Source organism: Idiotropiscis lumnitzeri, chromosome 9 (genome assembly GCF_059441095.1).
Source record: "Idiotropiscis lumnitzeri isolate Australia: NSW breed Sydney's pygmy pipehorse chromosome 9, RoL_Ilum_1.0, whole genome shotgun sequence".
Classification (NCBI taxonomy): Eukaryota; Metazoa; Chordata; class Actinopteri; order Syngnathiformes; family Syngnathidae; genus Idiotropiscis; species Idiotropiscis lumnitzeri.
In genome coordinates, this window is record NC_142399.1 from 8944952 (window position 1) to 9218963 (window position 274012).

Below are 274012 nucleotides of genomic sequence, written 5' to 3' on the forward strand. Positions count from 1 at the left end.
ACGAGACAACCGCCCCGACCCCCTCCCTCCTGTCTCCTGTCCTTCCACGGCCCTCGCGGCTGGAAAAAGATGACTTCTTAATCACCAGTCGAGTGTTTAGCAAAGATGCAAGGAAGGCACGTTCAAGGTTACGTAGTTGCTTTAAATTAGGCGCAAATGTTCGGCCTGGGTTCAGTGTAGATGCTACATGATGTGTAAGTGCTTTTTGATTGGCTCGAGAAGTCACTAGGTGAGGAGGCTGGTGGGGAGGGGGGGATATGTTCCAAAGTGAGCAAACATATAACAGCATGGGAAATTAACCAACAGTGAGAAATGCTTTCAATGAGTCAGCAGATCATAATAAGATTGTAATTTGTCAAATTGCTTTCTTTTTTAACACACTTGGAAGAGGAGTGGATTGTCTTTTAAGCACTTTTTTAAAATTAATTTCACAATATTTGTTTTGTAATTTTAGCAAGCTACTTTTTATTTTTTTACTTTTTAATTGACAATTGACATAAAAATGCCAGGTTTTCGTGATATAAACGACCAAAATGAGCAACTTAATTGAAAACAGATAATTCATTTTAAGTAAGGAGGTAAAAATAACCAAAATAAATCACGTGGTTGCACAAGTGTGCACACCCTCGTCTAACTGTGCTGTGCCTGTTTAGAATCAACCAATCACATTCAATCTCAAGTTAAATATCGTCACAAAATGTCTGACACCATTTAAAGTGCCTGTGATTAATTCCAAATGAGTTTCAAATGTTCTAGTTGGCTTTTCCTGACATTTTTTCCCCTTTCAACCAGAAGTCTAGATGATCTCCGTTGTTTAGTTTTACTTGCCCGCTGAAAAAAAACGTTTACAAACTGAGCTGCAGAAGTCATAAGTCATGTAAAAGGTGGGGAAAGTTTTGCGATAATTTATTTTGGTCTCATTTTTTTACATCACAAAAACCTGGCATTTTCAACGTGGGAGGGAGACTTGTCATCAAGTTGTCTTACTCGTGAGGACAAAGCAGTACATGGACCTTCAACTGCATCTACTAATAGGCACAAGTAGCAGAAAAAACGTTAATAATCATTAACAGTCGTTCTACCAGTGCACTTAATTATTTTTCTAATGAGGGCAAAAAGTGTACTATAGCTCATGGAGCTTAGACTGAGTATCAATCGTATAGAATAAATGCTCCAACGGCGTTTTGGGATATATAAATGCAAATGATGCTTTGTTATAAATTCATCCGTCAGCTGCCCTCCCTTCTGCAGCATTGATCATGAGGATGTGTTCTGTGGCCCAGTTGACAATGGATGCGGCGTGCACGCGTTCAGTGGGAGGGATTATCCACCAAGTAGGGCAAGTGGCTGAGGCTAAGGACTGCAATTCCATCCAGCCTCAGTCATCCGCTCAGTGCACACACGGACGACGAGCCAGGGGCCGCTTCTTCGCCCCCGTCAATACAACTAACACCTCGATAGAAATGGTGAAGTACGTGGGACAACAAAGACAGGACGACCAGCGGAAAAAGCAGCAGCTAGTGCCGGAGCGCGGTGCGTTCATGGACCCGCGGGATTTGGGAGACGTGTCCGACTGCTCGCTAGGCGACGCGTCGGATGCGATGGACACGTTCATGAAGAACGTGCAAGTGTTGCTGGACGCTGCGCATTACATCGAGAGCGTGGATAAGAGCAGCGGAAGTAAGTAAAATATCAGTGCAAAGAGGAGACACAACTGCGTGGGTGCCGTAAACGCGCCTCGGTCGGATCCGAGGGCAGACAACAAAAGAGGCGACGCGCACGACAACACTACACAAGGCCATAGACAACCTTTTCCCCCCCATGGCTCTTGTGTCTTGTGGGAGCAATAGCACTGATCATAAGTGAATCAAAATGCAAATGGTTCTAAATTCGCGGATACTATATCGCTCTTGATCCAATGGTCCGTTTTTTATTTTGTCGTTGCGATCTGCCCCTATTTTAAACCCGCAGGCCACAAGAGCTAAAACGCACGTAAGTGCACGTTTTAATCCTCATGCATACACGCACGTTAAACCATCATTTAATATATTTTTTTATACATGTGAAATACGACACCAATCGCGCTTTCTAATGAATTAACTATGTCGATCTATCTGTTCCACCTATTTGTTGAAAAAAGACAAAAAAAACACAACACGAAGACATTAGAATGCAAAAAAACGCATTGTTAAGTACTTATTATCAATTATGAATGCCAGTTATGACTTTCAGGGCCAAGCTTCCTTGTGTGTGTGTTATTCACATGGTTTCCACATGGAACATATTGTAGCCTTCTGATTGGCCTCGCTCGCTTGTTCACCACCGCCGCTAAGCCAATCAGGGGTGAGTTCAACCTTGACGTTGCCGTGCAACCGGAAAAAAAGCATTATGGGATTTGTATGATTTCACACAGCGGCATGAAAATGAAAATGGCGGATGAAAATGTACCGTAAATATTTTTTTCACTATCATTTTATGGCCGTATATTTGATGTTAATGTCAATATCACACATTTACTTACCTGTTATACTTTTAACGTGCTGAGAAATGAGGTCAGGACACACATGCTAATGCTATTAGATAACTATGTAGGTGGATGTGCGTCAGATTGTGTTACATGAATTTGTAGTCTTATCAAATGTTTTATTTTTTTAACTACACAGAATGCGAACATGGCTATGCTTCGGCATACCCTGCCAATGATCTGGCACACCCACAGAAACATCGTAAATTCAACAAGAACAGGAAACTGGACAATATTCACAATAGGTGGGTTCAATAAACAGCCAATGACATTGTTTAAGCAGCCAGTGTTCAATATACTATAGGTAAATAATTCGTTTTTTTAAGGGAAAAAAAACTCCTGTTGTGTATATCTTATGTATTAAGACAACATATTTTGTCATATTGTCTAAAATTTTATAAAAATGAACCAGAGGGTTATGATAATGAAAACAAAATGAAACGTCACTGAACCAAAATATATAAATGCAACGCTTTTGCTTTGCCCCCATTTTTCGTGAGCGGAACTCAAATCTCAGATCTTTTTCTCAAATATTGTTCACAAATATGTCTAGATCTTTATTAGTGGGCTTTCCTTTGCCGAGACCACCTCCCAGGTGCGGCATATTCAAATGCTGATTATACAGCACTATAATTGCACAGGTGTGCTTTGGCTCTTTTTTTTTTTAAACATTAAAAAAATTCAAGATGTTTTTTCTTAAATTATAAACATAACAGAATGGTTCTTGGTGAAGAGCCACTTATGGTGTATTTCATAATTATTGTATAATTGCATCTATATTTTCATCTTTTTCAAATGTATTTATGTAATCGTGTTTGTATTTTATTTTTTAACATTTTTCTGTTTTAGTTTCTTTTTAAAAGGAAAAATGTATAATTTTTCATAATTTATGTAACATTTGTAATCACTGCAGGTCAGCCCACAATGAACTGGAAAAGAATAGGTGAGTAATGAAAGATTAAAAATTAAAAAAAAAATATATGTATGAATTTAGATGTTTTTCTTTTGGAGTAGCATTTTAAAATTTTAAATATCCTAAATAACACAAAAAAAATCTGCATACTTTTATGATAAATATACTGACAAGTAATGCAAAACATAATTATCCTTGCAATCATTAGATCCTTAGCCAGGACATTGTTGCCCATAGCTTTCAAATTCACCTTTGATGAAGCGTAGCCTTTAGCGACGTGTTCACGCTGCCTCGGTTAGCGAGTGACACAGTTCCTGGAGGACTTGTAGACATTTCCCCAATCAGCAAATGTGCAGCATGTTTCCAAACAACAAGACTCCTTCCTGAAGCACAACCTCCTCCCTTTGGTGCGGGACGAGGCAACCGTAGCTGTGAGCAGACGACAAATGTCAGGATGCGTTTGTGTCCAAAATTAAATGGCCTGTTAATGTTTGCCAAACAAATCAAGTGTGGGGAGGGGGAAGATGTTGCCTTGAGAAAGATTACAACCCAACTTGACCTATATACAGTAATTTATTCATCAAGTACAATTTACTTGGTCCTGTGCAATCAGTACCTGATTGTACCTATAGTACATATAGAAACCATCGGTACTGTGCACAAAATATCACACAATAAAACACATTTGTGCCTCGTACATGTGATACTTAAAAGGCATGGATTAACATTAATGTGAGTTGCTACTTGAGCAATTTTGCTCTGACCAACCAGAGGGTGCGAACAAAGCTGATGTCATCGAGGTCCGACACTCTGGCCCTATGAGGATGAATTAGGAATCTCGGTTAGAGAAACAGTCCTGTTGCTAATGCTAATGCTAATACAGTTGAAGTCACAATAGCCAGTACTACTACTTTTTGTGCACTGCTGTGTCTAATATTTTGATTGTACCTTACTTAGCTGCATCCGTGAAAGGGAAATTGATTTCCTGCTTGCGTGTACTTGTGCGTTTCCTCCCGCCGCAGACGAGCGCATCTCCGCCTATGCTTGGAAAGGTTGAAGTCGCTCATCCCTCTGGGACCAGACTGCAGTCGGCACACCACGCTGGGACTCCTCAACAAGGCCAAAGTGCACATCAAGGTGTGGTGGTAGTTGATATTGTTCAACATAAAATCGTGTAGTTATAAGATAACCAGTCTGTGCATCCTTTCGTTAATTGATTGCGGCGGCTTCCGATGTGTGCTACTTGGCCACCAGGGGCAGTTTAATATGGTCGTGTAGACACAAATGAGGATGTTTTATTAACTCCAGGAAGCGATACAGTTAGTTGCTGTAGTATTAGACATTTTACGCTGAGGATAAAGAATACATGCACGTGAGTAATGTTATAGTGTCTTCACCGTTTGGGCTCAAATATCCGTTGCGTAAAGCGTTATAACATCGCCACATGGGTGCTATTCGTAAGCTCATCTATGACATTTCCCATTCTGTGTTAGCATTAAGCTAATGGTCTTGTCGTATGCGTGTGTGGTGGTATTCAGACCAAACGTACGGCCCGCCACCAATGTCCAGACATTTATATACAATGTCCAACTGCAAGCAACGTTCCAACTTCCCTCATTTGAGAAATGCTTACACGAGTCTAAAGTGGCTGCTCACGCAAGAGTTTCCCATGACCTTCCTGTTGTACACTCTTGTGTTTATTGCGAGTTGAGTGTATCATCAGCGCGCTCTCGGGATGTTTTAGTGGCCGCTTTCCTGTTTTTAGTCTTGCTTTGTGGAGATTGGAAGCTTTTGTTTGCACAAAAATGACGGACACAAATGGTTATGTAACATAACGCAAATGCCATTATCTGGATTGTCTACTTTTATGGGGATGACATTGAGGGGGCGATTTGTGGTTGGAAATATTTTATTTTGTGGATAATGTGTGTCCAGTATGAAGTACTTCCGAAAGTCAACAGTTGACTGTTTGAAGTCGTGGAAATGTGGTTCTGCTGTGCTGCTCTGATGTGGTTTTGGGTGGAAGCTGTAGCAGGTACAAACGGCGTACAGGAAGAGAACAAAACATACACTTAAGTGTTATTTCAGCTACAGGAAATGTTATTGTATTGTATTTAGTACTGACTCACACCAGACCCTATTTTAAAAAGGTCATTTTAGTGAGAGTACTACCACTAATTGCACATGGGCACCCTCTAGTGGTGTGCAAAGGAATCACTGAATTGTTCAAACTGCCCAATTCTGTATATTGGCTTAAACCTCTTTTTTAGTCCAGTGAAATACATTTAAGTACAATTCTGTTGTATTTGAGTATGATACAATACGTATTTCATTATTTAGAAATAAAACATTTTTAAGTCTTGAGCCTAAAATGAAACCCCTTTTACGCAAATGGTATAAACAAAAAGGAATTCAAACAAGTGGTTTTCAAGAGTTTCATTTGGGTTAAATTGGCCATCGGGAGGATAGGCCAGCCCCACCACGCAACAGGTAGTCTGATTCTCACGCCTATTTACACATTCTTTACCAAATGCCCTCACCTCACGCCTGCTTTTCCCTTGAAGAAACTAGAGGAGGCGGACCGGAAGAGTCAGCACCAGTTGGACACCTTGGAGCGGGAACAGAGGTACCTGCAGAGGCAGCTGGCCCAGCTGCAGACGCTCGGCGAAAGGGACCGCGTCCGCATGGACAGCCTGGGCTCCCCCACGGACTCCGACCGTTCCGAATCGGACCGAGGTTAGGCTTTGCTTTCACGACATTCTCTGCAGCCCCGTTAACATTTGTGGTTCAACGCCATTTTGTGTGTGTTGCAGAGGAGATCGAAGTGGATGTGGAGTGCACTGACTTCTCCCTGGGAGAACTAGACAGCGTGAGTAGCGGCGGGGCTAGCGACCTGGACGACCAGAGCAGCCGGCAGAGCTCAGCCAGCGACGAGGGCTACTCCACTTGTAGTCTCAAAATGGCCTTCTCGGCTTGAGGTCCGCCGCACTGTGCTCCGCCGTCCCCTTTTCCCAAACACCACAGTTTTATGGCTTTAACCAGGGGTGGGGAACCTACGATACACGGGACAGAAGGAAAACAAAAAAACACACTACACAAAAAAAATGCTAGTTTATCGTCATTACGGTTGCTAGAGATGAGCTCAACTGTCTTTGGGGGGAGCGCAAAATGAAGTTTGAAGTGATGGAATTGGAAGTGTAACTGGAAGAGGCAAAGAATCATAATTGTGAGTTACAGAATACAAATCTATCGCGCCAATAATTTTGGGGAAGCCAGCAACTGTATAAATGTAGAAGTTGAATTTGGTCAGAGTGTGTGGCCCATCCGAAGTAACATTTAAGTTTAAAACTGGTCTGGGAGACGCCACCACTACGTGCACTGAAATGACCCAGACACAGTAAAGGAGATTTGTCATAGGTGATAAGGCATGACTCCTTCTGGTCTGCTTTAAAAAAAAAAAAAAATTCGCAAAATTTCCAAAACGTTTACCATTTCTCCTGACCATTTCTAATTTTGGCCACTTGGTGCGCTGTTCTTCACCTGCCTTTCAGACTCGCTATTTAAAAACGCAAAATCAGCCACGACAATTCGTCTCAGGTTTGATAAATCACATTGCGTGTGCTTGATTAATAATCAATTTGCATAAACTCCTCCCACAACATACAAAATGAATTGGCATGTATTTACTTTGTTTGGCAGATATAATAGTGGTCACTCGCCATATCATGGTTCACTCTTGGCAGTTTCACTGAATTGCAATTTTTTTTGTCATTGTACTCATATTGCGGATTATTCCCGATGTCCCAAATTTTTGCAGTGAAAATGTTTCCATATGTACTGTAACTGCAGAATCATGTAGCAATAAGCGCGACCTGTTGTTTGCTACAACTGAATTGTGGCTAACAGGTTAGCCATTTAACAGCCAGCCAATTCCATACTCTGAGTCACTGAATCCTTCATCACTAAACTAGCGAGTCTCAACCTTTTAGATGCACACAGTCTCAGATAGTCACAGATACTACGCAGAATGTAAGGATGGCGACCTCTAGTGGACACAAATGATACCTAAACCTCACATGCATATAATTGGTCATTTATTTAAGGGTTGCCACTATCGAGTATTTTAACAATTGATTATTCCATCAACAATAGCTCTAAATTATTAGCAAAATTTCTTATGTAATTAAAAATCAAATATCAAATGAATCAATGAATTAATTCCACCTACTTTTACATAATGCTTTAAAACATAAACAAAAATATTTGGTGGCATATGAATGATGACTGTACTGCGCAATCAAGACTGCTGCTGTTTGTGCACACGCAAAGCTTTCCTGAATCAGGATCGAGAGCTCAAGATGGTCGCCGACACGAATAAGGTTCCCCACCCCTGACTTGAACAATCACCAGCCTACAGCTCCACAAACCCTCCATGCCCACCTAAGAACCAGCCTTAAGCTTGACTCCAACCTAAACCTGAATGTCTGTTGTCCCATGACCAGCCACAATCAAAAAGAGAGCCACGAAAGGGTACAAGTCTAACCTTCAATGAATCAAATGGATCCTCTTAAAAACCAGCAAAAAAAAAGGCCACAAATACCAGCTTGACATTTGCTCCATTTGCCTTTAAAAAAAAAGTAAAAAAAAAAATAAAAAATGATCACCCCTTTTCTTTGTTGGAGGGCTGCGACGTCTGCATTCCAAAATGTGGCTGTAAACACAAAATCTGCTTTTAGTCGTCGGAGCCACAAGCATCAAATCTCTACACGTTAGTTGTTCTAATTTATTTTGCATAGTATTTATTATTTTTCCTATATTTAATTGTGCTGCAGCTTAAGTGGTGGAAAAAACAAAACATTGAAAATGACTTGACTTCCCCTTTAAACGCATTACATTGTCAGATCATATTTATTTTGAAACCCATTTAGAAAGTAATAAGCTATCCAGTACTTGTCCGAGCACAAGGTGAAAAAGCAATAACACATCTATTTATTTTTTTAACATTGCTTTAGTCCGTCCATAAGCTAATACTATTAATGTCCAACTTGCAAGATAGTGATTTTAGTAAAAAAAAAAAATAATAATGTAAATGATTTTCAGAAGCTACAGTGCATGTGTGTTGAATGTTGTGATGGAAAAAAATGTCTGTAGCATGAACAAAACTTTTTTTTTTAGTCATTCTTCCAATTTATTGACTGTTCCGTCACCCATTGTTGCACTGTTCCAAACGACCACAATAATGACGCCCATTTCCATCCATTTTATCCCCTTGCTAGTGAATCCATCAGCACCAAATTGTGTCTTAATGTGGGTGAATGACTCTTGCACAAGTCCCTGCTCACCCAACCCACCCAATGTGTTTGGGGAAATGTATAAAATGCACTATAAAAATAAGAATTGTGTTTGCGGGGGGGAGGGAGGGGGGTGGCGGAAAGCACAGCCCTGATGTTTTCTAGCGCTTGATTAGGGATTTAATGTTACTTTTTTTTTTGCAAAACATGCTGCTGGTGCCCTGCTGATACTTTGTTACGGTTCCTGACGAAGCTCCCTGGAATCTTAATAAATTTCTTCCACCAACTGTGTTTAACTTGAGTGGTTTTCTATGACGAAGATAAATCCACATGATTTGATTCAATCTTTGCAGATTACCCGGATGATGAATAATCATGAATCATTGTATTAAATTCAACTATTTTACAAGTGCTTTTTACCCACTTCATATACGAATGAAACTGTCAACTTTGATTTATAGTACATAAACTGTAATTCATGCGTATACGGAAGTCAACCAGCACCTCGCACAGGTAAAATGAGAAACGACGACTCATTTGATGGCATGTTATGAGAGGAAGCGTCATTTTATAACAACATCCCCGTAATTCATCAAGTGTCAGCATTTGTGCGGATGACCGATGTTGAATGGTCGTGTTCATGTCGCTCAATCATGACACACAAATTAGGTCAGCAGATGCTCACTGACTTGAAATGTGGCTTGGTTTGCTGGTTTGAAGTCTACAAGTTATTTTTCCCAATGATAAAACGGCAGTCATTTATAAAACTCAACAAATGGATGTTTATTTGACTTTTATAAATTACAGAAATAAAAAGGGCAAAACAAAGGTAATTCAGGTCATCAGCGCTGTTGTTGTTCTTACTTCAAAGGGGGGAAACGAAACACAGCGCGACACACACCAATTCTTCAAAATGTTGAGCTTGCCATATGGCGTGGTGTGCATTTAGCCAGTGTGGAATTTGGGCACAAGCAGCTAACGTCCTGTTTGTATATAACAAGTGACCAGATTACAAAGCAGTGACTTCCTGTCTAATTTGTACAGCTTCTCGTACAATACCTGCACAATATTAAGAAAAAAGCATACATGGATCAATTCAATGGTGTGCAACTAATTCCGCCTTTTTTTTTTCTTTCATGTGTACACACACACACAAAATGGACAACACTGTTATATTCAGTATACAGCATGGGGAGGGGGATGAGTATTTACAGGAGACGCTGGGGTCACTGCGGCATTAAATGCCTGACGTTGTATTTCGACGTGTCGTTGTACTGCGTCATGGGCTTGTCGGCGATGCCGCACGTGCCCACCCCCACTTTGCCGTTGACACTTTCTGGAGATGCAAATATGCTTCGCTTCACCTAAGGCCACAAACAAGATCGGCATTAGTAAATAAGACTCCCGATGACAAAAATAAATATGACGCTTTTCATTTAATTGAATATGATAAAACATATTTTTCCAATTAAAGACCACAACCATAATTTTTTTAAAGTATTTACAACGACCTTGGACGTCCAATACATAGATTCGAAAATGCCCAAGTTTGCCCAATTGCATTTTTCACCCCCAAATGCTTAACATTGGTCAGTCCCCACGATCGTTTATTTTTTTTAACACACTACACAAATTTTCAACCAACTTAAGTGTAGATTGTCAAAGAGCTTGAGAACTTTAACAATACAACAGAACATGCATTCTTTTTTTTTAATTTCCTGTAAGACAATGGTTTTGGACATATAAGGCTACAACCTGGCACCCGACAGCAACAATACTGTATAAATAAGTGTCCTTTTTAATTATGCACAACTATCTGGCAACCATAATACACCAGTATGTATTAAATGACATTATACAATTCCCATTAGATAACTGTTGCCCTCTACTTATCTGAGGAAATGAGGTCGAATGGATGTTACCTGTCCTTTTTTGTTCTTTGAGTAAGCTTTGTTGTTGAACTGTTGCCACTTGGACTTTTGGTCCTCTCTCTCCTGCTCCAGTTCCTTCATCCTCAACACCTTTTTCTGGGCTTTCTTCTTTTTGTATTCGCGCTGCTCGGCTACCTGCTCTTTCCTAGACACCCAAAGACGATGGAGAATGTCATAAGAGCCGCTGCCACAAGGACCAGAGTATGCGTTTTGGTTGTACCTCGATTTGTTCCTGGACAAGCCCAGGTCGTCTTCGAGGCGCCTGCGGTCCTCCACCGCTTTGAGGTTCTGCAGGGGGATGACTTCGGCGTTGCCGTAGCCGGTGAAGGTAACGGCGGCCGTGCTGTTCTCGTGGTCTATCTCCTCGATCTCTGCCTCATACACCCTGCAAAAGAGCCACGTCTGTAAGCAGGTGAGTACGGTTCACAGGTGGACCACAATAACAAGTGATGAACGATTCACTAAGACAGTGACGGACATTCTTTTCGGACTACCGCATTTTTTATTTTGTGGGTGTTTCTATTTGAGGGGGTGTATTCGTTTAATCAAATGGAAGACAATCAATCAGGCAACTAATCGGGCAGACAATTTTATGAAGAAATACAATAATTCAAGGTCAAACACACACAGAATAAAACATCTAATCGACACAACGTAGCACATAGATAGCAATTACCCTTTTATAACACCTGGTAATTACTTTCTCTGCACACCAAAAAGTCGACTTTACCTCCCACCGGCAGTATCACAACTGTTACACTGGTTGGGAATTTTGCAATGCTCAGATAGAAGTTCAAGGTTTAATACGCTGTGTGAGAGGCATTATCCTGCTTTGCAGAGCGGAGTAAAATAGGTTAATGTTTTAAATGTGGCTTGTGTATTTTATGTGTCTACTAAACAAAAAGGTCAAACTTTGACCAAATTTCAACATTAAAAATCATTTTGATTGCTTCTTATGAAACTTTCAAGTTTATTCAGCTGATGAACTTGGGGGAATTTTTCATCTGTAAGATAAAATGACCCAAACTCTATTCAACTACAGAAATCAATGATGTGCTCCACCAGATCCAAATAGAATTTGAACATTTGACGCAGGTTTGTTTGTGGTGGTTCAGGCGACACTCACTGTCCGTCCTGACTCCACACGGACAAACACTTGTCTCCCACTTTCCAGATGTGCCTGATGGGCGCCGGCGCTGCGCCATTCGCACTGGGGGCGGCTTCCGCAGGCTGTGAGGCTAAGAGGTCCTTGGTCAAGTCGATGACTTCCTGAAAGAGAAATCACAATCGAGCGTCGGGTCAGATGTTAATTGCAAATTTTGAATTATAAAGGCAATCAAGTATACAGAGAACTCCCACGACATTGTAGTTAATCATTCTCCTACTTATATAGCAGAATTTTAAATTATTGTTTTAAAGGCTTTTTCAGTATTCAGCCAAGTTTAAATTTAAATCTGAACGCCTGCGGTGTAGTATCAAGTGCCACAACATGCCAGACCGTGCCGAATTCTACTGCAGTGCAACATAACGCAGAATAGTGTTGTCAGAGGCTATGTTTGTGTTGTTGAAAAGTGTGTTTTTGTTCAAACGTTTAGGTTTCAAATGAACAAACTATGTCTGTAGTGTGCAAGGCATCATGTTATCATTATAAATGTTACTGTGAAAAATAACACTTCACTTTTCACATACCTCGTATAATATTGCATCAGTAAGATTTAAATTTTTTTTCATTTTGTACTCAAATGTGCTCTCATGTTTGATCTTTGTTGTTTCAATATTATAAATACAAGTATGTAAATTCCTTTGTCTGGCATATTTCTACTGTGCCAATTTAACTTCCTGCACGTGAGGAATAAAATAGATTATGTATCTATCTAATGAGTTTGAAATACCATATTTAGTGTTTTGGGATTATAGTATGCAGTATATTTATTGTTTGAACTATTCAAATTGTCCATTCGAAACTTTCCTGCAGGGGGTCTTTGTCCCTGTCCAAATGGAGTAGCGAGCTTTTTTTTTTTTTAACTATTTCTATCGTGCAGCGTTGTGAGCGTGTGACATATTCTTGCATTCACTTGTTCCGATGGACAGATAAACAAACCTGTAAATCTTTCTGCAGCTTGAGGAGATCCTCATTTTCTTGGTCGGTGGACAAGGCAACCTCAACCTGCTGTAGCTGAGCTTTGTAGCTGCCGAGCTGCTTCACCAAGTCCTCCGACATCTGCGGAACGACATTCAACACACTACAATTCACTAGCCCGCATACGGTAGCACACATTACGGGGAACGGAAAATATGCTATTGACGATCGAATCGACGTGGTGGTTCCACTTCGCATGAACACAGAGGATACGCGAAGAGCTGAAACTAATAATAAATGTGAGCTAATACGTCATAGTGCCGTCAAAAGTTGCTCGAATCTGTTAGCTTCGGCCTTCGTTAGCCGACGTTTCACCATCGCACTAGATGCTAATGCTAACGACTTAGCGGCACGAGCGAAAACGACGGGGGAAAAAAAGTACACTGTTTATAATTCTAAACACGACATGGTCAAAACTTAACTTACCTCTCTGTGGTTGCGACTGATGTATAAATTAAGTAAACATTCAACTCTGACGGTTTCAATAAGGCAAAAAACAATCCGCTGTGGAGAACAACAAGAATGGACGTCGTACTGGTCTGTTCTGCCGAAGTAAATCTCGCGATAACGCCACAAATCTCGATTGAGCTCCAGGTCGTCCCCAGTGGCCATGATAGCAAACGGCCTCACTATGTTTTTCACAAACACCTGTTGATGATTTTTTTTTGGGGGGGGGGGGTGTACGAAAAATATGCCATATAAGAATAACCCTTTCAAATTGTATGACGAACTTGTATCCAAACCATTTCAAGCTAGAAACGCCCAAACAAGACCAACCCCTCACCACCAGTACACCAGTACCAACAGGTAGGCCTCAATGTGGTAATTATATAATTACATTTACATTTTCTGATATTATTTCAGCGCGTGATGACCAAAAAAAAGTGTTTAATTTAAGAAAAAGACGTAGTCAGGAGTCCGGAGCAGGAGAGGGTAACACCTGAAATTTGAATACACCCTCTTGGAAAATTCTGAATGCTCCCAAATTTTCGTAGAAATTGGATGTAACTTTGTTTGCATGACCACTAATACCGCAAAACTATGTGATATATGTCAATATAAGAAGCAAGTGTTAGTGTTTGAACGTAGTGTTTTAAACTTGGGTTAGGGTTAAGAAATAGGCATGGGCTAAATTAAGAATGACTGATTGAACAAAGACTTGACTCACAGAGCTGTGTTATCTTTGTAACTGCAATCTTCGGATCTCATTAGAGTCTCATGCCGGTGACTGTATATAAATATGAATCCAATATTTCAAAATGACTGCGCGTGTCATTACTCGTCTTCAGTCTGGTCGCAGCCTCCAAAAGCAGGAGGAGCCCTCCCACCCCCTCGCTTGTAGCGTCACATCCATCTGGTATAAAAGAGCCCCACTCCAGTCTACTACACCTGCTTAAAACATCTGCTTGAACTCCTTCTGTGTGCCTTCTTTGAAAAGGTTAGTGGATGAATGATTCATTTGAAGGGGCTATTTTTAAACTGCTGGGATGTGGAGGAATGGGAACGCTTCCTCTTTTGAGCACGGTAGTATTTCTTGTCTTTTCATTTTTTTTCTACCGGAAGAACTTGAACAAAATGACGACTACTTCCACTGATGCCAAGTGTAGCTAATCGACTTCAATCCAATAAAAGTGTCAATGGACTGCCTAAACTTGACCGATGAGACCGCGGCGGCTCGGCACCCGTACACCGCTCAGACCTCTGCGCCTCTCACCCTCCTGGTGGGCGTCCTCATCCTGCTGACCGTCTTTGGCAACGTCATGGTGGTCATCGCCGTGACGACCAGCCGTGCCCTCAGAGCCCCCCAGAACTTATTCCTGCTTTCTCTGGCGTGTGCCGACATCCTGGTGGCCACGTCGGTGATGCCCTTCTCCCTGGCCAATGAGCTGATGAATTACTGGTACTTTGGCAAGGTGTGGTGTGAAATCTACCTGGCGTTGGATGTGTTTTTCTGCACATCGTCCATCGTCCACCTGTGTGCTATAAGCCTGGACCGATACTGGTCCATCACACGAGCCATTGAGTACAACCTGAGAAGGACGCCGCACCGGATCAAATGCACTATCTTAATTGTTTGGGTGCTGGCGGCGATTATCTCCTTCCCGCCGCTGATCACCATGAAACGAGACGAGGGCCAAGAGGACCGACCGCAGTGTAAAATAAACGATGAGAAGTGGTACATTATCTTCTCCAGCATTGCCTCCTTCTTCGCGCCCTGCGTCATCATGGTCCTGGTCTACGTGAGGATCTACCAGGTGGCCAAGCAGAGGACAAGAGCCCCGCCGGGTGAAAGGTCACGAGAAAACGAACGCCCAGAGCGTGAGGAAGCCGAGGTCAACGGGGAGTTAGCGGATGAATCGTCATCTGACGGTCACGAAATAACCTTGTGTTCCCTGAAAAAGAGGCGACCCGCTCGGATGCCCAAGTGGGACCCCGAAAAACCAAGAGAAGTCGCCCCGAAACCGCAGGCGAACTCCAGCCATTGGAAGGCAAGACAGCGCAGAGAGAGACGCTTCACATTGGTGCTGGCCGTGGTGGTGGGAGTGTTCGTCTTATGCTGGCTCCCCTTCTTCTTCACGTACACGCTCACGGCCGTGTGTGCGTGCTGCGTGCCCGAGACGCTCTTCAAAATGTTCTTCTGGTTGGGCTACTGCAACAGCTCCCTAAACCCGCTCATATACACCGTATTCAATAATGACTTCCGCAGGTCCTTTAAAAAGATCCTGTGCAGGAAAAGCCATATCGATTTATAAGACGACACAAATTGAAGCTACTTTTTAGAAAGTATGTTGAAATTCAAATTCATCAGTATTTATTATATCTTTCATCAGTTGCTGTAACTTGTTTGATGTGCTGTTGCTTCTGCAATGCTTGTGTCTGTCATTTAATAAGGGTGCATGTTCCAAAACATTCAATAATATATGCAATATTAGGAACTCTCTATCATCTTATGCACATTAATTATATATCTCAGCATAATGTATACTTGGTGGGCTTCTTTAATCTTATAGTGAGGCATGTGCCATTTATTTGGACTTCACTATAAAATATGACCCATCAGTCATCTTTTTCGGGTCCAAGCTACCCCCCACAGCATTGATAACGTTTTCTTTTCTTTTTTTTTTAACACGCATTTTAATTTCTCTCGGAAAAAATTCTACTCTCACTCGAATGTATATTTTGTGCTGCACATCACACAGAGGAGCTAGGCGGGAGGCCGGGGCAACTGTCCTTTTTCCATTCTTTCTGGTAATTCTTTTCCACATTTCCCCCCGTTTTATATCGTTATTGCTGTTTTTTGTCGAATTTTGGGGTTTGCGAAAAAATAAATAAATAAAAAGTTGCCCAGTTCCCCATCCCTGGTCTATATACTCCCACAGCGTTTCCAAGACTAAAAGTCTAGCCGGTCCAAAAAATATTAAACATAGAGTGCAGCATCACAATACCTCACAAACTGAGTCATATTTTCAAATAAATTTCCAATATACTTTCTGACAACGAAACGACAATTTGTTACCATAAAATAACTGCACTTTTCTTTTGCCTGTCAAGTGCATTCTTTTCTTCTTTGTGGCTGCCATCAGAAAGGAGATGATACACACAATCGACGACAAGACTGATTACCTGCAAATCAAATCGAAGCCAAATGATGCCATCGCCACTCCGGCAACTTGCCTCTGCTAAGCGGGAGACACTTATATGAAAGGAAAATTAAAGCTAGGAGGTGTGTGGGCGAGCGCATCATCGAAGGCATCTTATCATGAATTATTGCCCTTCATATCAGGATGTCATTAAATCCTCCCCTGGAGTCAAACACGACGCCAACAACGAAATGGAAATAGGAATGACTTCAGCGAAGGACACAATTAACTTTCATACGCGCACACAAGCTTATCAGTGTGCAGTGTTTGCTATGAACGCCGCCTTTTGCTTTTTTTCGCATGGATAGCACATTTCAACAAATTGACATTTACGATCCCGTGAACCCGAATAAAAGTGAAAAGTGCTGCTCGGTCAAGACTGGATGATTCCCATGGCTTGCGCCGTGGAAATTTGTTGTTTGAGATTCCTGTGGTACACATGTTTGGACTCAATCTGTGAGTCTTAAAATATGAACACTATTAGTCACCGCAAGCGGTCATCTGTGCCGAATAAATATCTCTCTCTGCTGGAGTTCCCATGAACAATGGGAGCAGCAAGAGAAGGATTGCGTAACACACGCTGTACTTCAGCCTGGTATGTGACGCTCATACGTGCTATTAATATGTTTACATGGGAAACGTCTTTTGGGCCATGACGGCGCGTCAAAAATGATGACTAATATACATGGATAGCAAAAGTCCACACACCCCAAGTTTTTTTGTTTCATAAAAAAATTTCAACCGAAATTTTTTTTTCCCCAAAATGTCAATATTAATGTGACATATATCACCAATATAACTCACTGTTTTTTTTTTTTATCCTCTGTAGACTTTGTAGAATGCGTGCTTTATTCTGTTGAAGGTCGCCCATGATTGATTGTGCATGCATGTAAAGTGTTTTTTAGTCCAGAACATAAAGTGGACACGAGACTTTTGCGCTTATCACAGTTTTACAAGCAACATTCAAGTAACCTGATGTAATTTTGGAGTGTCCCGCCACATCCAGCAGATGACACTGTCGCGAAAAAAGCAAATGTGTCTTTTATTTCGTACAGATTACGCCTTATTGTGATGTTCATAAAATCTCTAGACTGTGTTTGACTTTATCCAACTTTCTGTAACCACCCATCCGCATTGATGCCAGTTTTGTAGTTAAATTGGTAAGTTTCGTAATGGATCTCCATTTTCGGATTTGCACATTTCTTGAAAACAAGTTAAAAAGTTGGGCTTTGTGAATGCACATTCACAAAGAAAATAGCACAAAAACTCAAAGTTCTAATGGATGAGCTGAACTCTAAGTGTGCTTTATATATATATATATATATATATATATATATTTATATATTGCGGTCACCATTCCACTGCTCAGCTCTACTGTAGTTTTTTTTTATTTTTTACAGCTTTCGAAAACTAGTGTTCTGTTTCGCCAAATGTGTAAAAATATGTATGCCTTTCTATTTTATGTCCCAGCCAAGCGGTCCGATTGTGCGTGCATCATAAATTCACACATGTCCACTTTCACTGTGCGCAGAGACAATATGATTTATTCAGCGCGTTTAAGGGCTTCATATAAAGTCAATAAAAATGAGGCTTTAAAAAGTTGCTGCTGCCACAAGTTCCCACAATCAGCCGTCTCCACATTCTGCCCGTTGCTCTTGTCTCTTTAAGTCTTCTAGTCATGTCTTTCAAAAGGGCGTCTGAACTTTGAGGCAATTAAAGAGTGTGCGCAGCGCCGACTGCATCCCAGACATGCGGGATGATTAAGGCTGGCTCGCAGTGTCAGACAGAGGCCTCGAGACCATACTAATAAGTTGACATCATAGCTGGAGATGAATAGAGCGGTTTTAATTGAATATTGGCTCATTCATTATGGATGGAGCGCCGGAGTACATGATACTTCCTCCTGCTCGGATTGATAAAGATGCAGGATAATCAACTTAGATGGTGCGCAACGCAAGCAGAGGGGAGATCCGGCTTTATTTTGCATTTCCATTTTTTATCTCTCTGATTCCTCTTTTTTGCTTTCCGTTCCACCGCTGATTGCTTGTTTACTCGCTTCAATCGGGTGTTTTTCAAAGTTGGTGAATTTAATTACGGTTCCCGCAAGTTCAGTTTGCGGTGGATATGAGCCTTTTGGCAAGATGTCAAAATGTGGAATGAGGCCAATTGTGACTTGAAGACGCCAGTAGAAGCTAGTTCAGATAATGAATGGATAGCCTCACGGCTGTCCGAATAAAAGCTGAAATAGAAAATAGGAAGTGGTTAGTGACTTTTGGGATATTGCATATAAAAAAAAAAAAACAGACAACCACATTTGTATAGTATCATTGTTTTAACTTATTTATTCTTCATTTTATCAGCTAAAAATCGATGCCATTCAACACTTTTGTTCTTTTATACAGTGCAGTGATTCAATTGCAAAATTAATTCACGTGTACAAATGATTCTGTTTCATTGGGCTTTTGTTGGCAAACAGCTCTCGTTTTTCATAAAATAAGGCCACTGGCTTGTTAGCATTTTTGTGTGAACGGCGCAATGCATTGCAAAACAAATCAATGTTAAGGACTCAAGGGAGTGAGGAACCCCCGTGTGGAATTAAGAAAGCCGCATGCATCAAGTGGAATTTACCCAATATAACTCTTGTGTTTATATACGTATAAAAAAAAAAAAAAAAGTAATCCTTCAGGGAAACTTGTTCCATTCTCTTTCACTCTTTCCGTTAATTACAGTACACTGCTTTTTACGTGCAAAAAGAAGTTGCTGTTCAATTATTCATCGCAGATTCCTCTCGGCAAAGCAAATTCATTTTTAAGAGAAGTCCTACTTCAAATAAAAAACAACAATTAAAATGAGTTAACACGTGTGTAATTTATGGGATCTTACCTCAAGCTTTGTAATATTACAAAATAATTAAAAAAAAAAACGTTCCCATTAGAGTATGAGGCAATTCCTACTGATGTGGCCTCATAATGGCTCATGAATATTAAATATGACTTTGAAGGTTTCTAATATTAATCCATAATTAACAGATGTTTTGGGGGGGTTAAAAATGTGTATGTGCGTGTGCAATAGATTTAATGATGAGCGGTATTGGGAAGAACGGTGATGTTTCTTAAATTCACGCTTGAAAGCAAACAGTTGTAAAAGATAAAATGCAAATATATTGGACCTAAAAATTTAAATACCGGACTGTGATTAACAAATTTACTTTGCTGGATTTTATTGAGAGACGAAGATTTTGACACATTTGTGAATAATATTTTTTTGGGGGGAAAAAACGACCTTTTGTTTGCATAGACAATAAATAATATGAGCAAGAACTAGTGTTCCATTGATATTTATTCATATAATTATCAACGTAAGCTCAATGCTGTCTTGGTCACTTGGTATCGGGCCGATACTGGCCTCATTTTAAGATATCGAGTACTCTTGAAAGATGCCGATACCGACTACTGATACTAAGAAAAATCTGAATAAATCTTTCTTACTCGTAGTTGGTGCAACACTGTGGCCTTTTGACACTCAATTTTCTGTTCACCTTTTACTATCATTGTGTAAATTTAATTTTTGGGTCATTTTTCTGTCATAGGTAGTCGTGGCATCACTACTTGATCTGTGAGTACTCAAACGTGAATACTCGCTCTGAAAAAAAGTTGTATTGAACATCCACAGTGTTTTCGTATTGAGGTCAAGAATCAAAATGTAGCGATCCATTTATTTACGTGCGTGGCTGATAGAAAGCAGGATGTGGCCAAATGGTGGTTAATTGTCAGTGCTAATCAGGAGTGGAACAGATGCGAAATGTCTTCCCGCTTTACTACAACTTCCTGTCCTGTCTCCCCTCTTTCTCATCTCCCTTTCAACCAAACCAATTTATATGCCTTATCTAATTAACGTTTCATATGCGCGGCATTCAGTTTTTCTCTTTGCTTATATCATATTAATATAAGATACTAGCTGCCGTTCGAACGCTGTCTGTTGCCAAGATGTGGAGTTGAATATAACATCCATAACATTTAACACAATTATCGTCGCCGGCAACACATCTTGGCAGCAGCTTATGAAAATCTAAACCACTTACGCCAGCACACTATGAGATTGCTTGCTTGGGGATTACAGCTTCATGAATGTTTTTTTTTTTTTTTTTAAGGAGGAATGCATTGCTTATTGAATCAACAGTGTCGACATTTCATTAACAGTCAACACGCTTTTTATTTTTTTAGGGATGAGAAACATCTGCTTGGTCACAATATTGTATGTTGGAGGAAAGGGCCGCAAAATTCCAGGTGTTATGTGTTAACCTTCTTCGCGCTATTGGATCTCTACCATGTTCAGACTGGTCGAATTAGACAGATGGAGGATGTTAAACTGCAAAGCATATACACTTTCATCATGTGCGGTGGGTGTGGCATTGCCCTTCAGAACCGGTTCAGCGTAGATGATCACATCTCCAAAAGTGATATCGAAAGTAATTCCAAGCTTGAATGTAATTGGGGTGGTCACGTTCGGACACACCCTCGAGCAAGCATTACAGTATTTGTATAAAAGTCGATATACAATGGAAAGTTATCAGTCAGTTAAAAAGTCGTCTGGCTGTTGTCGAAGATATGGTGTTCCACGCACCACTATTACGCAACAAAAGGAAAATAACTCGCTCACAGACACATTTTTAGAAACAGCGAGCTAAAAGTTGTGGTTGTTTGATTTCACACTTTGATGGGTGGGCAGAGCGCGCGAATGAGACACACTTATTTGTATAAAAGAGTTTCCACACCATGAGACCTGGAAAGAGATTTTTTTGGGAATGGATTATGTCCCTTCTCAGAAACATCTGCCTCTCTTTTGCGAAGCAATTGCGCAGTGCAATTTAAGATACATTGAGGTTCTTACCCAGTGAGACATGTTTGTTTCAAAGTGTCTTTAAGTGGACGAGATTACAATAGGAAGACGCTCATGTCTGGCAGGAAGGAGGACGCATGTCAAAGTAATAGCTTCCCTAAATTGCAGAAATAATTGAATTTTCAGGGAATAATCAGTCACGGTAATCTCCACGCGAGGAAAACCTAATTTCATTTGCCCGCCTCAAATTTGGAGTCGCCTCGGCGAGATAGCGCGCACAGTTCAAATAGACTTCATGGACGAGTCAAAATGCACTGGCTGGGAAGAAATTAGAAGTAAAACAAGTATTTGCACACTACATAAAATAGTCGAGCATGTGTAAATACAGCATCAACTGAATCATTGAGGAAATATGGCATTCACAAAGCAGAAAAAATAATTTTGTGGTGTTTCAATCTGGGTTGTATTCTGCCGATTTCAATACTGGTCATCCAGTGACCGCCACTGGCCGATACTGATTACAAACACTGACCACGTGGATTTGCTACACATATTTCAAATTTCCAGCTGGATAAAAGCTGATCATCATCAGTGGCCGATTAATCGGAGCACCACTACACATTACAGTATCTATGCAAGTATCCAAAGTATGGTATTGGATCGAATTTGAGTTTACAAACTTTTAGCCCTGGAAAAAGTAATGGAAATGCAATAAATATACAAATTTGTAAGATTGTCACCAGTATTTTAGTTTGTGTATATATATATATATATATATATATATATATATATATATATATATATATATATATATATATATATATATATATATATATATATATATATATGTAAATAATTTTTTTTCACAAATTAACTGAGTTATTTACATGATCCACGACATGTTTTGGTTATTGTTTTGTTTTGTTTTTTAGACATTTATTGCTTCCACAAGGAAAATTCAGTCTTCTGATCCAAATTTTATTGAATGTGCTATGTGCTCTTAACGCCCTCCGGTTTCTTAGAAATTATTCAGTAATGTAATGTCATGCATGTTTATAAATATTGGGGTGGAGGGAAATCAATTGCTTGATTAAGTGAGCCATTTGCACGATCCAAGTAATTTTACAAAGTTGTTCTTTTTTTTAATGAGAATGATCTGATTTATTTTATTTTTCTGAAAAGTCTGGTCATCGTCTCAGTGTAACTTGCTAAATAATGAGCATGAGAGGGAGGGGGTTCTGATCTTTTACTGCCACCTGCAGTCAAACGTGCAGCACTGCCGCCGTTCATTAACCCGCAACATTTTCCCCGACGTGGTCTGTTGAAACATTCTATTTGTGATGTATCACGTAAATGTCATTGTGTGTTATCAAACTCCGGCTTGTGACATTTATCCGACGCAATAAAGGTGGTCGCTTTCCACCGAGCGTGTTCGCGCATGCGCAGTCTAGCGTGTGAAGGGCGGGGCGTACATACGTTACGTAGGGCGCGCGCCCTCGCCTTGGCCAATCACAGCGACGAGGTAAACACTTGATTTCGTCATTGTTATTGTGTGTCGCTCGGAGGGAGCTCCTGCTGCTCGGTTCTTGGTCGAGATTTCGCCACCGTTTTGCGAATTTGCCACATTGAAGATTTTCGGTCAACGCTTAAAACAAAGAAAGAGGCCAAGCGGCGCCATGTCGATACCAAAGGACTCTTCTTCGGAGGAGAGTTTGCAAGGTATTGTGTTAAAATGACGCTAGCTTCCAGGAAAAACTGTTTGGAAGCCTCACGACGGGGTTTTTAAAAATGTATTTTGTATTTAGCTTAAGGTTTTCGGAGTGGGTCTGGAAATAGGACGAGTCTACAATCTAACGATTGCATTGCGCTTGCACAACCTTGCATTGAATTATGTTTACCTCCCAGATAAAACAAGTCATTCCCACTATCTTGTGTTGAATTTTAAGCGTAAACTTTGTTTCATCCCACAATACTCTCACCAGACTCCACCCCCACCTAATGTTTTTTTTCCAGGTTCGTGGGTGGAGTTTCACTTCAGCGGTGCAGCCTCACAAAGCAACAATCACCACGGAAGCCAGGAGCTCGTCATTCCCACGTCCACTGAGCAGGATGACGTGGAAAACATGCTGCTGGACGCCCAACACGAGTCTGGCAGGAGCAGCTCAGGCGGAAGCTCGCAGTGCAACAGGTCTGTCCTCGAAAAGGGGAACTAAGTGGTTGGGAAATGCAGATAGTCACGATGACCCTTTGCTCCCATTTTGACAATAGCCCACACAGAGCGCTGACCCCCCTTGTTTGGAGAGGATCTGGTGGAAGCAGCTTGCAGGTACTGCATCTAGTAAGATCTACTATCTTGATTTGAAAGCGGGGTACACACGTACTAATTTTTAGAATGCGAGTGATCCTACATTTGACGAGGAAATTAAAAATAACTAAATCATATCTTATGGTATGCTGTTTGCCTTTAGGATTGATTTCATTACCTTGATATGCAGCTTAAGGTCCATCCACCCGTACTAGTAAGACAGTTTAGTGCACTAGTAGTACGTCTCACATTTTTTCCCACTCTGGTCTGGCCTTTCTGCATACATTGTCACTAACAAAGTGCTACTAATAGCACTAGTGAAGTGCTAGGCGTTAACCAGTAGAATTTTATGTCACTTGTGGTACTAGTAGCACACAGTTGTTAGGTATTATTCATTTTTGCTTCAAAAGCAACATCCAGTTGTGCCACTAGTATCCCAGCGTTGGCCTACCAGCGAGGAGAAAGAGCTTACGAGTGCATGGACTTTGTGGGGAAAAAAATGTTTCATACCCATCTTAAGGGTGTACAAATAGGCCCAAAGGGACACTAGTAGTCAGAAAAACAGTACAAATAAGACTCTTGTTCTACTAGTGTCTTGCTAGTAAGAAATCAGAAATCCCTTTATTGTCATTGTACTCAAGTGTGCAACGAGATTAGAGAGCTCCCCTCTCCAGTGCAATACAACAATAATTCAGATAAATATATAAATAAGAGAATAGTTAGTGCAATGGAAAATAATACTGAATAGGATATATAAAAACACATCACGTTGCTGTTCTGCAAAGTAAGGGTGTGTGTGTGAGAGTTTAGAATGGAGATGGCTCTTGGGAAGAAATTGTTTCTCAGTCTATTAGTCCTTGATTTGATGCACCTGTAGCGCCTGCCAGAGGGCATCAGGTCGAACAGGTGTGAGTTTGGGTGGGTATTGTCTTTGACGATATTGAGAGCCCTGGTGAGGCACCGGGCGGTGTAGATGTCCGACAGTGAGGGGAGAGGGCAGCCAATAATCCTTTGCGCTGTTTTGACCGTCCTCTGGAGCCTCACTCTGTCCGCCTCAGTGCAGCCGCTGTACCAGGTGGAGACACAGTATGTCAGCAGGCTCTCGACAAAGATAATGCGATTACATGGACCTTAAGCTGGATATCAGCCATATCGTATTAAAATGCTGCAACAGCGTGCGTGCGCTACGTGATTGTTGGTATGTGTGTACCCTGCTTTACTGGTGGTTTCACTTTTTTCAACCGAATGTGTGTTTTTAGTCGGATGAGGACCTTCAAGAAACAAGACAGGAAGTGGAGCTGATGATGAAGAAAAACGCGGACTGGATCTGGGAGTGGTCCAGTCGACCTGAGAACAATCCGCCAAAGTAAGCTTCATTTTTTTTTTTTTTTTCTTAATCACACTTGCTGTGGCCACAACATTTTATAAGTATTGTGAAAAAGGAAATGTCACCGGTTCGTTTTTTTTTTAATTTTTAAAAAAATTATTTTTAGAGGGGGCCGTGGGGTGGAATTTACAATCTTCAACATAAGATAAGCAATGAAATGACCCGATGGGAACAGTCACATCGACGTGGTGGCACAACCCCAAACATTTATTTATTTTTTTGTCTTCAGTTCATGCGATTGGGAGTCACTTGCTTTTCTGCCACATCAAGTGCCCTGGTGCCTCTTGTTTATAAATATTACAAAACGGTCAATGAGGAAACCTACGAAGGGCCATGAAAGTTTGATGCTCTCCTCCGCAGGGAGTTCCTGCTCAAGCACCCCAAGCGCTCCACCCCGCTCAGCATGCGCCACAGCAGCGTCATGAAGAATGGCGGTGTCCTCTCGCCCGACTTCCTGCAGCTCTTCCTGCCCTCCTTAATCATCTCGCACATCCTCGCCATCGGCCTCGGGTAAGGCTCGGTGCGGTACCCGAGTGTCTTAAGTAGTTGTACTGCTGCTAAAAGGTTGACTGCATTTCAGGTGTTTAATTCAAAAAGTGAAACTCGTACACAGGGTCATAACATAAAAAGTCTGAAATTGATTGTGTCATCAGGTTTCAAAATAGGGTTTCAAATTAGGGTAAGGGTTTCAAAATAGTGTTGTAAATAAGGGTCAGAGTTTTGCTGTAAACCCTAATTTTAAACCCTACTTTACAACCCTAACCCCTATTTGGAACCCCAATGTGAAACCCTACTTTAAAATCTTTAATGTAATGTGAAACCCGATTTTGAAACCCTAACCCTAACCCTAAATTGAAACCCTAACCCTAAATTGAAACCCGACTTTGAAACCCTAACCCTAATGTGAAACCCGATTTTGAAACCCTAACCCTAATGTAAAACCCTAACCCTAAATTGAAACCCTACTTTCTCAAATAGGTTTATGGTTTCAGTGTCGTTTGTGTTGGGTTTCTCTTTTTTTTTTTCCTAAATGTGTTTATATATAATTCATGTGGACTATTTTTAGAATCTACATCGGGAAGCGCCTGGCCTCCCACAGCACCTTCTGAGAAGTGTTGCATTCGGACCGTGATGAGACCTTGGCATGCCTTTAAATGAAGAATGAATGTGAAAAATCAAGCGACCTTGGGCCATATGACTGAAACGCTGGCTCCTTTCAGAATCTTCAGATCGGCCCCGCTGCTTCCTCAAGATTTGCGTGTTTTATGAACTGCTCCGTCGCCCGTCTTTGCTGTGAATCACTTGTTGGTAAAAATGTCTGTACTGTGTATTGTGATTTTTTTTTTTTCATTTGTATCCAGGGGATCATTCGTGTACTGTGATTACTTCACTGCAAATTGTGCTGTGATATTTGTAAACAGAAAACGTGATGCACAAGCATGGTCCGTGATGTTCAATAAAAGTTGAAAACACATGCGGCTTTTGTGAGTTATGTGAAAGAAAATCCCCCAAAAGATGAACACAATTAAAATTTTATTGAACTTTGGTCAAAATAATAAACAAGTGAATACATTGCAACCATGTGAGGATCAATAGACAAAGACAATGTGTGTTTTGTTTTTTTGTCTGAATGTACTTGTAACCTTTATGTCTGCATTCACATCGATGTGTCTGGAGGAACTTCCCGAATTAGGAAGGACACGGATGAGGGCTGTCGACACTCCTAAGATTGGGAGGCACTCTTATCCCCGGCGTGTATGTGTGAAATGTGTATTCATAGGACAGCTACACGTAGCAGCGGCGTATGAGGACATCACGCTCGAAAATCGGAATTAACAAATAATGCACATGAGGCTCGGGCTGGGAGGGGCGTAACTCGTAGCTGTCACTCATAGAAAGTCGGAATTAAGGCTGCAGATTCCCTTTGTCCGTCTTGTGCCGTGTGCTTTACCAGCCCACCCAAAAAAAAAAAAAAAGCTCTTGATACACACACAATCACTCTTTGCCAGGCACGCGCGCCCACACACACACACACACACACACACACATTATTAGTTGTGTCCAACAGTGGTTGCGGAACTGGTAGCCCCAAAATAGTAGTTCAATAAACACGTTTTGCTTGAGATCTGCTCCCAAAAAAAAAAAAAAAAGGACAGTGGTGCGACTCGACATGTTCCACCTCTCTACAACATAAAAACATGCAAAGCAATATACATACTTCTAAATTTAAAAACACATCTGTCGTTTTAGTTTCTTTTTATTATGTGGAGGACAAGGTGTATTTGAGTAGATACAGTCAGTGAAATCATGTCACTGTATTGGTGGGTGGGGGGGGAAAGTAAGTACGAGGAGGGGAAGAAAGAAAGGAGGGGAAAAAAAACCAAAAAAAAAAACAAGTCCGCTCTCCAGATTCACGGCCACCTCCACCAGCAGATGCGCGGCCGACGGTAGGGAATGTTACAGTTTGGCTTTTTATTTTTTTTCCCCGCCAGCCGTTAATCCGCTCTTCGGGGCTCGAAAACCTTTCAGACAGCGGTACGACGTCACTTCTCGGAGGGGGTGGGGGTCGGCTTCCGAGCATTTAAAATGGTGAAACGAAGGTTAAAAATGTCAACACAAACATCGACGTTCAAGAGTTTGACCTCCGTCAATTAGACCCAGATAGGGCGTTTTCTGGGTCACTGGGGGGCAGGGGCGAGGGAGGGAGGGGAGGAGGCAGGAGAGGGCGTGGTGATTGCCCTGATGCCAAAAGGCCAAAAAAAAAAAAAAAAGAAAAAAAAAAAACCTAAGCTTAGATTCATAATAAAACAGACCAACAGGTCGGCCTCCAAAAAAGTAGACGCGTGCTTTTCAAAAATTCTTCACTGGGAGGACGACGAGGCCGTTTTTCTTGTTCTTATACAGATGGACACGTAGTAGGCTGAACTACAACAGGGACGCCCCCAAAGCCCGTCCCGCTTTTCTAGTTGATCTTGTCCTGGAAAATGTACAAGTTGTTGGTGGCGGCCACGGCGATCACGTTCTCTTTGGGGTGCCAGGCCGTGTGCAGGATCTTCTTGTTGAAGTCCAGGCTGTCCACGCTGATCTCGTCCTTCTTCCGCTTGCCGCCTGTGGACACCTTGCGCGGCTTGAGCGTGGCCCGCGGCTTGCTGCTCTCCCGGGATGCCTCCAGAGTGATGTCCCGCCGGGTGTTGCGGTCGAACATTCGGAAGAAGTTGTTGTACGAGCCCGTCATGATGGCACTGGAAGAGAGGGAGGAATTTTAGCTCTCTGTATCACCACCTTTAACGGATTTCTGGACTATAAGTCACACTTTTTTTTTTTCATATGTTGAATGGTCCCGCAACTTATACTCTGGCGCGACTTATGGAAGAAAAAAAAAGTAATTTCACAAGCAGCCACGACAGGGCACTGTAGTCTTATGCACTGATATCTCCTACTCCTCAAGACAACTGAGAACGACTGAACACATATGCGGCCCTCAAGAGAACCATATTCTCAGACTACAAAGCGTCAAGTAGTGAAATTTGCAGCTGAAAACCGTAATCGGGCAGCTGAAAATTTAGAGTGAATGAGAAAGTTGAAAGGGAAAAACAGACCTGTCACTGCCATTCCAGCAGCACTCAAACTTGTCAAAGATGCAGTCGTTTTCATACAGGGAGCACAGTTTGCTGCGAAGGTATTCATGCACCTGAAAAAAAACAAAAAAAAACATGAAGCTAATTTGTAATAATTTACTGACAACTGGGCAGGAGATGGCGTTGAACATGTTGACAAGAAACCATTCCATTCAAGTCTGATTTGATGACTCACAGGAGGACACAAAAAAAAAAAAATAAAAATAAATTCTGCAAATGTACCTGATACGTCTCCACTGGCCGGTTCTCCATGTTGAGGTCCCAAACTTTGACAGAGAGGTAGTCACGTGTCATCATGTAGCGCCCGCTGTGACTGAACTTCACGTCTGAGATGGACGAGATGATCTCGGAGAAGAACGAGCGGCTGCTCGGATCCTCGGGCTCCTCGAAGACTGCGGTTGATCGTCAAAATAACAATTAAAAAACAAATCGGACAGAAATATGGAGTGATGACGGACGGCTACTCACACTTGGAGTGCCGGTCGCAGAGCGCCGCCGCTCGCATGTCACACAGCCGGATGGTGCCTTTGCTACTGCTGTACACGAATACATTGCATTGGTGGGGGTGGCACTCTGCCGCCGTGATGACTTCTGTCAGCTCCTCCATATTAGCGGGCTTGATGTCTACAATATCTGCGAGGGAGCGGGGGGGTTAAAGGCGACAACGAGCAGCCCTGGAGCATCACAATGCAAAACAAAAGAGAGAGAGGAAAAAAAAAAAGAAAAAAAAAGAAAAACAGTTTGAAGGAAGGCAACTGGACACCAAAGGCTTCTTCAGTTCTAAATTTAGAACGGCCTGGGGGGCAAGATCTGGCCTGTCACATCAACACCTTCCATGATTCTTGCTGAAGTGTCAAATTTTCCAATGTGAAAAATAAAAATAGCAACTATTGCAGCATTTTTTTTTTTTGTTACCAAAGAAAGAATTTGGACACGGTCCTCACAGGATCGTCCCTACCCAATGAGACACAAATGAACGACTGACTGTCACCCAAGAAGCTGCTCACTGACGTTGTGCTGCCCCATCCGCTACTCCAACTGTTTTGTTTTTCTGTATTTTTTGTTTGGAATCAATTTGCCAGCCGGGCCATCTACACCAACATCCCCATTGTGACACTCCACACTTCAAAATCCAGAACTGAAGAAGCCTTTTCGGGTTAAAGGTGAAACGTCTTCAACAATTAAAGAAAAGTCCAATGTCCTCCAATCATTATTGCAAATTTCCACATCCTGGATGACGACTAAGAATGTCCACAGCCGTAAGAAAAAGGATACTAAAACTTCTGTCTGTGATTTCCAAGTGCCATAAATTTATTCTTAGGTCATCTGCCGAGAGGTACGTTTCATGGTCACTATTTACAGAAATGGAGTTAATGTGATAGGTGTGCGCATTTGCAAAGATCCTCCGCGGGCTGGCTTCTACCATGAGATCCATTGGCATTAGCACCGGTACCTGCAAGGCAGCCACAAGGCACATGTTTAAAAAATAAATAAATAAATAAAAAAAGACGATAAGATGGGAAGGGTATGAGTGAAAGTGGACGAACCCGTAAAGAGGTGATTCTAAAGGGGTCTATGAGTCGGCCATCTTCATATTTCAGGTTGTAGCCTTCCGCCCGCTTGTCTCGTTCACTTATTTTCCACAATTTGATCGTTTTATCTGAATAAAAGAAAAGTTCAATTAGAGATGTCGTAGTTTGACAGAGTAAGGAGAAAAAAAAAAAAAGATTTCTTACCGTTTGTTGAAAGTAGAAAGTGAGCAGCATTCTGTTGTGGAAGCCATCTAATTTTATTGATTTTTTCCTCAATTTCTAAACTTTTCAAGTAGTCAAATTCAGGCTCGTGACTTTGAAAAGTGCTATAAACGTTGTACTCGCCACGCAGGTGCGGACGATTTTTAGACTGCGAAGCAAAAAGGGAAAACACAATTCGATATTAGCGACCCAATCGGATGACAAACTCAAAGCACTCGCTTAAATTTTAATACCTCCTGCTCGTGCTGAAATATCACGACTCTGCCGCCTTTGTCTCCCGTGGCGAGCAGCTCTCCGGAATAGTTGAATTCAACCGTGGAGATTATGTCAGCTAAAAATAGAAACGACAAGCTGCCATGATGAGGAGTAAAAATATCTGCATTCACTTAGTCGCGTGCCGTTTAAAAAAAAAAAAAATGATCACAACAAAAACAGCTTGTGTCACGCATAAACTCACAAAAACATCATTTACATTTTATCTGCACATAAACAGTTGAGTATGTGCAAAATTTGTGATGACCCGAGTGTCAAAATGATTGATCGACCCAAAGATAAATGTCAACATTTTCCCGGCTTAACGGTGTTGGAATAAAAATCACAAAGGTCAAGCATATCGGACAGCTAAAATGGCAGACGACGAACGACAAAAACAACAACCGTAGGCAGCGTAGCGTGTTGTATAACCTACAACCTCGGTCAACGTCCAAATTGACCCGGGCAAGGGGAGTGTTAGTAAGTGCAAAAATTGGCATTTCAAGAAAACGGCCAGATGAGTGCGCCACGTTAGCATGTGCCGTTATCAGAGCACATTGCTACATTTAGGATTATTATTTTTGTAAATTTACACTAATCACAAAAATGAAGAGCTATTCCACTTTCCTGTGGAAATTCAGCAAGAACCTAAAATGCACTTAAGGTGAACTTCTTTAAGACCTTCCCTAAGCTTTAGATTGCACTTGTTCAAAGTTTCAGTACTTTATGCACAACTCTGTTTTCCAACAGTGACAACGTCCAAATTCACAACGGGTGTTTAAAGCAATATACGTCACCAAAATTTCTTTGCCTTTCTGTGACTCTTCCAGTCAGTGTTGCACCTTTCTGAAGAACACTGTGACACTAAGCTCAGTGGCTGAGAACATCCTGATTGAAGGCTCGCAATAGCGAGTAACTATTGATCAATTATTAGGCCCGCCGCACGCAAGGCGACGCAGCCGAACATGACGTAACTGGACTGGCTACGCAACTGCAAACTTACTGAGCGACCGTTGCATTAACTAATTTTATCCTTAACAAACAACATTTGGAAACGCTGCATACACTGTACAATGTTATTTTTAATCGGACCACAAAGAAGAAACAGCTTGGCCTTACCACTGCAGTTCAATTATAATAATAATAAATTAGATTTGGAAGCGCCTTTCAGGACACTCAAGGATGCTGTACAGAGTAAAATACAAAGTACAAACACAAATAGGGGTAAAAAAAACAGCAACACGTGAATAATACAATGAGAGGTAACGGGCAAGAAATAAAGAAAAGAGAGAAATTTGACAAGCTTTTGGCAATGATTGCCCCATTCACTTGTGCAAAGACTCTCCACGTTTCGCTTTTTAGACGCAGGTACAAATGGAGTTGATGCAATAAAATTTGGGATCCGCATGTAGTGCCTAAAGTGCTAAAACATTGACTATATTTCTACTTTATTATTAAATAACTTGCTACAGCCCAACAGACAGCACCTTAAAAATCTCATTCTCCTTAGAGGTCTGTTAGCACCAAAACATTTAAAAAATGGTTATGGGTTAAATAGCTAATTTACTGGTCACACATGCAAGAGTCAGTGAAAAATGTAGTTAGCGACAGTCTGGACTCTTCTTAATCTGTCTGCTTTTCTTCTAGCTCAGAGGGATGTGATTTTCTTCCGCTTGGGACTACACAAATGCTGCGTTTTTCTTTCATGGTTGGTCTTTTTTTTTTGTTACTCTAATTGCTGTGAGAATCTAACTCCCTTAATGTGATGAATAAAGCATCATTCAATCAGTTGGATGTACATTTAAGAGTTGAGGGGAGCTCAAAATAAGTGCATTTCAATTGCATTCTGAAATTCCACATGAAGGCCAACATCTCCAATTTTTCATGCACATTAACGTTCCTGTGCTTCCATTGCTTCTAAGGTACATGCAACAATATTTGTTTTTTCATTCTAATGCACATATAAAGCCGATTATTTGCTAATTGTAGACGTTAATACTATATTTGATCCATTGAAAGAATGAATGAACTCGAGCGTGATGTCACGCGACAATTTATGGGCGCAGCGCAATGACGTCACGTCCACAGGCGCTCCCCCTTTAATAGCCTAGCCGCCGTGTAGCATTCGGCTAGCTAGCCGCGCACACAAGTAGCGTCAACGTTTCAAGACTAACGGCACGCTCGACACACAAATACACGAACGCACTACATTCAAAGACTGTAGCCGAGCCGCAGCGATGCCAGCGGTGGCCTCGAAATAACACGCGCCAAGCCTGAAAGAACGGCTTGCTCGCCTCCTCCATCCTAGCCTAGCCTAGCCATGCTAACGTTAGCAACATACCTTCCGCAACATCTTCATCTATCGCTCCTTTCACTTGAGAGAAACACCACTGAAAATCATTTCCACCTGCAACCCCTGTAAGGTGAAAAACAAAACAAACAGAGAAGAGTGTCAGTTTTGTCGAGACAGCGCGTTGCGTTTCGATGGAAAAAAATGACTTGACAGTGACACAGTTTTGACAACTAGCAGGCTAGTTAGCTTAGCCGGCTAACTTGCAGACACACAGGGCCATCTCTCACACATACACCCATACATCTATATAAATATATATACACACGCATACACACAAATATACGCATACACGCGAGCTAAACGAGGTGGTGGATCCTTTTGCTTCCCTCTGAAGTCGCTCACCCGCCATTGCTTCATTTAGCAGCGCTTTTTGCTGAACACGGCGCGTCCGATGACCAAAACGACGCGCGCGATTGGCTCGGAGTTAACGGTGAACATCCACGATCGCTGCGAAACGCCGGGGCTTCAGGATCTGTCAAGACCACACAAATTATCCGTGATTTTTTTCCCTCCTCTCCCCCTTTCCAAAATGGCGCACGGGACATGGAGTGGTGACGTCATGCACGCATGCCACCCTCACGCGCGCGCATCCTGCTCCAGCATCACCGAGGGAAGAAGTTGGCTAGTTTAAAATGATGCATATTTATTTGTGATTGTTATACATATAATTTTTAATCGGTAACTTTGTTACCTGGTACAGCAGCGTAACTTTCATCATCCATCCAATTATCCAATTCAAAGGTCGCGTTTTATAATAGTATCTAAAACTTATTGCGTTATTTACAATTAATTTCTCTCAGTGTCAATTGTATTAATCGTTTCTATTTAAGAAGCGACATAAAATACATAATTATGACAGTTTACAATCGTTTGTATTTCACGGGTGCATAAGCACCACTTTGTGGAGAAAAACCGTAAATGCAGAATGTGTGATGATACGCCTCCAGTAGCCGTTCTAAGTGCTATTTAATTTCACATTTGACATTTTCACGACCCTGCGTGCCAAGTCTAAGCATATTAAACACCAGTGCACAAGTGAGCCACAAAGAGAAGACTACACTAAACTAAATTTCGTACCATCGCTGTTGCAGCACTTTTGTAAAATCATAAAGAACAATCTAGCATAGCAGTACAATAATGTGATGCATGGTAATATTACGTTTTAAAAATATAGAATTAAAAAACTAGACTTTTAAATTGTTGTGACTTCCCTTTGAGTTTTTGATTTATTGAAGTTAGTAGTGTCGATAAACTTGACACATTGCTGGCGTTTGTCTTTCACGGTTATTGAGCACCATCTAGTGGCGAGATGACAACAGTGCTGAAAATGTGTCCACATGCTGACGCTCCTCAGAAGTCTTTAATGATGTGACGTCACCGCTAGAAAATTTCACGAATTCATTAGTTTATAATATATAGTTAAAAAAAAGCAAGAATTACCAAAACAAAGCAGTTGAGAGGGTAAAACTATTCGTTACAGAAAGCACCAAATTGTTTAAAGTGTTGCACTTTGCGTTTTATTAAACAAAAAATGTTCCTCATCAGAAACATTTGAAAGTGTTTTAATCATTAAAGAATATTGAAAAGGCTTATTTTTTTGCGTGAATTTTTGTGTGTGTTGCCTCAATGGGTAAAAATACTTTTATTTTCTTTCCAGTTTTTCACTTTTTTCTACACTGTCAGCAGAAGCCAGACAAATCTCTTCATTCAAGGATGCAAAACGAAGAATGCCGACCTGTTGCTTCCACGTCATATTCTTTAATCTCTACGTTAATTTGTGTAGTTATCATATATGTCCAAGTCTTACCAGTAGTTGTTTTGATGTCTGCTGGCCAAATGTATCACGTTCATTCTAGTTCAGCTCGTAAGTGGCTTGTTGTTGCATATTTAAAATGACCACTAATCCTCTGATACCTGAATGCTAACATATAATGGCAGAACTCCATATACAGTTAAAACAATAAATGAATAACAAAACTAAAATGATGCTGAGTCAACAACTTCTTGCCTATAGTCTGAGTCCTGCTCCCACTGTGGTATGGTGTTCCACAGGGTTCAATTTCGGGGCCCCTGCTGTTTTCATTGCATTTTCTGCCTGTGGATTCCATCACTGGAAGAATAGTGTTAGGAGAAAATGTGACGATAATTTTCATTTTTTTATTGAATTATGTCATTAATTACAAATTATACTAACAATATTTAATAAAGTGAGTAGCTGCAACTAGCGGGGAGTCCATTCATTTGGACTAACATTTTGGCTAACAAAGAAGTCTGTAGTCAAGATCAGAAATGAGAATTGATTGAAAACGGTGCCATGTTAAAAAGTCCACATTTCAACCATGTGCAAAACAATGAATTTGTTTGAACGTCTTTGCCAAAACAGAAGACTCGACAATCAGCGCGAGGAAAAGCGCAACCTTGACTGAGCGCACATTTTTGGAAACGTTGCGCTTTAACGAGCGCCCCATCCTAATTGCCGCGTCTATTGGATTTTTGTCCTCACTTTTCTCTAAAGTTCAGTTCGCATTGTGAGCATGCTTGCTCGCTCACTGGCTGCCGCGCTTGCAGCTTGATCAGGTATAAGGAGAGGTGTTGACTTTATTCCGAGCCTCCAGTAACACCACTGACTCTGATAGTTCCCGATCCCGCCGGGAATTCATTATAAGACAGCTAGAGGCTGCTTGTGGACGCTTCCCGCGCTCGGCCGTATGTTAACGTGTCGCTGTGGCGCTGGGCAAACATGTGGTGCAGCTGCTTTCTCTGGCTGTGGGCAACCTGGAGAGATTGATTGGTGAGCCTTCTGTTTCATCCAGGATCAGGGCCACATTCAGCAGACACGCCGCCTCCGGAGAAGACGCCATTTTCCGAGGAAAATATGGCTCATTACCAGCGCCGGCAAAATGAAGGTGTATTGACTTTTTTTTTTTCTCTTTTCTTTTTTGAACGCATCTCTTACACACAACACACCTATTGTTTATGTTTTATGTGCTGGCTTAAAGAAAAAAGAAAGCCATCCAGGCACCTTTCATACATCACAAATGTATTATATTGTATATATGTAGTCTTTAAAATCAAACAGCACTCTCTTGTGAACCCACAAGTAGGTCAATTTCGACTCTCTGCCTTTTGAAATAGTAAAATAGAAACACCGTTTGCCTCCCCCAAACTGTACAAAATGTTGGATAAAATGTGAAAAAAATCAAGCAGTTTTTACATCAATTCAATGGATATTGTTCTGCTGCTTGGACTGTTTGTACCCCGGCCACCAGGGGGCAGTATAGTACAGCCAAATGGATATACAGTACATTGGAACCCTGCCATTCGTGGGGAATAGGGCGTGGGTCCACATGCAAATTGACAGCCATATTAAATGTACTGGAAAAAATATTTGCCTGAAAAAATATTCAGATGGGGGGGTAAAACTACCAATAAGCACCCCGCCCCAAAAAAAAAAACCCGGAGGTTGGACCCTGCCAAAAACAAACAAACCAAAAATTCTAACATTGAAAAATTAATTACACGGGGGAAAAAAAGTAGTTAATTTTCAGGTGTTGGTTAAAAGTGGTAAACTGACGTGATTTTCTACTAAAGGATTTTTGGCGTATAATATTAGTTATTCTTCACGGAGGATGAAGAATATATGCTTGTGCGTATTGTCCTATAATTTGTCTACTATGTTGCGCCACTATTTATGCTCAAATATCTGTTCATGGTTATAACGCCACAACACTGATGCTGTTCGTTAGCCAGTCTATGGCATTTCATTTCACAGTTTGTAAGAAATCATCCTTAGTAACCCAAAATTTAGCGATTGTAGTTAAGCTAGTTAGTGTAGCGCTCACGTTTTGTAAGAAATTGTGTGAAGTAAACCACCAAAATCACACAAAGCCCCCCTCGGTTCTCGCTTGACATAGACACACACACATAGACACACACAACCTCACAGAACACCTTGCAAACACACACACACACATACACACGTATACACACAAACATAGACCCCTCCCCATTGTTTTGTCCATCAGACAGTTTTTAAAACTAACCATTGCTGCGCTCAGGGGCCTGAAGCTGCGTCCAGGCACACAAACTCACACGTGCGCACACACAAAGCAGCAAAAGACAAACACAATTAATTATTCAACACCCTTGTTTTTTTTCTCAGTTGATTTTGGCTATGTTGTCTCTATAGCATCCGTCCGCCTTGGCGAGCTGGAAGCCAGGAGGCCCGGCAGATGAGCGAGCTTGAGGTCCTTGATCTGATTTGCATGCGCAGACCACCGGAGGTCAGACGCGGAGGACGCGCCGCTGCTTCCACCCTTCATGTGAGCCTTTATCTTTTTTCTTCCATTTTCTTCTCACTCTGGTGTTCAACCCCGAACACGGACAAAACCAGGTGTGTTTATTTTACGTTAGAACCCCACCACTCCATGCGGAAAGTGCGAAAAAAGTCAATCTGTCATCAAGTATGATGTCAGCACGTGTTGCGAGACTTTTAGACTTCTTCAGGCAGCAAGTGAGAATTTACTCAGTTTTTTTCTTTTCATGTGGCTTTTTTTTTTAAACAAACTTTAGTATCCTAAAACAAACCACGTGAATACAGAACACAGTGCGCCGCTTTCATTTCACTAAAATGGCGCCAAAGCAATACTTTTACATTAGACATGGCTTTGATGTTTTTCGGCAAATAACAGAACAATATTCACACGTAGAAAATCGCAAATAAGCGGGGGAACACTGCATGGATTGAGTTGCCCTAAATTTACAGCGGTTCACTTATTATTACTTGTATGCCAGAAGAGGTTTATGTTTATAAAATAGTAGTTTGCTTGCTCCCTATAATGGTTCGCACACTGCCCAATACTAGCTCAGTTCTATTTAATTTTTAAGTTCAAACGTTTTTATTTCATCTTAAAGGGCTAAGGCTAAGGGCATGTCAAGAGACTTTCAGGTTTTTATTTTTTTTTGCCTCAGTGATGTTATAATTTTTCTGTCCTCTGATTAGTTGGTCAGAGCAAACCATACGTTAATGTTTATTAATGGTGTGTTTTATGTTTTCTTTATGTTAATTTTGACGTGAAAGTATTAAAAACTGGATTAAGTCAGTTAACTGGAGGCCTCGAGTGCAGAGCTCTTCACTGCTTGTATCGTTGCATCAACCGTACATCTTTTACATACAGTGCGGTGATGTGACCACTAGATGGCAGTATGGCACTTGTTATTATTCAACCGTGATTTCCATTTTTGCAAGGCGTGAAGATGACACAGTGAACGCCACCAACTAGTTCCCGCTTTAAGTATCACACAGCACCTCTTTAATTACACGTGATTTAACATTTAATTTAATTTAACCGTGTTTGTGTTGCGCTGCGCTGCCAGTCTATTAAGCTCCTCTTCAGGTTGACTTTTTCATTTTTACTACAGGCTTATTTGGACATCACATCAAATATATTCTGAAAAAGAAAAAAAAAATCAATGAATCACACTGAGGAGAAATATTAGACGCTGATCCTTTGCAGAGTGCATGTCCTTGTAAAACGATCACATTGTAAATAAGATGGGTTAAATTGCACTTGTAGCTCGCCTTCCAACAGTCGGCGTATCCTCTCGGGGTGCTGTTTGCTGGATTGGGGGTGTGTGGAAATGAGTACTGCACACTCTTCCTTCTCATAACGCTAGCAGACAATGAGAATCCCTGCTCATAACGTAGCCCCCCCAACCCAACTCCAACCCTGTACAGAACATGTATAGGAGAGGAGGGGGGGGGCTTAGCAGCTAATAAAGTGGCAAGTCGTCAAATCCATGTGAGAAGAGCACGGCGCCACAGGGACCTTTACTTGTATGTGCGGGTTCAAGCGCAGTGTAAACGTTACACGTCGGCATTGTACGCGCGCTCACCTGATGGCTCGCCGTAAGCCTCGCCTCATTTCCAAGGCCGCCTTTCTCATTTGAACCGGTGCCACTGAATAATTCCGCTGCCAAAAACAGCAGAGGCCCGATGAATGTTTCACATGCGATACAAAATTGACCGTGTTCGTGGCGGCTGTGAATTAATCAGCCTTTGTTGGATTTCCCGTTAAGACGCAGAGCTTTTCGCTTTTCTAATGTTAAATCAGGGTCCGGCCTTTAACCAAAACAGAGTGTCGCTAATTAGCCCGCATCGGCCGGCCCGGGGTCTGAAGCTGTCCTTCACGGGAGCGCAAACGCTTTCCCGCGGCATTTCCACCCACTTTGTTCGGCGGGCTTTGACCCACACGATTCCAGTTAAAGTTACACCCATCGCACTGCAAGTTGAAACTTTGGCCATTGTCGCCGGGCGGAACCTTATACCCGTGGCGCCTTCTGGCTTTTGTCCCTCCCTTTTAGCGACGGAACTCTCCTAGCGTGGCGCACAAAAGGCTACTCACGACACCATTTTATCATCCCTGCCGTGATAGCCAAATGCTAACGTCAAACAATCGGGATATCGGGAGCAAACGTGAGCACCTGAAGCGACGCTCGTGAGTAGAAAGTAGTCAGCACCCAGCAGAACGGAGTTAAATGTACAAAATTGACAATTTTTCACAAATACGGGACACTAATTCGTCAGTTTTCGGAGATCTTGCTTTATATGAAGTCCATTAAGTAACACAAATTATTCATTTTTGTACAAAAGTACTTTTTTGTAAGCTATGTATGCTAACCGACAAGTTGGTCACTTTCTACCATTTTTTAAGACTACAAAATACTAACCACAAATTAATCACGGTTCTACTAATGACCTTTTCTACAAACAAGTTTTTGTAAGTAACCCCCAAAAAATGATCAGTCTTCTACAAATACGATGAACCCACAAGTAGACCACCTTTTACCTTGTAAGAAGTCCTACTAAACACAAAACTCAAATTTGCCAGGTACTAATTACTTTTTGTACGTAACCCAAAAAACGTGTCGGTTTTCTTTTAATTACTTTTTGTTAGCAACCCTAGAATTGTGTCCGTTTTCTACTAATTAATTTTTGTAAGATATCCGACAAACCCCCAAGTAGGCCACTTTCCACTATTTACCTTTTTTTTTTTTTTTTTTCTTAAGAAATCCTACCAAATACTGACCTCAAATTATACATTTTTCCACTAATTACTTTTGTAAGTAACCTTCAAATTACTCAAGTTTCAACTAATTACTTTTCGGGAAGTAATTCACAAAACGTGTCTTGTTCTTCCGCTCATGACTTTGTAGGAAATGCTATGACATCACCCACAAATTAGCCGGTGTTTACAAATCATTTTTGTGAGAAAACCTGCTCAGTAAACCACAAATTAGTCAGTGTTCCGCTAATTATTTTTTCAGAGGAAATTGTCAAAAGCAGCCTAAAATTAGTGTTTGCTACACATGACTTTTCTTGCTTTTCCACAAGCGAGTCTCAAAAAGCCTCCAGTTGTAATGTCGGTATATTGATGTTAGCAATTAGCTCTTCAACACCAGAAGATGACCACAAACACTTTAGTATGTGTTTTCATCATGTTTGTGTGTGTGTGTGTGTGTGTGTTGTCGCTGTTGTCGTTAGAGGAGCATGTCTCTGCTAAACTGAACCGAACGGTTTGCGGCGCGCTAATCTGGCGCACTTAAAGGCAACAACAACATGTCGGGTAGTGCGTGTAAAGTGCCGCTCCCCCCCCCGTATAATCGGCATCGGCGTCGTGCAAGTGAAACATTCATGGCGCACTCAATCGGTTCAATATTTCATTTCTCGACAAAGACTACACGGCGGAACAGATGCTCAAACTTTTCCTCAGGAGAGTCAAAGTCACTTTCACACACACGCCGTGGAGCAAAAGAGTGAAACATTTGTGCGGCCACTTACTCAGACACACACACACACGTACACACACACTCATATATATCTATATGGTGTTCAAACGACGGCCTGGGTGGCATCTCGTCATCCATACTATTATGACTATGAACATATAATCCGGAGAGAGCCATAAAGTAAACAAATGCTGTTTTTCCCTAACTAACAAATTTATCATCTCATAACATACATAAATGATCATACCAAAAGATGTACGTTATAAAATGAATTTAAAGTCATCATTTTTTTGTAAGCGTAAAAAGCAGGATTAAAGAGGATTATCTTCAGTGTAAAATAGGTTGAGTTTGAAATACTTCCTGTTTTCACTCTTCTTTTCTCAAACATATTAGTGTGCTCCAATCTAGTGGCCAAGAGTGAGATTACACCCAAAATAAACAACAAGTAGATTTTTTTTATTTTTATTTTACATACAAAAAAAATAAAACATCTACCATAATGCTTTTGTACAGAGCTTTTCTATACTTGCAAATACAAAAAAAAATTACTCCAATGAAGGAAGATAATTGAAATTCAGCAGCAGTAAATGTGAATTGTGTTATTTTGCCCCACTTTCTGCTACAGATTGCTTTTGTTTTGCCTCTGGATATTTTTTATTTATTGAAATAATTAGACATAGTTTTGATACAAATAATTCAATGACGCCATGAGTTATAAGTGACTTAATTTACAAGGTTTTCCAGATACAATGCTTCATTTTTAATTTTTTTTAAAAAATGTAACTTTTTACTTGAGCACAAAATTGTGACAGCAAACTCAACTCATTTCAAAACAAGCTGCAGTTAAGCAGATAGCAAACATTTTTTAAAAAAAAATATTCAACTGCCAAGGCCAAACTAAATAGAACAAAAATATAAAATTTTATATATATAATATTAAGCGCGAATCCCAAGGCACCATTCTATAGCTTTGCTGATCGTAGCCGCACCCGCACTGATGATAAATAAAAGGTAAAGAATGTCATTTTTCCATTTTCCTGTATGCGACCATGGAAAAGAAAACATTTGGACGCCCCTGACGTACATTGTAAGCGTACATGGCTACATGAATGTTTACATCCAAGGGCAACGAAAAAGTCAAGCCCTTTAGCAACCTGCCAAGGTTGCCCCTTTACCTCGGTGTCGCACACGCGATGAAAACCGGACTCGGTGTGTTTACGTTAGGATTTCTTCATCTGCCTTTTAAAGCCCGACAGGCGCGCTTGAAGGTGAAGAGAGCTAAGATGATGATCCCCTCTTCCTCCTAGGAGCTTTCCCTCACGCGCACCCTCGCAGATGTCGACATTTGGTTAGGCGCTGTACACCAAGCCCCAGATTATCAAACCGCTCCTCGCCAAAAGTCTGTCGGGCCAAAACTCCGAAGCACCCGCTTCACCCTTCTTCCCCCCCCGCCCCCCTCCCGACCCCGTCCCGCCCCTTTGCGGCCTGGTGTTGTGTAACCTGAGCTGCCACCTGAAGGCCTCAACGAGCGGCGGCGCAGACCTGTCGCGCTATCGATCAGCAGGCGTAGCAGATGGCGTGCACCGCGCGTCCTAATGCTGCTGAAATCCAACAGGAATTGACAAGTGAAATCCCCCGCCGAAGTTTGGCCGACTTTTCAGCTTCCGCTTGAAGCTCCAGTAGGATTCTCAATTGCAAAGTCAAACAAGAATACGAGTGGGTCGGCGGTTCAGGACGGTACGGACGTTTTGAGGTTAGGAGGTTTGTTTACTTTCGGTTTTTCATTTGCGCGTGACCTGGACTTTAATTATTACTTTACCGAAAGACTGCAGTGCCTTACACCTTTGGTTCAAATTCATTTTACGTTGAAATGGATCTTTCAGGTTTGCCCATTAGATGGCGCTACTTTTTACCCGATACAAACAGAGACATAGCCAAGAAAATAAGCAGGGCTCTCAGTTTACAAAAAACTACTCACGACATTTTACAGAGCCCTACCACAGATTGCTGACAGCTGCCACAAGATGGCGGCAAAGTACTACAGTGCCGTGATATGCTTCGAAATCACTTGACTCGCAAATGAAATTGTGTTACTTTTTGGATTTTTTTTTTTATCAAAAAAATTAAAAAAATTGTGTCAGAGAGCGGCATTTTATTTGCGAGTGACTGTATTATAATATTAGACAGGGCTATGACCTGACGAAAAGACAAGCCCACTCCTTGTTACAAACTAAATCTTTGGGACCAACATGCCACAAGATGGCGCCAAAACAATACTTTTCTATTTGACAGGGAAAAGAAAATCACTCTACTAGCGCGTTAGGTAAGACATAGACTACGACACTGTACAAGTAGGTCCAAATTTGGGTTACATTGCGGTCGTAGGAAGGGAACTCCGTCGTGAAACGAGGGCAGGAAGCACGCGGGGCAAACGTGCTCGGGGAAGAAGGTTGACGATGTTGACTCGCATCACTCTCGCTAGCTTTCCCAGAGTGCGTGAACATCCTCCGCGCTCTCCCGCGGCCGCCCCTCCCCGGAACGGCGCTCCCCTTCCCACTGGAAAGTAGGCCAACTGAACACCAGGGCCCTTTTTTTTTTTTTTAAGATGATCACTTCGTCCGTGTGTGTTTTTGTGTGTGCTTGCTCAGGACAAGCTATTCATGTGGCGTGTAGAACAAAGAGCAGCATTATACAATTTGCGGGGGAAAACGAGGCCCGTTGAAACAAAGACAACAAAAAAAAATGTATCTTTCCGATTCATTGACTTCCTCTTCTTTCACCTCTTCGGGAAAAAAAAAGAGGTCCCTTGCCGCGAACACGACTGCAGGATCATTGTGTGCTGCCAGATTATTTTTAGCTTACACTTGGTCTTCTTTTTTGCAGCGCAGCTTTCACCTTGACTCCCGCCCTTGTGACATCACAATTAACATTTCTGTTAATAGCAACGCACCTTGGCGTTTGGCGCCGATGCCGGTGGAGTGCAAGAAGTCGCGCTGCATCACTGGGAAAAACACACACACACACACACACACACACGCACACCAGAGGAGGCGGGTTCATTAGCACCACATTGCTGTTAATGATGTATTGTGATGAAATGATGAATTCTTACGTGAGAAGACGCAAGAATATTTTTTCACTGCTGTGGTTGGAGGAAGAGACAATAACCAAAGTGGCAGGATTGAATGCCATTAAAAAAAAGGCCAAAGTGTGTAAAAAAACAAAAATGTTTTTTTTTTTAAATCACTGAATAATGAGGACTTCATTCCGAGGACTTTACTAGTTGCATTCTGCGCATTTATTTTGTGATTTGTCACTCAAGCCGTATTGTAATAATCATTTCACTGGCATGCAGGGGAAAATAAAATAAAAAGAGCAGAGAACTCATCATTTGACGGAAACAATCAATCAAATTCAAAGTTTTGTTGTGAAAATTGACTTTCCCACATTTGACAACAAAGAAATAAGAGTTTACACAACTAATTGTCCCCCAATTTAAAAATTTAAGTAATCAGGTCGGGTTGACGAAAAAGTTTGCTCCAAGCATGCCCATGTTCTACTCGGTCAGGAAGGTCACCTCTTCTCACGCACTGAACGAAGCAAACGGGTTTTTGTAGTTCGAGTTTGAAACCAATTTGGACACCCGCCCTGGAACTTTTTTTTTCTAATCTAGATTATACACCTGACTTCATAATCTAACCTCCATAATTGAGGCAGTAAATTGTCCCACGCTGAACGTTCTGATCACCTTTTGACGTTTGCCATACGTTTGTCATGACATCCAATAGACACGTGACGACAGCCCCGCCCACCCGCTAATGAGATTTCAAATTTGACCTTTTGAAAGTCTTCATTTGGCCTTCAAGTTAATATGTTTCCACTTATGGCTGAATAATCACATTTTATTGCCTTCTCTCTCTGTGACACCACTCAAGAATCACGCGGCCAACTTTTATTTAAATCAGTGCCGGATAGCTCCACAAAGCGGTGATGGACACCACCGCGATTGGATTGCAGGGGTGGGGTGTGGAAGGGGGGGCGTAAGAAGGGAGGGGTCTGCATGAGAGTGATGGCACCCTGGGTATTTTTTTTTGGCCATGTGTATTTCGGTGGAAATTTCCAGGGGATATTTTAGATGTTAATAGCCCTGAAGTGGTCTCGGTTTCTTATTTAATTTCTCTCGCCTTCTTTTAAAATGTAATTCGCCCACAGACTGCGCCGCGAGGCTCGAAAGCGCGCGCGGGTTAAAAAAAAAAAAGTCTCTCATCATTTCCACAGCAGAATGGAAATGCAAATGGAACTCACACGCACACACACATTGCTGCCCTTGACACAACTCACCAGTGCACACAATTAAGTTGGTCACCCAATGTGACGTCACAAAAGAACACTCAATGTATTATGGTGATTATTATTATTATTCCCCTCACATGTGTCGTGCTGGCTTCACTAAACACAATTAGGTTTTTTTATGAATTGTCCTCGTATTAATTAAAAAAAAAACATCAAAGTGCCAAGCGTGTAATAATAATAAATATTGTGATAATAATAATAATGATTATTATTATAATAATAATGAAAACAATACAAATAATCATAATTAGCGTCAGTTTTTTTTCCTCACTAAAAATCCACGTCGAGATTTTGGCTCCTCGTGGAAGCGGGAGGGAAAAAAATGAGTGTTGCCAAAGAGGGGCGCTGTCCGTCTATCAGCTCGACAAAAATCGATCCCATCGCTCCTCATGGCTAGAATACATTTTGACCATACTAAAAAAATAAATCCCCAAATAATCCATAATTTGTCCTTTTAATGTCTTCTTCTAATGTGTTTGGTGCGTGTGGAATGGGAATGCTTTCATTTTAATTGTGAGCTAAATGTGAACGCATTTATTTTAATGAACAACAACAAAAAATGTGTTTTGTAATGACGAGAAAATTATTATTGGTAATAAAATGTGTTTGTGGTGAAACAAACACGGGGACGTAATTATTAAAATGCACATCCTGAAATAAAAAAAATTGTTTTGGGGAAACCAAAATGATGATTCAATGAAAAGATTGGAGTGAAAGAAGACGCGAAAGATAACGCTTATAACTCAATGAAAATGTTCAAATGTACATTTTCATGAACGAAACATGTGAAAATAAGAATTAAAAATCAGCAAAAAATGGTGGGATAAAATTATTTTTGGGTGACAAATATACATCAGTACGAATGCATATAAAGATTAGATAATCATTACAAATAAATTAAAATGTGTTTTAATTAACGTGGGAGAATAATTTAAAATGTATTTTTTGGGTGAAACAAACAAATCCTTTTATAGTGAAAGAAACAACCATCAAAAACACCTTAATAATAATCAGAATCAATCAACGCCAATATTAGAATACATTTTAATGAAAGAAACAATCATTTCAAAGAAATCAATACAAAAAGACTTTACAGTCAAAGAGCCCAGCAAAAAAAAAAAATCAATAACAAAAATATAGTTTCCAGTCCAAGAAAAAAAATGTACGCTTGCTGCGTGGGCTGCTCTTCTCTATAATCATGAAGAATTTGCAAGGCACTGTGGGCGTGCATGTAATTAATAATTAATCGACAAAAGATCCCTTTAATAAAGCCAAGCATGCATGGGCTGCGTGTACAAAAAAAAACATGCACGCAAATGCAGGTGAGCTCCCACTAACATTAAAGTGTCACTTAAAAAAAATACAAATATGATCTTGCATGGGCGCGCGTGGATGTGGATGTGAGCTGGACAGCTGGGCAGCGGCCGGCTGATTGACTTTGCCGTGACATCTGGGAGGCCCGCTGGCCCCTGGCACGCGTGGAAGCTGATGTCGGCCATTTACATGCAAATTTGGGGGAGATCATGAAGGGCCTCGCCCCGTAAATTCAACACACACACACACACACACACACACGTACACACAAAGACAGAAAGACGCAGAGGTGCATGCGCACGCCACACACACCGGAAGCCTCATTGGGAGTTTGATTGGATATCAGTGGAGGTCAATAGAAGAGTGGGTGGGAGACACTAGTGAGCGTGACGTGTTTTTTTTTTTGCGCACTTCCCGCTGCCCCAAAAAAACAAAAACAAAAAAAAACCATGTTAATAATTACATTTGGATTTTTGTTGTTGTGAGAAGACCACCACAGTAAAGGGGGCTCAGCTGACGCCCCTCTTTCCGTCGCTGCACGTCCAGATGGCTGCAGCACACAGATTTGCATTCATTTCCACCGCTAATATGTCCACAACGAGCGGGGCCAGCTGCATTTGTTGTCAAATACGCTTTAAAAAGACGCCGTCGTTATACCGACACATTGTGTGCGTGCGTGCGTGTGTGTGGCGGCTCCTCTCCAGTCAACAGTATCTGATCTCTAAAGAGGATTTGCCTTTTAAAGCGAGTGAGGGGAAGAAAAAAAAATATTTAAAAGGGAAGGTTAACTTCTTCATAAGCGACGCGCGCGCAAAATATCATCCTCATTTTGCAGCGGTGTTTTTTTTTGTGTGTGTGATTTTAGCGCGTCCAAAGTGTGCAAAGCTCAATTTGGCAATAGATTTGCGCGGAGGTGAAAGCAACAGCTTATAATTCACTTATCTTTGGCAGCAGCTATTAACCCTCAGCACCGGCTAGATAGATTGCTCAGGATGGAGCAGGCGGCCCTCCTCCTCCTCCTCCTTCTACTCCTCCTCATCCTCCTTTTCACCACTAATGAAGCGAACTGCTCGGACCGAGGAGCATGCAAGACAGTTCGTGAGAGGAAAAAAAGTGTTAAAAAAAATGATGAAGATGTGTCTTATTATTACGGATTTTCCGGCACTTGCGTAATAAAATAAGACGTCATGATGATGTAGAAGCAATTTGCACACTGAACGATGACACTTAACAAAAAGTTGCAAGTTTAATTTGTGGTATGAACCCTCCCCTCTTCGTTGCATGTGATTCTGATTAAAATGAATCAAAAAATTAAAATAAATAAAAAAATAAAATAAAACTCACCACACTGGAGGGGCCTACAATGGAAGAGGTGGTGAAAAGTGAACGAGGCAAAATTCTCTCTCTGCTCCGGCGCTTTGGAAACAGGAAGCGTCACGCCTCCGTATATGGTCAAAGCCCCGCCCCTTTCATCGCGTCATCCCGTGACGGCGCCTCTCCCGTGGGTTTAGAGTTTTGGCTCCCGGGAAAGAGTGCAGTCCTCGGGGAAAGAGGGCTTAGTTTTGCATGTTCCCATCCAGCGTGCGCCACGCCGCCGCCACCACCACGCCAACGGGGCCCCTCGTCTCCTCCACCAGCGCCGCCACTTGCACATCTCGCGTGTAGCGTGGAACACCTTCCACTGGCGAGCAGTGTTTGGAGTGTTTTTTCTCCACCGCCACGAGTGGGGCTTTCTATTTTTTTCCCCTCTCGTCAAGTCCTGAAGGTTTTGGACGCCGGTGCTTCGGGGATGTGTCCACTTTGAGAGCAGCATCACCCACGAACACAGTCATTTTTATTCCTCCACGCAAAAAAAAAAAAAAAAGAAAAAGAAAACTATAATATAGCTTTCTTTTACGCTCGTGTGTGTGTGGATATCTCTCTTAACCCACTCGAGCACTTTTGAGAATTGTTCACAGCGGACGGAGAGAAGAGGGAGAGCGGACCTGTGTGGACTTTTGGACGGATAAGCCAACACGCGTGGCGTGGACCCTTATTCCCCCTACTCCCACCACCGCCACCTATTTTTTTTTAATCTTTCCCACCCCACGCAGGAGGCTCGATGTTTGGGATTCAGGAGACGATACCGCGGGGCGGCACGACGATGAAGGAGGAACCGCTCGGCGGGCTCAACTCTGTGCGCTCGTGGATGCACACAGCCGGGGTCGTGGACGCCAACACGGCCGCGCAAAGGTACCGCGGGTCATCCAACCCCCCAAAATTAAAACAAAATTAAAAATCCTCGTGGAGCTTGAATTTCGGCAATTGGACTCTTTTTATGCGTGGAAAACGTCTTCCGGGCACAAAAAAGAATCCAAATGCCGAGATGGCAAGTTTGAGGAACCAGAGCGATCCCCCCGTGTCCTTGTTGTTCACCCCGCAGTGGAGTCGGCCTGGCCCGGGCGCACTACGAGAAGCAGCCCCCGTCCAACCTCAGGAAGTCCAATTTCTTCCACTTCGTGCTCGCCTTGTACGACAGGCAGGGGCAGCCTGTGGAAATCGAGAGGACGGCTTTTGTCGACTTTGTGGAGAAAGAAAAAGTAAGAGCAACCCTGCCAATTCATGCTCCCCACTCAAAATTTAATTGTTATTTTTGTTTATCGGTTTATTGATTTTTGTTTCCCTTGCAGGAGCCAACCAGTGAAAAAACCAACAATGGGATACATTACAAACTACAGTTATTGTACAGTAACGGTGAGTTAACTCAATATTATAACAACGGAGTTGGCATTTGTAATAATAACGATAACATATATATTTTTGTAAATAAAACAATTTTCCTGTCTTCATCTAGGCGTCAGAACAGAACAGGATCTTTACATTCGGCTAATCGATTCCATGACAAAACAGGTAAGTTGCATGGAGGTGGGGAGGACACGCGCACGTGCATGCGTGGGAGGAAATAAAAATAAGACGCCCAAAAATAAAAATTAAAAATTAAAATGAAAGCACAGGCGCAATATAAGATGTAAAATAAAGACTCCGGATAAGATGTAACGTGAGAAGCTGAAAGCCAGCGAGACTCACTTTGTCCCAACATTAAAAATTGAAACACGTCTGCTGATCCCTTTTCTCGCAAAGGCTTAGAGGTGAAACCCATGTCAGGAAAAAAAGAGGAAAAATAAATGCAGCCCATGTTATATTCATCACGTGCGCTTTTTTTTAGGACAAATAAATGCTCAAATGCACACCGTCTATTTCGTTTGAAAAGCCAAATTACGACGTTTGTATTTTGGTTTATGTCATTGTTATTATTATTTTTTTTAATTGAAGAAATAGAGCCGTGCCGTGACAGCGTTCACACACACTCAAACACACACTCTTACACACACATTCCCGCGCCAATGATCCGAGTCAATGACGCAGAACAAGCAATTTATGGATTTCGGTTTCCTCGGCTGCAAAATGGCCACATCAATCAAAAGCAATAGGGACACGGAAACATGTTAAAATAAAATAAAATAAGTTAAAAAAAAAAACAAATTTGTTATGTCACATTTGCCCGCCACGTAACAAATTAATTAAAAAAAAGAAGATATAATTAACGGCCGCAAATTGGCTTGTTATCTTTTGGCTTGATTTACTTTTTAATTCCAAAAGGTGCCGTCGAAGGAGAAGCAGGGCTGAGTCTCCTTAGAAACGGGAGGATGAGGAGGATGAGGAGGAGGGATGGAGGGATGGAGGGCGGCAGAAGTGATCGCTCCACGCCATCTGTTTCAGCCAATGCTCAAAAATTACTCGAGCGTACGCCGCCAGACAGCCGCGCGTTTTATCCACAGAAAAGATCATTGTTAGCGGCTCAAAAAATAAACAACAGATTGCCCATTAACACTTTCCCCCAAATATCCCCAGATTATAAGCATATTGATGACACTTCTATTGGAGCGAAAATGCACCCCCCCCAATACCCCCCCTTCTGTCAGTCTGTCCGTCTTAAGTGGATTAAATGGGAGGGAAAACAATACACATTGGAATTATTAGTATTTGGTATTTCATCAATTAGCTTAAAAAGAGATGCGAAACATTTTTAAAGTGTTGGTCTGACATTAATATAATATTTTTCATTTACAGGCACAATTTGTGGGATGTGATGTCAGAATTAATGACCCAAAAAAAATAAGAAGAAAGGATGTGTTTGTATTGATTCACTGGTGATGTATTTGCAATGCTGACGTTTTGATTTTCATTTCCAAAGGCCATAGTTTATGAGGGCCAAGACAAGAATCCGGAAATGTGCAGAGTTCTCCTCACCCATGAAATCATGTGCAGGTAAGACGATGACATTTTTTGGGGTTTAATTTAACATTTTATTTAAAAAAAATCTGTTCTCCTGTGACGTGTGACTCACAAAGAGTGGGTGGCAAGTTTTAAACGAGAGGCATCGTGATTTTGTTTTTATTTTGTTTTATTCTCTATATATTTTATTATCTTCGTTTTTGGAGTGGCGCTCCACTTGATCTGAGCTGTCAGCGATGTTTTGCGAGCCTTTTAGCAATTTGCGCACGCATTTGCCTCTCACATTGCGTTGCCATTCAGGCGCTGTCACCGATACCGAAACGCCTTTTGTTGTAATTGTCACCCCCCCCCCCAAAAAAAAAATAAAAAAACCTTCGCCACCCCCCAGCGTGTGACTACATTGAGCATTGAATTCGGATACTCGTCGCCCCCCCACTCCTCTTTTTATTATTATCGAAAAAGCGCATGCATCAAATGCTCTTTTTGATACCCCCCGTGCCCCCCCCCCTTGCGTAAACTCATCACTCACACTCAATTTACACCCGCATCCATCACTTTGTTTTGTCAAACTCGGAATATCCGTCGTGGACATGATATTAGGCACACCTGATATTCGACACACGTGCTCAAATTAAAACAAATAATAATAATCGACGCTGTGCACTGCATCACACTTTGAGCTGTTCGTAATATTTGTCTTGCTATTTGAGATAACTACGCATGACCTGTAACCCCCTTGAGAGTAGTTACATTCCTATTATATACAGCACAGGGCTTCATGTTTATTATTGTAATTTGCAGTGGTAATAGAAATGCATGACATCATGCTGAGAGCTGTTTCTAATATTTAGCTTTTTTTTTTTTAATTGTTAAAATCTATATAGTGACTACTATAATATTATTGGGAGTAGTTGCAGGATTGTATTTATTAATATTAATAATACAATATATGATCAGTCATCCAGTTACATGACTTTTATATACTGCATAGGATTGTGAAAATGTATTGCTGTTCCTCTTTTGTTGGCTGCCTTTTGTGATTTTAATAAGGACACTATATGACCGGTAATTCTTTTGAGAGTAGTAATTACATTACTTTTCAATAGACAATATCCAGGATTATGTTTCTTATTCTAGTTTGTAATGGTTGAAGTGTATTGCTGTGCCTAATATTTTGGCTGCCTATTGTGACTAATAACGACATACATTATTGTCATTATTAACGTCCCATTACTAGATTTGATAAAGTAGTGGCATTACTATTAAATTGTAATTGTGCTCCCTTTTGATTGTCACTTGATTTCAGAATTTGTCTATTATTTGTTTGCCTTGGTGTAGTGAAGTGTATTGCATGAGGAGGAGAGCTGTTCCGAATAATATGACATGCATGGCTTTATCATCACGCTTATGAATAACTATGACCCATCGTTACATTGCAATCTAATGCTGACTTTTGATGACCACTCGAAATGCTCATCGTTGCTGTAGAAATTGAATTGGATCACGCTGAGAGCTGTTCCTAATATTTTGGCTTCCTTTTATGATTTACAGAGTTTCAATATTATTGCCATTTAAGACCACAAATCTTATTCTGAGAGTTGTTCCTAATATTTTGGCTATCTCTTATGACTTGCATGGCTTTTGAATAATTGTCACAGAAGCTGAATTTACTATTATGTACATCCGCTTTAGCGTGTCTTCATTTACAAACACGGTATGCCTCGTGTAGACAAGCACTGAGACTTGTTTCAGACGTGCATCGATTCATGCTGAGAGCTGTTCCTAATATTTTGGCCGCACATACTGATTGCTATTAATAACTATCTGAGCGGGAATACCACTGATGCTTTATGTACAATATGCTGCAGTCCAATTGACAACGCTGCCTTTTGACTGACACCAAACGTAACCGATTGTTTATTATTGTAGTTTGCAGCGCTCGTATTAAATCATGGTCATACACGGTGAAATTCACGCTCACCTTTGATTGACACCTATTGACAATATATTCATTAGTGTGCCCGGAGATGTTGATAAGAATCAGTCAGTGAGTTGTTCCTAATATTTTGGAAGAGCTATTACATATCTTTCTCGTTATTATTCTGATTGCTATGGTAGTGAAGTCGCATTTGTATGATTTCGAGTGGCTACTAGTGCAACGATACTAGTCATGTGTGTGGCGTGCAAGTGCGAGAGCAGTTTCTGAGAGGGGCTCTGAGGACTTGTGGCGTCGCTATATGCGCGGCTTGGATGAATCTTATCAGCAAGGATGGCCAAGGCACACCTGCACAAAACACACTCGGCCACAAAAATGCGCCTTGACAAGGATGACGATTATGCTCAATTTGCATTTTGTCTCACGTTCCTTTCTGGCGTATTTTGTGCTAAATGAAAGGCGAGATTCTGACCGGTGGTGTCGCTACAGGCATGGATTTATCATTATTGTCGTGATTAATAAGCAGTCAATAGTGAAGTGACTTTTTTTTTTACAACTTTTGAGTTGCACTTAATTGGATAACGTGTGTGTTATCGAGGCTGCGACACAATAAAACAATGTGATGAAAAGAATAATGAATATCTCATAAATGAGCATGTTTGTCTTTTATTGGCATAATTTTGCAGCGCTTGTGTTGTCTCAAGAAAGTTGCCTGTGAGGGCTTCAAAATGTCTTTTCGTCACCCCAAAAAAGTGTGAACACAACTTTAAAAGATAAGAGCACGGTGACTTCTCTGGCTCTCTTTTTTTTCCTTAAGTCATAGATCATTTTATTTTTTAATTTTTGGGCTTCGGAAATGACGATAAATTAAGCACGATTATTGCTGCTGTAAATCTGACTTTTTTTTCCTTTTTTTTTTTTTAAGATGAGCGAGCTCGACCGACAGTATCTTTGCACAAATCTTTGTTTGACTTCCTGCACCATATGGCGTAAATCAATCTGATTCTCATGAGTTTTCATTTCAAATGGAAGCCCGGATGATGAATTTGTTTATTTCTTTTTTTTTTTCTTCTTCTAATTCATGTTCATATCAAAGGATGTGAAAGTCAGCTAGCTGCAAGCTCTGGATTGGCGTGGTAGAAAAAAAAAAGGGGGGGGGGGTACATTGACGGGGGGGGGGGGGGGGGGGGGGGGGTTGGTGTTTGCGCCTGAAACATGTGGTGGAAGATAGATTAGTGCTTTTGAGGCCATAATTGATAAATGCCTCGCAGAAATATTGGTTGAGGGTGGCACCTTGCATCTCCCTCAGAAATAGCAGCTTGGCAATTAGAGGTAAACAAAAGCTGAAGCTGTGAAAAGTGACTCCCCTGCTTCCCCCCCCCCCCCATGCCTGCCCCCCCTTTGCATCCCCTCCCCTGCAACGCTATAAGCCAAACAACACAACATGTTGTTTTTCCAAATGTTTTTTTTATTTTTATCTATCAGCATCAATGCAAGCAGTCAAGCTAGCCTCATGCATGGTAACCACTCGATAAACGCACGCTGGGCTCGGGGAGCCGCTGTTGTTGCTCGGCAAACGGGACAAAAAAAAAAATAAATAAAAGACTTTTCCGGAAGTTAGTCAAACGAGGATCATTTATAAATATAAATCCTTTGAAATGTTTCTTTTTTTTCCAACACAACAGGACGGAAAGAATGAGGGGTTGCAAGTTCACACCGTGGCAGTTCTAATTATCATTATTATTATTATTATTATTTTAATGTATATGCTTTTTAAATTTGCCTTAATTTCTTGATTGCCTCTTATCATACAGAGATTCGGCAAACGTGGTGCCCCCAAGGACCACACGAGTAGCCCGCGGGCCTGTTTTAAAAGTAGCTCACCAGTCAAGTGATCATTTGAAAATGGGACTATTTGCATAGATTTACAGAAATAAATTGCAGCAAATTGATTTGTAACACTTTGCGATCATACATTATTAACATCAATGTAAAAAAAAAAAAAAAAGTGTTGAGAGGACTCAAAAATGTCAAGGCAACAAACTGATCAAATTTGAAGTTGGGAGATTCAACAAAATATTTTAAGTTTTTGACAAGAAGAAGATTGTCTTAAAAGAACTAATTGTCACTTGTATCTTGCCGCAATTTAAAGAACAATGCCGCAAATTGTTTTGGAGCAACAACTGCTTTCGACACAAACACAATGATTAAGGTGTTAAAACTTCACAAACCGGTCCCAGAATTGCAAAATATTCTTGCGCGCAGGTTTATTTATTTTGCGTAATTTGCTGGAAGGGTGGTGCCGATTAATCTCACTGCAAATCAAGAATTATTTCATATACTTTCCCTGATTAACGATTTCGCCGAGAGATCTTGCAAAATTACGAGTTGGTATTCGATTTTGCTCAGGAGAGGCGGAACATCCGGCGGGCTATTTGAGGCGGGTTTCACAGCCCTGAAAGTATACAGATGCATTTTAAAATTTTTTTTAACAGTATCTTACTGTAATTCCCTCACATGTGGGGAAAGGGGAGCTACAATCACTAATGCGCTTTTCAATCCTACAAAATGAGAGCAGTAACACTCAAACACAACGAGCACAATTACGCAGAAGCTGATGTCGACCACAGCTCTCACCCGGACACTCACGAGCTCTTAAAGACACTTGCATGTCATTTTCATTTCATTTTACCATTGAAATGTGTTTGTTGTGAACAAATAGAAATGTGTTTCAAGTAAAACTCTAGAATGATGTTTTTGTTGCATCGTGTCGGAGATCTTGTCGCATTTTTCTCGATCATTCTGACCCGTCCCGTGTGTGTCCCGACAGCCGATGCTGCGACAAGAAAAGCTGCGGGAACAGGAACGAGACCCCGTCAGACCCGGTGATCATCGACAGGTAAGAACCCCCCCACGGCTTGCCTTTTCTCGTTAGTGGGGTGGGGGGAGTCAAACGAGCGACTAAACGGCCGAGGGGATGAGAGCCGGCGAACAAACGAGCTTCCTTCCCCTCCCTCGGCGCTGCCAGACGGCGCCCGCTTGGGCTGACTCGCATCTTCCTAGCAGGGGGGGGGGGCGTGGGAGTGGCTGAGGGGGGTCTTTCCCAGCTACCTGTGTGCCGAGGGGGCGGTCAACCACCTGGATGGGGTGGTGGTGATGGTGGTGGTGGGGGGGGGGGGGGGGTATGTGCAGTCGCAGGTGGTTCAATCACTAGAGGATCACGCTGGGAATACACCTAATTAGCTTGGGCAACTTGGTGTTTATTTGGCTTGCACACACCCTTTTGTTTATCACGCTGTCAGACGTTACCTCCACCAAGCGGCTTGCTTGTTTGCCCGGGACCACCGACACGTCACACTTCAGACTTATTATTCATTTTGTCAAGAATCATGATAAATGTGCTCATTTGTTTTTTTTGGGACAGTACGGTATTGTGATAAAAGTCACAGGAAACTATATAATAAAAAAAAAATATATAATAAATACATAAAATAAATAAAATAAATAAAATAAATAAAATAAATAAAATAAATAAAATAAATATTTCTTGGTCTTAAATGTGATATGTTTGATTTATTAACCCTCCTAGTATGTTTCTTTATAATGAACAACAAAAATATTACTGGGTTAATCTGACCTGACACATTTTTCGTGATCCTAAAGTGAAAATATCCCAAAACACGTTGATTATATCTCATTGTTAAGTCTAAATCCAAATAGGTTCATTGTCAGAAATGAAACTTTCATTGTGAACGTTGATTAGACTTAGACTGCACATCCAAAAACTAATTTTAACTTTTAAAACAAGCCAATTGGACCAGGGCCATTTTTAATCATCCAAAAAATGTCAAATTTATAAAGTGCTTATTTCTCTTTAAATGATGTTGATTATGTTACACCACAGTCCCCAAAAAACTACTTTTGTCATATAAAGCAGGCCAATGTGTCCACATGTGAAAGTATATATAAGTACTTTTTTATATTGCTTACATCTCATTACAAATAGTTAACTTTGGTTGATTACGCTTACACTACAGACCCCAAAATTATTTTTAACTTAAAAAAAAGTTTCAAAACTAAAACTAACAACCCCAATATACATTATTCATGTCTTATTGTTAACTCAACTTGCAAATATGTAAAAAATGATCTTTCTCATTGGATATGTTGATTGCAGATCAAACTTTGAAAAAAACTGCCCTAAATGACTCAGTTTTTAATGATCCAAAATTGAAAAGATGGACTAAATATTTCTCATATTTTAATATTAAGTTAAAAAAAAAAGAAGGATTTTACTTATGCTTTATACTGAAAACTACTTTTGACTTTTCAAAATGGGTCAGTCTGACCCCGAGCATGTTAAATTATCCAAAAGTAAAATGATTTCAATAAACATTGCCTGCATCTCATTCAGTCAACTTAGAAATGTGAAATTTTCACGCGATATGTCAAAACACTTTTTAAGTCCTAAACTGGATCAAGTTGATAAATGTAAATTATTTCAAAAGTGAAAAGTTTCCTACAAAAACTGTTTATCTCTTAAACTCAACTTTCACTCTCCATACTAGAAAACGACTTCTGTCCACTAAAATGGGTCAATTTGACCTTTAACCTAACAGGACGGTTCAGCGAAATAGAACCTTAATGAAATCCATTTCAAGACTTTTTGCACAATACAGCACTGTACAAGACTTTTTCCTTGATTTGTGATTTATGCATGAATCTTAGCAGGCGGTGTAAAAACTGATCCAAAATTTTGTTTTTTTTTTTGCCTAGGGGAAGGTTTGTGCTTTTGTGTATCTTTTTTTTTGTGTGTTGCTCGCACCTGGAGGGAAGCCGCCACATATCTGTGACCTTCCCTTTTCCCATCCAAAGCGGGCGAACAAACGCATCGCTCCCTCCACCGTGGCTGTGGATGAGTCGTGCTGAATATGTGTTGGGCACATTGAGGAGGGGAGAGAGGGAAGGCATTTTTTGGGGGGGTGTTGGGGGCACTACCATGTAATTCTCAGCATGTCATACGGAGAGATGAATTATTTTGTTCAATGGATTTCATTCAAATGCATAATGGACTCTTTCATACGGAGAGACAGCACAATTGCCACATCACACCTGGAACAGAATACAGTGGCGCCTTGAGATATGTGAGCCAGAAAAAAAAATTAACATGTTTGTTCTTAATAGAAAATGACACAAGAGACTATAAAAGATATATTGCGCTTCCTTGTTCTTGTTCGGCACCATCTATTGGCAGTTGGCGCATTACTGCCATCGCCAGATCATGTCCTACCACTGCAAGGAAAGCGATGTGAAAATTCAAAGTGACTGTTCTTATCTCAAGGCATCACCGTATTCGCAACGTCTCTCCACTGCCCGGTAAAGGCGGGAAACTTCTGGAATGCGTCGGCAATTACATGACATCAGAGCAAAAATACTTGTCAGACAGCAACAACTGCTTTCAACACAAGTCGTGTTCCCCATGAGTTGCGACCTTGATTCTATTTGCAATAGATGCTTCATCGTTCACGCTGTATTGCACTTGCACATTTTTTTTTTGACAGTATTCTACTTGCAATTTCTACGTGTTGTTTTATTCGTTAATTATTTTTTTCAATTAATCGGTTCTCAGATTTTTTTGCGTGCTAAATATCATTAAAAAAAGATCAATTTCAGTCAGGCCTTTATAATCACATTCATGCTGTCAGCCACTGCCCTCACTCAGACACACACATCACCGGATGAAGCCCCGCCTCTTAAAGGCAAATGCATGTAGAATTCACTACAACTCGCATCGTATAATCTATTTTACGCTTGCAATGACTTCTTTTCACATCCAAATACATTTACAAGTCATGCCGAATGTGTTTTACGCAGCTTGAGGAGGTGAGGCAGGGTGAGGGGAGGGAGGGGAAATGGTGGGGGGGGGTCGTCATCTCAATGTAACTCTCCCCACGTCGTAGGGAGAGACAGCAATGCTAATGTTTGACTAGGCGGAATCACTGTTTGCTTAGCGGCGAATGCCTGCTATCTGACAGAGGGGACAACTCTCTTATTAGTAATCAAATCGGGCTGAGCAGTTGTTGCTGCCACTCCACTCCAGCCGCTTCTCATGCATGGGGAAGTAGGAGCCGGCTGCCCTGGGAGCCTGGATGGATTACCGCAGCTACTGCTGTCTGCAGGGCAAACTCACGCACACACGCACGCACACACGCAAGGACACAGACAGAAGGGATGCTGCTACATCGGCGGCGCAAAAAGCAGGCGACGGCGCTTTCAAGTTGGCTTTGTGTCATTCAAGAGTTTTGCACGCACATTGTTCCGCAAGCGGCCGGACAAAACGTGTAACTTAAGTACAATGCGAGCGGGATGAACGCAAGGGGGTGGAGGAAGAATTAAAAGTCAAGCAACGAGAAGGGCTGGGAAGAGAAAAGGAACAGGAGGGCATGGAGGAAGAGGAGGGAGGGAGGGCTGGATATTGTAAACTCAACCGGCTCAGGGAAGGGCTCGAGTTTGCATTGTGACCGCTCTGAATGGGAGTGGAGTATCCCTTTCCTCGCACAATGAGCGGCTCTGTTGAAACACAAAAGCATATGTTCCTCATTAGACCCTCCCATTGTCTCCATGTCGTAACTATGAGCCTGTCAGCGCGCCCTCGCGGACCCGCGCAGGTTCCCAGTGACCGGGGGAGGCTCACTAGTTAAAAAAAATAAAATAAAATAGCCCAAGCGGGACCGGGTTATTTTTTTTTCTTCTTGTCATTTTACACTGCTGTGTTAAATTATTCGCCGCGGCTGCTCCAAACTGGCGTGTTTTTACTACCATTTGTGTTACATGTGTCGCCCTGGCACGCACGTCATTACGAGGCACCTGCGCGGCCGCCTGATTACTTCCAATCCACTTGACTGACGCAAGGCTCGGCCGCCGAGGTCCGAAAGCCTGAATCAGCCGCGTCTGCGTACAATTACAGCGTTGGAAACCCAACCTTTGCAAACACAACAGCCCCGCTGGGAGTTTCAAGGGGCGGAAAAAGTACAGTTAAGTTAAGCACCTGAACTGAGTTCGAACTGGACGATTTTCCAGAAACAGGACCGCCATTAAACCTGAAGGCCCCACGAAACAATGGCGGTCACATAAATGGCAGCTGGGACATGCTGACATGGGAGATTTTCACACTTTTTTTTTTTTTTAACTCGTTTCTACATTTGGTACAAAATGATACTGTTTAATTGCATGTGACCTTTGAGTTAGAATTCATGAATGCAAGTAAGTAAATCACTTTCTAACTTTGCATTCCTTTTTTTTGGGCCACATTTTCAAAATGGGTCAGGTTGTGAGATAAGAGTCAGGTAACAATAATTTCATGACAAAACATTTGGAAGTTGCAACAAGACCACAAAAGTTGAGTTTCTACTTTTTCTACAAAATCTTACTATTTTTTTTTTTTTGCCATTTTGTTAAATGGTTTTAGGACTCGACTGAGTATATTGTCGGCGCCACGTATGTCACAATTAGGTTTGCACTTTTTTTTTTTTTTTTTTATATTCTATTGGTCAGTCCACACATGTAGGTGTTATTTATTTGGACAAATTCGTTCTCATATTTATTTAGTCAAATTTTCAAAGCATGTCAGAGGTTAAGAGTCAGATCACAATCGTTTTACAACATCCAGTCATAACATTCTGGAGTCGCAAGGATGCCAGAAAAAGTTTGACGTTATTTCTTTCAAGCAACTTCTCATTAGTGGGTAAGAGGTTAAAAAGTAGGACAAGATTTTTTTTTTTTTCCCGTTTTGTTACTTTCTGTACAAAAGCCAACTATTGACACTATTTATGATGTCATATATACTTATATGGAGTTACGGGGGTTAGAGTCAGGGCACATCTGCTCCATAACCTGACTCATAAAAATATTTGGGGACCTGCGAGTCATTCACAAAATGTCACTATTCTGCTAATTAAATTGGACGACTTTTCATACAAAATCTCACTATTAATGGTGCCATATTTATAGTTCTATGTAGTTAAGGGGTTAGCATCAGGACACATCTGTTCCATAATATCAGTCCTAAAAATATTTGGAAGTCTGCAAGTTATTAAAAAAAAAAACAAATGTCAATCTTTTACCAAGTAACTACAGATCTTGATTTTTTTTTGTATGTATTATTGTAACACTCGGGCTCATTTGGATCTCTCATTTGCAAGTCACCTCCAAAATGTCAATATGGAACTAATTGCGCCAAATGCAACTCATGTTGCCATTCATTTTGTGCTTTTAAGGTTGAAGTTGGGGCACGTTAGTCCCATAACATGTTTGCAAGTAACCCAGAAAATGTCACTTTTCTCCTCAGTCGCTCGCAATTTAATTTTTTTTTTCTCCCCGTACAAAATGCGACTAAATTCTCGTGAGAACAGGCTCCTTGGACTGTATCATTGATGGCGTTCACGCACTGTAACATTTTCCCAGATGGTAACGCGGGGGCGGAGGGGAGCGGAGGGAAAGGGGAAGGGGAGGCGTGTGCTGCTAGCTGGCATCTAGCGAGACATTAACTGGCGTTCCCATGGATCTGGCATGTCCGACAGAGTTTGGGAAACTTATCATTCCGAATGTGTCCTATTTTCCTGCGGTCAGGCCAGACATCTGTTTACCCTATTTTCCCTTGGAGTTCTGATACTAATTTTTTTTTTTTAAAACATAAGAGGAAGGATTCTCTCTCTTTAAAAAAAAAAAAAAAAAAAAAAAAAAAAAGTTGGTTGGATATAGAGAGCCAACAGCTGTCCCATAGTTTCAACACTGCTTGCTCTTTAAATATTTTAACAGTTAAATTTGATGCTTTTACATTATTCATACGTATTTTCACATGAAGGGAAGTTGCGTTTTTGGTGGATTTGTGACTTTTTATGTCTTCGGGGAGCGCCGGTGGACTGCAAAACGAACAGTTTCGATCGTGCCCTAATTTTCTTGTTTAAAAAAAAAAGAAATCAAACGCCTTAAGTCTTGGCGCTCGCGTGGAATGAAAAGTGATTTTAGTTTGGGAATTCAAACCGACATCGCAATGAAGTTGAATGCAATTTTCAAATCGTAAAGGCTGCAATTGTAGAAAAAAATATACAGTACGTAGGCTTTATTTTTCATATAGATTTGAATTTTATTCATATAGCGTATTGATGAGTTTTTACAATCATTAAAAGTTGAAGTGATTTTTAATTTTTTTCTTATGCAACAATTTCTTGGTAGAATTTTTACGTTTTAACTCTACACTATAAGACCAAACTATTTCTGCCTAACAAATCTAATATCACTGGTCAACAGCAAATTTTAATCAGAAATGTCTTCACATGACATATTTTTGAGGCTTATTTTTTTGCCTTTTTTTTTTTCTCGGGTTTTTGAGATTTTTTTTGTTTTTAAGTTTGACCTAAGAAAGCTAGCACAATACCAATTTTACATTGCATTGTAATCTATAGCGATGACCCACACTATTCGATTCTTTTCCCAAATCGTTCAACCCTCCGTTTCATCCACAAACACAGTCGGGTAATAATCGCGAGCGGATTTAGCAGATCCCCGCAGATGTCACATTTCTAAGTTAATGGTGCCTTAAAGTAAGTGGGGGTGTAGCTTTATTCACTGGGTAATTTGAGTCTTTAGAATGATAGTGATGAGATAGCCAATATGTGATTAGATGCGTCGCCGGTCTACAGTGCGCGCCGAGCATGGCGCGCATAACTCAATTTGCCGCGACTGGGGCGCGCTTGCTAGCCGTCCTCGCTCGCTGGCATATTGACTTTGTCTCCTCGCGTGTGAAAGATTAGACACATTGTTGTGGCTCACGCATGGATTTTGTAATAAGACAACAGCGCGCCGCTGAAAGACGAGAGAAAATGACTCATTCCCGGCGTCCGGGTTCAAAGTTCACCTTCGACTCAAGAAGTATGCGCTGAGAAGAAGGGGCGGAGCCAACTAATTCTTTTTACCGAGGCGATAGCATACCAGCCATTGGTCTTGACAAATGAAATAAAAAAAACGATAGCAGGTTTTAAATTGGGATTTCCTACAGTACCTCGCCAAAGATGCTTTTCTCAAAGCATTAAAAACAATTAAATAAAATTGTAAATTAAAAAAAAAAAAAAAAAAAAAACACTATTAAAAATCTTTAAGCTCCAGCAAACCGTGAGAAAAAAAATGCTGATTAAAATAATACAAATAATTCAAATCAAACTGGACTGCTTGTCCAATTCGATAAACGGCTGAAAGTGCAACGACGAATGCGGTTCTCCTCGCCCACATGCGAGGGCATTATGGAGCATTTGCATAAACACTGTTTAGCCGTTTGATTATTCACCAATACCGAGTTCCGTTAAAATTTCATTTCACGCAATGACTTTCTGACGCAGAGGATGATTCGCAAATGTGTCAGATTGCCCCACTAGCCAAGGAGGACTTACTTACTTTTTTTGCCTTAAGTATCGATGGCTGGTATCGGCAGCCTCTACGAGTACCCAATACCATAAGATAAGGCTAGTATCGGCCCGATATCTTGTATCAGTATTCGCCCATCTCACATAAATAATTTTTTTAACAGATATATAATGTGCACACTCACGACCACAGATGTTTTCCTCGTGTGTTTTCTTTGGGGAATCCAGATGATGTTAACGTTCCGACCCACCCCGGATCCAAACCCACGCCGCCTCCTTTCATTCCGGCCGCCGCGGCACTCCCTTTCGCTTCCTGTCACAAAGGTCAAAGAGCAACGACCTCTGGAGAGCAGCCCAGCCGCTGAATAATTCATGACATTGACTTGTTATTTTCTCCCCTTGTCTTCTTTTTGGTCAGCGCACGCACACACAAGCGCGCATGCGAGCGTGCTGCGGGAGGCTTTTATTCATTTAGCTCATTTATAAAGGCCTCAGCACACCTGTTCTTGTGTTAATGCAATTACATTTTGGCCTAATGTACATTTTGCTTAGACCCCCGCCGCCGACCCCCTCCCAACTTAGCTGCCCCCCACCCCCCCTCCCCGTTATGTCCCTCATTAGCCAGCCCGTATTTTCCAAATGACTTTGCGTTCTCGTTCATTTGCCCAACACCGACGAGGTCATTTCCCAGAGTGCGCTTGACTTGTTGTCAAGTTGTTTACCGGCAACAAAAGGCGGCAGCCGTCGGACGCGCCGCCCGCCAGCAACGCTCACCGTCAGGCTCACGCAGACACAAATCTGGGGAAATTTGCGCGCTCCCCATCTGGTTTTTGCAAAAGCGTGATTACCTCCAAAAGCTGAACAAATGCCAGTATTTATAAGGTCAGGCCTTTATGTGGAAATGTGATGTAAATGAGAATCAGCGAAAGGGGACATTAAACAAAATTAAATTCATTGTCTCCTTTAATGTCATTTACATTTTTGGCTAAGCCGCGCTCTGTCAAAAGAGGATTTCTAAAACCATTTTAATTGCGCGATGGAGAGGAGGGCGTGTTTGCGGCGGGCGTCTTGATAAATGCGACGACTGTTGTTTATGAAGCGCCGAAATGACTTTTTTTTTTGCACCGCATCTGCACGGAGGCAATTAAGATGGCACTCAGTCGCCTGTGATAATCTGCTGCCTCCCTAATGAAAATCATAAAAGAGGAAGGGTCAGTGTTGTTGGGGATTGCTGCAGGTGCCTTGGTTCTATATTTACACACCTGCGTGCACCTCCGCTAATGAACTCGGCCAGCCGGGTGTCCGATGAGAAAAAGACAAGTGCAGTTGGCGTCACGTTGGATTGGAAAAGAGGGAGGTGTTGGGAACAAAAAGCTGGGAAAGAAATTCACATTCACATGGAAATATATAAATCGATTTTTGAATATGTTAGCATGGTTAACGTGTGCGTCACAGTTCTGAGGTTCTGAGTTTGAATCTCACAATCTTGAGTTTGCATTTTCTCCCTGATGCTTGCATGGGCTTTCTCCCACATTCTAAAAACACGCTTTGAAGACTAAATTGTCCATCGATGTGAATGTGAGTGAATGCTCAACATCCAAAGTCAGCCTGGAGGGGCTCCTCCATACGTGCGATTAAAAATTAATGCATGAATAAAAATGTCCAAGAATAATAATAATAATTAAATATAATAACAATATATAATATTATATAATATAATATATAATAATAATTAAAAATAAATAATAAAAACAGCAATGCGTGGAATGGAATGGGGGTGAAATTCATACTTAAAAATGTAAAAAAAAAAACATTAATTTAAAAAAAATACAATTAAGGATGTGCAATTTATTGGCACTTGAGATGAAACAAAATTTATAGGAAAAAATCTAATAAAAAAATTAGATTGCAAAAAACCTTAACTCATTTACTGCCATTGACGGCTAAAGACGTCAAAGTGTTTGATTTCAAAACAGATACAAATAAAATATATTTAATTAGAAACAATATCATTTTAAATCTCAAAATCAGCAGCCTCTACTAGTACCTGATATCTAAAAATAAGGCCGATATCTTGCCGATAGGCTGGTGTGCGACGTTGGCAAGTCCGCGTGAGTGTCTGGGTGTGAGCTGTGGCCGACTGCGGCTCCTGTGTAAGTGCGCTCATTGTGTTTTACTGTTCCCCTAGCGTGGCTCTCCTTTCCCACATGTGAGGGCATCACATTGAATAAAATAAAAAAAGGCTTTTTACGGCGCGAACGATGAACCGAGTAGGGCCGCCGAGGTCGGCGTGACGTTGGAGCGAAGGCCGTTTCCTCCCTCGCCAGAGAAGCGAGAGCAGGAAGTGTTGAGAGCGAAAAGCTGTACTTGGCGTGCTGCCGTTGGCTCGCCGCTCGGCGAAAAATGAAACCCAGACCCCTTTTGCTCGCTCTCGCTCTCTCTCCGCGAGCCAGAACCTCCGTCCCAGCGCTCCAACACGCGGGATTGGGTAATAGTGTTTCGCTAAGCAAAACATTACCTCAAATTATCCTCGCCCTGTTTTCTATTCCCTCCTCCCTCGTGTCAGTTTTATCGCAGTTTGTAAATGTCAAGACGCGCACAAAAGACGCGCGGCGTAAAAGGATTTTTTTTTTTCCCCTCTCCTCCTCTTCTTCTTCTTCTTCCAAATTACGCTCACATGTTTGGGTTCGCATGAGTGGCGGCTGCACGTAAACGTGGTGCTTGGCGCTCCCCGGGGACGCCCACCTCACTGGGGTAGGATTCCCCAGTGGCATCAGCTAATGGCAAGACTTGACAACAGCAGAGGAGCCGGGGGTGTTGTGTTTTACTAGCGCTGAGCAGGGGTGATGACTTTAACATGTGTGCGCAGAAGGAATGTTTGCGTATGCGTGTGTGCGCGCGCGCGCGTGTGCACACGTGCGCTCAAGAGAAGGAAGAGAGGTGTGCATGCGGGCCAACAGAGCGACGGGTTAGCTACGGCTTGACGGCAGTGAAAGACGAAACATGGTTCCACATGTGTTGAGAAAGAGCAGTCCATCTGTCCGTGGAGACGACCCCCCCCCCCCACCCTCCCCACCCGCCGGCCCAAAAAAACCTCCTCGCCACCCACTTCTCTTTCTCCCTTGTTGTTTCTCTTCCTTCCTTCCCTGGCTTTCACTGCTGACAGAAACAAGGCCAGAGCTGGGCTGATGGGACGGACGTTAGGGCCAAGAGCAACACGCATTGCATGAGGGGAATAAGAAAGGCTTAGCGAGGGTTATTACCTCCACCAAGGAGGTTTTCGCCGGTTTGTTAGCGAGATGACGAGGAAAAAAAAAAACCCGCAAAAAAACGATTTCGGTTCAACTCTTGTGCAGCATTGGCAAGGGATGTGCCCAAGTGTGACAAAAATGTATCTGGATCACCGCTTAATCGTGTTTCATTGTCCGCACCGCCATGGTATCAAAAACGTTAGATTTTCTTTAACGGGTCAAATTTAGAGTTGAGTGCCTTCAGTGTAGAGGTGCAACGAATAATTAATTAACGTAGTTGTCGTTTTAGGGTTTATATCGACAGCTATGCTAATTTCTGTTCGCCCGTCTATGGCATTTCACTTTCTAAGCTAGTGGACGTTTTTGGTTGAATATTTTGGTGTTTCAATATACGTTTAATAAACTCCAGTCATTGGTGCCTTGACCCCTTTCAGACATGCTTACTGTTTTGATTTCAATTTCTTATCGTTTTTATTGTTCATTTATGTCTTTATGGCACAGCAAACCGTGACATTCGCGGAACTGCGTAAATGCTTTACAAATGCGAACAGATGTCGGTTTGTTTTCACTCTCGTCAGACATTTGGTGACATTTTCCGCACGATAGCGGCTTCTCGGACCGGCCTTTTGCCTTAAAGTCGTCCGTTTTTTTCCCCCCGCAGCGCTGCGACGGCTTGTTAAAAGTTGTATCCGCCGTCTCGTTGTTGTGCTTCTGCGGCTTTCACAAGCCCGGCTGCCGAGCGAGGGCGAGTGATTTATTGGGATATTATGACAGAAAACAACCGATAAAAGATTCCTTCCCCTCCGCAACGAAGAGGAGTCGGCGCGGTTGAAATCGTACATTATTGAAATTAAAGCTGGAGTAAATAAAACATGTCACTCTTCCTCAAATATTTAGCGCTGCTGTATAATTGAAGCGGATGTCGTTTGGTGCCCTGAAGCATTAATGACGCTTTGCCAAACAGAGTCTGTAAAGAGCCACCACTGTTTTTGTTTTCACTCGGTTTTTTTTTTTTTTTTCTCTTATGCTTGGCGTGTTCTCGCTCCCATTCGGTCCCTATTAGGTTTCCCCTAATTGTCAAACAAACTGTTGGGTCAACCTCAGTCGAATCTGGCCGTAAAACAGCACATCGGGCCACGCTGAGGGATATATGTGGTATTTCATGGGAGGCGGAGTAATGCTGGGGTTTTATGGTTAAGTACCAGTTCACGCCCATGCCATTTGTTTCGCATTAGGCTGGAGGTTTTGTAAATCAGATCAATATGTTCGCCGAGATGCGATTCCTCGCCGGGATCTCCCGACCTGTTCTTTCCTCAAGTATTTTTCTTGAGGGGGGAATGAGGAGGGGGCTGCTTGTCAATGAGAACCTCTAACCCACATCCTCCCCCCTACTCGCTGCCCTGCATCTATTTCCACGCTCTGAATTTGTAGAGTGTTGTGGTTTGTTAACAAGAAGATACAAATTTTATTTTATTTTTTTTTTTAAAAAAAACAAGCTGACATGTCTGCATTGGCGGTCAAGAACTCAAGTCAGGATGAGAACTTTCTAATGACTAAAATTATCACGCAGATGTGGAAAAAATGCTAATGTTATACTTTTTCATGTCACATGGGATTTTTTTTTCCAAGAACACAATAAAAAAAAAAAAAAAAGTAAAAAAAAATGGCTTTAGCTCGTTTAAAAAACAAAAACCAGGGTGAAAACTTTAGAACTAAAAAATTTTGGTCTTATGCTCCTTTTAAATGATGTTGCGTCCTACTTTTATCATTTGAATTTTTAAATACATGTTACCATATATTTTTATCGTCTTAATTGGACAGCAGAACAAATACTTCCAATTCCCCCCTTTGTCTATTGTTCCACTTTCTCAATGTGGCAAATTTTATTATGACGTATTTTTCCACTGAACTTGTGTGTCTAAATGCACAACATTATTGATATTGTTTAAAAAAAAAAAAAATCAAATGTAGAAGAATTTTAGGCCTTTTTTTTCCACTGCGGAGTTTAAAAACAACAAATTTGGCCCTTTTTTCCCGCCATATAAATGACATAAAAATAATAAAAATTATACATATATATATATATATATATACACAATGTTATATTTTTCCTCTTCATCGGACAACAGAAAATCTACCTCCTTCCTTGTTTCCTCCCTCATTTCTCCCCTCCATCTATTTCCATTTTCTGAATGTGGCAATTTGTAGTGTGACACGGACGAGATTAGGACAGGGCAAGCAGTCGTAAGATTCCATCGGACATGCTCCCGCTGGCGTGAGGTCACAGGACATGAGATTGGGGGGGGGGCAGGCGGTGTATTCAGCGAGAGGGTCATCAGTTACCTCGGGGAAACGAGCTGGTTCGCCGGCTGCTCCGCCCGGGTCCCCCAGGGGCGCCCGGGATGTATCGGAGCAGAGGTCCCGGTGGAAAGAGCCCTGAACCGGTGTCATTTATTACAAGTGACAAGTTATTTCTAACTATAGCCGTGTTTTGATTGGTTTACAATGCTGTCGTTTGGAACGGTAACCGCAGCTCCCCCCCCCTCCCCATCTCAACTCACAAATCACAGGCAAATGATGAATGAACCTGAATTAAAACAAAAAAAAATTGAGGTTTGAAAAAAAAAATCAAGAGAAGGGGGAAAAATATTTTCACATGGGTTTGTCCTCGCCGCGGGACAACTTATGGCGAGCATCTCTGTAACCAGTTGAGCTCCAAAGTATTACATTGGTGCTATTAATGGCGTGTTTTCACAGCGTTTGACCATTGCTCTGCATGGAGGGTCAGTGGGGTGTTCAGCACAGCACCCCCTCCTTCCCCTCCCTTTTTTTTTTTTTTTAACTGCCGACCCCAAACTGCGTTAATGATATATGACAGAAATTTCCTTGTGCTGGTTCAGTGGCAAGAAAGGTCCTGGCTAGTCTATATCAATCCATCTGACTTATGTTCCCATGTCTTGAATTACCGCTTGATGGAAACCTGCTGCGGGCTTCTCTTGCCAATTGAAATCAGATCTCCTCCACAGCTCGGTGTGATATTGATCCATATTCAACACCCAGGCTGCTAATCGATCACTATTGATTTACAATAAAAAACCCTCCTCTGCTTGTTCAGCATTGCGGTCGATGCTTTAAAGCAAAAAAAAAAAAAAAAAAGAAGGGAGGAGAAATGAAAAAACAGGTTTTTACTGCCGAGCCACGCTGTTGAAATAGCGAAAGGAGAGGAAATGTGTCATTTCGTTCGACAAGGTGGAGGGGGTGTCGAGTGTGAGTGAGCAAACCTTGAACCGCGAGCGATGATGTGAGCCCGCCGTGTGAGATGAAGCAATAAAAAAAAAAAAAGGTTTTACAGGATGACGCTTCTATAAGGACTGTGAGAATTAGCGCGCCCATGCTAAAGCTGTCACGCGGCACCCTCCGCGACACGATATTGACCGGCGAACGTCATGACATGACCTCACGAGGATGCCGTATTCATTCGCCGGCCCGCCCTCCCCCGCCACCCAGCGAGTCGCCATTAGCGGCGCGAAAGTCGCGCTGGATCGGACCGAAGCGCTTCCAGTCCAGATCCACTTTTATTCCTGTCACATCTTAGTCCTAATCTCTCGGACTTCCTCCCCTCTGCCAAGTAACTGTTCCCATCCAGCAGGTCCCGGCGCCGACATCTGAAAGTTATTATCCCCAATCTCTGACATCCAGGAGTTTACAGTTATATAATGATGGGGAAAACCACACGTCCCCAGAGGCAGAGAACATTTTTGAGATGCCTCCCCATCTGTTTTTTTGGGGGGGCGGCGACCCCTTTTCGGTCCAAAGTCAGAATGGCAAGTTGTTGTTTTTTTGGAACCAGCCAGGCTGGGAGTCATTATACGGGGTGATAAAGCAAATCCAATTGGGTCAAATTCCCCGTCCATACAGTGCTGGTGGCACCGACCGGCCCCGCCTCGCCGCCCGTCCCCGACTGCGTAAGTGCTGCTTGTTTGTTTGTCCTAGAGAGCCTGGGCCGGGGGACTAATATGGGCCCGGGGGCCAGCCGGGTCGGAGGCGGCGGGTGAACCCGAGCCGCCTAGTGCAGCAGTCAGCGTTCTCTGGCTGCCGGCTCACTCTTGTTTGGACTGCAGCTCCGGTTTGCTTTCTTAGAGGGAAGCTGAGCCTCCGTAATCATTGAGCCCCTTTACCCGTTGGGGGTGATGGGGGGGGGGGGGGGGGGGGGGGTCCAGTGATGACACGGGTCCGCAGTGACCTGGTCCGTCCCCCCAACCCCCCACCCCCGCTGCTCTTCACATATTTATTTTCTCTTCTCATTGTATGCTTTAAGTCACAGCGTATTATGTTCGGACCTTCTGCACATGCATGACGAGGTGCATGGCGTAAAGCTGTCGGCTTTGTTTTTACTAATAACGTCAGAGATTAGTGACGTGCTGACCTCAGTGTAATCTTTATTCGGCCCAGAGTGTGTACGCGCCGAAGTTGAGAGTCCAAGAAGTCGTACAATTTGGAATTGAATTTGTGTTGGACTGTCGGCTGACGGGCAAAAACGGTTTTCCTTTTGCGTCGCAATACATTTTTTTTCATGCTATCATTCTCGTATGATATGGAGATGTTTCCTCTTAAGTGTTGGGAACCCCTCACTTGCCTCTCGTGCCCCCCTGGGCTCTCCTCCAAAATGTTTTATTCAACATCACCACTCTGTTCTGTTTTGTTACGTTATTGAAATGGCTTGTCGATTCGAATAGAGTCAACCCTGGTGGGCCAATCTCATTGTAGCCAGTGGAGAGTGAAAGCCATCACTGCAGCATCGGCTCCCCCCCAAAAACACACACACACACACACAGATTGGACGAGGGGGGCAGTGAGAGCGCCTTCTCCAGATGGAGATGGCAGATACGGCGGGGGGAAATGTCCGGGCTATTTTCCAGGGTTTCCATAATGGCAATCTAGCCCTTGCTTGCTTATTAAGTTGTGCACACAAGAGGAGTGGCGGGGCGAGATGGAAAGCAGAGGAGATAAGGGTTAGGACAACGGCGAGCAGGGGGTGTGGTGGGGTTTAGGGGGGGGGGGGCGCACGCTCACCTCCGCGTTGTAGGTGTCAAGCAGACCCTGTCGGAGAAAGCGCGGGTCATGCGGATAGATGATTGTCAAAAGCGCCACGTTGATATAGGGCCTCGCTTTCTTTACACGCCCCCCCACTTCCCAACACCACCTTCAAGCCACCGAGCGCGTGATAAGATTTGTTTGTGTTTTGTGCCGGAGAAAGTACCAAGCAGGGGTCAGGGAGGTGGCCTTTGGGGGGGTCACCAGGTCCTTCTCGGAGAGGAGGGGGGGTACCCGAGTAACCTCACATGGGGAAGCCATTTCTCAGGTTCCTTAAAATGATGTTGGGGGGGGTTTGAGGTCGCACAGGAGGGTGATCTATCAGGCGCGCAGACAACATGGCAGCTACCGCGGCTAAACCGAGTGAGACGGATAGGCGGGAGTCCCTCATACGTAACGGCGGCAGCTTGAAGACGACAACGCTGAGTGTTATGGATGCTTGACATTGACCCGGTGTACGGCGCCGGCGTATTCATCACCGCTTTAGCACACAACAACAACAACAGTCTATTTGAACAGGGCGGGCAGGGGAATGGATACTTTGCTCACACCGCGCCTGTCAACCGGTGAATGAGAAGAACAATGCCGCTCGTGTTTGATGACCTCGTTTGCGTGACACTTGCTGTCTATAGCCGTTGACAAATTAACTTGGATTCTGTCATGGATGCAGAACAGATTAACAGAAAAAAAAAATCCGGTCACACACACACACACACATAAAAAATGAAAGCACTTGCAAGGAGCATGGAGCAGACACTCACGCCGAACTTTGGTAAACGGGCAACTTGGCTTATTTGAGCTCCTGATGTCACTCATTAGGCCACGCCCACTTATGGCAAGGCAAATCAATTTATATCGCACATTTTATAAGCAAAGCTTCACACAACCAAAAGCACAAGACCTAAAAGCATCTACAGAGCAGTATACATGTTTACAAACATAAGATTTAAAGATACTTAAGCAAAAAAAAAAAAAAAAAAAAATATGCTTTCGGAAATTACTAAAAGACCGTGGAGTAAAATTGATTTAAAAAATGCGTAAAATATCTTAATAAAAAAATATAGTTTTGAACCTGAACGACATCCTCTATTTGCATGCAGCATAACAGCGAAATGCTGCTTCACCATATTTGCGTTGAAACTTGAGCTCCACTAATCAAGGCACACATCAGTAAATACTGCACTGGAAAAATAATACTTCATTTCTTTACATTCTTCTGAATCAAAAATCTGGTTAAAAATGTGTTTTGTGGGGCTGGAAAAGATTAATAGCGATTTTCAATGCTCTGGTCACGGTACAAATTGAACTCGGCAAGGTATCACTGCATCTCCTGTGGGAAGAAATGTCTGTCTTTGGAGGTATCATTACAAAAAAAAAAAAAAAAAAAAAAAAAAAGAATAAAAAGTGAGGTCAGGGGTCAGCGTATATGTTTTATGGGCCATAAGTTGAAGCTGTGATGTCACACGGAGTTTCATTCCGATCGGATCCAGATTGCGCATTTGGCAGCAATTTCACTTTAAACACGGAAAATCCCATTTAACATGTTCAGGCGCTCAGGTTGTAACTTCTCATGACCTCATGCGGGATCTTTATGCACGTCGCTCCCTTGGGTGCAGAAATCATTCTGGAACCGGATGAGACCTCACTTTGACTATTAACGTACGAGCAGTTCACTCGGCGACTCTGCAGGTGACAAATGTTTGGGGTTCCTTTTCTTCGTATTTTTTGGCCTCCCTTTCTGCTTCTTGTCAAGCGAGCTTTTCAAACGGCGGCGATTGTATTTTTGATCGGTGTCACACTTCTATCGAGCCACATCCGCTTTGGAGAGGAGAAAAAGGCTCTGAAGCGTACATTTTTCTGCAAGTGAAATATTTGTTTACACATCGGCCTGTCATACCGCGAAACAACAGTCATGATTCTTTTATTATTGCTCCGCCGTCATCACCAACCCACCCTCCTACTTTCTTCTCGTATGTGTGCGGAGGGGGGGTATAAAGGGCTAGTCTACAAAGTGGCTTTTTGTCGTTTGAGAGAAGTAAACTTCATCAGGTCGACGGCGAGGTGCGCTTCACATGTCACTCACTGGAGCTCGCGCCTAATGAAATGCTGCATACAGATTTCTGCCTGCGGGCTCGGGGGGATAAGACCGAGGTAACAGAATGAAACAAACCCATTCCCATCGCCTTCACTCACTCACTGACTCACACAAACACACACTTGCTGGAGAGCATCCATGTAAGGAGATCCAAATCTGCAATTTATTCAAATATTGATATTTCTACATGTCACCGGAAAGGTGCCTTGAAATTTCCTCTGAGTACGGCTGTCAAAAAAATAGCGGGAAATATGTCAGATAATTCATAAATGGAGTTCAGTGCCGCAAAGTCAGTTGGGAGTGGCAAGAGGAGGGAGGAGGGGGAGGGGGGTGTAAAAATGTAATATATGCTCGTCAATGAAGAATAGCAGCAATATTACCGAGGCTGCCGCTCGTTCTTCCATCATGTCAAGCAAACAGCCCGATGCTGCGTATTTGTGTACGTGCGTGTCTGTTTGCGTACGTCTGTGTGTCCAAACATGTTGGTGTATATTTATGCAATGTGAATGTGTGTGTGATTTGGCCATGTTGTGGCTCCTACTTAGATGTGTTTGTTATCTTTCTCCACCAACACACCCCAGTTCCCATCCCCGGACAGCCAATAGGGAAGCGTGTCCTCCTCCCGCAGAGGTCCGCAAACCGGACGTCGGCCGGCATGTGGTTTGAATTAGGGCCCCCGAAAAACTGTGAAAGACGCCTCGGATGACGTGAGGCCGCTCGCGGAGCAAATTCCATTCTGCTGAACGGAGGAGGAAAAGAGCTCTTCGGAATCCTCCGAGATTCTTTTGGCCCGGAGTCCTGCGGCGATTAAAATAGGGCGGAAACCAATAAGTCATTGAGTCATGGAGCAAGGTCCCATGAAATCTCTCAGCGCTGTGTCACACCCTCGTGAAAAAACACAAATCGGCTCGCCTGATTAGTCTTTTTCCCCCTCAAATTGTGGGTGTGGGGGGGAGGAGGGGAAGTTGACTTGTCCGGAGAACACTTAGGAGCAACTTTCTATTGTAACTCCCGATAATCGGTCGTGGGTTGCACATTTGGTCACCGGGCCCTCAGTGGGGACTTACCAACTTAATCCATTGCAATTTAAATACAATCAATTTGACAAAAAAAAAAAAAAAGCAATATAAGAGAATGCAACTTTGTCAAGAAACTTCATCTAGAGCAGTTCAGAATCAATATTTATGACTTAACAAGAACTTTAAAAAAAAAAAAATGAAAAGAGTAAATAAATATATGCAGCACATATGTTGATTGTTAAATGAATTAAGATGAGTCCAGATTTGTTTTGCAAGTCAAACTAAGAAAATGTTTTGTTCTGCTCAACCGAAAAATGCTGATGTCAGCGGAAAAATGTGAAACCTGTTTGGTTTAAGAAAGAGTTTTATTGTTTCTGTAATTTAAGTTATCGGCCAGCACTACTGATTTTGAAGGCCCTGGGCAGATTACATTGACACAGGCTAAAATAGGGTTGGACAAAAATAAAAAGGAGTTGAAGCTCAGAATGCTATACCAGAAATGAAGAGAGGGACTGGAAGACAATTTTAAGGAACAAATCGCGTATCTATCGATTTTTTTTATTTTTATTTATTTATTTTTTTTACTTATTCTATCTTAGGTCCAAGGAACAATGTAGAAATGATTTGAGGATGTTCATTTAGTAGCAACGTGACGTGAGTAGAACATCTCCTACTCGCTGTACGTTTCAGAAGTCTAAAGGGTCAAAATCACAAAGATGTTTCAATCGCTCGTCCGAAAAACTCAACTTAACCAGAAGAGAACCGGGAATTTATTTGTTGAGAAGTTTAGAGGCATTTAAAGTGCTCAATCCATTTTTTTTTTTATTCCAGAAAGATGGCTGCCACTTGTCACATTTAGACAAAAGTAGTGATTTGCCACCATCTTGTGGCATCCATAAGCTATCATAAACCTTTCAGGGGGGCGGTCAATTACTCAGGTCATTGCTTCTGATCGTGTTTTGGCCAGCAAAGCAGGCCTTCCTTGCCCTGACCGTCCGCCACTGCCAATGATGCATGGCCCGACGGTGCGCTGCCAAGACGCAACAGAATAGCGGTGCGCATATCTGCGACGGTCATGTGATGCCATAGTTCACAGCAGCTGATGAGATGCAGTTTGGCACAGCTTGGGACCCATCTGGGAGATGCAGATACGCAGACAGGGGAAGTATTTTACGGCCACGCATCTGCGCACTTGAAGAGCTATTTAGCATATGCTGCCCTAGCAGAGGAGTTGTTTTGCCGCCGCCAGATGCAGCGAGCGTCGTCATTGCTAGAAAAAAAACGCCGACGGAGCAGCTGATCCGTAGTCGAGGCGGCGGCGAGCGCAGAGCTAAATATTGTTTTACGCTCGCGCCACGCGTCAGAAGACGTTGCCTATCATCTCTGATGGATTGCGGCGAATGGGCTTGTTGTGCCGCGCTAGCTAGCTGGAGATGGAAGACAAAAGTATTGGCAAACAGGAAATCAGTACGTGGTGACAAGGAAGTATGTTGAAATGATACAATGCGAATAACAACCTTATTGACTACAAAGGCGCGATCGACTAAAATTGCGGCGCAATCGGCGACAGGTGAGGAAGCTTTTGCGCTTAAGCTAGCGCTGATGTTTTTCACTACGCCGAAAACTGAAGTTAGAAGTGATATCATTGGAAGTGTTAAGAGTGGATATTTTGCCACAACGTTTGTTATGACCCCTTTAGAGTCGCACACAGCTTGCTCATTCAAACAATGTGTGCGCTTACAATTGTGGGACACAAACTCCCCGTGGAGGGAACGAGTTGCACATGAGAGCAGTCTGTTGCTCCAATAATTTGGGGGAAGCCAGCAACCACATAAAAGCAGTGTGTTTGTTTGATTTAACTCATCTCGAGTGCGTGGGAATTTGTATCCGACGATCCTGTGTAACTTTGTGTTTAAAACTTGGGAAACGGCAGCAGGAAAAACTAAAAAAAAGAAAAAAAAAAAAAGCAAATTGTGGATTTTATCTTTCGCACAAGAAAGTTGATGGTTTGGACCAGATTTGTGAGAAATATTTTTCTCCAATTTGCACCACTTTTGTTTTAAATGGTTAGGCTTTCAAGCGTTTTTACTCTGGCCCAATCGATGAATCGGCTGGACGATTATGACCGTTCAAACATCGGCCAAAGTAATCGGCAAAAGTGGACGATGTATGCAAATTATTTTTAATTATAGCTACTCCAACCATTGACAGTAGTTGTACACAAGTAACACAGGAGTCATTATAAATTATTGCATAAATCTATTTTATAACCTTGCATCCTTACATATTTTCTAGTGACATTTGTTGACCATCTCATTCTTCATTTTTAAAAGAAATGCTTGCGTGAGCAATGCAAGTTGCGGCAGGAATTGACCTGGATGTCACTATTTTGTTCAAAACTTCAAGTCACGGTTTGTTTAAAAATAAATAAATAAATAAATAAATAATACAAAATTAATAACAAAGGTGGATATGGCATGTCAGAAAAAAATAAGAATAATTTTATGCATTACAAATTAACAGTCATCTGTATTTTTTTTCTGCCAAATATCAGCATCTGCCAAAAAAAAAAAAAAAAAACATTGGTCCGGCTCTAATTTTCATCTAATTTATTGTAATGCCCTTGCACAGCCACACAGGGAGAACAATCAATCTCTGATGTCAAACGACACCGCACCAGGCCCCGCCTCTTTAAGGCACATGCATGCACAATATGCACACTATTTTTGGTACATTTTACGTTTGTGTACAAATACAACGCGTTTAGACTTTAAACTTTGAAACATGTGGGAGGGGTAAAACTATATACAAAGTTTGATACATCGTCTCTATTTATGACGGATTTTCACGCATTGTGTGCACGTCTGGAACTTATCAACCAAGTGAACAGGGGGTCGCTACGAGAAGGATACAAATAACAGAACAATTCCGACGTCCCATTTGTGACCCTGCTCGTTTCGTGGTCAACAACAAGAACAACAAGAAGGCGTCTGCCACGGCTGCGGCCAGTGTTCGCGACAGACAGAATGAGGCGGGGGCTGCCGCTGCTCCGACTCAAGTGGCTGATATGTCGGGCCATCCGGGGCGGGGCATGGCAGGCGCTTGACAGTCCATGCAAGCCTGCACGACATCTCCACACAGTGTGTCCACAGCGGGGCCCCGGCGCTGTCATCTGGGCCCACTATGGACCAGTGCTCTGCTGACAGTGAGAGGGTAAACGTTTACCACCTCAATCCCCCATTAACTCGGTGAAGGCGCTTCGATCCGCTGTGAAAATAATGATATTGATCGCCGCTGCGGCTCTACAAACCAAACGCTTGCAACTAAAAGAGGGATGGGCCTTTGCATTAGAATACGGGATTTTCCCGGATAAAAGAGTGTTTGGATCTTGTTATATTTTGCCTCTCCTCCATCTCACCAATACACACAACAACCCTGCCCCTCCAGCTCGCTTTGTACGTGCGCGCATCTGCAAAGATTAGCCTCCCCTATCCCCTGCAATCACACAACAAATGACAACATCATTGCCCGGGTCCCCTTTCGAAATACAACACAAGAAGTGTGTTGTAGCGACATTAACTTGCAACAAAACCCCCTAATAGACGCTTGTGGCTGCTGGATCTCTCCCCCCCGCCCCTCCCGGGCTCTCTCCTCTTGCTAGGCTGTCACCCCGCCCCCCCTACCCTTAGCGCCCCGCTCTCTTCCCAGCGCCAGCCTCCGAGCCTCGGTGGAGATCAGGAGCTCCCTGTCGGAGGTGCTTTGTCACGTAGCCCGGGGAGCGTGGAACTCACCCAGAGCTGTTGAACAAACACAAGCGCGGGGCCTGTCAATAGCAGCTCCACAAACTAATTGCCTGTCAAATGAACCACCCTCGTTAAGCTGCCCTCGCTCACACACACACACACACACACACACTCAGCGAGAGAGAGAGCAAGAGAGAGAGAGATTCAAGGCGCGGTGATACCTTGTTAGAAGAAAAGACACACGAGTGGCACTTCTCCGTTTGCCATCTTGTTGCTGCAGTCGTTACGGGCGTGCGTGCGGCCCACTCACCGCGTGATTGCCTTTTTTGTTATTATTAAGGAGGAAGACAACATGCGATATGGCGTCGCTGATGTAACCCCCAGCACATCAGCTGGTGCAATATTTCAGCTTTTAAAAGCACTCATTAGATGGTAGCAGAGCTCCACTCGCACAAATGTTATTGTTTGTTTTTTTTAACCCCGCCACCCGCCTCCCCTCTTCTTCTTCTTCTTCTTGCAAGCCGTAGTCATTAGCTAGCGGTGGAGAGCCCGCCACCTTGTCTGGGTGCCTGTAACAGTGCTGTCGGATTGACACAGCTGGGGAGAGCAGCTTGAGGCTGCACGCTCAGGAATACACAGGGGTGTTCAAAGCCCCTCTCTGAATCCTGATCAGAGCGCTGCCCCGGCCAACTGATGGCCTATTAAATATACATGCGCAGAGGTCAGAGCTGGAGGTCCCGGCTTCCTCCCAGCCATGTGCACTTAAGCGGAAGGGCCGGGCAACAATAAAAACCTCCTCCCGCCCGGCCGCGCTCTCCCCCGACGCCCTCACCTCCGCTACGTACGTCAAGTACAGTGCTCACCTGCCCGCTGTATTACCGCCCGCGTTTTGTGAAAAGGCCAAATGATGCATTTTTTACATGCTCATTACGTATTTATATTCAATAACACCCGGGACAGCTCTTTGCGTCTGTCTGTCTTTTTTTTTTTTTTTTTTTTTTTTGTGTGTGTGTGTGCGTCGCGATAAATAAACAACCCGGTTCGACCCCGCAGGTGAAGGGGAAGGAAGCCCCATAATGGCCGCTCATGATTAACATATTCAGAGTGACACGCTCGCTGTGTTCCTTCGTTAAGCCCGCTCTGTCTGACTAATGAAGTGGAGCGGCAGTTTATCAATTAACCGAGCACCCAGCCGTTGGTGCTAGCTCTCCCTCGCTCTCTCCCTGGATGTCACGTTGATCCGCCCTTTGACCTTTTGCCGGTGTCCAACAAGGCGCGACGTGGTGGCAATGACATCCACACGCACACACACACACACACAAGTCGCACACGAGCGTGTGGCAAATGCGATTTGAAGGCCACCAGACACACACACACACGCACAAAAAACAGCAAGTGTCAGATTGATCGGGTAATGGGATCATGGAGAAAGATGTCCGACGTTGGCGCTTTTCAACATAGCCGTAGATCATAGCCAACAATTTAGCGCTCTCTCTATTAAAACAAGGCCTCCCTTGCCATTATGGTTCCCCCCACTGCTCCTTTACCTCCATTTCACATTGTTTGTGTTCATTAAGACACGGGCGACCTGCCTTATCCACACATCAGAGGCGGCTCTCAAGAGTAATTGCGATGGTCTCGCAGAGGATAATGTGCTTTAAACTCACTATGGCCTGTCTATTAGGAGAGACATGATGGCGACCACAAATAATAAAGAACTATTTATTCCTCTCTCCGTGACGCTAACTAGGTAACATATCAAGGCCGCACCACTAAGGGTCTCTCTTCCTGTCAGACGTGGCACCCTTCATTCGTTCCCAGCGGTCGCCCCGACAATCCCATCCCCACCGCTTCATTTCCAACATGAGTCCGGTCATAAATGTACATGCGCCCTCATATATATTTGATAGTTAATATTTATCTTCGCCAGGGAAGTGCACTTTACATGTGGTAACATACGATTACCTGCAATTCTTATAGCAAAGAAACAAAATCGATATGGATATATAATTCATGGCGGAGGGGCTATCGGTTTTTATGGCTCTCTATCCAGCCTCATTAAAGTTTTATCATAATTGACTGCCAGCAAGAGTTTTTTAAGGCATGTTTCTCCTTCACTTTCTACCTTTAATAATTAAATATTGTTTAATTGGTTGTATTTTGAAGCACCTAGTGGATGATAGGAGGCTCCAGGATTCACCAGCATGAATTATGGAGTGATATGTTATGCATTAACCTGTCAGTTTGTTCATTTGTTAAGGCGGAAAAATGCGAATCGCATCCCCAAATCGAATGAGCGAGGCACAGCGTGAACACCCCACCCCCCCTTTCCCCCCTCCTGTCCGCGTGCGTCTCTCATGGCCGTGTTAATGTGGCGACGCGACGGCTGTCACTCAGCCCGACAGCCCCGAATCGACTCAGCTGATTGGTGGTCAACTTGTTCTCCTGACGGGAGATTGACAGACGGAAAATTGCACTCTCAGATTTCACCCTTCATTCGCCGCAGTTGTTCTTCCACTCGTCAAGCCCGCGCCGTGGCCCAGACAGACAGAGGCTTTATCCATTAGCTGCCGGCGTGGCGCTCGGATGGACGTGCGGGTGGGCGGGTCGGATTGAGGCGGGAAGCGAGAGGAGATGAGGGGTGCTGGGGGTACGAGCGGGGGTGGGGTGGGGGTGGGTCTGGGAAGACAATCCTACATTTGAGCACTCTGAGGGAAAATCAATCATGTCATCATAAGTGAGAAGTATGGATGAATTTCATCAGCTGGCTTGTGTCCTGTTCGCACCGTTGGCTCCCTGACTGGCCGGCCCCCTCCGATTGGCTTCCTCAATGACCCTTAAATCCAGAAAGAGGATGGGGGCTTCGGGGTAGGGGTTGGGGGGGTTTATAAAACACTTTAACAAGAGAAGGCAGAGCCTACTTTCAGAGGTTGCACTTCCCCACTTTGCCTCGCGCTTGCCTGAAAGAACCCTCAAGTGGTTTCCCTTGACAGAGTGGTAATAGATTTACCATACGATTGTGCGCCAAACCACCATTTTGTAAGAAAATGTTTCTCAACTCCATCCTGTCCTCAGCCGATATGATGAAGTGTTACAAAGGCGAGTAGCACTCCGCCAACCAAAGAGACGTTCCGCCCCTCCCGTCATCTCACGAGGTCAGCGGCGAGCGTGCCGACTACGGGGGTGTGAAGCAATCAGAAAGCGGATGAAAAGTGAGGACATGGAAATCACAGGACGGGAGATTGCCGGACGTTTACGGCTGAGTGACAAGAGTGAGGCGGAGACGGCGGCCGTAGGAAGTGAAAAGGCGAGCCAAAAAAAGAGAGCCAAGGGGAGCAAGGGGTAATAAATTTAATGGGAAAATCAAATACAAAACAAATTCATTCCTCTGGACTTGATGCCTCGCTCGGCATCCCGTGCTAAGCCTCGGAATAAACTGTCACTCCTTATCGATCGCATCTGAATTGTTACCGAGATTTCTCAAAAGTAGTCCTGACGTGACCCCCCCCCCCTGTCTGAGGCCAACCCCGAATTGTAATCTGTGGAGAAGAGAAACATGGAGACTGAGCGGCCGACTTCAAATAAGAGGCTTTTTTTTTTCTTTTTTGCCTTTTGCTCCACTTCTAAGACACTTTGGAGAATTCCTAAATTTCCCCGTGATGAATACGCTCTCGTCGCCGGGTGTTTTACGCAGCCAGCGAGCGTGAAATGTTGCTACATGATTTGTTTGCCATTTGCGACGGAGATGACATGATGAAAAAATCAATGGGCCTCACGTTTGATTTTCCGGCGAGCTGGCTAAATGACTGCTGTCGGCGGCACGTCCGCCGGAATTCATGTACGGCGAGGCACGCTTCGTTATATTCTGATGGCGTATTAATTACGCCGGCGAGGATGGGAGCGGCTGCCGCCGTGGGGCTCGGAGGAGGCGGGAAAGCCGGGCTTGTATCCACTCATCTCACGGGCTGACAGGCCTGCTCCAGGAGAAGGGGATTTCTCCGGATTGAGTGCCATTTTCTCTTCTTTAACAAGGAAATTAGTGTGTAAAGGAGATCTGTCAGGATAAAGTGCAGCTTGACTGCCGCCGCCCTCCCCTCCCCTTCGCTTCCTGTTCCCGCCGCGTCCCGCAAAACCGGCTTCTCCCTCCATTTCTCACCCTCCATCCGCCTCTCTCCTTCCTTCGCCTTCCACTCGATGGCTCCCTCAGGGGATCTTCCTTGAGCATTAGCAGAACACATCCAATGTCTCAGCTACATGATTTCATGATATGATTTGTACGGGGGATTTGCAATAATCCGCAAATAAAGTTGAAAGCGAACGACTCCCAATAAGAGGCGCGCGCCAGCGAAACCGAAAAACCTTTTTAAGATTTTCTTTATCGTCGGCGGCACGAAAAACGGTCGTCGCCGCGCTAGATGGCGGCAATTTAGCGGCGCGCTCCTGTTTTGTCTTTTTATGATCATGATTAATTCGCGCGCGCAGGAAGCCGGCTGATATGCATAATGCATCGTCCCCCTCATTTAAATGTTCAGTTCCTCCCGGTAGTTCGCTCCACACGCGCGCCAGCTCTGCACTTGTCGGCGCACATGTGATATTCTGCTGCTCCAGCAGGATGTCACGCTTTGACCAGGTGATTAAAATCACACGTAGACCAGCGGAACTTTTTTACAACGCCAGGAGATAGACAGCCCAAACCCGGCATATTTAAATAAGTCAGGGTGGGAGAAAAAAAAAAAAAAAAAGATAAATCAACACATATCGGGTTAATTTGAAATGCACTCTGCATCTTTGATGTGAGAGCAGCTCACAGGTAAGTGAGGGAGACAATTAGGGAATATATGTGAGTTGAGGAGCTGCATACTAAAAAAAAGGAAGCGGTGGGGGCGAATAAAAAAAACGTAAATCACTATTTCCCCCATCTGGCCCCTACTGCGTCGAGAACTGCAGCTGAGGTCCGATTTCAGCCGTCAATCACAGCCCGCCGCGCGGTGGGGTGCGCATCCTGGTGAGCGAGCCTACCCCCAAGTCATTAGCGCACACGCTGGAAGTGTACGGAGGAGTGCCCGGCATCGCTCCGCTCCGCGCCACGGTTTAAATATCCCCAGCCTGTGACAGGATCAGTTTAGCGATCTGTAGGATTGATCTCCTCTTTAAAGTTTTGCCTGAGGCGACTCTAATTGGGAACGAGGCTGCCTCCGACTCCCCTCACTCCCTTAACTGTCAGTCTTGGCTTTGTTTACTGAGGACATGCCCAAACCTATTTACTCAATAATGAGGAGACGTGGTGGGGATGCTGCTGATCACATTCACGCTCCCAGCGGGACTCCGGCGTGCCGGGGAGGGCGGAAACATCATTTTAGACTTTTTGGGGAGCTGCTGAAAGTTCGCTTAGAACGCAGATGAAATTTTCATCTCTCGATTTGTATGTGAGAGACAGAGAGATACAGGCAGACAGAGAGAAAAAGCGAGAGAGAGACAGAAGGGGGGGGAAGAAAGAGAGAGCGAGAGAGAGCACTTGTCAACCTTCAGTGCTTTTAACATTGTTTTTATCTGTCATGGCGTTCAGTTAGCGTAAATAAATCATTCTACTCTAATGCCCTACATATGTTCTGTTATATTCAAGGCGCGTTATTTTTAGAGCGTCAAATCGCAAGAAAGGCTATGCAGGTTCCACTAACTGAACCGGCGGATGGCGGCCATCTGCCTCGACGGATTGGGTTAAAAGAGGAAGATGGAGGCTGTTGGCACCGTGAATGCTCATCAACATTATTGGGACAAGAAATATTCAAAACTGCACGCAGTATGATGCAGCGCAGTTTGATACAAAAATTGCAAAATAGAACTGCAGTGCATCTGAGGAAAAACGAGGCTTTGCACAATCAGGATTTTTGAGCCGATCACTGATTTAAAAAAAAAAAAAAATCTCTTTACTTCACAGTCACAGCCCATTGAAATGAAATGAAGAAAAATAATGACAATTAAATCTAAAAATGTATCTCCAAAATCATGCTAAACATTCATTACACGAAAAAAATGGATTCATGGAATTATTACCATGAGACATTAGCACAATAAGCCATCATAACGATATTTTGTCAATGGCTTGACTGATTAATCGTCAAAACGCAGTACTCAACCACTTTACAGTCGAAAGAAGTCACGACATGACATGGGTGGTGGAAAGTTGCGCTACTTCCACCCAGTGCCCGGAAGCAGGAGTTCAGTCGAATAAGAGGGGGAGGGGGGAGAAAATCCAGTCAATTGAAGCAGTCAAATATCCATGCCTAATTAGTATAAATAACCATAATGATGACAATGGTAGCAGCACCTATAGGAAATCAAAAGCCCTCTATGTACACGATCGCTCGGGGCCCCACTGGAGCATTTCCTGTCACTTTGCATGAATTCCTCAGATTGTCCCTCTCATTTAGCTTGTTTTCATTTGCGCCCGGCGACAAAGCCTTTGGTGTGCATGGCGTCGCTAAAGAGTCCATTGATGCCTACTGGGATTATAGATGATGAAGTGGAGAAGCTGGTGCTATCACGAGGACACAACGCTGCTCTTAATAGAAAAGCATTTAGGAAAAGGCGGTGGGGAGGGAGGGGGGGGTGGGGGGGCGATGAGGAGGGGGTTGAGGGGGTCTTTCTGACACTCCACTGATAAGAGGCAGCTCTTCAGAGGTGGTTGTGTGTACAATGAAACACGCTGATGGGGATACAATGACACACATGTTGCATGTGACAGGTGGTGATTTAGATGTGGGCTAAAAAGGCGGAGGAATAATAAGACCCCGCCTTCAAAAAAACAAAAAAAATAAATCGGACGGCGGGAAGTGAGAGTTTCACGAGGCCTCCGTGTAGTGTTTCCTCACTACGGTTATTTCCCTCTACTTATGTGTTTGATTTGAGGCAAAATGCATTGTCATTACTCATATCCGGGCCCCTGACAGGCTGCAGAGGGACGAGGGAGAGGCGGGCGAGAGGAGTTAGCGCACAAGTGGCACGGGAGTGGAGGCGAGATATGCAGAGTGGGAGAGCTGTCAGTTTGAGGAATGAGGCTGATAAGAGGAAGGGACTCGGCAGATGGGCAGAAGAAACGGCAGCACACTTCTCAATTAAACATGTAAATACCACAAGCAGGCGGCGGCGGCGATGAGAAAACGTTAAACAAACACGGCGCCGTGCTGTGATTAGCGGCTCAAAAACGCAACCACCATTTTTTTTTTTTTTGCCGCTTTTCAACTCCAATGAAGCGCTTTAATCCTGTTCAAGTCCTGCTTTACTTGCTTGACTGCGGGTTTGCTTTTCCCCTCATCGTGCCCTGCGGACAAATGTAGTCACGCTGGGCATGATTCTTCAAGACTTTTTTAGCTGGTGACCCACATTTCACTTTTGGCTGCTCACCGAGAACCCAAAAGCTATCAAAAGAGATTACTTATTGCGATGTACCAAACAATATATAGCTATGAACACACTTTTAAAGTAATAAAAACATATTGAGAAATAACAAAACGTACATCAATCTTGGCCAAATATATGAATTATAAAATAAACCGTCAGTGATGGCTTTATGTGGGCATAAAAAGCAGGATGCAAGAGAATGTGACATACAGCAATCCCCCCCAAAAAAATAGGCTGTGCTGAAATTCAAATTAACATCGTTTCAAATCACCTGTGTAGCCATCTAGTGGTCGACAATGGCACTACACCCAGAAGGCATCAGAACAAAATTGTGTTGTCAACTGTACAACTGTATAAGCCATCCATTTTGGATAGTGCTCGTCGTTTTTTGGGGTTCTAGTGGTGGTGGGGGGTATCCCAACTAGATTCGGGGCAATCCTGGACTTGTCTCGGGTCAATCACAAGGCACATATCGACAAACAACCATTCACACTCACATCTTTGCCCAATGTAGTGTCTTCAGTGAATCTAAAATGCAGCTTCCTGGATGCCAGTACTGTGACCCACACACCAAAATTGAATGCGATCCAAATAAAATACATTATGTTTAGTAGAAAAAAAAAAGAAAAAAAAACACTTGTGGTGACAGCTATGAATTTCTGAGAAACTGCACCGCTGTACGATGGCCTCACATAAAACTGGTCTGATCCAAAGTTTGCGAAAGTCTACACAAGACTTCTCGAGCTAATCAGTCAATCACTTTTTAATTGCCCTTTTTATCACATTCCTATATTAATATTTCATCTATTAATTGTCACTTTCACACAGGCGGCCTCCTCGAGCGCTCCCCGACGCGAACGGCGGGTGGTATCTTAAACACCTCTGTAGGCAGCGTGGCTGACATTAATAACAATGAGATTGGCATAAGCACCGGCGCATTCTCGGGCAACATTCACAGTTTGACATTCAGGCCAGATGCTATCTCAGCGCCTCGGCGTACGGCGAAGGCGGCGCGGAGACAGACATCTGTCACTTGTTACCTTTGAAGTGAATGAGAGGAGCCACGGCGAAAGTACACGTCGGACAAAAGGCCATTCTGACCGCGGACCCTCGGTGTTTACAAACGGAAGAGCGAGAGTGACAGGAGAAACTCGAGATGAATGGATCACCGCTGTTGATCTCGCCGGCTCATTCTGTGTGCTAAGTTATTCCGTGGCTGCTAACCCAGTAGGGGGGGGGGTGGTGTGTTTGGCTGGGGGGGTGTGCGGGTATGGAGTTGGTAGGGGGGGGGGTACAGGAAGTTGAGAGAGGCAGACAGAATGCCTGAAGGACTCTGGAGGAGCAGAGAGCTGTAGACTGAATGGGAAAAAAAAAAAATCAAACTCCCCGACAACTGACTGAACACTTCTCTAACCGGAGGTAGCAAACACTGCACACGCAGAACGCACCTTATTAACGAGTGGATGATGCTACATTAAGGCAATATTTGCAATAGTGGGGAAACATCTATAGCAAGCGCGGCTAGTTTTGGAGAAGATAATGATGATTCAAACACGGTTGCAATGCTTGGAGACGATGCAAATCATCGTATACGCTTTTGATATGTGCTGTGGTTATCTCGTGTTAGGTGCATATTTGGGAGTAGCATGAACAAGAAAAAAAAAAAGGATCACTTAAGGCAGATGTGGGCAAACTACGGCCCGGGGGCCAAATGCGGCCCGTTCAACATTTTAATCCGGCCCGCTGAACTTGAAAAAAATGAAATGTATAAACCTTGTTCATGTTTTATATTCTAAATACTGTGGTGTGTCAAAGACAAATATATTGTTGTAATGCTTTTGTTCACTTTCATTTAAAATTAAATTTTTCTCCGATGAGGTGAGATTACCAAAACACTCCATCCATCTGCTCTTTGTTCGGCCCCTCTGTCAAATTTTAGAACCCATTGTGGCCCACCAATCAAAAAGTTTGCCCACCCCTGACTTAAGGTGGCCACAATTGTTTAAAAAAAAACACCAAAAAAAACGACTCCAACTTCTGATGTCATTGACTAGGCCACGCCCCTAAAAGCATAAACTAGTTACATTCTATACAATACAGTGCAATTTTTATTTATTAAAAAAAAAAAAAATGCGGAGCGCTGAATCGGATTAATGATAACGAGGAAAATCAATTTGATATGAATATCAACATTTGATATGCTATCACTGGCGTTTAATATTTTCCCACTAAAAGATCTGAGCACAGCGTCCCATTGCCGTGATGTCATCTCTTTTCTGCTCGCGGTCACTCGGGGGCATATTTGCAATTATTTTGGCCTCACTCATCCCAGTCTTTGGTTTTTGGCAGCCTACGCAAGAAACGTCCGCTGCTGTCAGACTTGGATAGTATTTCACTTTTGTTTAAAATCACATATTTTATTTTATTTTTTTAAAATAATAGTTTTAAAAATTGATGACAACTTTTCGTACAAATTTGCTATTTCAACACCCCACTCAATTGCGCCACGATTGGAACAATGGCCGAGTATTAATTCATCTCTTGTCAAGCCTCCTCAGACCTGCTTCTATTTCAGTTGCACGTCAAGTGAGAGCAGCTATATCTGGCTGGCAATTAAGCCGGTCCTGCCTCCCCTTGATGCTTGATTAGTCCGATTGATGGAGGAGGCCATATGTGGCGGTGTCAAAACTTGGCAGACGGGCGCCATCCTCTCAAATGAGAGGCAGGCAATAAAGAGGCAGGCTGCCCAGAGTGGGTGCACGTATGCAGCACCATCCCCCCTGGTGTTTCCTCCAGAGGGTCTTCAGGGGTGGGGAGAGGGAGGGGCGAAAGGGGAGGAGGGGGGGGGGGGGGGTGTTGTGGGTTCTCTGACCACTCCAGCCAAGTTGTGGTCAGGGCACACAGAGGTGGTGTCACAAGCTTCGGGCTTGGTGTCTGCTTGGAGGGGGCGGTTGAGAAGGGGGGGGGGGTTGATGGGTGGCGCAATAGGCGGGTGGGGTGGGGGGTCGTTAGAAAGCAGAAAAGATATGGCCCCCTTCCCAATCTCGCTCAGAGACAACAAAAAGGGAATGCTTGAGAAGGGGAAGCAGCGGGAGGAGAGCACAAAGACAAAGGCGCGGGCAAGGTCAGTGTAGCTAATGGGCCTGAGCTGTGGGCTGCCTGGGGCTAGGCACACTTCTGTTCTCGCTCGCACACTGGGCCTTCAAAGCGCCTTCAGTCCAGACCCGCTCTCCTCCTCGTCCTCTCTCTCTTCCTCCCCGCTCCTCCACTCCTCTCCCGCTCTTTCTTCTCCGCCCCGCTTCCATTTGTGACACTTCCCCTCTTCAAAAAGGCATCGCGCAGGTGCCTTTAAAGACACGTCCCCTCCCCGAGCCACCAAACTCCTCACATGCGTACTGTATCAACAATTAATGGACCCTCGGTGTACAATTTTTTTTATTTGACCAAAACGGTGAGCGGGATTGATCGGGCAGGCTCGCCGCAAGGTGGACGCCCGCCTGGAAGTGCGGCGTTGTCGTCAGGTTGGCTGGCCGGCGTCGCTTGGCTCCACTCGAGAGCTCCTTTAATGTGCAGCGAAGTAGAATAAGTGAGTGGCGGCGGGCACCAGCTGAGCTCGCCGTCGTCTTCGCCGCTGCCACCTGACACCGGGCACCAGGCAACGTGCTTCTCTTGGCAAACGTGGCACGGCACACATGTCCCCTCATTTGGATGGAGATTTCGGACGCAACGCACAAAAAGCCTCGCCTGCCCTCTTTCCCCCTCCAAGACCCCCCCACCCCTCCTTCGACTTTTTGACGGCATCATAATAAATCCGGGTATCTTCTTGATCATGCCCCATGTTCGTTTTCTTCTTTTTTTTACCCCTCCCTTCCTCCCTTCGCCTTCTTCCTCATCTTCTCCAAGACGAGTTTGAAATTGCCTGCGTCAGGACTTTGCTAATTAAAGTCATACTTTCAAAAATGCCATAATAACTGTTAATTAGCTTGATGCTATTTTCAGCATAATTTGCTAATTAGTGGAAAACCTGTACAGCGTTTCTCTCTAATTACAGTATGGCTCCGCACGGCGCATCTGTGCCTTGACTCCAAATGATACCATTACAAAGTCCCGTATTACGCGTTCTCTCAAAACAGTTAATTGCCCGCGCGGATAGTGAGATACTTCAGTCAGCTGATTTTTTATGGTAATAAATGGACAGACACAAGCTTCCTCCTCCTCCGCCGCTTCATGTTTATGAAATGTGAGAAAAGAAAACAAGCTTCTTATGAGATGCGCGCCGAATATCATCTCGTCTTTCTGTGATGATTTCAGCGCGAGACTGGAGCTCTGTTTTTTTTTTTATTTTTTTTTTTTTTAAATGAACTTTGATTTATTTCACGTTGCAACCTGGCCAAGGAAGGAAGTCGTGAGATTGCAATGAAAGCGAACGAGGCGAGGGAGGCCCGTGTAAATACAAGCGGCAACATAATGCGACCGTGCGGCAGTTTATTAGCGCCAATGTAAATATGTTGTTGTCCCGGCGAATTACGGACATGACCACCGGTTGACCCCTCCCCTCCCCCCCCCCCACCGCGCTGATGTGTGTTGCAGCGTGCTCACATTATGACTCATTACGTGCGGCGAGGAGCGTGATTGGCACGACCCCGCGACCTCCGGCACGTCGTCCGTGCCCATCCTCCTACCCGCCCTCCCCTCGCCCCGGCTCTTGACAGCCACCAGTCTGACAGCGACTAGCGCGGGCGCCGGCTAATTAATGCGCCACTTCAGAGCCCCTTTCATTTATAGCTTCTGAAAGGCATTATTAAATTAATTAAACCACCAAGAGTTAGTCATTATGAAATCAGGAGGTTTACATGGATGACAGCGTTTATGAATTAAACATCCCCAAAGTTCCTCGCAGGAGATACCCCGAGCTGCGAGCGGGTACCTAGCGCGACAGATGTTGCCCCCCCCCCCCCACACTCCACCCCCCACCGTCTCCCTCCCTCCTCAAGCTAACCTGTATTGCAAGCGATTTAGGTCTCATTTGGGGCTTTGAAAAGTGAAAGCAGCGGAGAAAGAGGTTGAGGATAGCTAATGAGCAGAGAAAGAGAGGGGAAAAGGAGGTCAGCGGCTCTGTTCATGTGTAGACGGTACAGATGGTTCTGTTTTATACCCAACAACAATGGCGAGCATCAATTTGTTGTGCGCTCCATCATTAATAGATCGCTACTCTCAGATGAATTTGCCGGCTGGGATGGGCTGTCTGTGTTTTTTTTTTTTTTGTTTTTTGGTGGTTTCCCGTCGAAGGAGTCTACATTTATAGCCCGCAAACATTTATAAAGCTGTTTTTAAACTCGTGTGATGTGAACACTACAAATGGCACGTGAGAGGGAGCCCGTAAAGTCGGGCTTGGCCGCGGGGTGTGGTGGAGGGAGGGGGGGGTGGGGGGTGCACGATGGACGAGACGATCTCCATCGTGAGCTCCCCCTCCTTTCCCTCCCACCGTTCAGGAAGTTTGCCAGCTCCCCCGTCTTTGTTTACAATGCCGAGGGAAAATGTCAAAAGTGCTGAGAAAAATATCCCTGGAATATCTCCTTTTTCTTTCTCTTCGCCGTCCTAATCTAACAGTTTACTGAACTTGATAAGTGTCCTATCAACATGCTAATCAAATTACTTCGGAACCAAAATTGACAGTTTTCATTAATTATACAAGATTATTCTAATTGCAATTCAAATTTATTCACTCCGAACAGAAGGTATTCAGTAATATTTTACAAAATTTGCATATTAAATGGAGGGAGTTGTGCATTATGCATGGTAATGTATGCACACTTTCTTATTTTTAACTTCACGGCCATATGTGGTGTCGTCGCCGGAGCAGGTGAAAAGTCTAAGTGTGTTTAATTTGCTTGACAAACATGCGGCTGGAGCTTGTCAGGGGGAGTATTGTGAATGCCAATCTTTATTCCCTCTTTATTGATTACCCCCAAACTGGAAACATCTGGAGGTAAATGGCACGGCGCGAGACGAACCGAATCGTGGGATTAGTACCTTCAATGGCTGAATCACTATCAATTACTTGAATGGCATAATTCAAGTGCGCCGCATACAAAGCTACAGTAGCTCGCCTTGAGCCGGGATTAATATTGCAATTTAACGTAACAATGGAAGCATGGGAACGACGTGGATGCCGTCCAAATTCCAACCCCCCCACCCCACCCCCCTCCTCATTGACGTCGTCGGGCTAATGCCGTTATCTCAATACGAGTGTTTTTAATTCCTAATTTGGGCTTTTGTTTGTCAAATGAAAAGGCTTGGGCGCATTAGCGGGCGCACGCTTTTAAAAGGTAATGCATTCTGTGAGTAAAACAACCTTATTTATTCACTCAGACGCGAAACCCCCAATTTGCTCTTTGTTTTTATTTCCTAGAGCGGGCAGTCAAGTGCAAACAGCTTACTGGGAAGCTGTTTACTACTGTATATGACAACGAGTGTGTGTGCGTGTGCGTGAGGGTTGGGTGGACCAGAGGGGTGGAGGGGGGGGGGGCGGGTGGCTGCGTGGGGGCGGAGCCTCCTCCAGCTCCACAGGCAAGGTCTTGTGTTGTAATGTGAGCGTAATAATTATCAAACAGCATCGGGGGGCTCCGGGTGTGTGTGTGTGTGGGGGGGGCTTTAACAGGGGGAGTGCATGTTTGATATGTAGAATGAGCCCACAGTGCATCCAGAGAGGGTGACTAAATCGCACGGTTCACGGATCACATTAGTATGGCTCTGCATCCTGCCTCACGCTATAGGTGATTTCCATTTAGACACACATTTCCACAGCAAGATAAATATGACTTGAATCCTAATTTCCCTGAAGTAAATATAATACAAATACAACATAATACAGTGTCAGGCCGGGCAGGCTAATAGATTACTAGCGTGTTTTCCATTTGTATGGTAAGTGGTGAACCAGGGCGGTGGGCCGGGCGGCTAACAAATTGAATGTTTAATCCATCGGCGGTGGAGATTGAGGGGATCGTAGGGTTTGAAGCAAGATCGTAATCGGGCACGTTCTCCTGTGACCGCCGGCGTATTAGATGTTTTTACTTTTAAGGGGCCGGGAGAATGTGGCGGGATTATCGAGAGGTGCAAAGTGGACGATAAACGCCATAGTTTTGTCTGTTACTCGTCAAAATTGCATTTGGCTTCAGGTGTTTTGTGGCGTCATCGCCGAGGCGGGTTTGCAGAAATGTACTTGGCGTCCTTGGTTGAAGGCAGAGGGAATTCAAACCAAAAAGAACACGTAGAGCAAGACGGCAATATTTTTCATTCGATTGTTTGACGGGAGCATTGTTGAGGAATTCTGGCTTAGGCAATATTTAGTGAAGTGGCCACAGGTGAGAAACTGGAACATTTGTCAAGGGCCCAACCGATTTTTATCTGTCAGACTGTTAACGTATTTAGAAAAAGTAGAGCAAACTTGACTCAGCGGAAAAGCTCACAACTTCGCTTGTACTCGCGTAAAATACAAGAACAACTTTCAAAATAAAAATACTGCATATTTACATTTCACTTTGACTTGATGGTCACTGTGCGGGCCGCTCAGAGCTTGTGGGCGGACTGAATGTGGCCCCCGGGCCGTATGTTGCCTAGCCCTGGCTTACGCTGTTTTTCAGATAAATATTTACAGTGATGATGACAGTTAACAGCGTGTTATGACTTACATACAAATCCGGGTTACATTATGAATAGAAACTTTCATGCTGTCGAATGAAAACTTGACTCTTTCTCACTCCCAAAACAGTTTTATATATATATATATATATATATATATAGAAAAAATCTTTATGCCTTGGAAGTGGCACTCCAAAAATTGAAATGAAAATGAAAAGTCAGCAGAATGCCCGTGTGTAATTTGTTCCATATTTTAGCAGCACAGATATTTCTGTCAATTTGTAAGTTCAACAAAATTCCAATTACGATAAAAAAAGGTGCCGTTATTGTTTCCCACTTGTATTGAGGGTCTTCGATTTATTTTAGCAACAATTTTTTTAATTCGTTTGTATTGCGAAATCTGTTGGCCAAGTTAAAAACAAGTCAAACGCTGATGTAACAACACAACTTCCTTTTTCCAGTTGAGGATTGTTGAGCCTTGGAGGAGGTCCGCAGTCGACTGAGAGCCACTCCACTCGCAAATGTTCCCATTGTGGAAACACTCCATTATATCCTCCAGGCACATATTTATATCTCTTAAAGCAATGTACTTATTGGGCCTTTTTGGAGAGGCAACATTAGCGCCAGCTGCACGGCACCTCGTAGAAAGTGTGACAAATTGCCAGCTCCATATAGCTTAATCTGTTTACGGCCGTGTTTGTGTGTGTGCGGAGTTATTACAAACTAATTAAAGAAATCACTTTGATATAATTAGTCAGATTTCAGGAAGCTCATTAGTAGTAATTTGCATGAAAAATAGGCCCTGTAGTGACGCTTTCGACCCAGCTACTCGATTTGCTTTTTTTTTTTATCTGGTTACACATCAACCCCCATTGTTTGTTGTTGGAGGCGCTCAGAAGTGGCCCGCAATATTTGCAGTCATCGCCCCAAGAAGCGGCAGGGTGTCTTTCAACAATTTCCTCCCCTAAAGCCACCCAACCTGGATGTGGCGGAGGCAGACGTGTGCCATGTGTGTACGCGAGGCGGGGAGGAGTGAGTGGCAAAACGCTGTCTATTTATGTGTCAGTTTCCTGACAAAGAAGCGGGCTGACAAGCGAGGCTTTCCCTCGGCGGAGCAGGGGGGCTTTTATTCACCGCACTTACATGCCCGGTTTATGCCCACAGACTCATGTGATTTGCAAATCACACTCTTTGAAAAGTCACAAACGGGGCGAGACACGCCACGCTACGGCTTTGTCAGGCGTCTTCACACACAAGAGCTAGCTGTATCGCTAACAGCGCGCTTCGCCACGGAAGCAGCCTTCTCTTAGCATTTGGCTGCCTGTCACTTTTTGGGCAACACATGCGGTCGGCGCCTTCATGCTTGGGGTGTCTCCTCCCTCTGAGGCTTTGCCATCCTCCCTTTGGACTGACAAATACATTCCGTCTCGGAAAGGAAAGAAAAAAAAAATCCTTCTATTACGTCATCCCATTGACAAATGCTATGCTAGCAGGCAGGAGGACGCTACGCTAAGCCTTCAACATGCTACAGATGTCTCTTTTCTCACAGTAAGATTAATCATTTACTGATGGAGAAATTATATACAGCATAAATATTTTTTAAAATCTAAAAATATCTTTATCTCATGTATAAGTACCTTTAATAAACTGTTATTTAGTTTTTGCCATGTGATGAAAAAATTATCAACTTATTTACCTATATTAAGAAATCAAAATTGGAGATGTTCCAAGTCTTCTATTTTAAAAGACTACTACAATTAAATTTGAATGTTAAAAAAAAAAAAAATGTTCACTAAATATAACCACAAGGAGCTGGCAATACAGGCTCAATTTACAATATTTTTTCAATGTGTGATTCTACATTTATTTAGTTTTTTTAAAAAAAAATGACCTAAATATGTGTGCACTGTTTTTATAGTGCATGGAGAAAAGGCTAAAAAAAAAAATAAAAGTAAAATTTTTAAATTTTTCTTGTACCTAAATATTTTTTGCGCTAGAGCCAGACCTTTTCACGTGAACTTTAAAGATTAAGCGTCAACTCGTTTAAGGATCCGCAGACACCCTGCACAAAATTTTGCTCATGATTCTTGAACGCGATACTTTTGACACTGTGGTCTTAGTCCGAGGGCCAAAAAACCAACTCCTGTTTATCATCCGTCCCCCCTTTTTTCCCACCGTAGACAAAATCCTTCCCCCCAAACATGGGCACAGAGAGGCACTTGTGTGACGCTGATGTCACACAGCCCTACCTGGCCTCCCGCGCACAAAAGCTAAGGTATCATTACGAGGCGCACACAATGGCCATTCAAGCAAGTCGCAGCGCTCCTCCGGACCGGGGAACAATGTTATTTTTTGTCCCTGCATTATAAAGACAGAGTTTTTGCAGGAAACCTGACAGACAAAACCCTTTGGAGGTAAATGCTCCAGGCGGCTAGTGGGTTTAATCTTTTCCCATTAGCATTTAGCTGCCCCCCCATCCTCACAACACAACACCCCACCCACCCACACCCACACACACGCACAAAGAGCATATTTACAGGGTCAAAAGTAAAGCCGAGGCGTCTCAGGAGACTTTCTTTATGCTGATCTTTAGGATTTATTGACAAGACTTTTGTGCTTTCATTTGTTGCTAATTAATTTTGCAAGGGGCTAAGGACAAACAACAAGGAAAAAAAACCAAAAAAAAAACTGGCAGAAATTGCAAACATATTTGTGATGGCGAAAGGAGAAATACAAATTTCTCCCACCATGCGAGCATATTAAATATCATTAAGTCCTAACGCAGGCTTTACATCATATAATAGTTGTAATGTCAACAATACAACATCTATGTTAGAGGGGCAAAGGGGGGGGGCTGTGCCTATATGTGTGCACATTCACTTATATGTTGTGTGCACACAAATGGGTGACGTGCTGGTGTGTATGTGTGTGACTCCATGTGTGTGATTCATTCCAGGGCAGTTTTAGTCCTTATAAAATATTCATTTTGGTTGTGCAGGGCCCTGTAATTGCCATCTCTCACCCTGAATTATTTATACCTCGCACAGACTGACAAAGCTTTGCCATACGGCCCCAGATGAATCAGAAAGCAGCCATCTCTGCTGCCAACAGCACTGGGCTTTCACACAAATATGGCAGCCACGTCTCTCTGCCTGGCCTCTCTTAATTTGACATTTTCTCCCCCCCCCCCACCTCCTGCCTTTGTCCTAGGTGCACCGAAAGGTTACCTGTTAGCTTTAAGCGCCGAGCCGCTCGCTGTCTTTCTGTCTCTATTGCCAACCAGCCCACCCCCCCCCCATCCTCTCCTCCTTTGCCTACATGACAGTCCAAACGCTGTTTTTTTTCCCCTCCCTCCTTTTTCTTCTGAGAATGCGCTAATGTGGCGGCAATGTCAAGAGTGGCTGCCTCATGTTTTACGATGGCTGACCAGTCCTGACAGCCACTTTGGATGTATGTATTATACATTAGTAATAATATGATGTCGAAATACACTCATACACGTTTGGGCATGCATGAACGGACAGCAGCAGCAGAAAAAAAATAAAAAAGGGGGACGGGTGTGTGTGTGTGTGGGGGGGGGGGGCACTGACTCACGGGACCAAAGCGCATATAAGCACATGCAAATATGAGCAGCGTCCAAAATAGCTGCTGAGTAAATGTCCAAAGCCCCCCTGCTGGGGCTGACTGTACAGCTGCGTTCCTCTGCTCATGCCCGGGACTGATCACTCCCAGCTACCACAGGAGACCAACGCTGTATGGCTCTCATTGTAGAGCCTTCCAGAACCCCCCGCGTCCGACACCCTAAATACAACTATTCACCCGGGCAGCTCACTCTTAACACGTGCTTATCTTCCGACGGACGAGTGAAGGGAGGTGCTGACTGGTATTTCCTCAGGGCCCCGAGCTCCAGAGCTGACCACTAATCAAAAGCACCATATTTTCTGCTCCGGAGCCAAAAAAATAACCAGGAGATCCCTCTTTGCTTCGCAGTTCGACACATACCGTAGCTATCACGTCGAGAAACTCGCCATATGGTATCGCAAACAAACAATACAGAAATGATACGGCCGTTGCAATTTGGGATAGGCAGAATAATCGATTCAATGGTAATAATGAGTCACATCTTGAAGTAATTGGGCCAAAGTGGAGTTCACACAAATGTTTGGCGCTTTTAATTGCGTCAGCGTTGAGCTACAGCAACAACGAAATGGAAACACGTTTCTATTAATTACAGCGGGTCCTCGGTTTACGACGGTGGAGGTTTAACAGTTACGAGCGCTGCGCAATTAAACAGCATGCTAACGTAGAAGCTGTTTGAGAAGTGTTTTCATACAAATATTTACTGTAATCGCCACTTTACAACTGCATTAGCGCAGTGAGTGATGGACTACAGCACTTCAGACATGCACAGATTGCTTGTTGAGAAAACTATACCCCGCCTTTAACTCATTCACTACCAGCCAAGTAAAAAAAAAAAAAAAAAAAATAGATCTTTGACGTTTTTTGCCGTCAATGGCAGTAAATGAGTTAATAGACAACTCAGCTCGAGGCTCATTTTAATTTTTTTTCTCCTGGATTGTACAGAAAAAAAATGCAGATGGTTTAATGATTGGCTGAGGAAGAACCCGATGCATTTTGGTGCTCATCCAGGTATAGGTGTTTGTGAATAATGCATGGATGTTAATGACAAAATCCAGGCATCTTTTCAGAAGGCGGGTTTTCAATTTGGTGCTGATCCAAATGAGGGTGGCTCAGCCTTGGCAGAGGTCTGCACTCCACTGACTGACAGCTGATCATTTTAATTGGCATCATCATCACGTGCTATTTACGTCTGAATACCAAACACATTTTGGGTGTCGTATCAATGGTTGCAACCAGCGTGTGCGTGCGCGAGAGGAATTTTCTCCGACGACGCAAGACTAAATTGTGCAGAATTATTGATGTTCTCGCGTCCCATTACATTGTGTTCAAAGTACGCGGCGGACAGTAAAACAAAGAGCAGCATGCAACAGTACACAGCCTCAGCAGCATCTCCACGCGAGGGGATGGCGGCGGCGCATGGCGGAGAGCTCGGGGCTAAACATTGCAGCGGGGCTCGGCCTGCTGGAGCGACACACGAGCAGACGCGCACGGCCTCCGAGTCCGGTCTTAGACTCGTGATGGATACTTAGTGGGAGCTACGCGTCTTTTGTTTAATCTGTGACACTAAACCTCACGCTCAAAGCCTGCGAGGGAGCTAGCACGGAACGGGCCCTGACACCGAGCCATTTGTGAAGACAAGCGATTCTCTTAAGTAAGAGACTAACAGTGTCCAGAGAGAGAGAGCGAGCGTGAGCGAGAGAACAGGAGGTGAGAAGGATGACTGAAAGTAGCAGAGAGAGAGTTTCCATAATGAGTCCTGCAGCCATGGAGTAAATGAAGAGGGATTGACAGAATGAGGGATCCTCAAGTGAAATAATGTCAATGCCACTCTGCCCATTAGAGAGGAAAAGGGGGGGATGGGTGGAGGAGAGGGTAAAGAGGGATGAATGGAGGGACACAGCTACATCTACAGGGCGCGCAGGAAGCGCATCAATTATTTGTGACACCCCCGCCACACACCCAGCACTGAAAAAAATATGAAACAACAAAATGAACTGACAACAGCAGCAGGAGCGGCTCGGAGAGAGGAAACACGGGAGGGAGGAGGGGGACAAGTGCTAGAAAAGATCCAATAAATTGTATCAGATACGCAGTTGAGATATTTGATGTCGAACAATAATAATCGCGGTGACATCTGCCGCCCCGTCCCGAAAGAGCCGCGAGCGGAAGGGGTTAATCTCCCAAACCCAATAAGGTTGGATAGTGAGGCACTTGTTCGCTGATAAAGAAGCGATAGGATCTGCTCGGGTCGCTCCCTGGGCGCTTGTACACGGGGTAGAGCAAATATTGTTAATGTGCTGCTGTGGTTGACTTGGGCTAAGGCGAGGGAGGGAAAAAAAAAAAAAACAGCCCCGAAGACACCGGTGAGGCGGAAGACCCGAGACAGAAAATGGCAGCCTTACCCGACCCGGCCTCCCAGGGTACCTCGAGTTGCATACGTGAGTGTTCTAGGGGGAAGATTAAGATCTTTAAGTGTCTCTATTTCTTCTTTTGCCTTGTCACAACAGGGATCTGAATGCAGTTCAGTGGAGTGCCTAATAACCGGAGCAGTAGGTAGGGAAGGCGGGAGGCTTGACATTAAGACCCCGGCGTTTTGGAAATCCGATACGCTATTGACCCGCGCGCAACTATCTCAGCGCAGAGATCTGGTGTCAGCAGATTGTAGCGCCGTTTCGGGAGCTGTTCCTTCGACAGGGGGGCTCCTGTAACAGGGGCCCATTGAGTCTGGGAAGGCAGCTGGGGCCTGATGGGCCGGGGCCGGCCGGTGATCGATACTCACCGCCCCGCAACGGATGACCTCACTGTCATGGCTGCCGGCTGTGGACACTGCAAGCTAGTCATTAGTGGCGAGGCACCAGTCCGGGAGCTTAGCCTTGTCAATACCTGACTCGTATGGATACTTTTGGCCATCTGTCCGTGTATTGTGTGACAGGCAAAGCTCTTGTCTCTTTTTTTTTTTTTTTTAAATGAAATAAATTGACGATATTGCGCCACTCACTCAATAATGCAACACGATCCTTATTTGCCCTCGTCATTCCAATCAAAGAGACGGACATTTATGCATGAGTGACATCAGCCTGGCAATTAAGCTGGCCATATAAATGAGAAAAGGCCCTCATCAACTCGTCTGTTTGTTTTTTTTTACTCACTTTCTCTTTTTTTTTTTTCCCCCTCTGTTTGATGATAGGAGAGGGCGAGCTAGAATTAGGGCGATGGGTCTTCCTTTGAGTGTCAGCCTAAAATGATCAGAGTAAAGATAAGAGGGTCTAGCAGCCCTCAAATCAGTCAAAGTGCCAAAGTCGGCCTTTTTCTCCTCAATTACCGGCTGTGTGAAGCCAGGGAGTGGAAGGCGCCGAGCCTGCTGCATTACTAAAGAGACAATCTATTTCCCCTTTGACCAGAGGGAGAGAAATCATTATGGCATGATTAGTAGCTTCGGCAGTGGGCGAGCACGGAGGTACAACGGGAGAAGCGTATTAATTGCCGCAGACTGAGGCGCGAGCGGGATTGTTCTAATGTTGATTTGTGGAGCGGCGTGACTGGCAGGCCGACATAAAAGCTGATGTCAGCTCTTAGTTATACTGGCGCGCGCACAGCAGCTCGATGTCAAAATGAGCTCCAGCCAGCGCTGGAAGTCTTCCCCTTGATTCTCGTCGATGTCTTCCTCTTTGTCGATCTGCCCGTTCTTCCTCTCCCCATCACTGCCCACTTTTCTCAGGTGGACGTCACCCCGCCCCTTCTGTTCTCTCTCACCTCCAACTGATAGCTGCCTCGGCCGATTATTTCATCCGGCCCGGGTCCGCCGAGAGCCTCCTCTGCCGGCTTTGGAAGAGCTTTAATTAGCCATGTTAATATCCCCTTCATTGGCCTTAATATCACTCAACACCTTCCTCCATCTCAGCGGCCACCAGGGCCCCCCTGTCCTGTCAGAACAGCTGATTATTGAGAAGGATAGCTTTAATCAAACCTAATTGCAGTTCATTCTTTCCCACTATCCCCCTTTGCCCTCCATTGCCAACATCTAATGGCAGCGACGACTTGATATCCCATTAAAAAACAATTAAACAAGCTCCTTTTGTCTCCGTGCGTGCCAAAACAAGAGCACAAACTTCTGTAGATATTTAAGAAGTGAAAGAGCGGGAGAGAGAGGGGCCTGGTCTTAATTGCTCTCCTTTCCACGGAGGACCAATTTGCGCCGCGCTCATGGAGAATCTTAACCAACTCAAACGTAATGGATGCTATAGGACCGCCGCCGTGGACGATGAAAATTAAGCTTATCTTTTTAGCGGCGAAATTGAGCTTAATTGCCTTCATAACAGTAAACATAAAGGAGCTTCTTTATGAGCCCAATTTCTCGCGTTTATTGTTTTGGTACTTTTTTTTTGCTCTCTGGTAGCAGGAACAGTGTGTAAAAAAAAAAAAAAAAAAAAAAGAAAGAAAAAAAGTGTCCATGTCCAACTCGGAAAGTAATGTGTTTGTTTTATGAAGTCAGTGCATTGTTTGGCAAATGTATTCCATCTCTTGTTCAGACATAAATTGTGAGTGTGAAGGAGGCGCGCACGCAAACACACACACACACACGCGCAAACACACGCCGCCTGGCCTTACCCAATCTGTATGAGAGGCGACAGACAAATAAAAGTCGTATTTCAGGTCTGCTTTCCGCAGATGTCTGCTGCTCTACATTATGACTCTTCGGGGAAATAAAAACAGGGTCAGGGAATTAGAGTACATAATGGTCATTTTGATGATCAGCCAACAGATGCAACCCGAAAACACAGTGAACACAATCAAGTGAAATGCTCTAATGACAAGTCAGCTTTTTTATGGCCTCGCCGCACACCAACAGGCAATCAGCATCCTGGCACGGGTTAAAACGTCTTTTATTGATGTCCGAGCCAAAGCTCCTTGGATGTGGAGGGAAAATATTTTCTCACCTCACCTCTCCCTCCCGGGCCCTGCGGGGCCAAGTACAAGGTATAGGAGTCTATCGAAGAACGCTTCGGAATGACCAGCGCATGTGTTAATGTGGCCGAGGTTAGGAGGGTCATTCCAGACGCTGATTTACGGCCTGGCCGCCATCCCACCGGGCCAAACGGCAAGTCTTAAGTGTTGGGAAAGCGTCCTCGCAGGCCACACAAGCCACCGTATTTAGCGCAATGAAATGGCCACAGCGCTCCACGGCGCAATCTATGGTAATCCGATGAGCCGCCGCCATTGTGTGGTCCCGCTTCGCAAGTACAATAGAAAACCACAGAAACGACGGCGAGTGGGGGTGTGAAGTAAATATCACGGCGCTTCTGACAGCAACATCAGTCACCATTCTGCGACGGGACGTTGCGAAAAACAAGTCGCTCTCATTGTTTCATCCGCGCCGTTGTGCAACGTCGCACAATAGGCTGTCACCGGGAAGCGCCTCTCTCATCGGCTCGTTGTTAACCACCCCCCCTCTCTCTTTAACTGTTGCCACGTCTCGAGTCGCATGTGAGGGGCCGCTCCAGGGCGGCTTCATCGATAAATTCTGCCAGAGCCGTGAGAAAGCGCGCGAGGCGGGCTAACAAACCGGCCCGGCCCAGATCTCACTCAGACGTGACATTTGTTCAGAGACGATTAGCCAGGTTGTAATTTGTGGCATAATTGCCTCACCCACCCACAAGTGCATGGGGTGTGTGTGCATGCGTTAAGCGTGCGTCTGTGTGTGTGGCATACGGCGGTCCCAGGAGTGTCCGCCTAATTGCCTGACAGGACTATAAGTTTTGTGGCGCGCTCTCACCTTGTTAGGTCCTTTATCCCTGATGCTCTTCAAACAAGACCTGGTCACAGGTGGGCCTCATTTGCTTCCCTATTGAACAGGAGAACTTTAATTGCACAGGGGTGTCCTGGGATTAAAGAGGTGGGCGGAATATCAAATGACTTTCCGCATGTTAGTGGCAGATGGGTGTTGGGAAAGACCCGTGAACTCAGGTGAAGGCGATGACAAAGAGACTGATGGTGTTGATTCCGAGGGGATAAATGTATCGATTTGGCAACGGCGGTTCCAACCGATGCTTGATTGCGCCGATCAACTGCCCTGGCTGCTCACCATGTTATCGGATCTAATGAGATATAACATATAAGAGCTGTATCAATAATTATGCAATTTGTAATATATATATATATATATTCTGGATCTCAAGTGGAACTGCTCTGATGGACGCGCCAAGTATAGTTGAGAGAATGTTCACAGCTAAACTTATTTCCTCTCTTGTTGTGTCCTCTCATCCAGATTCTTCCTCAAGTTCTTCCTCAAGTGCAACCAGAACTGTCTGAAGAATGCGGGGAACCCACGAGACATGCGCAGATTCCAGGTGACTGAAACCCACTTCACACGTCGCGTCCCGTCTACTGCCGCCTTCTCGTACAAATAAATCAACACACGCTCGCACATGAATCTAAATCTATTATTGGCACTGGGGGAGGTAAAAATATAAAAAAAAAAAAAAAAAAAACAGGGCGAGGAAAGTCTTATGCGCTCTGGACGGAATATTTATAAGGGAATCGCATCTGACACAAATAAAGATATAGGATTTAGCGGTGCCATCAATTGTGTTCCTGACAGCTTTCTGAGCCTCAGCACAAGGGGGGAGGACCATCCCAGCACATGTAACAACAGTGTTAACTCACAAGCTGTCTGACAGCGGAAATTCATACCTGCATGTATGCGCGAGCATGCACTCTCTGTCACACTCACACACATTCATATTTTCCCTCCTTGCAGCAGCCTTGCTCACATGTGTGCACACTTAAGTATGCACACATGTAGCACTTGGAGCCATCTGAAAACCATCATTGTTGTGGGCAAGCAAAATGTGGCCATTTACACCAAAAGGACATGACCACGGAGCGCTTTTACTACTTCTTTCAGCCTTCCCCGTGTCTAATGTGTCAAGTCCAGCCTTGAAATGATCGACCCCCATCTCAATTGATAATTGTTTTATCCCGACACTGCATTCGTCCGTCCGTCCCACCGTCACATCGAATCGAGACGGGCGGAGTTTAGAGCCATTTGCGCCATCCGTCAGGATGAGGACAAACGAGCGGAAGGGCGTCTTGCTGGGTGAGAGGTACTCAGGTCGGATCCAGGAGGAAGGCCAGACATGAAAGAGACAAGACAAGGGTGTCCCGTCCTGATGTCACTGCCGTCAGGCCTCCCCTGCCTCCTCGCGTATTCCCCGAGGGCGAATGTGGACTGATGCGTGACAGACACCGCATCTCGCTTCTGTGTCAAAGGCTCGGCAAGAAGAAGCTGCACAGCACTTTTCGGAGAAGCAAAAATGTACATCATGTCTCCCTTGTCGCGGGTCCAACAGTTAATATAGTGTTCTTCCTCCCAAATAGATTTGCCAGATGCTCCGCCATAGGTGTTTCTTTGGCCAAACTTGTGTACTCTGAACGCCTTCAACTCCACTTATTACCCCCAAAAACCAGCTGGAGGCCAGAGAGAGCCCAATCCATCATCCTCAGCTTGGCCCAGCTCTGAACCTGCTCCAAAGAATGGAGCTCTTTCACTTCCCCTTCTCCCTTTACCCCCACCTCCAGCAGTCCCAAAAACTTAAAAAAAAAAAAAGCACCCCCCTAAATTCCACTGCTCCAGCGAGGTCACTTACCGGCGAGGCAAACCTGAGAGGGGGCTCTCTGTTTCCGGCTCAGACACACTTTAGCCATTCACATGTGGCCTCACTGTTTGGAGATGTGGTCGGCGAAAAAACAACAACAAAAATAAGCATTATGAAATATGGAGTGTGGTTTGGAATCCGATCCTAGCAAAATGTTTGTTGAGTGATGGGAGAGAGCACGGTTCAGCTACTAATGACTCCAGTAATATTTTAAAAGGGGGGTGGGCCCCCTCCATCTTCAAACAGATGCACACGCTGATCAATAATCCTGAGCTTTGAGCCGTGATGACAGTTGGCGGAGTGGCTGAACGGAAATGTATTTTGGAGGCTGAAAAGTCAATTAGCCGTACACAAACGGCAGACACCGAAGAACAAAATGGCCGCTCGCGGTAACGTGATACAACCAAACAAAATTAGAAAACACGCAACACGTACGCCCACTTAGCGGCGATTATGTCGCTAAAAGTGCCATCTTATCATCTAACCAATCTCTTCCCCCCCCCTTCCTGTAGGTTGTCGTATCGACGACCGTCAACGTGGACGGCCACGTGTTGGCCGTCTCCGACAACATGTTCGTACACAACAATTCCAAGCATGGGCGAAGGGCTCGCAGACTCGACCCTTCAGAAGGTACGCCTCCTTATCTGGAGAATGGTAGGCACATTTTTTTTGCATCTTTTGTTTGTTCACCCTCTCGCCGTTTTCTTTCCCATCTTCTGCCATCCTACCAGCGCACCGCTAGTAGCTTCTAGTACATTAGCGTCTTTTAGTCTTTCCCTCCATCACTCCCATTTTTAGCCCCTTTAGATATCTTTTTGTCAACCGTTTGCCATGTTTGGAAACAGTACGCGCTACTTTATTATTTCAGAAACGGTTTGAGAATACACCTCCTGGTTTCCTAATGCACCTACATTTGTCCTAAAAGCTCATGTGAAACATGATCAAATTGCTTAAGAATTTGGCTGTGAGGTCAATTTCCTGTCATTGGGTTCTGCAGATTTAGCTGTGAGAGAGCAGAAACAGGGGGAGGAAGGAGAAAGGGTGTGGGGGGGGGGCCTCGATTGTGTGTGTGTGTGTGCGTGTTGGGGTGGTGGTGGGGGTGACCTATGAGAAAAACAGAACTTACTGTTTTTCTTCCAACTGATTCCATATGATAGACTGATTGCCTGCACAGCCGAGAGAGAGACAGAGAGAGGGAGAACGAGCAAGAGAGAGAGAGAGAGAGAAGGACCACCAAACCATGGGAAATTCAAAAAGCAAAATGCACAAAACATAACCCCGTGACCTGTTCGCTTTCCACTCGCATACGGTTGAAGGCTTGTTGAAAAAAAAAAAGAAAGAACAAAAAAAAAAAAAAGAGGAGTGAACAGACTAGAGGCAATTGTGCAAATTGCTTATCTTCACATTTCAAGGGCCAATTATGGCTGGGCAAACAGTTTATATACACCACTGAGTGAACTGAGCTTCTCGACACATTAATGGCCATTAATGGTTCTACCACCAAAAGCAAATGTAATGTTTAATACAACAACGACGACTAATAAACTACCAAAAAAAAAAAAAAAAAAAAAAGAATTCAGCAGACAATTAATATATCTTGGTGCACTCCGCAGTCCTGGTGGGGCAAAAAGCTAATCTATTTGTTTTTGTCTTTATTAATGACTCCTCTACTGGAGAACAAAATCAAATAATTAAAGTCCTGCCCGGAGCACCAAAGTCATTATGTTCGCTGACGTTCTGTTTGTGTGTTTCGCATTTATGACACGATAGGTGTGGATCGCCTAGCAACCAGTTTCTTAATGAGGAGAGCAATTAAAGAGGTTGAGCCCTTGCCTCCATGTTCCCCCACTCCCCTGGGACCCCCCCCCCTACATTTTGTGTGTGCGTGTGTGTGTGTGTATTTGTGTGTGTGTTCTTTACAGGTTAACCCAACCCATGCTTTATTCCTCTCCTCACCACACTCTTCAAAGCAGCAGAGTGACACCCTGTAAAAGCGAGAAAAGAAGCGACTGTCAACCGCGCAGTTGAACACGTCTTTTGTCTAATAACTTTAACACACCCTCCTGATGCTTGACTCTGTGTGCGTGTGTGTGTGAGCTCTCCTCCACAACACCATCCCCGCCCCCTCCTTTCTTCCCTCTCTCTGCTAATATAAAATGCGCTTTGTTTCTCTGAGACTCCCGCCATGTCCAGAAAGGTGCCGTGACACTCGTGGGCAGGCATTTTTTTTTTTTAAATAGCAACACATTCTTCCTGTGGATTTCACAAAGGCGAGAAGCCTCAGATATGCGGCTGGCACAGTGACTGAGCCTTGTGTGGCTGAGGCAGAGGAGCATCAGTCTCTCTCCCTCTCCCTGCATCATCTGCGCCTCTAGCATTGATCAAGAGGTGCTGCCCCCTATTGGCCAAATGGGGGAATAGCCTGGATTTCACCATGTGACTTTGAGGCTATGTTTTTAGCCCTGTTTAACGAGCATACTTGTTTCCATTCAATCTAGTGGAGCGGGGCCAAAAAAATTAAATTATTTGCTAAAATATTTATTTTTTTTAAATCCTTAAACGACCAGAAATGTTTCCTAAAATAGTTTATGATATTGTATGTACAGAAAACAATCAGGCTGTGAAGTCAGATAGTTTCCATTGATTTGTTTTTGGTAGATATCCGCATTACGGTACACCGCCACAATTTAATTAAAACCAATGCAACTTTATGTATCATATTTAAAAAAAAAAAAAATTGATTGCATTGTACTGCAAAGAGCGACTTCTAATATTTTGAGTCCCATGTCGCTAAAATGTGAAAATCACCACCACCAGCATCTCAAATTTGACTTGTCTTATGAATTAAAAAAAATATAAAAAATCTTAGATGGTGTATTGTTACATTAACAAAACTGAATCTCCCTCAAAAATTGTGACCTTCCAAAAGAATTCATAGCATCCCCCAGTGGGTACAATAATGCCAAAAATTAATCTTGCTGACAAAATCCAGGCCTATGGAGGAGGTGGCTATCTATGAACAATTTGGTACCGATCCAAACCAGGACTGTCGGGCCTTGGCGGAGGTCCTGCGCGCTGCTGAGTGCCATTCTAGGTATTTTTCCCCCCCACTTGTGCGCGCACTGTCACACGGCAAGCAAATTATGCATTCAGACACAAATGCGCTTTGCGGTTGCCTGCCACTCAAACATGTATAGAGTCAGACTTAAAGATGCATAAACATGCTCACAAATAGTATTTCACACACACACGCTGCATCATCATCATCATCATGCACACACACACGTTCCGTAGCTCACCATTATGGAGCCCCAGACAATATAGGAGACTCAGCACAGAGCCTGCAGCGCCTGCCTCATTTGCATGCCAAGTGGCTGTAATGCTGTTAGGGTTTATGCAATAAAGACAAGTGAATCCAGACTGCTGGGCCTAAGAGGAAGAAAGAGAGAGAGGAAAGATGGAGGGAAACGAGAAGAGGAGAGGCAGAGAGAGCTTGAGCGGCAGAGGGAAGTAGAGAGAGAGAGAGAGAGAGAGAGAGAGAGAGAGAGAGAGAGAGAGTCAAAGGGAACAGATGGCCCAGGGAGAGGTAAAAGGTATAATCCCATCAGCTGCACTATCAACCGACCATCTGGACATCCCACAGCACAATTACAACACATTTCAGCAGGCAGAACAAAGGACGGCTTCACGGGGCTACATCAGACCTGTTTGAGTGTCACAATACCGGAGGCGCGACCTCCCAAGCTCAGATCTCGGATCAGTTTTGACGTCCTCATATGGTAAACTGTGAGGTCTGGGCGGGATGGTTCGAAGTTAAGACTTTAATTGATAGCAGATTTGGTGGGTGGGTGGGGGTTGTGTGTGTGTGTGTGTGTGGGGAGGGGGGGGTCTTGTGGCTGAAGACCGGTGTCTTCCTGCGCCGTAACGCAAAGTTTCCACTCAGGCCACTCCTCACGATGCCTATCATCTGCTATGGCTGGGTGGGGTGGGGGGGGTTATTGTGCGTGTCTGTCATCAGATCGCCGGCGCTGACTGTGTAATCCACTTTGCCACGGTCCCCATTCAGCACATGCTCCCCGCTCTGTCTGCGCATTGAGACGTATGCAAATTTGTGGGCAGAAGGGCGGCCGGCTTAGGGCTCCAGTCACTGTCTCTCCTCGGGTCGCTGTGTGTGTGCGCGTGGGTGGCGGCGTAGGTGTGTTTGTATGTGCGCGCACGTGTTTGCGCCACCGTCGCTCGGCTTTAGGCTGCAGCTGCCCCCGAACAGTCACAGTCACCATCAGGTCCACCCACCCCCTCCTTCTCCCACCCACCCCCGCCCACTCCTCCTCACGCTTGCTCTCATCCCCAAAGTCAATTTGTTTACAGTAATTTTGAAGGGTGAATTATTTGCTGTAATCGTCCGCACTGATGAAGGTCAGGCCCTCAGAGGGGGGCCCGGCGTGCCCGCAGAGGGTTGGTCCTCTTTCAGACGCCGCGCTTCGCAATTAAGGAAAGCAAATGTCACTCCTCCAGGCCTCACAAATGAAAATCTGTACGAGGTGATTAGCATGAAGTCAACAGCGCCTGTTAAAGTCAGATTCCCTGTAGTACCGATGTGTGTGCGTGCACTTTATGGGCCGGGAGAGACGGCAAACATGACCCGAACAGGCCCAACAGCAAGGCAAACAAAGGGAGATGTCTTGTCGGAGGTGATCCATACAACAAGGGGCCGACTGTGATTTACTCACTGGATGGAAAGGATAATAGAGGTTTAGAAGCCCGGGAAGAAAAAGAACCCAGTCAGAATTGTGAGGAAATGCGCGCGCAATTCATTGTATATTCCAAGATATTGATGGAAATAGATTAAATTTGATGTGGCTGCTTTATGGATAGCTGTCATGCTATTTCGGTGGTAAACACGGTGTTGTGCCGAGCGCCATATTAAGGTAATGCATCAAATGACAGTGGATGTGAGGCGCCAGATCACTCAAATTAGATTATAATAACAACTCAGACTGTTGATGTATGGCGGAGCCGTGTCGCCCAAGTCACGCCAGATGAAAAGCATTGTAATAATAAACAATATGAAATGGATTGAATCGATCACCAAAAACAAAGGATGGTGGTGGTTGAAGGGGGGGGGGGGATCCGTGTGAATAATTCATGAAGCGCGTTCGACGTTATGAAACCTGAAACTACTCCGACTGCGCCCCGCCACTGTACTGCGTATGCAGAACAAAAGGTAATGAAACAACGTGAAGCAGCAAAGCTTGAGCTTGTCATTTCCACTTTAACGGCCTCTACTCTTGACTAATTTACGACGCGACTCCAACTTTGAAATCTTACTGTACACGCCGGCGCACGCCTAATCAATTCCGATGGCTACATTTGCCCTGACACATCATTTGCAACATCAAATCATTTTCCTGCCGAGCCCGGCGTTTAGCCTTTGTGAAGTGAACCATTTGAAGGGTCTGCTTAACTACACCACTCCAGCGCGCTGATAAATGATTTGGGTTCTCGTGCCTTAAAGGACAAATCCATCATTCTTCTCACTGCCACCCCCCCCTTCACTCCTCACCGGGGGGGGGGGGGGGGCAATCTCCATGATATGTCATTGCGAGGGCCTCGGACGTGGAGGTGGTGCAGTGACGTGTGTGTGCGGAAACGGGCGAGAGGCGTCAATGCCCGGGTGCTGAATTTGCTCTTCTCTTTGTCTTGGATAAGCAGCCACCCCGTGCATCAAGGCTATCAGCCCCAGCGAGGGATGGACCACTGGAGGAGCCACCGTCATCATCATAGGGGACAACTTCTTTGACGGCCTACAAGTGGTCTTCGGCACCATGCTCGTATGGAGTGAGGTACAATGTGGCGGAACATCTCCATTGAGTGTGTCGGGGTTTCTCTCCTCATTATTGGAGAGGGCTCATTATTTCTTCTCTCCTGCTCTCTAATCCAGCTGATAACTCCCCACGCTATCCGCGTCCAGACACCACCTCGGCACATCCCCGGCGTGGTGGAAGTCACGCTGTCCTACAAGTCCAAGCAGTTCTGCAAAGGTGCCCCCGGGAGATTTGTGTACACTGGTGAGTCAAAAGCTCTTGTTCTTTCGTCTTGTCTTCCCTCGCCGTGGTACGGAAAACCGTCAGGCCGGCGGTAATGAACTAACCAAGGTCTTGCCTGGCTGGATGTAAAATGTGCAAGATCTGCACTGTTTAAAAGTAAAAGGCTGTTTGATGGAGGGGCTTCGAGCGGTGCAACCCGATCCCCCCCCCCCCACTCTGACCTTCTGGCGTGCAAGGTCGCTGCCGAGCTCTGTTAAACTCAAGCTGTCAGGATGACTCATTCTGCCAATTGTCTTTATCTGGATTGATACGAGACAGATACGAGGTTTCTACTTGCTAATTGTGCCGATTTTGCAGAAGTGAGGTGGGGGCGGGGGGAGGGGTTATGTTTTTGCTCTTACCTAGTTAGGAGGATTACACTAAAGCTAGCGTAAAACCTCGTGGACGGCTGGGGAATGGGCCAAGTAAGATGCCATTAAAATTTTGGTGCAGATGAGGATAAAGGTGCGGATCCAAGGATTCGTCGCACTTTATTGAGTGCCTTTCTAGTTACCTCTGCCAAGGTGGTTTATGTTTTCCATGCCACTTGTTTGTTTGTGAGCAGGATTTTGGCAGGAATTGCTCGATGCAACTTGGTGGAGGGCAGAGAAAGAAGAAGACTTCATTTTTCCCCCTCACTTTTGTTCACTTTTTTGGGGAATCTTAATGACGACATTCAAACATGTGCAGGAAATGGGTCGCAAAGAATGTTTTTTTGGGGGCTGATCCAAATTATGATTATTGGTCCCTTGGCAGAAGTCTTCATATTCCATTCTAGTTTGAAGAAATGAGACTGGTAATGCAATACCTTTGCTTCGGTTTGACCAGAGCAGCGTGAAAGAAATATGGAACAAGACAAACACGCAAGAAAGGTGTGTGCCTTGTGCGAGTGTGTCACACTTAAAAAAAAAGTAAAGGGGATGTGATTATCTTGGCTAACAGAAGGAAGTGGCGGTCTTATCTGTCATCATTGCCGAGGAGACAGAGGTTGCGGGGGTCGCAGCCCGTCTGACCTGGAAGCCTCTGTCTGTTACAGCTCTGATGGACAGAATGAAACAGGGGTGCGTCAAGGCATTCTCACTCAAACATACCACCCCAACCTCCGCGACCTCCCCACCCCGATCACTGCCAGCACCCCCAGGCCTCAAGTGCAGCCCTGGCCTTGAGCGCAGCAGAATTGCAAAGTGGGGGCCTGCACCCCCCCCCCCCCCCACCCAGATCCCTCCATCCTGGGGCAGCTGTTTCTCATCAAGACCCTTCCCTCCCTCCTCTTGCACCCCCACCCGCAACCCATCGCCTCCTTCAGCCATGCGTCCCCTTCTCCTCCAACCGTGCAGTCTGGCCCAGCTCTCCTGCATTTAACCTCCCTAGCAGGAGCGGAGCAAAGGCCAACAAGGCACCGGGATAATGAAACAGGAGTGTAGTGTGCCCGCGATAGCGCATGTGTGCCTGGGAGTGCATGAGAGGGGGGTGTGTGTGTGTTAGCGCACAGCCTTGAGAAGGTGTATAAGTTAAGACATTAATGGCTTCTATAGCGCCCCGGTGAAAGTGGCAGGTCCCTAAAGAACAGACCCCATTAGTCACAGAGGCTAAGCGGATTGGGATGATTACCATCAGGTTTTACCGAGGAAACGTGTCCCCCTTTCTCTATCTTTGTTGATTTTCTTCTCTTCTCCCCGCTCTTCTTACTCCATCGTCCCTCAGTACTTACTCACTTCCAGTTAGTCTAAGGATACAATTGCCCCAGGAGGCAATGGTGGTACAATTGATTAGTGAATTAAAAGAGAAAGTCGCCAGTGAACAGGTCCAGCTCCTCTGCTCCTGCCGTCGCCGTGCGGCTCACAAGGATTGACACTTGTGAACGACTGCTTGATTTTTCACAGACTCCACTAATTGTTGGGCTGGCACATTGAAACTGCAGAAGCGTTGAGGTCTGAGGCTTCTTGTCTTCAGCGATGTACAGACTCGATATATGCCGTGTGGGGGTCGGAGGGGGAGATCTAGACTCTTCATACAAAAGGTGCAAGCAGGGTTTACGGCCCCAGCTGTGGCTTTAGCGCACTGCCTTTTTCATACTTTCTTTTCCAAGTTGGCTCTTCTCGCGCCGCCTCCCTAATTGTGGAAATGTAAGTCACCCAATTCAAAGAAATTACCACAAATTATCCGGAGTCAACTCAAATAGCAGAGGGGCACGTCCTCACACAGGTTATTACCCCGAAACCACTTCCAAAACTCACAATCCATTCTGCGAAAGAGAGCACCCCCCGCAGTGTCGAATGTTCCTGCTGGCATTTCCTCGTGGACGTTTTTAACGCTAACGAGACAAGCAGACAAAAGGCATAAGAGTTCACTAGGTCGGTTTCTGACGTCTTGGAGGAGCTCATATCTCCCCAGATGTTTTTAAAAGAAAAGTCCTGCGGGCTAATTTACAGTCTATCCCTTTTCCCTTTCAACACAGTGTTGTCCCTTCGGAGATTGCCAGCTTGTCCTCTGTCTAATCCATGTATCGGTTATCCATTGGTCAGGACAGGACCGGTAGAACTGACTGTCAGCAAGGTTGGAGAAAATCAAAAGGAGAAAGTCCGAGCTGTACGCCGAGTCGATACTTTATTATGCTCTATCAAGCGCCGCGACGAGAGCAGCCTGGTGTGATCAAGAGTTTATTCCCCCACCATCCTCTTTTGTTTTTTAAAACAACATTTTCAACCTCATTTGCAGCATTGTAACCTTTTTACGGAGCAGTTACTGCACTGTATCAACGAGGAAATCATAAATAAAAACCCGACTGTACAATTTATCCAATTTAATCTCCTAATTGCATCAGAGCTTTTGGTTTTTCTATCAGGGCCAAGTTTTCACGAACGTTCCCCTCCAGGGGCAACAATGCAGGCCCATGGTAATATGGTTGCTGCGAGCAGTCCTAACACACTCAGCCTCTATTTATCCTAATCAGTGACATCCACATAACCAGGATTGCTTAAAATGGACCCCTTCCGCGCCCTAGAAAACGCACATTTACCAGGACCCCATTTGTCATGGGTAAATTGAGGGTCAGTAAACTTCGCTTGTATCCTCCAGTGGGGATCCAGGACATGCATCATAACGTTAGGAGAGGATGATTGGCGAAGGCGAGCTGTCACACATTTGTCAGGGGGAAGGGAACATTATTTGCTAATTTCCCAAGCTGGGCACTGACAGGGTGCTTCGTCTTCAGACCTTTGGTGACCAGCATGGCTTCTCGGCTATTAGTACAAGTCAAGTGTTTTTTTTTTTTTTCTTTTGCTTCCCTCCCCTTCTCACTGTAAAGCGGCAGTAATAAGAGGCGCGTTTCGTTCGACCTCACAGGCTGGCGGCGCACTGGTTGAAGGATTTTGGATGGAGCAGATGCCCCATGCAGCGAGCTGCTCTTGCCAGGCCTTAGTTGAGCCCAGACAGCCTTGAGGGCTGATGGATCACAAACTTTACTCGTCAAGGTGACGCTATCGACTCCACTGCACCAAAATCTGACAAAATGGGTATGAGGCAGTCATTCATCAACATAAGGACAAAGGGGTCATGTGTGCTTCATTCGATAGAGGTGGGGATCAGGAAATGTCAGTCCAGTAAAGGATGGAAAAGCAAGATTGGGCTGGCGAAGACGTTGAGGACGAGGGCTTGATTTTTTTTTTCCCTTTGAAAGTCGTTGTCATTGCTCTATTAAGAATGTTGGAGAGATATTTCATTGAAGGAAGTCAGAGCTTGGTACAGTTTAGCTAAATACTTCAGACAACTCAAATGAAGTCTGCTCCACTCTTAAACTTTATATAGTCTTGGACATTTTTTTATCTGATGGAGTCCTGCGCTGTTCTGTAAATCGGGCCTATCCTTAGGACTCCTCTCCACCCTGCAGACGCTTTGAAGTCGCAGATTCAGCAGCTGATCAGATGCGGCGTTTCCGTTTCATTTCCTGTCCTGCAAGGGTTGGGTTCGGAAACCGCCATCGGACGCCGCCCAGTGATGGGGTGGGGCCTACTGCAAAGATATGCCTCAATCAAAGGCATTCAAGAAGGCATGTAAACAGCCAGCACTTACGGGAGGGGGGTGGGGTGTGCAAAATTGCATTTACAATATTATTATTATCGAAGTTGACCGGAGGCGATGAACTGCTGCCATGAGAGCGGACTGAACAGGCATTTATAAAAAGTCATCGCCACAGCCAAGTGGGTTGTAACCAGTTGGCACGAGCCGAGTAGCATGTGTCAAGCCGTGTTATCCAATAGCCATACCTGCCTGTCTCATTACAAGCGGGGTATTTAGCACCGGCTCGGCGGGAGCGGAGCGGACTCCGACTGCCAAGCTAGACGGGCGTCGTTTGAAGGCCTTGTGAGCTTGCGTGGAGCGCGACAAGGTCCCACAGAGGAAGGTCCTTGTGTCCAATTAGGGGGCTGACGTGACACGTGGCCGCACTCCCCCACTGTCAGGCAGCTTGTCAGGTAGGCTTTGAGAAGCACACTGTGGGCATTATTCCACCGCATGTTATCAGCAAGTGACCTGTGAAATCCGACTCCAGGAAATTGATTGAAATAAGTACTTGGCCATGTATCCCCCCCCTGCCCCCCACCTTTTTAATACATCTCTGTGCGAAATGCATTGTGGGAGGAAAATGAAAGCATGGTTGTATGTTTTCTCCCACACGAAAGGATGGTATTCATTGATTTAATTTTAATTGGACACACTTTTTGCCCCCCAGTGTCGTTGGAGGTGTGTTTTGTAATGGCTCCGAGAATGGATTGTCCTTAGTAAGTCCCGCCATCAGTCGCCTGCCACTGGAAAGACAGACAAGAGAGGCATGCGAGGGAGGAGGGGGGGTGATCTTGATAGACGAGGATCCTTTCCCCTTCTCTTCCTCCTCCTCTTGCCCCATTTTCAGCGCGATCCACACCCAGCGGGCTTTAAAAGAACTCCAACCCCCTCCATCCCTCCCTCGCTCCCTCCTCTCCGCCATTGCCGCATTTTGATTGAAATTCATCGGCAAGTTTATTGAGAAATGAATGAGGGAGGCAGCGTGGTATTGACTTTGGGAGGAAAACACAACTCATCTTGAATGAGGGGGAAAACGCAGTCGTAATTTAGCCGCCATCGATCCGTGCCCCGTCCATGTATTGATCTTCATTTTACAATATTAATTTGCGCTTGCAATCAGCTGTGAAGGGAACCCATTTGATTTCTGTTGGCCGGTAATGTGCGAAAGTCCGCCGTTGTCCTCAGAGAGGTGGCACACATACTTGAGATGTCATTCAAGAGGATTGAACAGGTGTCTTTTGGTCCTTTCTAATAACACGAGAGAAGTGAAGGCGGCGCGAAATTATGGATGTGCAATCTGTATGGTTGCTCCCTTTTAACCGCGTTAATTACATTTTATCTGTTGCAGGAGCAATATCAGCAGCAGAGTGTAACTGTCTCGGTATTTCCATCTGTATCGGCTCAAAGTTCATGAAATTTCAATGAACATTGATCTCTCTCCATTGATTTATCTTAACTGCAGATCTTTGAAATTTTAATTTCCTGTTCATCTTGAGGCTGCTGGAGGTGGAATCACTCAATGATAACTGGCAACAGTGGATGGAGATGATATGGTCAGTGTCAAAGCAGATGAGGTTTGCCTTGCGTGGGTGTGCAGTGAAGAATTCCAATTTGGCTTGCTTTGAAACGCCATTTTCATCTGCATGCGTGTTTTTCTGCTCTCTCTCTGCGCCGATTTTCGACTGTGGAGTCCAAAAGCATGGCATCTGGATATCTTTTCACGTCCAACATCCGACTGCTATCCCTCGCCAGTAACCCGGCGTAAACGCCCATTTTTATTTGATTTTTTTGCGGATGTCTCCAGTGAAGCCCAATACGATGAGATCTTTACTGTATGTTTGCCGACGCTGTTCCTGAGCCACATCCTCCTAACAGATGCGCAGGTGCCTCCGAGGCTTCACTTGCACTGTTTGACGAGTCACAAATGCAATAACACTTGAATGAACTTCTGCCTGTGCTGTTTATCTGTCTCTCCCCTTTTCCAACTCCCACTCCACCTCTAATTTGTGTTAAGGGGAAAGAAAAAAAAAATAACTGCTCAATGGTGTAGGAGGAGTGGAGATAAGCTCGAAGCAGTTAAGTATAATTAGCGAAAGTAATAGCTGGCAAATGGCAACAAGGCTAGGTTTTTATCTCCTGGAAAGATAGAGTTATCGTAATAAGCTGTAATGGCTGGCAGGAATGCTAGGACGCGGTGCAAGCTTCCATTCAGCCTCATAGACTTAACAAGGAACCATTTCCCTTAAATTTACTGCTTTGCTCAAACATTTCCCTATGTTTATGTCCCGATACTGTCAGCTGAAACATGTGCTCAATTCGCCTCCATATGGAGCGAGGGCGCATGGCGGCGCGTCGCCATGTCAGCACTTTGCGCTGCCAACGTCGGCCATGTTGCGGCGCGGACTCGCCATTTTTAGCGTTCTGAAGGAAATGTTCAGCGGGCCGATTAAGGCGTGCGATCAAAACAAGATCGGGAAGTGCGCATTCCTGTCTGAGGAATTCCGCTGGAGCCCGTCCACCGGGCTCTCGCACGCGTGCGCAACGTTGAAAATTGGAAGCAATATGGTCGCAGCTGCACACCGAGTCATGCATTCCATTTCCTCATATTCTGAAACTTGATCATGTGCTCGCAGAAGAGCGAGAAGGTCAGGAAACTTTTAAGAAAACAGCATTCCTCAAAGACAGAATCATTGGGAATGACACGCGGGTCTTTTTGTGATAATCCGTTGAATGTGACAGACGTCTTCTAATCTAATAATCATGGATATTAAACTGTGGAAAAAGCTCTGTTCAACAATTCAATTTCTTATCTGTATGACTAGCTGGGGGGGCGGGGGGGTGACAACAACAAAAAAAAAAAACACCAGCGATGTAATTGAACAGAGCGTGAAACATGTCGAAATTTGAACAGAAGATGAGCAAGAAAATGAAAATTCTATTAGTCCATAATGTCGCCCCCCCACCTCGCTCGCTTTCCTGTGCTCTTCATCTGCTCTACAAAGTATTCAAATGCAAGTCCTGCCTTACCTCCCCGTGTCTCTTTTTCTCTAATTATCCGTGAGGTCAGTAAGCAAAATGGGGAAGAAGCCAGGAGATCAATACAAATTATCCCTGAGCAAACCAGTGCTGACAGTTTGAATTGCAGCATATGTTTACCCAAAATCAGGCAATTTATCTTAATATCAGCCGAGTAATGCAGCAGGGGTGAGAGGTCACACAATCTCTCCACCTCATAATTACCCACCTCTAAAACAGGAAAGTGGTATTGATTGGCCGCGGGCCGGGAAGCGGGCGTGACTGGAACGTGCCAGCAAAACGACGACCCCCCCCACCCCCCACCGAAACAATCCACCGCCGCCACCACCCGTATCATAGCTCCCCTCTATCCCCAGCCTCCCCCTCCCCTTGGCTAGACTCCCCACCCAGGGCAGGATTTATGGGATGTCTGTGGAGGGTTTCATGTTTCCATGCAGCGATTGAAAGCCCTCACGAAAAGGGGTGGTGGGGGGCGGGATGCGCTGAGGCATCCACAACCCCCCCCCAACCCTTGACTATTATCAATTTGGTCATCATATGAGGAAATAAAAACAATCTGAATATTTTTTTTTCTATTGTAAAACTTCAATTGCAGTTAATAGAGCGCAAACCCCCCACCAAGGCCAAACTAAATATTCACCGTCATAGACACCCAATTTGTGGGTTTGCCAGATTGTTTTTGCAATTGAGGTTCACTTGCAAATGTTGGCAGAGAATGTTTGCAGGTTTAAAGGAAGTCAAATTTAAGAGTTTTACAAGACATTTTAAAAGCCATTTTGATCAAAGACCTCTCATTCACGTCTTGTTGCAACAAACAGGAGCGGACAATAAGAGCTCATTAAAATATATGTTGTGATTATATTTGATATGTTACAAAAACACTTTTTGAGGGATTGCAGCTTACAAGCAATGTCATTTTGTAAGAGAGTCCGACAAAATTGATATTCTATACATGCATCTAGGATAAATGAAATATTGATTTCAATTATTTGTTTTGACATCATTGGAATGCATTAAAAAAAAAGTTGGGTGAACTCAAAATTTCAGTGCAACAAACTGATAAAATTTGAAGTTGAAAATAAATATTTAAAATTTTGCTGCTGTGAAAATTGTTTTTTCCGCATTTGACCACAAAGGCTTTTGTTCCTTGCATTGTACTCCCAACATAAAGATAAAGAAACACAACATCAGAAAATTGCTTTCGAGCAAACAACTTGCTTGCTTTGTTGTGTCAACCAACATTATTTCCATAAATGTCAATAATTGAGATTCTAAAGTTGTTCCAATTCAAATGCGGGGTTTTGCCCCCCTCCCCCCAAAAAAAAAAGTAAAAAAAAAAGTTTACAGTAATGTGGTATTTTAAAAAAGTGGATTCAGGGATTAAGTGCAACTTTGCAAAATATACTTTCAGACTTTTTAAGGATCTGCTGACAGCGAGGTCTCTCCATTTTTCACACGAGTATTGAACGCAGCCCCAAGAAAGATTCATAAAAAATTGGTTGAAGATTTTCAGCCCAATCCTGCGTGGACAACTATCCAAAAACTCAGGTGGGAAAAGGAAGAGAGAGCGTTAGTTGGTGAGGAAAGAGGATGCTGTCACTGTGTGTGGCATTAAAAAGAAAAGCCCACAATCATTCTGGAGCAATCAGGATGAAAGAAAATCTTTGTTAGAGAGGACAAAAATCTGCGACCAACGCGCAGGTACGCCATTTATTTTCCCCGGCTGCATATAAGCGCTCGGTATATATCATCAGCGGCTCTTACAGCATTATTGACATTGTCTGCGTCTGTCTGCGCCGGCGTACATGCCGCGACTACAAAACTGTCAACTCATCAACTGACAGCGCCGTTTAGCGCTAATGCAAGTCTCCATCAGCTGTCACAAGCATTTGCATGAAATCAATAGCAGATGGCGGTCCGTGTCACCAATTTCATTACGCCGGGGTTGTTACAAAGATCATCTCCATGATAGATGAGCGACGCCACGCCGGCTCCGCGCCCGACTCGGGCTCCGCCGTGTGCGCAGACCCGGCCGCCTTCATATTTTCCTTCACATGTGTGAGCACTTACGCATTCTTTTAAGGATATCCTATCCACCCAATCACACGAATCACAAGCCTTTCCGCTGCGTTTCGGGCATCATTATCATTGGCAAAGGCACGTCACACCGAGCGCCTCTCCCGGCCGAGGTCTGCTCCTGTAGCGCGCGCCATTCCGGCTGTGTTCCCAGCATGCCTGGCGGCTGGAGCAGGCCCCAGCTGAGGCGGAGGACAGGAGAGCGTGATGTATCACCCTGAGAGCGCCCACTGACAGCCTCTGATGATGGATGGCCTGATTATGGAGTGCTTTTTACACATACACAATTTACATCACACTGAGCGGCGGGGTCTGGCGGGGCCGCGGATGCGCGGTCGCTCGCACGCAGGCGTGTGCGTGCGTGCACGAATGCATAGATAAGAATGAGGCTGGAAATAACAAAGGAAAGGGGGCAAATTCCTCGCTACTGCCTTGTCATGTCCGATCAATACGGCAGATCAATCCTTTATTAAGGGGACGATGGCGTTTGTCCACTTGGTGAGGCGGGCCCCTTTTGTCGCCTTCGGTACGCATGATGAGCTGCCAAATTAGATTTCCAGCGGTGTACGTTACTCAGGTGAGCTGGGGGAAAATGAGGCTGCACATTACTGTACTTGCGGCCGACGCTAGATCCTCGCTATCGATTAGCGCCCTGCATCGGCCATGCTTGAACACATAATTGCTGCATTTGATCACGCTCGAGCTGGCAATTACTGCAGCCGGGCTTCTGTGCACAAGTGGAGCACAAAGGTACAGTGAGTGCGTGTGTGTGTGTGTGTGTGTTGTGTATTTAGATTTGTTGAAAGGGGGGAAGCAAGAGCAATAAATGTTCCTACTGTGTCTCCACGCCTGGCGCGTCCGTACGTTTGACGCGCTTTCCCTTTCTGCGGTGTCGAGCAGGTTCAGCGGGCTGTGCGGTGTTAATGCTGAAATTACAAGCTGAGTAATGAGTGATGGGCCAAATTACAGGCTGAACAATGAATAGAGCCAGGCACCTCTTATTAGTCTCCATAGAAAGCCATTGATTTATGAAGCGCCTCGCTCGGCGGAGTTACTCTCCTGAAAATGATATCTACATTGAGAAGTGATGTTCTCGATTAAGTCGTCGCTTCCCCCCCTTTTGCACTCGCTCTCCTCCCTCTCGCTGACTCCCCTTCCCCTCCTCGCCCGGTCCTGCCTATGAGCGTACACATGATTGTTTAGAGCCAGGCGGCGCTGTGAGGAAGCCTTCAATTACCCATTAGGACTGTCAGACGTAAAGCGGCCCCGCTCTCACCAAAGTCTTGGTTATGATTCATTTACTTTGTGGTCCTGATTCATCGCCCAATATGCCTCGTGCTCCAGATTACTATTTGAGGGGTGGGAAAGATTGATGGCTCCGTGGGATCCGCCGCCATATTTCACGGGCGCTCTGTTGCGGTACAGTCGGTGGCGAAGTGTGAGATGACAGCGGCTTACACTAGATCAATGTGTGGACGGCCTTTCACAGATTATTAAAGCTCTGTTAGATTAAAAGAGGCCCGCTCTGTCGTTTAGCTGTAGTCAATATTCTACAGTAGATATATATATATATAAAAAGGAAAAAAAAAAAAAGGGGGGGGGGGTTCCCTCGCAAAGGATGCGGCACTGATGTAGGTCATCACGGCTGTTAATGGAATAACACTCTGTGACACGAGTGTCACCAGTAACTGTGTCATTTTCCATCGCCACCCACGGAGCTGTTGCGTCTTTTTTTTTTTTTTTCATGAAACGATTTGACACCCCTGAGGTTTTGTTGAAATTAGCCATTCCGAAATGACTTTTGTACTGTAAACGTTAACAGATTGCTCAATGACTTTCTTCCTGTCTGGGTAAACCCCCCCGAAAACGCCACGGCTTGTAACGCTCATCCCTCCTCTCGTGCAGCCCTCAACGAGCCCACCATCGACTATGGTTTCCAGAGGCTGCAGAAGGTCATCCCCAGACACCCCGGCGACCCCGAAAGGTTACCAAAGGTCAGTCCGCCGTCCCCGGAAAAACCTGTATTACCGTGACGCGATGCGGCGAACGCGAGAATTTAAACAAAGCGACATTAGCACAGCTTTAAAAAGGGAACAGCTTTGCCTCACATATGTGGCTTAGCCACTAGCCAGCGTGGTAATTGCATTGGTTTAGTGTGAGGAGAGAGGCGTAAACTCTCTGTGCGGTAAAATAGCTCAATCAGGCGTTTTCCTCTCCAGTAGTCTGTGGAGATGGTAATCTGGTCAGAAACGACGTCTGCGCCCTCATTACCCCGCTCATGTTTTCCTTTCATTTTCTGCAGCTCGATTTGGTTTAATCTTTTGTTTACAGAACCCTGTGCCGTAAACCCCCTCGTCTTACTGCCGCTAATAGACAAAGACCGCGTGTTATTATGCTGTGGCTTTCTTATTGTTTTTTTTCTTTCTTTCGAACCCGGGCGAAGCAGTTGAAAGCCGCATCAAGTCCGAGATGCTCTTACGTGGCACCGACACGGGTGGCGATATTGACGAAGCTGCGCTAGAACAGGAAGATCATTCTCCTGCTGAGATGAAATTCTTTGATTCTTCTACACTTTTTAATCTACCCCCGCCCCCTCTCCAATTCTTTGATTTTCTTCCTCCTTCCATTTCCTATTGATAAAATCTATCTCTGCGCTGTCACTAATTGCTACCATGCCGGTAACCATTTTGGGGAGTGACGTTCCAGATGTGTCAAGCGCAATAATATGACCGATTGGCCCATTCAAAGCGGTGTAGTAAAGCGGCGGCCACCTTCGAGTTTTAATAACACAGTAAAAGCTTTGAAGAGCTTATCTATTAAGTCCCAGCATGCAACACAGCAATATCATTAACATCCAACGGCCAATTTAATAAAGACCAGACTGTGTGGTCGCTAAAGATGTTTGACCGAGGCAACGTGCAGAAGTAGAGCATCGCAGCTAGCCCTCGCTCGGCTATATGAAGTGTTTCAATTAGACTCGGTCCCCGCAGAGACGGGACACAACACCTTGACATGAAATGTGACTCTAATTTTAGCGAGTAAACCCTGACCATAAGCTAAAGCACCTTTAATATCCACTTTGGTGAACACGGCGGGCATTCCTGGTCAATGCGGCTGCACTATTTCTATTCCATAAAGTCACAGTGTCTTTGCAAAAAAGACGGGCACATTGTTAAACACAGCTTTATTACGGCCAAAGCAGACTTCTTTCCATGAATACAAAGTGTTGTTGGCAGTGAGACAGCTCTTGACACCGGACCCGAGATTAGTTTCCTGGGCGCGTGTATACTTAATATAGCACGGTCTCCCAGCCTTTGCATGAAACAATCACAGAGTGAGATGAAACCCTGCACTTCCAATAAACAACATAAATATTTGATTTGCTCTCTAATGGACCCAAATATGGGGTTCAGGGGGCATGTAAATGATCCCAGCAAGTGATTCGTCATTGTTAAGCTTGCCATCCGAGGGTCAGCGCTGGGGGTCAAAAGCACATTCCCAATAAAAAGAGCCGGCGGCGGCTGCGGGGCTCGCATGTACATTTGGAATGAGAACAGAAACGGCACATCGAGAGCGGCCATTACTGGGTGCAGGTGAGGTGGGGGAAACTCTATAAAAAGCAGATCAAGCTGGAGGACGCAGGGTGTGCATTAGCAGAAAGGCAAATCGACACCCAGCCCACTCACCGCCGCGCCCTGAACCCCCCCCCCGCCCATGACTTCACCCTCCAGTTGATAATATTACTGCGCTATTGATTTCCACCAGCCTTCTCCCTGGGACCAGTAAGACACGTGGTAATTGTAAGGAGACAGAAAGCCAATATGGGAGTGCTCATGGATAGCGAGGGATGCACGCTAATATTGTTGCTACACAGAGAAAAAAAAAAAAAACATGGAGGGAGAGTGGTAGTGGTGTTTGGGAGGGGGGGGGGAGAGGCTGCCTCTGATTGAAGTTTACCTCGTAATTCTAAGACAACATCGCAGATGACAGTCTGACCCAGTGGGAGGAGTGCAGATATAAAAATTCAATGCAAAGTCCAGGGTGAATATGAAAGTAATAAGTGTGAGCAGTCAAGTGATGAGAAAGGAGATTGGTTTGCGGGCATTGCGTTAAGTGAAGAGAGACTTTGGAATTCACCCCCCCCCCTTTTTAAGATCTTGTTATAAAACAATTTTCTGTTCATAATATAAAAAAGACAATTTATAATACCATTTTGTGCCCTCTGGCAGTAATGGACAAATAGACTGGATATCACATTATATCACACTCAATTTCTCTCCTCTGTAACAAATTAGATTCATTATGAAATTAAAAGTGGAAACTCAATATTGTTTTATTATTAAGCTGATTGCTTTGGATTCTTTACTTTCCCCCCCAAAATGAGCATAAGCCCATTCTTTTCCAATTCCTGGCGTAATCCGCCAGGAGAAAATATTACAAATGTGCTCATGTCAAGCAATTACCCATGTATTTAAATGAATCTCTCTTCCTGTGCTCTTTGAAGTACCTTCATCTAATGGCCCTATGCTTCTAAATGCATTCATTACCTCGGGCTAGAGCTAACAGAGTAATTGCCTTACAGTTTTATAATGGCATTAGCACTCCAAGCTACATCACCTAGGCCCTCTTTTATTAACTGCGATCATATAAATACAACATCCATGTTAATCTAGTGCTGCTCTAAGAATCACATTTGGGCTCTTTTAGACCCCCCGTTTCCCGCTTGTTTTATGACAATGCGTCATTTGTTATGACTTCCCCTTCCGCGCGAGACGAACTGAAAGCGGCGGCGGCGGCGGCGGCGTCTAAATCTTGGGTGATCTGTCATGTGAGCAGCTCCATTTAAACAGTTGTTGAACACGAGACCTTTATGCAAAGCGAGGCGGAGAACAGCGGAAATCGGTCACGCGTTTGTCAGCGAACAAAAGGAATCATTTGAGGCCTTTAATTGTTTCAATTTAGCATGCCGTGTTCTGATATGTCTCCATGACATGAAAGCCAATTACACTTATTCTGGAGTAGCATTCAGATTTACATGGAAATGCCCCCAGAACGCTATTCCGCGCTAATCGTATTCACAGCGTGAGCTGATCCGCATGAAGGCGTCTCGTCGGAAGACAACAAACTTCGTCCTTGATTGGGTGCAGCACTTCTCATCATCCTCGGATATGACTGGGCTGCCACTTAAGCATAGCCCTGCCAGTCGGCTCGGTTAGTTAAGACACCACGCGGTAAACGACAGATTAAGGATGAGAGGCAATATCGTTTTTTTTTTCCTTCCCCCTCTCTCCTCTCCTCCCAAGCTGTCCTTATGTCACTGCTGCAAAGTGCCATATGGACAAGGAGCGGGAGGACGTTTTACAGGGAATGAAACATGGCTGGCGTACGAGACGCTCTTAATTGCTTTAATTGTTGCTTAAAATTGAGAGCCATGTAGGAGAGCTTGAAATATGATAGAATAGATTATTGGTAATTATTAACCGCAGACAAAAGGAGAAAGAAAGCCACTTTATCTCACTCAGCAAGCGCGGGAGAAATCTGTTCTGCCTGATGAGAACACATCAAGACAGCTGGTCCTCTCATTTAGCCTACCTGCCTCACGACAAGCGTAATTCTTTATTTGTATGCAAACTAGATGCATGCAACGTTGAGCATACACACCAATTTCAGAGGTAAATGCCCATTCTAAGAACCACCCATCCGGTAACTTGGGCTGGATTAAGCGATATGTTTCTATAAGAAAGCATGGCGCATGCTGGAAGTGGCTTCTACAGTGATTCATCTTGATAAATCAAGGGGCCGCGCGAGATATGCTCCTCAGGATGAAAGGACCCGTAAACACGCCGACGCGCACACACTACATACGCCGCGCCTGCCGAACGCAGGCCAAGCGTTGGAGGCCGCTGTTTGAAGGCACCGAGGCTGTGTTTACATTCATTTACGGCAGCTGCCGTCTTAATCCCGCACCGCAATTGCCAAGCGATGGAACACTTCAGACAAATTACCGAGGCCCGCAAAAGAAAACACAGTGAATGTGGGGAAGAAAACAAGCGCCATCTGAGATGTTTCTGCTGACAGATTTGCATTGCTTTCAAGCGGGGTTCTAAGAGCCCCGGTCAACAAATCTCTGCTTTTACAGCAGGTGACAACAAGCGCGGCGTTTCGACAAGCCCCGCCTGCAACTTGCCTTTGTCGCACCGAATGCACTCGAAAAAAGGACAAGAGGGTTTGCTTACAGCGTATTACCTCCCTCCTGTATTCGAAAAGCAAAGCGAGCAGTCTGGTTCGCTTGAGAGGGATTTAATTGTTAAGTGGCAAATTCAAAAGGGAAGATAAAGACGCGACAAGCGGGCCAAGCGCCGCCACCTAGCCCGCGGCTCGGAACAGAGCGGGACCAACCGGGATCCGGGGCCAACTCATTTTCGGTGTTAAGAGCCAAAGCAACACAGCTAATCCGCATTGTCAAGCGGGGGCAAGCGTGCAGACATGGATAAGACCACATCCTGAGCATCCGTGTCCCCAAGGCACCAGCACCCAGCTCCTGCTGGATGGGAAGTCATTTGTGAAGTCCTTTGCAGCAGCCAGTCAAAGAGGTTAATTGAAAAATTCCTTAATGTCATTACAACAGAACTAGATTAACCCACAGCTAATTCACTTTATTGTTCTGAGGAGACGGGCCTCGGCGCTGAACTCTGGAAGCCCGGAATCAGGCGTGAGGTGTTGTTTTTAAAGGACTATGCCGGTTTAATTAAGATAGGGAACATTATTCACCGCTCTGCATGCATGGGAGGAGTAAAGTAGTGTGTAAATGAAGGCGCGGCGCCTCTTAAAAGCAGCACTGCTACTCATTTTTTTTGCCGGCCAGGAAAACCTCACATGGCCGTGTGGACTCTTTTCTCATTTGCTCTCGCCATTCTCCCTTCATCAGGAGGTGTTACTGAAGAGGGCGGCTGACCTCGTCGAGGCCCTGTATGGGATGCCCCACAACAATCAGGTCGGTATCCGCAACGTCGTGTACTTAAATAAATGAGAAAATTTACCGAGAGCATCACCATAGGGGATTTTTCCCACCGCTCCATCTGGAGCGAGATGCGAGCGCAACCGTATAGCTGTAAAGCAGGCATCAAAGCGGCCGCGCAGCGTTAAAAAAGGAAACTCAAAAAACCTTTGGCTTCCCTCTCTGCGCTTCTCAGGAGATCATTCTGAAGAGGGCAGCCGACATCGCCGAGGCCCTGTACAGCGTTCCCCGCAACCACAACCAGATCCCCTCTCTCGCCAACACAGCCTCCCACGGCATGATGGGAGTTAACTCCTTCAGCAGCCAGCTAGCAGTCAACGTGTCTGAGTCACAAGGGAACGACCAAGGTATGCGATGTGCTGCTCGGTGGCTCCCAAACGTGCGGTCGGGGGCAGCGGCTGAAAGGTTCCGCAGGGGTCTCGGGCATGCAAATGCAGACTAGTTTGTACTTTTTTTTTTTTCTCCACTCATTAAAATGATAAAATGGATAGAAATCCACATTTTTGAGTAACTGCTCCGACTCCAGAACAATATAGGCCGTTAAAGGCCCCAATTAAGTTCAAACCTCTGTTCTTATTAAAGTGCCATCTGCAGTATGAGCTGATATAAAAAAATATATATATTTGATTGCGGCTGTAAATTTCACTGGTAAAAGCATAATGAACAAAGCGTCCTTTTTTTTCCTACCCCTCACCCATCCCGTCCCGTCCTCGTTACGCAGTGGGCTACAGCCGGAACACCAGCAGCGTGTCCCCCCGGGGCTACATCTCCAGCAGCACCCCACAACAGTCGAGCTACAACACCGTCAGCAACAGCATGAATGGCTACGGCAATGCCGGCATGAACCTGGGAGTGCCAAGCTCCCCGGGGTTCCTCAACGGATCCTCTGCCAACTCCCCATATGGAAGTGAGTAGCTTGCCACCATGGCGCGGCGCCGTCGCAATAAACCGCCGCTGATTGAATTCCAGTTCCCACATTTGTTTTCGCCTCAATGAATCATTCGCGACAGGGTTAGAACATTGCTGCTACTGCTAATATATTACCACCCCTTCAGCGGCTCGCTCCAAGTGCTTCTCGGAACACACATAGTTCAGATTTAAAATGCTTTTTTTTTTTTTTTTGATTGATTTTTACGTGATACGCAATGCCCGAAATCGGTTTTGGTAGTTTTGCAGTTGATCGCTCAATTGCAAGTCAAATCCGGGGACCTTCAACCACAAGCCGCATTTAAGTCGAGTGAAGAGGATAAGTTTCATAGTTAGATCGGGATCACGCAAAAACGACCGTGAAACGAAAGGTGGGATGAGCCTAGAGCTCCGTCAGCGCATGATGTATTTATTTCAATGCCAGCAATTCAACTTTTGTCACAAGGTAAGTCATCACTCTTGGCCAATCAATTTCCAGAATATTTTCTCATGACTATTTCAAATTTGTTGAGGCTAGTTGGGAGCCTGTAAGTACTGATCTTGTACCCCCCTCGCCCCCACCTCCCTGCCCCCCGACCCTGAAGTAACACTAGCCCAGCCTTACCTCAACTGCCCTCTCCCTCTCTAAGCACTACTCACAGCACGTTCTCACTCTCACCCGCCCTCCTGCCCTCTCCCTCCCTGTCGTCTCCGCAGTTAAACAAAAGAGCGCCTTCGCCCCTGTGGTCCGACCCCAGGCCTCCCCACCCCCCTCCTGCACCAGCGCCAACGGCAACGGACTGCAAGGTGAGCCCCCCTCACCCCCTCATCCTTTCCCTACGGACTACTGGTCAGATACCGCTGCTCAGGCCTCTGTCCGGTTTGGTGAGGGATTAATCATTACACATATATGCATTTTGACAGGCCAATTTACACATCACATGCATACATGCATACACGCACACACACACGCATACACACCACGCATACACACGCATCTGACTCATTTCACATGTGGACCGAACGCACGGCGACGCGCACCCTCGCTGCCCTTTGCTAAGGACGATCCCCGCCGATGAAGACGCTCGCCAGAATTGTTTTCGGTAATTATGTTTATTAGGTTGCGTGCGCGCGTCACCACCGACGTGATTGGTTTGAAAACAAGCAAAGCCGTCGCGTGCGTGCCCCAAGATTAATAACATTGGGCTTAATGAAGTGGGAAATTAAAGTTCATCTCGCAACACGTTCATACTTATTAATACATGTTGTGCAGAAATTAATGAGCAATGCCTCGCCATCATCTGCGCTGGCAAACTTAAAAGCATTCCAACCATGACTGTACAAATACACTCCCAGCAATATAATAATATATCATTCTCGGCACTTCAGTAGTCGCCTAATTGTTAAAACGTGTGAAAAGTGCAGCATATATAAACTCTCCGGGTGAGGTGCAGTCGCTAATGACGCCCCGAGCAGATGGTCTCGCTACCATCGCGCAAGCTACCTTTGATCGCGGCTAATCTTCCTCGGAGAAGAGCGTAAGCGCGTCGTCGTACATCAAGAGGAACGTTTGGATTAAGAAGGCCTGAGAGAAAAAAAAAAAAAAAACGTTGGGTTGTGGGAAGTGACCGCGTCAGTTGGTCTTCACCTCCCCGGAGCGCCGGTTGCTGTTTGCCGTTGCCCCCGACGCCCGAGTCGAAATATCAGACGTAAGCAAGGCCGGCGTGCTGGGGGCTGAAATGTCAGAGCAGGAGGGAGCTTAACAAAGTCTCGCCCACTAGGAGGGCGCGCAGCTGCAGGCAAACACTCGCAGCAACGGCGGACGTGCATACACACGCACCCAAACACACACACACACACACTTAGATGCACTATTTCATTGCATTTATTTCCAGAACTATTCCAAGCTTGAAAGACTAATCACATCTTTCCTCTTCTTCTCAGCCATGTCCGGCCTCGTCGTCCCTCCAATGTAAATGCACTTTCGTCATCTCAAGCACCAGTCTACCACTTTCACAGGACACGCCCCCAATAACCCCCCCGACCCCTCTTGGCACACAGCAGCCAAAAAAAAAAAGCGCTTGTGCCATGTATAGTCGACTGCTTGTTCTGAATCTTTTCAAAATGACTTTAACAACCCCGCAGAAGAAAAAGGATCTCACGAGGAACCGTAATTTTTTTTTTTTTCCTTTTTCTGTGGGACTTTTGTTTTGTTTTGTTTGTTTCCCCGCCCCCTCATTCCATCACCCTTGACGAGGACACACGATGATGAAGGGTTTATTTTGTATACCTGTCGGCTTGCGCTTCGGCCTTGGATCCGTCCGATCGACCACACATTCAATACTGGAAGGGACTCTGTGGACTCACCATTGTACAGTAAAAAAACAACAAAAAAAAATAACACTGATGTACAGTACATTTGCCAATGAACTTGTTTGCCTCAGAAAATTGTTTTTTTTCCTTTTCTTTTTATTCCCTTCCTTCCTGTTCTGACTCTCTTTTAATAGATCCACACACGAGAGTGGTGCGTCTTTATAATGTGACTTTTTTTGTATTTTTAAATGTGAGGGGGGGGGAAAGAAAAAAAAAAAACAAACGACACAGGGGCCAAGACAGTTTCAACTGGAAATTATAAGAGATATATAATGTAGTTAATTGAGCATAAAATTACAAGGGAGGGAGGGGAAAGTAGGGGCGGGGCTGGGCGGGTGGAAGTTGTACCATGTTTCATTCCTGCATTTTAACTTAAATTTTGTAATTTATTGTAGCTAGAAAAAAAAACAATCATCTTCAAATGGTAAAAAAAAAAAAATCCTCTTTGACTCAACAAGCACACTGATGTGTACAAAACACTGCTCTGTTGATGAATATGATGTACTTCCATGTCTAGAGCTTCCTTTTAAGCAAGTGTGTTTTGCCATGTTTTTCAACTTTTTTGCTAGCACTGTATATTAATGCATTCCTAGGCTACTGTGAAGTCTGTTTCTTGTTGATGAGGAGCAGTCTCTCCCTTCTATAGCTCCAACTCCCTTATGTGTTTTATATGTGGTTAAAAAAAAATGGTAGACTATTGTGATATTGCCAAACTTGTGCTAAATATTTATACATCTGTCTTTTTCATGTTCTTTTAGATCAACACACAAAAAAAAAATGTCTTAAAAAAAAAAAAGTAAAAAAGCAAATCCATCGAGAATGTAGGCGTAAAGTAGTTCATTGTCATATTTCTGTTCCAACACACACTTGCGCTCACTGAGGGAAATTTTGTAACATATCAACTATAAATAATGTATTTATCTCTGAAATTTTGTATATTGCTTTTCATTATGTATGTATTAATCGTCATTGCCCTTAATATAGTGATGCAGCACAGATAATTCAGCCAAGAAATGTTGCCTTCATTTGTTTTCTTTTTTTTGTATTTGATGAAATGCAATGTGCATATATTTCATGTGTATTCTCAAAAACTTGTGTTAATCCGTCAAAACTCTCTTGTCCAGTTTTTTTTTCTTAAAGGGGAAGTCAAACTTCATTGTTTATTTTTATATTGATTTTAAATTATCTATACAGACCATTTTGGAGAAAACTTTGTTGGTTGTATTGTCAAATAAATTGTTTGTGACCCATATGATAGTTGTTAAGCTCCAATAGAGACTAATGTGCATGAGGGACAACCTTGGAGAGAAAAAAACCCCAATCAAAAACAAAACAAAAAAAAAAAACAAAAAAAAACAAAAACAAAAAAAAAACAGGCTCCATTTGTGGTTGTATTATTTTCTGTTTTGTAGAATGTAAAGAAGTCATTTTTACTCATCACTTATGACTCTGCCACATAGCTTACACGTGTTTACAGGGGAGAAACATTAAAAATGTCAACATTTGGAATGGAAACATGATGTTTTATTAAAACTTTGCAGTAAGAAAAGAAAACAACAACAACAACAAAAAAATAAAACGCACACACTGCCCCACACCGTGAACTTCTTGAGTGTAAGCAACCACTCAAACGGACCACCAGGACGACGAGGCACACAGCTGAGATGAAATCATGTGCAAATGTGTAACCTCCGCAAAAGATGGAAACCCCCCCCCCAAAAAAACTGCTCTTACGGCCACTCTTGTCAACGACACGCTCTGACTTTGTGAGATCCTCCTGCCGCTTCAAAGCCTCATTGTAGTCATTCATAAACAGCAGCGGCTTCTTATTCAAAGCACCCCAAATGGGGCTCATTCAAATCCCTCATTTCATTGCATTAAGCCACCTAGTTAATAAAGAATCAATACATTGAAAGCGCAAGGTTATCCTTTGTCTATAAGAGCCGCTATCGTTTTGAACCCCGTATAGTTTGCGAGCTGAAAGGAGAAGTGTGGGGGGGGGGCACTGTGAAATCTATACTCATCAAGTGGGTCAAACAAGAAGGAGAGGAGTGTTTAGGGGGGGGGGTGTGCATGTAGAGGGGGGGGGGGTTCTCCCTAAAAACAAGAGCGCATCTTATCTGGCGTCCTAAGCGCGCACCGAGAAGCAGGTCACAAAATGTCAATTTCCCATCAAGGCAACAATGTCCGCGGCCACCTTTCCTTTTAATGCACAATTAAGCAGCGGCAACCCGAGTGCCAATCAGCATATCGCAGCTTATTATGTCAAGCGGCGTGCGCGGACGCTGCCGCCGCGCAGATAGTCGTCGGGGAGTGCGGTGGCGGGGTGGGCATGGCTGCTGATAGCGCAAAAAAAGGACAGACGCCCTCAAAAGAGCAATTTAATTTTCAGCTGCGATCGCCTCCCAGCCTCAAATCATTCCCTCGATAATCCAAAGTGTCTGATAACAATAGCGTCCTGACATTGCATTATCTGTTTCGGATACAGCGTCGGATCTATCGCCTTGCTTACCGCTGTCTCTATTATTCATGACAAAAATCTTGCTCGGGCAGGAAAATGCACAAACTGTACATTTAGCGGGAGCGTGGCTGTAAATTAAACCCAGGCACAAACTGCCATGGCGGGAACAAAAGCCAGCTGAGCAGAAAGAGGAGGAGGGTGGAGGCCAAAAGAAAGAAAAAACAGACAAGTTGTGAGGGTGAAAGTACAATCAAAAATGACATGTTTGCTCAGTTGTTGCCAATTTTAAGCGCTCGCAGGCAGGCTGGAGGTGCACTCGATTGTCTCAGCAGGTTTCCTCTCTGTGTCCGGCAAGCTGGGCCACGCCACTCAATCATTCTGAGAGCCTCTTTATTGGAGAACGCTAATGGCCACCCTCCGCCATGATCTTAATGTGTGCATTAAATATTTATAAATCCTGGGTCAATAATGCCCCATAACCAGAGGCTGACAGACCCCTCCCCGCCGTAGCGTGCGGCCGCCTCCCTCCCGACGCCGGGCGAAAGGTGAAGGGGTCACGCAATCAAAAAGGAGCGCGGCTCGCCACATCCATACGTTTGCCACTCTTATCAAGACTGGCCTCAGTAGTGCTTATCTGTCAAAGGAGAGAAATATTGAAAGCAATATCGATCTTAAACTAGACTTGCCGAGGGCCACGCTTCAAACATCTGCTCGTGGATTGTTATATTTAAAAAGAGAGAGGAGGTTTAAAAAGAAAAAAAAATCTCAATATTACGACTGTGAGCTGTAATATTGAACACCTCAGCCGCGGTATAACGAACAGGCCACGTTATTAGCCAGCACCGCAGTAGATTTATTGGAGCTGATCCACAACAATAAATATTTCTTCATTAGCGGGCGGGTTAATCGCGGCGTCGCCACGGGTGACTCGGCCGCTTTAGGTGACCATCGGCGGGGCTGTTCAGGTGAAAGATTGCGCTCCGGTGATAGCGCACGCACAAAAGGCCGGCCGGACAATGAGCCAGTCAATGGAGAGCGGCCGGCTGAAAAAGCCACAATGGCCGTGCATGCTGGGAATTGGGCTGCGCGATAGAAAGGAATGAAACCTTCACCGAGGCCATGGAGGACAAGCATTCAGAAAAAAGAGCGGTTTTGTTTGCGCTTTATCAATCTGCACTTTCCCAGGAGAAAAAACATTTCCAGCTGACCTTAAAACGGGAATATTAGCTAACGCATCCGCTGCCTGTGTAGCCGTTATTGAGGAGGTTATAGGTTGACTTTTAGCGGATGTTGCCGTGGTCATACCTTTGTGCCTGTGCGTGTCCGGACACGGGCCCATCAAACCAAAATAGCATGACAATAGTTTATCTTGGCCGCGGGGTGGGCAGTGCTGAGGAGGTCTTTTTAGGGATTGGTTGTTAACTGCTGAGGGAGGACAAGTTTGGAGGGTTGAGGGGGGGGAGTGTGGCGGGATGCCGCTACGTTGACAGCACAACCAGGGAGCACAACTTTGAGATGACATGGGACCGACATAAAGAGGGCTGACCTTTTTTTGAACAATTCCACATCAAAACAAGGGCTTTGACCCTTTTATTTTTTTTTTCCTTTTCTTAAATAGTCTGTATGTGAATGGGAACGTCTGATAACACAACGCTCCCCTGCTACAACACCACGCCGGGACGCAGCTTTACAGCGAAAACTAGATCCGTACAAAGATTTCCACTTCACTCGGCGCAGTCAAGTAAGGATGAGCAAAGTATCCCGGCGCGTTGGAAGAGCCATTAAACTTGAATTTGGGTGTCATTTGATACGTCATTAATGTTTCAGTGACTTTCAAATCGGCAAATGCAAGATTTAGCCTCGGCAGGAGCCGCCGTGTTCAAACTAGTTTCCCTTTACGAACTTCACCTCGTCCCCAAAACGACTCCCTAAATGTTGCCCGGTCAGGGAGCGTCGGGGTGCGGCGATAAAATGACTGCCACGGTCTCGCCATATAGAGCTCCTTTCATAGTGCCCCTCTGTAGTGCTTTGTCCAGTACTTCTGGATATGATATCATCTATTAATAATGTATTGGCAATGGATTACATAAAAAGGGAGCAGAAATAACATCCAATATTCATGCCCCCTGAGCTCGACTGTGTCCAATCCGTTTGGCCCATAAAACCTTCGCCCCATTTCCATATCCGCTGTGGGTCACGACAGGTCCGCCGCACAAAGGCTCACAGAACAGCTCCACTCAGGAAAAAGGGCAGTAAAAATCGGGTGGATTTCTGAACCCGTGTGAAGCAGCCCCCTTCCATGCCCCCCCATTTGGAGGAAAGAAATAAAAAAATTTAAAAAAAGTGAAAACGCTCATTTCCGATTTCAGCGCCTGTGAGAAACCTGGTGCTGCATTTCCCTCTTTAATTGTGCCACTTGAGAAATTGACGTGCCTCCGAAACATGGCATGAATCTCGCAGTTATTGCAGTCCCCTTGGCAGGGAATGTTGATACAACATCTGCATGCTATAGAAAGTAATGGAAGTAGCAGAGGTGGCAGCTGCAACTCTACAGGAAGTGTGCCATTTTCAGGCAGCGCCGCTGTGAGAAGCGCTAACTGCCAGCCTGGTCTTGCAGGCGGCTCTGATTGCCAGGACACTATGACAAACAGGCTGGGGATGGGAGTGTTGCATCCTGGGGGATGACAGCTTCTGTTTGATTGTCAATAAGGCTCATTAGAAGGAAAAATGGGGAATGCAAAAGCAGATTAAATGCCCTCCCCCCCTTGTGTTTTATTTCTCCGACTGACTCCCCCCCCCTTGCAAACGAGGAAGTCAAAAAACGTATAGAAATATGTACAACACTTGGTGTGCAGGCTTTTCTATTCCACATTCCGTCTTGAAAAGCTCACGCACACCTTGCACCGAGTGCTCTGAGTCGCTCTCATTTTAGGAACAGCGGCGGATGTTTCCCCCCACGTCTCAGGCAAGGAGCGGCCAACAAAGCGGCGTGTAAGGGCCTTTCCCTGAAGAGTCCTTGTCACGCCGCGCCAAACCTCTGTGATTATCGTTGTTTTTGCAGAGAGTGTCCACGCCTGCCAATACCGCTGTTCCATAAATGAATTTGGCCCCTCGTCAACGAATTACCTAACACGCAGAACTGTGTATGTGTCACATCCAATTCCAACTCACCGGCTTTGCTGGTGTGTGTCAGCTGGAGGACTTAATCATCAATCGTCAATCATAATAAGCGAAACACATTGATAGGGCGTTGTTCACACACACCCTCGTCCTCCGCCTCTTCTCCTGCACAGTTAAATAAAGTGTAAAGTGAGAAGTTAAAACTGACCTTGTTAAATCGCGACCACAATTTATATTCCTAATTTAGCGTATGGATTAATTAGTCTTGGCAAGTGCGCGTATCAGCTTCCATCTACGCCTTCACATCACAGAGCGCTTTCAAAAAACATCTCTGGAATGATTTCTGTCAATGTAATCTGCATACGCCGTGATGTGTTATTTATTTTATTTTGAATATTTCCAGCGCCACACTTTTAATTAATACTTAATTGGACAATTTATAGAGAGGACTTATTCCGGCGTTAGCCTCTAATCAATAGCCTCCATCTCCCATCATGCAAAATTAATCACTCTGACCTGTTATCAGTGCAGCAACCGCACACGCGCGCGCACACGCACACGCTACCTATGATGCTAACTGGCATGCGTTTTGCACAAGGCTGAGAAATCTGGCTCATATTTTTCCCCCCCTTTCTCCCCGATCCAATCCTCGCCGTCATATAGATCGCAGTCTGCGGGGGCCAGAGGCGCTGACAGAGCCCAGATGCTCCCAGTCTGTCTGGGGGACTGGAGAGACTGGTGCCACGGGGTCCTGGAGCCTCTGAAGTGCCGCCCCCTCCGTCAACAGGACCAAGGCTAGACCTGCACTTTCTCCAGCCTCAGACACTCTCCTTACCACGCCGCATGCTCAGATTGATACGTACCGGGAGAGGCTCCCACGTCATGCGGCCCTTCATCAGCCGTTCCTAATTAGAGAAACGCGGTTCTGTTCTCGGGTTCGTGAGGTTGCAATGACATACTGATACAAGGTTACTGGCGCGCACGCACACACACACTGATCGCGCTCAGGGTTTTCCTTTACTTTCTCATTTCATCCTGCTCCAGCTCATCATGACCATCCGAAGCAGAGCTCTTTGTTCTAAGAGAATGACAAAAAAAAATAAAACAAGTCTACAATCGTCGCGCTTTGCCTCTCAAAACACAAAGATCATTTACAAGGGCATCAAAGGATGGCGCGTTTGCAATGATATTGCTCTTTGTAGTGGCAGCGTAGCATGGCGGCGCGCGTCGGTATTAGAGGCTGCTGTGGCAGCTGTCGTGGCTGGCTGCACGGTGCCTCGGTGTCAGGGCCTCCGAGGCCGGGCGGTCCCGGCAGACAGACAAGAGGGGGAGGAAACCTGATAGCGCGGCCAAGCCTCAGTCTGTCTATGCGAGCTATCTATTCCTGTGTCTGACTGACTGGACTATCTGCATAACAAGCACTCCTCCGGCTTCCCAGCCGCTTGCCTAACGCGCTCCCAAAAAGTTTCTAATTCTTTTTATTATTATTTGTTTTTTGAAAGCTGGCAAACTTCTTGGAAATAATAAAAAGCTGCTATGAATGAATCACTGATGTGGCTGCCGGACCCCACTCGGGCTTGCATGTTTCTACCGAGGGGGAGCAGGTTGCGGAGTTATGAGCCGACATGTATAAGGAGCAAGACACGGAAGCATGGAGTGTGTTTGTATTTGATGTGGGGGAGAAAATTGTTCTATAATGAGGAGGGGTGCCAGGATATGAGATGGGAAGTGGGGAGTTGGAGACAGGATGTAAGTTATGAGAAGGAAACCAATGTTGGGAAATGTAAGAGGCTGCTGTTGTTGCGACGCTATAAGCTCAAATATTTCTCACAACGGCCGCCGGTGATTAATGCAACCTGGCCGGGTCAAAACTATGAACTCACACTAGCAACGCCACCAAAACATATTCGTTGTGGGGGCTCAAATGAGTGTGTGTCGTGCGTGTGTGAGTGCATGTGAGGGGGTTAATAAATGTTGAATCAAACGCCGCACGAGACACTCACACTCCTTAAGGGTTGCCCATTAGCCGTGTGTGGGTGCATGGGGAGTTTATCAGTGTCTGGGTGATTTATGAAGTCAGACTCAATATCATCCACTTCACCCACACACATATGGACGCTCACATGTGCGCACATGAGCACGCGTGGCCGCACGCTCATGCACACGCACACGTGCACCCACTGAAACGGGGGGCCGATATTAGGGCAAAATTAAAGCTTTCGCGTGATGAGATGGACTCAGCCTCCTTTAATCGAATTCTCAATGTTGGATATACAAAATCATAAAATACTAATTAAAATACTAATAATACTGCTGGTGCTAATATATCATAGGGTATGTAAAAAAAAATTGGCAAAATAAAAAAAAAAAAAAAAAAGGTGTGAAATATTTAATATAAAGCGTTGCCTTGGGTACCTGAGCAATTACACGGCCAATTACTGGCAGCATGTCTGACGCTTTGATGCTGGACTTGTTTTCAGCAGCTCCAGACAGCAGCAACTCTGCTTGCTAAATTTGTAACATTCCACGGAATTTAGTTAGCCACAAGCAAAAAGAAAAAAGAAAAAAAAAAGAAAAGAAAAAGAAAAGGAGGGTGCTTACAGTGCACTTCAGAGTGTGCCTGGCTTAAATGGGACCCCTTGTGGCTGTGTCACAACTCCCTTCGTTAGGGGGCTGACTGTAGCCTGTAGTCACCACAGGCATCATTAGCCCTCTGTGAAACCACAGACTGGCTCTCATTCTTCATCTGCCTGTCTGCCGCCTCCACGTCCACGCTTACCGACGACGCTCCAGCGGCAGCGCGAGCCAGTTCGGCGACAACCCGGTCGGATGAAGAATTCAAAAATGCAGAAAAAAAAAAAAAAAGTTGAAATATATTCAAGGGGAGGGCCACTGGAATTGGATCAGTAAAGGTTAGCGCTGAGGTTATTTTGGGAGGGAGGATTATTAGGCTACCTGTGCTGCACAGAGGAGGAATAACTATGGGCATGTCAGGGTCACTCCGGAATTGAATTAGATAGTGAGTAGAATCAAGAATTTAATAGGGGAAAGGAAAGAATGAATGCGTCAACGCAACAAAAGATCCTTACGGGGGGAGCACTGGAAATGTTCAGTCAAATCACACACACGCACACAAATTTACACACACACACTCCCCGCTGCACCCTCCATATGGTCCTTCCAAGATAAAATAATTCCTCTCAAAAGGGATTAAACGCGGTGTTGCCGGGGAAATAAAATAACATATAAGCATGTAAGTTGCGGATCAAATGCGCAAGGATGAAAATCCAGGTTGAAATGTTGCACGTCAGTTTTGCCGTTCTGTACTGCCCTCTAATGGAAAACACTCCGCTCGGAGAGAGCAGGAAAGAGAAGCGGCTCTTGCTCAAGCGCGGGAAGGACACGCAGCCTAATCGGTAATGAGCCCAAGGCAGTCAACTTTTTATTGTAAATAAACGCAATTAAAAATGATGAAAGGCACTAATTTGACACGTGGCGACGCGTTGATTTGAAAAGGCGTGTGTATATAATGCAGAAGACATCCGCATTGGAGGTGCATTGTAAGACGAGAGCAAACAATGCGATCTAAATGGAGACAAAACAAATACTCCACTACAAAGCTTTGTAGCGGCAAAATTCTGAGCCTTTATCACTGGATGTCGAACAAAGCACTCGCTTGGCAGGAAATTAAAAAAGCAACGAGAGGTACAAAGACTAATTCTGCTCTCAGGAAAAAAAAAATAATAACAACAACAACAACAATGCGAGAGACATATTTTTTAGGGAATAATAACTCTTTAGAAAAACCATTCCAAGCACTATCTGGCAAACGCAGCGGAGGCCCACGGGAGCATATGTTTGTAATTCCTACTGTTCTCTGTTTAAGTTATTTTTGTACATTCTAATTCTGCAGCAACTCGCTCGCGCATTAACTATGCAAGCATCTCTATTCTTAGATTTTTAAAAATGAATTAAAATTGAATATTTACGTAGACGCGCAACTTTGCGCTTCTTGTTCTATATGTGTGTGTGTTGTTTTTTTTTTTTCTTTCTTCTCTTCAATACTTGATACAGTTGGCGTCCGTCACGCGTCAGGCTTCCTCGCGCCGCCTCTCGTGGGCCAGCAGCCATTGTTTGAGGTGGTCGCCCCTGCCGCTCATGTACGGGCCGCTCTGGCCACTGCTCGAAATGACTCGGTGGCAGGGGATGATGAGCGGAATCTGGCACGGGCAAACAAAAGAGGAATTCATCCCCGAGGAAGCGGACGTGCAACTTTTGCAAATGTTGTGCAAGCACATCTCGACACGCAAGCGGAGCCACTTTGATGTCTTATCTTTTTCTGGAAAGGTACAATTATCTTTGCATCCCCCCCCCCCATTTTATTTATTTATTTTATTTTATTTTAACCACGCCAACATTACAATTCACTGCAGAGAATTGAATTTTAAGAATAACCCCATGAAGTGTAAATACAGGAAAATACAGAAAGTAGTCATGGGCGGGTAGCAGTCGCTCTCTTTTGACAAGCACTTCCTGGTAGAAATGTATTATGTATGAAAGCGCCTGTGATTTACCGCATAAACGGTGCAACTTTAAAGTAAACGGCGTGCAGACAATGTGAATCTGCACTTTGTGCGAGTGCGGTAAAACACAAACAACAACAACAAAAAAAAAAAAAGAAATGCCACAACAAGAATGTCTGTTTTGATGGCGCACGATTCGACATTCGGGGTGATTGCTCAGTCTATGGCGATAAATGTTTTTGCACTCTTTCAAAGTGTAAAGCAAAGAAGCAATCAAAAATTAATGGGCAAAAACACCAGCAGGATGAATATTCAATCGAGAGGGTGTCAACATTAAGATCTGATAACCCTGTGATCATTAAAAAGCGGAAGTCGGTGGAGCGTTTACTCTTATTGCAGATGACTGCCAGGGGGGTCCCGGGTTCTTTGTAAACTAAATGGCTGGAGAAAGATTAAACAAGCCAGCCTAAAACACTTCCATCATTGTAAATTCGGAACAAGAGCAGTGGCAACGGTTGCCATGAATCACGGCAATTATTTCACGTCAAACGCTCCTCCATTGATTGCTGTTACATTTTAAAGAAATGTCACTGCCAAACGGGCTGCGCCGTGGCTGTAATTTCTGGTTGATCATAACTTGATGGCTGCTGCGGCATATAAAAGTTGGATGTGCTGCGGAGCCTCGCTTCAGATCCATCATTAAACCCGCTCCCATATCAACAGCAATAAAACTTTCCGAGCCCCAGATTAACCTTGCAGACAGAGAAATACTGCTCCACTATTCAGATCAATATTGTTCCCCGGGTTTGGAAGGAGAGCAGGGTACCCTAAAGGCCTTGGGATCTGCCTCCTGACTGCGAGGGGTGGGGGGTGCGCGGGGGGTGGGCTGCGCCGGCGAGGGGGCAGGCGCAAGGGGTGGTGATGGGGGGTATTAGCGGTGGATGTGTGAAGATGCGCCACACCGGGCTTATCAATACTCAAATCCTGGTGAGGAACGAGTGCCATGGAGAAGGCGAGGATCGATTGAGCACACTGAGCTTTTCGCAGCTGAAGCCCGAGCCGAGCGGCGCTGCTGACAAGTAATTGACACTGACAATCGGACTCTGGATCAGTATCAGTGGCTCAGGGCTCAAGCTCCCATCCTCCCCTCAGCAAAAAGGGGAAGAAGTGCGTGTGTGTGTCTGTAAAAAAAAAAAAAAAAAACCTGACTAGAGAATATTATTCAGCCATCCAGAAGCAATGCCACTGGCTAGTGTACCTAATAAAGTATGTACAAAAAAATGTTACATAATGTGGAACAAGACAGGAGGAAGATGTGGCTGGACTACATTTGTGTACGAGAGGTGTTCTCCGTCTTACACCGGCTGTGCCCACAGCGCTACACGGGCACGGCTAAACGGCCTTTGATCAAAGGGTTTGATCAAAAGGAGACATGCCACTTGCCCTCTGGCCCTCCGTTTGCCGCGCGCGGCGGGCCAAAGACGTGCCGGGCCGAGCTTCCTCCGTGAGATTTACGGCAAAAAAGGTAAAAGAGCGGAGTGAAGGCGGGACAAAAGGTGTGGGCTTAGAATGGTGTTTCCCCACCCCCCGTCTGCTGTTCACTGAGGGCCCTCGTTTACTTTGCCTGGACCGGGCTTGGAACAGGATGCTTGTTAAATAACATATCCTGCATGAAGACTTGGACATATATCGTTGAATTGAGTTAGCGTAGCGTTAATGCTTTTTTTTTGTTTGTTTGTGTATGCTTAATAAAAAAAAAAAACAGTTTTAAGGCTACATCTATTGTGCAGCCGTGATATTAGGTATACTAGTGAGATCAAATACAAGATTGGGAAGAGTTTAGCTTTTATAAATATTTATATATAATTTCAGAGGTATGATTTATTATTATTATTTTTTTAAATGGAGTTAACATCAGGGGTCCCCAAAAAATTATTTCAATTGTGTGCATGTTGAGATTGCAATTATGATCTTAAGTACTAACGAAAATGACATTGAGCAGAGAATTTGACGCTAATAAATTAGACATATTCATCATAATAACTAATGACTCACTTGTGCTAATCAATCAACTTACCGTGAGCATTGCAAGTCAAAATGATTTTTTTTTTTTTGAAAGTGTAACTCTGTCCACACACAATGGGTAATTTCAGATCATCTCAATAATAAAAACATCCCCCCAAAAAAAGTGTGGGAATGGGAAACCCGTCAATCACACTTACCGGGTTCTTCCTCATGGCCCCGCCCACCGCCCGCGCCGCTCTGGGGTTTCCCGCCATCTCAGCTAAGCGCTTGTAGGAGACCGTCTCCCCGATTTTCACGTCTGTGAACAGGACGTGCAGCACGCGACCGGTGAACGTGTCTGCAGAAAGGAGAGGAAAAAAAAAAAGAGATGAAGAGCTGATTTCCTCATTTCATCAATCAAAGCGACAGTTGACAAGAGATGAGCACGAAAATAAGCACTGCGAGCAACATGGATGGCTGCACCGAAGTACACAAATCAAAAGTTTGACACGCTCATCAACATTTCATTTGCCATCAAGTACCCGTTTCCCAGCTAAATATGTGGAAGTCCCTCCATTTGACCTTCGCACTTGTAATAATACGGTACAGTAGCTGATGTGAGAAAATTATTTCCATGGCAGGAGGAAAAAAAAAAAAAATCTAGGTTATGCACTGAAAGGTCACAGCTAAAATTAAAAAAGTTGGCTCCTTCATTTAAAAGGATTAAGAGAGGCCAAAAAGACGGCAAATCTGCTCCAGATTTTTAATAATAATAATTTGAATGTTGCATACCATTTGTGGCAGCGGGATGACTTTGAGGTTAATCAGACCAATTTGTCCTTTTAATTGCTTTCTATTCAGAGTAGATTCATTATATCATCTCCACTTAAATGGCAGAATTCTTCAAATCATCTGCAGCTTAACCGGCCACATTAACAGCTCTGATTTCATTAGCACTTTAGCAGTAGCTTTATCTTTTTTTTTTTTTTTTTTTCTTCTTTTTCGCGGATTACGAGGCGTGTTTGTCTAGGCTGCCATTGATAAAGAAGAGGCGAAGCATTTGAAGCGTGAGCAAGAAAAAAAAAAAACCTCGAGACGCTCCGACGGCACGGAGCTTTTGTCGCAAGCGAACGACACTTTGGCGCGCAGGCGAACACGACGCGGCAACAATGGTCTCGTTATCTAGAAGGGGCTGAACTTTGTCTGGTATACACACGCGCGCACGCGTGTACTCAGTCATGAAAATTCAATTAGTGATCTCCCATTCTCTCTCATTTATATGGTCTAAGAGAGCGCATGACAAGTGATGGAGGAGAAATCCCCCCAAATTGGCATTGTGTGAAAACATGTCACACCCCTGTCTCACTTCTACAGAGTGAACATCTTTTGGCTCCCCAGGCTCCCTCGCTACCTCAGAGTCACTCTCCGCTACACAAAGCCACGCCAACAAGGCAATTTGCCTAAACTGGGGGGAATAAGTGTAAAACCTAAAGGGGATACTTTTGATTGATGCGCACCCATGTGAGTTCTTTGTCTTGAACAAGGCCCGTAGGTACTGTTTAATAATTTTTCAGGTAATAATCACGCTGTCAACGAGATGACGGGCTCTTACGCAGACAGAGCCAACGTTATGACGAGGGAAGATACCCCCCCCCCCACTTCCCCAAATTTCCTTTATGCATTTATGCACTTTTGGCCCGGCATGATGTGCATATTGATATCGCTTTGTCACTGATGTGCAGATGACAGTTTGCCCAGACTTTAGCGGCGACAAATCCCGCGTCGACGCTTCCCTGGCAAACAAGCCAAAGTCGGCGTTTTAGCCCAAAAGCAGCAACACGCTTTTGCTGTTGTTTACCTTTTTATTATTTTTTTATTTTTTATTTTTATCATACCCCACCCCAGGCTCCCCGCCTCGCCGACGACCAATTCCACGCAGGCGCATTTCCCGAAAGGTTTTTCGGCGACAGGAAGGAAGAGGCGGACGCAGAGGTTAAAGAATTGTGCCCTCATCAGCGTCGGTGACAGAAGCTCCGCACGGGTCACTCGAGGAGAGCGCAGAGAGGCGATCCCCCCCCCAGCTTCATACTTCATGAAGAGACTAATACGCTGTTGTCTGAGGTCAGGACCCTCTTTAGATCGGGCGCAGTGATGTCAATTGTTTAAATAAAAGTTGAGAGGAACCACTTACGTGTTTACACTCATGCCCATAATTATGTCACAGGTCATTACCTAGCAGGAGGCCAGGTAATAGGCCGAGCCGATCCGGATCGAATGGATGTGGTGATTATGAAGTTATCGACTCTTATGATTGATTTGCTCATTATTGTGGATATGAGAACAATTTGGACGAGGGGGGTGGAGGGGGCGGGGGAGGTGTTGGGATTTCGGGGGGCGCAATAAAAATGAATTCCATCAAGCGCGGTAATGATGGATTGAGCGCGATGACTTCCATCTGACAGTCACCTCGTCGCGCGCGCTTGCGAGAATGAAAAGAAAAAAAAAGAAGAAATAAAATTTTTTAAAAAAACGACAATGGTGGAAATGCAGCTACCTCATTATCCTTTGTGTCTAATGGGAGGGAAGACTTTGACTCCCAGTCAAAGTGTCTCTGGAGTCTTGAGGGATCCGCGCGTTTGAAGGCTGACGGGGTGCTGATGATTCTCTGATTATTCGATATTCTGAAAACGTTCATTTCCCTAATTCCTCTCCACATCACAGGGGCGAGGCCTGGTGAGTGTCTCATCTCGCCCTGCGCTGTGCACAGGGGGAGGTTCAGGCTCCTGCAGGAACGCAGTCATTTGGGCTTTGAAGAGCGCCCCTGTAAGCCTCCCCCACCACCACCCCCAACCTCCCGTAGCCCCCTTCCCGCACGTTCCCTGCGCCGCTTACCGAGACTAAGATCCTCTCGTCTGTTACATATGGATGTATAATTAATGAGATAAGAATATGCATCGTTTTAAGAACCCACGATGGCGTCTGTGTTTTCCTGGAAGTGCTGTGTGTGTGTGCGTGCGCGCGCGCGCGTGTGTATGCGCGCACAGACCGTGAATGACACGTGCACGCACTCGCCATTCCCAGTACCTCAGAGGACCAAACCAAACTTGCGTGTGATGTTGCGTCTGACAATCAGCCACGACGCGGAGGAAACCGGCACCTCGGCTCTCCTTTCATGTCACCTCTGCGGCTCAGGTATATGGTGACAGCTAATATGAAAAGTGGCTTGTTTTGTCAGAAACGTGTAAATAAACATGGCAACACTTCAAGCGAAGGTCACAACTCAATATTACATGACAAGTGTAGCGAGAGCGCTGTCGCGTCGAGGCTCTCCCGCAAGATAACCGAGCAAACTAAAGTTGGTTGTCACAGATTGTAATGACCTGATTAAACTTGTTTTTTTTTTTTTTGCTCGCTTGCTTCCCAGGCAGGAGTCGCAGCTCGTGCAACAACCAGCCAAAGCTTCATATTTATGAATTAACAAGGCAAAAACAAACAACGCATCCCTCTATTGTCCTTCCTCAAAAGACAAATTCTCTCGATGCAAACATTTAACATTTTTTATCCACGCGCGGCCCGTGGTTGCGACTACTGAGAGCAATCGGGCCCTAAAAACTGTATTTACCGAGCCCCAAAACAACAGGCGAGGGAGGCGAGCTGCAACACAGCACAATCACCTATTCAGATCAGGTACTAATGAAGAATTCCATCTATCCTGAAATTTAATTAAAACCCCAAAGACTTGAGATGAGATGCGATTTGAAAGAGCCTGGGGCTGGTACACAAGCACTTGGTGGCGAAGGGAATCGCACTGAAAGGTGATATCGTAATTGGTCCTGATGTATTTCTGCATTGCCTTTGCGGGAGCGTGGGACTCCGTAGCTGTATACGGGGGTCTCGACGGAGTACCTGCTCATTGAAAATGCCATCACTCAAGCACTGCGGGTCTGCATGAAATTAGACGGAAAGTGAGGCCTGATTGCAGGAGAAGGCAGACAATTGTTAAATGCATATATTACAGAGATTTCTTTTTTTTTTTTTCTCTCTCCGCGTGTAGGTGTGATTCTGCGTCTAAATGAGCGCTTTGGAAAATCTTTCATGCGACGCTGTGACAAAGCCTGTGAACTTTGCCAGTTCAAAAACGGTTTGCTTTGTTTGCGGCCTCCACGCCGGCACAATTAAAGACTTTTGTTTTCATCCGGCGCCCCGCATCATTCACACGCGCGCCGCCAAAGGACGCTAATTGTCCACTTTCTATTTTATTTTATTTGTGCCGCACTTATTCCGAGGGCCGAGGTGGCTACCCGGCGCGGACAATAAGCTCATTCAAACTTTACCACCATTCACATGTTCTCATTAAAACAGAGCGCGGGGGAAGAAGAAGAAGAAGAAGAAAAAAAAGAGCGCTTCCTGTCTGAAAATGTCAAGAGTGGAATTCGATCAGTTTCAAAGAATGTGCCAAGAATCATGGGAAAGCTTGCCAAGACTAACACGCGTGCTAAGAGCCGCCACAGATTACAGAACCAAGTTACAGCTCGGCGTTCTGTTCTTCCCTCCCTCTCTCTTTCTCGCAGCTATAAAATACTTCATTATAAACGCAGAGCGCCAGTGAGTGTAAGTGATGTAACTGACAATTAAGAGTGAAAGGCTGATCCCGGCCACGGCTCTGCAAATATTTATCCGTGACAGACCTGCTCCGAGGGCGGGGTGGTGAAAGGCGGGCGGCGGGAGACTCCCAGTGCTGCGCGGATCGCCGAAGTACGCCTGGAGCCATTCGACGCAGCGGCGCAACTCGCGGCTCGTTTCCGCCGAGCCGCCGTTGACCACGCGGCAGCTCGGTGGGGCCTCGCCGCTCCTGCCGGGGGTGGATCAGAGGAGCAATCACAATACGACATTCCATGCTTGAGCCTGTGCTGAAATACGCCACAAGGGTGTAACTGGATGCCCGCAGGGTCACACGGGCGCAGGATGACATAATTTACCGAGTGAAATGTAAGTTGTTATGGGGGACGCGAGCGGATACAACATTACACTGTTCTGCTGTCACTCTGCTTTACGTGAGGAATTAAAAAAAAAAAAAAGAAAGCTGAACAAATGTAGAGACGTTAAAGCAGTCACTTGGAACACGGATATTTTGACCGGCATATATTTTTCATACATCCGTGGCTTTTGGGCTTTAAACGTCAGTTGAAGTCACACATCGGTCACTGAAAAATCAGTTTTTGGTTCATCTAGGAATGACTTTCTTCAACATTCTGATGGCCAATAAAATATAAAGAATTTTTTGCTTTTAATCTAAAGGGGAGCAACAGTTTCAGTTGCAACTAGCAATTAGTTTATAAATCAATGAATCTCTGTTCATGATTGCGTCAATTAATCAATTAATTAAATTTTAAAGAGTATAAATTTCCATCGCTACAGTAAAAGGCAGGACATTAATTCAAATTGAGATCAAGTGACTGTTTTGGTACAAAAATGTCATTAAGTCGGCATAAATGTTGAGAATTGTTTCATCGTAAAAGCAACTGTTTTATTTTGACGACAATAAAAATCTAATCATATTTACTGCTGACAGGCTGAAATTCCAAATTCTAAACTAGGGGAAAATTTATTTTTAAGCATTCACACTTGCGGCTGACTTCACTTCTGTTATCACCTTAGCCCATTTGCATACAGCATAACAGCTAAATGCTGCTTCACCATGTTTGCTTTGTACATTAAATCTTTTGAAACTTCAGAATTTTTGCATACATGGATGTCTTTTGTTTTTTAATCCAAAGGGTAACTACAGTTGAAATGACTGAAAAAAATGTCACACCTTTTCCAGGAATGACTCTATAGCATTTGGGGCCAAATGACCTCACATTCAACACGTATTCTTTGATCCGTGGTGGGGGAAGGAATTTGTTTTTAAAAATACACATGGGTATTTTTAACAATGGATACTTTTCTATGTGTTTTGGCCACATGCAGAATACGGTTCGGTCAATGAAAATGTTTTTTTTTTGCAAAACTCCGGCCAGGGTGAAGGAACATTTCATCCTTTACAACATTGATGGTGGGGCTGGGTGTGGGTTAACTGAACTGATATGAGAGTTTATTTAGTATCGCATCTATATTAAAAAAATAAAATAAAATAAACATGTATAAGATATATTTAGTTTTTACATCAAATATGTCCACATGAACACATAAAAAGTACATGACACACCAACGTCACTTCAGTTTAAGTCTTAAGCGTTTTTTTTTTTTTCGAGGGGTTAAAAACTTTATGTTATAAACTGCGCATTTTCCAGGAATTACTTTCTGAAAGATTCTGAATGGTTCAAATGACCTCACATTTCACATATTTTACTGATGTCAGATGGGGAAGGAATTTGTTCTTGAAGCTACACAGAGGTCCTTTTAAAAGTTGATACTTTTTCGTTCTATGTGTTTTGGCCACATGCAAACTGCAGTTAGGTCACTCAAAAGACTTTTGGAACACTCACTCCACTGCAGCTGAGGTGAGGAAACTTTGCTGTTTTTTTTTTGTTTTGTTTTTTGCGAATAGGTGCAAAAACTAGTCTTTTTTTTTTTTTTTTTGAAGTCACCGGTATTTTCCCACTTCAGCCAATGATGTAATTGCATCTTGTCCAATTATTGTGCTTTTTATTCCAGTTTGTGATTGGCTAAAGATTTAGTACCCATAACTTAATTAGATATCAACTCCAATCACTGGCTAAAAAAAATGTTTTTCATGGTTTCATGTATTTTTTAGGGCTGCAAAACGGGATTAATCGTTAATTAATTAAAAGAATGTTTAGATGTCCATCCCTTTATTCAAGAGCAGGAAATTATTTCAAATTTACAGTGTAGAAAATATACAGATAAAATAAAAATAAACGAATAACGATTAATTTCATGGCTTGATCTGTAACAAAAAAAAAAGGGGCGGGGGAACGACTGTTCTTTGTTCTCCAAAAGAAAAAAAAAACAGATGTTTGCAAATGTTTTCTTTAGATTGAACACAAAGTTAAGTCTTCTTTCGTGGAGGACTACACATACATAAGAACATTTACTGTTGCGAGTCCGACATTGAGGTCCTGAAATGATTAATTGATTATCAAAATAATTGAGTGATTGAATAATAAATTAAGTTCATATGACATCAAATAAAATGTAATGGTTAGAATTAGAATTGAGATTGAAGAATTAGAGCTCTACTTGTTGCTTTGGCATACAACAGGCTGGGAATGTGTTTGCATGTGGTCAGATTGTTTGTAACAATAGTGAACAAAGATCTTTTTTTTTTTTTTGGACACGACTGGGGAGGGAAAAGAAATACAATTAAAATCTTTTTAAACTAGTGTGGCTCTACCCTTAAGTGCAGTATGATGGAAATATAAAAGAAAATATTGTTAGGCCAAGAGGAACAGTGCTAATAGTTTAACAACATTAAGGAAGTGGAGTCATTTCTGGGGGAGGTAAAAGTCTTGCAGCTGTTTGAGGAAAAAGTTAAAGAGCGCAGCGTTAACAAGAGTTTCTTGGGTCTGGTTGAGAGTTCATGACAAGAATAAATGGATTTTTTTGGCCAGAGCCGCGCTGGCGAGCATCGCGCTGCACTTGGACGTGCATCTTAGCAAGAGTAGATGCTTGGAGGAATTTGCCGACGGTTGAGTTGGCACCACTTAACAGCTGAATTTCTCCCTGCCGCTGACCACCCCCTAGGTCAACGTGAGCAGACTGACCCATATTTGACACTTAAAGACCCTACTGGGAAGGTCCTGCATTACGGCAAAGTGGACCTCAAGCTGTGAAGCGGATCTTAAAGCGGGCCGCCAATTCCATTAACTGGTGTACGGCACTTATAAATAAATAATATCACCATTTAAGTGCCTCTCTTTCAAAATTGGCTTATCCTGTACAGTATTAATAATAGACATTTACTTTGTTAAACACACAGCGCGTACCCTCTCCTCCTCGCCAAAGTGTCTTTACACTTGTGCAGGTCACAATGTGCAAAGCGTCTCGTCACCTCCGTTAGCCAGCAGAATTATGCAAAACCTATCAAAAATGATTTCAAAGAAGTTTTGCCGAGGGTTAGCGCAAGGGCCAAAGGACATCCCATTAAATTTTGGTGCAGATCCAGATTAAGAAAATAAACAAAAAGTAGGCAATGGGAATTGGTACTTTCAAACTTTGGTTAACATTTAAAGGGCATAAATGATCACTTATGAATTTATGAATTGTCAATGACAGAATAAAGGCTTGTGCGAAACATTCCGAGACTCTTTGAAAACGTTTTCCCTTGTGGGAAGCGTCGAACCGCCCCCAACCAGAAGAACTATACTAGGTAAATAATAATATGGTGAATTGAATTTTTTTGTTAAATGCATCAATACTGTTGGTGTTTTCCCACATCATCTGGTAGTTGGATGAATTTAAAAATCAATGTAATGTGTTGAAAAAAAGCTTAAGAACAAATCAACGGTCTTGGACATTTGAACTGGATGAGAAGCGTGAGAGACGTAAAAATGTTGCCTCAAGATTGAAAGTTTTGGAAAAAAAAAAAAAAAGGAGTTTGTGTCACAGATCATGTTATTGATGACTGAAAATATTGAGACACGACTAGCATCTTATCACTTTGAACGTGAGTTTGAGTACTTCCTTACTTCTTTTGAGACAAAAAAAGCCAAATCGAAGCAAAACTTGCTGAACTAGACTTGAGTGTATGTCTTCCTTGATGACAACTTTGAAGTTTTGTGCGATTTAACAGGCATACTGACCCATGGCCCGCCACCCAATTTGAGTCAAACAAAGAATATGACTTCAGGGCACATTCAACTGGTGCTTGGTGCTGATCCAAATTGGGACTGATTGGCAGAGGTCCGTGCTCTACTAGTGGCATTTTCGTAATTGACGTGTGATGGCAGGCTTCAGCCGAGAACTGCGACGACGCATCTCCGCCTGGTATAGTTTGCGGCCATGGGATGAAAAGCCTCCCGGGTGCCGTTGAGCGGCGGCTGTAAATACAGTCCGAGGTGTGAATCCTCTCATTTGGACATAAAGCACACAGCAGTTTATAGTTGGGAAGTCGCAGGCCCGCCAGCGGGGTCCTGTGCCGAGACCCTCTCAAACAATGGCCGAGGCTCATGGCAATCTCTAGTCGGCATGGGTGAGTGCCCAGCCAGCTCCTACTTGTCATTGTCTCTCTTTTCTACTCCCCCCCCTCATCACCCCCCACCAACACCACCGCCTCTTCTCCCTCACCATTTCTCAATCCTCCCACTCCAGCTCTTTCGCTTCTCCACCGTGACACCCACCCACCATTCCCCCTCACGTCCTCTTTTTCCCGGCAAGGATCTTCAGGCCACCTCTCTGTAACCGCCCCCCCCCTCCATCAACACCACATCCTCTACCCCTCCACACACACACCCTCTCTCTGCGAGAGGATGTTCCAGCCGCTGCACACTGACAGCTCGGGGATATTATGTGTGGAAATGTTCCTGTTGGACCCGCAGGCCCTTACAATCTACCGGACAAAGGCTAGCGCACCTTTGCTTAAGGCGAGTCACCTTTGACCCTCCCCGGCTCGCACTTCACACTTGTCACCGTGGTTAATTCCACACCCCCTCCCCATGCCCCGCCCCTCTCTTGCCTCTCCCCTCCCGCTTTTTCAAGGTGCGGGTGTGAGTGATACAACATTGACAGTCGTAAAAGTTAATGCAATGCAGCACATGTTATGGCTGGTAAACAAGAGCCAAATAAATAAATAAAAGGGGGGGAACAACATGAGTGGAGTTGAAGTCTGTCACCTCCAGGTGCGATGGGGGATTGGTTCTAAAGAGCATGAGGGCAGTGGAGATGTATGTTGCGCGCTGGCAACATTTCCACTCTCCTCAGTGACTCATAAATTACCCTGCAACATAACAACATTGCAGACTTTGAAATGACTCATGAGGGACGGTATCAGTGGGTTGTCTTAATTGCAAAAAATAAATAAATAAAAAATACAGTGGTACCAGACACTGTATCTTGAGTTTTCAAGTCGCTTGGTTGATTTTTTATGCTTTATTTTTTTTTTTTTAGCGAGAGAACCCAAGATCCAAGCACTAGTATATCAGCTACAATTAATTTCCATATGAACACAAGTCGTCGTTTTGTTTTTCGAAGCTATGTAGTTTTAGATTAGGCCTCTTTGAAACACAAGTAAATTGATGACATGAGCTTGGCCGTTGTGTCCCTGCAGAGTTGCCAGTCGGCCAAGACGGTATAAGACGAGCAGCCATTTTGGACCGATTAACCTTCCGTCTCGTCCACGGCCGTGTCTCGATCTTTCAGGCATCCATTAAATAGTTCAACTGAGAATCTACGGTTTTTTTGGGAGTTACTGTTAGCACTTTTAATATAATATTGGGGGCATTAAAGATAAAAGGACCGGTAAAAGTTCACGCTGAACTTTTCAATTGGTGCCCTGACCCGGATTTTACAAACATATCATTAGGCCTACAAAAATATCTCTTTGTACCGTTTGCCACAAAGCAGTTAAAATGCAGAATGCTATGTTGCTATCTTGGTGGCTAGCAAGCTGTTGGTCACTCGTGATCAAAAGGTTTGAAGATTTTATAATAATAAATTGTTTCATACGTTTGACTTAATAATATGAACGGTACACTACTTGCATTAGCAAGTTTTGACACGGTGTGATGTATGAATTGATTTTTAAAAATACGCAGTATTTTTTAAATGACTTTTTTATCATTTATAAAGTACATTTTTCGATTTGGCCTTTTGTCCACGTTCAACCTGTGGTTGAGGTCAGAGAAAATACATTTTTTTCCCGAACTCCAGCCACGAAAATACAGTAATTGCTTCCAAAGCGCTACTCCACACTTTTTTTTTTTTTATTCAGACAAAGAAAAAGATCTCCATCTATACAAGTCTTGCGGCTAGTTATCATATTTTGACTCCATCACAGGTAATAACAAATAATTCAGAGCTAGCCAGGATGCGCTGCACTAAAAAGAATATTTCCCTTGATAGCAGATTGTGATTCCAGAAAATTTCTAATATTGTGCTCCTGTCACAATCAATTTCCAATTACCATAAATCATTGCTGCGCAAAGTGGGAGCCATTTGGAGCACTGCCTATTTCCTAATATAAAGAATGAATTGCACATTTGTATAATATCGCAGGTTATTTTATTCATCCAGGAGGAAAAACAATCAAAGGAGACAAAAGAAGAAAGAACTGTCGACTTTAAATTTGCCAATTTTCTCCGCTGTGCTGCCGATCTCTACTTGCACAAGTCTTCAGTAAGACTTTTTCTATCAAGTGCAGAATGAAACAGGTTAGCCACAACATCTAATTGAAAGGAATCTGGCGAAGGGTGTAATGGTGTATCGCACAAAAAAAAGGGGGGAGAGGAGAAAAAAAAAAAAAACTCGGAAGTCATGCCTCCATCCTGTGAAGCGTGATGGCGCTCATCCTGACTCGATCGGCTGTCACTTTTGACACAGCCTGCCAGGGTTCTCCTTCACCGATCATGGGTAACATGGCGGGTCAGAGGATGAAATAGAAAAGGCCAAGCGCCGTCCAATATTTTCCCCGGCCTTATAACGGCACATACTTAACTCTGAGACGTCAAGGACTCAAGAGAGCATGAAAAAAGCCTAAAATGACTGTCTAAAAAGGCAGGAGGGGGGCGGGTGGGGCAAAAAACACAGCATGTCTCTATGAATGTCAAGATCCTGACGGGCTCCGAAGCCGAGGCTGTGATACAATTGTAAGCCACTTGCTCAATGCGGCTCGTTCAACCATTTGAGGATCATTCAGATGCCGATCGAGCTACTGCAGCATTAAAGTCAAGAGCTTTCCGAGTGGCAGGCGGGAAGGGATGCTTCCTTGTTGTCCTCTGTGAGCGCCCGTTCCCATTTTGGTGAAAGCAGGAGTGGAGGGTGGAGGGCGGTGGGGACAACTGGGCAGGATAAACGGCTCTCTAGATATCCAGCTCGTCCTATTAGCGAATGACCACCGCGGACTCAACGCGATGCATAAAAAGGTGGCGGCGGCAGGTGCAGAGGAGGCAACAAAGCACACAACAATTAGGCGCTCTCCCAGCTGGCGAGCCACAGGAGTCAGTGAAGGCATGTAATACCACAGCCTTAACTCTTACTCCATTATGTAGCGTAGCCGCAGCCCGAAGCGGCAATGTTTATCTACAACAGACTACTGAGCAGTTTCAAATCGCATTTTTAGCCCCTATTCTCAAGTGCCACAGTAAAAGATTCCAATTACCCGAATGGTAAGGAGCCAGCGAGGGAGGCATAAAGTACATTAGGGATCCCCTGTAACTGCGGGGACCTTTTAGAGGCTCCACTGAAGAGGGCCGAGAGACCGGGGAAGGGAGGCGTGCGCGTTTGCGGACGCTGACCCCCGCACGGATAGCCTCTGTCAAAACTTGACCACGTCAAGCACAAAGGCATTATGGGAATCCGGTGTCACCAAGTCCTAATTACTGTCTGTGTTCAGAGCAAATTACTGCCTTGTTCCTCTGATTAGCGAGGAGGCTAATCTTCACCTGTGTACGCCAGCACTGCTGAGGACCCTCGAGTGTTAGCGCTTCGTCTTCTGTAATTTATTTTTAAATCAGTGCCCGCTCCCAGGAGTTTTGAGTGTTTTGTTGTGAACCGCTTACCATGATCCCCACCGCCGCCCCCTCACCCCTAAATCCTTGACTAAATCCTTGTTTGGTGCCGCAGGAAGATAAGCAAGAACAACACTTGGGCATAATTGACTCGTACTCCTCTCCAAGATGTCAGAGCGAAATCATCTCTCTGCATATTGCCTTAGTATGTCGCGCACCGCACACTTCTGCATGTTGCAGATACAGAATCCAATCAAGTTGGAAAACAAACTAGCTCAACCCCTTCGTGTCGGGGAAAAAAAAACTTCCCGTTCGACAGCAGGGGGAAAGGGAGGGGAAAAAAGAAAAAAGTGCAGGGGAGCTGCTTTTAGCTACGCCGAGCGGGAACTCTCGCCGCGCCTCCTGACTTTACCCTGGAGGTTGCATTAGGGAAAAACGCAACATTTGCAGGATTCTGTCAGCGTTTCGTCCGTCTGTGCGTGGCGCGTCACAGGTAGTGTTACACAGGTGCTGCTCTGCACAGGAAGTGGCACACGGCGCTTGATTGGGACGGTCCCGGGAGAGGGAGGCATAAACATAGTGCACAGATGGGTCCAGGGGCCAGTGGGAGCAGCACCTTAATGAATACACAGCTGAGTACTACACTTCACAACATGCAAAACAATATTCAGAGGCCGCCGCGGTGGAAAAAAAAAATGGAACAAAAATGATCTGAATATCATTACGTGATGAATTATTCATGGCCATTTCTAGGGAGACCGCGTCAAAAAGTCCCTCGGCCTGCCGTCTGATGGTTTCATTCAAGATCTCAGCAGATATCCGTTTGTATGACAAAGCAGTTTAAGTTACAAATGTAAGCAGTTTATTTAGGACACAGTTGGGTCTCGGGCGCCGGCGACATAATAATTACGAGTGATTAAAAGGATGCGCTGGGCTAAGTATAAACAGACGCAGAGAGAAAAATGATGGAAGGGGGGAAGGAGGGAAAAAAAACAAAACAAAAACAGCCAAAAAAAAACATACGTTGTTGATATGTTTCCTCTTGGTGTGTGAGCACATCATGTAAACAGGCCCCAAACAGGGAACACATTTAGCATAGTGCTATTCAGCGTGAACCGGGACATTGATTCACAACACAACGCGAGTGTGAGAGAAAAAAAAACGATAAATGCATCACCTCAGATATTTCACACCAGCGTCGGCAGTGTGTAAAAAGCTGTTGTGACAGCTTGGCTATTGGGGCTGCGTTGGATGGAGGACGCCTGGCTGCGTACGAATGCCAAATGCGCGCGGGGGTGACGGCTTTGACAGAAAAACACTCCGCCTCGGAACAATTAGGTGCTTCTCGGGGCCCCCGCCCCGTGTTGCCGGCGATAATGGAAAGCTGTGAGGATAACTGGTGATAAATAGACTTTAACACCCTCCTCCTTAAAAGCAACGCAGGCCTTGCAGTCCTCTCATATGCTTAGCTAATCATGACCATGGCCGGCAAATTCATACAAAAGACTAATTACTGTTGTACTTCACTCGAGTCTCAAAAGGCCTCTTATATAAGGACTTGGGGGTTCTCCTGCTTCTTTTCTCCTCTTGATGGGTATTTTTTTTTTTTTTTAACAAGGAGGGCCTGGCGCGAGACAAAAGCGTTTAAAAATCGGTGATTGCTTTCATCCTCTTTAATTACATTCAGAAATGGCATTTCTGCCACATAATGCACGCCTATTGTTTCAGAATTATCTGGCTTGGGGAGGAAAATCTACAATATTTGACGACGCTCCCGAGCTAAATCGCCTCTCGAAATTGAAAGATGCTCTGGAAATCCAAAATAAAAAGCCAGCCCGCGCCGCTGATATACCGGAGGCTGCTTGGCATTCTGCGGAACGCCATTATTATGCATATCCAGGTAGAAAGTTAATTAACCCAAAGCTTAAGCTAATTATGGTAGCAGAATGCTATCAACCGAGCGCTTTCAGTCAGACAGCTGTCCGGAATTTCATTTGCTAATCATTTGTCTTTTGCCAGAGCATATGGTACATTTCCCCGCTATCACAGCAACAACAAACAGATGAAAATCATTAACTAAAAAACAATGAGCAATGTGAAAAATCAGACGCAGATTTATGTGGCTTTGTGTCGCAGGAGGAGGGGGTGAGTGAAAAGACGGATTTGCGGCCCCGGAAAGCACAAAGATCATTTTTTGGTTGGAGCCACTCAGGATTTTAGGCAGATCATGTGACCTGAGCGTGCTGGGAATTCAGATGCACAAATATATTGTTTATATCTACATGCAAATGAATCCCAATGTTTATCCGTGTTAAATTAATTACAGTTTCTATAGGAGCTTGTTCTGAACAGTTTTTAGCTTCTAGCACCATCCTTTTTTTTTTTTACACTGTTAAAAGAAATCCCAGAGCTCGGAATTAAATCAATTATTTTGCGAGAAATGTTTCATGCGTTTTTTTTTTTTTCCCTCGCTCCTGCTCACGAAAACACATCACAGAAGCTGTTTAAGGGTGATTGATATCGGCATTGCCTTGCGACATTATCAGGCAATAAAGGCTACTCAGGTTCTAATGCAACATGTCATACACAGGCTTCTGTAGTACATTTCTATTGAGGACCTCACAGGCTAAATTGCTTTCGCCCCCACCCGTCGTCTGCCCCCCTTTTTCCTCACATCTCAGCCCGCTTGACAGACAAATTGATCAAAGCATTGTAAAATAATATGCTCACAAAATGTCTCGGGGCAGGAGTCCGTACTTTTTTTCTCCCCATTTTTCACCCTAATAAAAAAAAAAAAAAAAAAAGAGCAGAATGATTTCCTCAGTGTTATGTCTGTGTGAAAGACTCAAGCAGCATTAAATTTCATACAATAATAATATGCTGTAAACAAAATATGAAGCATTATTTTCCGTCAGTGTGGCCATGCTAAAAACCACAAGAAAAAAGAGGAGGTGTGGTGGCGGTGTGGGGTGTTTGAGTCTGGTTAGCAGGAGGCTACCAAGTCGGGCCCCAACTGGGGTTGTTGGCGATGTAATGAATTTGTTCATGTGATGGTGCCTTCAGGGCTGTCGTTAAGACTGGCAGAGAGGGAGGTTGATTTCGGCAAACGTTGCGAAGATCAGTTAGGAAGCAAAAGGGGCTTGAGACGTTTCTATTAGAAAGAGCTGACGGTCATGGTGCGTAAGCAATACTTCAAGGGCGTTTATGTGGCTATAATGGCGGTTATCAATAACTATCTATCAATGCCACCAGCGCTATTGCTGCTGCCGCTCGGCACATTTGGCAGCGAGGAGAATCAACGGCACACTCGCGTGGCGCTCACACGTCTTCTGGCCATGTATAGATGTATTTCCATTATCCAAAATACGGCCTCGGAGATCATTTATCAGCCTGACTCGCTAAGCCCGCCGCACAGCACATCCAAAGCTGACAAGAGCCTTGTTTAGTATGTCATAAATAAATCAATGGAAATGGCTGATCCCCACTATTAAAGCGACATGGAGGCTTTTGTGAGATCTACATAGGTAAGCCGATATTTTGTCACGTTTTCGGGCCTGCCTTGAAGGGGTGGTCAAGACAAAAATGTATTTGCAATAATACGTTCAATGTGGTCTAAACACAGTATTCTGATTTATATTGCATTTGCGGACTATGAATTAGGCATCCACCTGTTTTTAGCCACCTCAGCGGGCGGCTAGTTTGTCTGGTAATACCACTTCTTGTCAATTGAAAATGACGGCTTGCGAACGTGCATATGACAAGAAACTGAAAAAAGGTGAGGCGTGATTGGTCGTGAACTGGGCCGTTACGCACGATGTCATTTTCAGGAGACAGCAAGTGGCAGTACAAGACAAAATGGCTGCCTCCTAAAATTGATTAAATGATTTGCATCTTATTTGATATTCAACAAATGTAATATTAATCACAGTGGACGCGCATAGACCATACACTGCTCTCCATTAAGCCCGTGCGAAGACATGTTCTTGACTTTTTAAGCAATTTTTTTCTTAATAACATAGGACCATTTTTTTCCCCAGAAGTAAATTCCAACCTTCAAATCAAGGGCATTTATTTAGTGGGGGAAAAAAAATCCAACGTTCAGAAAGAATTATTTTATACCAAATCATATGTATCACAATTATGTGGACCCTTGATGTTAATATTTTTTACACGCCTTTTTTGCCAACAAAACAACACCAAATATTCTCCTATATTGTTTCACAAGATGCGAGAATACGGAAGGAGGACGCGCGAGCATTTTTCTTTGCACAATCTCTCAAAATCGTCCAGCAACCTAGCTGCTCTCCTCTGCACTCTCCTCTCTAGACTCCAAATGTTTTCAATGGGGTTGAGGTCTGGGGACTGACAAGGCCATGGGAGGAGCTCGATTCTGTCTCTGGTGAACAATGTCAACAATTTTTTTGACATTTTTTTGGACTGGACTTGTTCCCCTTGTTAGTGTGAACTCCTTTTCGCCACACGTCCAAAGCCAAACATTTTCTTTCATAATTTCTGCCTGGCACCTTTGAGAATGTGATCCGGGCTTCACTTATGACCGACACCGCAAACGATATTAAACCAAGAGATGATCTACTGGTGCGAATCATGAAATTCATTTGCATATTCCTACTGAACCTGAACGCACAAATTAAAGCCTGCTCGCAAAGAGATGGGAGAAAGGTGCCCGGGCATGGTTATAGGACATCTCCCATCATCAAAATTCCATATTATTAATCTCCTCACTTCAACTCATTAACAACAAGTGGAATGTTTTTACTGCTTGATGAATTTGAGGCCGTCGCACAGAGCCAGGAAACACATGTTGAGGTAGAATATACAAGGTCATTAATGGGTTTCCATAAATTAGAATTTAAACATAGAACTTGCTATCTGGGTGCATTTCGAAATGGTTTAATTTCCCAAACCATTCAAGGTTATCAAATGCGAATCTGTGATACATGGATATTTAATTCCAATCTAATCACAACTAATCTGCGACGTCGGGATGTGGACCTGCAGAAATAAGGAGGAACTACGTATTAGCGCCGGGTTTAATCAGTCTCAATCGCTCCAGTAAGACTGTCGACATTCTGACAATTTTGAGGGATGGCCGGGGCGTGAAATGCAATTACATTTGCCGCCGCCGTGGCTCCATACTCCAAAAGTGCCCGCGCTCAACTTGCTGGGAAACATAAATAAACAGGACGAGCGCCAGCCCGACGCGCGCGCTCCCCAACGTGGCCTTTTGCGACCCCCGCAGACACGGCGCTCTAATCGACTCCCGCGTGAGTAATAAACCGGTTACTTGGGTGAAATTTCAAATACGGAGCGGGAAAAAAAAAAAAAAAAGAAGAAATCACAAGTGCGTGTGCCGCCGGAAATCCAATTTCCAGGCCTAGCGTATTCTAGTGGCCGTCATATTTCTAGCGCCTCCTCATATTTGCCCAACTTTCTTGCGGGATATTTCTTGTGGGATCTACAAAAAGGCCCCCCCTGCTCGCGATGAGCGATGGCGGCACTCCATCACACGAGTGGATACTGTCTGCCTGTAAATTTCACACCTTTGTTTATGGCGTCAGTGGGCCGGCTGTTGTACAGTACCTTTCAGCAGGTGCGACATCCATTAGGATCCGGATGGTGTGCACGCCATTGTCACAGGCGTCGACTCGGATGGTCCCCAGGGGACTGAGCAACGTGACGGTCTCGGGGGCGCACGGGCTCTCCCTCCGCTTCCTCATCTGGGCGCCCTGCTAAAAGAAGCGCAATTTACACCTCACGTCATTGACATATGCACGTGGCCACTTGCCGTAATTTCCCACACGCATTTGCATTGAGTGATCTATCGGAAAAAGCGCAGCGGGCCGCCTAACAGATGATGGCTTACATGTTTGAGCACCTCGCCTCCAAACAATGTCATGATGTGGCTTGATCCCGACATTGCAATCCAATATTTCTTTGGTGCATGGGAAGGAATCCGCCTATCTAACCAATAAATCGCCCATTTTTCCCCCTCTTTCTGTTCTATATATCACATAAATGAGAAAAACAATGCAGTCTGTTCCCTTGTCTGGTGGGGGATTCCCAAGATAGCTCGACATTATTTTCAATCCGTCATTTTTGGTTGATGGCCGGGATGTTTTTCTAGCATTAAATTTGTTCCTTGGGGTGCAACTCCAATGGGATTCTGCTTTCCAGCCCTTAACAACAGCAAAAACGTGCAGCTTTTCTGACGACTGAGATGGATACTGGCAATAACCAGACAGCAGTTGCTTTTTTATTTTTACTTTGAGGGGGAAGCGGGAGATGATTGACTACGTTATATGTGATTTTTTTTTTTTTTGAGGGATGGGGGTAATGACAAATAAAGGTCACATTGATTTGAAGGAGTTTTAACCAAGGAGACCTTTTCGGTCCAATAACCTTTACTTGGGAAGTTTCTAAAATGTGGAAACACATTTTTATTGCTATCGCCACAACTTAAGCTTATTACTTCAGTTTTGCATAAATGTTCACCTTAAAAGATTGGTAATTTGTATGGTATTGGAAAATATTGTATTTTTTATTACAGTTTTCATGTGACAGTAGACTAATTAAAGTAGGGAGCAGGGAACATATGGTTCGGGAAAGAAATAGAGCCGCAAAGGAACTGTTTTGTAAAACTTCAAAACCTTGAACCTACAAATGTCCCTGCCATAGAATGTGTTCCTAAAAATCGGACATCTTTTCATAATAAAATCACATATCTTGTAAAGAAAGAATTGGCTATGTTTAAAAAAAGGTTTAATGTTAAATTTGGATTTACATTTAATGTTAGTTTTATGCTTTATTATTTCTTTTATTGTATTTCACAAGCAATGATAAGTTATTTGTGCGTCAAATGTGTACTTTGGAGAAAATTCAATTAAAAATACACCTACTGGAAAGTAGATTTGGACATCCAACAAACAATTCAAAGAGGAAGGTAGTATTTTATTAATTTGTTAAAAATTTAACTTAGATATGCATATTTAAAATAATGTCATTTTTTTGGGAACACCCTCTGCACTTGCCTCATCATTTCTAACTAATGTACAATGCCCCTTGGAGGACTTAAATGGACCCAGATTGTGGGGGTGGGGGAAAGTGTACCAATGCTGAGTCCAGGCGTAAATTGTGCATGTTAACACTGTCAAATTAATTGTGGAAAAAAAAAAGAACCTTCTTAAGGTTTAGCTGTGCATTAATTAATGGCCCTGCATGGGAGAATGTGGCATATAGTCTAATTTAAGTACATTTATCAGTGATTTTACTAGAAAAAGGCAATGTCTTATTAGATAGAGACTTGCAGAGCCCCCCACCCCCTTTCTGACACAAGCACACACATCTGTCATGGTATGTGATCACAACTCTGTGTGTGTGCGTTTCAACTTTCTTGTTTCTACTCTTCTCCTTGCAGCTCACACAAGGGGTTTGCCTGCACTGACAATAAAGGAGAGCACATTTCTGAGCCAAACAATAGTTGAACAGCTTTGCACTTTGGATACGCACCGAGCAGACTGCCTGCCATTTAGCAAACCGCTAATAGACCCCGCAAAAAAAAAAGAATAATGGACTTTGGCAATTATGTCCCGACTAATAGTCTGCTCTGATTAAAAATAAAGCCATCACGTCGGCACGCCGAGCGCAGCAGACGACGCGGGCGGAGGAGACCCACGTTGGTTGTTGCATTAACTATCAACATGCTTAAAGTACCTCAAATGAAGTAGCACGACACTGTATAAAGCAGGCTACTATGTACTCTACTCCGTGAAATAGTGTCCCGTGTTTGTTTAAAAGTAACATTCACACCGTAAACGAAGCTCTTACAACGACAGGAGCGTCCAAAAGGCGTCTCGGCGACACACTTGCCTTTCTTCTCATCACTTCCTGTTTCACTACGCGCGTGGCGGAGTCGACCAATCACAGGACGTGGAAGTTGACTCCTTTACTGATTGGACAATATCATATCTAACGCTCAACCGACAGAGACAAACACTCCTAAATTACTTTTTGACACAAATTATAACGTGGATTCCATTTAATGTTGTGATTTTTTTAAATGTAATATTTAAAATGAATAAAAAGACTATTAATCACTTCCCATGTGAGAAGGGGTCAACCAATCAGAGGAGGCAGAAGTCACCCAATTTAAGAATTGGGCCTTCACTTTCCTTTCTGAGCGCCCAGTCACAAATGGCCAAAGGTGTCTCCCTCAGTGATTGGACAGCATTATATCCAAGCCCCTCCCCAATCAAAGAAAAATAACATAATACAGAATAGAATAGAAAACCTTTCTCATTACGTGTTTCGTATAGCGCAATTGGAGAATGAAACATTAGGTGACAGTCAAACTGCAGCAAACATTCCATCAAATAATGTGCAATGTTTGGTGTGTAAAATAAAAAGAAAGAAAAGGTTTTGGGTTTTTTTAAAGTGTAAAATACACCCCTGTAAACAAAATTTAGCCATTTTATGATTCAAGTTTTTTTCTTAACAGAAACGGAAGATTTCTTTGCCATAACTTCCTGCTTCTGCCCGCGCACAGTCAATTGCCAATCACGATAGGCAGAAATCATCTCTCTCCCAGCGATTGGCCAACAGCCACATCTAAGCCCCTCCTCTGCCAGAGACAAACACAAGGCTTATCGAATATGGCAAATGGGTCTCAAGTTGGGATTTGGCGTCTTGCAGGGGGGTCCCAGCACACCGCAGACAAGTAATAGTAATGATTTAGATATTTGATTTGCTTGATAGTTTTACAGGAGAAATACGATTATACATGTATCCGTATTCATTTTAGACATGTTATATTCCCACTTATAGCAAAGACATTTATCCAGTTCTCTGTCTCCTGTGGCTCCTCACGGAGGTCTATGGGGGTCCTGAGCATAATGCCTGTGAATAAAAAATATCCGCGTGAATGCATGTATGCATGACAAACTAATAAATCTGACATGTCACTATAAACAACACACAAGGCAGTGCACACTCATTTTATTGCAGTTTTTATGCAGTCTAAAGTGGAGCGGACTTTTCTTCCGTCCCCTGGAGCAGTCGCACGTTAAACTCCAGAGCAATATTTCAGTCATTTCTTGTATTGTTTAAAAACGTCTTTTGTCCTCGACAGCCTCGTTTTAATTTCAGCTCTCCGCACGCCTCCGTTTGGAATGTGCAGGCCGGCGTGGGCCAGTGGCCCACACCCCATCTCAGTGGTGAGGGTGGGTAGAGGTGGGGAGTGTGGGGGGAGAAAACGCCACCCCTGCAGAGACCATTTTGAAATCTGTGAGGATTTCTGTGCCATCTGGACCCGCTGCCAGTCTGCCCCAGATAGTAAGGGTTGGCAACGGTACCCGACGGTGCAATATGGCTCTCTCTTTAATGAACTACTAACTGTCCCCCGTTTTAATTGATGTGACATTTGAGCCATTTATCTCTGACATTTCAATGAAGGATGATTCTCAGCCTTGCCATTTACTTTTTTGGTGCTATTTTCTAAGAGCCATTTGCATTTTTCTTGCTCGAAAAACCTGCTTTTTTGTCTCTCATTAGCTAATTAGAGAGCAACATGCACAATTAATAAAAATGAACATAGCCTAGTTTGATATAGGCTTGATGAGGGATCATCAGGAAATGGCTCTTTTCTCTATGTCCATCAGACGTGATGTGAAGGGCCGCCTCTGCTGAAAGGTGACTGGAAGACGCCCTGTGACCTTTGAGCCGCATACCAACATGCAGCCTCCAGTGTGGCACAACTTATGTTCCCAGCATGGGGAGAATCAGGCCCAATTAATCAGCACATGATTGCAGTAAGCAGCCCCCTCTGCTGGAGCTTGGGAGTCACGCGCTTTGAAATCATTAGGAAAGCTCTTCTTGGTGGCCAGGAAAAATTACCATATGTGGCAGAAACAATTCATGTCCTCTTTTAGATTTAATGATGAAGAAATGTTTTTTTTTTTTTTTTTTGAAAAGCACTTTTGATTTTTTTTCTTAACAGAATAAAAAAAAAAGGGGGCAGCATGTAAGTTGCCAAGTATATAGCTCAAATGTATGACAAATTGCACACGCTGTAAGGACCATTACAGGAGGTCGTCTAAAGTCGAATGCCATGAAGTCGTACATAACTTGCAACTGCAAAGTATAAATTCATTAGTTTATTTATTTATTTTTGTATGTGATAAGATCAATGTATTATACCAAAGGGGAAGAACATTGTGATGATGAAGGCATCGAAATTGAAACGCATCTTGCTGTTGTTGCTAAACTGTAAAAAAGTGGAGATTAATGTGAAGAGACTCACCTCTCAGACACACGGTGGCCTTCCGCAGAACTTCTCCCCTGCACACAATTAGCAATTTTTCAGTTTTAATGTTGGGGCAGAACGTCGGACTAGCAGTTAGCACGTCGACTCGAATATCATTTATTTTCTTCGTTTAACTAGGAAAAGCAATTAAAAACTGCTTCACATTTACAATGCCAACCTGATGGCAATTTAGAGTTGAAGTATCTTGCCCAAGGACATTTTGACAGCAGACAATCAGAGCTGAGAATCAAACCGCCGACCTTTTGGTCAATTCGGTCGTTCTACCAACCGAGCCACAGTCACCCACTGTAAATGTGAGTGTGAATCGTCATTTGTCTGCAACTAGGACAACCCGCGACAAAATGGATGATATGTTGGAATAATAAAGTTATTTGAGTTTTGAAATTCAAATTAATTAACGCAATTACAGCAGATGGGTCCCATCTGTGCACACATTAAACAGTTTGTTTGTACAGTAACCATCATTTGTCTTTCACTACAGGAACTCGTGTTTGCCCGTTCGCGCCGTCACAAACAGTCACGAACGTACGTGTGAACGGCAACAAGCCGTCTATCAAAGAGTCCGATTGTTTTCCGTAAAGCAAGCACATGTAAAGGTTTTTTAAGATATCCTTTCAAAACAGGACTCCAGTGATGACGACGGTTCCTTTGATTGTGAGCCGCATCATTGCCAAGGTGTGGTGCCTGTCTGCGCTGATCTCTTTTGTTTGAGACTCGCCGAACTGCTTTTCCTGCACAGTTTCCCTCACTATTTTTGTTTGTGTCAGGTGCTGACGGACTTATAGCTGGCCCGGCTTCCTTTTGGCATATGCCGCCAGATGTTTGCGACAATAACAACCCCCGGCCTTTTTTTTTGTCATATATTGATAAAAAAAAGTATTTATTGGCACCTTTGTCCAACCTGCAATGTGTGATTGTCAGAGCTCTCTCGTGTGTCCTGTTCCCTTTTCCTGTACTTCTAAAGCCAGGCCAAATATTTAACTTATTAAAAGATGTGAGCAACTCCGAACATGATGAAAAAAATGATCTCTGTCCTTACTGCTTTTTGTGTGGCGGAGTCAAGATGACCGGCACGACATATTTTTCACGATATTTCCACCAACAAGTGTGAGGTTTCTGCACCAAACCAGGATGTTTATCATAATGCAGTTCCAAGATTGACCTGTGAGAGGCAGCGTGGTGCCATAGCGAACAAATAAGGGGAAAAAAAGCAATCAAAGAAGAAATAGAAGAAGCGAGGCTAACTGTCAGTTTATCTCATAGTTACCATTGCGATTGAAATGTTTTTCCTCACCATTTTTATTGCGGGAATGACTTGTGAGACACATAAAATTAATAAATAAATAATTTAATATTTGTGTCAAAGAGACACTTTCTAATTGGCTGTCTGTCCATTTCACGTTGCAATCACGGATTCCATTGCTGGGCCACACTCATTAGGATTTGTGATCATAAAAATAGAGTGCATAACGTGTGTGTTGAACGGATACCATGATTAACCTTGGGGACAGTGGTCGCATTGTTTCAAGGCTACGCTCGGACTGCGCTAGATGACATCACGTGTCATTGCCTATCGCTGCATTGGTGATTCGGCTCAACTCGGGTGTCGAGGATTTGTAAATCTTTAACAGGTTTAGTATTTATGATTCTCAACTCTTACTGTTTTTTTTTTTTCAGTTCTGGATAATCCTTCAGAAACACTCGCCAATCAGACCTTTGCTCACTTTAATCGCAAAGGAGGGGAAAAAGTTCAAACTCGGCCCGATGATCGCGATGTGCGTATCCTGCTTAAATATCTATCATTCTGTTTTACGTCACAATTGTGGAGTCCGCGTCTGGTGTTGATCACGCGCAAAGATTTGCGATCGTGAACATTAAACAGATTCAACATTGACGATTGTCAGCTTCTATGTTTAATTCTGAGCAGAACTGGGTGAAGAAAAGAATTGCTCAGGAGAACCTTTTACAGTCTTGGGCTGGCTTTGATCGGGAGATATTATTGCGTGTGTCTTACTGAATCCGGCTCTCGCGCTGCCTCGCTTGAGTTGAAGCCATTTGATCAAGTCCTGACAGCTTGAGCTAGCCATGCCGTATTAGCTAATGTGGCTCTCTGGGCCTCGCACAGCACATCTGGGCCTTTTTTTTTCTGGCATCTACCAAGTGTACAATAGCTGTTATGCCCTCCGAATCCAACCTGTAAAACCACAACATGTTAGTTTCTTCCTTTTACTTGGACACTTTCCTCCCAGAGTCCTCTCTAAAGAATTAGCCTGATGGCCACAAAGAGGCGGCACATTTCCCGCGTCCGCCTCCAGTGTCCACTTACTTAGCGCGCCTGTGTCCCTCCATGTCTGATGTGATTTCTGCTCCTACTGTTTTTTTCTTTTTCCTTTACTGTTGACACACGCTGCTATGAATGCGCGAGCACTTTTGCAAATGAAGAGGCTTGAACTCCTGACAGGCGGTGTCGCCGACGCCATGACACACTGGCCCGCACATGCTGCGCGGCATAATGATGACATTAGGATCCAGTGATAATATCAGGACGCACTTCAGATAAATGACTGATAAACCAGGGGTTGTGCCTCTCGTATTACACGCTTGACAGAGCAGCTAATCAGTGTCCAAGTGACTGCTATTACATAAATCATGAGCTCGACTTTGATGCATATTCCATCCGTGTTCCCTATTCATCACGTCATCTGAGGCGGGTGGGGTGTTGTGGAGGAGGTGGGTGGGGGGAGAGGGGGTGTTCGCTGGATGACTGGCTGCCGAGGCCAACACACATTTTAAAAGCACATTATGTTTTCATTAGAATTTGATATGATCCATTCCAGAGTTGATTTGATTTTATGCGCTCGGGTCAACTGATAGGAAGCGGCCATGGAGAGAAATGTGCGTGTATTGTTACACGGCGTAAGCATATTTTCACATTTACAGTAAAGGTGTGTTTTAATTGCATCACATTATGGATTTATTGGGAATATACCTTCTTAGCGGTGGACATGAAACAGCTGAGGTGGGGCTTTCTTTTGTTTGCTTTTCGCAATGAAGAAAAAAAAAAAAAAAAGCAGTCATCGAGAGACAGATGCTGAAGTTAGCCACCGTGTATATGTTTTATCCTGGACTATTGGGGTCAGAAGATGTGAAGGTGGGGGTGTTAATTTAATCCCCATTCTTACCCAGAGCATGGCCACGCTCTCTAAGGAGCTTTATCTCTGACAACTGTGTCAAATTAGAGCGACCACGAGCCCCTCATAAAGAATATGTCTGTCAGGCTACATTGTTCCTGCCCCGTGAAATATACGGCCGGGGGAGACCAAAATAGAAGATAACGTCGTCGTCGTTCCACCGTTGGACTCCGACATGATGAAATAATTTCCCAGCGATGCGATCCTGTCAGCGAGACAAAGCGCTAATAAAAGTGACGTGGCCGCGCGCGTTACGCCGTAGTCGTTCAATAAATACGGCTGTATTATATTGCCAATTATAACATCTTGTATGCTAATAAAATGCTTGAACAGAATTATTTAGAGAGCTCTATAAGCTGCTAATTCATTGTAATTCTGCCGGGCCGGATGTAATTGATGGGAGTGTAACATTCCATTAGGCATGGTACATAACTCCAGGTCAGTCTACTATGATAAGTGCCCGTCATTTATCTGGGCGCTATCATAGCTGTCCCGCAGTCAAACATGTAAAACAACTCTTAATGTTCTCTCCCAGTCCCCTTTGGGTGTTCCACCCTGTTATCTCCGTCTCTTTAATTCTACGGGGACATCCTGGGGAGACAACATTTTCACAGACCTTTTGACCTAAACCATATTTTCCATTTGAATGGTCCGACTAGTGAATATTTACAAGCGTGTTTAATATATAATAGAGCTCATCTGTGAGGATCAGGAGCCATTTTCTGCTCAGTCAGCTCGGCGTTGGCCTTGGCCCCCGTTCGCTGGAGGTAATATTGACCCCTTTTAAAAAGCAAATGACCTACGCCTCATTTAGGCCAAGTAGTATGCATGCGCCTTTTTTTTTGTACAAGTCCCGGGGGCATACATGTTTATAACAAGGAAGCACTGGCTGTCTCCAATGTAAACATCTTAGCACTGTAATATTGTATCAGCACAGTCCCAGAAGGTGCCAGATTTAATAATGTGGGTGGATTATATAAGAGAGAGAAATAAAGTAGTAATTTGAAATTGTTTGGGGACCTTTTGTGTCAGTGGTTATAGAGGCTAGGGGACAATTCCCCTCCCTCAGGCCACTGTTAAAAAGGCAATGACTTTTCTTGTACACGCGCAGCATTTTGGAATCTACATGCATTAGTGGCACCACAGGCTTTTATCACGCGATTAGTAATGCATAATACATTTGATTCTATTATCTTGCAATGAATGAAGACGAGTGAAAGGAAGACCTGGATGAATAGGACGGCGCCGCGGAATATATATTTAATAGTGAAACCGAGCTTGTTTCTTTCTTGCTTTCTTCTTTTTTTTTTTTTCTCCCTTGCTTGTACAACAACGAGCTTTTTAATCTCTTTCTTGCCCATGAAAGTCTCAGTAATTGCTATATTTCCTTTTTTGTTTCAAGGACCTTTGATGATCCCTTGGCTTGCATCAGAGGGCAAAGTCATTAGTGGAGAAATGAGCTCAAGTGAGGAGGAAGAGATTGCGGGGCTCCCAGCGTGATTGGGAACTTTGCTTTGCATCCTCATTTGGAATGTGATCAGGACAATGAAATAATATGCACTTATTTATTTTGGAGCCTTTACGTGTGAATCAAGCTTGAAAAAATATACTCGGTCCACCTTCAATTGCGTGGAACTCGGACAGATGTCATTATTATTTTGCAAGGCCCTCTTTCCGTTTTATTGATATATATATATATTTTTTTACAAGGACAAGCAATAAATTAATCTATATTACAGTGAACAATATTTAAGTTAGGGTCTTATGGGCAAGTGTTGCGCTAAAATAGAATCAAAGGAACAAGGAATTAATATGAAAGACAGTTTAAATCCTACTTTTTTATAACCATCTTTTTCTTCGTGCACTTTTAGTCATTTAAGTAAGCTAATTTCAATTCCTTTACTTTCACATCTTTTTAGCTTTGTCACTGCATTTGAATGTTATACTTTTAATTATAGCACAAAAAAGGAAACATGTCGAGTCAACGTTGTGAATTTGTATGAAACGCGCTAGCAATCAATGATTCTATTTTTTTTTTCCAACTTATGATACTTCCTAGAAAAATAAAATTTTATTACCCTCCCTTAATTTGGGATCTTTTTTTTTACCCCTGGAAAGAAATGAGTGTTATTCACAGAATTTCACAGTATACAAAAAAAATAACCAACCGACCAAACTTAAAATCTGAATCTATTACATTTCGATGTCAATTTAAATTCAATTAATTCTTCAGCTCTTCCTGAAATGCAGAGAAGAGCTGCACTGCACATAAGTGGGAATGTGATAACGTTGCCGCAGTGGAGTTGTTCTGTGAGGTTTGGTGGGAGTGCGGGAAGGGAGCGGGGGGGGGGAGGGCAGTCAGGTTGGCTGCATGCGGAAAAACATGTGAAATATGAAATGCTGTCACTCAAGCGGCGGTACGCACTCTGTTGCGGTTGGGTGACAGTGTTGCTTTCATGTAAATCACAGGCATTAGAAATAAAAGACGGGCCTGTTGACTCGTTTCATGCTGGGAATCGGCGGCCCAGCATGTGTTGCTCTGTCTGCGCTCCACTCTCCTGTGGAACCGCTGTCCCCTGGGCCCCTCACCCCCACCCAGCCCAACACTGCTCCCTGGGGTGCACTGCATATAATTACCCACAATCCACCCTGAAACAGCTCTCATTTACAGTAATCAACAGTCTGCACTTCAAAAGATTCATGTAGCATCAAATAGAGGGTGCCGGCGTGTGTTTATACAAATTATGATGACTGCCTCACAGTTACCAATGCACACTGGAGAGGATGACGCTGAAAACTAAAGAGACCGAGCGAGATTTCAGCGTATCTGTTCTATTAAGGTCATGTTTTCCAACCTGGATTGAGCAAAGCACACATGAGATAAAATTCACAAGATCTACTGAAATGATGATGTCGTTTGAATTTACTGTCACTTGGACTAGTTTTACTGTGGTTGAACAGAAAACTGATTTACTACAAGGACTGTAAAAAAAAAAAAAAAAAGTTCAAGGAATGGTGTCAGAGAAACAGTTTTGAATCCATACAGCAAACCACAAGTTTTTGGAAGTAATTCCCCAAGACTCTTACACACTTTCATAGCGTTCTCTTTCACACCTGTTCACTCCGGGAGGGTATTCCTCTTGGATCCCCTCTAAGCCCCCTTGAGGTTGCACCAGCATGGCAAAGTTCTTCTTGGCCAGGAACTTTCTGATGCTCAAGTTGCCATGGTGAGACAACGTTTGCCTCCTCTCACACACTGAACAAAGTAGGATTTCGTGCATGTGCTGGTTGATCATCTGGTCGGCAACAAATGAGAAAATATTACAACAACGTATTGTTTGGATAACAATCCTGGAACCTTTCTGACAAACCTTATATAAAAGTCAACATGAATTTGTAAATCAAGGCACCACTGTGGTAAATAAATAATTAAATAATTAATTAAATAAATAAAATATTTTTCAGAGGACACTAATGCGCAGCAACACGGCTTGGGAATCTTTGCGTGAAGGCTGACGAGGACACCACTGCTGTGCTATATGCTGATAACTTCAAAAGCAGTCTTAGTTCAATAAGAGGTCTGAACAAGAGCAGCAGACAGAGGGGGAAGGCGGTTGGGGGGTGGGGGGGGGGGGGGGTGAGGCTCATCAAGGGCTTTAATTTACATGACTAACAAATTCACACACAAGCAAGTGAAGAAATGCAAGCTCATTTTGATCATTTGGCAGAGCTGATGGTGGTCCGTGTGATAATGGTCATTATCATAAACTGGAGCCATCATTAGGCTTGATTTCAGATAATGGTCAGCGTGCAAATACAAAGAGGGGCCCTCTCGCCATTAAAGGCATATTAAGTGAATTAACTCACATCCAGTGTACTGTGCTGTTGCTCGGGACAATAATAACACGCTTCTCGTGTGAAGTCATTTCTCCTCAACCCCCCCCAAAAACTCCCATTTACATTCATAACAATTTGCACGGCGAGCCCCATACAAAAGTATTCTCATTATCTCGGTTTAAAAACAAAAAAAATGACACCTGACCTGCTCCTCGAAGGCAAACATTTGCCGTATATTGTTTACACACAATACAACGTTTGGGTGATTATTTCCAGATGGCGCGTTGTGTATGTTAATTTAGTCATTACGCTTCTTACATGACGTAAACATCATATAAAACATATGTGCTGCTAAACGGGCATAATTGTACAGCGAGTAAATAACGTCGCGCTAATGTTGTGTCAAAGCCGCTGTAATTACGCAGAACAAAATACAAGCGTAGACGTGTAAATTGCTTTACGTGTTTTGCTACAGATTGTCATTTTTTTTTTTTTTTGATGGTGACACTATAAAGTGGCCATTTTGTTTAGATGAGTGGATAAAAGAAACAGTATAATGCGACAGCATTGTAGTAAATCGCCGCTTCATATGATTCATCTACTGGGCTCACTACAGAAGAAAAGAGAAAATAGAGAAATCTTTTTTCCCATAGAAATTAATTGGAAATGAAATTTTACCGTCAAACCAAGAATTTATCTTTTAACATTTATAGTACGTTAGATGAACTACTTCCCCCTCCATGATGTATGTTTTGTTTCTTACATTGTCATATGCAATCAAATGAAGTTTAACAGCTGTATGCAAATTGTATTTTTTTTTTTTTAATTCTGTAGTAGTGGGAAGGTGAACATCTGTGCCTGGGAGGTGAGTCTCTTTACATAAAGACCAAATTCTGCACTACGGTAGTGTAACATATTCGACCTTTCTGGTTCCCTTCTGTGGCATCACAAATACACCAAAAAGGAAGTCAAAGGAAAAAGCCGGTTCCAGAGATTTTGCGTTGCAATACTGCTTTGACCATGCAATTCTCATACGACTTCATGGCGTTCAACATTATCTATTTGTTTAAGACCCTCTTGTAATTATTTCAATTTGTCATGCAATTTAGCTATACGTGTGCTTGGTTATGAACAAATATCCCACAGTAATCGGTATGTTCTAAATGGACAAGCGAGAGTTTGTCCAAATGTACATTACATACCTCAGTGATTCTCTAATTCAAAGATTCGTCTCGCATTTACCTCTTGACAAAAAAAAAAAAAAAAAATGCCTGCCGCGTGAGCCCCCACAGAGACCAGCGTCAGACATGACATGCTCTGCTCTCCAGTGGGAAGAGAGCAGCCTCCTCTCCTCCACATAAGCTGCCTCTGACCCTCTGGCACTGCTGGGCCTCATCATTGCCGCTCCATTAGGGATGCGGGAGCAGGTCTCCGAACGGGCACGGCTGCACCACATTACTCCTGCTGGCAGCTCCCCTAGTGGCCGGGTCATGTCATGGCGTGGGTGCCCTGTGAGTGAGCTTGTAGCAGCTCTGCCCTTGACACGCCCCTCCCCAGCTCCCCCCTTTTACCATCTCCCCCGCCTTCTCCTCCGCAGACCGTCCGGATGGGGCACTGGGGGTGCCAGCTGGTGCCAGCTGCGAGGGGAGATATCCAAGGTGGCGGACACCTGTCCTAACGCGCAGCCCCCACAGCTCCCACAATGCATCTGGTGCGGCCCCGCAGACCCATCGTGGGGAAATGAGGCGCTAACCTTGAGGAGAAATGCTCCCAGCGTCGCATTAAGAGAGGCCCTAATTGCCGCACGCTCGCACTGCCAAATGGCATTAGGAAGTGCTGTCGTTTACTTTAACATAATGGCTCAGCGGGTTTTTTTGGCCAAACTTGCGAGGCTTCTCCGAAGTGGAGCACCGCTGCGGCCACCGCTGCCCCGGTCACGCGCGACCCGCGAAGGACTCGGCGAAGGACTTCGCGACCATAACGATTTCTAAGGATGACATCTCCAAAGTCATTGGAGACTTTGAGGCCATTCAAAGGTGGAATGGGCCATAAGAATATAGCGTGCCAGTGGCGCGCGGTGCATTTGAGACCTGGGCCTACACTGGGGACTTGCATGCCTTAATCCCATCACTATCACGTCACAATGAGAGAAACCATCAGTGCTATACCAAAACACAAAGCTGGTCGACAAACACAACATCATTTGGAATTATTTAGTTTACTTTTAATTTTGAGTTTTGTTTTGTTTTTTAAATGTAGTTAGCTTTCATTCATTTTCAGAGTGGGTTTGTTATTTTTTGATAATTTTTTTTCCAGAGCTTAATTATTGTTTAGTTTTGATGAATTTTATTATTAGTTTTAGTTTTTAGAATTGTTGGGCGATATTTGTTGCATCAATATCCCAATTATTGTGGAGTAAAAAAAAAAATCAACCAAAATATTTGTAAAACATTTTCAAAACAACCATTCACAAATCAAGTACAATACGTGCAGTGCTTAATATAGCATCACAACTCCCCACTTTCCATCTTTTGTTTGCCAATTTGCCAACGTCAAAAGTGGATTTGTGGCTTGAATTCCAGTAGAGAAGTATTTAACCCGATTGTCGGTGCGTTTTGGGCCAATTTAGGTGACAAAATCTGGGAAGCCAAAACAAACATGTCAACTCGCTCTGAGGCATAATGCCATTTGGTGGCGATTTTTTTTTTTTATTGGCTGCTGCCAAGTTGGTTCTAGGCGACACAAAATAATAGTAAAATAAAAACTCACAGATGACGGTTCGACCTTCCTTCTTCAAGTTAACGGCCATGCCATAGTACCGAAATACATTCAAATGAATACACTTAAAATCCAACACAGAGGCTCAGGTATTAAATGAATTGCCAAACACGAAAAGTATGATTTTCGCTAAAATTACAGTTAGATTTAATTAGTTTTGCAAACGTAAAATTTGGTGTTCAGTCATGTAAAAAAAAACAATAATAATTTTGTTAACAAGTTTTATTTTATTATTTTTATTTAAGTATATTATTTAATAACATGACAAAAATAGATAGATAGATAGATAAAATACATCCTAGTCACAGGAGATGGTCATTATTAAATTTATTAATGTGTGTAGAATAAACAACCAAGTACCTGATGTCGATTTCTTTACATTCTCTTTTAATTTGTTTAATCATGGATTTATACACATTTCTGTATTAAACACATGCAGGAAAAAATCGATCATGTTTTTGGGGAGAACTGGATTAATGTCATTATAATTATTTGAAAGGGTAAAAATTGATTGAAAGCCCAGTAAATAGCGTCACAAACGTAGTAATGGAACAAATTAAAGCTGTAAGTCAAGGTAGCATTAAATATTTGAAGCCGCATGGGCCAACGGTGCCGTTTCTGAACGTTAGTTTGGCAGCACATTGAGGCTGAAATCGTCTTGGAGAAAAAAAAAAAAAAAATCTCCTGGAAGCAGCGCAGCCAAGAGCAATGTTAGAAAAGGAACTGAAGAGACTTTTGGGAATTAATTCATATGATTTCACCCCCCCAAAAAATAAAAAATTAGAATTTAGCTCATAAATTTAACTCAGCGCTAGCCCCGCCGGCTCACCACTGGCATGTAAATAGCGGCCATTTGTGAAACAGCAAGTGCATTAACTCTACAAGCCGGTTGAGTGATTGTATTATTCATTCGCTTTTGTATCGGACTTTGGGCTTTGTCGTTTCAAAGAAATACTAGCGCGGTCCACTCAGTGTGATTAAATTAAACAAGCTCTCTCATTACATTATGCATACTGTATTAAGAATAGCCCTGACCGGTCTGTAGCCGTGCGGCGGGCCCCGCCGAGAATGATCACATGTTTTGCCGCTGCACTAGATTTTGGGGCAGCCATTAGCAGAACAAAAATCACCTTTGATTTAATGAAAGGTCCTCATTTGCTTACCGGCGCTGCTCACTTACGGGCACATGGTTAAATTAGGGCCCCCCCCACTTTTGTCTTTGCCTCTGTTGGAAGGAGACACGGCCCCCTCTCGTGCAGTATAATGCCGCGATGATCCTATGATGTGGTGTTTCAAGTCTGCAGGACTGTCAGGACTCCACTGCAAGGTGCTTCTAATTGCAGATACACCTCAGCACTTGAAAGTAATGAATGTGAGCACGGGCAAACCTCTAAGGATCAAACGCTAGTAATACATCATCAGTTCTGAAAAGGGTAATTCGTTTCCCTTCGCCAAGCAAAATATTAGAAGTTCAGATAGGGGTTTTTATTATTAATTTATTGCCACCTCCCCGCCCTCCATACATGTTTTTGTAATTGAAGAGCTGTGAATAAAGTAAGCCATATATCTTAGCCAGCCACGACGCGTCCGTTGACTAGACATGGGATTTGACTGTGTAAATATTGTTTGTAGCAAGTCGCAACAAGGATGATTCTTCCTCAAACACACTTTGGTGATGTGTTTGATTGGATTTTGAGCCGTGTATTTCCCAAGACCACAGCTAATCATATTTTATTATGTCTCATCCCAGATTTATGGAGTCATTTTGTGTACTTCGGCAAGTCCTTCTTGTTTTGTTCGGATAAAGGCTGGCGCTGTCGGCGGGTCTTAAAATGAAGTGTTTTGAGTTAAATGGACTGACCTTTTTCTTATTCCCCAATCCCGGAAGGTATTTGAGGCGTTTTCCGGTTCCCACGCGCCGCATGCAAACAGCAAATGTTATTGCTAAACTTTTGCGGTTTCACCGGATCCCTTCGAACAGGAGAGGTGGCAAAAGTACTCACACTTTGCAGTCAAGTAGAAGAACAGATACTGCTGGGAAAAAAAGAAAAAAAAAACTCTGGTGAGAGAGGAAACAATGTACCGAAGTAAAAGTTAAAAAGTAGAGACTACAATGTTTCTTCTATTAAATTTCTGCTGAGGAAAAAGTTTCAGATCCTGCGTTTTGGACTTCATTCAGAACTTAATCCACCGCTTCATGCAAACACTTTCACATCGCAATTTTATGAAATAATATGCATAAACGCAATGGAAGTATACATTGCATTAGAGAGAGGGGGGGGGCTTATTCTTTCAATACAACAAAAAAAAAAAAGACAACCTCTAAACCTCTAAACTACAATAAAGCAATTCACAATCCAAATCTATTTAATAAAATGACAAAAAATTTCAATTTCAAGACAAATTCTAATGCCGCAATGCAGTGTACTTGTATTGCGGAGTCAGAGCGAGCCAGTGTCCTGGAAATACTTTGCAGGGTTGAAACAAGCTTGCCAGATGTGGTGTTGCCCAAACTATCATCACGTTGCCCATTTTCCGAGGGCGGAAGTTCGACTGAAATATCATTCATGTCCGACATTCGTACTCCCCCGTGACCAACAAAGAAAATTGCAAGACTATTTAATGAACTCAACCAATCAGATGAGTAACGTAAACGGCAATTCTCGAAAAGTTAACGTTGGATATTAATTGACAAAAATGAAGGACATTCTAGTTAATTTTCTGAGTGTAAGCGATAGGTTTTGGTATTTTATTGAGTTTTTTTTTTTATCAGTTTTAAGATTATTAGTGTTTGTTAACTATAATAAGCTTTGTACACATATCCTGTATCATACAGATACCCCTCAAATTCTACATTTGTATAGTTCCGCAGTATTTACTCGGCGATTTGCCGTCACTGCCCGAAAAGTATCGCCCTCGCAACGGTGCCACGGGGACTCAGTCAAAACAGCTTCGGCAGTTCGCCAGAAGTCAGCCCTCTTATTGCCGCGTGACCTTTGACGGCCAACGCGCTGTTGACCCCGGCAGCGGCGGGGTAAGGAGTTCAAAGCCCAGCTGTCGGCGTGTGATCTGCTCGTCCGGGCCACGGTGGCATACCGCGGGGCCACTTCCCCCCCGCAGTCACAAAAACGCGGCCCCGCTCTCAAACCGAGATCAGGATATGCTTTGCACCTTCAATGGTGCTCTAAACTGCACACACTCAGTGGAGCGCGGCGTTGTTTGTGTGTTGGCGGGATGTAATTTACGGCCCCGCGTTGAAGGCGTTGGACGGGGACCGGCGTCGCGGCTGCTCGCGGCATCTGCTCGCACGACCGCTGAGGAGCCAGCATAACAATGTGCCATTCACGGGCCAGATGATGTCCAACTGTGATGTGGAGCTTGGACAGGAAGGGCAGGAGAAGGGCAAAAGAGGCGCGGGAGCCTGATGGACTTTCGCAACTTCCAAGTATTCGATCTGTCTCTTTTATATGACCAAAAATCTGTACGATATACTAAACACATCAGAAAATCAACAGATTAAGGCAGCACAGACGTTTGAGGTTTGAATTCTTTCAATGACTTTGTTTGTCCCTGCGGTTGGCTAGCTAACAGTCTGCCTCTCACCCAAAATCAACATAAATGGATAAGAGGGAGAGAAAAAGGATGGATGGATACGGAGGGACGGGATTATGAACAGTTAAAAATAGCACTTAGTGTCACAAGTAAATATTGAAGATTCTGATCGACATAAACAAATGTCAGGAAAATCCTACTAGAACAGCTGAACTTTATTTGGAGTTAATCAGACATCACTTTTAAATGGTGGCCAAGGTTATAGTAGTTTTGAGTTCATTTTAATTAGTCATTAGAACAGGTTTGTTGGTTTTTATTTTTTGCAATACTTTGTTATTCTTCAATTTTTATTAGTTTTATTATTAGTTTGAGTTTTTTTTTAAATATATGTAGTACTTTCCAGGTGCAAGACAAAAAAAGGTCAAGAAGTATTGCGTAGCTCGTAACTATTGTCAAACGACTGTTTGAACTTCCTTGTAAACAACATACAAAAACCAAAATTGGGAAAAATCTAAAATGTGTGAAAAAAATGAATATACAATAAAAAGAAAATAGAAAAAAAAATCTATGAATTTGCGAATTCCGGGTGAATATGCAGGTTGACTGTTGTTTAAAGTTGTTATATCACCAATCACCACTAAGTGGCAGACATGCCTTCGTTGCGCTTACACTGGGTCTTGTACTGCCCAAACTGCAACGCCTAATATTTTTTGGAATGATATGCAGGTCATGTTATCACACAGCCGCGTCCGGCAGTTAAGTTGCCCATCTGTAATATTTTGAAAAAAAATCTGAGTACAAATACATGTAATTATTTGCTAATTAATCCGCAACCCACCCAAAATGGATCGGGAGCCATCAAGTTGAGAATCACTGCTTTGAAGACCATGTGCTTCTCATTTCATTGACTCCAAATTGGTCATTGGTTTAAATGTGAGTGTAAATGATAGTCACACTTGCTTGGTAGATTACATTTGTGCAAAAAAAAAAAAAGTCTGACTCTATCTCCTTGAGATTTGGTTGAAAAAAAATCAGTAATTCTTAGTCAAAGTAAAAAAATCTATCTGTACTTTCATATACATTAAATAATAAGAGAAGTACGTCAAAAATGATGAAATCATTCGAACAATTCTTCGAGCGGAATTATTCTATCTCAGCGAGTAGTTCACTGCCATAATCAATTCCTTGTTATTCCAAGGAAGAGGCACAAATCAGAGTGGCGCGGTATGCACTTAAGGCCAGGTCTCAGCGCCCTGTCATGTGTACTGTTCAGTTAGGAGGTGACTAACCCCTCGGGGGAGGAGAGAGAGTGCTGGGGGGTCCGAGGTGTAAAAACCTAGCAAACTGCGGGCTGATAAATGAGGCTCTTCCGAGCTGCATATGGTATGTGTTTTAAAAGCGCCTCCCCTTCGGCCCTCCTCGTGGCCAGCCATCCTTCATGAGCAGTTCAGGGGCCCTCGCCTGCGCGCGGGGGCCCGGGCTTTGTTGCCAAGACAGGCCCCCTGCATGGGCCGCATATGGGACTATATGATGTCGGAGCTCGGCTGACTCGGAGAGGCTGTTAGGGGAGCCCCTCACATCGGGTCATTGTTAATTTACACTGACTTTGTAAGCTATTAGTTTGACAAAGAAAGCGGTTTGTCACTCTGGATATATACACCTGCTACCTGAGAATAACAGAAGTAAAATTGCATGGCGGAGGAAGTCAAAAGGCGCGCTATTAAGTGACAGCCCGTCTGACGGTTTGCTAATGTGAAAGCCAGGCAACATATAGCACAAGGGCTGCATCAAAAGATGAGGGGGGGAAAAAAAGGAACAATGTTGAATGGGAGCACATTACAAGTTTTAAAATTAAACAGAAAAATGTTACAGAAGTTTAATGATCGTTGGGGATTTTTTTTTTCGTTTTCTAAATTTTAGAAGTTGAATGCTACAAAATATACTCCTTTTGTCAATCATAAAAAATAGATCTAGACACGGAGAAAATTAGTACTGTACAATTTCTACTTTATAAAAACATATAGTAATAACAGTTTATACATCATGATTGAATGACTAATGCATTGGCCATAAGAGGATAAAGAATATATACCTGTGTAGTGTTGTACAACATTTTTGCTAGTATTATTAGCGCTTCTATGGTGTTTTTTGCCGTGTGTTAGCATTAAGCTAGTGTACTTTAGCAAGGTGATATTATGCGTTTTGGTAAAATACACAAAGTGTAATTTTCCTGATTATTTTTTAGCATATACATGTACTTCAACTGCGATGATTGAAACCCCGTTTTTTAAAGAATTGTGAACTACTGCTTGTTGTGACGTTTGCGATGGCTTGTACCGCAAAGAACTCCCAAGTGAGGTCATTCGTAAAGTGCGGTTCAACGTTTTGCACCATATGTCTCTATTAAAACCAAGATGACATTTAGACAGTTTTTATTTCTCTTTCGCGTTAAACTGCTTAGCATATGTTGACCTACAGCATACTCAACTGGATTTACACACATTTAATAAATACAAGGTGAAGCTTCCATTTTTCCTGAATGTGGCCTTAAGTGAAAAATGTTTGGATGTCTCTGGGGCAGATTAACCAATTTGAAAGAAAATATGAAGTGAAACTCTTTTAAAATATAGACAAGACACTGGCTTATTTTGTTTTAGGCCGACACCGGTTAGCGCGTGAGCTAGCTGGCTAGCACCTCTTGTTGTAAGTGGAAAGTCCGGCGATGCATCCGTTGTGGTATATTCCAGCCACTGGAAGATATAGTTGGGATGTTAGATAAAGTTGCAGCCATTTTTATGTCATAGTAGCCGTATTTGATTGGTAGTCGGCAGTTGAGTGAGGAGTGTCTTTCGCCCGCAACATTTCAAAGCAGAAGAGATAAGCATCATTTTTCAAGCTTATGAAGCCTCCTTTTGAAAGACAATTTGTTGCATTCATTAAAATTTGTCAGGTTTGTTACTCACACTCTCCCCTGTGGTGCGTCAAATTTACAAGACATTTATTTTCACTTTACACGGACTTTAACAGTTGTTCCACAGGCGCCTCAAGAAGGCTGCCCATAAACGGCGCTGCTGCCTTCATAGTAAATTCCGACATGTGACAATAGCCCTTATAGATTTAAGTATCGCTCATTTCCGCACTGGCCTTTATTGGCCCACCGTCCAGTTCGCTCGTCTTTCAAGCAACACACCGGACACAGATGCCCCCCAGTTATTCCACTGGACCTTTCGCCACCTCCCCTTATAATAGCAAGCGGCTCGCGCGGGTTTCCCAACGTATACTACTCATTGTTTACTGTACATGCAGGTCCAGAGTAATAATAAATAAGGAGCGTGTGTGCCGTGCCAACATGATTGATTACGACAAGGAGGCAAGGTCAGGATGGAGGAACAGGCTAGGGCTGCCCGACTCATTGAGTTAACACTGTATCCGTATTGTATGAATGTCACCAGCGATCCTGTGATTTATTACTACAGCCACTGCTCAATTCTGCTTTTCTGCCTCCCCCCCCCCCACAACCCGCACACCTCCGCCGCCTCGCTTTTGCTTCCTGACCGAGATACGGCGAGTAAAGCAAAGTGTTGACAAAAATTCTGCATGTCAGCACGCAGGTTACGTCTTCATGTGGAATATTTATTCTCATTTCTATCAAATTAGGGGGTTGTTTTTTTCCCCCCTCCTCATCCGCCGCACACTTCTTGGCAAATGTAATGCAATCCAGTGCAAGAATTACATCAGAAATTCTCCAACATTAAAAGGAAGAATAATATGTTTGATGCTCAGCTGTGATTGGCAACAATGTGTTTATTATTGGGGTTTGTGCAGCAGCATCTTGAGATGTTTTTCATATTTTTGCTGCGCTCAATCTGAACAAAGGAAGCAAAATGTAAGCAGTGTGATATGATGCAATCAATATCAACTAAAACCACAATAATAGCTATATTGTATTAATACAAATATTGAGTGATTTTTTTTTGACAAAGGGAGTTTTTGTTAACTCCTCGGCACATATTTTGTTTCTCTCAGAGAATATTTAAATGTATGTCATATTATTACACATACACAACTAAAGCTGCATGCATTCATCATATATTATTTGACGAATATGAAATTAGACATCATTCTGGCATTCAGTTTTTTTTTTTAAGCATACAAAAACGTTTGTATTGTCCGTTACAAAGACAAAAAAACTGAGTCTAGATTTTATCCCAAAAAGAAAGGAGCAAATGCATTCATCAAGAAACCTGAACAGACACAATTTGCCTCAGTGACCTCACATAAAATGATGTAATGCGCCAAATCTGGCCCCTTGACCTCGATTTTGACACGAGTGGTCCAGCTTAATCTAGAGCATTGCAATCTGCTAAACATTTAAAAAGGCAATACTTGGAAAGAGTGCAAATACTTGTTGACTTTCTGTTTCAAAATTTAATGCAAACAATATCCCTTAATTTTTTTGGACAGTTTTTCCTTGCTGCTTTATTGTGGCATTGCCAACAAAGGAAATACTTTTGCTCTTGGTTGCAAAAAATAAATAAATAAGAAATAAATTATATATATATATATATATATATATATATATATGTGCTACAAGTTTTTTTCTAATGCAAAATGTGTGCTGTGGCTCAAAGGTTTGGAATCGCTGCAGTAGGTCATATACAGTAACTTTGAGAAAGAAAATGTCAACTGAATTGTTTATTTGCTTGAATAACAACCACTCACACGCATAAAAAAAAAAAAAAAAAAGTCATTGTCACTTCCAACAATATATACTGTATTCCTTCCCTTGCAGAGGATCTAACCTTTCGTCTCGGACTGAATACACAATGCCCCTCTGGACCTGTGGACTGCTCACTCTTTAGTGCATGTCAAAAAGACACCAGTCTGGACTATTTCCTCTGGGAGGCGGGTAAGCAAGCGCCACGCTCTGTCAGTTAGCGTAAAATGTTTCAGACTGAAGATGGATGGAGACGACGTGTCACTACGGCTCAAGCGGGCTTTCACCGCTGCCATGGCCGTGTCCTGGTCACATCAAGCCAAGCGACCGCATCGCTACGACCTGTCCTTCCTTTTGAGTTAGCATACATACGGCGCGACAGAGTTTGCAGCCTTCACTCACTCAGGAGGGGGAGGAAAAGCATAATGCTGCTATCATGAATGAAACTAAAGGTGTTTTTTTGTTGTTTTTGTTTGTTGTTAGCTTGCAGCATTAGACAAAACTGATGTTTATTGAATGCAAAACGATTAATAGGCGTGATTAACATTAAGGTCACAGTTCCAAATTAAACTCAAGAACTAACTACATAAAACATACAATAATAACATAGTTAACTAGAACTAAATGAAAACATTTTTGCAACATTTTTTGCTTCACAGTGAGGCCCCCTTCAATGCGGGTGCTGGATTCACCCTCAAATCTTTTGTGAATTTTTAGTGTGCCGTATAACAACTCAATTGTTTTCTGTATTTTGTGATGTAATTCCACTTTTGGCCACTAGGGGAGGACAAACTACTCCGCTTAACCCTGTATGCATTTGAAAGAAAAAGAGAAAATGGCAAATATTTCAAGATCAACCTCATTTTTCTTGAAGAGATTTGAAAGATATTCTTGAATGTCTCAAATCATCTCCCATCCTGCATTTTACACCTATAGAAAGTGACGGTTGCAAGTTTGTTATACATGAGCATGATTATTAAAGAGTCTTCTGAGATAAGTTAGGTTTGTTAGTTGGGGGAAAAAAAGGTTTACCGTAAACATGGTTGCACTGGTTGCACTGGTTCAAAAAAAAAAAACAATCATAATAACAGCTAAAAATGAACAAACTTGCTCTTAAAAACTACATTTCAATGTTAAAAAGGGTCCAAAACTATTACAACCCTGCATAACGCTATTTTGCTTTTGAGAGCAAAAAAGTGTAATTCTGCCACTTGAGAATTTTTTAGAGAACCGTTATTTGCATTAGTCATCGTAAAAAGACGCAGTGAAACCTTTTAGGTCAAACAAGCCGTTCCATTGTGTTTGAAATCTGATTTAGAATAATGACATGTGAAATAATCTGTCCCCGGTTTAAACTTTCATCGTCACACTTTCCAACTACATGAGCAAACAGCCCACAATTATATATTTTCATAGGATTAAACCGGCGTGAGAGCAGGTGAAACTCTTAACTCCGGAAATAAAGCTCAAAGTAAAACTACTCACCCCTTTGATGACTTGCGGTGGCCTAATTGATAAAATGTCTGCAAGTGAAAGAAGAAGTTAACTTCAAGGCATGAAAATGGAAAAACAATAAATGCAATTACACAAAACCCAAGACGCTCATACCACTGTTCCATTTCTTGTTGGAACTTAACTTCAGCGGCAAGGACATTTCGCAGGTTCCACTGCACCATTACAATGTCAACATGTTTCAGCATGTTGCATTCAAAATAACATATCATCCCATCTTGGAATAGCAATTCAACTAAACTAAATATTAGTCCAGTGATTCACAGGAAAGCTAAATCTTTTCAGTTTATAAAGTAAATGTTTGAGTTTGACACTTGTATTTTTTTTTAAAACAGCCTTTATTCCCTTTTCTTTACTTTCTGCGAAGGAAAAACAAATCTAATGCATTTTACATCATGTTTTCATTTGGAGTAGAATGTGCAGTGTTCCCAATGCGTTTCCGAGGACAGAAATAACAGCTCGTATAAGGATTTGATCATTTTTTACACACATGCTATTATTCTGAACACCAAACGCACAATTAGTTAATGCTGTTTTTTTTCGTTCATTTCATTGTGTTGTATTTTTTTACCTACAAGTGTTTTTCATACAAACATTTACCGCAATTATGATTTTTAGACTCAGGTGAGCTTTGACATACCTAAACCAATCCAAATGTCTTTCTAGAGCACATTACAAAAAAACAGTGTTGACCAATGTGCATTCACAAGACGGTAAAACTACAGAATACAAAGCCAGCAAAATCATAAATACTTAAAAAAAAAAAAGAGAAATGAATACAAAAAAAAAAGCTGGTACCGCTTTCCTTTTAGACTCCTATAAGAGTGTTTATTTCCGTACGTGCAAATGTATTGCACACCTTACAAATCCAAATGAATTATTTGTGCGGATTTTTTGTCTTGAACGTATTAACCGAAAAGGCAAAGTTGAGGCATAGCAGGTGGCCAAGTTTGTTGGCCCTTGGTGGAGGTCAAACGTACATTTTAGTGCAATTTTACTTGTGCATCTTTCAGTGTCAGTATCTTCAAAAATGTGACTGCAATCTCAAAAGGCAAAAGATTATAAATAAAACAAACCGCACGTACAAAAAAAAAAAAAAAAAAGAGACACGGTCGGTCTACGGAGACGAGACCTTGACATGGAAAGTCTCAGAGTCGTGACCTCTTCATTTGACCCCGGCCGATATGTTTCCACAGGCAATTCCATAACTCTCCGGCCAACATTTAAAATGCTTCCTGTTTGCCAGGAAGTTCCACATCACTCTGTGGGAGCAGCCTGAGCAGCAGCAGCTCAACCGTGCGAAACGGCCCGCCGCGCACTATGCGCAGAGTTAATTTATATCATGTCTCATCGCCTCTTTTCGTGGAAGACTGCACGCACACGTGTGCACCAATCAGGTGGAGACGAGCGGCTCGGCTCGGCTTACTGCTGCTGCTGCTCCGCGCGCATGTGCTCCACAACACGCATGGCCGTAAACACGAGCACACGTCTGTGTGTATGATGAGTTATTTTTCTCACACGCTCTCTCTATCTCTTACCCACTCACTTACTATTTCTCAGTGTTGTTATTGGAATGTGTGCGCGAGTGTGAGTGCGTGCGTGCGTCTGTGTGTGTGTGTGTGCTGGTGCGGACTGTGAAACTGATGAATGACCAAGCATGGCAGATTCATAGTCCGGATCCTGGTGCAGCTGGAGAGGAAACTAATGGCAAGCTGGGACTGAGGAGGTCTCAGAGCTAATACCTGTCTCTTCCATCAGGAGACCTAGGGGCATTTTTTTACACCAAGCCAAATAAGAGGCACCCCTCAACCCCCCCCCCCCCCCCCCACACACACACACACACACTCACCAGCAGCACTCCTACTTTTAACACCTTCCAACTCTTACGCATCTAAAGCCACCTCGCTCTCTCCAAGAGAAATGCCCAAATATACACATGTACGCATGCATGCACACACGAGCACTCAAAGCCCGCAAACATGCAGCAACATAAAGATGGACAAACACCCCCCCCCCCCCCCGCAACCAGCCCCCGCTGAGCCCCCTCAAAAACTTGCTTTAATAGTGAATCGGCAGGCATCAGCTGTCAGAGAGTAAATGTGCGTCAAGAGGACAAGGATGGGCACTTTACTGGACATTGCCTTTTGCTCCCTGCTGATCAGACGCCAAAGTCGCTGCATTTGTACAGAGTGAGGTGCGATTGGGGGGGGGGGGGGGGATTCAGTCATGCAGATTTAATATTGCCTGTGGAAAATGTTGCGGTTTGTACGTATGTCACCCAGAAAGCAGGTTTAGTATCGAACAACCAGGTCCCGATACAAAGACAAGGATTTCCGTGACATTGTAACATTTTAACACAAGCTCATTCAGTGGCAGCCATTTTAAAAGCCTACTTTACCTCCGCTACCGCGGGGAAAAAAAGCAAAGCGTGGAGAGTCGCTGTCACCCTTAAAAAAAATAAATAAATAACGAGAACTAAAATTAACAAAAAACTATTTGATTAATAACATTTAAAAAAAAAAAATGCTTTTAACAAAATGAAAACTACATAGACTGAATTCAAATAACAAAAGTCAAAACTTAATACCAAACCACCCGAAGAACGATAACCCTGACAAAAATGCACAGGTGATCTCAGTGAATTTGGTGATCAATTAGTGCCATCAACCTCTAAAAATATGCACAATGTAAAATCCAAACAAAATGCACATAGACAAACATATATAATCATAATTATGGATATTTTAGAGTCTTCAACAAACTTGACATGGACACCTTTGGAATGTGGTAGGAAACCAAGGTAAACTGAGAATTGATCGGCTAAGAAGCTAACCACTAGTTCACCATGTGGCACTCGGAAAACTAAAATAAGATGAAACTACTAAGCCGTGAACAGCTTCGGATGGCTCGTCGATATCGCGCATAGTGTAAAAAAGACGTCAACCACAGCACATATAAACGTCCGAAATCTCTGCATTGAAATCAATGGAAATGCCATTTGTTCAAGTGTGCCCGCAAAATTAAAATGTTTTGAATGTTTTTATTTAAATAGGAAAACAGCACTCTCGAATATTGTGGTTAAAAACAAACCATACAGTCATGAATTACAATTAATTAAAAAATATTTTACTTTATTTCAATGGACATGACACTTCTACTTTTCTACTTCTATTCATGGAGATGTCCCGACTACTAAGACAGCTGTAGTAATACTAGTCGCTCTTTGCAGAGGATAAAGAATATTTCATATGGACATTGCCTTTTTTCCATCCTGATCAGATTCCAAAGCCCGCCCCTCCATTTATACATGGGTTGGTGGGGGGGGGGGTCACTCATACCGCTTTAATTGTGCCTGTGGAAAATGTTGTGGTTTGTACCCATTTCCCCCAGCAACCAGGTTTAATATTGAACCCCGGTCCCGATACATATATTAATGTTTGCAGTCATGCGCCTCCTGATGTTATCCTCATTAGCGCTCTATAGCGTGCCCATCCACAGAGCCGGGCTGCGAAATAAAATCAGAGTGCAGAGTGGAAGTCATTAGTCAGTTTTGAGTGTGCATATGTTCAATTGACCCACAGTATGTAAATTCTTGCGATGCTGGCCTTGCATATGGGCCAAGTGCCTCACTGGAGGCCCGTCCAGCATGGTGCCTCATTACGGAGCGCCTTCCCAGAGTCCTCGCTGTTAATTAGGGAGCCTTTTGTCCGTCACGTGACTCCGCCGTTCTGACACTCGGAGGTCACGCTAAGGACTTATGGATCCTCCCCGGCCCGCCTGCCACGTCGGTCGGTGCCGGCTGCAAGTATGTTTGCGTTCACATTTTTCATTTTCTTCACTTTCTTCGATCGAGCGTCCGACTCATTCATCAACGTTCAGCGGGCAAAGCCTTGAGCGCAACGGAAATTCCAAAAGTGGAACGCATTCCATTTCACGATGCAGGTTGACTTACGATTAGGTTTGAATCTAAAATCTTTGACTTTTCTCCTTTTAAATTGTAAAGAGTAAAAGACTAAAATTTTGATGACAATAATATTGTTAGCCTAAAAGCAGAAGTCATTTTGAACTTACTGTTACAATATCAAAGAAAAAGTGGAAACATGCTTGCAAAAAAATAAATAAATAAATAAATAAAGACTTTTCTACGGGTTGATTTCCAGTCATCGAGCTCACGGCAATTCATGAAGTTTAATCAAGGTAACCGGTCTCTTCTCGTTTGTTGCATTTGCTGTGCTTTTTTTCTTCTTTTCTGAAAACATTAAAGAATATATATCAAGTGGAGCAATCACGCTATTAGGCTTACAACTTCACTGTAATTATATTCATTCTAATCTTTGCTAGATTTTAAAAAAGTTATTAAAACTTGGTTTACTGATCAAAGTCAAATGAAGCGTGACATTGTTTGAGGATAATTGCCATGTAAGTTAAAACGTTAAAAAGCTTAAAACCATAAACTAAATAAAACACACTACCTTTGACATTTTTTTTGTAATATATTTTTTTTCCCTGTCCTGTCCGGCAGCTTAATAATTCACTGTTGTGGATCTGTACGCCTTATCATGTTGGTAGAGATATTATGTGCAAAGCAAAAAAAATAAACAAAACTAAGACAAGAGTATAAGACAACAAAGCAGTCTTACATATGAGTTAAATCTATATGTATACTTGGCAGGCAGTGATACACTCTGAGGAATGGACGTGATGAGTAGAAAAAACAGGACAGGGAGGGACAGGATGGCACAGGACAGGAGGAGTGACCCTGGCATATTTTATATATTCATGAACTGCAAAGGCAGTGTGACATCCAGTGAGGGACTGACAAGTAGCAAACAGGACAGGACAGGATAGGATGGCACTAAACAAGACAGAACAGGAGGGGTGACCCAGCATTTAAGTAATTTATCTATGTGTGTATTTATACTCTACCCTGTAAGGAAAAGGCATAACAGGTATAAGACAGCACAGGACACTGAAAAGCGACACTACACCCTATGAGGAAAATTAACACAGGACGGCATAGGACAGGAGGATAGGACAGAATAAGGGCATTCAAATTTGGCGGTAGCGCCGCAATTCCACACCTCCAAAGTCACCGTTGTGGCTCATTCCATCTCAATTTCTAAGGGCTTCTATTTTGTTCGCATCATTTCCCCATCAAGTACTTTTCCCTTTTACCTTTTCACCTGCTTGTCAGACTTGTGAGGCCCTCGGTGAAATGATCTCCAGGGCAACAACAACAAAGCACTGTCAAGATCCCGGCGCAGCATCCTGCGGCTTAATTGTTATTAATTTACTGCAATTAAAAATGTGTCTCTCTCTTCTCTCGCTCTCTCCCTGTCTTTTTTTTCTTCATGCCTTGACAAGCATGGATATTGTTTACACGCAACGAGAAACTGTTGAGGAACATTTCCAAGCAATGTCACCGTCTATGCATCGCTCCGAGCAATTCCGGCACACATCGCGATAAAGCCCATATTTGAATAGGAGCGGATATCAAACACATTCATTAGGTTACATGCTTCACTTGATTAATTATATCTGAAGAAAATTGCGGGCACTTCGGATCTTAGTCTGCTAGTATCGCCATGTGCCACGGATCCCTAATTTCCAAAAGAAAGGGGAGGAGGGGAGAGTGGGGTGGGTTGGGGCGTGGGGGGCTGAAGGGGATTTTTTTTTTTCTTCCCTTCCCAGTCTATCCCGGACAGCCTGCCTCTCTCTCTCCCCAAGGAAATGAACGTATTCAAATGTATCTCCATCAATGAGCACAGTAATTATGAATTCAGCACTAATTAGTAGATACACTACTTTCCTTGCATATTTGATTTCCACTGTGAGATGTTAATAAGGGAAGTGCCCATTTTTGTCCTATCTCATAAAAATTCCAGAGTGTTGGCGAGGGGGTGAGGGGTGGGGGTGGGGGGGGGGTTTGGGGGGGTGGTGGTGGTGGTAGAAATAGGGAGTGGGAGGGGGGCGCTGGATAGGGGAGCTGGGGGGGGGGGGGCAGATGGCGAGAGGGAAGCAGGGGATGCATTAACTATGCATGGAAGTCGAAAAAAATAAGTTTTCAGATAATTGGCGTGGTTACTGAGGGGCTAAAACAACACTGCTTACCTTAGTTAACATTCTGCTGGCTAAAGATGCCGTTAAAAAAAAAAAAAAAAAAAAAAAAGACACACTCGCATTGTCGCGCTTTGCTAGGCAAATAAAGGCGTGCGAGACCCTGAACACAATGGTAACATGTTGAATTACTAATATCGCACCCCTTTTCCACCACTGAGCACATATTAGCATTTGAATAATAGACAACCACTCATTTCACACACTCCCCTCCCATCCCAATTTTTTATATCTTTTCTCAAATGTCATGAAAAAGTAAAAAGCCCAAAACTGTTTTTGCGCTCTCACAACGCCAAGGGGTAATTACACTATTTTCCCTGAGAGAGAGAAATAAGAGAAACCCTCCCCTTCTTTGATAATGTTGCTGAAACGTATTTACAGTGCAGCACAAGGCTTGTGATTTATTAATATTAGGAGACGGCTTTTGTTGCCTTCCTCCGCCGCCCCGTGATTAGCGTGTGCCTGCTACGCCGACTACACGGCTAAGTGGATTAGATTATCAAAGTGGCGTAATATGGAATAAAATCGACGCTCATTGGAAGTGAAAGACTTCGCGTTTCGGATTAGCGAGCAGATGGTCACCCCTTATGCCGGCGCCTCCATGTCAGAGGCCGTACCTTTACCAAACAGCGCCGACATATTTCTGGACAAGGCACACTCGCATTGGATACAGTGGATTTATCTAATTAATCCAATCATCTCTTATGAGTGGGGGATTTCGGTGCCCATTTGTCGGCCGCCTCCGCCCCTTTTTTTTTCTTTTCTTGCAATTGGCGTCTTTGTAGCCGCATGCCAGGCTGTTCCCCCTCACTCGAGGGGAGACTGTTATGACCAAGCGATGCCCGTGCCAGCCTCTGGCTGCCGCACTAAGATAGTGTGCGCAAAAAGAGGGAGAGATAAAAAAAAAAGAAAAACCCAAGCAAACAAATACAGAAGGGGGGGGTGGGTGACACATTCACATACAGACATAGCTAAACAAACCCGGCCAAACCAGTCGCGAGATCTCAGCAGGATCAAATATTTTAAAAACATGTAATTACATGGTAATAACACCGTAATGACACTAAACATAAAAAAAGTCATCCAAAATTATAGTCAGCAAAATTGCTAAAATATAAAATTGGGCATCCTTATATCCCGACTTTTACATTCGTCTGACTTTTCTCATTCATATTTACATTCACATTATTCACATTTAATATGTAAGTAAAGTCAATGTAAATCTAGAAGAAGAAACAGTGGTCTAACTTGCAGCTAGTTTCAGCTATATAGCAATATCAAATTTAAACAATACTTAATGATGGCTGTGATGTCAATTAGACCCCAGACCTCCACCAAGGCTGAACAATTTTAATTTGGACCCACCCACCTCCTGCACATGCCTGAATTTTCTCATTAAGATTCATGCGTCTAATAAGGATGTAACGGAAATATAATAACAATGTGCTAACATATAATAACAGTGTAATAAGATGCAAAACAAATAGTGACCATGCTCAAAGCCATATTCAGAAATGTTGTAAGCAATGTCAAGTATAAGCAGAACTTAATGACGGCTGTGATGTCAATTAGCATGCAGACCTCCACCAAGGCCCAATGATCCTAATTTGGATCAGCACCAAATTGGACGCCTTCATGCCCGCCCACCTCCTGCATATGCCAGCATTTTCTCATTAAAATTCGAGCATCTAATATGTAAGTAAGGCAAGTGTAATAATAATTGTAATAATAACAATAGCTTTACCTAAATTATCTGAGAAACCTGTCTCACTTTATAATAAAGTTCCATTTACAGACATATTAATAGCGTGAACAATGAAGTAATGGTATACGCTCACTATTTAGCATCTGTGTAGTATTACTATTATTATTTTTTACATTTTTTTTACCACCTTTCACTCTGAGCTGCTATCATCACAAACAATAAGCGACAGTATTGTGAAAAGGGAAAGACAACATTATCAGTTGTTAGCTATTACAATCTGAGCTACTGCTGGATGCCGGATCACCATTTGGCAAGGACTCGGATATTCTCACGTTTTATTGCATGATATAAAATCTTTATAAAGTGTTAACAAGTAAATTCAAAATCAGTGTATAAAACTTTTCAAGATGTTTTATAATGGTATTATTTATTACTTGATGTATTGACTCTCATTTAGCTTTTTGTTTTTAATTTCTGCATAGGTCACAAACAACAACGACAACAATCTTCCTCATTGAAGGTATTCTGTCAGTCACATGGGGATAAATTTAACAATATGTCTGTTTATTATTTAATCATGGGATGGCGTCAAAAACTTAGTAGTAGTACTGTCTATGATGCTGAGCGATTTTACAGCACTCCATAAATCAGAATACTAAAGATTCCACTGTACCTAATATTGTGGCCGGTGAGTCTCCACACAGATATTGATGGTTTCCGGCGCGTGCGCGCACGCACGCACACGGCCACAAATACACACTGGGGAGGTCAGACACTCTTGAGATCTACTTAATCTGTGATCAGATAAACTACAATAAAGCCAAGCCGGGCAATGGGGGGCTATTATGAATGACGTGGATGTCGCTCAACCGGCAGCGCGCACACGCTCGCCCGTGCAATAAACACACACATATACACAAAGGCGGCCCCCTCACACTCTTATTTGACTTTGTGTGTGCTTCGCTGGGTTTATTATGACAGGCTGAGCGGCGGGGAGGGAATTAAACTGTTAAGCAGACATCAGAGGCAGTCTAATGTTTAATGCAGGAGCCGGGGCATGTGCTGACTGATAATGAATACAAACAGGCCAACGTCTTATTTGTTGTGCTTTTCATTGGGAGCGACTGGGGTGCTTGACATCCACAGCTAATGTACTGTACGGAGGCCATTGTTCAATCCCCACACTCCTCCTCCCTCCCTTTCCTCCGCCGCCATATCTCTTTCTGTTTTTTTTTTTTCTTTTTTCATTGCACTTGTCTCCTTTTATTGTGCTGATTCTTCAAAGCTGCCACTTGTCACCGGCGTCAGCTTCCGCCGCCGCCGCCGCCGCCGATGACCGGGCCCGACGTCGTCGTAATTCCCTGCTTCTATCTCCATCGCGATAATGTGTTGATGGGACGCGGTAATAGTTGTTAAAAGGTCACCCAGTGTGCCGTAATTGGCTCTTTCATACTCCACTACGTTTACTACGACAGAAGGCACGACCTCGCTGGCAGAGATGGTAAATATGCCATTTTGAGGCTGTAATTATAAGCCAGCGCAGCCTTCCCTGATCTCCTCCTTTGACCCCTTCGCCTCCCCGCACGCTCGCTTCGGAGACGGACCGCCAGTTGGCAACCATTCTGCACCAATAAGCTCCAATTTAAAAATAAAAACACAACCTAATTAAATAAAAGCAGGCAGACTGTTTATTACGATGTGTTTTGATAATCTTACAAACTTACGCGTAGAACTTGCGCAAACAATTTAATCACTGACTTTACGTTGTGACAGCCCAGGGAATAAATAGTAAATATATCTTTGTTTTTTTGTTTTTTTTCCCCCCTCAACCACAGCAGCTTCCACTTCTGTACTTAATTAGGTAGAAACACAATAATTAAGTGGAAAATATGATTTATGTTACTTGGGCATTAGGTGTTAAGTTGAATCAATGGAGTAATTAATACAGTCATACAAAAGGGGGCCTATGTACATAAGAGGCGTAATTGCACTAATCACGCAAACAGTAAACACGTGCATGAGAACATCGCTGAGATTAATTCCAGACAAAATAATACTAAAAACAAAAACAAAAAAAAAACACCACAGTACTGATATAATTTCATCATGTGGGTGCTGCTGATTTGCTTGGAATGCTGGAGAAATTTGGACTAATTAAAGCGCGCATTAACAGCAAAGATCAAAAGTGGACGGAAAAATATTCCACTAGTGATGCTGTTTTGTTTGAAGCCAAATAAAATGTCAATCTTAAGATGAATTTAATAAATAAAACATTGTTAATTTTTTTATGAGCTCTATGTGGATCTCAAGAAGTAATTTTTGGGGGATTTATTCATTTATTTTTATTTTAACGCTAGTACTGTATAATTACTGTGGACTGTAGCACATATTTTTTAAATCATAAACAAAATAATGGCATAAAAATGTGCGAATTTTATTTATATGAAGTTGTCTATTTTCTATGTTTCATTTCTGTTAAAAAAAGCAACATTTGGTTATACGGTTTTGAGATGGACATTTATCATAAGACCCTACAACATTTGCATTTTTAAATTTAAATTCCCAAAATATTATAAGATTTATAGAGTCGAGTCAATTCAACATTTCTTTCTAGATATTAACAATTTTGGAACTCTGTGATTTTTACGTAACACAGACATGATTTTTATACGATATAATAGAGTCTCAAATTTGCAAATTTATATTTAAGATCAAGACGGAGAGTGACAATACATTTTTATTTAGAATAATAAAAAAAACTTAATTATGCAAAAAACCTTTTGTTTGTATTCAGTTTTTGTAGACATTTTTGGGAGTGGGTTTTCATTGGGCAAAAGTGTTATCTTCGTTTTAGCAAATATTTGCATTACTGTTTCACAAAAATGTTTTCTAAGTATAACAAAAACACCAGAAGGACATGGTTCTCATGAGACAGTGAAGTTATCATAATTTCATACATTTTCAGAGTTGTATTTCAATTCAAAATATTTGACAATACATACATGTAGATATTTTTTAAATGATACATGATTTTAATTTCATATACTATTTATCCATTCAAAATGTAAATATTTTTTAAGATTTCTGAAGCATATTAAATTATAATTCTGGCAGACGCAGATTTAAGGAGTTGTCTTCTGGTAGCACAGAGGTTGCCACTATTATCGGACGCCGTCTTTGCTCCATATTACCTGATTTTTATTTTTCTTTTTATCCAATATGCTCGACAAGCTGTCCGCGATCAAACCTGATATTGCTGCTGTTGAACGACGTGTCACAAACATTTCATGTATTAAAGTCAATATTCAGCATGTGATGCGAGGGAAGGCGGGAGGGGAGGGGGAGAGGGGGGGGGGGCAGAGGCAGGGGTGGGTATACGAGGATACAGATCCATAGCACCTCCCTGTGGCACTGACCATCTTATTATGAGGCGTGACTCACTTCGTGTCTCCATATCTCATCCACTTTTATCCACCTTGGAGATTTTTTTTTTTTTAGTCAAGATCTCCTTTTGAATTACAAAAGCATCCCGACAGCAGGAAAAAGAAAAATGAGTGAGTGCTTATTTGAGGAAACTTATCATCCAGTCAGACAATATATGCTCCCCTATTGAAAAGTGCTGCCATCACTATAACGTGGTTATGGTTACTGCTCGGGCTGAAGTCGCCAAATCTTATTGTAAAATCTCCTACGATATCATAATAACGCTCCGGAGCGGGGGCAGCAGAGTTTGACAATAATATATCTGTGGAAATCTACCCCCCTGCCGCACACCTCACCTCCCCCCCCCTTCCTCTGTGCAGATCCTCAGCGAGAGGCACATCAGAGGAGACATTTGCGCTTTATGAAGTGCATTCATTTGGCCATTTGCCATGTTTCCTCACCAGAGGACGGCGATGATGAATGAGAGAAGAGAAGAAGCAGATTTTCTCTCCCACCTCTCGGCGCTCCCCTGTGATTACTAATACAGAGCCCCTGCAACCTCCCACACTATATGAAAACTGTAGGCTTGCTCTCATATCCCGGGTAATCCGCAATTTCCCAGAATCATTAAACTGAGACTAGCATCTCTGATGGCTGGCGATACTTGACATATTATGATTATTATCATAGCAACACCTTGTTGTTCCCCGGCAAGTGGCGCCGGGTCGCCTGAAAATCGATGTGGAAGACTGGCATAATAGCCTTTCTACATTGATGCCTTTGACAATAAAAGCCGCCCCCCCCCCCTTTTGCTATGTGTAAAACAAATCACTTCATCGTCAGTCCTCCTCTGATTTTGACTTTCTATTGTTATGGAGGGGGGCGGCGGAGGGGGGGGGGGGGGTAAACAAACTTCTCCAGAGCGAGACACTGTGACGAATTGAAAGTTTGAAGTTGGGAGGCAAACTTTTAAGCGCTACCTGTTTTTCATCCCGTGACATGAAATCAGCTCGTGGCGTCGTGCTCGGATGCAAAAGGAAGCCTTTGGCGCCTCCTCGGCTCCGATGTAAACCTATTTGCATTAATGTGAAACACTGACATGAATATGTAGAGTCGGAGAAGTTGGAGAAGGGAGGAGCTCGACAAGTTGCGAAAACATTTCATCGGAGTGATTTGTCGACAGCGTGTTTTCACGACAACTTCGCGGAAAGTTCATGTATGGATGTGAGCAAACGCACGCACTTCTATCTTTAAAAAAAAAAAGACACTTTAAAGTAAAAACTATGAATTCATCTGTTAATTGAGAATTGAAGATTTTTGTCTTTCTTGTGCAAATGTATTGTAAATCTCTGCGCAAGATTTCACCAAATTCAAATCAAGACAGGCTAATGTAGGCTAAACACAATTGTCTACAACGCAACTACATTTCAAGAGAATGCGATAATGAAGATTCTGGTTGTTATAATTTTTTTTTTCAAATTAGGTAAAATGATAGTCAAAGAGTTTTAATTACAAAATTTTAGTCAGTTCACTCCTCTTTTTTTCTACATTTCAGTACAAAATCCCACCAAATTCTTACAAGACGAGGCGAATTGATTGTGTTCAATTTGAGTTTATTCTAATTGGGCAAAAGGTTGAAGTGGTTGGTGTCTTTTTTTCTGAATTTCTGTCCAAAATCCAACAAAATATTTGTGAGATTAGGCTAAAACAATGGTCAATTTTTTTTTACGTAGGTAAAAGCTTAAAGTTATAAAAAAAAAAAAAAAACGTTTCAGTTTTCTCTTCATTTTTGTCCAAAATCCAACAAAATCTGAATCTAACGTACTGTGCTCAAGTTGGCTTTATTCACAAAGCGTAAACGGTTCAAGTTATTAATAACGTCTGTTACAAAAACCTTACCAGTTTTCTCTTTTTTTCCCCACATTTTTGTGAAACTAAGTTCCACTGAAATTAGGTTTCTTAAGACTGAAATAGAGCTGATTGGAATCTAACTTGGTTTACTAATCGCTTTAAAAAAGTAATATAGAGTTAGTGAAAAGTAAATCTTGTTATAGCTATTTTGGCATGGACTGTTTATCTTACTTTGATCATCAGGCTGTGTGTTCTTGTGTTGTTTTGTGCGCATGAGCTATGATAAAAACATCATTGGCGAAATTCAATTGGATTCCTTTCCCTCCTCCTGCTGGAACGAACGTACCCTCTGACCGTAAGTGCCTGGAAGTGGAGGCGAGCTGAACCACGGCGGGCCGGCGCGCTATGGAAACACTCAAACTTCCAAATGCATCACTTACTCCGCACTCACTTTACGGATTATTAATGCCGCCCTGAGGTGAAAGCGATGGAATTCACAAAGTTTGAAATGCTGAATCCAGAGTATTCAAGTCTGCCGCTACTGTGACGGTGAGAAGCCGGGGAAATTTATGTTGGAAGAGGAAAAATGTATGTTCAGCGGATCAAGTCCAAAGCTAACATATTATCTTTTGCTGTGCCCTCCCCTTCGTGGCCTCAGTCGCTCCTAGCGTGTAATTCGCTGACATGAGAGAGAGAGAGAGACGCTTGGCTTTTCTCTCCTCCACACCACGGGTAATATCATCTCAGCAGCATCATAAATAACTGTGACTGTAGTAATTAGAATGTACAAAGTATTCTGTTAGAGTTGTGTCACCTTGACTTACACCTTGAAAGTTTTGGGTGTCACAACCTGGGGCTGTGGCAAAATCGAAATATATATATATATATATATATATATATATATATATATATATATATATATATATATATATATATATATATAAATATATATATACACACACATAATGTGAGACAAGTATGTACATTTGTACTTTTAAAATAACAAATTGTGTTTGCAATAAAAGGAACTTACAGAATTATGCGTGTTTTAAAGAATTGAATATGTCTCATCTTTTTGTGTAAAAAAATTTGCTTGTTTTGTACCAAAAACTAAATGATCGTTTGAATAATCGTGATTTTAATTATTACCAAAATAATCGTGATTAATCATTTTTTTCATAATCAAGGAACACTCTTGCGACCCATCGCTTATTTTTATTTATTTTTTTTGTTTTTGCTCTGCATTGTGAGAAAATGAGGAAAAATGAAAACACTTGCAAGGAGCATTGTGCAAAAGCTAATGCTGCACTGGCTTACTCAGTGTATGGTTGTTTATCGCTAAATGTGCCACATCATTGGATTAATGAGTCGGTTTGGTTCTTAATCGGTGATCCAGGCTCCAGCAGATCTCAACCCTGAACAGGATAAACAATATACAGCAGAAAATAAATGAATGTTTTCAAACCCCAAGCATGACACTCTTTAGGGCAAAATGTTTATTTTTTATCTCTATAATGACCAATGCTAATTTTCCATGTCCTAGACAGCATGGCAACAGCTGCCGTTGTTGTCTCGGCGGTACAGTCGCTCATAAGTCCCCGTGTAACTCGGTGGAATCAATTTGAAACGGTCATTTTTTGACACGTTATGGTGTTATGTGGAATTTTGAATTTGATATTAATGTGTTGTCATAAAAGCCAAGCTGGCCCGTCAGCATTTATTAGTACGGGACAAATGACATATGGCAAAGTACTGGAACATTTATGGGTTGGTAAATAAACAGTAATAGATTACAGTCATATTACAGTGTTCTTCTGCTATATCGCTTTTCTTCCTTGGCTCCCCTGCTCTGCTGTAGATTTCTCATACTACCTACGAACGTTTACCTTACGGATATACGTCAACGTTATTATATTTAATGAAAAAAAACAACAACAAAATCACGAAATAAAATTTAAAAAATTAAAAAAGTAAAAATAAAGCGACAATAATTGTGGCGAAAATGTCCTGTGTTTTCGTCTTTATCAATTAACATCATACATAAGCTTTCATGATTGATTTTAAATGTGTTTATTTTGGTGTGCTGTACATCCGTAGCTTTATTACACTTTTTCAACAAATACTACATAAAAAAAATAAAATAAACCTAACTCCAAAACTAATAAAAACTAAACAGAGCATTTTTTGCATAATTAAACAAAACTAAAAAAACTAGCAAACTTGTTTTACAAATGAATTTAAAGTAAATGAATTTGAAAAAACAAAACAATGTAAAAACGAACTATGATGAGAATTCCAACAATAATATAACCTTGATATAAGCTCATTTCCATTATCCCATTGGAAAAATATGGCATGGTTGAACATTTTGGTAAACCCCCCCCGGCTAAAGTTTTGACCCTGCAGTAGAATCTACACAGTGTCATATTGGAGCTAAACAGAGATTATTTTCAACACAAAACCAGAATCTGAGCATCACGGTCACTTGGACCGCTGTCTACACAGTAGAGTGGTTTCTAAAGTCACCAAGCACCCTCCTTTTAGAACTTAATGACTAAAAATGTCCGGAGTGAGCTGGGGCATTTCAGCGAGCGGCGCCCCCGTCGACCCCGAGGGTTAGCCACTCTCCTGTCTTTTTTTCGGCGTGTGTGTGTATGCTGGTGACAATTTGAGAGGATGGGTCAGATGAAAGACAACAGAAGGAAAGCGGGATCAAAAGGCACACGCTTTCCTGTCTGGCTGCTTGTTGCGCGGGGGCCATGCATAGTGCATTGGATTGATATCAAGGTCTCTGTACACAGCCCAACATGCAGTGGCCTTATTATTCTTTACTTCAATAACAAAGCCGCCGTCTTCCCCTCTTCTCCGCGCCATCAAAGGCGCCGCTCTCCACAACTGAAGCAACACATCACATACAAGGCATTCATCTGCCTTGAAATTTAAATAACCCCTTTGAACGTCGTCTTTGGGAAAAAGCCGCGGCCAACTACCAGGCACTGGTCAGCCTGAACGCGGCGCTTTGGTTTCCTCACGCCACATAACTTTTCATAGCGTTCAATCGAAAGCCGTTTTTGAACGAGCGTAACAGCATTGACTCCCTCGCCCTGCGTGACAATAACTAAGTTGTCCGCATCCATTCCGCGGAGTTATCCACCCGTAGCCCATAAAACCGAAATAACACAGAGGTTTACTCACAGCGAGGGGTGAGTCTCGCGTCGGACCCGGGCAGCCATTTGAAGTGACAGGGCCGCCCATCATGCGCCTCTAACGGGGTCAGGGGGGCCTTGTGGGGGACTTGATCCAGAGCGAGGCCAAAGGGACCGCCAGGCCTTTAGAGAGGATGGATGGAGCGCTGGTAGGAAGGAAGGACGGCTTGATTACATCATTTTTCAACACAAGGAAAGAAAAAAAAAGAGAGACCTGTAAGGACCTTTGGGCAGCCGGATTGACAGTCAGCCTCTCTGTTAATACATTTTGGAGTGATCTGTCAAAAGGAAGAAATTGTTCTTGTCCAACTGTAAGCGACGCAGAATATAAGTGTGGGAAAATCACAACATTTATCAATGTTAGTCATATAACGGGCTCATATTATGGAAAATTGCATTTTTGAGTGGTGTGTGTACAAACAGTTTGGTCTCTGGAGTGCAGATAAAAGGCTGCGGGAGATGGGCAAATGCTAACCGGATTTGCACACATTCACTGGTGAGATCTAGATGGCGAGAGCAAGCTTCCTAAACAAGATGCAAGAGAAGCCTGACAAACACCATCTGGAATGCACACACTCACCGGCGAGATCCAGCCTGTTAAGCATACACTTGCAGGTGAGATGACAACAAAAAAAAAAAGCCTGCCGAGCGCCGACCAAGAGAAGACGGACGAACGGCAGCTGGAATGCATACACTCTCTGCATAAATAGTTGCTGGCGAGATCCAGACTGGCCGGTACACGCACACACTCACCGGCGAGCTCCTGTTCACTTTTCCGGCCGACTGTTACTCTGACTGGCAAGCTATATCCCTCAACTACACATGCACGTGCTGCGAGATTCAGCCCATTGTCATGTACTGTATACACTAGCCAGTGTGAGTACGGAAGAGATCCTGCCCACCGATTGGCATACACTTGCTGGCGAGTTCAAGCTTATTACAGCACTGGCGGGATCCAGCTCACTGCTACACGCGCAGTCTGCGCTCGTCATGGTAATGAAAGCCAGCAGTAAATAGTTAGAAATAAGATGAATGCACAGTAAGTAAGATGTCTGGTAACTGTTTTACAGTGTGGAAAGAATAAAAAAAAAAAAAGCAGACTATGTCGAGAAAACACGCAGCACAGAGACATTTTGGCGGGAACGCGTCAGGAGTTAATGGCATCCTGCGCGTCAGCGCCGTACCAAAGGTGGCGTTTTGCGTCTGTCTCTGTCGCGTTGCGGATGCGTTTTGTTTTTGGTGCATTTCCTGAACATCTACAAATATTCCCCGAAGGCACGCTGCGGTGTGATGTTGCACCACCTGTTTTCAAGGCACGCTCGCTGGCTCCCCGGGGCCCCTCAACAAATCATCTCGCTTGTTCCTCCTGCGGGGAAAGAGACACAGTCACTCCTGGGTTTTGGGTGTCACATCATTGCCGAAAGACGCCAGAGAAAAGTCGACATTTGCGTCCGTCTCGGCAGCTCGTGAGGATAATCATAATAAAATTGGCAGTCGTTTGGAATTTATGATAATTTCCTCTCCTATTTGTAATACAAAGTTCTTCTTTGATAATTGGGATTATTTCTGAATCAAAGACTAATATTCGCACGCAAAATTAATTTTTATCACCTGTTAGCACATTTCATACACAAGACAACTCAAAGTGCTTCAACAAAACAGCTGCATTCTAAAGTAAAGCAGAGGGGGAAAAAAAGTCACATGCCCAATTTACAAGAACGCAGCTTGATATTATTTTTAACTAAATTAAGAAATAAAAAGTAGCTTTCTAAAATTCCTAAAGGACCTTACAGTGAAGTTGGTTTAAACAAATACTTCAAAGACCTGAACCAAAACTATAGAGGAAATATGCAAAGGTTTTAATGATAATTTTAATCTGAAAATAATTTACACTCTGGGTTGACTTCACTTCCGTTGGCAGTATGCAGCATAACAGCCAAATGCCGCTTCACCATGTTTACGCTGAACTCTGGTGACTGACCCGAGTCTGCAAACCTCACAGGCCGATTGTGTTTACATTTTATCAGCATTTCTCAAATCCTCAACACAATGCACAGGCTAAGTTGTAGTACCCAAAGTTGTTGACTTTTAAGACAGCAATTTTAAGAGTGTCCAATATACAAATAAAATTAGTTAAGATCTTAGTCATTGGACAAATGTAAGCTAACGTACCACTGTTTGGTTGTTTCTGTTTGAAATCCAGACAAGTCGTAGGTCGCCCGATGATTTGGAACTGATTGTTTTCGACCACCGCATCTGGATTATGTACTGTGATGTACTACCATTAGTTCCATCAGTACAGGTAACGCGAGTCGTTGCTTTTTTTGGCATCGCTCAGCATTCCCATTCCTTTGAGACGATTGTAATTTTCCCCGCATTCCTTGAAACCTGACGTCCTCTCCAAGTGTTTTTTTTTTTATTTTTTAGGTGCGGTTTGCCTAAAACATTGGACATGACAGTATCCAAAACAGATGATCCAAAGAGCATCAGCACCACACCCTCGCATTCGTCACGCATCTCGCTCTCAGCAGTGCGTGCACGACGACTGACCTGGATTTGCAGTCCTGTTCTCAATCAGCGTCTCCCTCCAAGGTTATTGGCCAAAATCCAAAGGTTGTTCTGGGATTCCAGTTCATCAGCGGCGCAGGCATGTGGAGTTAATAATTTGGAGCGTGTTTTACAGCTGTTACACAATGGACACTGTGTAAAAACTCCTACGACAAGGTGGCCTCCAACAACTCGACTGCGGATGACAGAACAAGTAAAAAGAAAGTTATTCATGCAAAGTCAACGTGACGCCGTTGTTACAGTGTTTCTCACATGTCGTTTTGGGTGGGGCTGTGACGGGAACGTTCCCAGAGACAAATTTGGATAGGTTTTAATTTGTTTCCCTTCACGGGGTGCGAGAAAGCGGCGGTCGGTAAAGACGTCAGCCGTGCCGAACATCTGCTTCAGCCATCACCGAATTACGGCAGTTAAAAGGGCGTAAGTTGGCTCTGATGTCACGATCGCGTGCGGTACCAAAAGTCACGTATGGCCAAAACCTACACAAAAGGGGACAGCTTATTAGGCACACCTGCAAAATGAAACGTGTGGAAAAAAGGAATAGAAGGAAAATCCCTTTGAAACGATAATAATTTCAAATGGATGTTGTTGGCGTTGGTGTAGCATTGCCATACTTCCTATCAAGGATGCCTTGGTATTTATCTATGGTGAGGCATTTATTAGAAAGGAGCCTTTTCTATAAAAACTCGTTCAAAGGAGAAATATTACATGAAATAAATTAAATAATTTTGTGCAAAAGATTTTACTTTACTATACAGTTGTGTAATTACATGTTGTTTGTTCTACTAGAAAATTAATGAATAATTCATCAAAATACATCATGCAGTCTAACAATATAGTAGTAGTAAAATAAAAACTTTACTTGATAATTCAATTAAAATATATTGCAAAAAAAAGTTAAAAACTGCATCTAAATAAATTCTTAAAAAGTAATAATTCTTCAAAAATAAATATATATTGAATATGTATTGAAGCCTAAAGTTAAACACAACCAAACTATACTTGGGCAGTTCTTCTGCATACCACTGGAGCGGCGTTGTGTACCACAAGCGAAAATATAATATTATTACACCAGCATACTGCGATGATTCGCCTCTTATTGTCACGAAATAAATTGTGTTTGTACCTAACAGTGAATGGAAAAAAAAAGGTAAGAAGTGTTTATTTAAGGTAAGGTGTATATTTGAGAGGAGGCCTTAATGTGTACAACAGGTTGAAACTGAGTGCCTCAAAAAAAAACAAAAAAAACACTGAATCATCATGTATTCAGTATCATGACAAAATTTCATTTAATGGAGATGAGGCTTTTTTTTTTTTTTAAATAGTGTCAATCAAAACTGAGCATGTTTGTTGGGAACATTTTGATCCAACTCTTGTATTGGACCGCCTGAGCAAGTGTACCTAATGTTGTGACTGTTGAGCGCACCCCATCTCAAGGTCCATGCAGGCAGTAAACAGAGTTAAAAATTAAAAATCTCAACTTTGGCAATGTTTTTTTCTGTTTCGAGCAGAAAATAAAAGCTGTTTACTTATTTACTGCCTGACTTGAAACTGACGTCTATCAACAATGCCTCCCTCTCTCTTCTGTGTGTGCGTGCGCGCGCGTGGAATAATGAATATATTTACAATGTAATTCAGAAGTGCGCTCGCCTCCAGATAGTTGAGCTTCCCCTTCATGCACCTCTGTATTCTATTCAAAGCAGAAGCCTTCTATTACCCAGCCTATCACTACAGCCCGAGGAGAAACACAGGGTAAAATAGTGACTTAATATTTCATATTGGTTGGATTATTCATCCGCACAAAGACATTTCCCCACTTCCTCCCCGCACGTTGCGACGTCCCATTTTTAATGAGGACGCTGCAACGTTGAAACTTTTTAAAAATTCAAATATTTTCCTTCAATCTTTAAAGAGCTTATATCTAATGAACTAAGATTTAATTTGGCGTGGCTTAGCATCCATTTGCAGTGCTCCTAATTAGCCATGCAGACCTCGGCGCGTATGAAAATGAAGGGGGCCAAAGCCCAAGTGAAACAAGAATTGGTTCCACTTTAAGTATTAATTGATTGGCTCGGCAGTATCCCTTACACAGGCACACACGCTACACACACACACACACACACACACGCGTACAATGCAGAGCACTCATTTCTCATCAATCTGGCTCTGCTTCATTTGCCTGTCTACGCCGCCCCCCCTAGAGAGCCACGAGCTATCTGCTAGCGGAGCTTAGCATTTGATCACACGGTGTCAATATCAAACCTCGGGATTACACGCGGCTGTCGTCAATAGCCGTAATGGTTTTTACATGTGTTAAGGTTAACTCAGCCATTTAATGTGCGCCGTACCTCTGAGATAATCGCTCAGAAAAGGGAGAAAAAAAAATACAGAGGACTTAAAAATGTCACGCAAACCTCTGCAGACCTGGGCTTCCGCGATGATCACACACTCCACTCGGAGGCTCTTGTTGCATTTTTGACAGCTTATGATTATGGAGGAGACAATTTCCGCTATTCTTCAAGGTCTTGCATTCATACACCCGTGATCAAGATTGTCTGCGCGTCACCAGAGATGCCATTATTGATCATAGCCCCTCATGTAAATTCTCTTAAGTGTTGATTAGGGGAGCGCTTAAGAGTATTCACGGTTGATCCTTTCATTTCAAGTCAGGAGACACGTTTTATTTGCTCTGGGCTGCTCATAATTTGAACAAAATGACATTTATGAACTCATTTTAATGGTTATTTGGATCTGAGTGGCTGTTGGAGTGTCCGTTGTTGGGCCTGCTAAGGCTACATAGCACCTGAAAAAGTCATGCTAATTTGATTTAATCAAGTTCAGGAGTAAATTTATCGACAGAAACCAGTGATTCAGAAAGCGGAATATGCGATAAGAAGTAAAAGTAAAAAGTTGATGGCAATGTCAATCTGTAGATACCTGAATAGTCGCTGTAAAATCAGTAAGAAAGTATTTCTACTTGACTACTTTGCAACAGGGCAATTCTTTTTTTTTTTTTTTTTACGAGATAAACGCATGGTCCAGTGGAACACATTTATGTCCACATTTCGTGATTTTTTTTTATGTTTTAATTTGACAAAATAGTGTTGCCACTGAAAAAAAATTAATGACAAAATTATATATTTAATTCTATATTTCAGATTTTTTTTTATTTCAGATTTAAATTTCAACTCCCCAAACGAATACATGTTTTTTGGAAGTTATTTATGATAAATAGATTTTTTTTTCTTTAGGTATAGTTTGAAATATGTAGATACTTTTTTTCACAGCAATGCTATGCGGTAGCATCAATACTAGCATCAATGTACTAATATAAATATATATTTTTAACTCACAGATGCTGAAACCTGATTGGACAAAAAAAATACTACCAACCACCTTCACGTACTGGAGGCAGCAAAGCCACGACAAAGAGACTAAGGAATAAATTTTGGGAATTAATTAATTAATTAATTCTCTTTGGGTTGTGATGCCGATCAGTGCTTCCGATCATGTTTCGGCCAGCAGAGAAGGCCTTGATGACGCGAACACATCTTTCACTTTTTTGCCACAGTATTTTATTAATTCCAAGTTAGTGTGAGCCTAACTTTGTAATCGATAAACTCCAGAGCCAATGCTCTTCCCTCCATGTGTCCACAGGAAGCCATGCGCGGGAGTCTTGTATTTATTTTTCCCCGAGATATAATACTCTCCCAACTGTAACGGGTGCAAGTGACAGCTACGAAATCCCCCCTCCCAATGCTGGCGAATGAGGAGCCGCTCTATTAGACACATGATCACATGATGTGGGATTAGTGGACTGGAGTCTTCAAAGCTGCTATTACAACTCCCGAGATGTGATACAGGCCTCCCCGCCGCTCCCTGCAGGGGCGCGTGGCTCTTCCTCAGAGAATTACCTGACACCGGCGTGTCTGCGCGCTGGGAGACGAGCGCCGCCGTTCCGAGTGGAACAGCCGACATCAGTCGGATATGCTCGCGCCGTGCTGCGCTGAGCCAACAAGCCTCGTATTTAATCCCACGTGTGTGAGCTGCCATGGTGGCTTTGGCGGGCCCGTATCACAGAAAAGGAGTTTTAGGGTGCTCAAGCTGGAATGATGGGCGATAAAGTGGATTACAGATGGAGGAATGCCATCACCGTTGAATAGGGGAGACGGCTTCCAAATGTTAATCGTGATTCACTTTTAGGTAATCGCGCTTGTATAAGCTCCGCTTGGCGGAATTAGGGTGGAGAAGCTTTTCCTCGTTCGTTATGTGAAGTGTGAGTTTAATAAGGTGGGGCGACAACCACTTAAGTCGGCTTATATACTGGGAAAATTACAGTAGGTGTACCTTGACTTTGTTGAGTTTCATTTGTTCTGTAAACTCAATTTACTGGTGCAGTGTATGATATCAATTTTCCCATTGAAATGAATTGAAATGCAGCAAATCCACTCCAAGAAACCTAGGCAAGATAAAGACAAAAGAAAATGTTCCATGTACTATATTATCTGTGTTAATGTTGGTGGCCTCGTGATTGGCATCGGGAGCTGTCTGGTTTGTCTGCATGTGTGAGTCTTGACGTGAGTTGTGGCCTACAGCAGCTGCGGTGTTCTCGTTTTGTATTTGTCTCGGTCAATAAAGGGTTGAAAGTGCATTTCTGACTGTGGCTCTACTTGTCCACATGCGATGGCATTAAAGCAGCTTAATCGCTTTAGTTCGTGTTTTCCACTTCACAGCATATACAAAGCTTGCCGAACCTCATATTTCGGCGTGCCACACGAAACAAGTAATCAACTAATTTGCATCTTATAACTCGGAAACTTTCTAAATTGCATCACTTGTAAATCAAGGTACAATTCATCCATCCATCCATTACCTGAGACGCTCGAGGGTGGTGGGCGTGCTGGAGCCTATCCCAGCTGTCTTCGGGCAGTTGGCGGGGTAAACCCTGAACTGGTTGCCAGCCAATCATAGGGCACACAAAAACGAACAACCACCTGCGCTCTCAATCACACCCAGGGCCAATTTAGAGTGTCCCATTAACCTACCATGCATGTTTTTGGGATGTGTGAGGAAACCGGAGTACCCGGAGAAAACCCACGCAGGCACGGGGAGAACATGCAAACGCAACACAGAAAAGCCAGAGCCGGAATCAAACCCTGCACACCTCAACTCTTGCTCAACTGAATTTGGCCGGGAGCTCATTTATTTCAAAAAGTATTTTCATTAATATATTCCATGTGTGACATTCATACTGCTTCATATTGGTGGAATCGGATACCTGATTATCCGTCTTGAATATACAATTAATGTGGGAATGAAAAACTGCACCATGAGCTACATTTTGTGGCATACTGCAGTTAGCACTGGTAAAGTGAGAAATTAAAAACGACGTCAACATTTATTGGCCTGTGCAGAGAACCAGCCGAGAGTAAACTCTGGACTACTGATATGGTGAAAATGAAAAAGCATATATACGAATATATTAAAAACATGCAGTTATAATTGAAAGCATAATGATTCTGTTTTAGGAGCCACCTGAGCCGTTTGAGAGATTTTATGGTGGCCACCCATGCAAACATTTCACTGGAGTTTTATCACTGTGCTCACCTGTATCGCAACAAAGAAGAAAAATGGAAAATATAAAAGTGGAGGGATGTCGACCAACAAACAAAAAAAAATAAAGAAAATCAAAAAACAAAACATAATTTTCTGAAGCTAAGAAAAAAAAAGTGTCTGCATTCTGAACTTGAAGTTACCTTTTCTAAAGCTGAACGCTGGGAATTCGGACCTCCCAGCGCAAACATTAACGGACTGAAATGCAGCTCTGGATGTAACAAAGGAAACAATACCAGGGAAGAGAGCCAAGACGGCAGAGCTGGCACGCCTGTTCCTGGGACCATGGGAATTTGGCTCCCAGAAATAATGGGGTTGAACAAGGCCCAGCACCACTGCTACTGTAGCTGGGAAAATGGTGCACCGCAAGCCAGGCTCCATCCAGGGAGACTTAAAACAGTGGAGAGAGGAGAAGGAGGGCGGCGGGTGGGATGGGGCGGGGCTGGGGGGGGGGGGGACCAAAGAAATGAAATATACAGTGCGGGTTGCACCTCGCAGTGTGCGGTAAGATGAGTAAAATAATATAGGATGGGAGAGTCTTGTCTTGTGTTTGTCCCCTGTAAGTGACAGTAAATCAAAAACATTACCACGCGTAGTGTGACCATAACGCACTGTGGAGCAGGCAAGACGCAAAACCCCCCCCCCCAAAAAAAAACGTAATAGACGAGCGCATGTAAAAGAGGAGGCGGCGCTGTGTTTCCGCCGTGGTCAAGGTGGAGGTAAACTATCCCGCCATATATGTAAAAGTACGATACCAGCAGCCTCTCCAGCCTAATTAGGACAATAAAGGGTTATGGGCTAATGTATGAGTGCCATGCCAAAGCTAATGAATGCCTGGTATACCTTGTTTCCTCCCAAGCGTCCTTGGACTGTCATCTCCAACCTTTTGATGTTGTATCTGATTATCCAGGCAGCGATTAATCATGATTAAGTACGCACTGAAAGTCTCCAAGAGCGAAAGAGTGGAGGGGGTGTGGGGGGGTAAAGTTGGGGTGGGTTGGCGGAGAGAGTGGGTGGACGGCAGGAAAGTTGCCCAGGTTCAGGCCTCCGTTCTGGGCAACGGCGTCTCCGGCGCGTGCCAAGTGGCCACCGATAATGAGACGGCAAAGTAAAAATCATGGCGCTTTTCAAAGTGTCGTTAAAGGAAGCCAGTCGTTATCCAAGCCACAGTTGAGGCGTCCAAGCGCTAACGCTTCGCGCCTTCTGTGGTCTCTGTCGACTTGGACGCCGCCCCGCCCCGCCCCGCCGCCTCGCTTGAGCGTGCCCGCCGCTATCTGACAGCCATTTCTGCATGTTTTGTTGACACGGACGTGGCAAATGTACGCCGCGCTCTCCAAAAACATTCCGCCGCTTTGATAGCGGTTGATGGAAATATAAATGGCTTGGAGCAGAGCGAAGGTAGCCACCTATTGGCCTTCATGCATTTCTAATGTAACCTGCTCACACACACAAGGCGCTGGCTTCATTACGCCGAGATGCTGAGTCTTTTGCCAGGAGCATGCCTTCTCAGCGAATAGATCACCCCTTGTGACCGCCGGGCTCTCTGATACCGTATGCGCCACCTGAAAAGCCGCGGCCGTTTGCCCATGTGCCAAAATAATCAAGTCGCGGCTCGCAAATGGCAGCTCGTGAAAGCATATTAACTATGGGAATAACCCGGCGTGACATGCGTCGCCCGCGTGCATGATCAAATGAGGGCCCGGGAAAAGAGTTTTTCCAGGTACAGTGCTGGCGATGACACCAGCTCAATCATGACTGCAATGCGAGTCGGGGGGGGGGGGGTCAGCCCTGTAGCACGATTGGACCAAGCTACAATGAGTCATTTTTTTTTTAATGCTTTCTGACCTTTTTCTGTTAATGCATTTAGCATTCGGGCCTCTCGAATGGCTTTCCCAGCATGGTGGAGGCTGTTGCATGAAATGACGCACCAAAGGGTGTAGACCAGAAGTCGGAAATTATTGCCACTATCAATAATATTACTGCTTAAGTGGTCCACTTGGAGTTTAGGCAAATAATACTTCCCTTTCTTACCACCCGGCTGCTCCTCACAGTGAAAAGTACTTTAGGCAATGAGGTCCGAAGTGAGCGGTGGCTCTGGAAACCGCACCGCAGCGTGATGGTTTTCCTGTCAGAGCGTGTTTCTGTTCAACAGTGCTCCGATTGGATTTTACGCGGACGATTTATAGTTTCCACCTTAGTGTTTTTCCTTGCTGCTTTTCCATCATATCTTTCTCCGAGGCCCCCGCACCCCGCCCGAGCCGCCCACGCCGGTATTTCAAGCCTAAATGATGGTAAATGATGTGTTCCGCATGTTGTGCAGGAAAACAAAACAACCCCCGATGACAAAGAATGCACCGCAACTTCACATCTGCCGTTGGAGTGGAAAACGTCCTGACCGCAAACGCATAAATCAGCCCGCGCCTTGCACAATAGAGATGTACAGTGTGTGGAAAAAAAATAAAGCACGGGGGCAGAGTCAGGAGAGCAATGTAGAAAATCAGCATATAATTGTTCGGACATTTTGTCCGCATGTCTCGCTCAGTACTGCACTTGCGCGCACACGCACACACACACACACACAGCAGCTTTGAAACGCGGATCCAAAGCCCGCGCACTTCCCTGAATCGCTGAACACCCTCAGGACACACGCTGGCCTTTGCGGAGGTGGAAGCCAAATATGAGTGTGAGAAGATGAAGAAGCGTCCTGGCCTATCGTCTGTTCCTGCTAGGTGTTCGCTGCCAATAAATATTTCATTTTGGAACAAAACAAATAACTTGACATCATTCCTCACCCTCTTGTCTAAGGAGCGGCGTGACCGAGTGGCTGATTTACGCATGGCGGGAGTCACAGGCGCGTGCACACATTGACCGTTAGTGGTGCTCAGGCACCTGCCCTTTTGCCCTGGATGAGAAAAGTAGTCGGCTGTAGCCCATTTATATTCTCTATTCAGCAATATTGGAAATAAATATATAGATGTAATCAATTCCTCCAAAAAATGCCCCTCCGTCCTTCACTGCTCCTCCTCCTCCACCAGTTGACGTGCAGTGAGGTTCAAGGCTGCTGAGGCATTGACATTAGAGTCGGATTGACACATTTATAAGCAAAACAGAATGACAGAGATTTGCCATCAAATTAGCAGCCTGACATTAAAAGTTGATATTTTCTCACGTGATGTTTGAAGCATATATTGAAGCCCAGGCGTTGATCTTTCCTTATTAATTAAATTTGATTGGTAAAACGGTAAATTGTCCGTGTTTGGCTATCATTCCGGGTCCAACAGCTAGGCCTCTCGGTACACGAAAGAAGCAAAGTTTGACTTTGATTAAAACATAAAGTCATTTTAAAGCATAGAGCAGACAACAGAAATGTATGTTCAACTATTTAATTATTTATTATTATTATTACTGTTTTTTCATGATGCAGGTGAGGCCTTGCCTCCCCCGACCGCATGTCCCTGTCCTCTACTCAGCTCTCATGCAGCGCTGAACGCTAGCCGGCAGGCCAACCCGCTGCAAGTCAAGTTTATTTATATAGCCCTTAATCACAAACGAGTCTCAAAGGGCTTCACAAGCACACAGTTCACAAAGATCAACGACATCCCCTTGTCTAATGCCCCCCCCCCCCCATCCCCCACCCGAGCAAGGAAAAACTGAAAAAACCTGCAGATCTCGTCTGACCCGCTGCTTCAGACAGACAACTAATAACAGAGTTGGTGCAATTCCTGACAGTGTTTGGTGCAAAATTAAGCAATACTTAACATTATAGCACAGCTGAAAAAAATGATGACTTTCAAGGAGCTCAATACTTCTGCTTCTTCCATCTCCGGTGTTAAGAGTTATATGTTATAGCACACACTGGTTTTGGAATACATTGCCTGATATTTTTTCCTTTAATTTATTAAATTTGATCATTTTAATTATCCAATTTGATTAGCCTGTGTTTTAAATCGTTAATAAAAATAATTAAATCTTTTTTTTTTCCAGTGGGTGACTTTTTTGGGCATGGGCAACTGAGACCAAAACATTTTTGCAACCTGATGGGCTCCCAAGTAGTTTTTGAGTGGTCATGAGAAAAGGTAACACACATGGATTGATTTGAATGTTTGCTTGTGATATCTGTCAGGGGATGACCGTGTCCACAGCATGAATTTTCTTCGTATTTTTCTATAGCAGCTAAACCATCAACGGTACCTTTTTTTTTTTTTTTTCTCCAGCGTGCAATGGTACGCCGTCTTGCATGTGAATTATTTTACTGCGTAAGGCAGGGTTCTTTAGTTTGGTACCTCCAGGCACCCTAAAGGGCCCTGCCATCTCATTCCCGCTTATTCCAGTCCAAAACTTCACTCAGCCGTCTCGTTGCTGACGTCGCAAGCCTTGTTGGGAGATGGCGGCCAGCCACCAGCCATCTGGATCATTCAAGGCAGCACGGCACTCGGCGGTGAATGGAACTATTTGAAAATCAGCTCACTGCAAATGTTTCTGCTTGTTACTCATCAGTGCCTTTCGAACAGCTGCTCTCTTAATACGATGCATTTGCCCGACAGAAACTTGCTTTAAAACACCATTTTCGAGAAAAAAAAACAAAAAAAAAAAACGTTTGTTTTCTGACTCACATGCAAATTTAACAGTACGATGATTATCTTGAACTGGCTAGTGCTTTCATTCCTTTGAGAAGGGATTGGACACTCATCTTTTTTTCCATTATGCATAAAACTCTGATTTGATTTTTAATAATGTGGAACAACTTCATTAAGATTTTTTTCCTTTGAATTAGTCTGAGCTTGGAAAGTGATTATCAAAGGATTCTGAAACGGATTGTAATCTAAACAAGCAGGAGAAAAAAAATAAAAAAGTAATTAAAAAAAATAAATAAATTAATTAATGAAGAAAAAAAAAAACTCCAAAGTTTAATTATAATAATTGAAAACCTACATGGTTGTAATTCCGTCTCTGGAACTCAGTTTATATTGGAAATGGAAAGGAAATTCCACATCTGGCTTGTAAACATTTTGCATGAGTGGAGAAAATTGTTGTAGATTTGGATGAAGGTATAAACCTGATCATCATACCCATAATATATTTACGTCACAAAATTCTGTGATACATTGAAAAAATATTTTTAACTGACATCACAATAAACCGACAAATATACTATGTAGCTTTAAAGCTCATATGAAGCAAATGAATATTAAGCTGAACTCAACTGTGCTACAACATCGTGTTGACGCTGCACAACAGAAACTCCAGCAAAAATGCCAATGCAAAAATTAGGGATGTCACTATCACATTTATTTTTGCACCCAAATCCGACACTGAGTATCTCGGCAATGCATTTAGATGGCTTTAAATTTGAGCACATTTGACTTTTACCACATTAAATGCAACCGTGTCACATTTCAATCTGTTTGAATGCGTCACATTTGCTAACCTGTTGCTTTTTGAACTCTGAAGATGCCGCTCAGCTGGCCGTACTCCAACATGCTGTGGATGAGAAGAAGTTTATGGTCATTTTGGATTGACTGTTTTAAAAAAATAAAAATATAAATAAATAAATTGCATCACCAGCCCTGCTTTCCTATTAGCTGAAACAACGTGGGAGGTACCCAGGCTGTGATCCAGGATCGCCATGACAATGAGACAGACGAGTGTCATCGTGACGAGCCATTGCAGCATCAACATGATTTTGCTGTGAGTAATTACTCCGCACTCTTGCTTTAACTACACTTACTTCAAAAACGCGACAGAAGTGTTAATTACTCTTTTTGTTGTGCTTCTTCAAGAGGATAGAGGGGCTAAATAGTTTGACCCCCGCCAAAGTTCTACGGGAGACATGAAAGGACACGGTGAAATCCTCGGTGAAAGCGGATACAATACAATAAGCACTTATTTTCTCCTTTCTCTCCCGCGCGAATGCTGCAGGCTGTCTCGGCTTTGTTGCGTTTGTCAATCACCGTAATTTGGGCTCCATTTCCAAAAATAATTATCAGGTGAGTGGCAGCCCTTTGCCTGGAGTGCCAACTTGGTAGCGGCGTGCCCAAGAGTATTAATTATGCCGCTCAAAATATGAAGTCTTTTAATAGAGAGGCTGACGTGACATCATTGTTTTGGAGTCTTTCTTCCTCCCCCCCCTTACAAACATGACAATCACGGGCGTCCCTCTGGTCATCAGCAGAAGATGAGGGGGAATTGTCAGAGGAAGTTATTAACAGGCTGTGTACCGCGTGATAAAGTCAGTCAGACTCTCGCTGGTACGCGCGAAAAAAAGCAAAACAGAGCGGAGCGCGTCAACAACTGAGAAAAGACGGAAATGCGCTAAAGTGACGCCGAATGTGAAGCACGAGCGTCCGCTTTCATTTTTGGGCGGCTGTGCCAATCAGCGGCTCGCTTGCTTGCCGCCGCAGCACTTGGAGTTGTGCTTCACATGCAGCGGCGATGCTCCTGTGAAAGCCCCCTAAGAGGCACAGACAGCTTCCAGGTCTCATTAGCATCCAGTAGCGGCTAATGCTGCCTCCCTATTACTGTCGGAGGGGCTGGTATTCAGTTGGAGATGAGCACAGCCCAGGGGGCTTAGGGTTGCCAGTTTAATTAGTGCCTGATAATTTCAATAATGAGTGACAATTCATTGGGGCTTTTTAGGTTGGCCCACTGTTTGAGTGCAAATCGATAATCCTCTGTTTCTTCACCCCACCCCTCTCTCAGCAGCAGATAAAGGGCAAGCGTGCATCGCTCGCTGCTGTTGTTGGGGTGCAGTGGGGAGTAAAAAAAAAAAAGGGGGGCGGGGGGGAGTCGATCCCTTTCCTGGAATTAAATGAAAAGAATCAACTTAGAGCATGTCCCTTTGAAACCGAGAAAGGGAAGCCTATGTGATTTGATTTGCTGTTATTGGATGAGCAGGTGGGTCTTTAGTTGCTGTTGTGAGGTCCAACGTGAAAACAATTTTCCTTGGAGTGATACGCCGCGAGTGTGCGTCGGGGTTAAGAGGTGTGCTGTGTTCTCTGCTAGTGAGCTTACTCAATGGGGGGATGATACAGCCACAACATTAGGGACATTAGGGATGCCTAAGCGTAAAAAAAAAATAAATAAATAAATACACCTTTTCAAAGATAATCTTTTAATAAACCAGAAGGGAGATTCAAGACAATAATATTCATTAATACTAATGTTTGATGGACACTTAATTAATTTTTATATTTTTTGTTTTGGTTCTTGGTTTGTATTGTTATAAAGTTGGAGTGTATCACACTCAGCAGTTTCCAGTAGTTTGTCAGGCTTGTGTAGCTGAATAAAGTACATACTGAAATTTGAATTTATTACATGAATTGCTTGTTTTTTTTGGCACAGGTGTGTCTGTTTGTGGATTTGTTTACTGGACAGTGTGCACGTAACTTCTTCAAATTGATGATTCGATAAATGAACTTGATTTTCTTTTAATGGTGGTTTGGCATTTTTTCCTAGAAAGGCCGAGTATATGAATAAGCCTTTTGCTTTTTTCCACACAAGTCAAATTTTGATGATGGGTAAAAATTTAAATTGAAACCAAAATGGCTATGTGAATTATGATTTTGATCCCATCTGTGACAATGGTCAGAATCTCCACGGTTGAATTCTTTAATGTTATGAATTCACTTTTTCCCTCTAGAATTAATTAATAATGTGAACATGAACAATAAATTTCAGTGTTGCAGCCTGGTGGACAAGTGGTTAACAAATCTGCCTCACAGACTTTGACAAGTAACCAACCACCTTGTAGTGGGCAATCCTTCTATGAGAATAAGTGTTGCCCAAAAAGACAAAGAAAAAGCAAAACATGCCTATTTATTTCTTCAATGCTTTGTTTCAAAACATGAAGTTATTCTTGAAAATGTTGGTCAAATTCCAACACCCCATGGGCGTAGGCCTCTGGGGGTTCCACTGTATTAGCAGCATGCAAATGTGATTTAACACGCAGTAAAAGCGCGTAATAGCAAAAATGATGAATAATAATTGATCACGCCTCCTGGGCATTAAAAAAAAAAAAAAAACATGTTTACCTGCTCACTCGCCCAAGGTGTCGGGAAGTGCTGGCGTTTTCAGCGACTCATGCTACTTCGCAGCTCGGCGTGCACGCCGTGAGGTGAGAGCTGAGTGAAGTTTAAAGCACTTGTCACGTTCCCCCGCCATAATCACACCAGCATGCGTGCAGCGCTGTTGAAAAACAAAAGAATCAATTTGAGGTGTCGCCGCATTTAAAAACACCAATTAAGCACATCACACTCCCGGACTGGAACGCTGGCGTCATTACGGCTGTGGAAACAGCAAGTAGCTCGCGTGTGTGTGTGTGTGTGTCTTGGAAGAAGAAGCAAATATATTCCTGGAAGAATAATATCATTTTGTCAATCGGAATTTTTTACTGACCTTTATTTGCACTTTTAATAAGTGCTCCATGATATCCTCGACATGTGTTGACTCAGCAGGCTGCAGTCATGCTGACACCCTGCGAGGCATATGAGCCTAATTATAGGCATGACACAGACATGACAGCCATTGGCCACATTAGAGCCTTTTCAATTTAATCCGTACAGACAAGTTATATGCCATCCATTTTCCAGGGCGCCTGTCCACATTAGAGGTCGGGTGAGCCTCATTGTGGATTTTAAACAACCACATGATAAAGCCCATTTAGCTCAATGCTAACAAATGCAGCAAGACACATTAGACTAACGGTTAACGGAGAGCATAACGCTGGAAATTTGAACACGAACTTTAAAACCTACAAAGACAGACAATATAATAATAGTCACAGGCATATACTCTTTATCCTCTGTGCCGAGCATTGCTAATATTCCTGCAGCTTACTGAGCAAATGTGACCATTTTCTACATGTATGTCTGTATTACCCCGCCCCCTGGTGGTCACATGAGAAGCAGCAGCACAATTAAATTGAAGCGAAAAGGGGGCAAAACAGGATTTTATTTTTTTTTTTTGTTAGAATGGTTAACATTTTTTTATTGCTGTCAGCGAGCGACATGGCCCCTCATCACCTTAATCCGCCATCTTCGTCTCTACACTAGCAGTCCAGCAACAGCCGCCATCTTCCCTCTAATACAGAGCACACATCAAGAGGCTATCGATTGTGGGTTACTTTGCCGGATATCGCCCAGTCCCCCCCGCCTCCGCCTCCACACTTTCCCCCTCCGCACCCTCCCGCATGACATGCAGTTCAGCGCCCCCTTCGTGCTGGTCGGCGGCTGTCTTTTTAAATATTCATGACAAAGGTTTCTTTCCTTTACGCTCCTGCAGCTGAATTTCTAATTGGCTCATCATAAGACGTACAACATGCCCTTAAGCGTGACCGTAGTGCCGGTCATCTCCAAACAGGAATTGTGTGCGATTCAGCCACGGGGCTAATTAGCGATTAGCATGTAATGTTTACATGGTTACTTTTTATTTTTTTTTTTACATTTTTTTTCTTCTTTTTTTTTTTTTAAATCTACCTGCAAGGCCGAGGGGATGCTTGAACCCCATGCTTAAATCGCTCCTTGACGCCTTTGAAGCTTCAAGAGCTGCCCGTCCACATCATAATGACTGGGAGGAGAGCAGCAAGCGCTGCTCCTGTGTAACAACATAATCATCAATTAAGGCAGGGGAAATGGCAAGAAGTGGGTATTTTAGCTCATTAAAAAGGCCCAGAAGAAAAGGTGCGTGTGGTGGATTCCTATATATTTTTACTCCCCTCTGTCAATTGCCATCTTTTAGGCTGATTTTGTCTTTCATGATGAGCGAAAAGCCCGCAAATGTAATTCAGGCACTCAGCGGCAGACGGTCCTAATAAGGGTTAAAAAATGAATGACATTTTGCTCCCAGACGAGGTGGCATGGAAATTGGATTGCCGCTGATTTGCTGCCTATTGTCTACCACCTCTCATGTCTGTGAATTATGCCAAATGTATTTTTTTTTTTTCTTACCTCGCCCGCCATTACGACTCAAATTAATGTCAAGGAATAAGAATAACAGCGTGAATTTTTACACCAGAACGAATGCGTTTGTTTTTAAACTCCGATAACATCATGAGTTTCACGCCATCCGGCACAGGTGATGTTATTTAAATTAAAGCAGACACCATAAATTGAATTAGTGGCTAACAAGCTGTCACTTCCACATCCAACCCCCTCTTTAAAAGAGTCACAACAGCATCTATTTGGTCCAATAAAAGACGTTTATTTGATATTGCGGGATACCCGGTGGCTAATCAGGACCTGTGTGATACATCATGACGGCGGAGCCACAACAAGGACGTACAGTAGCTCATGTCTTCCGCGGCGTTGCAGACATTAAAAAGAATAGCAGATTCCCCCAACTTCTTTGAGGATGTGCTGCCTTTGAGAGAAGACTTCTTTTGAGCATATCCAAACGTTTTCATCTCACTCATTTTTTCCCCCCTTCCAATCTGTTTTCGGAGCCGGAACGCCGGGCCTCTACACAAACCAGCGTTGAGACGAAAGTCAAGGCAAGTGCAAAGACGGCTGCTAAAGGCCTCATTGAGGAAGTTGTGTCGATTTCGCTCGAGTGCCACTACAGGCTTAACCTTTTAACAGCCAATACCAAACGGTAGTTTTTAAGATCTCCTTATGGCAGTTATAACAAAAATCAAAAGCAGGGAAACAAAAAAAAAAAAAAAAAATCAACTCCCAAAATGTGCACAGTGTGGGATCTGGAAAAAAAACACTACAGTACTTGGCGGCAAAAAAAAACAAAACACAGCAAATCTCGAAGACTTGCGTAAGTGGGAGTGATGCGGGAAGTCGGGGAAGCGAAGTTTACATTGTAGACTCTGAGATGCGCACTTGCTGTCACTACATCAGCAGTATACTGCAATGTATGGAGGAAGAGGTGAAGAAGCCGAAAAACGGACTTGTGTGACTTGTGGAAAAAAAAGTTGGGTCCATATGAGTGTGTTTTTGAAAATCTAAAGTATGAATTAACTGTGAATTACACGAATGAAGTCAAAACACACAAGTCTCTCACCTCACTGGAATTTTCTCAAAAATATGACTGTGTTCTAATTTATAAACTTATTTGTCTCAAACTTTCTCACATTATTACGTGTGAATAATATGGCCATGAATCTTGTTTGTAGTTTATTAAGTCTTAACAAAGCGTTCGGTTTGTACGTAAACGGGTTCGCACCCAATCAATTTCCCTTATATTCATGAAACTTTGTGGAGGGGTGGGGCATGGACCAAGGAAGAATATTTGTTGATGTTGTGAGTATAGGTTCAGTGGAGTAAGACAGTAATGAGACCCTTGGAAAGCCTTTAAACTGTAATTACAAAGTAATAAAGTAGTAATAAACAGTTATAATACAGTATAGAACTAAAAACCTGAAAATGTTATGAATGTAGATAAGTGCAGCCGTCCTTCAGTATGCAAACTTCTCTCCCGCCCCTTTTTCCATAATTGCTCATTAATGAGATGGAAATATATTTCTGCCACAAAGTTGGAGAAAGATAGAGCCGGCAAGAAAAGCTGTAAATCTAAACATTTGAAAAGGAATTAGTAACAGGAGCCTCCCATTCTTGTTCCCTGAAAAATTAATGCGCCGCATGTTATATTTATGACGGTGGCCGACTGTCATTCACTTTCGGCGAACGAGCAGAAATTAAAACTGACAGCGGGCTCATCAAGAATGAATGCCATTGTATTCAACCAGGAGCGCACGACAAGCCGGCAAGAGTCGAGTAATAATAAATAGAAAAAATAAAACGACGCAGCCTTCCGCAGAGTTTGCAGAGATGCGCTGAATGAAGGAATGAGGCCAAGCGCACGTCACAAAATGCAGAGCAAAGTAAAACTTTTATCCCAACACTTTTTTTTTTTTTTTTTTTTTGCCGTTGAACCCAGATTGCAGGGTTTAACAACACAAAAGTGACTTGTTTTTGTGCTAGCTCAGATCGGCGCATAATTGCTGGCCTGCCTGATTAAAAGCGAGAGGTTTAGATCCGACTGTGCCGCAGCTAAATGGTCAGGTTCCCATGTGAGGCAAATAAATGAAATATTAGTTGATTACATATTCAAATCTCTCTCCCCAGGCTGTCTTCTAGCCTCTTTTTTCCCCACTTCTCCGGCTTGGTTTGCATTATAATTTTCACCAAACTGTTTTCCCAACTAATGGCTTGCAACAACGTGGTCCGACGCTTTCCTCCCCCACTCGACGCATTTGGGTGGAGATTTTCATAACAAATTACTGGCACGCTGAGGGAAGGCCTCAGACTTTCTGAGGAGGCAGAAGGGAGGAATTCATCTCTTTGCGCGCTTACAAAAGTTGACTATTGCCTGCGGAACGTCCTCACAGTGTGTTGCGGACATGTCCGCTGGAGGCAATAAGTCAAACTTGTCAAGGGTGCAACATTTGGAAATCCACATCGCGCCTCCATCTATTTTTTTTCCAGGTGACGGGCTCCGTCTTTTAATAGCCCTCGTCGGCATATTAAGTCCAAGGTCGTGTTTGAAATTCCAGCCCCGCTTTGCCAGTTCATAATCTAAGTCGTATCCGTCAAATCGCTGACGTCTCAAAACAAACAGGGGAGGACGCCGGGCGCGCGGCAGCTTCGGGGGGCCCTCGGAATAATGGCGGAGGGCAGCCCCGCCGCCGCCTCCCGTCCTATCTCAGGTGTGTGATTAAAATCAATTAAATCACTCCTCTCGTGTCAAGCGCCCGCCCCCCCCCCCCCTCCACCAAATCTCCTGACAAATGAAACGGCGCTTTAGGAAGACGAGGATGGTCCTGGTCCTGTCGTGGCTGGGCTCATATTCACAAATGAGATTAAGATTGGGCTGCGGAGGGATTTCAAAGGCCTGTTTTCCATAAGAGCATGAAACAGCCTGTGAAGCCCGTGTAGGCTACATTAAGTAGACTTGAAAGTGTCTGGAGCACAGATCAGCTCCCAGCCCACAGTCAGAGTAACTAGCTGGAAAGAGGCGCTGGTGTGTGAGGTAGGAAGGATTTTTTTTTTTTTTTTTTTTTTACCTGCATTCACAGTGCAGTAATTTCCTGAATGGAAATTGGAGGAAAAATACAAAAAAAAAAAAATGGTAAGTTGCAGTGGTTGCAGCAACTTACTCCACAAACATAACAGACACGTGATGGACATCAAGCGCACACAATGCAATATTTTTCTAAATATGTGTACATTTGGCACAAACAATGATGGAAAGTAACAAAGAAAATGAACTTTAGAGTATTTATTTTTCAGTTTAATTTTTACTATTACGTGTTCAATAAAAAACAGACTTGAATTTTTTTGTGAATTCAGTCAAATGTGTATTTTTATTTTATTTACATTTCTGAGACAAAGTTAAAAATAATTTTATCAAGTGGCTTTTTAAGTTAATTAAGCAATTAAGAGGCTAGTTTTTTTTGTTTTTGTTTTAGTTTTTTTACAGGTCATTGATGTGATTTTTTGCATAACACGACCACAAAATTGAGTTAAAAATGTTTCATATAACACAAAAACAACACATTCAAACGGTATTTAGGTATTAATAGCAACTGTAAGAAAATTGTTTACAAAAAGTAAGTAAAGTCAATTTTGCCATAAAAATGTTGCCACTTAATACAATATTTTGCCATCTAAGTACTATATACTTTTCCATAAAACACTCAATTTTGCCATAGAAATGCTAGCTATTACATTTAGTGAAAAAAGGCAAGTGTTTGTGTGTGGTGCTGTTTATGAAGCGGCATCCACATTGCACCACTTTCCTGAGTGAAACTTGGAGTGGGGGAGAGAAAAAAAAAAAGTCATAAATTGTTAAAAAGGCTTCAATCTATTTACGACACAATATTACGGTTTGTCTGATGCATCCATTAATGAGTGATTCATCTAATATTAATATGTATTAAATCATGTGTTTGGAGTCAATACAGCCCTCACCGCAGACAAATTAAGCCATTTACCCGGCATCAATACAGAATCGTTAGACGCCCTTTGTGTATTGTTCTCTCCGGTCGGCGGACCACCCCACTCTTCGCCACACACGCAAACGAGAGGCCGGCCGGCGAGGTGAGGTGAGGCTTCTTTATGACCAGATCTGCTGATCCCATCTCCAGCGGGCCTGCCTGCCTGCCTAACCCCCCTTTAGTAACATTAGGCAAAAGTGCTAAATCAAAGTGTGGAGTCAGCCCGCTGTGTGTTTAACGTCCCCCCGCTCTTGTCACCGATGACCAGGGGCGGGCCGCCACGTGTCCTTGCCCGATCCCCCCGTGTCCTATCACTCCTTTGCACTCCTTTATGTGTCCACGGGGCATGGCCGCTCTTCCAAAGGCAAGCGCGCGTGCATGCTCAAGAGGAGCCTGTTTATTTTTTTTTTTTCATGCTTTTTCTTTTTTATATTCATCAGATGTCCCAAATTGCTCCCCCTGCAGCAGTTGTTTTATTCATGGTGCCACGGGTCCCTCCTGTTTCATACCTAAATGTTCATCTGTAGCTATCATCATGGTCAACAGGGTCCCGCAGGAATTTGCTGGCAAATCATACAAAATCAAAGCAGATTTTATAGGCTGACTTTACTATTGCTGAATGAGTGCTAGACAAAAAAAAAAGCCACATTCTGCTGTATTATACCACGAAAATACTTTAAAGGGGAAGGCAAGTCAAACATTCTCCTTACAATATTTTCTATGCAGCCCCCACAAGACTGAACGAGGTATTCTGATTCATATTATGTTGGTGGAATCTGAATTAATTAATCCACCCTTTTTTATCCATCTTCGGGGACGGCCATTTTGTTTTGCACCGCCACTTACTGTCGACTGAAAATGACATCATAGTGCCAAAGGGCTCAGGTAAGAACCGCTCACTGGTTTCCTGAGTTTGGTCATGTGATGTGTAAGGACTAACCTTATGCCACAGATGTCCAACTCAAGGCCCAGGGGCCAGATCTGGGCCGCCACATCAGTTTACATGGCCTGCCAATGCAAATTATGCGCTTTGCTAAAATACCCCAAAATCCTAATTGTCTTCATTTTTTTTTAATGTTCAGATATTGCAAGAATTTTAAAAGACAGTGGAACCTTGAGTTACGAGCGACACTTTTAATTAACTTTTCGAGTTGGGCACAACATTTTTGCAGAAAATATGCCTTTCTCATTCCTCTCAGTCGGATAAAAACAAATGGATTTTGCTTAATTAAAATTTTACAAGTACCATATTAATCAGAATGTCATGTTTGGACTAAGACTAGTGGGGGCAAATTTAAAATGTTATTGTAAAGAACATCTTTGACTTGACTTCATCTGCAAATGGTAAACGTACAGCAAATACGGATTTTGGGTGCCAATCCGACTACCCCGTGTATCAAAGTAGCATTTCTTTTTTTTTTTTAGGTGGCACTCTGTGTCAAAGATTTGAGAACGACTGCCATCGTGTACTATATGCAAGCCATGTTGTTTTATCGGGAATAATTAATTATAAAAGGATCGAGTAATGACAAAATGCTACTCAATTTGAGCACCAACTTCACGCAAACTTTGTTTGCATTTCCGGGCGAATTCAGACATTTTGCGTGAAAAGTGCGAGCATATGCGCAGCACGTGTTTTTCCAAAAGTGCAGCAAAACTTATGTAGGACGCTGACCTGTATTGGGTTTTGAAGAGCAAAGGAAAAGTCTACTTCTTTAACTGTGGCTCTTGTGGGAGCACAATAACAGACAGTATGTTTATTTGCGGTGAAACTACACAGCACAAAGAGAAAGCGCAGCCACACCGGGGGGATTTTCCCTCACTCTGGAGGAGGGTACAACCAATATTCCCATACCCATGCCAGGATTTGTGATTCCACCATATATTTATATATATGTATCAGTTTTTTTTTTTTTCATGAAGTTTCATGAAGGATGATCAAATCAACACGGACGTGTCTTTCATCAGTTTGTTTCAGGGTAAAGAGAGACTTTCAAAATAATCCCTTAAGTAGACGAGGAAGATTTTTTTGGTTTTGTTATTATTTTTATTTTAAGAAGCAGAAAGATGGCACAGGCTCGCAATGACAATTACGCCCAGATAGCGCCTTATTCTTTTGTTATTTTCCCCCTGTTTTGCAATCACTCCGCAAAAACATGTTATTATTCCGCCTCTCGACAGGTCATATTTTGTCAAATGAAATGCCGAATTGCTTCCCGCTCGGCACGTGAGCCCAAGTGATACATGTAAGTAGAATTAAATTACTCTATAGCATATTACAGCCTCGCCGGGATTTGTGGACCCGTTCCTCCATTTTTAATAAGTGCTTATTTCCCCGGGGGGTCTTGTTGGGCACCGGGGGGTCAACAGTGTCCAAGAGGGCAAAGCTTGTTCACCACATTCCCGAGCCCTTTAATTGCCGCAGGTTATGTGTGCTATTATCTTCCTCTTTCTCTTTCATTACGGAAGGTGCAGAGGTTCGGATTGACCCGTCCTCTCCATTTGGAGAGCGCTCGGCGTGTTTAGCGCACTTCAATTAAGTGTGCCCAGATGAGATTTGTCTAATTAATTATTCCGGGTGCTGTTTGAGCGCCCCTCTTGCATATATAAATTTGCTCTTAAAAGCCGCCTGGCCTTATTTTGTGATTGTGTTACAACTGTAACTGCAATCTACTTTTTTTTTTTTTTTTTTTTGGGGAGATGGAGGGCCCGGTGCTCCCGGGAGTGTTTGCTCTGACTCAAACATAATAACCCACGGCGCTGTCTGTCTGACTCTCAGCCACTCTCATTCCCGCTCGCAGCTGATGCCGTAACCCCGGACCCTTCCCTGCAGGCTGTGCTGACGGCGGGCTCCGAGCGGCCGACACACACACACACACACCTACACACGCCCCCCCCCCCCACACACACACACACATTGAATGTAATGCACTCATTTGCATTTGCACTGACTCATACGCCAGCCAGTCAAGTGAGAGCACTAACCACCATACATGCAGATGTTGTGTCTATCTTATTTGACTCGCCTCCTCTAGTTGTAATTAGTTTTAAATGAAGGGCTGTGGGAGGTGGTGGGGGCGTAAAGGTGGGGGGGGTACGGTGGGGCTGGTGGTCTCGCTTTATGTGCTGATGAGCAGAAACAACAAAAAGTTGTAAAGTTGCATCTGGAGACCCGTTCAATGCTGGAAATTGTTTGGTGTGCCCATCAAGAGTCGTATAGTTGGTTTATTTAGGACCAGAGAGTGTTTTAACGTGTTGTTTTTCCCCTTAAAACTTAATTATATTCTGTCGATTTAGGAAGAACAAAACATTTACATAACAGTAAATTACTGATTTTGCATTGACATGCAATGTGTTGCCTTGAAAGCAAGAATTCTTGCCCTACGCTATAAGGAGCCATAATTTATTTATTTATATATTTAATAGAATAGACAATATTTAGGTTTTAAAGGGAAGCCCGCAACCCGCTAGTCTGAACACCGTATTCTTATTGAAGTATTGCATTTGTGGATTATTGAATCAAGCAGAAATAGACTAATTGTTTTTCCACCAGAGGCTAGCAAACGTCACATGACTAAACCCAGAAATGAGGTGAGGTGTGACGGCTGTTAACGTGTTTAGACTCATGTTAGTCAAATCAAAGCATTTAAATAACATACAGCATTTTCCAAAACTGTAATGTAGTGCCTGAAAAACAGCAAATTTTGCCCCTAAAATGCAATAGGATGGCACAAAGAGCAATATTTGGCACTAGATTACCCTGGCTGTTGTTATCTGTCATGGAAATTAACCAAAGCAGGCTGCCACGTGATCAGATAACAACGTATTTGTCTTTAGGCATGGTGAAGCAGCATGTGGCTCATTATGCATCGCTCCATTTTCTAAAGGGCTTGTCCTCATTGGGAACGTGAGTGGGGATAGGTGACACTCTCACTGGTCACTATTTTGAAATTACCAGTAAACAATTTTATGCTTGTGACCATTAGATGACTTTTTGCTCAAAACAATTCCTCCTCTCCTGCTAGATTAAAAAAATGACTTTTGGAATGCGGAAATGTTTATTACAGACACTATTAACAACATACTTGTTTTAATTTCTGAGAGTGTGATCCATTTCTTTCCCCCTGAGGAACCTACTGAATACCTGACTGCTGAAAAACTCACCCATTCCCAATTTTTGTGCTCTTCTGAAAATGCGCTCAGAAAGTGCTTTTAATGATAGCTTCGCATTTTAGCCTGTGAGCTTTATGTTAACGCTAAATGGTCGGTCCAGCAACACATGAACATAGACAATATGAGAGTACTCAAAGCCATGTATTCTTAATCTGTGAAAAACAACTAATATTAGTGACGTATTGAGGAGTTGAGACATCTCAATGAACTATATATTCTTTTAAACTGCTGCCAGGTGGCCAAGGTGGGCACACTAGAACAGCAGCACAATGAAAAAACAGAAGTGTATTTTTTTTTTTTTTTGTAATTTCTCTATGCTTCATAAAAATGTTTTTATATTAAGGAGTGACATTCAAATACACAAAGTAACTTTTTAGGGGGGGGGGGTTAGAGGCTAGAACGTATTCTTAATATTTCCATTAACATCAATGGAACAAGACGATTTGACATATGACTGTTTAGTGTTACGAGTAAAGGCACCACTTTAATTCGGGGAATTAAAATGATTTTTGGTGGGCGTAAAATTATGCTCTACTCGCGTGGGTTTACTGTGTTGCGAAGAGTCATCAATGAGTCTTATTCTACAGCAGACCACATCAAAACAAAAGCCTTGTGGACTTCATGAGGGGATTGGCTCTCTTTTACCTACGCTTGACAAGACTTGTCTTCAGTCGCAAAGGAAGGGAAAGTGAACGAGTGATCAATATAAATGCAGGTGTTTGGAGGATTGATCAGTAATAGTCCCTCGGAATGGAGGTGGGTGGGTGCTTGGGGACAAAAAAAAGAAGACGAGAAATCACAGGAAAGAAAGTGAAAAGTTAAGTAGGACACTATCAGGCATTCCCAGGATACAAGTGTTGGAAAAACGGCGGTGCACATATGAAAAAGAACAGAGGAGAGCTGGTTGGGGAATTCAAAAAAGAATAATTAAAAACTCAAATCGGGTTCTTAACTGTGAGAAAGACAGCGTGAGCGAGTGGATTTTTTTCCTTTTTTTTCCCCTTTCCAAGCCACCAACAAGAATACACGAGGACGATAACTGGCTCAGCCGTAGGCTATTAAAATATTAACCACCGCTGTCCGAGCTGGGACTTTCCGAGCGGTACTGAGAGCAATCCTCCCCGGATGCCGGGCCTGAGAGAAAGGCTCTGCTCTCGCTCGCTGCCCTGTGGGAGGCTCGGGCTTGCATGAGGAAGCGTTTTAATGTTTCTCAGATGCGGGAGAGAGCGAGAGTGGGAGAGCGAGAGAGCTTTGACAAGGCAACTATCCTGGCTGTGATTTAAAGGTGTGCACACAGGGAGCCAGGTACTGCAGCTGAGGGCCTGTTAAGACACCCGCTATCTTTCTAAAGGAGACAGAACTTTTCTTTTTTACCCCCCTTTCTCCTTTTTTCTTTTCCCAAATTCCCAAGTGGCCAAGCTGAACCCGGTCCCTTAAGTTTGAATCGTTTTTAAGATATGAAACAAGTGCTGGAATGCGGCTGCTACTGCTGCTGCTACCTGACACTTCAGCATTAAAACATACAGAGAGTAAAACACGTGCAGGAGCAAAGTGTTCGGTCAATGAAAATGTCTTGGATTCAGAAGTTAGTTTCTGCCTTGTTGAAGGCGGAAAGCCTCAGTTATCTTGAAAAAGTAACTTAGTTAATTGATTTGAAAAGTAACTATTTAGGTAAGTACTACATTATTTGATTGATGTTGAAATCACGATTAGTAAACTCAATTAATCCTTGAATTTGGAATTATGCATTTATTTACTAGAAAGATCGAACAAACTATAATTTAAAATAACTTAATAAAATCATATATTGTATTATAATAATAGCAAAAAACCCAACAATAATTATAAAATTAAATACCTGCTTCTTTGACTTCTTAGGGGCAGTGCAAAAGTAAGCACAAATGGTGAAGTATCTTGTTTTTCTGTATTTGTTACTGTTTGTGTGTAAATATTCCTTATCTGACATTAAATCCCTCCCGTAATGTCTAATGCTAATTACTGCTGCTAGGCGGTCAATATGCTTTTCCACTGAGTACAAACATTAAGCTGCCACAGTAACAAAACACGCATTTCTAGTCTTTACATTGCCCCCTTGTGGCCAAGGTGTGCACAGAAGAAAGAGGAGCACAATGTCCATTCAATAAAAGCATGAAATTCATAAAGCAAAATTGTGTGCGTACTTTTCATTGGACAATATTAATAATTTAGAATATTGTTTAAATGAGGAAAATCAGCTATTACAGTAGTGTCCATTGAAAAGCTGACGTTTCTTTTTTTTCATGAATGCCATATTTTATCTTAGATAAATAATAAGAAGAAACTGAGATTTTTGAAGAAAAGCTTTTTAAGTGTGATACAATACGGGAATAATGTTCTCACCGCCCCCTTACGCTTGACATCTCACTTAAAGCTAAATGAAATAGAACCCTAATTAATGTCACTGAAATGGCTGCTATGTCATTAAGAAAAGAATTTAAAAAAACAAAGCTCGAGCTTCAGTATGTGGCCTCTTCTATAATATGACTTCTATAATCTTGTATTTGAGCAGTTACTTAGCGAAGAGCACCCGCCTGGTTGAAAAGCAGGAGTTTTTTTTTTTTTTTATTGAGTCTCACAGATAAGAGCAATTATTTCTGCGAGTGTGCTCTCTGCTCACTGCCAAATGTGAGCTGGCACGCCATGAAAAAAGACGAGTGCTGCCTTTGATTCGCCAGACAAAATACAAGAGTGTATTTTTAGCTGCCTTAAAAAGCGTGCCAGCTTTGTTCAGGTGTGCAGCGTTTTAATGTAATGTACGTTTGCGCCGTCGCCCCGTAGTGGGGAAGCGGCCGATTACGGTGAACCTTGCTTACGGTAGATCGTTATAGGTAAAACAGTGATTAGAGTGAGACCGTTTAAAAAAAAATATATATGATTTGAAAATATTCAAACCTCCACAATTATGCTCTAGGACTGGTCATCATAAAAAAGTCAAAAAAGACGCGTGGTGTGCTTGCTTCAAGTTGTTTGTAACTTCCAGTTCGTTTAGTTTAAAAACGATACATAAAACAAGAGAATCAAAGGTTGTATATTCAAATATGAAAATGTTTCAAACAATATCATTTCCTTTAAAGTCCATTCGTTTAACGGTAACGGAATGATAAATCCCATAAATGGGCTAACGGGAATTAAAGTAGATGTCACAGTAACCATAAACCAACCAACAACAACTATAAAACACACGGAGCATCAACAAAATATGAACATGAATATGTTCAGGAGTCCCAAATGAAAAGTCTTTAGTGGATGAGTCTAAGTTAAGGTGGATGTTTAAAAAAAAAAAAAAAACGGTGACTTAAATCCCTCACGAGTTTTGAGTCCCAATCTCTGACGTCAAACATACTTTGCCTTAAGTATCGGTGGGTGGTATCAGCACCATGAGAACTCGATACTGTCAAATAAGGCCGATATCGGTACTCACCCACCTCTAGTTAAAATACATAAAAATTGCTGGGTGTGTGAATACTAAACCACAATGCAGCTGGGCGACACCGTGTGTTTGAATATCGAGAGTGGCAGGCCCCCGTGTGAATGCTGCATGAGATTACGCAAACGCTGGCGTGTATCATGGCAGCCCACTTTAAATTGTTAAAGTCGCCTCAAGTTCCACGACCTCGTCGCTGTCTTTCCCGGTCAAAGTCTTTGCCGCCAAGCATGTTCCGGTTCCCAGTCGTCTCCCGCTTTTGTCTCCCCGCTCATGTCCCGTATCTCCGCGGATTCGACGAGCCCAGGCCGGGTTGTTTGGCAGATGGGACAGATGAGGAAGGCAGGGATTGGTTAATCCCTAATCTGCTGTCTCTTGGCCGCTCTGGACCGCGGAGGAGAGAGAGAGGGAGGGAGGGATGGAAGGATGAAGGAGAGGAAGAGGGCGATGGAGCCAGCTAGATGGAGCCAGCTGTCAGATGGAGAGTCTTTCATGGTCCTGCGCACACAACAGCTGCACAGGGCCCGCCTGCACGGCTCTGCATTATTAAGCATCTTTTTAGTTGGTTCCAGATGCAGAGCTAGCTGTGTTTACCCAGGCTTTGTGCTCTCGCAAACCCCCCCCCCACACACACACACCCGCACACACACCTCCCCCTCTTCGCCGCTCCACACCTCCACTTCCGATACGTCCCCCGCTTCCTTGTTGGTGTGGTCAAAGTGCCTCCGCTTAAGTATGTAATGTAGCGGCAAATGACCTTGACACCCACAGGTCACATTAACGCTTTAATCGTGTGCCTCGTTGCGTTTCTTTCCGTTGACGCCATTTGATCACTTTAGCATGTGGGGTCTTGAACAACTTTTCTTTCTTTTGCCGGAGGAAATGAAAATAGAACCTCCGAGGTCGAACACGACGTGTTTGAAACTACACCTGGTAATTACGTCTGCTTAACGCTCAAGAGGTAACCGCATTTGAATCTGGGCTTGATGAGAAAAAAATTATTAAAATATTTTAACAGCGATCTCAATTACAACACAACCTCCAACATTGAAGTTGTCCAAAAAGACGATGCCTTTTCTTACACAGCGACACTTTGAAACAGTAAACCATGTCTTCATCACATCCTGGCTGGATTTTCTCTCAACTTTGGAGTCAGCCAGTCCTGCCTCAAAAGTATACAGTTGGTTCAAAATACTGCAGCTCGCCTCTTTTGTGGAAGTCGGAGCACCTAACTCCCTCTTCCACTTCAGAAATCATATTAGGAGCCGGCTGTTTGTTTTTAAATGTCAAAATGGTTTTGCCGCCTTACCTCTCGGAGTTGTTCCATTCCTAACCACGAAACTGCCTCAGGCCAGCTGACTGGCTGTTTGTGGACGTGTTTTTAGATTGTACGTTTAACGCAGCATGGTCAGCATCTCATGAAACGCTGCCCTTGTTTTAGTGTCTTATTTGTTTTTAACTTATTTACTGTTTGATTATTCACCTCTCAACTGTGACAAATATGCAAACCACACAGTCACCACTATTTTCAGTATTTCGAAAAAAAAAAAAAAAAACATTCTGAGCTCTCATTTGTTACATGACAGTCCAAATTTCAATATTTCTCACAAGGCATATTTTTAGTTGAATTCTGAACTGCATAGCCCTAAATGTGTTTTCGCAGAATTACATCACAAAGTCATTTCTATTGTCTACACGAGACTGAAAAGGAAAAAATAAATAAATAAATAAAGAAGGGAAATCACAGTATAGATGATGTGTTACAAGCGTGTAATTACACAGTCTTTTAAACTTGACTTTCACTGCGGTATGCAACGATGTGCAAACAACCACCTTGTCCAAACACACACGCACACACAAAATTGACATCTCGACAGCTGGGCAGACGTGCTAACCACAAGTCAACCTTGCTGTCCTTTTAGATACATTTCATATTTTTCTCTTTAAATCTTGGACCAAACTTCCGATTGTTATCACCTGATTCCGGCGCGCTGGCCAAAATAATAAAAAAATAAAATAAAATTGGTGCGAATATTAAGTTTGGTTTCTCAGGGGCATCTTGTCCTCCCGTAATTCAAATTCAATTATAACAATTGTACAGCCCGATGACAAGGCCTGCTAACCGCTATTTCACCCTTAGGCTCCTTTTGGAGTAATATTATTCCAATAATGTTGGTCAAAAGTTCAGATTGTTATGAACTCATTGTAGTACTATGAGATTGTGTCAAAAGGACATTTCTACTGACCTGTGATCAAAACCGGAAAAAGCAAGTGTAATTACAGTGCAATTAGCGTGTTACGAGTGTTTAATTACACACTCTTTTAAACTTGACTCTTGCTGCTGCACTTTATGCAAACAACCAACCTTGTACAAAAACAAACACACACTTCACATCAAGCAAAGGGGAGAATATTTAAATTCCACACAGGAGAGCCTAAACAGATTTGAACCTGGGACACCTTGACTTTGAGGCGGACATGATAACCACTGATGCAATGTGGTGCCCAATTTGTTGGCTTCGACCCTCCCAAATTCTTAAAAACTCGTCGCAGTACACCACTATAGCTTCGCAAAGTCATTCCTATTGACGTGAAAAATTAAATTAGTGTGTAATTAATGCGTTACAAGCGTGTAATTACACACTCTTACATGCGACTTTCGCCGCTGCACATGCAAGGATGTGCAAATAGCCCACCTTGTCCAAACACACACACTAACACACACGCACTTGCCGCCGGTATTCACATATCCACGCAGCCACCTCGTACCAAAGCAAGCTTTGAGGGGGCTAATCTGCGCCTGGGTGCCGTCTCTTGTCAAGTTCAAGAGGGTTAACAAATCTTTACCTCCGCGACAACCCTCCTCTTCCCCCCCTTTTCATGTCCACATTTGTTCGCTGTATGTCCAAAAATCTACAGAGGCCCGTCCCGGCCCAGTTGGGATTGCTCGAGCTGAAGAGCTGGAGGCTTTTCAGTGGCTGGCATCTGTTGTTCCCCTTCCCAGAGCTGCTGGCAGTCAGTTAATGGCCATGCTTGGGACGCTGAGAGCGCGGGGAGGGGGGGTGTGTGTCTATGTGTGTGGGGTGGGAGTGAAAGGGGGGGGTGGGGACAGTGGCTGATTTCCCCATAGCCGCCGCACCGATTCCCGGCACGCCACCGGCAGCTGCAGACGAGCCACCGGCGACGAGGAACATCGGGGCCTAATGCGCCGCTTCTTCTGAGAGTAGGGGTCGTGCAGATGTTCGTCGTCGCCATAACTCCACACTGTCAAGCTTGTCCTCTGATTTGAGGCAATGTTGGGCAATTTTGATGTATTTGCCACCTAAACGGCGACATGATTAAAATGACATTTGGAGCCTGGCTGCTCATCGGGAGCACAATTAGAGAAGACAAGCCCGAGCTCCCCCCACGGGCGCCATGACGGCACGCCGCGCTTTAACTTTCAAATGTTGCAACCGTCAACAAGTTTCCCAGAATTCCACAGCTCTGACTGATATGCAGCGGTGGGAAGTACAAATCCTTTTTTAATGTGCTGCACGAGAGAGGCGGCGTGGGGGTATGGCTCGCCACATATTGTGCCGAGCGGGCTTCGTACGTGATCTGTTTTTGTATTCATTCTGGTAGCTTGTGTGTTTAATATTGGCGTGATGCGACCTCGTCAATGAACATCTTGGCATGCATCAAGAGCCCAATGCAACGGAGAGAAGTTGCCTTCTTTTCAGTCTCAAATAATAAATTAACTAGAAGTAGTGCAATCCCCCCCTCCCTCTTTCATCTGTGCAGGCCGCCGCGGACCGGTCCAAGGTTGCCAGCGGACCAAAACCGGGCCGCAGCCCAGTGGTCGGGGAACACTGCTGTACTTTACATGTGCATTTATTTTTCGGACTACTTGTTAAATCTAGACCCTACATTTGAAAAAAAAAAAATCATTTATCTTGAGCTAATGTCGTATTTTTTTGTGACTCAGTCCACAAAAATAAAACATGCAACAGATTTTCTTCTTCTCACAATTAGCACTATATAATTCCATTTAGTGTGCGGAGAACTTGTGCCAAGATTTCAAATTGTATATAATTGAGAGTAAATTTTGACTTAAGACCTGATATAAACAACTCAACAAACAAACTCACAACAACTTCAGTACATTTCCAAGCCTGTACTTATTTACTTTTACTCTATAAATACTATCCCAAAAACAAAAAAAAAACAACAACAGTGATTGGAAAATATCCCACTGGTTTGTTGAGAGGCTTTTCCTTGCCATGACAACGGGGCACTCTAAAGCTGCCATGCCAGTCTCAACCCCATTCCACAAGTTGGCTAAGTCCCACGCTTCTGTCTTTATCTGTGTGATATGCAACAACGGGGCACTCTAAAACGGACTAGCAGAGTAACTGAACAGATGTATTTTCAGAGTCAAAGCTAACTGGCTAGGTAGCTGTGCAATGTATTAAGAAACGTCAAAATTTACTTTCAAGGTCCTGAAAGTAAATTTCAGATAGTTGAGTAAATAAGTTGAAGCAATACCTCTACTCTTACCAGAGTCTTCATTTTAGTTTGTGAGTACATCTGCCACCTCTAACCAACTGGACACTCGATGTGGACCGACTTTGAGATCATACGAGTTATTATTGCAAGCTGAGCGAAGGCTGGCATCTGCATAATAGTGATGGGAGCTTTTTTTTTTCTTTTTTTTTTTTTTTCTGCGACAGTTTAATCAGCGTGGCACGACTCTAGAGAGCGAGGCTGGATACGTTATCAACCGAGGAGGAAGTTCAAATGAAGCCGGATAAATAAATGAAGGCCTTGATGATTAGCTGTCACATAAGCAATTAAAACGACTGGAAATTATTCATTCCCTTCCCAGGCAGGTGCGGCCGCCGATTGTTGCGGGTAATTGTCAAAATGGAAACAATTTGTTTTGATGAAGCTTCCATATGCTTATGAAACATTCATAAAATAACTCAAAGTCGTCTCCTAATGGAGTCCCGTATAGTATCAAGGGGCTTGTCTTTTTTTTTCTGCAGGTATGAAACTGCTTTCATTTACAAGTGGCCACCAGCTCAAAAAAAAAAAAAAAAAAAGAAAAATCCAACATAAAACGCCATCACATCTTTTTTTTCCCTTGTTTTTTGCTGTGTGCAAATTATTAATTGTGACTGTCATGGCCACCTGACAATCTCAACAAACAGCCGCCTCAGAAAGAAACACACTTGACAGCTCCGGACCCCCAGCAAAATTCCCAGGGTGACTTTGTCCTTGACACATCCTTAATGACGCTCATCTCGACGATTGTAAATACATTATCATATCAGATCACGTCTGTGTTGCAATCATCACCTCCATTTCCTTTTTAATTAAACAGCAGCGATGACACCACATCTGTCAGAAAGGGAAGTGAGACTTTTTTTGAAAATCGGTGTGAACTCGCGGCAAACAATAGAGAGGGAAAGGGGGGAGGGGGAAAAAAAAAAAAAACGCCGTTTGAAAAATAACACGCTCCGTCTCCTCCTTGCCCCCTCGTCGTCTTGTGCTTCCGTCTCGTCGCTCTCACCCCCGTCTTGAAAGGCAGGGTAATGAGACAGCTCGGGAGCGAGGCGAGGTGTCCGCCGAGCATCAGTTGCGCGCGTGCAGAAGTGAAAATTTACTGCGAACGAGATGGTGGCAGCGGCGGAGGCTGGCGGCGGCAGGGCCCTGGCGTAAATTCATTTTGATTCAGATTAGCGTGCATTTTACGCCGTCCATGAAAACACTTGGCCCTCGCCCGGGTTTCTTTTTTCTGATGATGAGGTGTTATTATTTGCCAGATTCCGTTATTAACCTTTTTGTGTGCTACGCTGGACATTTGCGTACACGTCTCTTTTTTTTAAACTTCCCAAGGGCATTTTTGACTGATTTTGTTTGATTTCCAGCTTTCGCTCTTTAAATATATTAATCATAGAATGTTTACATAAAATTGCACCTAATAGCTCTGTCATGACCAAAATGGGTTTCAGTCTACCAATTGAACTACTTTGATTTCTTAGCTTTTAATGTTTTCTACCGGATGACATCATTTATTTATTTTTTTTTGGACAAATGAGCAATTAGCTTTTACTTTTTTTAATTTCCGAAAGTATTACAGCATAGTGCTTTTTTTTTTTTTTAAACACCAAAAACAAAACAACCTTAAAAAATACAGAACTCTCCAACTACAACCACAAAAGGCTAACATGTAGCACTGCTGTTAAATATAGCAAAAAAAAACATGACATAACTCACAATACATTAAACTTAAAATGGACCTAAATAAGTGATTTTAAAGAACTGAATTGTAACATGCAATTTAAACAATTCATTTTTGTGTACCACTAGAGCGAGTTCGAGTGACACTCATGTGGTACTCGCATTACCCATTAAGAATATCTGCTTTAGTGCACTACAACAAAGAAGAAATACATTTTAATTTAAATGGAAGCTCCTTCTGTTGTAAGACTGCATGACTAAGAAAAAGAAAAAAGCGCTGAGAATAGATGAACATTTCACTCGCTATATTGCTTGATAACATCATTCTGCAGACAAATTGGATCTTTTACACTTATGGCAAGAAAGGATGTTCGTTTAAAACTTAAGAACCATTAAAAAAAAATGTAAAAAATTACAGACTCAAGACGGAACAAGCAGTAAAATCGAACAAGTCCTGATGGTTAAGCCATTAACGCGTCACAGGCGCTTTAAACAAGCCGCGGCTACATGACATATGACGCCACTTAATGGGCCCCGAATACGACAGACGACAGGAATTAAACCGCAGACTATCTTCGCCGGGCAATTATTCAGCAGGCCCGTAAATAAAATGCTGCAGTTTAAATCTTTACAAAACATATTTCCCCTCCCATATGGGTTTATAGCGCCTATTTACATGCTCTTGTTGGCATTATGAAAATGATGCCCGTGCTGCTTGCTGGCGTTTATAACGTACGGAGGATGTTAGGGCTTTGCTGAAAAGGGGGAAAATTAAGTTGGGGCAAAAAAAAAAAAAAAAAAAAAAAAAAAAAGTTGTAATATTATTATGTGTTGGAATTCAAAGTTGTAACGTTTTAATGAGCGCAGGAAAACAAACAGAATGATAGCAAAAAAATCGCTAACGGTGTAATGATATCATCGCATCGATCCAATTTTTTAAAAGAAAATTCTCGTGATTTTAAGAGTTTCGCAAAAGCTTTACAGACAATATTCATGTCAAAGTCAAATCAACCAAAAAATGTTGCAAATAATTTCATTGTATTCTCATAAGATTGCATCCAAGCAACAAATCAAAGGTGACGAAATGATAGCCCCTCCCCAAAAATAAAAAATGTTTAAGATAGCATCATAATAAATGTGGTTGCATCAAAATGATTTTTCGTCCTTGACAACTAATATGCGCATCATTGAATAACTTTCGGGGTTGATTATAAATATATTTATTTTCGTTTTTGCCATACAAAAGAAGGAGGGTCAAACAGTCACGTGAGAATTGTAGTTTATAATACTTAGTCACACTTTTTTTTTTGTTTTTTTGTCTTGTACTCCACAAATACTCCCTATATTAAACAAAAACTAAAGCCAATACTAAAACTAGTAAACACTAATCTAAATCAAGCATTAAAGAAATAAAAACAAAAACTACCAAACCTGCTTAAAAACAGACTAATTGAATTGACATCAGAAATAAAAATAATGAATTATTTTAACATTGATTTGACCCATGAGGTAGATGAAAATGGGTGGATTGAAAAGTTATCGGCCAACCTAAATTCATTTCATGGCCTCATTTGACCCAATATATCAGGAAGCTTTCCACTACAAACATATACGTACAGTACACATTATGAAGATATTTTTAAAAAAGTTTCTTTGTGTATGTTTAACTCTCCCCCACAGCCCCCTCTCATCCTTTCTATCAAATCTCTTGGAAAAAAAAAAAAAAGTCAGCATTATGAAATAAAGAGCGCTCCCACTGGTGAGACCATAAAGGCCGCGCCTCGGACTGCCAAGTCAGCGCTTTTGACAGGATAAGACCATGCTAACCAATTGAAAAGGGCTTGAGCCACGCAGCCCAAATCAGCACATCCACACAGTCAGTACGTTGCTGGTGGAGCCAGCGTGGCAGCTTAGCAGTCTTAACAGAGAATGCGCCACTTATCATCATCGGCATCCAGCGCCCACAACACTCTAGCATGAAGAGGCTCTCGCACTAAGCCGGTTAAAATAACACGAGACAATGCATCAACAACGGCTTGCTCTTCCCGTTTGATGCCTGCTTAATTCCGACGCCACAATGCTCCCCCCCCCACCAATCCCGTTCTGGTGCTCGACCAGAGGACCGGCGTGAGGCGCCGTCCATCTCCCCTTTACATCAGAGGCAGGCGCAGGAGCCCCCTGATACTGTGTGGGCTCGGCTGATAAAGGCCTTATTTCAGGGTCTTCCAGTGAGGGGGCCGGATTCAACTCCCCGAGCTGGGGGACGGTTAAGGCGGGATGCTGGAATAGTGCGCTCCGGGTGCAAACACAGGCAGCCTAAAAGCAGTCTTGTATGAAGTACCTGAACGTGATACTTGAGTACAAATAAAGTAACAGACACGAAATTTGTTTGCTAAGTATTACTTGTATTAAAGTCTTTGAAAATGAACGGACATTGGTGAGCTTTGATTTGACATTTTTCATAATGAAGTGCAAATAAAATATTCCATAATACTTTCAAATTAAGAATTGCAATAATCCCACTCGGCAAGTTCATGCGAGAACAACATGAAAGACATTTCAAAGGTACCAGATTGTGGAATGAAGTAACTTTGAATCTTGAATCTGAATATTCACTTTTTAAGTCCAAAATTCTAAGGAAAATATCTACCATAAATGGCCTACATCATTTTTATACTACAGGATATGAATTTGATGCAAAAATGAAAATATTTGAGTTTTACCTTTCTTCATATCAAACTTGACATATGAAACATTCTTAAACATTCTCAAACATGCATATTGCTCGATTCACTAGATGAAAAACAACGAGAGTGGTGATTCAAACCACTGCTTCCACACACCAACTTACTGAAGCATTTTCATCATTTGTCGGCATATTGCTTAAGAATTTGTCAATTGGCAAAATCATTGTCAACAACTCAAACGGTCAGATCAAAAAAATACTCCTAAAATAAATGCAAGTTCACTGGTTGCACATGTGCGAGTAGATACCTCAAATTCTCAAAGTGCCACCATTTGCAGGCACGCTGGCGCCTCGTGAAAGTAGGCGGAAGAAACAAGAAAAAAAAAAGCCACCTGCGCTCATCTCAAGCCATACAAGTGACTCATGACACATTTCATCGTTGTTGATTGAAATTATGTCACTGGTTCAGCTTGACACACTTATTTTCTCTACTTTCTGGTGAGAAACCGATGTTTTTCATGAAAAAAAATGTCTGGAAGTATTAAGAATGCAGCCTGGAAAATGTGTGACGTACATTGAAGTATTTGTACTCAGTACGTGAGAGTACTCTCTAAAATGTAATGTGGGAAGACGTGCGGGAGTGGCCAGACACTGATAAGCCCTCGGCGTGCGTATGACGCCTTTAAGATGGAAAATTGGACAGTTTAAAAGTTCAATCTCTTTTCCCCACTTTTCCTGGGCGAGCTGACACTTGAGTGAGGTCCCATTACCGCAGGCGGGCCCCCCGAAACGATAGCCATTGACCAGGCGGACCCTCGTCAGGCTCTTTACCTTGAGACTCGTCCGCCGCTTGACACGACCTTTGAACCCGGGCAGCGCAGCTGTCAAATGTCTCTCCCCCATTCTGTCACTCCCACTTTTGGAGACACACTCGAGTGCTGGAAACAAACACGCACATGGAGGATTTTGTTACATTCAAGTTTAAGTTACATGTTTTGTTATTTTATCACTATTTAGGAGAGGTTCACACAAAATGTGTTATCGCCGCGGAACTTTTTGCAGTGTTGTGTGATGTGTTTGCATTCAATTAAATCATAGATGTCAAAGTCAAGGATGCAGTTCAATTGAGAAATTAAAACAGGCTTAGCGATGCTAAATACATCCTGAAGAATTAAATTGCACAATTTGTGACGCCATTTTACGAGTCAGGATTTTCTTCATATTAATTTTTATCATGCTTGAATCTTAATAGCAAAATCTGCAGGCGTTTTCTCTATACATTTTCTTGTAATAAGAATAAATGGAAAACAAAAGTCAGTTACAAATACCATTAAGAAAGAAAGAAATTGTAATTAAATAAAATTGTTTCAATAAAATCCACAATTGATACATTACGTTGACTAATAAACGCAAAAATGCAAAATGAGAACACTCAAAACATTCTCGCATCTGACGTCGCCGATAAGGCCACGCCCCTTAAAGGTGCACGGCCAACATAAATAAATCCTACAGTGGGTACAAAATTATACTTGATCAAACCGGTTTATTTCTATTTTTTTTTTTACTATATTTCTAAACAATTGTTCTTTATTTAAAACTAAAAAATATGTTTGGAGTTAAAATGGAATTTTTATTGATTTGAAATAAAGAAGTGAATTGAGTTTGAAGTTCGGTAAAGTAACAAATTCAATGCACCAGTTTTTTGTCATTTTTCTTGAAGCATTTTTCTTTAGATTTTTTTCTGCAATTTACTTTTTTTCCCCATAACATTTTATACTTCTTTTAAAATGTTCTTTTCATCCTTATTCTTCTTCCATTAGAACAACTTTAAGCTCAGCGTGTTGTTTTTCCTCATTTTTATTTCTTGCAGCATAATGAGATTTGACTTTCTTTTCCCTTTTGTAACAGTATACCTTTTTCCTCATCGTCATTTTTTCCCCCTCGTGACATTGAGACTCTCCTGTTAACATAATTTGTTTTGTTCATCTTTTGTCTTGAAACATTACTCCTTATCATAACATTGCACGGTTTTATAGCTTTTCCTCCTTTTTGTAGCCTTGTGCATTTGTTTCGAGTTACATAAAAACTGAAGCCTGTGTTATTCTTATTCCAACAAGTATGACTTTCTCATAGCACCTATAAAATAAAGATGCATTCTGACTTTTTGCAAATATTGCAAATGCACCACTTTTTTTCTCGCTACCTCACAACTTTCTTCTCTTAGTAATCCAACTTTTAAATATTATGATGCCAAAATATTCCAACTCCATCACAAGGTGTTGACACGAGTAAGGTCCCGTGAAAGCAGACCCCAAACAATACACACTTCTTTTTTTTTTTTTTTTTTTTTATGGTGCACATTTTTTCAACATTTGCCTATATTTTCTGCCATAAACACCGCATGAATTGCACCAAGAAAATTCCATCGTAGGCGAGCAGTGTGCGTTTACGGTGTGTTTCTCTAGGCCTTGGCAGAAGTCTACGCTCTACTTTCACGCCTCGTGTTGCAAATCTACATTCAGTTGGCATGTATGCGAACACATTCTAAAATAATCTAGCATGCATATGGATAGGCCTGCTTTTTTTTTGTTGTTGTTGTGTGTGCGTTCATGAATACTACATCTTGTATGCATTACACGCAATGGCAAGAGAGGAAAGAATCATCTAGAATTAGTCACATTTTCACCGGTGAGCAAAAGAGGGGAAAAGAAAAAAAATCAACATGAATATGATTGTTGATGTGAAATCTACATGTGCATGTTTGTGTTGGAGGCTCACTTTGCAAAGCGCTGTCGGCGGGAATTGACTGTGACAGGAGCACCACCAACTGGTCAGGAGGCGCCTCTCCACCCTTCCGTCGGCTCGCCTGTGATGTGCAACTGGGAGATTAGTCACATGCATCCACTTGCAACCTCTACATTTAAACAGTCTTGATTTATTCTTAGTGATCTGAAAAACAAGCAAGGTTCCTTTTTTTTTTTTTGCTCTCTCTCTCTCTCTCTCTCTCTCTCTCTCTCTTTCTCTTCACCTCAAAACCCCCTCGGTGAGGTTGAATTCACGGTATCCATCATCATGCATCTTTAATGACGTCAGGCCAGGAGCATGGGGTAAAATCACAGTAGTGGCCCGAGGCTAAAACCAGCTAAAATGAGGTTCCTCTTACCCCCTTCCCACGCAGGCAAGAGCTCGCGCGCGGGGCCGAGAGGGAGGGTACGGCGCGCCCATCGATCGCCGGGGCGGCTGGCAAGCCACTCGGACGGCTTGATGGATACATTTGGGCCATAAAAACAAAAATATAAAAAATTAAATCTGAATCGGTACAACGGTGGGGTCCGAGCCAGGAGCTGCCGAGACAGAAGGGTGACAAACGACGGACGGCTTGATTTATGCGACATTGCGAACAACCGGCTAGAGGACAATCTCCCCTCACCATCTTTTGGTTTTTCTCTAAGAGGCCTTTGGAGACCTTCACACAGACGTGCAAAGAAAAAAAAAAAAAGGAAAAAGATACAATCTGCCTAATTCAAAACACTTGTCAGACAGGGAGGCTGTGTGAACTTCTATTAGGGCCACACTGAGTATAAAGTCAGAGTATCACCAGAATAAAGTCAATTTTTTTTTAAATACATTGCATGACAACAATTAAAGAGAATGCAAAGAGAAAAAGTGGTTTTATGCAGTATATGTTGGAGGATTCTTGTATTGGATGTGTACCTTTAAGGGGCGTGTCCAACTGGCTGAAGTTGGGTTGACTGATTACTTCAATACTAGCTATAGTTTTTTTTAAATCAAATTTTCAGTCAAATCCTTTCACCCATATTTATAACACAGATTGTTTTTTATATATAATTTTAGTTTTGTTTTACCAAAGCATACTCACAGTTATAAAGACTTGTCCTAATGTTCAAACTATATTCTCTGAACATCATAACTTTATTGCCGTAACATTTCCCACTTTTGTTAACATCACAACAAAGGGCATGTCATTACAAAATTGTGAAATTATCTCCAAAATGAAGTCAAAATATTCAGAGAATAAGTCAGAACTATAGGAGGAAAAGAATCTGGTAGGACCAAGGTCGTAACTTTATGAGAGAAAAGTCACAATTATTAGAGTTTTCTCGCTCCGATCTTGTGATCAATTACGTGATTTTCAGCAGATCGGTATTGGCCGAAAAAGATGCAGCTTTTGAATTTTCTTTATTTCTAAAGTCAATATTTTTTATAAGTAATAATACAAAAAAAAAACAATGAATTAAGGAAGTATAAATGTACTTTTTTTTTCCTTATAATGCATCGTACAGGTATCGGACCGGGTCTTGCTATTCGATACTTAAAAACAGATAACGTGGACTCGGATTTAGGTGCAAAAAAAAAAAAGCCGGTGGTCTAAGTTGCGGTAATTATTCATGATAACACCAACAATAAAATGAATTTTCAAAATATACTATTCATCTTGTTAAGATGCAACAGTTCGTAACAAGCTTTTACTCGTAATAAGACTAATCTCGGAATATTTTGGCGCTCGTGTGACAATTTGGATATTTACATGAAATTGCGATCGTTTTTTTCCGTTCCACAACTGGTTTCTCAGAATATTACAACCTAATTTTTAAAATGTTCCAAGTTCATTCACATAATGTTGATTTTGTTGTTTGTTTGCAATGTGACCAAGTCTTTTATAGAAATATGGTTCCTTTATTTTTCCTCGCGATATTGGAACTTTTTCTCATAACATTACAACTTTTTTTCTCCTGACATTAATACTTTATTTTCAAAACATTGCACCATTTTTGTCGAAATGTGAGTGTTATGACTCTTAAATCTATTCAAGTAATATGATTTTCCTTCCTAGATATGATTTTTTTCCCTAATATAACAGCAGGAATGGGAAGCTAGAAGCCTTAAAAACTGCAAAAATTCTTCATACGATGCTGACACACACGTACGTCTACTACTGAATACAAACGAAAATGGAGATGAAAATCCCGGAAAACTAAATGGGGAAAAAAATATGGAAGAAAATAAAAAACTGTGAATCTACAAGTCTAGTATACTGCCCTTCTGTACAACGTCGTAATAATATTTGCTTTGCATTATATGCAGGACAAAAATAGAACAATATTAAATTATTGCCTGAGTTTTTGTGAATACACACTTAACATTAGTTTCCTGTTGAGAGGTTTTGTGCCATCCTTGAATTGCAACTTTCATGTAAGACAGCCCTTTTTTGGAGAGAAAAAAAAATCTAGTAGTTTGTTGGTAGCTTCAAATCTTTTGTCGTTGGGTTTGAATAGTGGATCTTTTATGCATGCATTTAAAAATTTGTTCTAGAAAAAAAATTATATGATATATTTCACGTACGCTTTTAAAATGCAATTTGTGTCATATATCTAGCTAGCAAGTGTGTAGTGCTATGTGCGCTCCTCCCAACCCCTTCAGAGTAGTACTGAACAAAAAATTGTGGCCCCCTTAAGCATTAAAGTTGCCCATCACTGCATGATGATGTTCTCCTCTTAATGTTACTTCTTTATTCCGCCAATGTATTTTCTTTATTCTTATGACTGACTGACTCGTTTCGCAATCATTCAATTTATTTATTTATGTAATCGCATTTGCTCATAGCATTATGCCTTTTTTTTTCCTCATAAAATTACTCATTTATTCTTGCGACATTAGGACTTTATTACCCTCGTAATTTTACTACGCTATTTTTTTAAAAAACATATTTACTTAGGAGCGTTGCCCTTTTACGCCTTCATATGCTGCAGCTTTGGCCTTCACAGCATAATTGTATTAGTCAGAGCACATGTTGAACGTGAACTGGGAAAAAAAAGGAGTATTTTCGCATGGTAGAAAAGGGACGTGGACTTAAGCTCTGTGCAATTACATACAGTGACCCTGGAACAAATAAGTCAAATATAGCTCAGGGCCAAATCGCATTTCATGTCGCGGGTGAGCCAAACAAAAGAGCGGGCAATAAAAATGAAAAAAAAAAAAAAAAAAAAAAAGATCTGCTTGCATATCTCACAGCATTTGGAAGTTGTTTCCTATAAAAAAAAAAAAAAAAAGTGGATGCTCGCGCGAGTGTGGCTTGGAAACATCTTTCAGTTGCCGAGCCCCCAGCCTTGACCCGGCGGGTCAAAGCCAGTCAGGCTCTTCCTGTCTGCGGCTTTTCCCAGGATCCCCTGCCTGTCGGCGTGTCAGCACCTCTGCTGTCTCCTCACCAGCTCAGGATGTTGCTTTTGCCTTCCAAGAGTTTCCTGAAACCGGAGGAAAAGAAAGAAAGAAAAAAAAAAGATTGGTTTCCATTCCGTGCGAGAGGGGGTCAGCTGGTGTGCTTAAAAAAAAAACAAAAAAAAACGAAACGCCATTAAAAAAAAAAAAAATGTCCGTTTTGTATATTTGACTCAATTTTACAAAGCGGCTGGCCTCTGACTGGCGTCTATTTGTGGATGTGAGGATGCATTAGCCTGTGGGGAATGAGAAGTGCATCGAGAGAAGAGGGTAAACATTCGAGTCCCGCCTTCTCCTTTGCTCTTTTTCCCACACTCCATTTTTTTTTTTTTTTTTGTAAAACTGCAAAAATAGATGATTTTCCTGGAGCATGCTGGGATGTTTTCAATTAAGATGTGGGGTCACTTGCCTAATTAGAGGGCGTGATGGACAGCGCAGAAATGGGCCACACACCATTTCAAGTTGCCTTGCGCAGGTAGGCCGCATGACAAGGTTGCACCCCTGGCTACAGACGTCCTGATTACTTTCTTGTCTCCATGGCATTTTTTCGCAAGCCCAAAGCCAAGAAAGACACAAAAAGGCGTACTTTATGCTCAGTTCAAAAAGGCGACTTGCTATATGATGTGACGCCTTCAATCTCCTCACTTTTTTTGAACATGTGTGGCTTTTTTCCTCAAACTTTTTTTTTTGTTTTGTAACAGAAAAAAAATGCTGTTAATCTTGGGATAATACAAGCTTTTCCGCTTGTGATGCTCGTATTTTCAAACATGACTGTTTTCTTTTTTCAGTAACATTACAAGCTTTTTCATGCCATTACGAATTCCTTCCTTCCTTCCTTGTATCATTAAGTTTTTATGAGTAAGATTCTGACTTTTTTATTTTTTAAATCAGAAAATTACAATATTACTCTTAATTTTTTTCGTAACGTGTTTTTTTTTTTTTTTTAGTATGTTTTTCTCGTAACATTACCACTTTTTCTTTACGTTGTTAATTGTTTTGGCAGGTGACACTTGTTTTTTTTCCCATCAGAATATTACATTTTTATTCTCAGAAATACACTTTTTTCATAACGATTTGTTTGTTCTCGTATCATGACTTTTTTACATTCACCAGTAATAAAATTTTTTTCTTGAAATATTCTGACTTCTTCCCTCCATAATTTAGCAACGCTACTCGTGGCATTTATTTTTTGTTATATCATAACTTTTATATTTGTAACAAGGTGATTCGTTTGGACACATTACTTCAATTCCGTCGTAACTTTGACATCCTCCGAAAACAGTTGCTTCCTCATCCCATTACGATTGTCTCTTTTTTTATGCCTTTTTTTCCCTCCTAATATAAATCCAACATTCTCATAAGATTGCAATTCTTCATAACGTTCTTTTTTTTCTCATAACATTTCAACATTTTCCTTATTGAAACATATTACACATGGTTTCTCAAAAAATTGCATCAGTTTTATTATTACGACATATTCTTATGACTTCTATATTCAACTGTTTTCCAATGTTATTCTCTTTTTATACAACTTTTTTTTTCTCATTCATTTATGACTTAATTTTCACTTTTGTTCAACTTTTGTAATGTTACAACTTCTTTTTGTATTACTTTGACATTGATAACGTAATATCCCCTTTTTTCCCTCAGCATCGTGCAGGTAGTCTACAATGACAAGGTTGCACCCCTGGCTACAGATGTCCTGATTACTTTGTCTCCAGCCTCAAATGGCATTTTACCACGCTGAAAGCCAAAAAAGGTGCGCTTTATACTTAAAAAAACAAAAAAAAAAACAACAACAACATAATCTCATAATCAGGCTCAAGTTAGCGGCGCGCACCTTTGTCTCAACTTTTTGGATACCAAGTCTGTCATGGACGCTTGAAAAAAACATCCTCCCGGCAGCAGTACACCCGTAAGTCCTATTCCCCCGCCGAGCAGCCCAAAGTGTACGTGTGTATAAATGGAAGGCCTGTCATTTCACATTCATTAAAAGTGAAGTTCCAAAATTAATAATGTAAAAATATGGGTTTTAATTAGTCTTCTATTCTGCCCAATGTACTTAAATTGGATCATCCGGTCCCCGATGCCCTTTCACTTAATAAAGAATTAGCCTGTGATGTTCTCAGCTTGACAGGTAGGATAAAGTGGAGGGGAGGAGGGGGGGTAATGGCGGCTGTTATATAAAGGATATATCCGTTTGTACGTAATTTGCAGCTTAGTCAATTTGACAGGGGGGGGAGACGCCTGGCCATGGATCCCGTGCAGGTTTAATGCATTTCTATCATGTTATGGCGTGACCACGCCATTGCCTTGCCAAATAATTAGTGACATTAATCCAATTTGATTGGCCATCTCCGGCGAGCTGAGCTGAGCTGCGTCTCCGTAGACAAGGTGGCTGCAAAGTGCTTTTTTTGAAGCACGCGCGAGACAATACGCTCAGTTCGAAACGCAAAAGCCAGCGTGATTAGGCTTTGGCGAGGCCGCAGTTTTCATTTTAGGACTTTTCGTAATATTTGCACTTTGAGCTCGTAACATGACCTTTTTTGTCGCCATTTTTGGACTTTATCTTCGTAATATGACCTTTTTGTTGACTAGTGGTGCACATCCCCATGAGAAAAAAAAAATCGATACAATTCAAGGAAAAATTGGAATGATTCAATTCGTTTAGAATCGGTGGGATTCCGATTTGATACGGTACGACTCACCTCGAGTGAATATGATGCACTGAATTTCTCGTCATTTTACAATATGAGTGAACTTTTACGTACGGTGAACGTAGAATTCTGTCATTTCTTTCTTTTTTTTTTTTTACAGGACAAAGACAAATGGAAATGTTTGAGTAGTAACCCTTCACTGAAGTACGCGGCAACATTCTGGTCAGCGCTGGGCTTGACTCGAAGAGATTCAGACAGACTTAATATAATTATAGGCTTTGTAGTTGGAGTGATTATTTTGGTGGGGGGGCCGTCGGGTTCACCCTCAACCGGTCAACGATTATGTTTGAGCGTATGACAGTCAGACTCCCTCCCCGATGAGTTTTCGGCGCATGGCCACCCGTTCACAGCAACTTTTCAGCGCATAACAGTCATTATAAATTGTATTGTTCTAACATTATTTTTGGCACTAATAGGCCTTTTTATGTTAGAGTTCCGTCCACTACAACATTATTATATAATCCACATGAGTAGTTTTTTAAATCTTTTTGGAAGTAGCTGCAAAGTGCTTTTCAGACAATTATTTTTAAACTACATGAGATGCCATGGATCAAAAAAATTAATTTTAAAAAACATCTTTGACTGGTGGACACATAGCGTTGTGAATCTTTAAGGTTAAAGACGGGTGGGTGGTGGGCTGTGTTGGTGTTGGGAGGGTTGAAAGGAGGCTTCACTTGATAGCATATGGCATCCATGAGTGATCCGTACATGCCGTGGCCATATAGTGCCGTTTGTGTGCGCCTGAGTGGGTGTTGTCGCGCTATTCGCAGGCAACGAGCCCAGACAGCCCTCGCCAGCCTCTTCCTGGTTTCTCCCGCTCCCCTCGCGCGGGACAGGCACAGCTGTCAGATCAAAATCAATCGCATTTTAAAGGACGTGCGAGCTAAATATTTCATTCTTGCCTTGGGAACCAATTAAGTGCTACATATGAAGTCAGGAGGACTGGTTGAGCCGCAGTCGTACTGGTGCGTACCAGCTGCTCCATTGCTTACACCCGGACCCCCCCCAACACACCCACACGTACACACACACACACCGCACCCCTCCCCATGCAAATGTGTCAGTGTGAACGCTCCACTTCAATTACCTAGTGATGTTTTAAAAATGCACCAAAGCCAGACTGGCAGTCCGGAAATTGGAGGGGATCCACCCCAGGTATGTTGTTTATTTAGTTGTTGTCTGTTGTGCTGGCTGTAACCCATTTGCCCTCATTGCAGATGTGAAGGATGGCAACGATATGAGGGCCTGGTGGTGGGGGTGCAGTGAGGGGGCCTTCAAAGTGCCATGTGTCAGTGAACGCCTCACACCGCATGGCGGGGATGACTGGCGTCTCCTCGCCAAAACGTGACCGCCGCCTGCCTCGCCGTCTGCCCTCACGCTGTGACCTCGGCCAAGGAAATGATGTTACTAGCAGATTAGTCACTTCCATAAAGGTGGAAGGAATGGAGATTAAATTTAATACTAAGCATTTGGTGGAATCTCCTACATTGGTGCAGGATTATTTTTTTTAAGGTATTGTTGTCTAATATCTGAATAATAATTTCATGGAAAATAATTTCCATTCATCTTAGTGCCTTTCTAAGCTAACATTTAAAAAAGTATTTTTCCACGATAAATTGGATTAGAAATATTTTAGATTGCCCACAAATAGTCCATCTAAATCATTATGAGTATGAAAAATAAAAATGCACAGTTTTCTTGGTCAACGAAAAAAAAAAAAAAAAAAAAAAATACAAGAAAATAAAGCCTGAAACATTTTTGGTGGTATTTTATAGTCAAATTGAGTAGCTCTCAAACTTTCTGCTAAAATAACAGCGTAAATATATTTACTTAACAAATAATACAGTAGCATAATCAGCCTAAGAGTTCATTGAAAACAAGGCAGATTTTATTAACAAGATTATGCAGTTTTAATAATATTACGCTCAAATACAGTAAAATAGCAAAACTGTGTTGCAGGTACTGTTCAAATAAAATAAAATGAAATAAACCTATTTACAGTATATATATGCACACACACACAAAGTAATTCAGTGATTCTCTTGCATACCACTAGAGGGCTTCAATATTGATCTCAATCAATATGGGTCTGGATAATAAAAGTTTGCTTGTTAGCACTCAACTTTGTCGGCGTAAATCAGTTTTTAGAACATTTCAAAAATATTTACAGGTGTTTACATTTTCCTACTAGAGAGACATTCGTGTTGTAGAAGTTTTTCCATTCATTATTTATATTGAGTAAATATATGGTTTATTTCATTTTTTTATACTCTGTTACATTTTTACTGAAATAAAGCGATTTTATTTAATTTTTTTCAAATGGATTTTTTAAAATAAAATCTACTGAATCCACGAGCACCCTAAGCAGGCAAAATGTGCAGTTTTGACACCAACTAAGTAGAGCTTAACTATTAATGAGATATACTTTTTGGTCCCAAATGTAATATTATTTTCATGTTCTTTCTTAAAAAAGTAAAAAAAAAAAAAAATCAATGCACAAGTGCCCAAAGCCAGCAATACGTGGAATATTTTCTGTTTTGACTCCAATAAAGTAGCGCTAACTTTAACTTTTACTTACCATTGCCTACTAAATTCACACGGGAACAGCTCGCCTGCTGCGTCCTTCTCACAGCGTGAAGGTCACGACAAGCTGTGCGTGTGCATTGGATCAGAAGGATGCAAGTCGTACGAGGAAGGTTAAAGCGTATACATGTGTGAGGCGGGCAGAAGGGGGGGAGGAGCTTAAGTACGGTGTGCGGTAGACACCGTCTTAAGTGGTGAGGGGTAAAAAGGAAAATGTGAGATTGAGTGAAAAGAGCAAAAAAAGAACAAAAAAAGTGAGAGAAACAAAAGCAGATCCGAGACAAAGTGAAAGACGGCGCAAAAAGCAAACGCCGGCGCGAGGGTGAGCGTGAGCGAGTGAGCGAGCGAGGGAGTATGATTGATAACGGTGCTGACAGAAGCCCTCTGGCCATGCTCTCTGTGGCAGTTTGGGGAGACGGGGGCCTCCCCGCGTGAGAGCGAGCTGCCCCCTCGCCACCGTCCCGCCACACACTCCACATCTGGTGGGATCGCCCACGCTGGGTCAGAGGTCGTGGCACCACGGGAGGGGGTTACTTTTGGACTCGAGTGAAATGCGAGGCCTAAACACTCGCCAAATAAAATATACCGCCGCAAAGCTAAAGGTGCAAAAAAAATAGAGCACCTTTTTTTTTGGGGGGGGGAGTGATTTGTGCAGGTGACACTCAAAAAGCTAAAAAGAAAAAAAAAAAAAACAAGGCTCAAGCTGAGATTTATATGTGTGTGTGTGCGTGTGTGTGTGTGTAAGAGACAACACTGATGAATTAGGGATAAATAATGAAGTAGCTCAGGGACTTGGTTTGTGATAGCACGAGGGCCCATCAACAGAGAACACTAATACTTTTGAATGCTATGCCGTTTGATGTTGATCAAGTTCAACTCGGCTGACAGGCCCGAGAAGACTGCGGGGAGCACTGGGACCCTCCGACACACACACACGCCCGCACACAAAACCTACTCAGACAGGTGAAAGAGAAGGCGCGGGACAATAGCACTCACACACACTCACACACGCTCCCTCGCACAACCACCCGCACTCTTATCCCGACAGTTATTTAAGTTCAAGTAAGAAGAAGTAAAGCCTAATACGTGTATACTCAGAGGCTTTCCATTCAACTTTACTGACTTCAAGGAACACACACTGACTCTCTGGTCAGCCATTTTGGCTCTAAGGCCCACTTAAGACATACGCTTGCTACTTCCTGAAAGTATCAACAAGCCCGCATCTGCATAGAGTTCTCATTTTTAGCTTATTCAAGGTGATGGGGAAGACAAAATATTAGGAACAGCTCTCAGTGGGATGCGGTCAACGTTAAAGTATCACAAGAAGAAAAAACTTAATGTTAAATTGATTCTTCGACAGCGATGCCAGTAACGCGTTACTCAATAAGGACTGCCACCATTTTTAGATAACTTGTAACGCAAGACTTTATTTAATACCGTAGAATGGTTGAAGTGTAGCATTTTTACAAAGAAAAAAAAAAGGTGGTAAACTGTGCAAATTGATTGATCGCCACCCCAAATTCAGTCACGGTCTCGTACATGCATGGTTAGCACATGCAACATAACAAAAATAATACAATAAAAGAGCGAAAAGACATTTGTTGAGAAATTTCTCTGACAATAACCGAGACAAAGTTTAGATCTAAAAGGCACAATAACCAATCGGGATTCGAGCTTTCACCACAATGTGGCGCAGGATTGTAGTTACAGTAAGCAAATTCAAACTAAAAAGTAAAAACAAACGAGACCTGTTCACCGCCATCAACACGATTCGAGAACGTGGATTTTTGGTGACAGTCCGAGCTTTACTTTTGTAAATACAGTACAAGTCGCACGTCAGTACTGTTGCAGGCCGAGCCAAACTATGAAAAAAGTGTGACTCAGAGTCCCAAAAATACGGTAGTAGAAATTTGACATATTTGAGGAAATGCTTTTTCTGTTTCGAATTATCCTTCAGAGCACATTAATAGTATATTACACTTTGATATTCATATAATGACAAAATATCACATTTATGTAGCAGTGTCTGCATTTTTAGCAAATCGTATTGCTCATGGATTCTGATTTTTCATTTTAGCCACATCGTTGCCCCAAATACTTAGAAGAGGAAGATCGAGCTCTGGAAAATCCCGCATGATTTCGTCAAAAGCCTTTAGTAGAACTGTGACAAAAACATTGCAACTATTTGACTTTATGTTGACAGAATTGAGCATTTTTTCCTGCATTTTGAGCGGAGTGTGTTTAGGCAGCATTTCCTCGCACATGAATCACGCCTGTCCAATTTGTGAATATGGACGCTGATGGCATGTCGCTGTTCCTCCCAGGCTGGGGTCATTTTGAAAGTGTCACCATTTAACTGCGAGGTAAGGGTGAGAATACGGAGTGTGTGTGTGTGTGTGCGTGCGCGCGCGGGTGTGTGTTGGGGAGGGGAGGGGGAGGTCTCCTTACCTCCAGCGTTGGCCCGTGCGGGCAGCGTCGGGGTGTGTGGAGAGCGTGGCCTCATTATGAAGGAGATAAAGACCGTTAAGGCTGTTTGGTCTTGGGCCGGCTCCAGCCCCTATGGTGAAACACACCTGCTCCCCTCTTTAAAAAGCCCTGCTCCAGTTTAGCTCTTGGCCACGGACGAGTAATGACCTATCCAGGGGGCCGTAACGCCCGCTTCGTTTAGCCTGTCGTTAAGACCCAGAGTCAGCAGCATACTGCGGCACATCGCCGTGCCAAAACTCAGTACAGGGTGTCCTTGCCAAAAGAGCCCACATCAAGCCTACGCCGCTAGAATACCGATAAGTAAACTGTCGAAAAAGCTAATGCAAGGTTCTCGAAGTGCAGTGATTCTCAAAGCGTGATCCCGCCTTGTAGCGATACGGGAAAGAATCACAGTTCGCTTGTATTTCACTTTTTAATTCACAATATTTAATCTTTACAAGGATTTGCTGAAAGAGTGCATACATAATGTTTCAGTGGCTTCCAATACAATGTCAAATATTAAAACGATCTATTACTGTATTTTATTGTAGTTATTTGCCATTATTAGGTTAGAAAAAAGAAATCTGCAAAAATGTGACTTTGTGAAGGTGGAACTGCAAATAAATAAGCATGCATTGTACAACTGAAATAATATTTCTATTCATAATGAAATCAACCTTCAATGAATAAGGACAATTACGTTTCAGAAGCAAATAGCGATCATTTAAAATTGCTCCACTTTTTGGCTCCATGTTAAGGTCCGATTTGTGAGACATATGACAGGAATGAGCCTAATGACGTAAAGACTCCTTTCAAAAACTGTCGGCCCTCTGCCGACATTGTTCATGTTTACGTGATGTGATTCGGCAGCTGTCCAGTGCAGGGGCGGAACTATTTGTGCGAGATAGAGGGCCGCTGGCCAACTCAAAATGGAAAAATAATTTAACAACTTTAAAAGACAGCTGTGAAGAAGTAATTTCTAAATAATAACAATCTATGATTAAAAACTGCTTGATATATTGGTAGTAGAGTGTTTAAAAATTTACTCTCCACACCTCTGGACAAATCGTCCCTCACTTTGCTAGCGCGAATGGATCAGGAAAAAAAAACAAAAAATACGGGCCCTTGTGCGTCGGCCAATCGGAGGGAGGCTCGCTAATTAGAGAACATAAAGTTGCAGCTTGACACCGCTTGGGCTGCCATTGTTGTCCCGTCTTTGTTGTGGCCGAGGACACCGGCACGTGGAAAAAAAAAACGTACGGCGTGGAGGCCCCCGTCGAAAGATCTCCCAGTTCTGTTTTCATCAAAGCGTTTCTTTGGCACGACACCGCAGCGTGGGTATGCTAATGTGTTGTGCTGCCTGGAAAGCTGTCAAAAAGCTCCCACCTTGGATGAGAGAGCGCCGTAATTCAACCGGGCTCCTGTCTTGTGCGCGTTCAGGTCTCCTCATTATGCCGCTTTGCAGGGTAATGGCGTCTCGCGCCGTTTTATCTGTCAGCTCGCAGCAAACTATAGTTTTTTTAGCCGCCTATAGTCGATGCTAACATCAAAGGCGTGGGAAGAAGAAGGGGGGAGACTGTCGCGTTAAAATAAAAATAATAAAAAAGGAGAAACACTCCCGGTAGGCGAAAATTGAACGTCTTGTGTGTATTGAGAATAGATTTGCTGCTTCGCCGTGGACGCGTTTGTTCTCGAGTAAACAGCGAGTCTTGTTTGGGTGTAACTGTCAGCCCGAGCACCCCCCCGCCCCACTCAACCTCCCCGCGAGAGCAGGCTTGTTCGCAAAGTGGGGAAACACGGCGGCACACATTCTCGCCGTCAGATCAACGGGGAATCAAGTTGGCGCTGACAACGGCGCGCGCGGCACGTGACGACGCCATTTATACGCGTCACTTTTCCTCTGGACTTCTCAGTACAGTTGGAACTTGACTTGCCACCTGACAAGTTTTCCCAAGTTACAAGCCTTTACTTGCTAGATTTTTTACTTTTGAGTTGTCAGCTAAAATTTTTAATACACCGTGTGCGATCTTGAAATTTGGAAGAAGGGCTGAACAATTCAATTGAAATCGGCATCGCTATGTAGTAGAATGCAATTTTCATGTAATTAATTCACTTTTAAAGAGTCTAAAGAAGTCCAGTCCACGTTTACCTAGCGAAAACAGAATTATATGCAGCACTCTCACAATCTGACTCATGATTTACTAAGTTCAGTTTACACCACACGTGTGTTCGGCAAAATTTTGTCAAGTCATCGTAGTGAATGCTTAAATGGCTGCAAATCTAAGAGAGTTTGTGTAACCGTAAACTAAAACTCCCAAACGACTATGTGACCTTCCGTATGGCCAAAATACATTTATAAAGCCTATGTATGCAATTAATTGACATGCAATTAATTCAGAAAATGAAGGACATTTACAGTATAATTATACTTTGTTTAATAAACATTGTTTTGTTTACAGATTAATTTTTAAATTTTAGCTTTAGTCAGGTTGGTTTCCACTGACTATAACGACCTTTGGGTTTTACGGGGTTTTTTTTCTGTTTACATTTCACATTATCGTGTTGTGTATTTTCTTCAGCGTGATCGTGTAGATTTGATATACAAGTCAATTGAGTCACAAGTTTAGTCACTGTAACTCTTAAGTCGAGTCGCCACTGCAGTCTGTCTGGCACCTTGTCACCTTTATTTGGCCAAGTGGGGCTTTTACACCCCCAGTGGGTGCTGACAGATTTGTGAATATCCGTCCTTTTTCTTCAGCACTTGTCCTCATTAGGGCCGCGCGTGTGCTGGAGCCTGTCCCAGCGGACTTGGGGCAAGAGGCGGGGTACACCCTGGACTGGTCACGTGCCAAATGACAAACCATTCACACCTACGGACAATTTAGAGTCCATCAATTAAACTAGTATCCATATTTTTGCATGGGATGTGGAGGGAATGAAACTTGTCACTCAAAAGTGTGCATTGATATCTTTTTAATGACTTTTTCGAGCATGGTGTGTGAATATCTTATATCTTCATTTATTTTATATATATATATTTCGTAGAATTTCTCTTCACTAATTGTGATTTTGGTGCAATTTTCATCATCCATTCAACTCATTTTAAGAAGCAAAGAGAATTTAGAAGGATTTCTTGCACACACTTGAAACTAAGGCGTAGAAATCCAACAGTTTATCAGGAAAATTTAATGACACCGAAATTTCATTTCATTTAATTGAAACAGTGATTCTCGAAGGGTGGTAGGTGGGCTCCCTCAAGTGGAACATGAAAGAGTCACTGATGAAATACAATTAAAGTTTATGAAATTTAACACATTCAATACACATTTCAGAATGAAGTGGCCTTGTTTAAATATTTTTGTTAAAACCAGTGCAAAGCATCTTTTTTTAAATACAGTTTAGTTATATTTAACTTTAAAGCTGAAAGGAAAAGAAGAAAAAGTTGTTGTTAAATTTAAATACATTTTCATAAAATAGCTTACTGTTTGTGTTTTTTATTCTACTGGAGGCATGACTCTTGACAAAATTATATGTGGTTGTTGTCAAAAAATATATAAATATTTTTTAAATTTGTGGTTGTCCGATTTCATCCTGGGAAATGCAGCTGGATTAAAATTTTTGAAGAATGTCATACAAAGTTTAAAATCAATTGTTACAAAACTGACATTTTAAAGCATACTATGTCAAAAAAATGCTGAGTTGCGAAGCCCTCCCGACTGCGTGGCAGATGTGTGAACGACAAAACCACCATGCCGCCCAGATTGAATATGATGAATGTGCGTCTGTTTATTGCAAGTGTTTGTCGGAGTGGAAGCGGTGGTGTCGGCGGTGGTGTTCTTTTTAGAAGACGCGGGTAGAGCAAATTAAAACTCACCGCAGGAAACGAGCGCCCTTGGCACTCCTCCTCCCAAGCAGCTGCACACACCCCAACCATCATCTGCCATTTTGACACATCCACGGGGCGTAGCAGGCAGCGACGAGGGGGGGTAGGGTTGGTGGGAAGCGAGTTTTCAGTTGGCAAAGGTGCCAACGCGGCACCCGCGGCTGCGAGCGTCGCCGGGCCGCAGCCTCCAGCCAAACAGGTGTGTGACATCGTGCCGCCGGTTCCTCTTCGGGGGCCCGGGGAGCAGGCGTCGGGGACCCTGGCGGGGGACGGCGTGCTGCAGGAAACAAAGGGAGGTTAGGTGTGTGCCTGACAAGCTCATTGATAACGTTCGGGACAGCAGCCCTGAAGTGGATGGCAAATTGCCTCTAATGTTTCCTGGAGATCACGGGCCAAAGTCAGGTGCTGGGTGCTAAATGGCCTCATTAGTTATGATTCTTCTCCGCTTTTTTTTTTTTCTTTTACTAGTGGGGGTACTTTTTTGCAGCACACGATCGCACACACCATGTCACAGGTAAACCCGACATGTCTGCATAACTCAGTTATGCAAGTCTAATTAACAATATTTGTAATTACCAAAAACATTTTTGCATAGTGTTGTACAGTACTAATAAAGTTCGCTCGACTCTTGGTTGATTACTTGATGTTTTGATCTGACAGTTAGTAAGTCAAAATGTCTACACACACCTATTAAAATGCCAGATAGTTGTAAAGGAAAAAAATAGGGTTTCAGTCATTGGAATAAAATATAAATACTGTATTATGAACAGTTGAAAATCACATACACACACCATCTTGTAGCTAGGGATGTGTTCAAAAATAACCAATCTAATTCAACTAGAACTATGCCTCAGAGAAAGTGACTGTATAGCCACTTAAAACAATGGCCCAATTAATTTTTGGTGCAGATCCAATTATTTATTTCCACCTTTCACAATCACTAGCATTGGAGCTAACTAGTTAGTTACTTAGTGTATAAGGTAAACAAAACAAAAAAAGTAAGAAAATTATTAAAAAGTAACATTTCGTGCAGGACTGGATAACAGTGAGGACGAATGAATCAAATTATGTGTTTTTTCGAAATGGGCAGTGTAGCCAAAAATAAAGAAAAAAGTATGATTAGTTACTTTTGAAAAGTACGCTTCAAGTAAAAATAAGTCTGTGGTTACGAATAGCTAATTGTCTATCTTACTCCATTATTTCACATAAATCTCAGTACACACAGTACTCTGAGTATCCTCCAAAAATGATAATACTCAATAGCTACTTCACCATACATAATGTAACAGTACTGCAGCACTGAAAAAGTCATTCAAGCGCTAATTAGCAGTTAAATCCATTAAGCGATAAATACATTTGATTTAAACTGCAAATCATAGTGCCAATATTCAATGAGTTTGAACCACAATGATTTGGAAACGACACCTGATTATTAGCACACGTTAATCTTAACATACATTGCAAAAACACACTATGACAAGTGTTAGCATAACACAAACAAAACTACTGTTCTATTTCCAACACAGAAGTTACCAATTAGCTAAGGCTAGCGCTTGCATTGCCAATACAAACAATTACAAACTTAACATACCAATTTCCCCCTTCATTTCACTCCAATAAACGTGACGAAGAGTTGAAAACCATTCCAGACAGTCAGTAAAAGGTAGGAACTGCAAAAAAATCCAAATAAGAAAAAGCAGCTAAAATAGCCGAATAGCAGGTACTTCATGATAGTTGTTAGCACACGCGGCCAACATGTTGCGGAGCGTGACACCCGTCATATTAAAGCAGGAGGCAGACAGACTTGTTATTGAATATTCAAGTAAATGTAACAAGAGTACGTGGCGCACGTTACCGCCCACCTATGGCAGTCACTCAACTTGTAACGAACATTATCGCCACCTACAGGCCTGGAATAAAACACTAAAAGTTGTGCCCTGGTTTCATTCAATTTGTGTATCACGCTCATCTTTAGTGTAGGTCTGGCCAAAGTCTGTTTACTGTCATTCCGTAGTTAGTCAGTTATTTAGTAAGTTATAGTAGTTTAACAACAACAAAAAAGTGGATAATTTCGTTTTACATATTTTCAGCAAACTTGCTTAAAATTTTCAAAACATTTGGATGGAAACAATTTTTTGTTGCTTATAGTTAGCTAGCTTACTAGCTAGCCATTTAATGCCAATTGTGGGCGAGTACCTGGACAAAGATGTGGCTCTAAGAATTATATTGAGATTCTATTTTCTTGTGACCGCCACCTACAGGACCGGGGTGGAACACCTGGCATAGCAAGACATTTGTATTTAATACTCGGCTTTGGCAAGGGTCTTCGCTCCATTCCAGTTGGAATGGTGCCTTTTCCGAAAATGATTTTCTTCAGGATTCTGATTGGCTCCGGCGTGCCATGAAGCCTATTATGAAAATTTGCCCGATCTCAGCGTGGAAAACTGCATGTGCGTGCGTGCATGTACGGTACGCGGCCTTGCAAGCAAAATGAGCTGAAAGCCGACCACGAGCTCCGTCTTCCGCCCATCAAATGTTGTCACTGCAACAAAACTAAACAAAGAGACAACAAATGAGAGAAATGAGCACGCACCTATTTAGAATTCTCGCCGTCGCTCCCACCCACCCACACGCGCGCCCCTCTTCACACTTCACTCGGAATCCCCCAGTGACAGATCCTGTAACAGAGGAGAGGGAGGCTGTGAGTTGCCCGGGGGGTTCCTCAAGGCACCCGTCTGGGACCTGCTTCATAATCAGTGGACAGAGAGCAAGCAGAGTACCGCGGCGCCTTTCCCAGAGCCACTCTCCTCCCCCTGGCTTACCCGACTCTGCTAAGCACCCGGGGGCTACCTGTTAAGGTGCTCCCCCTGGTCTGGCCTCTCTTCCCGGGCACAGAAAAAAAACAACCAAAAAAAAACATGTTTGGGCTGCTTTATTAAAGTGCTGATTGGATGAAGTGAGGGTGGAGGTGGGGGGTGTATTGTTTATATTCATCTGTGCATAAATTGATCTTGATACACACATACTTATGCATGTGTGAACTCATTATGTGTGTGCGCGCTAATGCATGCACATGTTTGAGCGCCCCGGCACATCATTTGCATGTACAAATGATAAGCAGCATCGCCCGGTGTTGCTAATAGCGGCCTTATTATTGTTAGTTGTCAAGGAGATGCGGAATTACTCACCCACATGGACATTAGCGGATGCCAAGGAACAGGCTGGACAAGGCGCCGTTCTCTGCAGACCACTTTGGCCCTTATCAACAATAATGCTTGTTAATAATGCGAAATGGCTCTAATTGCTCTGCGGCGGAATTAACTGCAGCATGATCTTCCTGATAATAACAATAAAAACAGATGCTCCGAGATAATGGGGGCTAAATTGGAAATATGGCAATTGATGTGTATTGTTTTGGAGTGCCGAGTGCAGCTATTTCATCTGTTGTTTTATTTTTTTTTATTGTAGTTACTGTAGCGATGTGTAATATTGTGTTTCCATATATTCCCTGGACTGCGCCCGCGGGCATATCTCCTCCTTTTTGCTGTTCTGAAGCTCAACTCCTCCTGCAGATGCAACGAGCGCAGCCTTGTTGTTGTTCTGCACGTCCGCTCTGCACCAGGACATTTTAGAATCTACTTGAGAATATTGGCCCATTCGGGGGGTTTATGTTCTGATTTAAGTCTTTTTTTTTTTTTTTTTTGCTGCATTTTCAGAGGCATTAAAATAAAATGACGTTTTCTTGTCACAACAACTTGTACTGCTCATTACTGCCACTCACTCGGGGCTGCACGTCTAACAAATTATTAAAGTCGAGTCATTGTCAATTAGTCGAAAACGTCACTGATATTTTTTTTTAATACAATGCAGCGGTCGGCAACGTATTTTTGCGCTACCAGGTGGTTTCACGTCGATCTTCCGTCAGCGACGGGTGAGGCAAAACGGCACAAACACGTGATTAGTGACTAGACGATTTCAAGATCTAAACGTCGATGCATAGTAAGCAAATCTGACTGGTCGACTAGTCGACTACTCTGTTCGGACCCAGCGACGGGACTGAAGTGGATTGGTTGGTTCGTCACCTAACTTGTATCGCACATTACTGCCACCTTCAGGACAGGAGAGGAATAGCGTCGCTTTTTAATTGATGTTGCTTTTTGTGTTTGGCCTTGAGAGAGGTTTTTCCTGAGTTGGTTTGGTCGATGAGTTAGTTTGGGTTAGTTACAGTGCATAATTCAGGTTTCAGGATTTGGATGTGGTAATGTGGATTAAAAACCAGCAAAATAAGTTCATCGTATAGCGACTGATGCGCATTGTTAGCGAATCCAGCTCGTGTATTTCATCTCTTGTTTTATTGTAGCACCCGTGAAGCGATGTAATCTCTTTCCATATATTCCCCGGACTGCGCCCATGGGCATATCTCCTTTTTGCTGTTCTGAAGCGCATCTCCTCCTGTTGCAGCCTTGTTCTGCACGTCCGCTCATGGACTTTCCCTGACAGAACATTTTAACAAACACACCTCTGCCATTTCCAAATCTACCGGCGCGTGCGCCTCCAAGATAACCGAGGAGAGCGAGAGGGTGGGCGCAGGAGGGCCGAGCCAGGCCCGCCGCCGCCGCCGCCGTCCTCTCTCCAGTTTGGTTTGGTCCTCGCTCGGAGCCAGCTGGCCTCATTAGGACTTGATGGGAGGCGGGCTGGCGTGAGACGTGCACATGCATGCGCACGTCAACAAATGTAGTGTGAAGCGTGGCTCGACGCCCGCCAGAGAGATGCCCGTCCAGATCATTATTCGAGGTCTCTCCTTAAGGTGGCGTCCTCACCTCGCCGCCCCACCTGAGCTAACGCTTGGCTCGGTGAAGCGCGGAGAGGTTTTGCAGGGCCGGCTCGGTGTGGCGTGAAGGGACAGGAGGATATGATTCATCACGAGAGACGGCCGCTGACCTACAGTCTGAGGGCCGCCCGACCGGAACCGAGGCCTTGTTCCGACAGAGCGGCTGCGGCGACGTGAGCTGTGACGGATGGCGGCGGTCCGTTCCAGAGACACCACCCCCGCCGCCCCCCCCTACAAAACCTCCCCCGAGCAGGTGTGTGTGCGTCTCACATCTGCAGGCAGGCACAGTGAACCGAGACCAAATGGCAGACGCACGGGGCCCATCGGGTACCTGTGCACTGAGACACACTAATGATTATGGATGCGGGCCTATTAACGGTCACATCTGTAAGGGAGAACAACAACCAGCGCACTGGGAGTGAGTCAGCACTTTCCCAACCCCACCACACTCCCTTCTGGAGCCGAGACATGCCCGCCGTCCGTGTCAATGTTGGGAAGGGAAAAAGAAGTCCAGAATGCTTCCTTCCTAAGGCGCAAACATGGTGCAGGCTGTTCTCCTTGACAGACTCTTTGGGGCTGTTTACACTGCACCTCTTTCAACGGAAAACAGATTGGGGGGGGGGCGTTGTTTTGGCTGTTTGTATACATAACAAACACATTTTTTGGAGGGTGAAAAAAAGTTTTGAAAACAGTTTTTGGAGAGCGGCGCGATTGTTTTAGTAAGATCATTAAATTCGGGATAAATGTGTTAAATAGGACAAGCGGGAAAATTGTAAAAGTCTGAAGCAATATGATTTCGCTTCACTTTTTGTTTGGTCATGAAGTTCTTCCTCCACAAGGGAAAATACTTAAAATAATTGCTATACTAGTAAAAAAAAAAATTATAACAAAAAAAATTACTAAAATTGAAATGATTTTCGAATAAAAAAAATCTGAATTCATCCTGTCAGAAAAAGAAAAAATATTTCACAGCACTTAACGGTGCAAGAACAAGATTGTGGGAAACCTGATTTAATCAAAATGCTGTCTTCACATCCATTGGCAGTCTATTCCATTTGCTTGCAGCATAACAGCTAAATACTTATGCACCGTGTTTGCTTTCCACTATGATCTCCGTTAATAGGCCCAAGTCTGCTGACCTCAAAGCCCGGTTGGATTTGTATTCCATAAGCATATCTTTAATCAGAATTGAAACCATTTAGTGATTTATAGACTGGAAGCAGAATTTTCAAATATATTTTACAGCTGACTGAGAGTCAGTGTAAAGCCTTTAGGAATGAAAGAATATGTTCAGATCGCTTTGTTTGCCATGAGTGAAAATACAATTGATTCATTACTCTTTGCTACACCGCACAGTAAAAGGGGGCGGGGTGAGAAGTGGCTGATATGCATGAGACGAAAAAAAAAATTCAAGATTCAAACTTAGGTTAAGTAAGGGAAATGTGATTCTTGATATTTTGGAGACTTGTAAAGTACGTCAGAGACATGTTGGGAAATCCTGGAGCAACATTTTTATTTTTTTTTATTTTATTTTTGGGGAAAAAAAAATAAAAAACGCCAAAAAAAAAGCCTCAAGTCAGGATCTCGTGACACGCCAGGTTCTAATTTTGAAGTTTGGAGTGACTTCAAATGTGTTCAAACAATTACTGCACATTGTCCTTGTCAAGGTGGTCGTCAACTCGTGACCAAAGTTCTCATTCCTTTTTTTCTTGTCTGAGCGAATGATGATTCCATTTTCCAAAAAGTTCCAAACTTTTCTTTCCAAACAAACGGCAAAGTTTGCACCCACGGTGCCGACGCACACGTCGCCCAAAAAGAACTCACCGTGCTTGCCAAATTACCTAATGAATTCGTCAACTTAAAAACAGCATGAAATATTCATTCTAAGAGTATAGGCGATAAATTAAATATCACTCATTGACTCGTTATTTAAAAATGCATCATGCGATTTGCATAGTTTCATCCCTGAAAGGAAATAATAATGGCCAGTTGTCGTGTAGTGTCTTTCATGACGGCTGAAGCCGGCGTCTTTTTGTTCCCTCGTCTGCTACTTGCTGCTCATTAAAGTTTCAACACGGCCCGTTTTAATTGTCAACCCTTTGACAGGTTGATAAAAGCAACTTGACAATTAAGTTCATTGGCCTACGCTATGCATATTAATTCAGTCTTATTTGGGTTCCCATTGTTATTAGAAGGAGCGCTCGCAGTGTAGCAAAAATGTCATCCATTAACTCCGCAGCCCCCCCCCCCCCCCCCGCCAAACTTAATGTAATTAAGCTTGCTATTGTACGGTGCTCGGGAGGGGAGAACTTTTAGTGTTCATTGTATAAATGAGTAATGTCGGCGGCGTGATAATGCCGCCGCCAAAATCAGCCGCTCGCAACTTTATTATCTGTAACATGTGCTGCCTGCTCCTGTTTGCCTAATGAACAAAGGAGGCCCGCTTTCATGTCGTTGCATGCGGGCGTGTGTATGTGCTGTTTATGTATGTGCAATAGCAGGCCAGCGCCCGTCCGAAGGGGGGGGGGGGAGAAAAAAATAAAAATGCAAGTGGGACATAAAGGAAGGAGCGCTTGGTTTCTCCTTACGCATTACGCAGCGCTCCTCGCGGGCCCACACACTGGCATCAAAGCGGCAGGCCCGGTGTGCCCGAGGCTTAGTCGGCCCCTGTCCACCCTCCCGTGTCACTCCATACATCCTCCTGCTCTCCTTGAATAATTGACACTTCTGTTTTACATGCTCGCCGTTTGCCAGGACACGCCAGTGTGACTCCAAACGCTCCTCATTAGAATGCAGCCCCTCACGCTACCGCCGAACAGGCCGAGGAAGTGTCCAGTGAGTCTCAGGTTGGATTTAGCCTGTAATTCAGATTTAAAAAAAAAAAAAATTGCTTCAATACAATTCTGCTTTGGAATAGAACAGGTGTGGGAAAACTACGGCCCGGGGGCCACATGCGACCCGTTAAACGTTTTAATCTGGTAGGCCAAACTTGAAAAGAAAAAAAATTAATACACCTCGTTAATGTTTTATTTTTGGCCTGCCAATCAAAAAGTTTGCCCACCCCTGGAATAGAAGGTCTCGGAACTTTTCCAAATGTGATCCGCATCAGATAGGCGCCAAAGTATAATTTCCGAGATGGGATATTCTACTGGAGACCAGAGGAATTCCAGGTTGACGTCGTGGAAATACAGCGATCGGGATCGGATATCTTCAGATCTGACCTCTTCCAAACGTGGACAAAAATGCAATATGTATCAAATATCTCTCAATGTGAGTGCCGCGTCAACACAGATCGGACAGATCACGTGAATGGCAACGCGACGTGATATGCCGATCGTCTGCTTAAAAAAACAAAAACGCAGAAATCCTCCCTTAGTAACTGAAAAGGCACCTGTTGGTTATCTTGCGGCACCAACATGCCAAGGAACTATGTTGAAGTGAATTAAAGAGCATGATTTATATAATTCATAGCATAATGCGATGCTGCCACCTTGTGGCAGTTACAGGTAATTTATCTATTTCAAATCATTTCTTGTTTTTCAAATTAAGGAATGGAAATTATTATTTTTTTTTTTATCTGATTCATTGAGCAGCGGAAAAAAATAAATCATCTGATTATTCGATTAGGAAAACAATTGTTTGTCGCAGCCCAATTAAAGACATTAATAGCGTATGTTATACAGTAAATCAAAACTGTACACTTTGGTTTCAAGTTGCACAAGTATTTGTCCAAGGATTTTTTTTCGGGCTGCAATTTTGTCCCACTTTTCGAACTGGAAAATTTTCTTGTCGGATTTGCGAATGTATTATAACGCATCTGCCATTTTTATTTATTCATTTTCATGCCAGCGTTCTTCTGTATTATGCTTTTATTTCAGCATCTCAATTTTTTTTTCTCACAAGCCCCTGCAAAAAGCCACCCAAACAACAGCTTATATCTGAAAGAAAGTTAAAGTTGAGTCACTTGCATCTCAAACTGGCCATGAAAATTCATTCATGGAAAAAATAGCGGCGTTAATTATGAATCAGCACTTGGACCTGCTTTGTAAATCCATTCCTAAGGTCATGAAAATGCTTTTTTTTTGTGTGTGTGTGTGTTGGTTTTAATTGTCAAAGATGCATCCCGCCCACCAGCCAATAATGACCCCCACCACCCTAATGACAGCAGGTTTGTGGCTTTTATGGCGGTACCAACGGCTCCCCGTGTCACCATGAGCGTCTTCTTTTGAAGACTGTCACGCCGGGTGTCTGGTGGGCACTTACGTCGGGGGGGAAATCTGCTGAAGTCGTCGCATGTCGTCCACGCCGAGCCGCCGCCGATGGCCGCCGAGGGTACGGCGCGGGGCGGCCGCCTTTGTGCCAGGGCCATCTCCGAAGTCAAATAAGCCATTAGCAGTCTGTCAATGACGGTCTCCTGTTAACACTCAAGCAGTTTGCCGGAGTCTCCATTCCAATGGTGACTCTTTTACAACTCCGACAATTAAACAAAGACACAAAGTGCACAGCTCGCGCTTGCAAATGAGATGAGAGTTGGAGGCCATTCAAGAGGAATCACAACTTTAAAAGGAATTAATTCCTGATTCATGTTACCAGTTGCGTTCTGTTGGCGTTGTCGTGCTTTGTCGAGACAGCGTTTCCTCACTTCACCTGCAAGAGGCAAACTTGAAAAGTGAAACTGAAAATCGCACAACTCATTTCTAGGAATTGAATCACTTTTACGACTAAGACTATTGACTACTACGTAACTGCTATTACAATTAATTCTAGCGCTTTTACCATTTACTCATTGACTACCATTGACGGCTAAAGACGTCAATGATCCATTTTTTTTTTTTTTTTTACTCGGCTGGTAGTGAATGAGTTAATACTACTGCAATTATTATGACAACTATAACTCCTCTATTAATACAGGAGTCGATTATTTTATTACAATTGGTAATACTGCTATCAATAAGATTCCTTCTTTTATTACTCTCTCCAAAACTACCACTACAACTGTTAATAGAAATTAGTGCTGTCAAGTGATTAATTTTTTTAACAAATTAATCACAAAAAAAATCCATGATTAATTGGGATTAATCACATTTTTCAACTAGTATTTTTTGCGACGCTTGTAACAGATATTTACTTGAATAATATCTTGGAATTGATGCAGAATCACCAAATATTTAGTATATTTAATACAAAGACTGTTCTAATAGCTTTCTTTGCTTCTTAAATATGCTCTAAACGGAGACATCTTTACAGGCATTTTTCTTCGAGAAATTTCTCGAAACTGCCCACAAGCGCCACACTCCAGCAGTGTGGGTTTGCAAGGCCCAGTGGTAACTTGAACATTGTTCGGAGAATATGTACAGCTAATAGGGCAAGCAAAGTATGCGACTTATTTTTGAAGTAAATCAAACTGAGTTAACTCAGTTAAAAATTTTGGGATTCATCACCTGAGTTAACGCTTTCATTTTGAAAGCCCTAATAGATATACAAGAACAGCAACAAAAACCTCTTTATACAACACTTTATACAACTTTATTACAACACTTATTATTATTAATATAACAACATCTGGAGGCACAAAAGCAAATAAAAAAGTATCATACAAAATCATCAAGTTTTTCTGCCCTGAAGCTGAGCATGTGTTGGCGTTATACTTCTAGTTCACGTCTACACGCATGAAGAATTCAGCTAAATGTTTACACAGCGTTGTTATCGCGTCAGACGCAAAATGTTGGTGGGGCCCCCGAAAAGCCAAGGGGGGGTGAGTTAAGGCCCTCCTGTTCATTTGATATTTACCTTGACCCCTGAAGAGTGTCGCTCACACCCTGAGGGCTCAGGACTGGCAAAACCTCAACCTCGCCCGCCCCCCACCCCTCTTGGGATGGCTAATCTCAACGTGGGCGTTTACCGCGGACACCAGACACAACACCATTAGCCGCAGCTCGGCGGCTGCTCATTAGGGCCCCTGATCGATAAAGGACGCTGCAGAAATGGCCGACGCTCTGCAAGCGGCTATCACTCTTCGCAGTTATTATCGTAAAGAGAGGCCAATCCCCCGCCACCCCACAATTCTCAGATGCAATAACTCAAACTTTTTGCACCCACCTTCAAAAAATACATTCATAATGACCGACATTTAAGTACAGTAGCATAGTAGGCCCAAGTGTTTTATGTTTTTGGCATTGCAAATCTTCTTTATTTAAAACAAAGTTCTAGTAAGTAGTAACCAAATACGTAGGAACTATTATCAATCTAAACCAGCGTTGGGCAAACTTTTTGATTGGTGGGCCACAATGGGTTCTAAAATATGGCAGAGGCAGATGGATGGAGTGTTTCGGTAACCTCACCTCATCGGGGGAAAAAATACACTTAATTTTAAATGAAAGTGAATAAAAGCATTACAGCAAAATATCTGTCTTTGACACACCACTGTATTTAGAAAATTAAATATCAACAAGGTTTATTCATTTAATTTTTTTCAAGTTCGGCGGGCCGGATTAAAACGTTTAACGGGCCGCATGTGGCCCCCGGGCCGTAGTTTGCCCACACCTGGTCTCAACAAACTGCTCTCAATTAAACACGAACGTATAGTCCTAAAAAGTTAAATACAAGTACTCAGACGTTGATTTCTTTATTTTACACACGGACGGCATACGAGTGGTCCGCAAACTTTACGTGAGGTCATCGGCACGCAATAAAAGGAGACTCAGCCAAGAGCCATTACGCGTTGGCCCCGCTCGCCTCGCTCTCCGGGGCTTCGGCGTTATGACACGGTCAGAGCAGGAAGTGCGCTCATTACTGCTCAGATATTTCAGCGCTGATGTCTCCCTCATTGAGTGTCAAAAACAAATGACTTACACGCCGGACCGCCTGCAAGCGGCGGGGGAAAGGAGAATTCATAAAAAAATAACACGGGGTCAAAACCAGAGCAGAGTGACCCCCATCGCCGCTCACCACGGGACATGTGTTTGATATCACCATGAGAAGACTGACTTGCACAAGCGGGAGAGTTTGTGCAGGGAATTAGGACAATGTCAAGTCAATTCACAGGAAAAAAAATATTAATATATAATTATGTGGAGTTGAATCCCATTTTTTGGGTGGTGACGAACGGCGGACGGGTTCGTTTTAGTCAATGTTTATCGTGCAATGAAAATAAATGGAATATGCTCTAGAACGTTAAAAAAAAAAAAGTCCGATCTAATTCAATGTATTTAAGTTGCACTATTTTTCCAAGAGTTGTCATATTATTCAGATATTTTTTGTAATTTTATGAGGAAAGAAATCATAAGATTACTAAAAAAGTCCAAATAAATTTTTGTCCATAAGAAGGCAGAATTTTATAAAGTCGTAATAGTACAAGAAAATAGTATTCCATAGTACATATTACAATTTCTGCAGTATTTTATAAGCTGAAATCACATTACAGGATATCAACAATAGTTTTGAAAACAAAGTCAAAAGACAAAAGTGTCATTTTGATCAAATTTGTGATTTTACGAGGATAGTCACACTATCACAAAAAATAGAGATTTTTGAAATTTCCCAATAACACGGATACAGTTGTAATGTTACGCAAAGAAAATCATAATATAATAACAGTTCACAAATAGTTGGAATAAGATTATTATGATCAACGAGAAAGGGGAATTTTAATGTGAGAAAAAGAAAAAGTGTGTATGAGAAGACTAATTAGACAAAAAAAAATAAAGTCAGAATATTACAAAAATAAAGTTGCATTATTTTGGAAAAAAAAGTTGACAAATAAAAAGATTGAATTGTTACGTCCCTGTGGGAATTTTTATATTGGTAACTTCGTTTTCATAATCAGATTTTTTTAATTGAAAAAAAATATTTTGACTTTATACTTTTTACATTACAATTTGCTTCGATGATGGTTGAGGGTTGAAAGTCGTAATGTGTAAGTTTTTTTTAACGCATAAGATTCATCAGAACCAAACTAGTGGAGTCATTGAAGAAAATCTTTCATACTTTTTTGGGATATTGCTCTTAATATTACAATTTCATACCTGTAAGATCACAATTTCACCCTCCCGTTTTCATTATAGATGGCTCTAATGATGTGAAAGTGATACTTTTTTTTTTCATTATTATCATGAACTCTGTGAAACAATGCAAGGTTATTATTATTAAACTTTAAAAGGAAAACAATTAAAATTATAACCAAATGCATTATTAAGTGCACACACAATACTGTATTAGTTGCTTATGACAAAACAAAACGCCCACATGTTTGTGTCTATAACTCTAAGTCTGAACAAATTAGCCCCCAAATTTCCCCATGGAAAATTTCCGGCATATTTCCAGAAATGTACCTGACAATTTTCTGGGCTCTTTGCTAAACGAATGTAATTTAATTATTCCTGCACGCTCTTCCCTGTGAGGGGTGGAAACATTAGGAGCAGGAAATTGCAGATGAAAAGACACACAGAGGAGTAAAAAAAAAAAAAAAAAAAGATAGCTTGTGTGCATGATTTTTTTTTGGCAGTGGAGAGAATAATATGGAGGCAAAATTGTGAAAATAGGAGCAAAAAGAGGGGTGGAGGGGCTCTACGTATTGATTTTTGGTGGAGCCGGGGAAAGAAAAGAGAGGGAATAAAGAAGTGCTCTTTGGCCGATGTGTCCAAATGAAGTCTCACGGGAGGCTCTTAATGGTGGGGGGTGGGGTTGGGGTTAAGGGGGGTGGGGGTGGTGGGGGTGAGGTGGGGCGAGGGGCGGCGGGGGCAGGTGCCTACCCCTGACTAAGGCACGGAGCTGCCCTAAGGCTAGGGCTAATGGTATTGGCTGAGCTTGCTTTAAGCAGGCTCCTTTTCTAATGGCGGCGTATGAGCGTGCCACAGGACGGACAGCTATTGATTGGCTCAAACGCTCTCCACTTGACAACAAGTCCAAAAAGTCCCTCAAGCATATACAATCAGCTTGCCGCAAAACATGTCACATGCACAAAAAAAAAAAAAAAAAGGTGATTAAAAAAAAACACCAAGCCGCGGGGGCTGTTCACACCTATTAAAAATGTATCAAACTAACACTTTTTGTTTTATATTGTCTATTATATTGTATATATTAAAAAAATCAGAGTGTCATAACATCATTAAATACAGTTTGGGCATTGGGAGTTAATGCAGCAATCCAATTTGTTGTGCTGCTCCTTCTGGTGTGCCAGCCCTGGGCCACCAGGGGGCAGTATAATGCAGTCATGCAGAAGCAAACGAAAGAACGCTGAGAGTGGGTTGCCGAATATTTGCGCTACTGCGACCGTGTAGACTAGGCATGGGCCAATATTAGATTCTGAGCAAAAATTTTGCGGGAACACAGTATTAAAATTACAGCCGTAAAATGACCATTTATGAAATATTTGCGTTCATACAAACTGCAGATTGAACACAATCGATTGTATTTTTCAACAAATTATAGAATAACGGTACAGAATTCGTCCGTTTAAATTCTTCTAAGTAGATCACACTATCCCATCACTCGTGAGGAATTTTTAGAACAGACCCATGGGCTACCCATGTTGTCCTAGGGGCTAACTTGAGCCTACAGGACTATTTTTCTTTCTTTTTTTTTTTTTTTGAACAATGCACATTAATCAACAAATCTGCCACCTCCGTGAGCAACTGATCTTCATCATCTTTTTAAAACTATGTTCAAACCGGTAATCTTCCCCATAAACAGAGATGGTCACTGCTCCTCAGTCTAGCTCCAGTAATACAAGTCGTTCTTTGAAGATGAAGGATATAAGATCTTAAGTATTGTTATATTGTCTCTCTTCATGTGTTGCGCTACCGTTAGTGTTCAAATATCTGTTTTGTCTATAACCACAACTAACCGCTAGCATTTCAGTGGCATTTTGCAAAGTTTGCAATCAATGAGCAAAGTGGACAATCCTAAAGCAAAGGCCCATAGATCCTGAATGTGGCACAACGTGGTACTGCACCGAAGGTGTTCAACTCCAATACGGTCGCTTCAAAATCTGCAACAGCGGGAGGTTGACTGCATTTGATACAGTGTGAAATTGCCTCTTTGCATAAATGAATACGAGTGAGGGTGTCAGTCAAAAGTGCAAAAAGGTGCTCTCCTTTCCCACCGTGGTGAACACAGTCAAGCGGTGTGACACATGCCGCAGATTGTCTTTTCAAAAAGGTGCAGCGCTAGGAGAACAATGCCATATATTTGCTTTGTTGTCATGCCCCGCCTTCCCGTAACACACACGCACACACGGAAGAAAAAAAAATGCTGTGTACAAGATTTTCTCTTATTCACATGGGGCGCTTTTCTAGACCGCTCCAGGCATCTGCTTTGATTGCGTAACTCCCCGGGGAGCAACAACACAAAACAAAAATACCGACTGAATTCAGACTTATAATATAGCGAACAAATAACATAGCAGCTCCACTCTTCAAAACACACACAAAAAAACACGACATAGTTCTACCAAGAAAAGGAATTGGGGAGTAAATTCAGAGTTGAAAGCTGGAGAGTCTGCAGGAACAAGGCAACGCGCTGAAAACAATCAAATAAAGTCGCGACAATTCACAGCCTTGTTATGCTACGGGGGGAGAAAAAGGTAGTCGAAAAAAATATGGAGTCAATTTAAGGAAAAGTTGGGATATTATTGTGAGCACAAAAACATCAATATTTTTAGATTAAGAATTAAATTAAATTTTCTATTACTACAAATAGAAAAGTTGGTAGTAAATTAAAAAAAATAAATTGGGGGGGACAAAATTAGAAATGTCATTTTATTTATTTATTTATTCAGAATAAAGTCCTAAATTTCATTTAAAAAAGTTACATTACTATAACAGTCACAATTTGTAATTTAAACCAGTTTTTATATTTTATGAGAATAGAAAAATGAACATTACGAAAAAAAAATCACCACTTGAGAAAAAGTATTTTAAAGTTGAGAAAAAAAAGAATGATATCACAAAGAAGTCACAACAAGACGATTTAAAAAAAAAAAGCTGTAATTTTATGAAACCATCGTTCTTGTATTAATAGAAAAGTGTCAGAATAATTTTAGGGGAAAAAAATCATGAAGGGGAAAAAAGTTGGAATAGTATGAGAGTAAAAGTCAGAATTATAATCATTCATTGAGACTTTTTTTCAGTCATATTAGAGAAAAAAAAAGTCACAATATTTTATAAATCTATATGGACAAAATGTCATTTTAGAAGAATAGGCGATAATTTCACAAGAATTAAATCATAATATAAGACTTAAAAATATAAATATTTCCTGGAGAAGATATTAAAAGAAAAAAAAAATCTAACTTTTCCTGCAGACATTTTCACTTGTCACAAAGATTAAGATTAGCCGACAAGGAAATGTTATGGAAATGGAAAGAAAATGCTAACTTTTTTTGTGCCCTACCTATGTGTTGTCTTACTCCTATTATACAAATTTAAGGACAAGCTTGCCAAGAGAGAGGTGGTGAAGCAGTTTGTAAAGGAGGAATCTGAAAACAATGGACCAACCAAGAAGTAAATTCGTGTATTCTT

The 274012-nt window shown here is 43.0% G+C and overlaps 7 protein-coding genes and 1 long non-coding RNA gene across 18 annotated transcripts; 4 read left to right on the forward strand and 4 right to left on the reverse strand.

Moving 5' to 3' along the window:
• Positions 1-1259: 1259 nt before the first annotated feature.
• LOC148330135 (max-interacting protein 1-like) lies at positions 1260-9014 on the forward strand. The gene is made up of 6 exons (XM_088304835.1): positions 1260-1680; positions 2664-2769; positions 3438-3467; positions 4460-4574; positions 6002-6173; positions 6251-9014. Exons 1-6 carry the CDS (start codon positions 1260-1262, stop codon positions 6412-6414), a joined length of 1008 nt encoding a protein of 335 aa, XP_088160961.1. The 3' UTR covers positions 6415-9014.
• Positions 9015-9486: 472 nt separating this feature from the next.
• smndc1 (survival motor neuron domain containing 1) lies at positions 9487-13395 on the reverse strand. The gene is made up of 6 exons (XM_088305661.1): positions 13226-13395; positions 12761-12880; positions 11786-11928; positions 10880-11044; positions 10651-10804; positions 9487-10092 (listed from the first exon to the last, which is right to left on the reverse strand). The coding sequence occupies exons 2-6, from the start codon at positions 12878-12880 to the stop codon at positions 9955-9957; spliced, it is 720 nt and encodes a 239-aa protein (XP_088161787.1). The 5' UTR covers positions 13226-13395; the 3' UTR covers positions 9487-9954.
• An 814-nt stretch (positions 13396-14209) lies between these two features.
• On the forward strand, positions 14210-16210 carry LOC148330137 (alpha-2A adrenergic receptor-like). Its single transcript, XM_088304482.1, has one exon. The coding sequence runs from the start codon at positions 14437-14439 to the stop codon at positions 15550-15552; it is 1116 nt and encodes a 371-aa protein (XP_088160608.1). The 5' UTR covers positions 14210-14436; the 3' UTR covers positions 15553-16210.
• A 6602-nt stretch (positions 16211-22812) lies between these two features.
• bnip4 (BCL2 interacting protein 4) lies at positions 22813-26445 on the forward strand. Of its 2 annotated transcripts, none has more exons than XM_088304483.1 (6): positions 22813-22998; positions 23293-23467; positions 23548-23617; positions 24844-24950; positions 25332-25481; positions 26038-26445. In XM_088304483.1, exons 1-6 carry the CDS (start codon positions 22956-22958, stop codon positions 26078-26080), a joined length of 588 nt encoding a protein of 195 aa, XP_088160609.1. In that variant the 5' UTR covers positions 22813-22955; the 3' UTR covers positions 26081-26445. The 2 variants fall into 2 exon arrangements, with proteins under 2 accessions (XP_088160609.1, XP_088160610.1); XM_088304484.1 differs by having other exon boundaries at positions 22814-22998; positions 23548-23605.
• An 851-nt stretch (positions 26446-27296) lies between these two features.
• LOC148330139 (serine/threonine-protein phosphatase 2A 55 kDa regulatory subunit B delta isoform) lies at positions 27297-33566 on the reverse strand. Its single transcript, XM_088304481.1, has 10 exons — positions 33311-33566; positions 32957-33031; positions 30597-30694; positions 30346-30511; positions 30157-30269; positions 29885-30062; positions 29078-29242; positions 28832-29001; positions 28571-28662; positions 27297-28213 (listed from the first exon to the last, which is right to left on the reverse strand). Exons 1-10 carry the CDS (start codon positions 33315-33317, stop codon positions 27934-27936), a joined length of 1344 nt encoding a protein of 447 aa, XP_088160607.1. The 5' UTR covers positions 33318-33566; the 3' UTR covers positions 27297-27933.
• A 14407-nt stretch (positions 33567-47973) lies between these two features.
• ebf3b (EBF transcription factor 3b) lies at positions 47974-132022 on the forward strand. 6 transcript variants are annotated; one of them, XM_088304286.1, is made up of 16 exons: positions 47974-48655; positions 48846-49002; positions 49093-49156; positions 49257-49312; positions 50658-50731; positions 55465-55533; positions 103204-103285; positions 105106-105247; positions 110303-110436; positions 110535-110661; positions 121759-121847; positions 126782-126847; positions 127047-127218; positions 127593-127778; positions 128495-128662; positions 129722-132022. In XM_088304286.1, the coding sequence occupies exons 1-16, from the start codon at positions 48525-48527 to the stop codon at positions 129751-129753; spliced, it is 1749 nt and encodes a 582-aa protein (XP_088160412.1). In that variant the 5' UTR covers positions 47974-48524; the 3' UTR covers positions 129754-132022. The 6 variants fall into 6 exon arrangements, with proteins under 6 accessions (XP_088160412.1, XP_088160415.1, XP_088160413.1 ...); XM_088304289.1 differs by having other exon boundaries at positions 128495-128584; XM_088304287.1 differs by having other exon boundaries at positions 105106-105223.
• Positions 132023-139352: 7330 nt separating this feature from the next.
• mgmt (O-6-methylguanine-DNA methyltransferase) lies at positions 139353-162860 on the reverse strand. Of its 5 annotated transcripts, none has more exons than XM_088305092.1 (5): positions 162772-162860; positions 160486-160631; positions 146947-147110; positions 142477-142616; positions 139353-139951 (listed from the first exon to the last, which is right to left on the reverse strand). In XM_088305092.1, the coding sequence occupies exons 1-5, from the start codon at positions 162781-162783 to the stop codon at positions 139823-139825; spliced, it is 591 nt and encodes a 196-aa protein (XP_088161218.1). In that variant the 5' UTR covers positions 162784-162860; the 3' UTR covers positions 139353-139822. The 5 variants fall into 5 exon arrangements, with proteins under 5 accessions (XP_088161218.1, XP_088161216.1, XP_088161217.1 ...); XM_088305090.1 differs by having other exon boundaries at positions 162712-162815; XM_088305091.1 differs by having other exon boundaries at positions 160486-160634; positions 162730-162814.
• An 83003-nt stretch (positions 162861-245863) lies between these two features.
• LOC148330142 (uncharacterized) lies at positions 245864-259433 on the reverse strand. The gene is made up of 3 exons (XR_015845048.1): positions 259254-259433; positions 257654-257939; positions 245864-246039 (listed from the first exon to the last, which is right to left on the reverse strand). It is a non-coding gene; the product is annotated as an uncharacterized LOC148330142 (long non-coding RNA).
• Positions 259434-274012: the final 14579 nt, after the last annotated feature.

Bases quoted from the DNA above. Each gene is read 5' to 3' on its own strand.
- LOC148330135 (XM_088304835.1), top strand. From the start codon at position 1,260: ATGAGGATGTGTTCTGTGGCCCAGTTGACAATGGATGCGGCGTGCACG. The intron at 1,681-2,663 runs GTAAGTAAAATA...TTAACTACACAG, and splicing joins CGTGGATAAGAGCAGCGGAA to AATGCGAACATGGCTATGCT. The intron at 3,468-4,459 runs GTGAGTAATGAA...CTCCCGCCGCAG, and splicing joins AATGAACTGGAAAAGAATAG to ACGAGCGCATCTCCGCCTAT.
- smndc1 (XM_088305661.1), bottom strand. From the start codon at position 12,880: ATGTCGGAGGACTTGGTGAAGCAGCTCGGCAGCTACAAAGCTCAGCTA. The intron at 10,805-10,879 runs GTACAACCAAAA...TTGGGTGTCTAG, and splicing joins TTGTCCAGGAACAAATCGAG to GAAAGAGCAGGTAGCCGAGC. The intron at 10,093-10,650 runs GTAACATCCATT...TTGTGGCCTTAG, and splicing joins CAAAGAACAAAAAAGGACAG to GTGAAGCGAAGCATATTTGC.
- LOC148330137 (XM_088304482.1), top strand. From the start codon at position 14,437: ATGGACTGCCTAAACTTGACCGATGAGACCGCGGCGGCTCGGCACCCG.
- bnip4 (XM_088304483.1), top strand. From the start codon at position 22,956: ATGTCGATACCAAAGGACTCTTCTTCGGAGGAGAGTTTGCAAG. The intron at 22,999-23,292 runs GTATTGTGTTAA...TTTTTTTTCCAG, and splicing joins TTCGGAGGAGAGTTTGCAAG to GTTCGTGGGTGGAGTTTCAC. The intron at 25,482-26,037 runs GTAAGGCTCGGT...GACTATTTTTAG, and splicing joins ATCCTCGCCATCGGCCTCGG to AATCTACATCGGGAAGCGCC.
- LOC148330139 (XM_088304481.1), bottom strand. The intron at 30,695-32,956 runs GTATGTTGCTAA...TTCTATTTTTAG, and splicing joins AGATGAAGATGTTGCGGAAG to CTGACATAATCTCCACGGTT. The intron at 29,243-29,884 runs GTATCCTTTTTC...GCTCCCTCGCAG, and splicing joins AATCACAGACAGAAGTTTTA to ATATTGTAGACATCAAGCCC.
- ebf3b (XM_088304286.1), top strand. From the start codon at position 48,525: ATGTTTGGGATTCAGGAGACGATACCGCGGGGCGGCACGACGATGAAG. The intron at 49,003-49,092 runs GTAAGAGCAACC...TTTCCCTTGCAG, and splicing joins ACTTTGTGGAGAAAGAAAAA to GAGCCAACCAGTGAAAAAAC. The intron at 110,437-110,534 runs GTACAATGTGGC...TCTCTAATCCAG, and splicing joins CCATGCTCGTATGGAGTGAG to CTGATAACTCCCCACGCTAT.
- mgmt (XM_088305089.1), bottom strand. From the start codon at position 162,783: ATGAGAAGAAAGGCAAGTGTGTCGCCGAGACGCCTTTTGGACGCTCCT. The intron at 147,111-160,485 runs GTACTGTACAAC...CACCCCCGGCAG, and splicing joins GATGTCGCACCTGCTGAAAG to GAGCGGCGAGGCCCCACCGA. The intron at 139,952-142,476 runs GTAAGTGTGATT...TGCCCGTGCCAG, and splicing joins GGGCCATGAGGAAGAACCCG to ATTCCGCTCATCATCCCCTG.